This window comes from Astyanax mexicanus, chromosome 2 (assembly GCF_023375975.1).
Source record: "Astyanax mexicanus isolate ESR-SI-001 chromosome 2, AstMex3_surface, whole genome shotgun sequence".
Lineage (NCBI taxonomy): Eukaryota > Metazoa > Chordata > Actinopteri > Characiformes > Acestrorhamphidae > Astyanax > Astyanax mexicanus.
The window spans coordinates 43,257,754-43,546,111 of NC_064409.1; the positions used below are offsets into that span (position 1 = coordinate 43,257,754).

General features: G+C 37.9%; 1 protein-coding gene across 4 annotated transcripts; it reads right to left on the reverse strand.

Annotated features, from left to right (window-relative positions):
• Positions 1-1,483: 1,483 nt before the first annotated feature.
• lingo1a (leucine rich repeat and Ig domain containing 1a) lies at positions 1,484-222,644 on the reverse strand. Of its 4 annotated transcripts, XM_049474334.1 has the most exons (4): positions 222,281-222,644; positions 187,795-187,880; positions 106,542-106,680; positions 1,484-6,281 (listed from the first exon to the last, which is right to left on the reverse strand). In XM_049474334.1, the coding sequence occupies exon 4, from the start codon at positions 6,267-6,269 to the stop codon at positions 4,419-4,421; it is 1,851 nt and encodes a 616-aa protein (XP_049330291.1). In that variant the 5' UTR covers positions 6,270-6,281; positions 106,542-106,680; positions 187,795-187,880; positions 222,281-222,644; the 3' UTR covers positions 1,484-4,418. The 4 variants fall into 4 exon arrangements, with proteins under 4 accessions (XP_049330291.1, XP_049330290.1, XP_007228605.3 ...); XM_049474333.1 differs by lacking the exon at positions 187,795-187,880; XM_007228543.4 differs by lacking the exons at positions 106,542-106,680; positions 187,795-187,880; positions 222,281-222,644 and adding an exon at positions 49,817-50,290.
• Between the last annotated feature and the right edge of the window lie 65,714 nt (positions 222,645-288,358).

Below are 288,358 nucleotides of genomic sequence, written 5' to 3' on the forward strand. Positions count from 1 at the left end.
CAGATAAAAGTCTCTAAAACTCTGGATACGAGGACGTAACTATAACCCTGTTTAAATATATTAATACTGTAGTTTTAAGGATCATTTTAATGCACAGTGAACTGAATTTATTTGTTTACTGGAGAAAGAAGGGAATTGCAGCTGATTTTTAATTTTGTACTGCCTCTAATGGCTTCAATATTAACATACTGTAAATTGATTTTAAACTTGTGTCTTATTTCTGCAGTAGAGCTTTTGAGATATGTTCTTTTTTGAACACTTAAATACAGAGTATTTTAGGTGCATTTTTAGTGTTTATGGAACTCTTTTAAAAGAAAGCTGTGTTAAACTTGCTGGCGTATCTCTTTTTTAAAGTCTATTGTTTTCATTATTTAGCTGTTTTTCTGATAATAAAGTCTGAATTCTTCATTTATTGTGTACTTTAGTGGGACAAACTAAATCAAATAGTAGTCATTTAAAGCCTTAGTGTTTTATATTATATGTACTCTTAACAGTACAGTAAGTCACACACCTATATAAACGCCCAGTCATAAAAAAATAATTACCATAAAAAAAATACAGTGATATACAGTGAACCAGAATCTTGAAAAATACAGTGATATGTATTTTTGGTCAAACCACCCAGCACTAATGATACTATACTTCTACAATAACTGTCTATGATATTTTACTTCTCGCCTTCTCAAGAGCTTGCCTTGAAAATACAGATAATACCTCAGTTAGTATCACCAGACTTACTGAAAATGTATAGGTTGCTATTGAACACACTATTAACAGGACACCATTAGGAACCTCTTCAACATCTGACATGCTGTGTGTGACATTCTGTATGTGTTGCTCAATAAATTTGACCAAGACTTACCCATATCAAAGTACATTTTGAATCCTTTATGATTTCTGGTGTCTTTCTTACCAACAGTGGTGCAATTTGACACTTCCTTCTCGGTACAAGTATCATTTTCTTAATGATGATTACAGTGACTTTTATGAACCTTTGAAATCCTTCATATTGTGTCACCTTACAACCATGACTTTAAATGTATTTTATTGAGATTTTAAGTGCCAGACCAACACAAAGTAGCACATAATTATGAAGTGGAAAAAAAAATGATGCATGCTTTTCAAAACGTTTACTTTACAGCAAGACAATGACCCTAAACTACAGCCAGAGCTATAGTGGAATGGTTAAGATCAAATAATATTCATGAGTTAGAATGGCCTAAATCACATTGAGCATCTGTGGCAAGACATGGATCCAGCTTGGTTGAGTTTGAGCTTGAGGTGTTTTGCAAAGAAAAATGTGCAAAGCTGGTAGAGACATACCTCCAAAGACGTGGCTCTACTAAGTGTTGATACAGGGGGATTTTTATTTTTAATTTAAATTTTTAAAAACCATGTTTCATTTGCGTTCCATTTCACAACTATGTGATACTTTGTGTTGGTTTGTCAATTAAAATATGAATAAAATACATTTTTGTATCCAAGTTTTTGGTTTTAAAATGTTAAAAGGTCAAACAGTTTAAGGGGTTTAAATACGTTTGCAAGCTTCTGTATTTATTGCCGCTGTCACCCAAAAGCCTTTTGCTGCAATGTTAAATCAAGATACACGTTTTGATATTTTTATCAAAAACTCCATAGATCGTTTAATACAACATACCATATTTTCAACAATTCAACATCAATAAAATTGTTAATAAAAAAAAAGAAAAAAAAAGAAAATCTGCATAATACCTTTATTGCACAGAACAATTTGAACATTTTTTTTTCCATTATTTTAGATCTTTTTTTTTTCCCCCAATAAAATAGAATGTCATGGACCACATTATTTGACATAGTCTCGGGAATGAGAAGTGAGAGAAGGAGAAGATGCTTTATTTATTTTTTTTGTTGTTGTTTTCCTCGATCTTCTCGGATCTGGACGAGCGTGGTAGCAGGTTTGTGGGTTTAGAACAGAAAGAACATCGGCAATGAGCGCTGGGAGGAGAGCGTGAGCGTCTCGTTCCTGTGCGTGAGGGGGATTTACTCTAAAGCAGATCACTATGGCTGAAACCATCTGTCCTCCTCCACCATCTGTAGAACCCATCAGCACTACAAAACAATTACTCCAGCATAACCCACTTAGCCCATAAACCAACACCCAGCTCGCAGTCAATCTTTATAAAGAGCCTGCCTTTATCCCCCTCACATCCACACAGCTCCTAGACCTACACACACACACACACACAGCGGCCTGCACTAAGGTAATAAGGGCGTACCGCACACGTGCAGTATACCTTCCTGGAAAACCAGCAACGAAGCATTATCTTTAATCAGGGATGCTACGAATGTTAATAGGGTTAGGGTTAGGCTTTTTAATATTTTTTTAGTATTATTACGCTGTGAGTCAGACTGAATGACATTGTTTGAGAGAGACTGGTTTAGGAATGTTTATTTGGAGAGTACTAGAAGGAGATGTTTCAAATAATTCAAATAATAAAAAAAAAAAAAAAACTTTTTTTTTTTGGACCAATAAACTGGTAGAGAGGCAGCATTGAAACATGTCAGGGTTGTCAAGCACATTAACATATTCCTTCTTTTTCTTTTTTAATCAGTCACACACACACACACACTCATACATACTTACACATCTGCAACGACATGGACAAGTCAGTGATGTACAATGGAATATTAATATAAAACTATTAGCTTTTTAATCCATAGATACCAAACATGGGGTTGATGTGTTACATAAACATAGCATGGAATAGCATTAGCAATTAGCAAATTAGCAAACCCTACGATACAGCTGCGACAACCACATTCCTTAATGCTATTCTCATCACACCGGGATAACATAGCACGGACACACTCTTTGCCCTTATGAAGGAATTCTCATAATCTACATCTCTCTGGCTAATGTGCCAAAAGCCTAAAGCGCAGGAAGGAAATGAAACAACAGCAAGAATAGTTATTGAAAGTCAATAACAACAACGAGGCTCTCTGTGGAATCGCTCTTCAGTAGATCTTAATGTGTAGCAACTTCTAACAGGATCTGTACGTTTTTAAAATGCTGAATTTCTTGACACCAATATAAAACCACATGAATGAGTGAGTGAATGAGTATTGCACAGCCAAATGTTTGTCAGACAGTCAGACAGTAGGGGTGATTTTTCTGGAATTCTGGAAATTATTTGGCAACAAAAATAAGGATTTAAGACTAAGGTTAAAAAGTTTTGTTTTGTGTCGGCTGTTATTATATTTCCCAATTCAGCTAGAATGTAAATTAAATAACAAAAAAAACAAACAAACAAAAAAAAGGTCATCAGCAGCCGGAGTCTGAGAGAGAGAGAGCTACAGACACAAGAACACAACTGGCCTTGCTGTCTCTGAGGTGAGTAAATGAATAGATGACAATCTCTCCCCACATCATTCCTAGTGTGACTTTGGTAAGAACAGGCTTCTACTATTCTACACTGATGTATCGGAGCTGGGGCGCTGCACTTTCCTCTGACCATGAAGACAAGGTGGCACAGGCTAGTCTTTACCCTCCTAGTGTTGAAGGCTATTAATATCAACAGGGATTAAGATATAATTGCCGTAAAATGTTGTTTAGTCAGAGGCTAAAATATTATATATATATATATATATATATATATATATATATATATATATATATATATAAAATAGAGAATGATACAAGAAGAAGAGTTCCAGTTGTGACAAATGCTGAATACACCATTTACTGTATTCCATTCTCATAGTATCCAGTTTGTTAATCCAGTGTTTCACCAAGTTAGCAACAATATTCAAAAAGACTGTGTGGCCACAAACAGGTCAACGACATGGCAGTAATGGTCTGCAACACATGGTATTTTTCATACAGCACTGCAATCGGTTAATGTGCTTATCAACCCAGAAATGTTTTATTTTTTTTGTTATTATTTTGCTGTTTAATAAAACTATTTCAGTTTGGATATTAAAAAGAAATCATACAAAAACAGATAATGCAGGCAAAAGGACAGCAAAGGGGAGGGATGATGGTCCGTATGTCTTTTGTATTTCGAAGGTTTGACACAAACATTGAGAAGGGTTCGGTTTTAGTCGTTTCGTATATATCCTTGTGTCCATAAAAATTCACTGGAACTCGAAGGTCTTACAAGAAAATTCTCTTTCAAAGAAATGGTCCCTGAAGGCCAAGCGCAAAACGCCATCATCGCAGAAGAGCGCAGGATCTCTTCTCCCCTCTCATTTTCAACATTAAAACGAAAAAACAAAGAACTCAGGTGCCACATATCCATCTTTAGAACAGAGAGGAATGAAACACACACACTTCCTCTGCGAGAAAGTCCCAATATCCAGAGGCTAGTTTAGGAAGGGGATCTCTTTTGACTATTGTTCTCTTTTATAGTTGTCTTTTTTCTCCCAACTCCCTGGTCGGATTAAATCATTTTCATGTTAAACTTGCGAGGAGCGTCAGCAGTACTGCTGCTTATCCCTGCGTCTGACTTACGTGGTACGTACTCTATCTCGATGTTGTGTTTGGTGTTCCCTTTACCCCTGCTCCACAGGAACAGCAGCACCAGGCAGAATAATACCACACCAAGGAAGGAAATGAAGCCCATGGTGGTGGCGATGATGAGGGTTTTGATGTCAAAGGGGAACGGGACTGTTGCTTTCGTCCCATTGGCACCTCCGTTGTCGCTGGGCTGGTTTAACATATCGGCGAAGGTTTTGTTGGGCTGGTTGGGCCAGTCAGGGGAGTAGCTGTGGACGTGGAGATGAGCAAGAGCTGTATCATTTCCACCGGCGTTACTTGCAATACACATGTAAGTTCCATTGTCCTGGATCTGAGCGTAGCGCACCTCTAGGGTGCCGTCGGGAAAGACCGTAAGCCTTCCTATCGTTTTCGTAGTGATGTACTGCTTCTGTGGAGAGAGCCACATGATGACCGGTGCCGGATCTCCATCTGCCTGGCACGCAAAGTGCACCGTAGTTCCCTCGTCCACAAACTTCTGCTGCGGCTTGCGATCCCGGATCCTGGACTTGCGACACGTGAAATAGTTTGGCTGTAAGATGTCCGGGAAATCTTTGAACTCTTTGCCCTGGACGAACTCGGGGGAGGAGCACGTGGGCTGCTGCCGGTTAAAGTTGAGCCTCCAGCGGCGGCGGAAGATCCACAGAAGCCTACAGTCGCACGCCAGAGGGTTATCGTACAGCACCAGTGTCTCCAGGTTCCCCACCGAGTGGAAGACTGATTCCTCCAGAGTGGTTAGAGAATTCCCAGACACGTTCAGAATCTTTAGGTAATTGAGTCCTCTGAAAGAGTACGGCTCAATCATCGCCAGCCTGCCTCCCACCAGGTGGAACTCCTGCAGTCTGAGCAAGTCGTGCAGCTTGTTCCCCTCAATGATCATAATGGGGTTGTAGGACATGTTCAGAAAGCGCAGGTAAACCAGATGTCGAAGGGCCACATAAGGAATCGAAGTCAGATTGGCGCTGGTGATCGTTAGGGATGTAAGATTCAACCCGTGCAGGCAGTTGGTGGTCATAGTATCCAGGTAGGGCCAGTTGGCGATCTCCAGGACTTTGAGTCGGTTGAGACGTTTGAAGGAGTAGTCTCTGATGCTGTTGATGTTCAGGTTACGCAGACGCAGAGTGTTGAGGCTGTGCAGGTGAGTAAAGGCCTCCGTGGGTACAGAGGTCAGGTTGCACTTTTCCAGCGTCAGGTGTTCCAGGCTGCTGAGGCCGTGGAACGCCCGGTGCGATATAAACACCAGGTCGTTATCGCCCACTTCTAAAGAGCGCAGGTTGTACAGATCCTGAAACATGTAGTCCAGCAGGATGACTATCTTATTCTCGCTGATGTCCAGCCGGGTGAGGTTACTAAGGCCTGTGAATACACCCAGCTGGATGAGCTTCAGCTTGTTGCTGCGCAGCCCAAGAGTCCGCAGGCCGTACAGGTTGTTAAATGCTCCAGGCTCAATGGTGGAGATGGTGTTCTCATTCAGCTCCAGCTCTTCCAGGTTGGGAAAGCCGGAGAACTCCTCGGGGTTGATGGTTTTGATGCGGTTCTTGCCGAGGTCCAGCATTCGTGTCTCAGACGGGATACCCTCAGGAACTGACAGCAGCTTTTTGCGGTGGCACACGACAGAGCGCTCCTGGGCATTGCACTCGCAGCGGGACGGGCAGCCAGTGGTAGAGCCGGACAGCACAGTGCCCAGCATCAAAATTAGGATGGGCTGCCAGCACGCCACCAGGTAGCTGTGCCCGCTCGCTTCCCCAGCCACCATTCTACCGGTTACCTGCACAAAGAGACAAAAAAAAAAAAGAGAATGATTTTGAGAGGGTTATTCAATCTCATTTTAAATGAAAAAATAATACATTTCAATATTGTCCAATATTCCTTCATTATGGCAAACTGTGTATGTTGACTTGTTGTAATCATGTAGTGCAAACAACAATTTGTAACCAAATTTGTCAGTTTTTAATGTGTGATATTTTTTTACCTCTAACGTTTGGACATTTTTGACATTTTCTGAGGTAGCTAGCTAGCAAATTGTGATTAGAATAGCACTGCTGGAATAAATTCATGATTAGAATAGCAATGCTGAAATAAATTCATGATGTATTGTGCTTTCTTAATATATCTGCTAATAAAAATGTGATAACAGTTTTGTTTTAACAGTTAACACATTTAGTGTATAGTATATACAAAATCCAAAAATACATTTAGGCAATTTAATTTATGTAGCGGTTAAAAAAGGCAAAAACAAGTTACATTTGGAATTTTGATGCATCCTGTATCTTGTATCTTATCTTATTTACATATATACAGTCTTCTTTATTTTATGAAAAAAATCCATATTACCACAAGCAGACAATGCTTAACAGTTTTTTTTCTTTAAATAATATCCTAATAATCACAACCAAGAGTGAGTCAGAGTGTGTAAGATTCATGAAATTAAAATCTTGACCAAGATACAGCTACAAGCTTTTCACTGCAATATTCATAAAGACTGAGCAGAGCAGAACAGTAGGATGGAGGGAGGCTGCCACAGAAAGGTGTGTGTGTGTGTGTGTGCTTGCATAATAGCGAGAGCTGACATATTTGGATTCCGCCTTGCATACCTCCCAAGCTAAACTTCAAAGGCCTCTCAGACGCAGAGGCTCCTATTTGCGGACGGAGTGGAGATTGTGGTAGGAGCGAGCGCGTTGCATCACCATGGCAGCATATTCATGACTGGATCTAAAGCCGGGGTGTAGCTGAACAGCTGAACAGTGTGTTACAGGCCTAAGGAGCACTGTATTCCATGATTACGCTCGTGTCCTCACCACGCACCTCTGCAGCTCTATCTCTAAAGCCAGAGCAGCGCTCCGCATTAATCACTGCATGCACATTTGCTAATATGAAATGACGGCATTGTAGAGCAGGGCAGGTGCCGGCGGTATTATCAGCATTTCTCAGAGGCTAATCCAATTCGTGCAGCATCAGGCTGCATGTATGGACTAACAGCTGCGGCATGCGCCATCTGCATCAACCCTTTCCAGGCAGGAGAGGAGAGGAGAGGAGGAGAGAGGTAGATAGGGAAAGAAACAGGAAGAGGGAAAAGGGCAGATTTGAATAATCGAAGATAAATTGTGCTAGTGGAAATCAAAGTGTTGTTAGCGGGGGAAAAATTCACACTAGCAGAAAATTTAGCAGATCACAGAGCGATAAATCTTTAGAGTTCTGAGAGGCTCCACCTGCCTCATGCATGTGGTAACCGTGAAAAATATGGAATTTGCGGATTCTATGACAAAAAGTCATCTTTTTAAATGAAATCCAGAGTGAGAGTGAGAGAGAGAGCGATTATCGTCACTGTGATGTGAGCAGACGAGCTACGCCTCCTTCTTATACGACTCCCACTGGAGGCTCTGTCGCCGTAAGATAACTGTAGTCCACTTGTTCAAAAATCCCCAAGAGTAAATGAAAAGGTCCCCTCATCAATTTCCTTCTGCAACCAAGGACACAACTGCCAGCTTCACAACCAAAAGCAAACCATGTAAGCCTGCTAGAAAATGCACTACTGAGCTCCTCCTCATGACATATAAAACTCTGAAAAAAAAAAAAACATTTTCACAATCTTTTCATTTCTAAATGATTCTCCTATCACCTTCTGAAAATATTCCTCACTGCAGCAAAAAGGTTTAGAACAATGTCTGTAAATAGAGCTTAGAGGACAGCAGAAGGTGAGGAACACAGTGGTTAAAAAAATCTGTACATCTGAACTGGATCTGAATTCAAGGAGAAATCTGGTGTAAAATGGATTTGGGTTGTAGTAAAACATTAAAAACAAATACAAACTTTTGTTTCATTGCCCACAACCATTCATTCTCCATACAAAGCTTTTATCCAATGCTCCCAACAGGCTTACAATGCTAGTGATAGGGGCATAGCATTTCCCATGAAAGAAATCACTATTTTATCAGTATTAACAACTTTTAAAACGAGAACTTTAAAAGTGCTCAGATAGTTTATTAAAAATAAACAAATATGTAGAATCGGAGAGCAGTCAGCAAAATCCCTTCAGTGTAAATGTATGAATATTACAGAGATTGGAATTCATGCATTTCCACTGACTTTTTTTTTTTACAGCTAGTCACGCCCCCAAAGCATCAGAAGTTCTGTAGCCAAACACATTGTTTGTGGTAATCCAGAGAAAACAAGTATGCAACACCTGTCAGAACGTCCAGAGTGACAATCCCTCTTAAACACTGTAGCTAAATGCCTGTGATCTGCAGAGGAATACCTCTAAGACTGCTGTCACTGCTATTCCAGCTAAGAGTTAAGAACGTAAGCCATGGCAGCCTCCACCAGCACTGCTCGCAGGCCCTAATCCTGCTCCTGTTTCACTTCTTCTTCCTCCATTTGCATGGCTTTGAAACTCCATTGCATAATCATATGCGGCGCTCATGTGCAGTTGGAGCAAGACTGACAAATTAATTTTAACACCCACCCTCCATTATCTCTCTTTCATTCCATCACCAAATGTTATTTAACTCCTGCACTTTTCTCGCTTTGGGACCCAACACTATTACACGAGGATCCATTCTCATTTTGTATTTGATTTGGAGAAAGGGGGGCGGGGGGTGTGATGAGGTTTCTTTGAGAGTAATGTGACAAATGATGGATTAAAGTTAATGTGTTGGAGATGTGCCTTCTTTTCTTTCCAAAGTCACAGGCTGTCTGTGTATTTAAAATTGTTTCTAAGGTTTTAATCATCACCAAGCCCTCATATAGTCCAGAACCTGCCTACATCCATTAGCGCTGTCCTATTATACCCAAGAGAAAGCGCCAGACTGTCTAACTCTAACCTTTGAAAAGTCCTAAACCTGAAGCACAAAAATAGAAGAGAACAGGAGCTTTGATTTCTAACCCTGAATGGCCACTGCGCTGGAAAATGCCTTTCACGCTTTTTAACACATCTGATTGAACTCATCAGCTAATTATTAAGCCCTTTATGAACTGGATCAGGTGCTCTGGCACAGCTTGCCGTGTTCAAATAGAAGGCTGTCTGAATGACTGCTGGAAATATATGTAATCATTAGTGAAATAAAAAAAGATTCATTACAACTAGAGAGAGTAGCCATGTTTACATATTAGGGGTAATATGTGAGGGGTAATGGACTCGCTCTCTGTGTCTCCAAAAATGTAAACACACCAGATAAGAGACAAGACAACACAGCTATACTCACTACGTATCATCCTATTATACATTTAAAAATATTCTCAGCATTTAAGTTCCACATATACTGCCTTCTGTTGTCTTTGGAGCGATAGTGAGACGGCAGAGAGCACATTAGCGCGAGCTGCAGCCAGGGTTGCCAGGTCTAGAAAAAAAAAAAGCCCAATATCTAAGATTGCCACTAGTGCTAGGCAATTATGGCCCCCTACTAAAAATCAAACTACAGATGACAAAGAAATAGTTAAAACTAAAAAAATTAAATAAATAAAAACACTTCAGTTTTTAGATACATTTACGCTTTATTCCACCAAGTGTTTGTGTCGCAAGTGCTAGAACAGTGCTGGAACTTTCTTCAGTACAAGCTCAGTCCTCTGTGTAATAGTTAAAAAATATACGTAAGTTAGTCTGTAGGAGGCGCCGGTAACCAGGGTAAAACGGATAATCGCTTCAGAAATGAGTAGCGTTTTCAGATATTTTAGACTAAAAAGATAAAATGTCTTCATGTAAAGAGGTCAAATCGCGATTACTCTATTTTAAAAACCTTCATAAAACTCTCATTTGAATTAACCAAATTAATCGTGAGAATTGCCCAGCTGTAGTAGCGACAGATGTTAATTGTTTGAAGATATATATCCCAATATTAAACAATGCATTCAATGACATTCATGCACTCAAAACCCGAAGAAAACAGCAAAACAACAGCAGTAATCGGCCCTTTAATCAGGCATTTAAATGGCTTTTTAAAAGGTAAATAAGAGCATTTTTCTAGGATTAAAAGCATGAACTCAGCTGTAACTGGAAATATCTGCGCAAAACTGTGCTGGACTGAAGTGCACAGCTTTCGACAGGTGCCATGTGGATGCAGGCCAGCGCGGTTACCTCGTGTTTACTCCTGCTACTAGCAACTACTACCGAGGTAAATATACTGTGCTTTGTAGTTATATCAGCTGGAATGTAAAAAAAAAAGTGTTTGGCCAAATGTCTAATTTTGTTCGACTTCGATTTTGGACAAAACATTGCTTTTTTGTTAATTTCTACTAAATAGACCTTGGCATAATTGAACGTTTTGTTTTTGCATTGAGTTTTGTTATAGATGCACTTAATAAAACACACACACACACACACACATATATTGCAAGAGCTATGGCCTGCTCAACCATCTGTGTCTTTCATCATATGGACACTTGTGCCTTTGGACACTAATTTGTGTTTTCTAGCATATACATATATTTGATTAGAAAAAGGAATCTGCAAAAGCTTTTGTGTTATGTCCAGAGTTTAATTAATGTAAATGTTACTTTAATCTATATGTTGTTGTTTAATATTTAGTGTAGTCCCAGGGTGGGTGTACTTTATTTGTTTTATTTATTTAGGATATAAAAAAAATATATATATATATTGGAAGCCCAATGTCTGTTCTTAATAACAAAACGTTGGTTTAACTGTACACTGGTATAATAGCAGTATTATGTTAGTATATTATTACTGTGGTACATTGTCTCAAAGCTCTTTGAGGAGCCCAGAAGCAGATTTTTTTTTTTTTTTCTATAGTGCCCCTTTAAAATTACATTATTATCGTTTATCCCAATAATTTCTGGAACAATATATCGTCCGGTTGTGCTTGTTGTTTTTCTCAGGCTTGTATGGGCACGTGCTAAACTTGTGATACCTGTGTGCTGCGTATGTGCTGAAGTAGGAATAAAGGTGAACGCAGGTGTGGTTGTGATTGAGATCTGGACCTAGCAGCCCGGGCAAAAGGAGCATGATGTGAAGCAGTTTAAATCGTAGCTGACGCTGGACAGATGGGACAGGCTTTAATCCACAGACTGGAGCCGCTCCATGCAACAAGGTGCAGAATTCCAACAAAGACCAGCTGCTTCACATATATCCCTCACACACACACACCCACACACACACACACACACACATACACTTACGCAGCAACGCCCTCCTCGCAGGTCAAACCAGTACACTCACACCTCAGTGCACTAACACTTATTAAACACACACTTAGCGACCGCTAAGCCTATTAAACTGCACTCACGCACACACACACACACACACACCTACAAGCCAAGCGTATATTTGTGAAAATGAAATTGTGTTCTTAAATAAGTCTTTTTCCCTACTGTACAGCAGGGTAGGCCTATGAAGCTCAAACACACTGTCTAGACAAGCATTTTCCTTACTGTTTTATACATAACATAATTATACTTTTATATTAAATACTAAATATAGAGTCACAGACTGGACCCTATCTTACTCTCTGTGCAAGGCTTCATGCGATGCTCATTGCCATCTTACACCCCACGCCACCAACAGTCTAATTTCACATAAATTTTAAAAGTTCAGAAATCAATATTTGGTGGAATAACCCTGTTTTTAAGCACAGTTTTTATGCATCTTGGCATGTTCTCCTCCACCAGTCTTACACACTGCTTTTGGATAACTTTATGCCACTCCTTGTGCAAAAAATTAAGCAGTTCAGTTTGGTTTGATGGCTTGTGATGATCCAGCTTCCTCTTAATTATATTCCAAAGGTTTTCGATTTGGTAAAATCAAAGAAACTCTTATTTTTTTCAGAGCTGTATCTACACCCATGGGAAGAGTGGTTTCGAAATGAGGTGTGTTTAAGTAAAGCTCTGGCGTTCTGCTATCTTGCCAACAGAAAAAAAGTCAGTGCACTATTGACTGAAAACAACCTAGACGGACGTCAACAGTCAGACGTTCACTGATATCTTGGCAGTGAATTGTCAAGAAAGAGGTGCATCCCCAACACACTTGTTATGCACACATCTGCAGGATATAAGTGCAGAGTATCCTGCACTGAATTTGGATGTGATTTTTGCCAGAGTTGCTTGTCTCTTTGCATGGACAATTCTAGCCAGATGCAGCCAGTCACAATCATTAGCCACTGCTCTGCTGACTGTGGGTGGTTATGCCTTGTATGATGTATTCCTGTTACAAATGTGACACTGTGGGCTGCTAAATCGATGAACACACTTCAGACACTTCTAAAAAAAAAAGTAGTGTCTCATCCACAAGATGACACCTCATAATTCATATATAATAGTTTTTGGGTATGTTAGGTGCATATTTGTGACTTTCTTGTGCACTGACTTTGGCTGCTACATTAATTGCTACTAGTAAGCAAATATTTATAACCTCTGTACTGCACAATGCTAATTAGACAATACTAGTCTGTAGCCTTTTGCCTTAATAAATAATGCATCAATCCATTTATTGTACCTTTCGATAATTTTATAAATACTCATGCTGCTGGTGTAAATGTAAAATCCATACCATAAAATGGATTAGTATGTAGTATGCATGTTCAACCATTACCCAACCCACCATTAACGGAAAGTACAATCTGTCCTCCATGCTTATTAAGACTGGATGGGGTGCTGGACTGCATGCAGGCCTTAATATCTGTTTTCTTTCACAGGATAAAAACTGATATATAAACTCCAACCTCGAGAACAAGTGAATTCTATTATATTAAAGCTCACCAACAAAAAATAGTCTGACCTGCTACAAAGATCACAGCTTTCTTGACTGTTCCCTGTAGAGTATGACTAATGGTGTGGATTGGATATGGCCCACTAGTCAGGGGTGGTTAAGCATTCTAGCCTTTAGGGTTTGTTTATAGATTTAACTAATAAAGCAAACAGTCTAATGCAATGAAGGCTAATAGTAAAACTCCCTTAAAATGTTTCACAGGACCAATTAAGTGACTTCTATCTACCTAGTAAAGCTTTCAGTAACTCCAGCAGAACAGATCCAACAATGTCTAACAGAAAACGTGTGACATAAACACTTTCAAGTCAAACGAGCTCTGGATGTTAATCTACACATATTTCTCCTGAAAACTGTTTATTTGGGTGAGTAAAGCACTTCTGTTTATTTACAGTTAGCTCAGATTAAGGAATTTCACCAGCACTCGACTGGCGCATTAGCATTAGCGGCTAACCGTTCCAGAAGTGCTAGCCGGGGTTAGGAGCAGGCTACAGGCTGATAATACTCCCCTATGAACAGGGAAATTCCGAGCTCTGTTAGTGGGTGATGCTAATGCTACTCCAGAAGTGTTAGCTGGGGTTAGGAGCAGGCTACAGGCCGATAATACTCCCGTCTGATCCAGGAAATAGCAGTTAGTGGCTAATGCTAATATTACTTCAGCCCCAGTGCTTGAAAATAGGAATTGGAATTGGAGAATGAGGATGAAAATCCCACCCACTAGTGCTGGGCGGTATGGCCAAAAATGCATATCACTGTATTTTTTTAAAGATTCTGATGGTTTCACAGTATTTATTTGTATTTGTTTGCATGACTGGGCTTTAATATAGGTTCATGAGTTACTGTACTGTTAGGAGTACATATAATATTAATAAATTAAGCCTTTGATTAGTATTGGGTTTACTTTGTCCAACAAAATTACACAATATATAAAGAAATCAGACTTTCTTTCAGCAGGAAAACAGCTGAAGAATAGAAAAGACACTTTACTAAAACAATTGGTAAACCTGCATCTACTTAACGTCTACTTTTTATTTTTTGCATGACTGGGCTTTAATATAGGTTTGTGAGTTACTGTACTGTTAGGAGTACATATAATATAAAACATTAAGGCTTTAAATTAAATCTTTGATTAGTATAGGGTTTACTTTGTCCCACACAATTAAATTAAGAAATTTATAAGCAGAAAAACAGCTGACGGATGGAAACAATAGACCTTAAAAATAGAGAGATATATCAACAACTTTAACACAACTTCCTTCACAAAATATTAGAAATATTTTTTATAGTTTCATAAACACTATAAATAGACATAAAATACTCAAAGTTTAAGTATTTAAATAGATATTTTTCATTAGCTTTAATATCAGGTTTAATATCAATTTACAATGTTTTTCTGAATCCTTTAGAGGCAGTACAGTATTAAAATCAGCCACAATTCCCTCCTTTCTCCAGTAAACAAATACATTCAAATCATCCTTCAAGCTACAGTATTAATATATTTAAAATGGCTGTAGTTACTGCTCTATTTTACTGGGAGTAAAACACTCATACAGCAGAAACAGCAGGAGGAGCTAAACCAGCGTTTGACTCCACACGGCTGCTTGTGCTTCTTTGACGGTGCTGTTCTGCATGGCACTCTGCAGCGCCCTCTAGAGGTATGGCGGTATGAAAGAAACACATAAAGGTTCAGGTTCACCCCAGCACTACCACCCACAGAACACAGTGGTAGGTCTTCTGAGAACAGGAAGAGATAAATGAGGATGAGGAAGCAGCAGACCTGAGTACATGACTTTCAGGCGTTTTGAGGAGTCACTATTAATTAAGCGAACATCCCATAATTTTCAGGAGAAGTGAGATGTCTGTGTCTGCGTAGAACAGATCCAGTAACGTCCAGAAGCGTAGACAACGAGCTAACCTGCTAAATCCTGCTACTATCCACACAAAGACCCTGTAAAGCTAAGCTGTTTCTAACTCACTGCTGGAAACAGAGACCAGTCAATAAGCCTGTCTGTTCTTCTGTACACACACACACACACACACACACTCAAAGCTCTTCATCACCCTGCCCTCATCTTTCCTGCTTTCTCTCCTATTCCACAGCTCCCCAGCTTTTGACCTTCAATCTCCTTCCTCCTCGTGGTGAACTGGCACAAATGGTAAATTGGCACGAGAAAGAGGAATAGCCACGAAGGCGGAGACTCATAAGAGAATAATTGCCGCAAAGGTCACCTCCCCTCGTACTTCTCACAACTGATGACCCTGACTCTGCTCTTGTCCGCAGGCTGCCCAGCTAGCTCTGAATGCATGTAACACGCCTCATTTGTGCCAGAGGCCCGAGGAATAACGAGGCCCACTGGTGCCGCACACACGCACATTACATGCCAACTTGCTCCGGCATTCACAGAGAAAAAGCACAATGATCTGTGTTCCTTCAAGCAAATGGTCGCAGAACATGGTTTCCACTCAACAGGGCATAAATAATGCAAAGAAAATTCACATGCAAAAAAAACTCAACGATCTGTATGAATGAAGCCCTAGGAGGGGAAAAAAAAAAAACATATTGAAGAGCAAATGGCGAAATTCAGAGCTGGAGTTAATTGAACACCCCAGGACTTGTCACAGAAATCACGCAGACAGTGAACTAAAGTCTCGAAAAAAGTTATTTTTCAGACAGCTTTAACTCTTTCCTAATTATTTTTAAACTCTTTTTTACAATCACGCCTCCTCAAAATATTTCGATATTGTGGTATATGGTCGTAGTGGGAAACACAGAGCATCTTACGATATGATATTATCACGATATGTTGTGCATGATACTGTGATTCTGTGATATTTGGCATATCTCAGTACAATGATTTACGGTACTTCACATCATCTGTTGTGTTACTGCTGAGTAAAAAATACTCCTAAGTAATAAGAAAATACAGTAACAGTAATAGTGTAATATATGTATTTTCTGATTTCAATACATAAACATTTATAAAACTTTCTTCAACTTTTTGCTACAGGACTGTTCTCTATATTGATAAATAATCAGTGAATCAAAAATCTGGTGCTGTTGGTAAAGCTTGATTTGTTAATGTTTGGAATGCTTGTTCATCAAAATCAATGTCCAAACACATGTCATTTATGGTCCAGCCATTATCAGAGGCTTTATTCACACTGTTACACACATTATCACTTAATAAGCTTCTCTTTCCAAGTCAGCATTCTTTTTTAACCTTACATTATTCCAATACTTCAGAAAACTATAAATTCCTATCACAATAACTATTTTTATTGCGATAAATGACATTTACTGCCATTGAAATAAATACAATTATATAAAGAAATCGACTTTTAATCGTTGAGAGATTGAAATTTAAATAAAACAACTAAAAAATATATAAAAAAACTTAATCATAAATGCACTTGCAGCACGTGTCCATTAAACTCAAACAAACACATTTTACTCCACAAAAAAACTCTACAGTCTGTCTTTACTAGTTCTTTACTAGTTCTGTACTGACTCCTTCATTATCATTACTAAAATTAGTTAAACTAATCGACCAATCAAACAAATCATTGGCAGATTAGTCAACTAATAAAATTGACATTAGTTGAAGCCCTAATCCGTATACTGCACAATAAGTCGATAATGTCACTTTTGTGACAGCAACAGATGCAAAAAAAACTTTATTTTTTACATAAACTTACACATTGACTCTATATTAAATATACTATATTAAAGGGCCCTCTATGGAGGTTGTGTTCATTTATTGTATCGTGATGGGCCTAAAGAGAACAATACAGATTATTAATGCACCTAGATAGTTATAAAACTTTAAAATCCAGACATAATTTGACTGTGATTCATGTACATATCATCATTTGATCATTCTAGAGAAGAATTTTAGATGAAAGACAAACGCAGCTAAAGAAACCAATTATCATTTAAAAGAAGGAGGCTGGACAAAACTGCAAGACAAAGGCCCAGGACATCCTGTAAAATTGGTGTGGGACGGATTAGGAACCCCAGGCTTCTGATTGCTAAGGGCCTAGGAGGGGCTAAAAAAGCCAGAGTCAGCTTGAGGTCTGGGGACAATCTATTGTGAATGTAAAATTGATACAGACAGTGCTCTAATATTAAGCAGTGACCGCGGGCGCTATGTGAAATAAATGAAGAAATGTTATCTTTCCCCAGGTTTCACTGTCCTCACTAAAACTTTGTCTCGTCAAGTTTTGGTGCATTGACGTCAGAAATCTACTTTCTCAGTTCTCAACTTTCTGACGTGGTGAAAATGTAACTGTGCTGTATAATCTTTTTACGACATAATCAACTCTGTAGCACTTTTTGAGTCATTGGGAGTTTCTTTGTGATTTTTTTTTGTCGCTTGAGCCTTTATCTTGCCACTGATTCTCAGGCCTCTGGTTGTAGTGTGCACATCCCCCTTCCCCTACCCCTTGAGGGGTTGAGCTGATTGGTAGAACCATAGACTGTGTATAGCTGGACAGAGCATCGTCTCTCAAAAGTGAAAACACCACAGGCCGGGCGCCCTCTGCTGTTCGGTTGCAGAAATCTGTGTAACCCCACCCATCCCCATATGTTTTAATGGCAAAACAGACAAATTTCAATCACATTTTTTTTCCAATATACTGTAATTCTACCTCCATTATTTAAATGCAACAGCTAGTGTAACCTCTGCTTATATTGTCAAATGTTTATATTCCCACAGAACTCGTTTTTTAAAACGTTATTCAGCTCTATTCAAAAAGGTGTGGTTATTGTAAAAGGGCTGGTTATGGGCGGGGCCAATAACAGACCATCAGTTTCGCTCTGCAGCCTGTGACCTCGAGGCAGCCCTCAGGGGCGGGGTTATTTAAATGAGTAGGCTGTCTCTCCACAGTCTTTCTCCCTCCTCTGGTCTCTACTGCCCAGACTCGGGTTTCAGAATTGCCAACATGGCGGAAGATTTTGGCTTCATTTTCATTGAATAAATGGGAACGGCGACACGGCGTCCATCTTTTTTACACTCTCTGGGTAGAACCAATGGCAGAAATGGGTTTGGGACGCTGTATCTTATTAAAAAGGGGGTTGAACTTAACTCAACCTGATTGTACCATCTCTACCAACCAGCAGAGGAATGCTAGAACAATAAAATCCACTATAGGTAACCGTGTCTTCCAGTATCAAGCCTTTCTAATTCTTATTTATAAATTCACTTCACTTCAGGTCTTGATTTATCGTGCAATAAATGAACATTACCTCAATAATTTTTGATAATCATGATATCGTCTATTGTGTTTATTTGTATGTTTGTTCACATATATAACAGTGAACAGTATTTTAGCCAGTCATGCTTTAATAACTGACTCCATACACACAGTGTGGAATAAAGTGGTTTAAGAAATAAACATATAATTCCCAAACTAATTACAATAAATGATTAATTCAATTTTTGCCATCTTTAAAAAGTGTATAATTGTTTTTATGCTATTCTGTTATCGTTATGTCAGTGGCATTTAATAATGTCTTTAAATGACAAAAATATTGTATATTGCAATAATTTCAGGGACAATATATCGTGACAGGCCTAAACTTTATACAGCTTATACTTTATTTCACAGAAGTGCATATTTAAAAACTGCCAGATTTCTTGTTTTCTTGCTAACAATATTAAAGTAATAAGGCTGAAAAAAATATTTAAACTGAGGAAAAAAGGTGTTTTCAGATCAGTCTTTGCTTAAAAACAGAAACCAATAAATGGATTGCACCTCTCAACTTCCTGCACTTAATTAACAAATTACTCATCGCATTAGATTATAATCACACCTAAACGTTCACACTGTTTGGAGGACATCCAAGAACAGGGCAACTAAGGATGTACTGTAAGTTTGCATTTCATAATCTTTTGTAGGCCTGTGCTTGTAAAACAATCCTCTCCTCTGGATAACAGACGTGGGAGTGAGCACATAGTGATAGTATGAGATATAAAGCTTAGTATAGTAATATTATTGTTGCATTAATTAACCCAAAGAAACAGTTACGGTTGTAGAATAATGGTATATTTGGTCATAGAATATAAATAATATATTAGTAAAGAATGGAACTGTGAATGTGTGCAAGGTTATCGTCCAGTACCATGCTCTACCATGCTACTTTTCATAGCCTTTTCGTCTGAGACGCTGTGCTGTGGTCTGAGAAACTTGGTAGGTTTACGTATCATATATAATATCAGAGCGGCTAAATGGCAACTATCATCTATTATTTTTGTCAGTTCTATATCCAGTTAATGCTTTACTACTGCAGGATATCACAGCACTCAAAATTTTAAACTTTTTTTTTTTTTGCACACAATGGAACCAGATTATTTTGCTATGGTTAAAATAAATAAAATAAAGTTCATAAAAATAAATAAATACAGAATTGTAATTGTAAGCATAGTAAACTACTGCATTTTTTGCAATATAAGGTGCACCGGATTATAAAGTGCATTATCAATAAATGTCTATTTTCTGGTCTATTTTCATGCATAAGGCACACTGGATTATAAGGCACATTAAGCAACACTAATAAGGAACAGAGGTGTCACCATGTTTTCCTTCTAATTGAGCTAATCTAAGATTTGCTAAGTAAACAAAACTGTTTTTTTTTTTTTCTTTTAAAGTCAAACGAGTGCTGGATATTAATCTACACAGATTTCTCTCCTGAAAACTGTTTATTTGGGTGAGTAAAGTGCTTCCGTTTATGTACAGTAAGCTTAGATTTCCAGTTTTCCACTAAGACTTGGTGAAGCAGCATTAGCATTAGCAGCTAACTGCTAGCACTAACTGCTAAGCACACTTAGCTTGTTTTAACACAGTAAACACACAGGCACAGCTACAGCTATGAAAGAGATAGCTCTTAGGGCGGTTAGTGAATAATGCTGATGCTGCTCCAGCAGGCAACAGGCCGATAACACTCACCTCTGAACGACAAAAGAGCTAGTGCTTAGCATGGTTAGCGGTTAATTCTAAAACTGCTCCAGCAGTGCTAGCCGGGGTTAGCAGCAGGCTACAATCTGATAATAATAATAATAATAATAACAATTAACTCCAGCTCTGAATTTCGCTATTTGCTCTGCAATATGTAATTGTGTAGTCACACAACTCTTATGTGGTTTCCTACAGTCTGCAACATAAGAGGACTGCAACGATTAGTCGATATAATCGACAATGTCGATTATTTCAATTTGTCGACTACAAATTTCATTGTTGACTAATCGTTAATTTGTAACAGTACCGCATTACACAAAGAGCTGGGGACAGAAGAAACTTGCTCTGTGTCTCCAAAAGTGCCCAAACACAACAGATTACATATTAATTCACTAAATATCAGTACTTTCCATGTTTAAACAGGATGCGGACATTTAAATGCCTTTTAAATCTCATGTTTAGTTGTTTTTCTGTAGTTTTTAGAGATGGAGGACATAATCGTTCACTAATTGATAAAATGATCATCGGATTAGTCGACTACCAAAATAATCATTAGTTGCAGCCCTACAACATAGAAGCAACATGCTGTCTGTCTTTCTTTAAAATAAGCATTGATTAATCGCAATCACCATTAAATGTTCAATTAATTGTGATATTAATTTGAGGTTACTGTCTTGCATTGATATACGATCAGTGTATCATGATATATGATCACGATAAGGACTGGACATCCTATATTTTTCTTTAAACAAACATTTATAACCGGCACAAACAAGGCGAGGCACATAGCAACGATACTGTGAAGCCAAAGCGCATCATCACTCAGAAAAGAGATTATCGCATTGGCAAACATTATATTCATGCACTCGTGGTAAGTACCTGCTTAGATTACGTTAACGTCAACGTGTCTGTGAAATACAAGAGATAAACTGCAGGAAGATTTTCTTTCTCCTAAATACTGTTCATCACTTTCTCTCTCTCTCTCTCTCTTTCACATGCTGTCTGAATAAATGAATAAGAAGATGTTGTGCTGGGGGTGGGGGCGGGGTGTCGGTGGTAAGTATGTGAAGTAAGTATACGAGTCATAAGCCGCACACACAAACTTATGTGCTTCAACATACAGGATTCCACACTCTGAAATTATCATATCTCATATCCGCACGCGAGCAATATCTCTGTCATACAGCCCATAAGGTCTATATGTGAGCGGGAGAGGTGGGTGAGAAGATGACAGGAGGAGAGAATGAGTGTAAATTGCTGAGTGGTGGAGGAGGGTGGAGGTGCCAGTGGGACTCTCAGCCACTGGGATTTCTTCATGCTTTGAATTGGACAGTCCTAAACGATACGAGCGTTACATATGGCCCGCCTCCAGAGAGTAAATCCCACCGTGGTCAGCAGGACAGAGGAGGATCTACAGCTTCAATCCTGTTAGAAAGGAAAGCTCCTACGGCAGCTCGATGACCCGCTCACCGTTCAAACAGGATACCTTTCTTCTGGTGATTTTCACTTGCTGAATGACTGTATTCCCAGAGAGAAGAGCTTTCAGCTATAGCATCATCCTCCTCACTTTCAGAGAGAGCAAACCAAGAGAAGAACAATATAAAATACATTTTCACTCCTTCACCAAAGCTGTGAAATGGAAGAAAAAAGAAAAAAGAAAAAAAAACGAGAAAAATAGCACCGGCGATTTGCAAACCAGCTGTTGGTCCATAGCTGGAGAATTCAGCGGCTTTTGAATGATATATATATCGGCTATACTAATAATGAATTTACCTCAGAACTGCTGTTTTTATTATGAATTTACCTCAAGATTGCTATGCTAATCATAAATTAACCTTGGAACTGCTATTTTTATTATAAACTTACCTTAAGATTGCTATACTAATCACAAATTTACTTCAGGACTGCTATGCTAAAAAAAATAATAGACCTGCGCACTGCTATACTAATCATGCTTTTACCTCAGAACTGCTATTTCTATCATGACTTTATCTCAGCACTGCTATACAATTAATGAATGTACATTATCTCAGTACAGCTGTCCAGTTTAAATTATCCTGTCTTTTCACTTTCATTTAGCCCAATACCGAAAGTCCTTTTTTTCTATTTTCAAACGAATATTAAAATGGTTATTGTATGTATTCATGAAAGACCACAGGCTGAGAGGGGCACGGGAGACAGGCGTCGAATGAAGGAGGGTGAAAGAAAGAGGCTGTTCTGAGAGCAGGAGTACGGATTTACATCTGTTGATAGAACTGATAGACGGAGGCAGATAACATGTCTGTAACTTTATCTAACCTTTCTGGGCTGATGGCTGATACAGAATGTCAGAATTCATACTTACTCGTACAAAGACCTGGCAGAATAAACAGCTATACTGAGGACTCTTTCAACCTTTTGAAACTTTGTTTATGCCTTCTTCTGCAGCCTTTCACCGAGCGCCCGCTCTGTGTTTCCTTTTGACTGAGCCGAGTGTGGCATCAAAAAGTCATTGAGGGAGGCAGAGGAGCTGTTTTAGATTCCTGCTGTGTTCTGGCTCAGTCTCAGAGTTAGAAATGCTCTATCTGACAACAATCACTGAAAAATGGGGTACGGCCAGGCCTACGAATGCGCTGTACAGACTGAGGGGAGAGCCGCCTGTATCTCTAACCCAGCTGGAGCTGACTGCAGGCAGGCTTGTGCTGTTTCAGTGGATATTCTGGGAAAGAAGGTGACGAGCATCAAGAGATAAACGATGGCATAGATGCATCACAAACAATCAGCAGTTTTTTTTTACATTACAGTGAGACAAAGGCTTCTAGCTAGTCAAGTCATGGGATAACTGTGTACCGGTAAATTGATCATTAAGTGTTACCCTGAGGTAACACTGTGAAAGTTGTGAAGTATTATCTTGTGAATGACGCTGAGAACAAGCCAGAGTGCTAATGGCAGGCAATTAATATTATTTAATCTACAGTGTTACAACGTGGACAACACAGTGGGTGGTAATGATCGTGGCCGAGGATGTCTGGCTAGAATTGTCCATGCATATTCTATTCAATAATGTAGCTCAGGACTGCTGTTTAAAGTGAGGAGTTACCTTAGAACTGCTTATTCCATCATGAAGTTACCTCAGCACTGCTATACTAATCATAAATATAGCTCAGAACTGCTATACTAATCCTGCATTTACCTCAGCACTGTTATACTAATCATAAATGTACATAAACATTTACAGACTGACCCCTCTCTGCTTCACAGTTGGCATGGTGTTCTTTTTATGAAATGCAGTACCTTCGTAGAAGCATTTTTCCAACGTTAAATTTAGTAATTGTAAGGGTCTCTATGATTTTTCTTTAAAAATAGCCTTGTACAATATTATACAACAGTTAGTTCCGACCTCACAATCTGATTGGTTGAGAAGTGATCTAGCCGTGATGATATTTCGTGATAACATCACGGCCTTCTCACACTAAACTTGTATCTCTCCATCGACGCGTTGCCGAGTAACGGCGTATATACACAGGACACCCGCAGCAGCGTTAGCTTAGCACAGACTAGCGCTCAACCGCGGCACACTCGGCCGCAGCGCTGGCTCGTCTTTCGTGGAAAAAAAGGAACGAAAATCGCTAACCTAACCACAGTCCAGCCAGCTAGCTAAAACCAACACCACCCAGGAAAATAAGCAGAAATGCTAAAATTCGCGGCTATCTCCTGAAGACGACTCCACAGAGCAGGAGAGGAGAGTATCAGCGTCATTTCACGCTCCTAACGTGACCATCTTCACTATTCCCAATTTTGCTTTCAAGCTAACTTTCGTGGTGTTAGTCTGCCTGAACCATACACTGTATGTAGTTAAGTTGTGGTGGAACTACTTTTTGGCGGAAGGCTCAGTCCATATTAAAGCATATTCAAACTGAATTTCTTAAAGTTCTTTGATTTATTTTCTTTATATGTTTGTTAAAGAAAGAAACTGTTGTATAAAAGCAATAGAATACTCGAGGTCGAGCCGTAATGTTATTTCGCGATAACACACTCCCTCTCGTGTTCTATTGCTTAAGTGTATCACCTTCTGGACTCTTCTGGTTAAATAAATGTTCACATAGGTTCTCTGCAGTCATATGGAGAGTAGGGTTTATTTCGCCTGTCTTACCAGCATATAAATAGTTATTTATGCTTTAAGTTTTCTTGGTCTTCACCAACCTTCTCTTGACCTCCACAGTTCCCCTGAAATCTCATTTTTTATTATATTCCTTTAGTCTTCTCTTGCATTGTATGCACCGTTTTAATTTTCAGGACTTTAGGGCGATGCCTGAATGTACACACCAGCTACAATTTTTTACATGCCAAATTGGTTTGTTAAACAAGGTTTCAGACATTGTAGAAAAGCTTAGGGTTGCTAAACCTTTGCACAACACGAACTTATGTTTATTTTGTATGTTATGACAGACACATATAAGTTCAATACATCCAAATATAAGTGCAATTTTCAAACAAGACACAAGTCCTCTCAAAAATCATGCATTTAAAACAATTCCTACATCTTTTTTAAGCCATCTAAATATGCTAGGGGTGTCACGATCTCGATATTTTATCGAAATCGAATCGAAATGAGGTCATGGTCTCGAGTATCGAAGTCAAAAAGAGTATCGACGATCCCTCCCGCGCGCGCTACGCAAATAGCGCAGCGCGCTACGCAAATGGCGCGGCACCAACACAGCGCATCCTATTCATTTAAATAGAGAGCCGCTGCATGAGCGCAGCCCCGCCCTCAGTTCTGCTGTGTGAGAGACAGCTGCCTTTCAACCACGGAGGAGAAACTGAAAACGGATTTATAGAAATATAGACAGGGCTCTCAAGTTTTGAGTGTCTGCGGGAGTGTGATCACTGTTTTTTATCTGTCCAACGGGGGAGGGGGGGGCGGGGGTTGGGCGCGCAGGTTTTGTATCTGTATCTAACGGAGGGGTGGGTGCGCGCAGGTGAGAGCGTGTGAACTCGCTGAAATGCGTGTGTCAGTGTGACTTGAGAACACTGACTATAGATCACAGTGAGGTGGATTAAAAATCTTAAACTTATAATTGACTACACCTGTTGCTTTCCATTGAATTAAAAAAACATCTTTCTCTCAGATAAAGTAAACACAAGCGTGTTTCTGACTAAAATAAAAGCTTTTCAGGAGAGATATAAGTTATGTGTAAATATTTATAAGACAATACCTGACAAAATCTGTTTTAATGACGTTAATAAACATCACTGTGACAGCGCTAGTCACAGTTTCACCACATCACTTATCTAACCAGCCTGTACTGATTTCTGCCCCCCAATAATGCTTTCAATAACCTGCAATAGCCTTTAATAGTCTTCAGTAGCCTTCAACAGTCTAACCTTGCAGCCGTGGTGTGTCCACTAAACTCCGTAGTTATAAACATCCTGAGGTTAGCAGCGCGCTAACTGACCTGTTTCTAATGTAATCCGAGCAGTGACTCCGTGTCGGCTGTTCTAACCTGCTGCTGTTAGCTGCTTGGGCTGAAAGATGAACTGTAGTGAGCTGTATTATCCGGTTAGTGGGGTTAAAACCTTTATTTGTTTACAGAAACAGTAAAAACGGACTGGCTGAGCCCTGTAGCCCGTGGCTGGGCTGTACTGAAGTAGTGACTGAGTGAAGAGAGCGGGGCTTGTGCTGCTGCTGCAGCTCCGACTAGTGGTTTGATGAAGAACTGCAGCTTCATGTAAGTGAGCAGTTTCACCAGCCATCCACACACAGCTCTGATAAACTGCTTGTTTTAATAGTGCACACTCTTGCTACCAAAAAAAGTCACTAGATGGCATTACCATATATATCTTAATAAATAATAATAATAATATTTATAATATTTATAATAATAATAATAATAATAATAATAATAATAAATATATTATTTAAATTTTATGAGGCATAAAATAATAACAAGAAAAAAAAACAAGAAAATCGAGAATCGAATCGAATCGTGACCCTCAAATCGAAAATGAAATCGAATCGAGGATTTAGAGAATCGTGACACCCCTAAAATATGCACAATGCTGTCTCCAGAGCAACATCCAAAAAGGCAACTTTACTGGAGAAGGCAACGAAATCTTCTCAACTTCCCATCAAAGTCAACGTAACCACATATTTGTCCAAGCCATTATGGAATATTTTATTGGACCATTCCTCATGAAATTGTAACTGCCAGAGTCACCTCATGTCAAAAAATGAAAAAATGAAGAACAAAAAATGCAAGAATGGAAATATATAATGGAGATAATTGTATTACTGTTTTTAAGAGATAGCTATTTGTTTGTTTTGCTAACAGTATGGATGTTGGATATCCTGATATAGATGTGAAAAAGATAAAAATTAAATAGTTTAGGCTCTCTAAGGTTTTCAGTATGCTGTATGGCTGCAGGATTTTCATCCTCTTAGGCTAAGAAGTAGTTTGGTGTGGGAGGTTCACTGTGGTCTTCTACCTTGCTCTACCTCCAGCCTTGTTAGGTTATGTGAGCACAGTCTGCAGCATGTACAGCTCTCTGTTTTCTGTTATTTACAGGTTATTATCACAGGTTTTTCGATGTGTTTGTTGTAAAAACTCATGTCATGATAGAGATAAAAAGCCTTTTTACTTATATGACAGCTCTAGTCCTAGTCAGTGCAAAATAAGTGTTTTGGGGGAAGCATTATATACCCACAGGGGTACTTAATCCTGGTCCTAGCGTACCACTGCCCTGCTGGTTTAGAGAAGGTGCTAGTTGGATAAAAGCGTTACAATTAGCAGATTCTCCAAAATACTCCTCCTGTATTACCTCCTGGACTAGGACTGATAAACACAGCTCTACAAGATGATAGCCTCCACTCTGGGCTAAGATGCTCTTTTCACTTGCACAGGACTAGCTCCAGCCCTGGTCTGCCAGCAGCCAGTTTAATGTGCTTCCAAGCCTGTGTGTGTTCTTGTCTAATGCTGCCTAACACTATCGATCACTGCAGCCCATTTGCTTTCCCAGGCCTGGGCTTCATTTCTCTCCGTCCTCCTCTCCTCTCAAAGGGCTCGCAGGACCAGGACGAGGCCAGCGGCATCTCCTCTCTCCGTCAGGGCCGTCTAATCCTTCCCCTCTGAGGGATGGTGTGGAGAGACGAGGCCTTAATTAGTCCAATAAAGCGCTCTGGAAGGGGGTTATTGATACCGGACGCTGAGCTCTAACTGAAGACCAGGCAGAAAAGAGAGTGAAGGAGAGGGGTTGAGGGAGCTGAGGCTGCACGTTCAAAAAGCAGGTCATTCTCCTTCCTCGCCTCCTCCGAGAGCCTCCTCCGAGAGCCTCCTCGACAACCTTTTCATGCGTCCTTCAGCTAAGAGGCTTAAAAGGGAGTGCTGACCCTAACACTATCAAAGATTATGAGCCGGAGGAAAACAACAACAACCACGCAACAACAATTTGCCGCTCGCAAAAACGTGGGGGAATTATGAGTAATTAAAGACGAAATTACTCGTCTAAGCTGTCCTCGCGTCCTCCTGTACTCCTTTCCATCCACTCCGCCTCCGCCGCTACTCGCAGAGCCGAGGTTACGAAGATAAGGACTGAGGAAGAGAGTAAAGGCCTGGTCTGTGATAATCCCCAGTCCTCTCCAGCTGCACAGTTAAGAATATTGATCCGGCTCGTTTTATTTGCGCGAGAGGCAAGGTGACCCGCGGTGGGTGCAGTTCAGCTTAGCCAGCGAACCTCATATCCACAATCAGCGCTCGAGAGTCGCAACCTGCAAATAAACAGCTCCAGTCATATCCTACATGGCCTTCAACTCACCAAATGCAATATATTCTGTACAAACACATCTTTTGGTTTACTACAGTGTGCACTATGTAATATGTCCAAATGTTTGTGGCCACCCTTCTAAAGAATGAACTCAGCTACTTTAAGGTGTACCCATTGCTGAGACACGTGTGCACATGAACACACACACAGTATTGCTAATAGAACAGAACTCTATGGAGAAAAAAAAATTGGCACCATGGCTGCGTCCAGAAACTGTTGCTACTCCTCCTTTCTTCTCCTTTACGTCCTACTGCTCCTCTCCTACCCCAGAAGAAGATGGAGGCATGGAGGATAGGAGAGGAGGAGTGGAGAGAAGGAGCAATTATTGGGGAAATCAGACAGCTGAGCCTTTTTTTAATAGAATAATGGTGGACTGAGCCAATCACATTACTCGCTTTTAGCTCACCAAATACTACACAGCCAATCACAGCTGCGTGAATTTATTTTATTGTAATAATTGTGGATATTTAAACTTCTGCTCATTGCAGAGAAAGAAAACACAACAAATGTTTGCCAATATAAAAAGATAAAATCTCTTCTCTTCTTCACAACAATTTTTTATTTTTGGTCACATAATAGTTTTTTTTTTATTTGTAATATTTATACATATACACAATTAATATATATTAGTAAATAAATAATGAATTCACCAAATAGCACATGCTCGTGTGCTCTGTGGGCGTGCCAACAGTGATGTCACTTTTAAATCCCTAAGGACTTCCATGGTACGATACTCTGGCCTATCCTCCACTTGAAGCTGCTTCAGGGGGGAATGCAAGTGGCTTCTTTTTTGTCTCCTCAGGTATTTGAACAGGCAAAAAGATGGCGCCACAAAATCAGTTTGCGGGTCACAGAGGAGAGAAGAAGGATCAGTAGAAAAAGGGGGTACATTTTGGGGTTTCTGGACGTAGCCCATGGGTTCTGCCAGCACTGAGCTGTGGAGTAGTGGAACTATGATCTCTGGAGTTAAGAAGTTGCAAAATAATTAGAGGGGTAATAAACAAACATCCTTACTAATGTAGTAAAAAAGCATTTCTTAAACAGTATAGACAGTTATACCAATTAAAGCTATACGGATTTTGTGTAGTAATAATAATAATACGTAAAAGACAAATGCATCTCATGGATGAACACAAATAAACACCACTAACTATAAATTAGAAGCTATTAGCACAGCAACACAGCGGAGCTAACAGCCACACAAAACAGCAAGCAGTGCACATTTAACCAGTTAATCAAAACTTGTTTAGCACTGGATAAACAGCCTATTTCTGTTTACAATGCCTGAGAGGGTTTAATGTTGTATCTTGACGCACCTCTGCTTAGTATTGGTGATTGATGAATGAGCTGAAACAAACTGACCACAAATACAATAATTTGTCCATCTCTAGCTATAACAACACAACCTTTAAAATGTTCAAATCATTCTTGCAACTTCTGTTTTCTAAATGTCCCTGATGGTTTTGCTAGTTGCTCTTTCAAAAGCTCTTGCATGGGAAGTGCTCATCCTCATCAGAGCATCAAATATTCACAACAACACGGCATCAGTCACCCTCTCAGACGGGAGCTAGGTGGCAGTATTTGGGAGTTAAACCGGCCTGTCCTGGGTATGCTGGAGTAAGGTGATCTGGCAGGGACCTGTGGTAGTGCAGCAGGAGGAAGGGAAGGTGAGAGCTGGGCTTCTGCACGGCTCAGAGTTTCTTTGCTTCTTATTAAGCACCAATCAAAAAAACAGCTGGGAGAAATGCAAAAGAGCAGAATTATTTATTTTGCATTTGCATATCTGCCAAAGGCTTGGCCCAGGGGGAAACTGTATTAGGAGGAGTGATTAATTCAGTCATTTCTCTTTTATGGCTGACACCGGCTTTGCCAATTTACAGAGTCCATTGCGCGTTATTTTAAGCAAAAACGAAACGTCTGAAAGCGAAGTGCAGGCCTATTTGCGGGGAGTCATCACTACACCTGAGATGAATTGCCGTTGCCTCAAAAGAGGCCTCTCTACCTCTGTTTATCTTTCACTTTCTCTCGCATCCCCTGCAGATTCTTTTTTCCCCAGAAGACGGAATGCAGTCAGGAGTCATTTTAAAGGCTCGAATTCTCCTTAATCAAACCGAGGAGTCCAGAGGAGTTTCATTCGAGCCGTTGGATTCCAGCAGGCGAGCTGCATAATACAGCCTTTAACAGCTCGTCTCTTCGGAGCGAACCCATCTACCCACCAACCCACACAGCATCGCCACCCCTGCACCCGGCACAAAGGCAAGCAGCCTCAGAGACAGGCGCAAGGCACAAGGTCAAACACCATTTCATTTTCTCTTTTAATCCCTGCAGCACTCTCATCAATACCCCCCCCCCCCTCTCTCTCTCTCCACCTTCCTCCCCCCAACGCTTTTATTTAAAACCACGCGCTGCGCCCGCGACATTACGGGTAACACGAATCCTCTGAAAAGCAGGCAAAACACAGGAGACTGGAGCTGTGTGCAAATATAGCATTCCATCACGTAGAGCAGGCATCCTCTCATTACGCCATTTCAATTCCACTAACATATAATTAAGGGTAACCACCCCTCTCATCTTCCCCAAAAAGCCAATGAACACTACAATTTTACTTACAGTCAAAACCCATTTACAGAATTTATACAGCGCCGTCTCCATGTCCTCAAATCATTTACTGAGATTAGTCCAACGAGCACCGTTATCTAATAGAATGCAATTTGAAGCTGAATTGCTGGGAACTGGATAACTGAATTTTCATACTGAATGAGTCTTACATTTTCCTGCCTGATAACACTTTATGAAACTGTATTTATTACTTTAATGGCCACAGTCGATAACTCAAGAAACGCTGCTCTTCACGCTGACTCCTCCATCTGACCAATAGAAACTGCCCACCATCTCATTAACGTCCGTTTATTTGGGATAGGAGTGTGTCTAAACATTGTTTTTTTCCTAATTAAATTCAATTAATCTAACAACTGATTTACCCATTATTCTAAAGAGTTGGATGTGTGAGCTAGATTTCTTTTAATATTTTTCTATTTTCCTTAATTATTTTCTCCTAAAACACGTACTGAACTTTAAGACATTTAAGACATCTTCAACAAAAATAGGTATCAACTATATAGGTATCAACTATTAAAATGTACGGAAAATGCAATTGATTTTGGGGCCTAAATGTTTAGCTCTTTTTCCAGTAGAAAGAACAAATAAGGTCATGACAAAAAATAATCGCAACTAAATCGACTAACTGAACAAATAATCGGCAGATTAGTCAAGTACTAAAATATTAATTAGTTGCAGCCCTAATATTTAGTGCAATATTTTAATTTTGTCAGAATTTTCAGATATGGCACACTCCTATCGGTTACAGCTTGTAGTTATATGTAATTAAGGTAATAGTAAAATTGCAGAGTGCGCTGTGCACATGCTCTAGATGCTTGCACTCATGGCTGAATCCCAATTCACACATACCTTTAACCTATATTTTATATACTACATAAAGCAGCACACCATTTATTTTGGTGCAGTATTTTAAACAGACTATTTAATGTCACAGGCAATCACACAGACAAGTCGCCCATCTCTATTTTTTTTCTTTTTTTCTATGCTATTTCTCCTTTAATAGCATGTTTTATAATTCTGCAGCTCAATGTGTAACTCTTTAAGTAAAGCAACAGCAAAAACGTGACGTTTCTACACATCTCTACTGTATTACTTATCTCTTTCTCTCTCTCTCTCTCTCTTGTCTCTCCATTTCTTCCTTCAAATAACTGCAAATGGAACAAGCCCATCACATCTTTAACTACTTCTTCAAAGTTACAAAGGCTTTTAGGGACACACACTCAAGTGCCCACAGACGCATATGTGCACACCCTAACTCTTGGCTCAATTTTCACCGATAATCCCCACTGGAACTCTAGACATCTGCTATTGTGTCATCACATCTCTCTCTATTCCTCACGTCTGCTCTGCTCTGTGTTCCGTGAGTTTTTTGTTCACAGAGATATCTCCTCTGCTCAAGCTTCTCTCCGCTAGCCAGGCTCTGCGTCTCAGTGCTGGCCAGTAACCTGACCTCCTGCTCCCCTCCTGCGTGTTACTCGGATACGCTCTCAGCCCCTTTCTCCCCTACTCCCTCCATTAGACACAGCCCTGTCAGGCTTCTATTCTGAGCCCAGGTGATTGATTTTGTCTTAAAGGACACCTGATGGAGCTGGATGTGGACCTGTCATCATCAGGAGATCACGATTAAAACAAGAGATAAGAAAATAGAAGATGAAATAGTTTAGTACCAGTAGACGCTGACATAACCAGTATGATCTTATTTAAAGTCCCAGGAATTCTACAGCCATTGACTTTGACAAGGGCCTCGTTGTGATGGCTAGAAGACCATCTGTCGGATCATCTAAAAAAAAAAACATCAATCAGGCAGGTTTTGGAGGAGGTTCAAGTTGTGCAGTGCCCACGATAATGATGTGATTCTGCGATACTCAATATATCGTATGACAATTCTCTAAAATACTGCACAGAATCTGTATTACTGAAGAGGATAAAATATATACCCCTAAATAAGCAAATACAAATAATTATGGACTCATGGATTGGTGTCAGTTTCACATAATTTGACAACCTATGTTCACATTACTAGACTAAAGTGAATCAAATCCATTATTTCTGTTTTAATGTTAGATAGATCATTTTTTCTTTAGAGCTGTGTGAACATGCCGACTCCAGTCTTTACAAACCTAATTTGAGTCACTCTGACCACTAAAATCCGATTTCAAATGATATGTTCACATTACTAGACTAAAGTGAATCAAATCCATTTTTTCTGTTTTAATGTTAGACAGATTGTTTTTTTCTTTTGTTTGTTTGTTTGTTTTCAGAGATGTGTGGACATGCCGACTTTTCAAAACTTTTCTTTTTCAAATCTGATCTGAGTCACACTGGCCACTCAAATCAGATTTCAAAGGCTATGTTCACATTACCAGGCTGAAGTGAATCAAATCTGCTCAGTGTGGCTGAGATCTGATTTTTTTCATGGCTATGTGAATGTGCCAAATCCGACAAATCAGAATTCATGAAACTTTTTGCTTTTACACATGCGCTACGTGCTTCTCTCTCGTACCCAAACGTCTTTTGGTGCAGCTGTGCAGCCAATCTGCAAAAACAGCAAAAGCAAGCCGCCTGGCCTTTTTTCACATCCGTGACCCGAGCATGTACTTCAGACCAGCTGTTTACTCTTCACTTGCTCACACAAGATGCTCCACATATGAGCTGCTAACACTTCCATTTCACCTTTATAAAGCTACAAGTCGTCTCTCAAATGATGTTTATACATGTTCACATTACACACAGTTACAGATCACTTACATCTGTGAATGTGAATCATCAAAATAGTCAAATCCTTAAAGCGGGCTGTTCATGCTCGGAAACCATCAAACCTGACTAAACTAGAGATATTTTGTTAAGAAGAATGATCCAAATTACCTTCAACCAGAGGATCTAATCAATATTGATGTCATTTTTCTGTTGTGGTGCCCAAATTTATGCATCTGCCTAATTTTGTTTAAAGAATTATTGCGCACTTTCTGTAAATCCTATAAACTTCATTTCACTTCTCAAATATCACTGTGTTCATCTGCTGTATAATATATTTAACTGAAATTGCTGATCTAAACAATCAATGATTTACAGTATACAGAAAATCATTAAATTATCAGGGATGCCCAAACTGTTTCACAACACTGTATGTTAATGTGAACGTAGCCAAAATGCACCAGATTTATAAATCTTTGATCAAAAACTCCTAGCAAAGCAGTTCTGCCTCAATACTTATAGCTAACCAGGACCAATTAAGGTATTTCTAAACAAACCTAGAATGCAATGTGCAGTGCATCTGTGAAAATCATATTTCACTAGCTATTTTCATACAAATTACCCAGGTTGACACTCTTAACCTGTGTTTATAAATCTGTCCGAGAGCAAACAGACCACACTTCAGTGTTGAGCAGTCCGGCCACTTCTGCTAGGCCACTGGGGTGTGAAGCGATGCCGAACAGCAGCGGGGTTTGGTTGGGGTTCAAGCCCACATTCATGCTTGGCTAATCCCTCAAACGATGCCCGGGCGTCAGAGGCTCTAATTAAAGGCTAATGCTCGACCGGCCTCCCAGGGTCACTCAAAATGAGCAGTAAGACTGTGTTAAAAGCCCACTGCATTGTTCCTCTGGAAAAAGGGCTGCATAATGGGCGAAGAGCGAATGTCTGTTAACAAGCAGATTAAAAGCAACACACACTGGACTTGTGAACGAAGGCGAGAAAAAGAGACTTGTAAAAGCATTAAAACAGAGCGAATTAGCAGAGAAGCTGCATTTCGGGCGTCGGGCTGGGACTCGTCTCTGCGCTGGTCATGTGGACGGGAGAAAGCTCAAATCCTTAATGTATTTTAATGCGATTATTGGTCACAATGGATGTTTTTTAATGGGCATCCAAACAAAGTTCCTCTTAAAAAAAGAAGAAGACGAGGCCTGCATGTGTGAAATGGGTCCACAGTGCGAGTGTCTGCATTAGGGACAGGTGTAGAGCAAAGAATCAAAGAACAGACAGGCATTTGAAAAGGACCATTAAAGCTCTGTGAAATAAAAGCAGAGTGCACGCGGCCATTAGAGAGGCCGGGGTATTATCTGTAATTTCTTATCAGTCACTCGGATCTCGCTGACAGAAAACTGCAGAGTTTGGTCTAGGCTTTTCACCATTGCTTTTTATTTTTTTTAATCGTACTACTAATCGATATACTGCCCTAAAAATGATAAACAATATTACTGTCAGACCAATTAAGACCAATTTAAGCCACTGATATAATGCTGATTTAATAACCTTATAATGCAATTACACTCAAAAATTAAAGAGCAATTCACTTTTAAAAGCTAATTGAGAATAATCAGACAGTGCAGTGGGAAAAATGTTAAATATCTTAAATAAAAAAATAATAAAAAACAGAATGCACTGAATACAAAAAAAAACAAAAAAAAAAAGTTAAATTGTAGTTATATCTGACAAAAATAGAATTGGGCTAGAGGTGTGCCATATTGTATCATGCACAATATATTGTGACAGAAATATCATGACTATAGATAAAACATCCACAGTGGTAATAGCAGTACCGTCATTTTCACACAATAAGGCACACTTAAAATCCTTTAATTTTCCCAAAAATGGTCAGTGCATATTATAATATGTATGAATTTTACCAGTCAGGTTATAAAGAGCAGTAAAGCCACTCCACTGAAGTGCAGCGCTATACAGGAGTTTCAGTTTAGCTCTTCGTCACCGAGACTAGAGCAGTATTAGCATTAGTGATAGCAAGTGCTAGCTCTTTTGCTGTTCAGAGGAGAGTATATCAAACTGTAGTCTGCTGCTAACCCCCGGCTAGCACTGCTGGAGCAGCATTAGCATTAGCCGCTAACTGCATAAAGAGCCTTATAATCCAGTGTGCCTTATGTATTAAAAAATTCACCAGAAAAAGTCATTTATTCATAGTGCGCCTTATAATCTGCCATGCTTTATAGTGCGAGAAATATGGTATTCTGTACTGTAAGCATTATTTTTTTTTTTCATACTGTATAAGTATACAGAAAGTATACAGGTGTTTTTGTTGGATTACAAGAAATAAAACATTATTTTGTTTTTATTATTATTATGTTTTTATATTGTCAGGAATAGTATTATCAAAAAAATACCTGTAAAATAATCTATATAATTAGGTGAGAAAGTGTCTATATCAGTAAAAAATCATGCATGCATAGTATTAATTATTAAGTCTTTACACTTTTATTTGATTTGCGTGCATACAAAACTTATCAAATAAACACAAGGGGAAATATTTAGGGCTGCACAAACAATTGAGGTCATGAAAGGTCATTGTACCATATACTGATATCAGAATTATTGTGACAGGCCAAGTTTGGGCATTTCTTTATGTGTGTGTGTGTGAAGTGCTTTTAGCACTTTGTGGCCTTCTCACTGTCTCTGATCACTTGACCTGTGAAATGGGTATCTGAAGAGCACACACACACACGCGCACACACACACACACACACACACGCACACACACGTGTCACTCAGCGAAGAGGCTCCTGACAGCCGTTATTTTTATAAGAAAAGGCAAACACACTCCAGCTATGACAACATGTTGCTGTCGCACGCCCAGCAGGGGGCGAGGAGCTTCAGCTTCGCACATCTTCATCAGTCGAAGCCGCCCCACCCTCCTTTCTCCAGCTGAGCCAGCATGAGGAGCATGAATGACCAGATTACACCGTGGACAAACCCCCCCCAACCCCCCCCCCCCTCTTCTCCCCCACCTCCTCATGTTTATTCCAATCAGATGTTGATACATAATGAATATTGATGCTGTCACCGTGACATATTTAGGGCGCAGTGTAAATCAACATGGCTGCTGCAGATAAATAAACAAATCCAATTAAAGAGCGTGTTAGCAAGGCTGTGCTTACCTCAGCTCCTTTCCTCCACGCTCACACACACAAACACACACACACACACACACTTACTGATCTGAGCTACAACCAGACACCCTACCTGACCACTGGCCTCAGACTGACTGCTAAACCATTCCCCAACCCTCTGTAATTTATAACCACTCTGATCGACTGCGCGTGCACGTGTCAATCACTCGCCCCAAAAATGATGGGTGTTGCCTCCTTGTTCTTCCAACTAGAGCAGCAGCAGCAAAGCAGCCATCGATCTGCTCGCCTGAGAGGAATACTGATCACAGCACCACCAGCGCCTTCACTTTCACACACAGCACAGAATTCTTATTAAACTCTATTACACCCTTAACCCTAAACCCTGGACATGCATGTGTGTGTGGACTGAGAGACACAGCGAGACAGAAAGACAGACAGAATGTCTGTATATAGAAAGAGAAAGATGGAAAAAAGGACCCAAACAGATAGATTAACAGACACAGAGACACATACAGGGGTTGGACAGTGAAACTGAAACACCTGGTTTTAGACCACAATAATTTATTGTTCCGACGGACAGTCCACAGTTAATCCTGTTGGATGTGGTTGGTCCTTCTTGGTGGTATGCTGACATTACCCTGGATATCGTGGCTCTTGATGCATCACAAAGACTTGCTGTCTTGGTCACAGATGCGCCACCAACAATTTTTCCTCTTTTGAACTCTGGTATATGACCCATAATGTTGTGTGCATTGCAATATTTAGAGCAGAACTGTGCTCTTACCCTGCTGATTGAACCTTCACACTTTGCTCTAACTGAAGCAATGTGCAATTAATGAAGATTGGCCACCAGGCTGCTCCAATTTAGCCATGAAACCTCCCACACTAAAATGACAGGTGTTTCAGTTTCATTGTCCAACCCCTGTAGGACCTCATCTTACACTCTGCACAATGCTCATTGCTATCTTTCACCCGGCCCACAATCTGTTTCCACGCTTTGCATCTGTGACTTTTAAATAGCAACAGTGCTTGTGAATATATCTACACCAACGGGCATGGTGATCTGAAAATAAGGTGTGTTCAGTCAGAACAGTCAGACGTTCATGATATCTTGGCAACTAGGGGTGTGCCGTATCGTACGCGATAATAGCATCAACATATTTTTTTTATTGTGAACGTTATACACTGAAATACTGTCATATCACCCACCCCTAATTATCACATCAGGGTACTACTTTTTGCTGTTTTCAGCAAAAGAAAAATTCACACTGTTCACATTTCCCAATATAAATCTAACAGAGACAGTAATTATATCTGTCCAGTATCATTTATTTTACTTTAATCCTGGATATATGAAGATATATGGAGTGCATTATAAGTATCATGACATTCTGGATCATTGACTTCTGTTACAAATCTGAAAAAAAAATCAGTGTGGGGTGTGTCATATATCATATGCAATAATAAAATGTATTTTTTTCTTGCAGTAGTGTATTCTTGAAATATTTTTTTTTATTCAGTGTTTTGTCATATCGCCAAGAGTATTGTTATCACGAAAATACCAAGATATATCATGATATTATTTTAGGACTATATCGCCCACCCTATTTGCCTATTGGCAAAAATAAAAAAAACACTGCATCAGTGCTTTCCTCTGCTAAGAAGGGCAGAAGCTCTGCACCATTAAAATACCAATCCGCCAAAGTCAGAGTGCACCTGGCTCTTAAGGGAATGGCAATGGACAAGCTAATTGGTTTATTCAACGTTAGGCCCTAAACATCCTTTGATTAATTAAGAGAACTAGTATATGCTTTTGGCGTGTTTCCAACAGTATGGAATTGGAAATGGTATTGTGATATATTAACTCATAACCATATATTGTAAAACCTGTCGTATGCTCTAATTGATAGACAAATCAATATATTAACTAGCAGGCCGATATGCTGCATTTACATACAAAGCATACAAAAAAGAGTGAGAGAGAATGAGAGAAAGAGAGATACACCACAAGAGATAGAGAAAGGTAAATAAGTGCGTGTCTGAAAGTGATAACCAGGTGAAAAATCCTTAATATTTGTTCTGTTGGCAAAAAAAAAAAAACAGTCCATACAATTCAGATCCACTGGATTATTCGTATGAGTTTTTTTTCCTCTTTTCTTGCAGAATCTGTCGTTTGTAGGAACAGTATAATGGAGCCTGACGGTGCAGATGGGCGTGAGCTTTGGAAATGGCAAGAGATCACACAGAGTTTTATCATTCTCATTGCGGCAGACACACACATGCACACACACGTACAGAAGGAATGTAGCTACTGGAAATACCACAGTGAAACGTATCAGCAGGCATCATCATCGTGTGTGTTTTTGCCATTTGAAAAGTGTATCCATCGTCCCTGGCCCGCAGGGCAGGAGCGCGCTTTTGTGGAACGGAAGCGTTCTTGAGCGCCTCGCTTAGATCGGCTGGGCATTTTCTCATAACAATCCCACGTGTTGGAAGCAATTAGCCTAGCTCGCTGTGGCCTGTCGGAGCTCCTCTGGACCACGCTGCGTCTGAGGTCGACCGCCCTCCAGGTCAACATGACAACCGATCACTCCGCATTATCGGGCCCTTGCCCTTGTCCTCGCTGCTGTCTGACATTTCAAACCCATTCCATCAAGCCTTCTATCTTAATTAACATTTACCACAATGGGCCTGGGCAGAACCGTATGTGTTCCAGACAGAGCGCAGAGGGGAAGGGCCGGGCATTCGGGAGGATGGAGCTCAGGGAATCAAAGTCTCCGCTGTTTCTCCAGGCAAAACCATGGGAACAGTCTTGAATACTAATGTCTGCACTCATCATCTAACAAATAGCTGCACCAAGACAGAGTTCACTCATAAGAACGGAACTGGGTGGGTAGTTATGCCAGACTGTCATCCTTCAGAATGACAGCAGGTCATCTACAGTGAGGATTCCTGCTTTTATCTTGATGGAGATGACCAACAAATCTGTGTGTGGCGGTACCATGGTCAGCGCCAAGATCAACCATTTAATTCTCACATCATCACAGGTGTAGGGCTGTGACGATTAGCTGGCATAATCCTCAATGCTAACTATAACAATCTAAAATCACAGCATATTTAAGTAGAATTTCCTGATAATAATAACATCCTGCACGTAAATGTCTCTTATACAAAGCTTTGTAATTTTATATACAATATAAAAACACACTTGAAATCCTTTCATTTTCTGAAAAATCGTCAGTGCGCCTTGTGTATAAATTTTACCAGTAAAGCCACTCTCCTGAAGTGCAGAGTTATACAGGAGTGTCAGTTCAGTTCTCCAGTACCGAGGCTGGAGCAGTATCAGCACTAGCCGCTAACCACGTTAAATGCTTGCTCTTTTGCGTTTCTGAGGTGAGTATTATCAGTCTGTAGCCTGCTGCTAACCCAATCACTCACAATCGTTACTCACCCAAATAAACATTTTTTTAGGAGATAATTCGGTGTGCATTAACATTCAGTGCTTGTTTGACTTTAAAAGAAAATGTTTTATTACTCATCTTTAAAATCAGCTGTTTTAAACTAAAACTTGCCACACCTTACAGAGGCCCAATTCAACTTCTCTAAGTAGTTTACTCCGATATGCCCAATGATAGGCCCAAAGTGACAGTCTTGAGTAATCTGATTTAAAGTCTCATTATTACTGATGTTCCATGTATTTTAAACAACTCCTCCAATAAGTCCAGTTTCCCCAAAAAATCTTAGTGTTATCATCTTACTGGTACAGACAGTGATCTGTGGGATGCTGCCCTGACCATTTAAGTGCCATCTTTAAACTAAGATGCTTTCAAGAAGCCCAGCCCTAAGTAGCAGAAGGCGTGTTGTAACACAGCTAACTTCCTCTGAAATGTTTATATGTTATAAATATTCTGCAGTCGCAATGCCATCTGTGCTTTACATGCTCTGCATTGTGCTTCACTGTTACTTCTGCATGCAAATGCACACATACAGCCATACAGCGATAACGATACTCTTCACAGTTTTCATGCATCTTGGCATGTTCTCCTCCACCAGTCTTACACACTGCTTTTAGATAACTTTATGCCTTTACCCCTGGTGCAAAAATTCAAGCAGTTCAGCTTGGTTTGATGGCTTGTGATCATCCATCTTCCTCTTGATTATATTCCAGAGGTTTACAATTTGGTAAAATCAAAGAAACTTAGGTGGTTGTCTAATTTTTTTCTAAACTTTTTTGCCAAAAATAGCATGAAAGTAATATAATTAGGGGTGGGTGATATGGCATGATATTTCAGGGTATAATGTCGTTCACGATATTCAAAAATGTTGGTGATATTATTGCAAACGATACAATATAGCACACCCCTATTTTATATTACGGCAAAGTTAACATAACATGGAGAAACATCAGATTTTACGACAAATCAGAACATCAGGGTTCATAAACGTTCTAATTAATACATTTCCGTGATTTTTTCATGACTTTTCAATGTCTTCAAGATAAATTTTCATGACCATACGATTTTAAAACATCAGTGCAGACATGGACAGTAAAATCAAAAATCAACTAATACTATAATTAAAATTGATTATAGCAGGTCTAAAATGAATCTGAAATCTTGACACACAATATTTAATAATAAAATGTATGTCAGATCCTGAGTGCTCCATTGTGTGGGGGTAAATCACTGAATTAACTGACATATTAGCTCAAAATAGATTTTTTCCATCAATAAACTGAAACCCCAATATCTGTAGACCAAATTTCCATGACTTTTCCAAAACTTTCTGGATATTTATTTTTCCAAAACTTGGCCTGGAAATTGCCAATTGCAAACTCAATGACTTTTCCAGGTTTTTCATGCCCGTACGAACCCTGGAATACCTATATGAAAGAACCTTTTTAACACTAAATAATATCGGTATATTCAAAGACTTATCAACGTTTGTCTTTGACAAACGTATCAAGTGACTGAACCGATAATTGCAGGCAAACCTGCGCTATATGACAATATATACAAAAAAAGTGTGTGAAAGTGTGTGTCTTTCTTCGGCTTTTTCGGAAACCGTCGAAGATGGAGCGCGTGGGAAGGCCTATTTTGATTCGGCGCCGGAAAAAGCTGTGATTTTAATAATTTAATTTGGGCATTTGAAGCCGGCCCGTTCCCTCAACAGACAGCAATTTAAATTTCAGGCAACTAAGCAAAACTAATGGATAAAATAATAGTTATTCAGCAGGGCTTCTCTGGCGGGTGAAATGCATTTCATTTAAAGATTAGCGGTAAGCTGCTCTATTTTCTCTATTCTCTCTCTCTCTCTCTCTCTTTATTCTCTCTCTCTCTCTTTACTCTCTGTGAGAATGTGACTGTAAGTGATTTGGCTTTGAAGGGACAGGGGAGCGAGTGGGAGTGACCTTTTAGAACAGGGTAATGTGGTCGGACTGAAAATCAATGGAGACACAGATAAGGATCTTTGTATTAAGAGACCTTTTCACCAGCCTTAAAATTAAGCACTAATGTCATGTTTGCTGGATGCACGCCTGCTCTACAGCACAACCGCCCCATCCTCTTCCTATTCTTTTCTAGTGTCTGTTTTATTTCATTTTTTTTTTTTTTTTCATCCTCGTCTTTTTTTTTTTTTTATCCGAGCCGAGCGAGGCAGACAGACAGTGAAGGCGCGAACAGCTGAGGGAAAAGGGGAGATAAAACTCACAGTTCAGAAGAAAACACACCCATCTCCCATCAGGCCCGCGCAGGCTTTGAGGCTCCAGGGCCGGGGGGAACGCTGGGAGATCTCGGGGAGCGGCGTGGCGCTGCAGGACTCCAGCAGAGGCAGCCATGAAAAAGTCGACATCCTGAAATTAGCCTCCTCTCAGCGTCTCGCCCCGCTCGCTCTCCAGGCCCCTGGCTGCAGAGCGTGTCTGCTTTCGAATGCGGCACGGGGCGCCTGCTGTTGCTGTGATTTAAAGAGGGCCACCGAGGATAAACAAAGCTATGGGGTGCTACACAGCTTCGAGTGGAGTTAAAAGACCCCCCCTCTACTCCTCCAAACCCCACCTCACACAATAACTTCAGGAGCAGGAGCAGTGTCTTAACGTTATTTTGCCTGCGGGTTCAGCGGCAAAGCGTTTGGAAGCTGATGTTTATATAATAAGGAATTCATATCACTCAGGCGACGCTGTGACTCTGACGTTAGCCACATGCACGCACGAGGGAGCCACCTAACAGGAAGTGCACACGAAATAGGACTCTTTGACTCGTACACACATACACACACACACGCTCACATTTGGGATTACTGTGCCACATTGCACACCACCTATGATCATCAAGCAGCAGGCAGACCGAGCCATGTGCTGCACAGCAATCCCCTGCGTCCCTTTACACAGCTTTTCAAATGCAGGGGAAACAGTCGAGCGCAATACCAGCTTTGATTTCCTGTGCTCTATCCGTGTCAGCTAGTGCTAAACCTGCTTCATGCGCCATCAGCCAGGTTCTGTTTTATGCATGGACTCTAAACTGACTACTACACTATTATACTGAGAAGAGTATTTTTTTCTCCATTTTCAGATGCTCCATTCTATTGGTCATATCCAACTAGTGCTGGGCGATATAACGATATCGATTTGTTTCGCGATAATTTTTCCCTCGATGACGATGATAAGCCTGTGCAATAGAATTCGATAAACATTCATTTCCATTTCCGTCTAAGTGGCGCGGCAAACAACGAAAACACAACGTGTAATCAATCCAGAAGACGCTGGAGCAAATTAATAAATAGTTAAGAAAATTGTAATAGTTATTCTCATGCATGCAACAAAAAACCCTAAAGAATAGTGGAGTATGGCCCGACACACGCAAACAACCATAGTGTTTGTACTTTGGGAATAAACGGCCGCACTGTTCAGCACGTTTTAAATAAATTTTAAGTAAATTTTAAGCACTAAATGTAATTAATTCAATTTATATTAGGACCTCGGGGCAGGTGCTGCAAAAATGTGTATGTGGGGCGCGGATTAAAGGAAGAGGTTTTTTTGCGGAGCGGTAACAGGACAAAAACACCTTAAGAATGATGTCTAAATGACTTTCCTCTAATCTAATATAATTTAACATGGTTTAAGGATATAAAATAATTTCTAAACAAACGAACTTTTTAATATTGAGCTTATGGCCCAAGTGCAAAAACACAAAATCATTTATCATTTAGATTATCTGCCTGAACGCGAGCCCGAACCCGAGCTTGAACGCCAGCCTGACTCAGGCGCTGCATGAACTCGGGCCGGTCGAGAACACCGCTTTCCTCTCAGATTAGGCGGAAGAAAATGGTCTTTTTTTTAATGTAACAAATCACACTGTGATTTTTGTGATATTTCCCCAATTACAGCTCAGCTGCGCGTTTAAAGCTCAACGCATGAATTAATCGGTGCGCTGTGCGCCGCGCGTGCTCGCGGGGGATTTGACGCGTCTGTCAAGCAAGTTAATGGACCGTTTTGGGGGCAGAGATTAAGAAGTACAGCAGGTACATCTCAGATTTGTAGTTTAATGCTCTACTAAATTACTGGCTTTAAAACTGGCTCATGATATGGTCGGTTCTGGCTGGATTTTTTCCTGCCTACAGGCTGCATTTGACGGAAAGCAGCTCCTCAGTCAGACAACAGTGTCAGCATACAAATCGTGTGCGTTTCCTACAGGACAAACCATTTAAAAGTGCAGATAAACTCATTAAAAAATCACACAGTGTCTGTCTGGCTTAAAATACTTTTAATAAGGTACAGCTTTTAAATTAATAAATCAACATTCATTAAAAATCCGTGAGAAGTTCTGTATGCTAAATGACAAGCTAAGCTAATAAGCTAATAACATTTAATAATAACAGAAAAATAGATATGAATTTGGAAAATAACCAACTAAAGTGAGCTCAAAATACAATAATAAATATAATCTAACGAATTTCAAAATATAAATTAGAAATATTGAACTTCAATATTAAATTCAACTTCAACTACAAAAAACGCAAGGACCGATAGAACATAACGAACAGAAAAAAATAAATTTGAAATTGGAAAAAAAGTTCAAAATGCTAAAAGAAATAAAACCTAACGAATTTCAGAATATAAAATCTAAATATTGCACTGCAGCAGTACAAAAGCCTAAGTGCTTAAACAAACAAACCAAAAAACAGCCTATCACAAATCATTTTTTGAGCCCGACCCAGCTGAGGAAAAGGTGGGAAATCTTTTTTTTTCCGGCTGGGTCTTGGAAAAATTTGTGGTGAATTAAAGGGGCCGTGTTGCAATTTTTGTTTTACTTTAATCAGTTTTTAATCCGTCTTTTTAAAAACAAATATTCCAATATTGGCTGCCAATCAGTGCCCAATATTCTGAGCTCAAAAAACGCTATTCGGGCCAGCCCTACTAATCTAATATAATTTAACATGGTTTAAGAATATAAAATAATTTCTAAACAAACGAAATATTTAATATTGAGCTTATAGCCCAAGTTTTTTTTTCAGTCATGGAAAATTGGAAAAAATTGGAAAAAAGCCCGAGTTCATGCAGCGCCTGAGTCAGGCTGACGTTCAAGCTCGGGTTCTGGCTCGCGTTCATGATTAATTTGTTTTTTTTAAAAACTAATATTGGAATATTCGCTACCAATTACTGCCAAATATCCGGAGCTCAAAAAATGCTATTCGGGCCAGCCCTAATAATTATGGAGATACAGAAAAAAATATTGTGATAAAACTTCCATCACTCCCTTATTCTCTCACTAATAAAAACAAACCTTTAAGTGTGACACAAAGTGATTTGATTTATATCGTGATACATATCGATATCGACTGATATGGAAAACTATATCGTGATAAGATTTTTTCCCATATCGCCCAGCTCTATATCCAACTAGATTCTACTTGGAGCATTGCTATGGTGATCTAGAACCCCAACAGTATTGGACGAAGCACCACCATTTTAAAGAACACACTGCACCACAACAGATCAACGCCCAAGGACTTTATACCCCCTCTAGCACACACCTGGACCTAGGAATGGTACTAATAAGCAGATGTTAATCTGTTCCAGAGGGTCCTATTCTATTGGCAATACTTCTCTACAGGGATAAGACAAGCTGTGTGTGTGTGTGCGTGTGTGCATGCATGCATATGTGGGTGAAACCTAGTGAAACTAGTTAAATTCATTTAGCAGAAAGCGTGTTCACAAACATTTGGGCATATAGTGTGTCAGTGGTATCAAATGGTCTTTCTATTTAGCTAAATGACCTTTCCATAGAATGGCCACAGCTTGAATTAAGAGGTTAATCAGAACTATATATCAATTTAAACTAATGAAAATAAATAAAAAAGAGCTCAAATCAATTAATTTTAAAGTACTGCACTAATAGTACTAGTAGTAGCACAGCCAGAATCGCTTGGTCCTTTCCCAGTATACAATAAATATGTCAGCAAATACTGATCTAAATCTAGGAGTCAGTCCGATGCCGATGCCTTCTTAAAAAGCAATTATCATTCGATATCAATATAATTACAATATCATTGTGCATCCCTGTCTTTGACGCTACTGATTACTGTGACAGTACTATATTTCAGATATATTCCACCAAAGAGTACATAGTACCTGGATGTTTGCATCATGTTGTCACATGATTACATTCATAAGTGTTTCAGTTTTGGGGTGAAGCATTCTTATGACACTGTCTGTTAGGTATGTGCTATATCATGTTGTATGCAATAATATCGCCAATATTTTAAATCTGACAATTTAATCCTAATAGCAATTGGCCATTTCGTTATAATGATTTTGGTATATCTTTGTTGCAAATGCCTCTTATGTTAAATGTAGCTGTTTTATATTTATAAATCTCGTTCCATTGGTTTTTCATTCATTTTAAAATGTCTAGTTGTGGTCTCTTGTATGAATGAATGCCATGTAAGACGTTTTTTGTGTAGAAAAAAAAAAAAAAGGGCTCAGGTGTTTCTATTAAGCCCGGCTTTATTTTACTAAATTAGAGGTCTCTGAAGAAAGACAGAATTTGGCGGAAGGAGACCTTTAATGCTAATATTATGTGCCTTTAAAAAAGAAAGCGTTTTTAATTATTAGTTTACATGCAGGGATGGCAGACAGAGGTTTATTTTGTGTTGTGTTTAAACTCTGACCACTAGCAGTGTCGTACTTTGTGAATATGATCATATTTTTATTCTGTGTTTAAATATTTTTATTTAAACAATGGCCTTGCTTACAGTATCCCAATATATTGCAAAATACTGAATCGTTATACATATATATCATCACCAGGTCTGTGCCAATACACAGTCCTAGTATAAAGCTGCATAAAAAATTGTGCACATTGTGATGGCAATGCTGAAATTATATATGTTGTGATCCAGAAGCCTAACAAAAATGGCCACAAATTAGCCACAAAATGATGTGATAATGATGGGTGCATCCCTAATTATAGACAATATTTGTAAACACAAATCTCTGTATTCTTTTTTTTAGCTAGGCTCCATTATAATAACAACCATGTCAGCTGTCCACATCCCATTATGTTTCATCAATTTCCTTCAACAGGAACCAACAGAAAGGGAACCGGGTGAGACATAGGTGCCAACAGGCTGCTTTATCTCAGTCCATGTGGGTCCAGAATGGAACAAAATCCATGGAACTGGCATGTAAGGACACCATTTAAACATGCTTTGCATGCAGCTGACACTCAGCCATGTTGACTTTCTAATATTCCTCAACAATAAAAGCAGGTGGTCAATCCAACCGACTGCTGGCATACAATAGACAACACTCAGAGACTCTAGATCCTAATGGCCGATAGTGAGCAGCCATGTGCATGTGCATTTGTGTAGCTTTTCCTCTCATGCTCCATTATCTCCAGTGTGCAGTATGATCTCCAGTGCTAGAGAAGTCCATTGTCATTAGCCAAGTGCCACTTAAAAGAAGACAAAAAGGCAGGTTTTTTTCACACTTGAACATGAAAAAGCATTACAATGAGCACTCAAGACACTACTGTAGGTACTGCAAGCAGTTAATCGGAAAGCAATTATTATATTTACATAGAGGCGCTCCATTGAGTTATTAGCAGTAGATGGAGTTCCTTTGTATTGATTGTTTGAAGGAACAGCATGTGGTGGATGTTAAAACAGCTGTAGCAGGACTGAAAACAATTTACCCACCAAGCTGGTTAAGTAGTTAGGTTTTCACTCATTACTCTACACACTCAAACACACACAGACACTTTTACACATACACACACCCAAACGTACACACAAAGACAGGCCAACCAGGCGTACTTAATAAATCAATATCATGCAAGTTTCATAAGAATGTAATATAAGCCGTGTTGGCAATATTGTATGAAGATGGACCAGGAGACCTTGAAGAACACTGCTGTGTGTCTACAGTCATGGAGACAATTACAGAATTACAAAATTACAAAATGAGGACATGTCATACTGATTGCACCCACCAAGAAAAGACTTTGTCAAAGCTTGATTATTTGAGATAAAAATGAAATACAGAGCAGCACTTATATAGCGAATACAGACTATACAGTGAATACCATGCCAAGCCATCTATACTATGCTGTAGTCCCCATATAAATAAAGCAGGCTGAAGGAGTCCACCACTGCTGCTGTAAAACACCACAGCACAAGCACTGTCTCTATATGCCCATAAAGCAAAGCAGATAAAAACCACAGCTGTCCAGTTTACCTCGCAAACCAAACGACACAGTCAAGGACTTTGTGGAGAAATTCAGATAGACAGCATAACAGGCTAGAAATACATAGAAATATCTTAATTTCTTAGAAACCAAACAGATAAATGTATGATATTGAAAAAAAAAGATATCTAATTAGGTACCTGATATCTAGGAGAGAAATGCTGGCCTAAACTATCTGTTATTTTATTATAAGCACATTTTACTACATTCTAACTGTCTAAGAGTCAATACTGGGATATGTACCTAAATACCTTTATTTACCCAATATGACATGAATTCAAAGCATAATGTTGCCTGAAAAACTGTTAGTACCTTTACAACAAGAATGAAAGAATAGCTTGCCTGTGTACATATTTTTTTTTATTCATGACCCACTTGTTCATCTCATCATATTGGATAAAATAATAATAAAACATTTTAAAAAGTAAGGTGCAGTACAGTATGGTAAAATTTGGCAACACTATGCCATAGAGGGGTTATTAAGGCTGTTTGATGTGATTCTAGTCACATTTATTTGCTTAAGTTTAGGCTACTTAAGCAAAGGCTTCTAATTGTGTAAAATCAACAAGATATGCCTTGTAACAATGTATTAAACATAAATAAATACATAAAAAAGAGATAGTATGGTTTTGAAAGGTGTGATAAAAATGGTAACAATGCACAATTGTGTATTTAATTTCAAGTTATTTAGATTCTAACTGTATTAAATCGACATTATCAATGATAGATAGCACATAAAAAATATCCTACATTCAGAAACTGTCTCAGAAATCAGTCCATTGCTGGTTTCTCAGTGTGTTTTCTGAACACAGAGCCTGGAGCAGATGTTTTGACACACACAACCCAGACTGGAGGAAGCTTCCTCTGGTCATGTTACACCAACATTTCACTCGACACCATTCAGCCAGGCTTTTAACGTACACTTCGTGTTGAGATGAGTGTGTAATATGCAGTGTTTGTGTGTATGTAATATATGGATGTGTGTGAGTGTGCATGTGTGGAGGACAAGGGCACCTCCTTCACTATTCCTGCTAGTTCTTCCACACTCAGCTAACAGCTAGTTAACTAGCTGGGGTTAATAATGGCCTGAACAGCTGAAGCTCATCATATCCATCCAGCTCACAGTAGCTATCCGGCGGGGAAAGCTCCATGAACTTGCCGCGGTCGGTGTTGTGGAGCTCCGCCGCGGACCGAGCTCACACCCCCGCCCTGACCGACACACCGACCCCGGTCAGCTCTGACTGAACATTCCGGAAAACTCGACCCAGAAGAAGTAAAAGGAACCTGAATTTCAGATAATCAGATTATTTAGAGCGCCCTATTTTACACAGCACCGCAAACCCGAGCAGTCTGTCGTCCTCAAACACACACACTCGCACGCAGACACACACTTCGTCAACCATTTAGCTGTTTAGCCTACCTGAGCTGCTCCATTCGCTCCCCGCGGCTCTACTGTCTCCTCAGCGGCACGAAAACACGGAGAAGTGTCCCCACTCCTCTCTAAACCCTGAGCAGACTGGGGTATATGTGTGTGAGTGAATGAGTTTGTGTTACAGGAGTGTGTGTGTGTTTTAGTGAGTGTGTTTCAGTGCGAGTGTGTGTTTGAGTGTTACGGACTCACCTCCCGCCGTCTGTAAGCATCCTCTCTCTTCCCCTCTCTCTCTTTATCCCAGACTCACGACCGGCGGCTCCCCCGAACAAACGAGCGAGCGGTACCGGACTGAGCGCCCCAGCCCCGGGCCACGACCAGACACAAACCCGCTGTCTGCCGCTCCCGCTCCGCCTCACACCCTCTCCCGCTACCGCCTCAAACAACCACCCGACCCACCGACTGACCGAGCCCTCACTGACAGCCCGCGGCCAGCGGACACCGCGGACTCAGCTCCGGTTCTCTACAGCGGCGGATTCTCTTCCACTCAGCCGAGGATCCTCAAAGCGCTTGCTGGCGCCGGAGCGAGAGAACAGGGTGGATAAGAGAGAGAGAGAGGCTGAGAGGGAGGGAGTGAGAGAGAGGGTGGCTGAAAAAGAGGGAGAGAGACTGAAAGAGACTGTGAGAGAGAGAGAGCAGGAGGGTGGCTGGGAAAGAAATAGAGAGAGGCAGAGAGAGAGGCTAAGAGAGGGAGTAAAACAGAGAGAGAGAGACTGGTAGAGATAGAGAGGCAGGAAAAGAGACTCAGAGAAAGGGAAAAAGAGAGAGAGAAACTGAGAAAGAAAGAGGGGTAAGAGATTGAGAGAGAGGGAAAAAGACTGAGAAAGAGAGGGAGAGAGACATAGAGAGAAAGAGCAGTAGAAGGCAGAGAGAGATATAGAAACAGATGGAAAATCGAGACAGAGAAAGAGAGAGAGATTCCCACGCACCTAGAATTTAAACTGAAAATTTAGCTTGGCAAAACCATAGCATTATACAACTAGTTTAAATGCTACCTGGACTGGAGTAATTAAATTAGTGGGAGAGAGAGGGAAAGAGGCTATGCTGCTGGAAGGAAAGAAACATGGCCAGTTTATTCTAGTAAAGCTGGTTATAAATTGGTTGACCAGCCTATGGTATGTTTTCCCTTGAGTTGGTCAGTTCAGCTTGTCTACAAACATGGTCATAATCTGACCATAACCAAGGCTAACCAAGCTACTCAAGCAGCATAACTGGCTTTGACCAACTGTGTTGACCAAGATAGCTAAATAACCAGTATGACCAAGCTTGACCATGCTTATAAACCAGCATGACCAGGACAAAAGCATGACTAAGCATATATATCAACATAACCAGCATGGCAAATCTGCAAAAATAAAAAAGTTTCCAGCTCAAGGCATGCTGGTCATCTAGTAGGCTAGTTAGTTATGTAGCTCTTGACTAGCATAGTGTATGTTTTTTTGTTTGTTTGTTTTGAGCTGGATTTTTTTTAGCAGGGCAGTTTCACCAAGCTTGACTATGCTTATTAAATAAATAAGTACAGTAAACAGAGCATAATCAAGCATCAACATAACCAACATGAAGACCACATTTGTTGACCAGCATGATAGATAGATAGATAGATAGATAGATAGATAGATAGATAGATAGATAGATAGATAGATAGATAGATAGATAGATACTTTATTGATCCCCGGGGGGAAATTCTTGGCATCCAGCAGCAGGTTACACAATACACAAAGTTAAAAAAGATAAAATATAAAATATAAAGATACATATAAATACAATCAAATAAGAAATAGAATATACAGTGTAAATGTACAGTCTTCGTGTGTGTGTGTGTGTAATGGAGATGGAGAATGGAGGTAGTGCAGTTGAACACAATAGACAGTGAACACCAGTTGATGTGCATAATGTGAGGATAACTGATGTCAGCCAAACAGAAAGTGCAAATACACAGTTATATAATAATTTAAATTAAATTAAGCAGTGCAAAAGATACATAAACAGTGCAAAAGATACGTAAACAGTAGATGAATTAACTAGTGAATGAACTACTAGTGCAAAATATGGTAGAACTATAAAAAGTGTTCTAGGCATCAGCAAGTCTGAGAGTGTGTCCATGGACAAGCATAACCAAAATAAAATGCAAAAACACTATAGTTAAATCAAACTATACTGGTCAAGTGCTGGTGCTTTTACCTGGATTACCAGCCTAGCCCACCTCAGCCCTGTTAGACCACCCTAAACCAACTACCAGCAAAAGCTCAGCACCTACCTAATGCTGTATATTCCATGCTTCAACACTGTCAGTCAGTAGGAATATTTCTTGGGTTGAACGAACGCCTGCAGTGTCACAATTTACTGAATTCAATCTTACAGTGCTCTTTTTGTGTCTCAGGTGGGCGTAGATGAACACTGCTGGTGTTAATCTGAAACTGAGGCACCTGGTGGGTTGTAGGATGGGAAAGGATGGGCAGAATTCATCAAAATTCAAAGCTTCATTCACTCAGAAAACTCGGCACAGACAAAAAACCCACCCGCTGCATATACTGCCTTTTTCTTGTGGGAATGTTTGAGTGCTCTGCTACAGACATCACTCATCTGGAGACAGGTGAGTGGCCTGGTCCTGCCATACTGTGAACTGGAGCAGTTTATGTTTAAGAGTGAGAGAGAGAGAGAGAAAGAGAAAGATGGAGATAGAGAGAAGGAGAGGCTGTGGGACACAGTGGCTTCAGTGAGGGCTGCAGTACTGCTTGTGAATACCTGATGGCACTGTTGGACTCGAAGACGGAGAATTCTTGTAGAAAAGCCACGTCTTAAAAACACTCACTGGAAGCTCTCAAGCATCTGCTCGAGAGAGCTCTCTGGAAAACAATAGCAGCATGCCGCATAAACAGGCAGACTCAAATAAAATAGCAGCTGTCTGTTCTGATAGAGGTCACTGGTCTTTCTTCCATCTACATGGACACACAGGTTTGTATGCATGTCCGTGTCCTAGGTACACACGCACGTCCACACATACACACACTAACAGACACACATGCATATGCACAGGGAGGAGGTTGTGCTCCTTATAGGTGCAAATCAGATTAAGGGCTCATTCAGGAAATTGTGCCGACAGACATGTCTGGATCAAAGCCACGCTGCAGCCACATATGCATTAACAGATGAGGTGATTATGGATTTAGTACGGACCCTTAACCTCCCCCCCTTTCCACACGCACATGCACAGACACACACAATCGCACTCACTCACGCATGTCATGAACACGCCCGCCAATACTCAAGTAGTCACCTGGTACGTGGGTGAGTATACTGTGTATATACAGTATTAATTTATATCTCCATCTCCAACTCCATTTCCATTATATACTACTATATTTGCTGCATTTACAGAATTGTTCCAGAATTGCATTAATTCCAGGTCACACAACACACGGCCACCTCCTGTATGGTTAGGAGCTTGTTACTTGGTCAAGGGGTTGCTTTTAAAGCTATTTACTTAAGAGCTGCCAGCAGTGGCCTGCCCGACAAAACCTCTCCACCGTGGGAAGTATGCTCCAGCTTCCTCTGCAGTACACTGACTGAACTTAATTGCACAGTCAAGTCAACAGCTCTCTCAGCTACAGTGAGCACTAACCAGCGAGAGAAAGAGAGGGAGAGAGAGAGAGAGAGAGAGAGAGAGAGAGAGAGATTTCACAGTGAAAGCTCCCAGGAGAGCATATGGCCAATATGATCTCTGTACAAAGCCGGTTCCCGGCCTTTACCACCTCATGTGATTGTTTTTCATTGTTTCTTCGTAAAGTAACTGTAGAACAAACGGCAAACTGTCCAAGGCAATCGAAGGCCCAGTGATTAGAATTAATGTGCCAGGCACAAGGAGACAGAATGGACCCAGCAAGATGACTAAGCCCAAAGATCACCAGAAACATCCATAACTTGATTCTCCCTCTATATTACATAGAACATTTTAAAGGGCCCATACTGTGGAAAACAAACAAACCCCCTATAGGTTTCTTAAAATTATACTTTTATAAAGAAAATATAATAAAAATATGACTTTGATGTAGTACGTGAACACAGTTTGAAAATATATCACCCACCCACTCCCCAGTACAAACTGGCGATATGTGCATATTAACCCTTTAATACCCTGTATCCATTGCAGTGGACATTGTGGTGTGTTTTTCTTTCTTTCTTGTGTATTCTTGCGCTAGCACACACAGATTGAGACTTAATGATCAGAATTAGAATAGACTTTTATCAGCCAATCACACAGCAGCTTAGCCCAGCCCACTGCATTTAAAAAAGAAAATGAATATATGCTTCATGTAAAGTAAAGCATGGCATCATGACAACTAATGAGGTAGAGTAAACACTTTTTTACCTTTTCTGTTTAAGTTGTTACTGCTTAGGAATGATTTGTGAAATAAAAATGTTGTATAAAACTTAATGTCAATGAACATAAGAAAAATACTAATAATATATTTTATTTCTATTTCTTTCTATTAATTTACTGAATCTTGCTTTGGAGTGCATTGCTGACAGAAAATGGCATTTTTACATATTTCTTCATCACTGGAACATAATTCAGATCTGAATGGGGTAAGCTATAAAAACAGCACATTTAGAAACATATGCTTTATGTATTTGTGCGTATTTGTGCTTATCCACCCTTTTTGCCGCATTTTGCCACGCCCGCTTTTGCTATTGTGCTCAAATTTTACGATTATTTCACATCATATACTTTATTTTTGAATCGTATTTAAAGTGAATGCAGTCTAAAGTAACCACTGTTATGGATTCTGAGCATTAAGTAGCCTGCTGTGCTAGCCCAACATTTCAACATGCTATTTGAGGTTATTCAGAGCTATTAAGAGCATAGCTCTTAGCGTGTTGTGAGGCAACGTATAATCCATATACACTTTATTTTAAAGAAGAGAAGCTGCGTCTATGGTCAGAGACTCTATATTTAAACCATCGAGCCAAACGTCCATATGTGTGCTCGTACTTTAACTGAAGGCAAACTCAGTTAGGATTCTCCAGTGAAACGAAGCAGTCAGGTGCTTGTGTGTCGTCGGGTGGAATGTTAGTCTAATAGTTAACCTAAAAGCCTCACAATCACAAAATGTGTCTTCTTCATCGGAGCTTCATAACCGAGCCATTTCTATGGGTAAGGATGATGTGAGGTTGGTTTACACACTCTACAAAATGGTAAGAGCAGACATATGGATGTTTTCCTGGGTTTTTTTTGGGTGAATATTATTGGGTGGCTAAATTTGGCACCTTAAACTATTGACCAGGGATCGGCAATAGATGTGGCCCACAAGCATGAAACATCTGGCCCGTGAGGTTATTTGAACTATAATGAACGATAATGAAAAAAAAAACTAATAAAATGCTTAGTTTGCAAGCTTTTGTTTACATTCCTCTCCTGTCTCTCTGTCGCGCTCTGCGTGACTTTAGTTTATGCCCATTCTTGTTTTTCCACCTGTTCTTGGGCTCCCTATATCCTTATAAGGGTGTTTTTTTCCCGTCCTTGTCCTAATTCACTAGCTGGGGCAGCGGTAGTGTATTGGATCGCGACCCTGACGACACGTGAGAAACGATGTTTTTATTTATATCTTTTTTCCTTTCTTCTTGGGTTCACCTGCTTTGAGATCAATGGTTCTGCAGTTGGGTTCAACAACTCTCTGGGCTGGAGAGCCACTAGTCTGTAGCACTCCATCCCATTACATTATATTTTCCAAAACTGATTTTTTTTTCTTTTTGTGGCCAACCACGTAATGGCTTGAAAAATATCCAGCCCGTGGCCAAACTTAATTGCCGACTCCTGCCATAGATACAGGCTTTCTTATTTGGAATGCACTAGACTAGTAAAATGTATGGCTCTTCACACAATACTCTAATATTTTTGTGTTGTGTTTGTAATATTGATCAATAAGAAAAGTTAAAAAGTTATCATGAAAAAGGAATAATGATTGTGATACAAAAAAGTCAAACAAACGTCATAAATATAGGATTTCAGAAAAAAAATGCAATATTTGACCTTTAAATTGAAGTGGTGTTTTCCATCATTTCTACTGTAAACTTCAGGTAACAGCAACAATGTAACAATATAAAAAGTCTATATATATATATAAAGTATATAAGTCTTTCCTGTATTCTGCAGCCAATAGCTCTCATCATAACCCTTGTCTGTGAGTGCAGTGAAGATTTGCACACCGAATTGTATTGTCTTTTTATTCGCAATGCAAAGTCTTACACTATTGCTCTATTCAGTGTAAAGAAGGTCAGGGTGACCTGCACAATGTAGTTCAGCGCGCCACACTTGACTTAGCTGCAAATTAGACCTTTTCGGAAAATACAGACAGAAAAAGAGGGGAAAGAACAGGCCGTTTGTGAGGATGTAGGCTATAATGAGATCTGGACACACCTATTTTGCCTCAGGATAGGGTTATTTGGGATGTTTACAGGGGGGAAATGATACCCATGGTAAGAACAAAGCTAGAATGATCCATAAAGCTTTGTTGTAAACTGTTAAGATGTACAAATAGAATGATTTTATCTATACTCCACCCACAAATACTTTTATAGCAATTGTAACTAGCAGAACAGCCTTACAGAGCATTGGCAAAACTAGCATATAACTTTAAGGGTACCCAAAAATGGAAAACTTTATTTATCTTGGTATAAATTAATAATGAGGGTTCATAAGCCCAAACATTGTCCTTTTTTAAAGGAGAACTCTATTGTGAAATGGACTTGGGGTTTAATAAAACATGATAATGAGTATGACTTTTGTCAAATAGCCCACCTTAATTCACTCCCAGCCTTCTGAAAAACTGTGCTTTTAGCCAATGCTCCCAACAGGCTTACAATGCTAGTGATAGGGGCATAGAGTTGTCCTTGCAAAGAAATCACTTTTTTTTACACCATTAACAAGATCAAAGTAGCTCCACAATTTATTGGTACAGTTGTGAGGCACTGAGAACTTTAAAAGTGCACAGATTTATTAAAAACATTGTTAATACAAACTTTATCTTGCCGTATTTCTCTGGATGCCGCCATGTTAAAATTAAGTCATTATATGTTGACTGACAAACACAAATTAATAGGTAGGAAAAGGGAACAGATTGCAACATGAATTCAGTGGAAATGCATGAATTTCAGTTGTTGCTAAACATATCTCAATAATATTCAGGAATTTCCATAGAATTAATTTTGCAATCTGTTTCCCTATCCTACCTATTCGTTCCTGCTTATCAATCGTCTTATTATTGATTGATTTTACACCTAAAAGCTTACACTAGGCTGACTGAAGAAAAGGGAAAGGCCAATTGGGGCAGCCACCACTGTTGATATTCTTGTGGAGAAGACGTAGAAGTAGGTGTTGCAGTGAAACAGTAAACAAGCTGGTGCTAGGCTAAAAGATAACCCACCTGACCAGCTACTGTATAATCTCTTCACCTAACTAACTGTAGTGTTCTTTATAAAAACCTTGCCATTTCTGATTGTCTGTTGATATTTTATATGATTGTGATCACACTACTAAAATAAATCTATCCAGCTTAAAAGCAAATCATTTTAAACGAAATCTGAAATAATCAGTATGATGCACCAATCACGGTTTGTCTCATTTAAGATTCTGATTTCTTAAGTTTTTCAAAAAGTTTGGTCCGTTTTCTGTTTTTCTTTAATAGGCAAAATATTTTACTTCTTAAGCAAAACTGTCATGGATGGGCAGAATTTAGGCACACGCAGATGCAGATAAAAAGGTACTTTATTAATAAAAGTACCAGGCAAACAGAAAAGGGTCAACAAAGGCAAACTGCAGTGAAAAAGAGATATCATACTAGGGTAGGTAAACAGTCCAGAGGTCATACACAGCAAGACAATATCAAAGGTCAGGCAAGAATCAAAACAAGGTCCAAATGAGAGATAAACAGGCAAACAGGCAATAGGAAGACACGATGTACGAAGAAAGAACCGCCAATACTCAGCAATGACTGTGAGCAAATGAGCCACTTACATAGGGCTAAAACCATGTGGCTAGTAAGTACTCAGGTGATCTGCTTCCTGGAAGAGTCATGTGCTGTGTTATGTCATCAGGATTGCGTGTAACGTTGGTGTGTGTGAGTCCGGAGGCTGCAGATTGCAGGCAGAGCTGAGTGTGGGAGAGACAGGAGTGCTTTCAGCGCCAGGCGTGACAAAAACAATATTTTGCCTATTTTAAATCAAATAACAAGATACTTTAAAAAGTATGCAGACAACACAACTTCTGCCAAAACCAGATAAATAAATTGGCGGACTACCAGTCATTTTGTTGGAGCAAAACGTGTCCAATTCTTATCTTGGCTGATTTCAATTGAGCACCCCTTATAATTAGCTGTTATTTACAAACTGGTAGTTTGCACTGTCATCACACTGTTCTTACTCTAGGGATATGTTTAAATGTATGTACATGCATTGGTATACCAGCCATTATTGTGATTTGTATTAAAATAAACTCATTCATCCTGTAAACTAAGACTAATGTTCCGCTTGCTGTTTGACCTAAATAAAAATGTACAAGTAAGCGACAAGTTCATTTAACTGGTGGAATGTGATGTTTAGCTCATTGTGTTATTGATGAATAAGTACTACTGTTGCTGTGGGATAATAGTTAAGGATATTTTCTTTACTATATACTGTGACTGCATTGTAGCTTCACCTGGGGCAAAGTCAAAGTCCAGTTTAGCAACTGCAATTTTATTGAGAACATAGAGAGAGCTCTTATCCACCATGTGCACTGAAAAAAATTATGCATAAAATTTACTTTAAAAAAGTTTAGCAACTTTCTGCACTTGCTTTTTTTATTATTATTAATTTCACAATATTACCTTATTACAATTTACTTAATTCATACAATATAACTCAAATAATTTGTGATTCATAATATATTATAGTTCCTAAAATTTAAATATTTTTAGTTAACACACATATTACATTACTTTTTTGTAGTATACTAAAAAGAATGTATTACATGCAGTCCATGTGTTGAGACAGTGAGTCTTGGTCTGTTTACAAAATAAATCTTTTAGATTATGCAAATATTTGAATGTGTGTTTTAACAAAAAATATATATAATAATATTGTATGAATTAAGTAATTGTAATTATGTAATATTGTATCCAGAATTTAAGTAAAGGTTACTAAAAGAAAGGATTGGCTGAAGTTCAGTTCACTTATTTACTCTTTTTTACTGACTTTAAGTCTTGAAAATGAGTTGAAGTTACTTAAATCCATCTGAAATTAAATTCAATAATATAAAAAAAACACAGAAAGAAGTTGCGAAACTTTTTTTATTACCTATTTTACACTTTTTTTTTCAGTGTTCCTCAACACCAGCAGTGTGAACAAAATTAAACACATACTGTAAACAAACACGTATCTGATCGAAAAAAAATCCTCTTATTACCTCAATAAAATAGAAAAGTTTAGGCGCAGAGCATGCTGGGAGGTCCCCTGTCAACTCCTATAGGACCCCACTCTCATACTCAGCACTGCTACAGATGGAGTGATTTTTTTTTAAGCATTCGCTCTCACAAGCTAGCTAGTTACAGTAATGTGTTGTAATGCAGCAAAAGAGCCACCCACCAGAAAGCGGTGGGTACACATTAGAGCACAAATGAGCTGTAAATTAGAAATACAGGGGCGCAAGGAAAAATTGCTGCTAGTATATTGCTGTAATTTGACACTATAGGGAATTACAGAGTGCTATTTTTCATTAGGTTGAATGGGGTTTTTGCCTATATGTTCTGTGAAGCTTGAGCAAGCTGGAAACAATTGCCACACAAGATGTGTGCGGCATGTTTGGCTGAGACATTCGTTTTGCCAATTGACCGCTCATTAAGGCGCACCGTGAGGAAATAAATGACGTGGAAGTTAAATAAAGAAGGTTTAGGGTTTAGAGAGCCATTAATTGCAGCATAAAACATCCACTAATGCGCATTCATTCACAGAAGCTCCTGGTGGGTATGATATAAAGACAGATATAGGGATGAAACAGCAGCTGAAGAAGGCTGAAATTGGTCTTTTCTTTAAAGAGAGTAAAGCATAGCCTAAAAGCATTGGGATTATTTTATTGCTGTCGCACCTTAACTCTGCTTTTTTTATTGACATGTTTACCTGCTCTGCCCGGTTGCAGGGCCTTCCTCTCCCTCTCTCTCTCTCTCTCTCTTTCTCTCTCTCTCTCCTGCACTCTCTCCTGCAGGAGAGGCTGACTAATGTGTTCCCTCCGTGAGCTTCCATCACCTTCACCTCAGAGCCTCAGAGCTGCCAGACACTTCTCTCCCCGCCAGGCTCGAACAATGCCCAGCACACAGCTATTTCCTCCCTCCGCAAGACCGCAATTTATCGCGTCTCACCGGCCGTCGCCTTTTTGCAGAGACAATAGCCCCATGATGCTAGAAGCCGCTATAAAAGATGTTTCCGGACAATCTCGGCACGGCACTCATCTAATCTGGAGCCAATCGAATCTCATCCCCTCATTTCTCAGGCACACCCAGGGGAGGCTGGGTGACACTCGCATTAAGCACCGCGGCAGGGATCATTCATTCAGAGGCTTTCTGGAGCTTGTCTGGTAAATGCAAATTTGTACACACGACTTCAAGGACAGTCGGGATTGTGTGGGCAACTTTCACAGAAGACTGCAGTACAGCAGAGAAAGGCCTATAAAAGGCCTATAAATTGAAGGCAGGTCACGTGGCACGACCATGACTGATTGAAACAGTTCTACACATGGATTCATAACGCATACTAAGCATATAATCAAAGTGACAGTCCATAGGTTTTCGCTGAGAATGTCATAGCTTTGCCGTTCTTATTCTGTGTTTCTTTTGTATATTGATGTGTATATCTGCATGTTCACAGTAGCTCTTGTATAATTGCCATTGTATAAGTGTCAGGGCCAGACAAAGATGAGAAAAAGAGATGAGACAAAGATGGGCTTCATTAGAAATGGGCAATCCAAACTTATGGTCAACAACAGACAAGATCAGTATCAAAAGGCCAATGCAAAAAGCGTTAAACGTTAAGCGTTTGTCCAGGTCAAAAACACAGCAGGGCAGTATAGGAGGTAAAGGCAAAATCATGGTCAAAAAACAAAAACTGTCAAACACAGACTATACAACAATAACATGGGCAAGATAAATGCTTTGTAAAGACTGACAGAACCAATCTAAAACTCGGCAGGGTGTGTTTGAAGTGAAGGGTTACCTATAGTGAGGTGAACAGGTGAAATCAATATTCAGGTGATCAGTCATGTGCTGTGCCATGTGAGGAAGCGAGTGAGTGAAGTCAGTGTGTGGTGCATTCTGGGCAATGGAATGGGCAGGAGGAACAGAAGCACCTTGGGAAGCAGGTGTGCATTTGTCAGTGCAGGTTTTGATCAAGTAATCAGGAAAAGCTTTTATAATCTATAAAAAAGGTCCCAGGACCTACCAGACATGCTGATTGTAACATGAATGTATGTGGTAGCAGAAGAACATTAATGCAATGTATTACAATAGTTTGCCCTTTACTCACTTAGAAATGCAACTACTTTCAATTTAAAATGAACAAAATCTTAAAGATGCAACATTTTCTTTGAAATAATGTCAAAAATAATATTTGTTTCCCTAAAACACATTTCAATAGATTGTTGTCTTAAACTCAGCTAAACCTCTGGTGGTTCCTGTATTTTTTCCTCACTGGTATATTTCAGGAACAACTCAGCTTGTTTGCATTGCTTTCTTTGTAGTTACCAAAAAGTAACAGATCATAATGGGTTAAAGCAATATTCCTTCAAACCTATAGCGTCTATAATTATAACTTCAATGAACTTACATTCAACTACAACTGTTAGGACACTTAAGAACATAACACACAACAAAGACACATGTTGCTTTGTGACATGGTGCATAAAGATGCAAGTAAAGATCCAATAAAAGATAGATAAACAGGGTCAATGACCCAAAGAGTGCAAAGAAAACATCACTCACACCATTACACACCAGCCTCCACCAGCCTGGAATCTTGATGCTAGGGAGGAGGGGTCCATGAATTCATGGTATTGGTGACCAATTCTACCATTCATGAGCATCAGCAGGAATTGAAGCTCATTACACCAGGCTACACTGTTCCAGCTGTTTTTAACTTTCCAGTTTGTTGAGTTTGTGCCCACTGCAGACTCAGCTTTCTGTTCTTGGCTGACAGAAGTGGAATCAGTGGAAATCAGTGCTTATCAACTTAGAAAAGACAATCAGTGGATGTTTTTTTTCTTACAATTACATAATTCTGAGTGCATTAAAAATCCCAGGTCAGTACTTAAACTAGCTTGTCTGATGCCAACAGTCTTGTCACGCTCAGAAAACCTGAGATTACTTTTTTCGTTGTCTAAAACTGCTGGGAAGTTTTTTTGCCTGATTTTGTGCTTTACACTGTTGATCTAGTTGGAAAACTGCATAAATGTTAAGGTGTGGTCCTTTATCATGAAGCCCAATCCAGAGGGAATTAGTTTATTATATTTTACACTTATACTCAGTGATAAAACTCTTGCATCTGGACTGTGATTGAAAAAAAAAGGAGGACCAGTGAGTTTTTTGTCTTCTTGGTCACATGACATCGCGTTCAGTAGCTCCTCCATTTCCACTCGCTGTTGTGTTTACTTGGATCTCCAAAAGCGCACCAAAAGTGTAATTAGGGTGTGTAGCAGTGGACAAATAGCTATTTTATTAAACGCGAGCAGACAGAACTCCGAGTTGTGAGTCAGGACGGGAATAAAATAAACGGACGACCACGGAGTTCAGTGAAAAGTCTGAGAGGACGTCTGAGAAAAACAAGTACATGGTCATTCCAGATGGGAACAAAATAAAAGAGGACCCGCCTATAAAAGAGAAATGAATCCCTTCCAGATAGGGCTTAAGTGTTCCTAATAAAGCGTTTGGTGCGTATACTGTACAATGGACGCCAATGGACAATTGCTTTCCTGTTGTTTTACTGAATGCATGAAAATGTGTCCAAATTTCTGCCCACTGAAATAAATCAGAAATAGAAATAATACATTATTTAGTGAAAAAGTCTTGCTAAAAAATACCAGAAGTGGTTTGCTAATTTCTAAGAACATATAATACAGTCATACAGGTAAAAAACTGATGCAGTTGCAGGAAAAAAAAAACTTTGTAAGTTTGATATCCTGACTTTCTGAACTGGATTTATTAAACATGGGATGGGATGAGGAAAGAAGTAAAGTGTGGTAAAAGTGAAATGGGGTGTTGCATGCACCACCATGCTCACTCCAAATCCAATTTCCAGCTCACTTTGAAATGCTGAGCACGAGAGCAGGGTGAGCAAGGTGGATGTGAAGGAGTCTCCTAAGAATGCAGCTATAAAATCTCTATTTGCATGGATTTATGATAACTTGTAAAGCATTGCTCCTGTAAGCATTTCTCTGGATGTTTGCCATACAGCGTTTAACATCCTTGCAGAGCATGCCGAGCGCCTACGGAGAAAGAAACGCAGTCACAAACCTCAGCGTCTCTCCAAACCCGCACACAGCAGAAAGCAGGGCTGATTGCGGCTAATATGACAGTTAATCAATAGCTACTTTCCTATAATATGAAATGTAATTTGTTCATTAAAAACATGTCAGTGCAGCAAAAGTTTCTTGATGTGCTCTAAAGAAAAAGAACGATTACTCTAAATGATCCTCAGTAAACACATTCATAGTTTATTTGTCTTTTTGCTTCACTGACTATTAATTTTAGACATGCAGAAAGGTGATAGGATCTACAGATCTATAGACTGTTTGATTAGAAGAAATCACGATGAAGAGAGAGAGAACATGTGGTTTGTTTTTGTTTTCTGGGCGATAAATTTCCATCCGATAATTTCCTTAAGCTCAGCTAACCGCGGATTTGCTCATGTAGGCAGGTGCTGCTTCTCCTGCAGCAAAATGTGGGCGAAATCCATTCAGCAAAGGTTTCATCTTTAATTCACTGCATTCAAATCCACTTCTCATTGCCCCCCACCTCTTAAAGGTGGTAGAGCCCTTCAGCATGAATACAACGTGCCTGTTGTATCTGCAGAATAGTTGTTTACATTTCATTCAAACACAGTGTAACAATACATTTTCCACATCTACTCTGAATGAACACATTGTTATATATATATAGTGGAATGTTAAACCTTCTCACACGTCCTTCTAAGCTTCTGACAAAACACTTATATAACTCCTAGAAAGCTTAAACGTATACATACAGCTCTGGAAAAAAATAAAAAATAACAAACCACAAAAAAATGTTGAATTTCTTTGATTTTACTTAATTGAAAGCCTCTGAAATATAATGGAAGATGGATGATCACAAGCCATCAAAACAAGCTGTACTGCTGGGATTTTTCTCCAGAAGTGGTAAACATAAAGTTATCCAAAAGCAGTGTGTAAGACTGGTGGAGGAGAACGTGCCAAGATGCCTAAAAACTGTAATTAAAAAACAGGCTTATTCCACCAAATAATGATATCTGAACTCCTAAAATTTTATAAATATGAACTTTTGCAGTATTTGATTTCTCTAAATTCAAATAGTTTTATTTGATTGGAATTTGTGAGAAATGTTGTCCTTAGGCAAAAACCATCAAAACATTATGATGAATCTGGCTCTCATCACCAGCCTCAGAAACTGCAACTTAACAGCAACCCAGATAAAAGCACCTACATGCTTCACAGAGTATTTTGGTTTAACACAATAGTTTTCCCATAGTATGGATGAGAAAACTGTCACGTCTGGTGCTGTAGGCTGTTTCTCCCACACACAGCTCTAACAGAGGTTTCCAGTTAGACAACTACACTACCCAGAACGCACCACCCGCTGACATCACACACACATCACCTGCTTCCTCCAGGAAGCCCAAATACTGATTACCTGCAGTATAAAAGGACACTCCACGCACACACCTGTTCCGCGTATTGTTTGGTTTATCCACTTTACAAAGCGTTACTTTCTCTGTGATTGTTTTCTCGTGTATGACCTTGTTTCTTTGACGCCGATTTCTCCCTGTACCTCTGATTGTGCATTTACTGTGTTTGACCTGGACTGTTTATTCGTTTACCCGTTTTGGATTATCTCTACTGCTGGATCTATCCTGTATGAACTCTGGACTGTCTCCCTGTTTATGGTATGGTTTATTCTACGTGGTTCCTGTTTGCTGGTATTACACTGCTTCTGTTTTTGACTACCCCTGTACCATACAAACTTTTAATAAAACCCAAAATCCAAACTTTTGACTGGTATTGTATATAAGCAGCTTTGAAGAGTCATTGTTTGAATAAAAAAATAAGCTAGATTAATAAGCAGTTTGTGCGGAATAAAGAGATGTAGTACTTTGGGAAAAAATATTTTAGGTAGGTGTAATTTTTTTAAAAATGTCAAGGCATGTCAGACTTCATCAGACCTCTCTGAATGGTCAAAGATTCCAGAGTTAACCTTCACTTTAAATTTCATTCAGTTTTATTAAAGTTGTTGTTTTTTTTTCATCTCTGCCGTGCTGCCCAATTAAATTACCCTTATAAGTGGTTTAATAACATTTCTTGGGAAAATAACATTTCTTGGCCTTTTTATTAGGACAGTCCTGATGAGTGCCAGTTTCATCTTAAAATTTGATGGTCTTTGCGACTGCACTAGATGTTACTTTTAAAAATAGCAGCTTGCTATAACAGGGCAGGAAAGCTGGAAAAACATGATTTTGGTGTAATCTAAAATCTCTTAAATATGATAAACAGCAAGACGAATTACAAGAATTGAGTAATTTCTTTGAAAGCTATAAAAAGCCGAAGGGCACTATAATCTAATAATGTTCCACAAGTTCCGTTTTGTTCTCTGCGAAGTGATAAAATCGTAGAAGCCATTTGTTTGTAATTTTTCTATTTTTGGGATGATATGTTAGACTCTGCATGCACACAGCCTGACTCCTGCTCAAAAATCAATACAGCCCTCTGAAGCGAAACCTCACCACAACTCACTCAAATTACAAATTCCACCAGTGTACCAATATAGAGCACATACAGTACTCCCTCCACGCAATGCCCTATCACTTTACATAGTCATACATTAATGTATTAACCTCACATGCACAACACGCACACAAACACACATACATTCAGCTTGGTTTTTATTCTGTTCCCAGTTGTTTCCTGTGTCTTGGTGGTTCTCGGGTAGTTCCTGAATATCCAAACCAATTTCCTCATAGCAAAGAGTGACAGTTATGGTCAGGGGTGTGCAGTGAGGCCCTTTTAACCCTTCAGAGAAGGGGTGCTAATAGGTGCATGTAAATCATTACATCATTTTTTTTATCAGGAAATATATATGATAGTTATTGTAAGTGTAAGCATTTATTTTATAAATTAACAAAAATAAAAAAACAGCAACAAATTTAAAGCAATAGTCTGTGTTTTTCAGTTGCTATAGGACTCTTCTTTGACTGACAGCTGTTCTAACCAATCAAAACTGCTTTTTAAAATGGCTTCTGCCCCCTTGTGTCTGTGTGACCCTTCTCCTGATTTTGAGAAGGGTGTAGTAATGAGTCTGTTAGCAAAGTCGAAGGACAGTCTAACCAATCAAATTCATAACTTTCACTATGGGGGGCGGGGCCATGACTGTCTAACCTCTTCTCTCTTCTCAGCGCTGTGCTTAAGGTGTTACAAGTTGCTTAGTCATAAACGGAGCGCGTACAGGATTAGTTCAATAGTTAGCGAACTATTACGGAATTGCGGCTACAGTTGTGTCACATCATATTAAAAATCCTTTTTAAAGGCTCTCCTTCAACGTGAAACTAATTCACAATAATAGGCCACCTGACTGGTGAGTTTTTGTGTGTACTTAATGTTTCGGTTGCCCTGGCGCACTGTAGACATACTAATGAGCAGTGTTCTCAAGTGTCATGCTTTGAGCGTGTGACACACGCACCTCAGCGAGTTCACACGCCACACATGGTATTTCTCACGCTTGCAAATCCATTGGCTGCATATTATAATGTACTCTAGTTGAGCCAATCAGAATATAGATCGCTCTGTTGTTAGGCAGACCTAGTCAAAGAGGGTGGAGTTTCAGCCAGAGTGTCAGGCGCACACTCAGGCAATACCAAAGCCAGTCAAAAGTTTTTACATCCAGTTCAGACAGAAACATGGGCAAGGTAAAAAAAAAAAAAAATCTAATCAGATTTTATTTTAGTTTGAAACTAGTTTATTTACTTATTGTAGAAGGCAAAAAAAAATATGTTTTTGGACTAATTAAGTCCATAGGTGATGCCACAACAACAGGAGACAACAGGTAAAGACTAGCACATGCCTCCTCCAATACATGTGAAATCAGCCACCACATCTTTTTGAACTGTTGCTGATGATGCAGCATTGCCGAGTAGCATCACAGCACGCTCGGAGGAAAGCGCAGCGACTCAGTTCTGATATATCAGCTCACAGACGCCCTGTGCTGAATGACATCACCCTTTAGAGTGATGAGGGGAAAGAGCAGTGCCATCTACTGTACCCCGCCCCCCCTGGAGAGAGCAAGGCCAATTGTGCTTACTTAGGGCTCTGGCAGCTGATGGCAAGCTGCATAAACAGGATTTGAACCAGCGATCTCCCGATCATATTGGCAGCGCTTTAGATCATGAGTAGGCAGACAGAAAATATGGCTGTGTCCCAAAAGCTGTTCCTGTTTAAAACCCTGTGCCTTGTGGGTATCTTGCTCTATAGTTCTGCATGTTGTTGACATCTCCAGAGTGTACACTTTGAGGGGCAGTACAGGGTGTAGGGAGTGATTTGGGGCAGATCTGTAAACGCTAATATATGAAGTATATATACGAGAAGAAAATGAGCTAAATGTTACATAAAATTGGAAGCTTTGCTGCAAACATTACGTTCAGGGACTTAAAAGCCCAGGCCAGGTGATGCCCCTGATTATTATTATCATTATTATTATGATGCTTTTTAATGAGCCTGACTTGGTGCCCTAGGTGCAGTGTGTGATCTGCGTGGGCAGAGTGCCAGCACTGAGTCCTATTAATCCCAAATAAAGAACAGAGAGAAATTAAAATTGCACACCGAGCAAAGTACCAGGTCTCAGGCGGTTAACCCCTTAACAGGCCAGGATTTTGTCAATTGTCTGCCTGACATTATACCACTACATTTTGAGGATTTCTATTTAAGCATCACAATAAAAAAAGCTTCATGTTTGATAAGAAATATTATTAAGAAACATAACTGCAATTTAATAGAAAGTATAAATACAACATTTAAATAAATCTGCTAATGTCAAATTATAATGAATAAAATAATAAAATTGGCTCTGTCCTGAACTTCATTTCAAAATCAGTATTTTCCTGAATATGTTTGTCTAGTTTTTTTGTCTATTTTTAGTCTATCTTCAGGATCTGCCAGAAACTCCTGCTGAGGTTCTACCAGTCTGTGGTAGCCAGCGTCCTCTTCTACGCTGTAGTGTGTTGGGGAGGCAGCATCAGCAAGAGGGACGCTGGACGACTGGACAGGCTGGTGAGGAAAGCTGGTTCTGTGCTGGATTTAGAGCTGGAGTCCTTAACACCACTGGCAGAGAGGAGAGCCCTCAGCAAGCTGCTGAACATCATGGACAATGTTCAACACCCTCTTCACAGCACCATCACCAGGCAGAGGAGCTCATTCAGCGGCAGACTGCTGTCCCAGTCCTGCTCCACCGACAGACTGGGAAGGTCTTTTGTCCCTCAGGCCATAAGACTGTTCAACTCCTCTCAGCACAGCAAACTGAAGACTCTGTGATACTTTTTCATTCCGGCAACTCTGGTCACTACATGTACACACCCCTCATCTCAGCAGACACACTCTCAGAGATGCCCCTTTACATTTCATTATCTTGCACTAGTAGTTTTTGCACAAGCTTGCACTGCAAATTTAAATTGTTATATAACTGTGTATTTGCACTTTTTGTATGGCTGGCACCATATACCCTCATTATATGCACATCAACTGGTGTTCATTGTCTACTGTGTTCAACTGCACTACCTCCATTACACACTACTGACTGTACTTTTATACTATATTCTATCTATCTATCTATCTATCTATCTATCTATCTATCTATCTATCTATCTATCTATCTATCTATCTATCTATCTATCTATCTATCTATCTATCTATCTATCTATCTATCTATCTATTTTCAAACATGCAGAATTCGGCTTGATCCCTGTATTGACCTGGAATTATTAGGTGGAGTAGAGAGTGAACCGGCTGGACCCTTAGTGTCCTGTAGGAGATTTAAAACCCCTTAAATTTTCAGAATGTAAATAAGTTATTTTACTGCAGAAAAAAGTGTTTTGTATCCCATATATATGAAAATAGGACATTTTTAAGGGATTAAAACTAAATATAGGGGCTATGTTTGAAAAGTAGTTGTACTTTTACTCGATTTGAATGGAAACATGCCCAAATGACAGCTAAAATTGTGCTCTGACCTGGTATTAGTTATTCAGTTTCACCTCCAATAAGCACACACACACACACACGCATACACACATACAGGGGAAATTCTATTCATTATTTCGCTCTTCTGCTCTCATTTGTTGCCTTTTGTCTCTGACAATTTGATTGGTCCTCATTCAGAGAGATTCGCCACTACGACTAAGGTTCATTTTCACTTTTGGTTGTGAAAAGAACAGCGCTACTGTCTGATTGTGCATCCCCTCATACAGGGACGTGTTTGTTTGGCAGGCTTTTGATATGAGTGCAGAGACAGCACTTCATATTTTAACCCTGTCAGTGCTCACTCTGCCTCACAGACTGTTCAAACAGAGCAGTGCTGAGCTGGAGTGAGGTGTAATCTCATTACTTATGGCAGCTGGCTGTATTCCACTGAATCAGTGCACTGTGGAGGACCCTTGAAAGTGCTTAGCCTACATTTTTTAGAAAAAAAAAAATTACTAAATTACGAAAAATAAGTCATGTACACGCAGAAACAGTAACAGAAACATAAAGATCATGTATAAATAAAAGGCTATGAATCTTTGTCAGTACATAACTCCACTAAATGTGTGTGTGTGTGACTAAAAAATAATAATTGTTGTCCCTTTAAGAAAAAAAAAAATATATATATATATATATTATATGCATTAGTGTTTTTACGTTCTACAATGACATGATAGCAGTTTCTGGATAGCATTAAGTAAATTGACCATGAAGTGTTATCTAAAGGGAAGTTGTGAGGTGTTATCTTGTGAGTGGCAAGGCCGGAATGATTAGTGAGAGTATAATTGAGGACTGATACTGGGTGTCAGATGGTGTCAGATGGGTGGGATATTTCATATCCAAAATGACAACAATACAGTAGAAGGCTAATATTGTCACCAACAGTGGACAGTGTTCGTGCAGTGTGTAATGATCGTGACTGGTGGCTTCTGGCTAGAATTGTCCATGGTAACGGACAAGAAAATCTGGCAGAAATCACATCTGCTTTCAAAGCAGGAGGTCCAACACTCACATTCCACAGGTCAGTGCAATGTTGTTTAATTTCCATTGGACAGGGCAAAAGTCATGGGACACACAGTAATACCAGTTTTTGTCCCTGTCATGTGGCATGTCAGTGTATTTAAGCTTTAAGCTATGTGCTTAAATGCATCATTATTATTACTGTCCATGTATTCAGTGATGGTACAGTTACTTTGAAAAAGTAATCCGATTACTGATTACTCCTTTAAAAAGTAGCTTAGTTACTTTATGGATTACTCGATTTTAAAAGTAACTAAGTTACTTTACAAGTTACTTTATTAGTTACTTTCAGCAGCTGCAGACACCACCTCCCGCCGCCTTAACATAAAAATGATAACCAGTTTTTTCCAATACTCCCTTTATTGGAAAATGCCTTTTTAACAGCAACAATGTATCTCTAGACATTTAAAGTTGAACTATTTCCTGAAAAAAGAAGTTTTTATAAAAATAAAAGACCATTTCTCTAAATAATTGTTTTTATGAAAAATAAAATATGTTTTTTTCTTGATTTCCCTTAACAAAAATACTTGTTTTTAAAAAAATATATATAAAATAAAGAAAGTCTTTCCTGACCTGACATATTTAACACTGTTACTCTGAATATTGAAGCTGTTGTTCTCAGCAGGGCAACAAGGAGTGGTTTTACAAGACAAAACCGTGTATATGGTCTAGGCTGACATCATGTGTACTTTTGTTACTTTGGCCTTGTTTTATTTTATAATCACATGTTAGGAGGGAAACAGTGGAGTGGGGTGTGTGTGTTTCACATAAACAGAAGTCACTGCATGTAATTACTTAAATTAATTGAACTTTAATTACATAGTTGCATATAGGTTACATTACATTATGCACTGAAAGTTCCCAAACCCAGAGTTTGAAAGTAAATGTGCTAACCACTAAACCACCGTGCCACCCAAATGGTAAAAACATGTTTTTTTTCTCTCAATACAAAAAAGACTATAACCACATTTTTAACTAATTAGATTTTATCAAATTAATTTCATAAAAAAGTGAAACCCATACAAACATGACTAAATTTAAAGTTTTGAATCTAAACATTTCATACAGTTCTTACTTTAATACTTTAAGGGTTTTGAGAGGAAAACTCACTCACATAAAATACTGCCTTTTTTCTACCCTTTCTCCACTGACCTCTTAGCCTAACACAGGGTCCAAATCAAGCTCGTAGCAGTAGGTACACTTAACTGGGCTTGGCTCAGGCTGTTTTTAGAAACTCTTTATTCATTGCTCGACAGACTGAGACAGTGCCAAACTTTAGCTCTTGAGTTGTACCAATTAAACTACACTGAAGCTCATGTTGCGCTGCAGTGGGCAGGTTCTTTAATCAGTCCAGTGGTGGAGCTGGGACACTGCAGCTTAAACATATGCCTCCTCATCCAGAGAGCGCTGTGTGTGTGTGTGTGTGTGTGTGTGTGAATGTCTGTGTGCTTGTGAAGGAGAGAAGATCTAGCTATTCTCCACATCAGTAAAGTACATACCATCTTACCATCAAGTTCCAAGGACACTAGAATCAGATGCTTATAGTTAATGAAAGCTGTTACTTCTATCTAAAGTATGTATCATATGCAGAACCTTCAGTTACTTACAGTTACTGTATATTACAATTAAAGGTGTTTTTCCCGCTAAAATCCACTTTTTCTTGCTCTTCAAAAGCAGTGTGGAAGACTGGTGGAGGAGAACATGACAAGATGCATGGAAACTGTGATTACAATCCAGGGTTTTTTCCACCAAATAAAACTTTATGAATGTGAACTTGTCTCCTTTGCATTATTTGAGGTCTGAAAGATCTGCATGATTCTTGTTATTTCAGCCATTTCTCATTTTCTGCTCTAAATGATAATATTTTTATTTGCAATTTGGGGGAAATGTTGTCCGTAGTTAAATAATAAACATTGTTCGGTACCACTTTAAATTACTAATTACTAATTAGGTTGTAAATGCCTTAAAATCATTAATAATTAGTTATGTGGCTGTGGGTTCACTATTTGGCAAACAACAGGTCTTTTTACATTTCTACGTATGTGTTATAACTGATTATTAATGATTTTTAAGGCATTTACAACCTAATTAGTAACCATTCATAAACTAAACCATTTATAAACCCTTTATAAAGGTAGTCTTATTTTAAAGTGGTACCCATTGTTCATTTTAACATATATCTACAAATAGCAAAATCAGAGAAACTGATTCAGAAACAATTTTTCTGTCCAGAGCTGTATGTGTTCTATAGCTGTCCTGCTCGTACAAAGCCCTTTCAAATGGCTGCTTTCTCTGTTACTTTAAATAGTATCCTTTCCAATTAAGGAATCCAATTTGCTGTAAATTGTCTCATGTCTAGTTTAACCCATTACCGCTGACGTCCTGTGGATTCTCTCTAATCTACGTATGTGCCGTGATTAAGATTCATGACTGCGGATTCAAAGCGTGTTTAAAGCGGTCCTCATGCTTCCATTTGTAAAGGGTTTTTACAGTATGAAATTAATATGACACTGGGTCCTGAATCATTTCTGCCTCAGTCTCCATCACAGTGTGCGCTTCATCCTCCTTGATTTATAGATTCACCTCCGTCTGCCTGAGGTTCAAATGCAGCCGCGTCTCAGCGGAGTAAAGCCACCATTATGAAGATCAGCCTGGCTGTAATGAAACACTTTACAGCGCTGCACAATTATTGAACTAACACTGGTTAAACGCTACAATCATCGGGAAGATTGATCATTTTCACCAACATCTGTCTGATAAATAATTCATGAGCGCTATTTTAATCTCAGGCCTAAACTTACATTCAGCTCAGTGTCTGGAGACAGCACCTTCACTGAGAGTTCTGCCTGAACTGCCTTTATCATACTTCAGCTTCAGTGAAGTATACAGTATGTATTACATGTGTGATCAAAAGTAAACCCATTAAACCTTTATTATTTAATTATTAGTTCTTAATCATATTGGAGAAACCATTAGGAATCATAGAGTCCCACATTGAAAAAAGAGAGATTTATTATGAATTGTTGGACCAACTTTACTTAAAAAAATAAGTCAGATTAAAAGCATGTAATTGAATTAAGTTACTTTAAGTTACTTGAATTTAGTCACTTCAAGAGCACTTCATATTTTAACAACTCTGACAAACTAACTACTTACAACCTCATTTCCTGCTTCCCCTCCTTTCCTCCTCTATCCCACTATTGCCCCACTATTTGTTTTTACCTTAAACTTCTATGTCCCTTTATTGCTAATGTACATCCCTATTTGTAAGTTGCTTTGGATAAAATCATCCGCTAAATGTAATGTAATTTAACTTCAACTTATTCAAATCATCTGACTGTTTTCAAATTAAAAGTTTGCATTAATGGAACTTAAATATAAGACAGGTCAACTTAAACCATTAAAATGGTGATAACTTAAACCATTCAGGCTTATTTCTATCACAATTAGTTCCGACCCTGCAAATGTGATTGGCTGAGAGGCGTTTTATTAGTGACATTATTAGCCAGTAATGCACTGTAACCGCATACAGGTAACCTAGCAACGATGCAGCGCTTACAAACCAAATAACCAAATGCAGTGTCATTATACACCCTTGAGTGGGGCGCTGAATCACATAGACACATTGCAGGGTATTTTAAGCTGAATGTAAAATAGGGGACCCTTGTAATTCTGCAGGTCTTGCAGGGGAATTTTTTTTTCAAAGTCAAAATGAGTACTGTTATTTAATCTACACAGATTTCTCTCCTGAAAACCGTTTATTTACAGTTTTGACTGAAATGGCCGTAAATAGAGGCCACCATGCTACACCTAGCAACAATGCAGTGTTTACAGCACAGCTACAAACAGAGCAGCAATGGAACTATTTTAACTATAAAAAAGTGTCGTAACGGATCGTATTTTCATGTTCTCTTTAACTCAAAATCTTTTAATAAACAGTAATAGAGTAAAAGAGTATGTTGAGTGATGTAGAGCAGTACAGCAGTGCCAATATTACACGTTATAGCACAAACCTCAAGTGTTTTATTGCATTGCATATTCTCTTTCAAAATATTACATTACTTCAACTAATACTCCAATACACCTTTTAAGGTGTAGATGTGGTGCTAACTAGCCAATCAAACACTTAAATCGGTCATGTAATAGGTATTGATGACATGATTTTGCAGTACGGAAATGGTTAACTTGCTCTTACAGCCTTTAACACTGAGGCCAGGCAGCTGTACAGTACCAACTTATATACTATAGGAGAACACAAGGGAGAGTAGCCTGGGGGAAAAACTGCTAATGGGTGGTGAGTAAAGGTAGGGGCAACACTAGTATGCAAATAGATAGTTGGAAAGGCCAAAAAGAAAGGCGTATTACTCATTAGTGTCACACCCTAAAGATACCAAACACATTTAATTAAAATGGATCCCTGCAGACAGTATAACTCAACTGAATCAATCCACCTTAACTCAAAATCTGCCAGAATTTGTTAGATTTTACATACTAATGAAACTGATGTTAACTATGATATTTAATACAAGTTAAGAGTAAGGTCTGATGTGTGGAGTCTAAGAACTTAAACAGAATGGAGTTTAGCAGTAATATATTTTATTAAATGATAAATTGACTGCAATGATTTAATAATAAGTCTATAATTGCAAATGCATAAATAGGTATGAAAAAAGAAAAGGCTGAAACTGCTGTACCGCCCCTGTACAGTCCGAGGGGCTTTCCTGCCCCCTACACTTGTAATGAAATATTGATGTTTAGATGAATCAAGTTATCCATTTTATTAACTGAAAAGTTATACTGAAGGGCCAGATCAATTCACATTAACATGCATTAATAGTGATTCCCAACTGCAGACCAAGATATGTCAGTGCTGCTCAGGATACAGAAAGCACAGCAAAATCACAGTATGCTCTAATACTCTTAAAATGAATGGGGGAAATACCCTATAATACAAACACTTAAGCTTGAAATACTTTAATTATAATCTTTAATATTGTATTCTCATATAATACTTCAAAATACACTTACAGGCCACTTACAGGAAATTGTTTTTTTTAATAAACTGGCAAAGCTATTTTTAAACTGAAACTCATTTATGATCTTATTGTATCACACCAGATGCAATATACAGTAAAATCTGGATCTCATTGACTCAATCCTTCCATACTGTACCTTCTTATTTACATATTTGTTGATTTTTAGTTTACTACATTATTTGAACAGACAAACTGTCATCTACACTGTGCCAAAATTTCTTGATGAACAGACCAATAAAAACTCTTTAAAATGACCTGAAAAAAACTCTTTTTACATTGACTTCCATTGAAAGTTTACAAGGTTTTTTTTTCTCTCTCCTGTAAAGTTGCTGTTTTGGAGATAAGTGTTTTTTTTATTTTATTGGACAGCAACGATATAAACACTGGCCATGGTACATTATTCCAGAAGGCACCATTCCATATATAAGCTGACAAATAGGTTATGTGACACATTTTAGTCACACGACCAACAGCAGTGAAATATCAGTGCAACTGAGGATTATTTTCCCTCCTCAAAACCTGGCCTGCCCCAAATATGCCCACCTAACAAACTATTTCAGAAAACTAGGACTGGACAAGACAATCAGTCATTTGGGTCATCTAGGTAGAATTAGTCAATGGAAATCCTACACGTGTCCTAAAAGGATGCTGTGATACATCCTTTTATAAAAATAAATGTTCTTCATTTGACCTTGACTTGGATAAACTTGGATTAAAGAGGTCAAAACATGACATGTCTACATAGTGGTGTTATGAAATTGAAAATGTGTGAGGAGGAATACTGTATGCATCAAGCCCTTATTCCCAATCTAACATCCTATAAAAAAAATCTGTACCTTCTTCACGTGTTCACAGCAATTTCACAATATGTTCTGGTAAATGTTTGGCGTATTGCTATCTTGTCAACAGAAAACACAGAGCACTGACTACTACTGACTGATGCAACCAAGACAGTTGTCAACAGTCAGATGTTCATTGCTATCTTGGCAGTTATGCAAACTTGTACATCAGCAATAGTTGCTTTAAAAGGTGTTTTTTTGTGCATTTTGAGACATGCAAGGTATACTGACACTCCATAAACAGACTGCTGAAATATATATATATATATTTTAGAACTTTTCGTGGCGGCATGGTGGCTTAGTGGTTAGCACGTTCGTCTCCCAGCACTGGGGTCTTGGGTTCAAGTCTCCATCTGGGCGGAGTTTCCATGTTCTCCCTGTGTCTGCGTGGGTTTCGTCCGGGGACTCTGGTTTCCTCCCACAGTCCAAAAACAAGGAGATCAGGTAAATTGGATACTCTAAATTGCCCAGAAAATGGAATACTCTAAACTGAACTGATAAATTGAATACTCTAAATTGCCACGCAATGTGGGGTGTTGTGGTGTTTGTGTGTGTGTAAATGTATGTATGACTGTGCCCAGATATGGATTGGCACTCTGTGCTGGGTAAATGCTGTTGAGCCCGATGCAGTTGGTTGCCCAGATGAACAGTTGTTTCCGGTTGAGAGTATGCTGTGCACTATTGGCTGCCACTTCTCACCAGTGTGTGGATGTGTGTTGATGTGTAATGTGCTTCTGTGTAAAAAAACATGTAAATTGTAGCGTACTTGGGTTTCTAGAAAGGCGCTATATAAGTTGAACTTAATTCATTCAAGACTTTTTTTTTATCCCTAGGAAAGTCCATGTTTTTTAGGGACACATTCAGTTACAGTTTTTCTTAGGTAACCCTTTTTCATCTATTGCATCACTCCAGTGAACTTCAGTGTGTGTTTCCTCTATTTTCAAGAATACACTTCCGAAAACACTTCTTCGGTACACATATCATAAATAAGATATTTACATGAAAGGTCCCACCGTAGGATTGTATTCAGACCTTAAACATTATTATTCATACAGTTGCGACGGAGAGCTTTTTTTTACGAGCATTGCACTGAGGTAAATAAACACTCAGCATCTCTGTGCTGTTTACAGAGAGGAGACATGACAGGAATTCAGAACTGAAGAAGATTCAGCACTGAAGCAAACTCCTGCTGACACGTCTCCGTAATGATTAATCAGTGAAGCCCGTCTTTAGAGATCGTTAGCACAATGGGCCTGATCCTCACCCTCATACAGATCATATAGTGCTCCTTCAGTATCGGCAAACAATTCCTCAAACTCTTCATTAGCAGAAGTGAAAACAAATTTGCTCTTCGAGCGAAGAGCCGTGCATTTGGAATCAATTGCCTCTTCTCTTTAGATTGCCGCCGCCGTCGTCACATAGCCCACAAACAAGCAAACTGATCAAAACCTGTTTTAGCATATTCTGTTAACAAGCTACTTTCTGCACAGGATGCATGTCAGAGTGTTTCAAAAGTATGTCTGCAAATGGCTCTGCAGGCGAAGTGGATAACACTGATTACCTCGTTACAATTGCACCTGTCAAAATGTGGCGTGTATTGGATAGTGAGTGAATAGCCAGTTTTTGAAGTTGACGTATTAGAAGCAGGAAAAATAGGTACAGATCTAAGAGATCATATCATTGTTTGTCCAACAAAAGTATGGTAAATGTTGTCGTCTTGGATCACAGTCTCTCTTAATCAGTAGGACTGTGTCCATTAAAGGACAAGTGGCACCCAAGACTCTAGTCTCCAGTCCACTGGAGACCTCACCTAATGATATACAGAGCTTTTATGGAGGTGGTTTTAATGTTATGCTGAAGTTGGCATGTCTCTACTGTCCAGGAAAGGCTTTCTACTAGATTTTTTACAAAAGTACTGGATGGAGAAATATCGGCAGTGATAACTGACACAGCAGTTGAGCTGGGTAAGCTCTGAGCAGTGTAGCCACGATGCTAAGTCGATCTTGGCAAGCTTTGAGCTTCGATGTTATCACACACAGCAGCCGAGCGCAGCAAGGTTGTAGTTAGTTAGCCCCAATGCTAAAAGCTGACCACAGCAGGATTTTATTATAATAGAAAATACTTTAACACACAAAATAGTGAAGCTCAGCAAATTTGGGCAATTCTGCTAACAGCTTGCCTCTGCAGGGTAGGAGCAGCAGCGCTAACAGACACACTACAGCCATGCTTGGCAAGGTAGGGTAGGTTTAACCACAATGCGTTATTATCATGTTATAACATGTCTGTGGTGTTTTCATTCTATATTCTGCTACTATGTAGCCAGGCTTGGAAAAGTTGCCATGGTTTAGCCTCAATGCTACCAGCTCGCCTTGGTAGGGTTACAGCAGCAGTGCTAATACACACTACAGCCAAAATTGGTAAGGCTGGGGAGGTGTAGCCACAATGCTAACAGCTCGCCTCAGTAGAGTTAGAGAAGCTAACAAGTGCTAATAAACACCACAACCAGGCTTTGCAAGATTATGAAGGTGTGCTAGCCTCCAGGCTTGGCAAAGGTTGGATAGGGTCAGTCACAATGCTAACAACTCACCTCGGCAGGGTAGAGCAGCAATACTAACTACCGCTCTAACCCTGCTAACAGCTGTAATGCTTATAGCACTACTCGGCAGGGCTCGACAAGGTCGGGGAGTATTAGCTACAATGCTAACAGCTTGCCTTGGCAGGGTTAGAGCAGCAGTGCTAACAGACACTACAGCCATCCAAACTTAGCAAAGTTGATGCTAACAGCTGGTCTTGGCAGAGGTTGGGCAGTTTAGCCATAATGCTTGCAATGCAAACCCAATTTCATTGTTTATTTCAGGTCATTTTGAGGTTCAATTTCAATTGATCTGTTAACAAAGAAAGTTTGGCACAGTGTAAGGGAAAGATTGTCTGTTGAAACACTTGTTGAGATACTTGTTTTTCATTGGACAGCGACAATTTGTTTGTTTGTTTTCTAGCTTTCTACTAAATGTTTAAATAGAATTATATTATTTGTCATATTTATAGTTTTCACATGTAAATAAAAACCCGATTCCAAACCTTTGACCGGTAGCATCTACATAAATACAAGAAGGTCTGTGAAAGATGTTGCATCTCCTCTGCTGGTTCTTCTACGTGTGGTTATAAGGGGTTAACTCTAGAGCTTCCAGCTTGTCAGGCAGACGGAGCGAGTGGAAGGCAGTGCGTCAGTGAGACGGGAGAGTGACAGACAGAGCCACATTGGTCTCGGTGCTGGATATCCCACTCACTGAGTCATGGAAGCCATTACAGGTGCAGAGCCCATCAGCCCTGCGCCCAGAGCCGCCCACCCCGCGTCACGCTCGGCCCATTCTGCCCGTCCCACTGTGACCAATCACCCTGGCCGGACACATAGCGGCTGTAATTGGCAGAATCTATAACAGCTCTGCTTACCGTCACACTCACACACTCCATCGCTCTCTGAGCAGCGGCCGCGCTACGGCATGATGGAGGACCTCGCCGACGTGTCGGCGCCGTGCCGCAGATAACGGATTACATGCCTGCGCGTGCTCACATACACACCTACAGACACACACTTACACACCTGTATTTAAGCTATTATGCAGGAGCGTAATAATGCATCAGTGCAGCAGCGTGAGGCACGAGTTTACAGGTGACAATTCAATCGCACTGAGATGCAGTTTAATGTGGAGATTGTTATTATCATGTTATAACGTGTCTGTGGTGTTTTCATTCTATATTCTGCTACTATGAATTTTGAAATTTCAGTTGATTTTAGTGTTCAAACTGAATTTGACTATTCATCTGACGATATTATATTTTTCAATAATTAAAAATTTTTAAATTCTGTAAAATTTCCATTTGAACTGAGCCCTCCAGTTCCAATGACAATTTTACAGGATTTTAATATTTTGATTAATCTTTATTCACCTTCAAAATACAAAGTCTTCATAGTGGACAGTCACACATGTAAGATGGTACTGTAATAAGATCTAGATTAATCAAATATGTCTTAAATTGAAACGTGTATGTTAACAGAATTAGATATTTGTATGAATTTAACTGAACGTTGTTTATTTTTTAAAAATAATTACATAGTTTTTAGATCAAGTACTTCATAATAACTGAGGGTAATCCAAAAATAGGGTTCCACTTTAAAATAAAACTACCTTTATAAATGGTTAATACATTTATTAAATGAGTTTATTGATGTTTTTTAATGAGGTTGTAAATACTTTTCAAACCACTAATATGCATTTACAACACCCCAGAAATCACAATAACCCCTTGGTCCCACTTTAAAATATGTGTCTCCAATAACTGTGTAGTCAAAAATGAGGCAGACATGAAATTACATAACCTGTAACACACTCGTTAATAATACATCTGCAACAGTGTGTAGTTCACCTGTAGTTACACTGTTATTTCTGTTATGTTTGGTTTGTTAATGTGTAAAATTACAGTTATTAGAGACACTTATAGACTATAAAGTGGGACCAGTGCTTTTTTATAAACCCTTTATAATGGAAGTTTTTGGTATCAAAAGCAAATAAACAACTATATTTTGTATCTATGCTGAATTATTTTGATGTCTAATCATTGCAGCTGCAGAATTGTGTTGTCTCTAAAGAACCACAGGTAAATTAAATCATAGTGAAGTCAAACACTTATTTTCTTGCTATTATGATGGTAAAATATTATAATTACAAATGGCCTTGCTCTCTCTGGGTGGGTTGATGGTGCTCTCTCTTCCCACATCACTCTAAAAAAGGGTGATGTCGCTTAGCACGAGGCGCCTGTGAGCTCATGTATCAGAACCTAGTCGCTGCGCTTTCCTCCACGTGCTCTGTGATGCTACTCGGAGCATCAGCATCAGCATTTCACATGTATTGGAGGAGGCATGTGCTAGTCTTCACCCTCCTGGTGTTGGGGCATCACTAGTGATAGGGGGAGTCCTAACTAATGGGTTGAGTAATGTTAGAAGATGTTAAAGAATTTGCTATGGGGATTTGATTGATTTCAGAGTCAAGAGCATTGGGACAATAAAACACTGACATTGGATGATTAGTTCTGGATCACAACCTGCACTTTCAATAGTAATGAAAGGTATTGGGTGGAGCTTCATTACTTGAGGGAACACAATGCTCTTCCAATCCTTTTACCTCTTTAGTAGATACTTGGCAATGACCACTGTGTTCTTATACTGTAATAATAATTACAATGCTCTTTGATAAATTCCATATTCCTCATAGACCTGCTTTTTGGTCCACTGTAGTAGAAACAGGTCTGGGATGCTTTACTGTCTCTTTACTGTCAAAAAGACATCCTGGCCTGTCTATTGAGGCCTCAGTTGTGAGGGTGTGGCCAACAGAGCACTGGGACTTTCTTTTCAAAATGTCAGTCATTGCAGCTTTCATATTGTAAAGTGTTTCAATTGCTAATAACCAATTTTCATTTCTTTAAAATTACATTTTTACCTTTAGTTTTGTAAGATTGCAGAAATGTACAATAATTTTAACCCTTTTAAATCACAACTTTTATTTAATACAGCTTGATTTGCAGGATTTTACCTTAAAAAGCATAATGAATAATATTAAAAGACCTGCTTAAATTAGGTGCATTGAGCTGTAAACTCATTTTTTTTTTCACAAAACTTAAACAAAAAAATATATAATTTTTTTTCTGGGTCTCAGGATTATATAAGAACCACTTTTTTTGTTCATAAAGAACTTTTGTCACATCCCCTTCTATTAGTAGTGCTTTTCTATTGAGGCTGTGCAAGCTGTGTTTGCACATTTTAAATGCCTTTGTCAGCAGTGGGGTGCACTTTAAAGCAGTGGGTGTCACTAATTAGATAGGGTGTCTGAATACTTTTGGACATTTGTGAAGAAGTCTTTAAAGAACACATAAAAAAGGCAGTTTTATGGGATTCAGCTGACACAGCTTAGTTAATTCACCTCCCTTCTGCTGGTGATTTAAGGTCGGTGCAGGTTTTTCTTTTTGATTGAGAGAGAGAGATAAAAGATACATGGATTTACTTATGGGGTAATTCTTAGAAAATTCCATCCTTGCTAAGCCAAGCGTCCGTCCACAATATCCATAATCCTCTAAGATCTGGAGTATCAGGAGTGTAATACACTTTTGAAATATTAATGAAATCAAAAGACTCACTGTTGCTCATAGAAAGTGAGGTATTGCACAGTGAACCTGAAGCACTAGACAGAATCTGACTTTTGGAAAAGGAAATGTGATGTGCTGATGTGTAATTAATTAGGGCTGTGGTCGGATTAGACACTGGGTCTTGCCTCAAGAGGCTGTAAAACTGCCTTCTTGGGGCGGGTAGTGTACCTCTTGGTGAAAGATCTGCTAGACTTCTAGACATGCCACTTTTTGCCAGGCATTGCATCGTTGGACTGAAAGAAGTTGAGCGGTCCTTTCAACAAATTGCCTGCAACGAGCTACCATCACCTTTATTTGCAGTGGTGTGGCGAATAAGAAGGCTGGACTGCTACGGACTGGACAGTATTGTCTTTAGCAACAAATCCAGGTTCTGTTTGTGATCTTAGGGCAGTCAGGTTTTAGTATGGACGCATTGTAATAAATAAAATTTCAGCCCTGACTTTGTTATGAAGCAAACACTGCCCCAACTAACTGCTGATGTGATGATCTTGGGTGTCATTGAATACATTGAATAAGTCAGTTACCCATAGTAGTGAGAGAAAAAGACACCTCATGTGTTGTCTCTCGAAACAGGACTTCCAGCTCACTGATAGTATGTGCAGAACATCCTGTAGCCACATGTGTTGCCTCTTCTTGAAGGACTTTCAACTGGCAATTTTTCAGCAGGATAAAGCTTAGCCCCCTACAAATATGTCTTCCTCAGATTGCAGTACTTTCTTGACCCTCGCAGTCATCAGAATTATTGCAGTATATTCACACATAATATAAAGTTTCATTTAATTTCAACAACTGCATCTTGGTGCTTTATTATTATTTATTTTTTTATCAGTCAATGTAATTAAAGTTATCGACAAATCAGGAAATGCAGGAGAGGCAAGGAGAGGATGCGGCGAGCGGATGCAAATGCGAGTGAATGTTTTAACAAAGAAAACAAAGAAACAAACAATAAATCAAAACTGGAACTCTGGGTACACGTAAGGAACATGTACAAGAAGCGACAAAGAAAACAGGAAACGCTGGGGTATAAATACACTGAAGTGAACAGAAAACAGGAAACTCCTGTGGAACCTGGGGAACAGGTAACGAGGGGGTGGAGCTACAAATGAACACAGGTGAAAACACCCACATACAGAAAGAGTTTCACAGAAATAATACCCTCATATTTCAGTAGTTCCTTGACCTCCCCACTCATCAGACTTTATATTTACACATATGAAGTTTTATTCAATTCCAACAACTGATTTTAGTAATTATTTTTATCAGTGATTGTAATTAAAGTTAAAGCAGTTGCTGAGAAGCATGGTCTTCAGTTCAAGTATGGAAGGCTTTTAGTGAACATTTCAGCCCTGACTTTGTTGTGGAGCAACATGCTGCCCCAACAAACTGCTGATATGATGATCTGGAGAGACATTACATAGGATAGTCAGTCACCCCTAGTGTAACGATGAGGAGGCAGGATGCAAATGCAAGTCCTCTTAATTTTCTTAAGTAAAATAAACAAAGAACAAAACACTCACTCTGGAATAATAAAGAAAAGAACAAAACACTAAGAAACAGAGTATAAACTAAAAGACTGAAACAAACAAGCAAAAACAACAAACAATGAAACAAACTATATAAAGCAAACCTGGAAAACTGAAGACAAAAAACACAGCCGGTCTGAGGCAAAACAAAACACAGATAAATGAGATCCAGACAGTAACAGGACACGGTCAAACAAATGCACGACAGAGAACAAAGGAGCACATGGGGTATTTACACACAGGCACACCCTAGGGACACCTGTGGAGGTAATGAGGGGGCGGAGTTACAAATGAGACACAAGGTGATAACACTGATGACTAGGGCAATGTCTCCATCAGATTGCAATACTTTATACTTTATATACCTTTCCAGTCATCAGGCTTATCGCATTACACATTCACACATCTAAAGTTTCATTCGATTCCAACAACTCCTTCTTAGTGTGTTGTTTATTTTTACTTACATATTTCTTTTTGGTCTATGCCCGTAATTAAAGTTATCTACCAACATGTTTGAGCAGGAGCAGAGCAGCACAATGACCAGTTTGAAGAGGCACATGGTGAACATGCGGGATGACAGGCAGAAAGGGAACAAAAACGCACCCTTATATCACAAAAAAGAGCATCAGATGGATGCTCTTCTAGCATTCGTCAATTCCAACCTCCCCCTCACTCATCTTTCTCTCTTTGTATGAAACGACCTTGAAAAATACTGTATCTCTCTTTTCTCTCTCTCTCTCTCTCCTGCTGATGCTATTTCCCCACCCCCGTTTTCATCCCCAGCCCAGCCTCACCTGTCAAGCCACACTAAGCAGGAGGAATAACCAGGCCTGGGAGTCGGCTTGCTTGCGCGTACGGATTGGCTGCTCCTCTCCATCACGTGTAAAGCACCAAAGCACAAAGGCAGAAATAACATTTACAGAGAGGGGAACGGAAAGAAATAGCTTTTTAAAGAGAATAACAAACAGCGCAGATGCTCCAAATAACTCCTGGCAGCGTGTCACACAGACCCCAAACATATTTCTTGGCACGCTGTCAAGGCCAGACGTGACGACACAATCCGATGTGCTCAGATCATATTGCAGAGAAAAGAACGGGAAATGCTGCATTGTTTCTTTTTTACTCTCATTAAATCTTTAAACAGTACAGAATGCAGGAAATACATACGGTGTACACTTTCTGTCTACTGTATCACTTTATTAGACATGTCTGCATCGCTGATACAGGTTGTAGTTGTAATATAACTCTCAGAGCCCTAGCACACTTCTAGAATACTTTGTTGGGTACAAAAATATTTTAATATACTGTATGTACTAAATTGTTTTAGCATGTTACAAATGTATTTTTATGTTTTTAAATTAGTAGTAGTAATTTAATTTACTTTCTAAAAAGTTACATGATACATTCTACTTGTTTTTAACACACTTTGCTATAAACGGGCAAAAGTATATTTGTAAATAAGTAGCTTAGAAGTATACTGAATTACATTAAACTAAAAGTGTACTTCATAGTAGTCTATTTTTTTTAAATACAATATATTGTACTGTATTGTGGATCTTCCTGTATTCATTTATCAGAGGTCAGTCTGTGAGCGCATGTGTTCTGTTGGCTGATGTATTTTTAGATGTATGTAAGGTATTTTTGGAGGTAAGTAAACTCCAGCAGCACTGCTATTATTGGTACACTCCTCATGCCAGCGCCAAACACATTAGGCCTACAATGTCTGTGTCACTGCTGTGCTGATAATGGCCCACCCTCCCCAAACCATATGTAACTGTTAATGGTGGTAATTTCATTTTTTTTTTTTTTTGGTGGGGGGGGGGGGGGGGGTAATTTCTGTGATGTGTCTAGTGTATTTTGATGTCTTAGAATTATCTGGTCAAGGTTTAAAACTCTTGCATCCTGACTGTATTTGAAAACCGGTGAGTTTTTTTTTTTTCTCGGTCACATGACAGTAGCTCAGTAGCTCCTCAATTTCCACTCGCTGTTTTGTTTACATGGATCTCTGCATGGCAGTCGACAAAAGCTATTTTATTAAATGCAAGGAGACAAAACTTAGGGATGTGATGTGCGTTCGGACCTCCCCTGGACTGCAATCTTCTTAGTTGTTAAGCAACATTATTTGAACATGAGATCACTTTTTGATGATTTGATTTGTTGGGTCACTTGTAGCTTGTATAGCTAAAAATCTGAATGCCTGAACCAGAGTTTAGAATGTAGCCTGCAGAATGTAGACATGACATGGTTAGATAAACCATTAAGAAAAATATGAAGTCATTTGGTGCTGAAGAAAGCTGAACGATTGGTAATCCGCAATGGAAAGTGCGCACAAATAAAAACTTATATTAAACATCAAATTAAACATGTTTGATTTCATTAATAAATGCCTTTTGATTTTCAGTCTTAAAAATAAAGATGCAACAAATGGCTATTTGAGCAGTGTAGAGGCACGGCCTGATTTCCCACCACTTTCTTTGGGTCAGGTCAGGTTAGTTAACAACATTTTGAACAGATTTCGCTCATTTAAACAGCCCCAAAAATGTAAAATGCTTTTAAAAAGCACAGTTTTAGCACTCTACTTACTAAAAGAATATTGGCTTTAAATCGGGCTTGGGCTCAAAATGACAGTTCATGGGGCGGGTCGGGCTCGGGCAGAACGTTCATGGGCTCAGATTTTTTGGGGCCCGATCTAAGCTCTAGAGCAGTGCCATAGATGAGAGTAATGACAAAATTCCCAAAGTTTGAAAAATCTCTTGGTCTTTCTTTTACTGCGGCAGGGCAGTCCTGATGAGAGCCAGTTTCATCAAAGCATTTGATTGTCTTTTTTTTCTTTCACTTCAGGATACTTTCAAAGTTCTTGAAATGTTTCGGATGGACTGACCTTCATTTCCTCATTTCAAGCTTTTTTTTTCTTTAATTAACAAACTTCCTCTTCACAACTTTACAACTGATGCTCTCAAACACATTAAGAGACCAAGAAATTCAAGTAATTAACTTTTGACAGGTTCAGCGCAGCTGTTAACTGAAAGCCATTCCATTTGACTCTACCTCATAAAACTGACTGAGAAAATCCAGACAAGATGTTCAGAATTGTCATCTAAGCAAAAGGTGCTACTTTGAAGTATCTAAAATATAAAACTTGTTCTGGTAAGTTTAATAGTTTATTGACTCCTTATTTTTTTGTTTTTATTCATAGTTTGGATGGGAATGCTGAACATACTGGTACTGTAAATCTGTTGTAAGTGTAGTTTTTTTTAAAGATCCAAAAGTTGTTTTTCTCTGGCACTGCTGCAGGAACCCTTTGTATCACCTTTAGTTCTCGCTGTCTCCGTCTCTTTACTCCCACATGAGCTTTCAGTAAACCAGGCTTTATGGAGAATACTGAGAATTATGGCTCAGACCTTTTTCTGGTGCAGAGGATATCCCTGCATCTATTTTAGTTGCTGTGGTGTTACAACCTCCCACCTGCTGCACTGGGCCACCCCCCACACACACATACACACACACACCTACACACATCCGCCTGATTGGGAAAGCATCCCTGTGTAGAAAGTGATTACGGAAGCCCTCACTAGCCCACTTTCAATAGATAAACCTGCGAAATCTGCAACCCATTTATCTACTTTCAGCGGCTCCCGTGCTTCCCCATTAGACAGACTGAAGCTAAAGGCAGTGGCTTATAATTAGAAGAAGTGTAGGGCTGCTGGAGAGCAAATCCCACCGAGAGCCTTGCGCAATCCAAGCGTGATTAAAACGGCGTGGCTGCGTTTTCTAAATGTAATGATGTCCTTGTGCCACTCTGAGGGCATGAGTCTGCCACAACAACAGAGTTATTTACCCTCCTTTCAGCCGTACAGTGAGCCATTAGAGAGTGGGGAGTACAAATTGCCTTGTCTGAAAGCAATGCTATTTTTATTATTATTATTATTATCATTATCATTTTTATTGTTATTTATTTCTCTTCTCAGAAGCAGACTAAAAGTTCCCTGGTGGCCAGTGAGATTTCTCAGGGAGCTGTGTCTGCAAAAGTTCACGTTGGTGCAGGAGTGCAGGTATTTACAGCCAATTAAAGCAAACGAGGGAGCGCACTGCTGTTGTCTTGTGCGCATCAGAGAGGAAAAATAAACATGCATAAATCTGTTTATTTAAATGTAATTAAATTAAATCATTTTTTAAATATCTAACATTATGCAACTTTCCCGTATCATCATAAATACTCGATTTCATTTGGAAAATAACTATAGTGGCAATGTAAAAGTTTAGGAAGAAATTCTCCGAACTCAGTTATGAAATGGAGAGAAGATTAAAGTTATGTTAATCAAGCAGGAAATAAATATATTGATTAGTCATTGATATTAGCTTTAACGAAAGTACGTCTTCCTGCTACCACACAGTCCACTCACAGCATGCACAGTGCAAGTCAAATGTTTGGATACATCATAAATTCAGTAGTTTTTCTTTATTTTAACATTTTGTTTTGCATTGTATATAAATACTAAAGTCATCCAAACTATGAATAAAAAACGTATTGAATTATGTAGTAAACAAAAATGTGTTAAACAAACCAGAATATGTTTTATATCTTTTTTTACATTCTCCAAAGTAGCACCTCTTGTTCAGATGACAGTTTTGTACTGTATCTTTTCTGGATTTTCTTAGTCAGCTTTATGAGTAGAGTCATTTCAAATGGCTTTCAGTTAACAGCTGTGCTGAACTTATCAAGAGTTTATTACTTGAATTTCTTGCTTCTTTATGTGTTTGAGAGCATCAGTTGAAAAGTTGTGAAGAGGTAGAGTTACAGGTATACAGTGAATAGCTCTATTTGAGTAATGTTATAATCCATATTATCGCAAGATCTACTCTACTAAATAAAGAAAAAAAAATATTTAAGAAATAAAGGTCAGTCAATCAGAAACATTTCAAGAACTTTAAAAGTATCCTCAAGTGCAAAGACCATCGCAAAGACCAATCAAAAACATTATGATGGAACTGGCCCTCATCAGCAATGCTCAAGAAATGAAAGAACAAGAGATACTGTACCTCTGTTGCACAAGTTAAGTTTATTAGAGTTACCAGCCTCAGAAACCCTCAAGTTAACCGCACCCCAGACAATCTGCAGGACGGTATTCGTTTACAATGTAGGAAAAAAAAGATAAAAATCTAAACATTGAATGAGAAGGTCTGTCCAACCTTTTGAGTGGTGTTGTATGTCTTAATTTGTATATATATTTTTGTAGCGGTTTTGCCAATGGATTTTTTTTTGCAGCTTTTTGTTGTAAATACATTTAGATTAGAACATATAGTTGATTTTCTGTTGGAAGAGTCTATTAGCACGTTAGATAACATTACTTTCAATTATTTTAATTAATTTGCAGCATTTATCTAAGGCTTATCTAACTTACAAGATTATTTCTATTACCGAGGTGGGCCAATGTAGTGTTAGCACAGTCACCCAAGCTGGAATTGAACCTCAGTCTCCCACATGGTAGCTCACTGGCAGGCAGTGGTGTTATCCACTGCACCACACCAATCACATTACTCATGTAGTATCCATATATTTGTCATTAGGATGATAAACCTTCTTGATATTGATATTAACTACTGTAGAGGCTTGTCTGTTCATACAAATTAGATTTTTAAAACTTAACACCTGTCCCTGAAGTGTGAACAAAACTAGTCATCCAAATCTGATTCAAATGTGTGCTTTGATACAACAGAGATACTTATTTTAAAATGTTGCTACTGTCAATCACTCAAATGTGAGTAACTAGAAATTCTTTCTCTTTGTGAAGCTCTAAAAGTGAAGAAGTAAAATCTGTCAGGATTTAGTTTATGATGTCTGGTACTATGAGATTCAGCCATTGGCTCTACAACAGCTACATTCCAGAGGACAGAGGAAACCTGCTGTAAGTCGTTTCTAACATGTTCTCCCTTTTGGATTTGTAGGAGCAGGTGAGCAATAACAGTTTTGTCACAGATAAAAGAGAAAGGAACTCATGCAGGAGTTACAGGCTGAGAGAGGACAGAGCACCAGACAGGCAGGTGAGGAAAGACGATTTCTAGGACTTGGTCCATCCCTTCCTTCTTACTGCTTCTCTTTCTGTTAAACAAGTAGAATTTGAAATGTTATATTTTAAATAAAACATTTAATCTGATTGTGAACTGGTAATAAGTCCAGCTGTGTACTCTAAACCAATGTTTCACAATGTTTTAGATCAAGTACATCTTAGGATCAAAACTAAACCTTCAAGTCGGGACTATCAATAGAGTTTTAGGAGGGCTAAGCTTCTAAAATGGTCTAAAATAAGAAAAACTAGGTCAATATTTTTTGGAGAAAATGTATTTTGTTTTTTTGTATTTATTGCTAAACAGGAACAAACAAACCAAAAAAACAAAGAAAAAACACAGAGTTCATGGGGAATTTGGGTCACTACTACCCTAGTGGTGTTAAAGATACATTACCTAGCTATGGTCAGCAAACTTGCTGAAGCTTACTGATTACCTGTTCAACAGAAAATAAGCCACATTGCCTGTTTCACACTGTTCACACGTGCTGTTGTCTGTAACGGGCAGATTCGAAGGCCAGAAAAACCCACACAGAGGTTACTGTAACATACTACACATTTCAAATAGGAACATAAGTTTCCTTAATACCTGGTGATACGTCCTGATCAGGTTAAGAAGGAGTTACTACAGAACGTATAATCCTTATCGGTCTTTTAAGTAGCATTTGATCAGAATTTGCAGGACACCTCTTGCTCCTTAGCTCCCCCTACAGTTGGAAAGAGGAGAAAGCAAAACTTGCTTTTCTGGACAAGCTGAGAGACACACAACAGGCATCTGAAGTGAAAGAAACTCACACTTAATTATTAAGTAATTACATGAATATGGTTGTGCAATAAAGTTGCACAGTGACTTTATGAGTGTGCCAAACGTTATAATGTAGCTTTACAACGATAGAGAGAGTATTCCTCCCATTACAGGTCACTGGAGCGATAACAGGATTTCGAAGCTGTTACAAATTTAAAAATAAATATATTTAAAGGTCACGCTGACTCACACTGGAGCACGTCCCAACTTTCTCATGAAGTTTAGTGTTTCCAGAATCAGGTCAGTGTGAGATCAGGAGTTCAGCGCATCCCGACAGATAGATGATGCAGGCCTGTCATCATGCTACCCTCTTCTGCTGAGGGGGTGGCCCTCCATGACTGGGCTCTCTGTGACATCTGCATTACGTGTCTCGAGGTGGAACTCATGCGTGTCCCTTCCTTCCACTCGGCTCAGGAGCAAACCCCCCCCACCCCCTCCCCCCTTCCACAGACACGCGTGTGTGGGCTAATCTCAAAGCCTTCAACCATCTCTGCAGTCCTCTAGAGCTGCCCCAACACCTCCCCTCTCCAATCTCCCCTCCTCCACACGCCACGGAAGCGTCCCCTCTCTCCAATCCTTCACACCGCCCGCTTAAGCGCCCTCTCTGGAAGCCAAAGCTGACCTTGACTCCACACTCTCTCTGCTCTAAGGCTCAGATTACAGCAAATCTTTTTCAAACACACATTCCGCTTGCCAAAATCCAATTTTTCCACTCTTAGCGGTTTTATATCTTAACTAGCAGTTATCCAAGGGAAGAGGGCACTGGAACGTGTAGGGCAGAAAGTGTTTCATCTGCGCTTCAGCTTCACCCACTGCGCATCGATTATGATTCATTGTTATGAATATTCATACGGTGGCAGTCTAGTCCCCGCAAACCTTCCTCTTCCTCGCTTTCATTTCGGAGCGCCGCACCGCTCACGAGAGCAAGAACAGAACGGAGACAAGCGGAAGAAAGTCTCGAAGGTTGAGTTTTTTTTTTTTTTCTGCCATCAGTCTGAATAATTCATCACGCCCTGCACTCTGCCATTTAGGGTGGTTTCATGTACTTCTTTGCACTAGGCCATTTATGGGAACCGTGGATGCCGGCTTTCACTGGAACGCAAATCTGTGAATAATAAAACAAGATGGAAACCGAGAGCTTCTCAGCTTCTGTTTGTGTTTCCTTCTAACAAAAATAAATAAATAAAATAAAAAAAAAGATAATGTTTAATCGTATCCATTAAAGATCTCGCACACTAGCTTTTATCTCCAACCTCCATTCATTGTCAGCGATGCCTTACAAAAAAAAAAAAGAAGTCGATGATGTTTTTCTGCCTAATTTCAGTTTGTTTCGTGGCGCAGCACCAAGCTTCAGTATTAGACATCATCACTGTCACTTATCTATATTACACAAAAACAAAATCCCCCTGTTGCACTGAAATAAAATAAAATGAGTAAACAACTGAGTGAATCCATCATGACTATGAACAACGAACAACTGCATGAATAATACAGGACTCATTTTATCACTTTCACATAGAAAAATAAATCACAACAAGATGATAACAACACATTTCAATGTGCTCTTTTGGCGATACTAAGGAACTCATATAGTATGTTCTTATGGATCAGTAAAATTGAATAAAAAAACAAACATTGTGCAAGACAGACTCAGGAGATCCTTTGTCCCAAGAGCCATCAGACTCTTCAGTCTCTCCCAGTAGAGCCAGAAGAGGGAGAAGGACAGATGATGAATAAGTGCCATGTGTATTTTTAAATCACAGCCTATTTTTACCAAAATCTGCACTACAGGAAACTATTGAAAGTTTACTGTACAACCTGTACATTTGCACTCCTGTGCACTATTGACACTTTACAGTACGTCCTGTACATTCAAACTTCTGGTCATCTATCCATCCATCCATCCATCTATCTATCTATGATCAAAATATAAAGAGAAAACAAATTTGATGCTATACACTTGTTTCCACGGGCAGGTGAGCGTTCCAGTAATCAATCAGATTCAAGTTTTTATTTGAAAATGGTGTCACTTTTTTGTCTCATAAAAGGACAAAAACATATTTTCATCAGATATTAAGGAAACATTATAAGTTTAGGCACTGTCAACTCATGTCAGCAGAGCTTCAGGCAGTATTTTCTTATTTGAACTGTGTGGTATGTATGTATCTGTGGGTTGTGGCCTCCAAATCTGCCCACCACAGTCCATTTCCCCAGTCCCATTTTCACCATTTGCACTCTCAGGGTTGCCAGGTATAGACAACAGCATGCAAAGAATGTGCATTGCAGCCATGAAAACAGACAAGATGGCTATTTTTCTGCTGAACAGGTAATCACTGATTTCAGATTTTTATCTGATATTTTTATCTAATATTATTATCATAGAAAAAATAATGTGCAGCCCTACATCAGAACCCTATAAAACGTTTTTTGTTTTTTTTTCCTTGGCATAATGAACAAATTTAATCAATCAAATTTGTTCTAATGTCTAAATATAGCCTCATTGCTAGTGGTAACATTCTACAATTCAGTAGTCTCCAATTCTTCTCCTGGAGAGCAACCCTCCTGCAGGTTTCAACTCCAACCCAAATCAAACACTCCCCATTCAGCCAAACAGGCACTTCTAAAGGCAGTAATTAGCTGGATCAGGTGGAGTGGATTAGTGTTGGATTCAAACTCTGTGGGATGGTAGCTCTCCAGGAGCAGAGTGGTAGACTATTGCTACAGTAATTCTGTAAAAAGTAATTAAAAGTTTATTTCTTTTAACGTTGACTAGCTGCACTGTAAGCCCGGAAAAGTTGAATTTACTGAGGATTTGAGGAAACCGGTTGCCTTAAAAATCAATCAATCAATTAACCTTTATTTTCACTCGGGAAAAACTTTGAGGGTGACTCTCATTTACAATGTTGCCGAGCCTTTATAACATCAAAGGGATTCAACACATTTAATAATAATTTAGAAATAATAAGAAATAAAATAGTAAAAAAAATAATAATAATTGATTTTTCTATTTATAGGTATATGTTTGAGTAAAATTAACATTGTTGTGTTATTCTAAAAACTACAGACAACATTTCTACAAAATTAAAAAAAACAATTATTGCCATTTATAGCATTTGTTTGCAGAAAATGAGAAAGAGAAATGAGTTCAGAAATCTATATTTGGTGAAATAACCCTGATTTTTAATCACAGTTTTCATGCATCTGGGCATGTTCTCTTCCACCAGTCTTACACACTGCTTTTGGATAACTTTAGGCCATTTCTGGTGCTACAATTCAAGCAGTTCAGCTTGTTTTGATGGCTTGTGATTATCCATCTTCCTCTTGATTATATTCCAAAGTTTTTCAATTTGGTAAAATCAAAGAAACTCATAATTTTTAAGTGGTCTCTTATTTTTTTTTTCCCTTAAAGTATGAGCGGTAAAATAACAGCTTAGTGGTCGAGAACCTTATCCACCCTCCACACTAACAGCACCACCACAACTGAACATAAAAAACACATAAACACAAAGAACAACACAACACTCCCTAAACAACCTCAAGAACAGGAGTAGTGTTGCCACAGAACCTCCTGAAAGCTACCCTGTAAACTCCTTAACCTCCCTATATCCTAGTGACTGTAAAACGTTAACATATCTTTTTCTTAGTCAGACAAAAAAAAGAAGAAGAAAACACAGACTGCCTGCACGATATTTACAGCATTGTATGAATTATTACTCTTGGCAACTCAATAGCTTAGTATTATCAACATATCGACGTATTTTCTTGGCTTATCTGACAATTTGGTCGTCTAGTCAAAGCCTACCAGATATTAATATTGGCATTTGATATGATTTGGGTAAACAGGCAGAACCAAAGCCTGTTCTCCATCTGATGGTGAGCTACAGAAAAATACTGTATGAATAAGTGAATCTGCAGATTCACACACTACATTCTGACCATGTACACCAGAGGTCTCAAAGTAGCGGCCCGCGGGCCACATGCGGTTTCATACGGCCCCTCACGGGTTAACAAAATAAACATACATCTGGCCCGCAATTCAATTTAATTATTTATGCTTTATTATGTTCGTTTTCATATTTTATCTTAACTTGTATTTTGGTGTGTGTGTGTGGTTTTTGTTTTTTTTTTTGCTTACGCTGCGTTGCCTGCTTTAGTAGTCTTCAGTAGCCTTCAACAGTCTAACCTTGCAGCCGTGGTGTGTCCACTAAACTCCGTAGTTATAAACATCCTGAGGTTAGCAGCGCGCTAACTGACCTGTTTATAATGTAATCCCAGCAGTGCCTCCGTGACGCTGCTCTAAACGGCTGCTGTTAGCTGCTTGGGCTGAAAGATGAACTGTAGAGAGCTGTATTATCCGGTTAGTGGGGTTATTTTATTTCATACACAGAAGAACTTACAAATTTTTAAAAACGCTCCAGACTGGCTCAGCTGAGCTCTGTAGCCCGTGGCTGGGCTGCAGCTCTGACTAAGCAAAGACTGCGGGCTTGTGGTGCTGCAGCTGCAGCTCCGACTAGTGGTTGTATGAGGAACTGCTAAATCTGAGGAAATGCTAAATCTGTCACAGCTCACAATTTTTGATTTTATATTTATTAAGCCTTATTTCAGTATCAAACGTTTTGATCAAAGTTAATATAACTTATAAATTAAAAGGATTTATGTTAATAGAGCAACAAGCAACCATTTTTCCATGCAACTGTAATATTTGATTGAATAAATAGTATATTGAGAGTTATTTAACATTAAGGAGTAATTACATTCATTTTGTATTACATCTGGTTACATTTTCTTATATTTATAAGTTACATCTGGCCCTCAGAGGACAGCCAATATGCCAATGTGGCCCTCGGCAAAAATGAGTTTGAGACCCCTGATGTACACAAACACATGGATATTTTGCAGCTCTGTTTTGTCTACAGATTATACTTTCTAGGTCGACATGAATCTTTTATGACGTTATTTTTTTTCCCTGATTGATGAACTAATCAGCTGTATCCTTTCATTTCATCTGACTTTTTTCTTGTTTTTTTTTTTTTTTTTTTTTTAGCACGGTCCAGACAAGTGAATTATTAACACAGAAATCCCAATATTTTGGCTTAATCCATGCGGACAAAGATCAATATTTTGCTAACCAGTGCGTTTCTCCTCTCTAATGGCTGTATCAATATTGCTTGAAGACTGGAGCATCAGCCAGGATGTAATTGTGTTTATGTAGCTTCATTGGGTCTCCTGCAGATGCCGATGGCTCCAGTGTGGGGATTCATACTGCATATAGTCACTCGTTCGGCAGACTAAAAGCCCATAACCCAGCGGTGTGGAGTTGTGAGCTTTATCTAAAGAGCGCGGTGATTACAGCAGTGTAGAGAAACGCACCAACAACAGTCGGGTACAGGCAGGCCAGGGCAATGACAGAGGTGGGCTCAGAGGGCCGTGTGGAGGGCTCCCAAAGCAAACACTCCACTCCAGCCCCGGCCGAGGACGGCGCGGTGACTGTAACGTAGCAGAGAAAATTTTGATTCGCTGTGACAGGTCATGCTAAGTCACATGAGATTAAATTAATACCGTCATTTCATCCGGAGCGCGGAAACGCTCCCCTGCCCCCTGCCCCCTCCCTCCGATCCGTGCCAGTGAAGCAGAGCGAGACTATTTTTCAGATTTTTACTCTGATGTTCTGTGCTGATTGAATGGGTCTGACCAGCGGAGCAGAGGGGGCGTCAAACAGTGTGATGTGACTCATTGCCGGGGCTGCCGAGTCCGGATGTGATGCGGTGGCTGCTCCGGCCTTCTCTCGCACACAGGCTAATGATTTGATTTGGACTGAGCGAGCTCTTGACCCGGGTCACAGCTGGAAAGCAAACCAGATTCCTCTCCGCTTATCAGGGCCTTTAATATTAATGGCCGCCGCCTGCCACAAATAATGACTTTCTGAAGGTTAAAGGGGTGTGTGTGAAGATGTGAGAAAAAGACACATCTACAGAAATTGTAACTATGTGTAATATCTCCTAATATTTAATATAGAGTACGTTTCAGAAACAATTACATTGTGTTTAAAGAGCGAGGACCCACAGTCATTTAAATAGCAATAGAGCTCTCAAATATATATGCCGATGGGTGTGGTGGGGTTCAGGTACACTTCTGGCGGATTGCTATCTTGGCAAAGGAAAAAAAAACACAGGTGCACCACTGACTGAATACATCCTACACAAATGTCAACAGTCAGAAGTTCATTGCTAGGTTCATTGACACTGAATTGTAAACACAGGCTCAGCCTGTGCTTCCTGTCACTCTATAGACATGCAACAGTGCACAAATCCATAGCATCAACGATAAACAGAATAAATGAGCATAACCGAGCAGGTCAGTTTCCTCTGCTGAGAAGCATTGAATATGAATACAGGTAGCTGCACCCCTGAAATAGCATAAAAAAAAAAAGTCAGAGCATACCTGACTCTGGGAATGGATTAAAGAAATTGAAAGAGAAAAGCTGAAATGCCCTAAATCAAGCTGCATGGTCAACAGCTTACCTCAATATCACTAAAACAGAGCCCCAAATTTATACATTTTTATCTTTTCTGAGAACACTTAAAAAAACACAAAACAAATGTTGTGTTCATTTATCCATTCATTACATTTGTGCTTTTATTCATTCATTGTATTGATGCTTTTATTCACTCATCCACCCATCCATCCATTCATGCATCTATCCATTTATTCATTTTTTAGTGCTTTCATGTATTAATTCATCCATCCATCCATTCATCCGGCCAACCATTCATCCGTCCATTCATTTATTCTATTCTATTAATTAATTAATTTATCCATCATCCATCCATCCAATTATTTATTTTATTGTGCTTTCATTCATTCATTCACTCATTTGTTCATTCATTCATTCTTTGTATTAGTGCTTTCATTCATTCATTTTATTTGTGCTGTTATGTATCCATTCATCAATTCATTCATTCATGGATTTATTGTGTTGATGCTTTTATTCATTCATTCACTTACTAATCCACCCACCCACCCATGCATCTATCCATTTATTCATTTTTTAGTGCTTTCATTCATTAATTCATTCATTCACTTACTCATCAATCCAGCCAACCACCCATCCGTCTATTCATTTATTCTGTTCTATTCATTCATTCATCCATCCATCCATCCTCCATCCATCTATTCATTTATTCTATTCTATTCATTAAACCATCCATCCTCCATCCATCTATTCATTTATTCTATTCTATTCATTAATTCATCCATCCATCCTCCACCCATCCGTCCATTCATTTATTCTATTCTTTAATTCATCCATCCATCCTCCATCCATTCATTTGTTTTATTTGTTCTTTCATTCAATAATTAATTTGTTTACTCACTCACTCATCCAGCCAACCATCCATCTGTCCATTCATTTATTCTATTTGTGCTTTCATTCATTCATTCATTCATTCATTCATTCATTCATTCATTCATTGAGTTTATTTGACCATTTATTCATTCACTTTATTTACCTACTTTAGTAATGACTGGGTACATTTGAATAATTACTGGAACATAACAGAAGGAAATAAAGAATTAATCTGAATATTCGCTATTTCCCTCCATCACTAATGACTCTGTAACAACCTCATAAAGGCTCAGCAATTATAGCTTGGAGTCCTGTAATATTGATGCATGTGCACACACACACACCTACACACCCCTACGCACACACACACACACCTACGCATACGTCTATCCATGATTTACAAGCGGCTGACTATAATTCAGTCAAAAACAAGGCTGATAATTTTTCTGTGCGCTAACAGCTTGAGGCATTATTCTATTATTAGGGCTGGGGCTGGTCACCTTTCCGGACTATAAACACGGAGCGCTTCGCCCGCTCCCGGAGACGCGCATGCTGCACCAGCATCGCCATTTGTCCTAAGTCATGCGGAATGCTGTCCATCAGTTTTACTGCAGCGCGGAACAGCGAGGATGAGTGATGAGTACGGCCCGGAGGAAGAAAAACAACACCGACCCCACCCCTTCTCCCCGCGCAGGACACCAGCTCATCTGGATGCAGCGGCCTCTCCTAGACCTGGAGATTCGGGTCGATATTTATCACCCACCAGTGTTCAGAATCTCAAATAAAACAGTAATGTGCCTCATATTTAGTCATTACTGACGCTTTGCTCTATCCCGTCCCCCAGGCCTCACAGCCTCTAACCACTTTTATTACATGCAAACAGCCATTACCATGCCGGCACTGTGGTGTATGAGAAGATAGCAGTGCAAGTATTAGAGAGATGATAGTGGGACATTATATTTCTGAAGTTGAGCATCAGACATTTAATTAACATTCCTCCATCTGCAGTGTCACATGAGTACTGGGAATTTATCATAAAAGGCTGCTATTATTAGCATCCACAGTGAACAGTGCAGTGGGTGGCAATGATCGTGACCAGCAGTGTCTGGCTAGAACGGTCCATGTGAACAGAACCATTTCTGAACAAGTTTAAGTGGGACATGCCACATGTCATGGGACACTATTATAATACTTTTGTGCTTTTGCACAGTAAGCTTGGATATTAGTTGAATTTACTTAAATAGTTTGAGGAAAGCAGATGCCATAAAAAAAATTAATAATATGTAATGATTACTGAAAACATGACTTGATTAAACTTGAATTAAATTTAAAGGTTTTTTATATATATATATATCTATTGCTTTGCACAAAAAAAAAATATGATTTTACATTCGGGTGAATAAAAATCATTTTAATAACTCAGTTTTGTTATTTTATTTCCTTAAACTAAAATACTGATGCCAAATATTAGTACAAAATTAGATAGAAGTCTTGTATTTATTGTGTATTGTGTATTACTTCATTATTCCAGAAGTAAATTCAAAACAGATGTTAATGGGAACACTGAATGTCATTGAATGAATCATAACTCATATAACTATGATCATATTTTTAATCTACTTTTGGTCTTTTAAAGAAAAAATAGCCATATGACAAATGCTGAGAAAATAATTTTGTTACAATACAAAAAAAACAGTCAGTGCAGTGTTTTACCAGAAAATCTTACAGAACTTCATGCTTCCCTCTGCTGATATATTTTATGGAGATGTGGATTTCCTTTTCCAGCAGGACTTGGCACACTGCCCACACTGTCAAATAGACCAAATATTCTCATGCAATATTTGAATTTCCGAAAGACACTAATTTTTGGGTTTTGATTGTTGATAATCATCAACAATAAAATAAATAAACGTTTGAAACAGGTCACTCTGTGTGTAATACATATATAAAATATATGAGTGTCACACTTTTTAACTGAATTACTAAAAAATTAAGTAAAATTTTAATGAAATTCTAATTTTTGGAGATCCACTAGTTGACGGTGCCAGCAGCCAATAGAAAAAAAGAGGTTGCCTATGAATATTAACTGAACTCTGTTTTTCATGTGAAAAAAAAAAAAAAAAACATTTCTGTGTATTACAGTTTTTCTCAGTGGATTTGGTACTTTTCTCAGATCAGAATTGAAGTTCTCAAAACAGTTCATTCAATCTCCACATCTCCTTATCACTTGTGCATATCAAAAAATATAATTTCTCATTGTGTTTCACATTTTGCAAATGTCTTTGTCATTATTGCTAATGTTCATGTACAATTTTCAGCTGTTTTTTGCATTATCCATTGTTTATGTTGTGCTCATCAAAATGTCTTGTACTGAATATCTGCAATTATCATACCCTCCAAAACATTTAGGCTTTAGGTCATTGCCTCGGTCATTACATGCAAAGGTGCTGAACATGTTATCATAATCTCTCAGGCATAATTTATACATGCATAATGCATAAAAAAGAAAGCACTATAATTCCTTAAGTTGTTGTCTCAGGTTGTTTTGAATGTTTAGAGTAAGTTTCTAATTTTGTAGTTTTTCTTTGTGTTATGTACAGAGTGCTGCCAAACAGCTGTCTGTCTTTCCTGAACTTCTGTCAGATTTTTTTGTCAACAAATTGCAGTGGAAAAAATACAGTAAAAATATAACTTAAAATGTTTGATTACAGTCCAATTTCTTGCTGTCAGTCTCCCACATACAGTGATGATTAATTATGTTTTGTGTAAGTTTGTATTTTGTGTGTAACACATACAATTTTAATTGATATGAATCATTCTAATCAAAAGTTTGTTTGCATCAGAATACACTTACACTGTACACTGTTGCACTGTTGACAACATGACAAGTATTTTGACTGCCTTGTTCATAGGCAATGACACACAGACTAGACATTCTGATGGCACTGACAAACTGATTGAAATTAATATTTGCTTTTGAAGCAAAAATAAAGAATTCTGAGTGAGTTACGAGCTTTTGCAGGTATTTCATTGAGTTTTGCTGTTTGCACTAACTGTTTTGATAAATGCACTTGTTGTGATGCCAATGTAAATCATGATGTGAGAAATGTACGAAATCAAGAATCAAGAAAAATTGTAAGTGACCGGAAATGTTCACAAAATGCCAAGTAGTTTGGGAATATTAATATATATATATATATATATATATATATATATATATATATATATATATATCACAAACAAGGGATAAGGGATCCCCTACAACCTGTCTCTCCCCGCGCAGGACACCAGCTCATCTGGATGCAGCGGCCTCTCCTAGACCTGGAGATCCGGGTCGATATTTATCACCCACCAGTGTTCAGAATCTCAAATAAAACAGTAATGTGCCTCATATTTAGTCATTACTGACGCTTTGCTCTATCCCGTCCCCCAGGCCTCACAGCCTCTAACCACTCTTATTACATGCAAACAGCCATTACCACGCCGGCGTTACAGCGCGGCGACTGCTGTGGTGCATATAATGGTGAGGTAGTGCGGTATTAGGGAGATGGTGTGGTGGGTGGGCTGATGTGTTCGGGCTGCTCATGTGGGTGTTAACACATTATTGAGGTTGGCTGGTTAACCTTCCAGGTGCTGCTGCGATTAAAGAGGCAGTTTCACACACCTACAGAGACTGCCATCTGTCAGATACACCCGCATCACTCACCACACTTAACTACACACTATATTACAGCATATTAATCAAACACATCCCCCCTGTGCTACACTACTGTACAGCACACAGATCAGCAAGCTTCTATAGGTAACTATTATAGATTATAAAAGAACGAAACATGAATAGAAAATTCTGATCTATACATTTCTTGATTAGACATTGATTAGAAACACACTTTTCAGCCATTGCAAAGCATTCCCCAGGGGAATATATATATATATATATATATATATTTTTTTTTTTATATCTATATAAAAAGCTGTTTAGCTGCACTGGTTTTGCCAGTACATTTTAAAGTATTTTCCCATTATTTTAAAACTTTTGTGGGAAAATCATCTTGACATGACAATAGTAGACATTTTGTTTGTTAAACTGCGAAAACAGTCCAAGCATTTGGCTGGCAATAAAATCTTGGCTAAAAACAGTAACATTTTCTGTAATTTTACAAAAGAGTACAGTTGTTAATAACTAAATTATATGTGCAAGAACATACATGTGAACAGCACACTCATTGTTCACTGCTTAACCTTGTACAGTACAGTGTTTTCTCTCACAAAAACTCAGGTTTTTTACAAAGGTGCTTTAACAACTATTTGTATGAAATTCAACAAATAAAAAATTACTAATCGAAAATTATGCATCACTCACTCTGTATCAAAAAATAGACTTATTTGATTAATCAAAACAAATATCTGACAAAAGACTTGAAGCATGAACTGGAACATCATGTTTTTATTTAAATAAATAACAATAATAAAATAAGTCTGTTTTTGCCACAGAGAGGAGTACAATTATATATTTTTTATTTAAATAATAGTAATGTGACAACTAAGTGCTCCCTTAATGATTTTATGATTTTTGCAGTTTTGTTTAGCATTGTCATTTTGTGTTTTTAAATGCTTTAAGATTGTTTGTACATTTTTAGATATAAAAAAAAATGTTAATCAGCACAAGCGCAAGAAAAAAAAAAGAAAACATAAAAAATATATATATTTTTTTTTGTTTTTTTTGTTGACAGTTTGAGTCAGTGTGTAGCTCATTTGGGTAGAACAGGGGCTAAGTTTAAGGTGGGCGTTGGCTCTGAGTGTGTTTACAAATGTGGTTTTACTGGGACCCAGTTGGGCATCCTAAATGTACGATATCATTAAAGCCCACCTTAGTCTCACATGGGTCACATATAGGCCTTTTGTGCAGAGTATATCCACCAGTGTTTAACCCCTCCTGCTCCCACCACTGACCTAACATTACGACCATTTGTAGGGTCAATAAGGAACCCTTAGACTAAGCGTTCTGGTTCTCAGTTGGAACACACACCCACACAAATACACATTATCTGAGTAACTCTAACATTACAAACAGAGCCAGGCTTACAGAATATTAGAAGTCATGTTTAGCAGTAATGTTGAAGGTACTTTACCAGGATACACATGCTCATAGCGGCCATGAATGTTTGTGTAAACAGAACATGGTGTTCACAGCATGAACAGCCAACAGCCTCAGCTGAGCCTTGTACAGAAACTCACTCCTGCAGTGTTTTCCCTCACCAAAACCCAAAACTCCACAGTTAAAACAAAAGCCTCACATAAACAGTTTGCTTTGCTGGTCATGCTGTGTCGGGTAGAAGCAGTTCCGCGTGTAAGCAAGGTAGAGTTTTGCTGCGTTCCTCTAGATTTATGCGTTAAATACACTGATCTGACTTTTTTTCCTCACAAAAAAAGAATGCATTTAATTTGCAAGTATTCTTCTTTTATTCTTTTTTAAAATGACAAAATAGACTTTTTTTGAGTTTTTTAATGTGAAAATGTGATTTTTTTATTTTTTAATACAAAGTCTGTATAACTGCATTGAATGAATGATCTGTTTTTAACAGTTTTTAGCTAGCGATATTAAGGGAATTGAGAAATAAACATTTTCTGCAATTTTACAATACAAAACTTTATAATTATGAATGTAAAAAAGCCTTTTCAAAAACAGAGAAGTACTGTTATATTTTGTCATTTTCAAGTATTGTGACAATGTAGTGTTATGTTGGGTAGAAGCGGTTCTGCACATAAGATTCTTGCTGTGTCGAGTGAAATTTAGATGTTTCTTTCTAGGATCATGTATAAAATAAAGTGCTGTGTAACCATTAGCCATTAGCCATGCTAGCTTTAGCAACATTTTGCTGGAAACACTTCTTAAAATGAAGAATATATATATATAACTGGAATGCATGAATAATCTGTTCTTAAAAGTTTGACCTGAGAATTTTGATGGAAATTAGAAATAAATCTTTGCAAAAAAAAAAGGAATATTTTCTGTAATTTTACATATATATATATATATATATATATATATATATATATATATATATATATATATATATACATTTAAAATAAGTTAACTATCTGTCGTATAATTTCCTTCTGTGTCTGTCAAAAATAGATAAGTACTGTTATATTTGTTACTGTTATATAGTATTAGTCTTTTTAGTCTTTAAGTCCTTTTAGATGTATGTATCAAACAGACATCTTCATTTTTTTCCTCACAAAAACACAAAAAATAGAATTTTGAATGATATACATTTATGTAGAAATGAATTTTGATGTTTCTGTCCAGATTCATGTATGAAATACACTCTAGTGTAAAGTACGTCTTGAATAAAAAAAAAAGTTCTATTCTCTATTAAAATGAACCTGTAATACAGATTACAGCTATTATTTTTATTTTGTATTCTGATTACATCTGGCGCTGTTACATCTATTCCATATTACTACCCAACTCATCTTATATGCGCACTGAAGCCTGGACTGGGCTAATGTATGTGAACTAATGTTGCATTCCATTTAAACTCAGACGTTGGAATTTCTGAATTTCCAGTATGAAATATTAACTGAACACCTCCACAAGTCAGATTCTCTACTCAGACAGTCAGGAGAGCCGTCACAACGATTCTATGAGTTTAGAATCTGAGATGGCTGCACCACACGTCAACAGCAGTGTACAACAGTTTACAACAGTGTACAACAGTGTACACTGTATACAGTATATTAGCACTTATATCTATCTTTGTCTCAGTTATACACACAGTACTGTCCAATTTCTGCCTGTGGACCCTGTGTTTTCATGGTGTTTAGATGCACAAAATATGCATATAATGCTATAACAGCAATAATGGAACTGTGGTATAATTGCAATAATACACTCAAGGTTTGTGCTATAACATGTAAGCAGTGTCAATATTACATGTTATAGCAAGAACCTTAAGTGAATTATTGCAATCATATCATAGTTTGAGTTAAAGAGGACGAGAAAATATGATCTTTTTGGTCATAAAAGATTACTGCTCTGTTTGTAGCTGCACTATTTGGTTTGTAAGCGCTGCATCGTTGCTAGGTTACCTGTATGTGAAGAAGTAATACGTGAAGAGCTTTAGTTTTTAAAGATTTTGCTACATGTATATTGTGTGAGCATTAATGTCCCCAATGTATTATCTGTATAATAATTCAGCAATGAAAAAAAAAAACAATTATTTTTAAACTGATTATTAATATTATTGACCAACAAGTAAATGCACTGATAAACAAAACTCCATGTTGTTATTTGTTCAACAGCAATCTGCAATTCTATAGAATACACATTGATTATTTTATCATTTGGATTACATACATGGAAGTGCATATGCAAATAAATGACCTTGTTTTTACAAACTGTTAGATTGGAAAGCAGAGTGCATGTATAATGTGTGTGTGTGTGTGGGTGGGGGAGGGGCATTATTGTAATGTAATATAACAATATTAATATTATTTCAGAAACATAGGAAGATTTATACAAATAACACTAATAAAGCCGAAAAAAGCTAATCTATGAATTTAACTATTTTATAACTTTAGATAAACATGTGTATATATGTATATATTGACCTTTTTACTAACTATAATTGGAGACTCTGCCTCATGTATAATGTGTGTGTGTGTGTGTGTGTTTGTGTGTGTGCATTTTTGTTCGTAATATGTAATATTTGTAATAATTCAGCAACAAAACAAAACTTATTATTATTAGAAATACAGGATCAACTGAAGTTTCTCACAACTAAAACTAATAAACAAATTGAAAAATTGAAAGAAGGAGTTATTCCAGGTTATTTATTTATACGTTAGATGCATACAGTATGTGTGCATATCAGCTAGGGGTGAAACGATTACTCAAGTAATTCAAGTAACTCGATTAAATTTTTTTTTTAATTTTCTGTGCTTTGAGTAATCGTTTATTTAATTACATAACTCAGCGCGCGGTAATTCGTGCTTTTAATGTGACAACGTGCTCAGCGTTACGTCACCCACGTCACCCAGATTAACATTAATGTACCTCAATAACAATTCTGGACTCAATACAGGCTTTATGTAAGTGAACACAGCACTGAGGAGTTTATTAACAAATACATGTCATCGGCTTGGTGAGAGGAAATGGAAACATCTCTGCTGTTCAGAAGCTAAGATGCACAACATTATGCAAATGTTTATGCCTTTGTTATTGATTAATTCCCTATAGTTTTGATACTTACAAGAAATCCTTGTTAAAAATAATTTAACTTAATGTATTAAAGTACTAATTATTTAATTATTATTATTCCTCTATTTATTTCTATGTGTGTTTGCAGTTTGGAAATGTATGTTGTGAATTTGAAAATATAAAAAATGAAATCAATTGGTCATTCATTATTAAGTGAAATGTAGTTTTTTTTCTTGTGTATTTTTAATTACTTTTTAAGCAATGGCTATAATAGGAAGAGCACTGTCTAAACTGTTGAAGGTGTTGTGCAGTGCAGTGCAGTGCTTCCTATCATGCTTTGGGGTGGAATATGAGCAGGAGTACTCACAGACAGGGTGTGCTGGTCTGCAGTAGAGGTTAGAGTGAGGTTTACTCAGTGCAGGCCAGGTGAGAGAGGATCTTTAGCTCCCGAGTCCACATGCCCTCTCCTTCCCACGTCCTCAATACCACCAGCAGCTACTGCAGTCCTGAAACACAACAGCACACAAAACAACACTTTATTAACCAGTGGAGGAACCGTGGATGTTACTGTGCATGTGAACAGGCATGTTACAGTGTGTACAATGTTATTACTATTGTGTTATTAGTTTGCTATTATCATGGTATTATTTAAGCAATAATACACTCGAGGTTTGTGCTATAATGTGTAATATTGGCACTGCTGTGATGCGGTCGAAGACATGAGGCCACAGGCTACACGTTATAGCACGAACCTTGAGTGTATTATTGTGATTAAACCACAGTTTTATTATCACTGTTTATTGAAAGATTTTGAGTTAAAAAGGACGAGAAAATATGATTTGTGATTAGTAATACCAAAGAGGCAGACCAGGTCTTAAATGCGGAGGTTAAAATGGCAATGCTGTGTGCCAAAAACAACGTTGCCTTCACCTTCTGTGATGACTTTAACAAGTCTTTAACAAGACTTTAACAAGCACGGAAATACTCATCTGGAAAAACCAAAGCTACGCAGCTCATCAAAGGTAAGTTGAGTTAAATTAGGTATGAGTATTGTGTATATTTAATAATGTCCCATAAACATACTGTAGGCTAATTGTTAGCTAATTTCTGAGCGCTCACTCAACAGGTGCCATAGCAACAGAGCTAGATGACGAGTTGGCCAAAACATGCCGGTCTCAACCATTTTCACTAATGTGCGACGAATCGAACAACAGAAAAATGGACAGACAGTTCGTCATCCTGGCTAGACTCTACGATGAGGCAACTCTGCAGGTCGCTACACGATTTATGGAGATGCCTATATGTAACGTTGGAAATGCAGAAAATTTGTATGAAAAACTGAGTGAAGCACTAAGGTATGGAACTTATCTGTGTTGTTGCCGTGTGTAATAGTTGACATTTAATTGTAATCTTATGTTTGTTTATACGTTTTGGGGTATTTTTTCCTGTTTTCAATAGAAAAAGAGGCATTCCATGGGAGAACCCGATAGCCTTTAACTCAGATAATGCGAGTGTCATGAAAGGCAGGCACAACTCTGTTGTCAGCAGACTGAAGACCAGCCAGCCCCACATCCAGGACCTTGGTTGTATCTGCCACCTGGTACAGCTAGCCACTGGTTGTGGCATCAGAGCATTACAGGTACCAGTGGAAGACATCTTGGTGGGGATATACAGTCACTTTGATAAAAGGTAAATACATATACATTAAATCTGGCAGGTTTTTTACAGGCCTGCAATAGATATTCTCACAACCATTTTCTATCTTTCAGTGCCAAAAGGTGTGAAATCTACAAAGAGTTTGTAGATTTCACTGATTCAGACCATCTGAAGCTTCTCAGGTACTGCAGCACCAGATGGCTGAGTCTGTTAACCTGCATCCAGAGAGTGTTGAACCAGTGGGATGCACTACAGGTGTGGATGGTTACTACAGCAGATACATACGCAGTTAACTGCATTTCCGTTTTACCCATGAATTTTCCCTATGTATTGTAGGCCTACTTTAACAGTCATGAGGAGGTGGAGAGAAGTGCCAAAGTGCGTGACCTTGGAAGTCATCTGAGTGATCCAATCATGAAGACCTACTTCCTGTTCCTGAGTGCTGCTCTTAAGCCTTTATCTGAATTTAACATTGCCTTCCAGGTTGGTGTCAATGATATTGAATGAATAAGTGAATAAAACTAATGTATAAATTAAATGTTATTGTACTTATTGTAACATCTTTATTTTAATGTTATTTTTTTGTGATCCATGGTGTTTTCTGCAGTCAGAAGGAGTACAAATTCATAGACTTGAAGAGGAAATGTGCAGGCTGATCAGGAGGATCCTGGGGTGCCTCATACCAGCCAGGGCCATCGTGGGTGTACCTCTCAGGGAGGTGGAGTATGGAGAAGGACATCAGTTGGCTGATGAAGAGCTCTTTATCGGAGCAGACACAAAGGCATTCATAAAAACAACAGAGCTCCCAGTGTCAGCTGAGAAAATTTTTTTCAAGTGAGTATATTACCTAGCAGTTATATAATTATGATATCATCGTTTGACAGTATGAGAGTAAAGGCTATTGTTTTTTGTTTTTTATTCCTATGCTACTTTTTTTTCTCTTATGCTGTTGTAGATCCGTGAGAAGATTCTATGAAGCAGTGCTTCGGAAGATGTTCTCCTCCTTTCCACTTGACCATCCACTTCTGAGGGACATGAAAGTGCTGGACCCTGCTGCCCGCCTCAGCATTAACCCAGGGACAGGTAGATGTTAGTCAGATCATAGAATGAATTAATTAATGGTTTAGTTTTACAATGTTCACACACATGCTTTACTTTACAGTGGAAAGGCTAGTGGCCCTGTTCCCCCAGTTGAGCTTAAATGAGGATAGGCTAAGAGAGGAACTCATTGACTACCAGGTGACAGATAGCAAGCAACTCCCTCAAGAAGACAAAATTGACAGATTCTGGGGCCTGGTAGGAAAGGATGTGAGGTTCAGTGAGCTGCCAAGACTAATGAAGGCTTTACTATGCATTCCCCACAGCAATGCCAGTTCTGAAAGGGTGTTCAGTATGGTGAGAAAGATAGTTACAGAAAATAGGATGTCATTAGACAACAGCACTGTTGGTGGTTTACTCTCATGTAAAATTAACCACTCTGGCCCAGCCCACAAATACACTCCTTCCAAAAAAGTGTTAAAGGATGCAAAGTCTGCAACAACTCTCTATAACAAGTCAGTGAATGCCAGAGTACCACAAAAGTGAACATGAACTGTGAACTAAAAAATGCAATGTGTGATGTGTAAGGTATATTGTGTGAAAATAATGTAAATTTGTGAAAATAAAATGTTTAATCTTAAGACAAGCAATGTGTTTATAAACTGAAAATATTAAAAATAAATAAACGTGCTTCATTTCCCTTTTGTGTTTTCATTTAGGCTGTATTATAAGAATTACATTTGTAGGAATGTCCACAGCATTTCAGTGTCAACAAAGGTAGGCCTATCCGATTCTAAAAATCTTATTGTATTTTGCAAGTGGTTCAAAGGTGGTTTCTTGTAAACCTGTCTTTAATGGATACTGAACCTCGGTTGGGCTAGCGGGATGGCTCGAAACAGGCGGCGAAAAATTTCCCTTATTTTTAAATCCAAAACTTGACAGGTATGGTTAAAATAGTTCCATTGCTGCTCTTTTTGTTGCTGCACTGTTGCTAGGTTTAGTGTGGTGGCCTTTATTTTCGGCTATTTCAGTCAAAATTGTAAAAATCTAAGCTTGCTGTAAATAAACATAAAAGCTGTGTAAATAAAAGAGCAATCTGTGTAGATTAAAGTCCGGTGCTCATTTGACTTTGAAAGAAAATGTGGTAACACTTTCAATGAATTTCATCTTTATTAGACGCTATAACCACATTCATTACATATTATAATGCATTCATAGGCATTATAAACATGGCTGTAAATGTTTATAAAAATGCTTAACCCATTATAGCCATGTTTGTTAAGCTTTATGACCTGTGATCACAATACATTACAAGCTGTGCTTATAATATATATGTTAAAATAGCATATCTCTATCATTAATAACCTAGTCCTAAAATGAAAGTCTGGCACTTCACTTAGAGCGCACAAAGACCTGTTATAATACATTATAATTGACTATAATTAATATTATATTCAAGACAAGAATAAATTGTGAGTATTAATGCATTATGCAGATCATATTTTCTCATCCTCTTTAACTCAAATCTTTCAATAAACAGCGATAATGAAACTTGATGTCCGTGCTAACATTGCTCAAATAGAGCTATTCACTGTATACCAGCTCTACCTCTTCACAACTTTACAACTGATGCTCTCAAACACATTAAGAGAGCAAGAAATTCAAGAAATTAACTCTCAGCACAGCTGTTAACTGAAAGCCACTCAAGGTGTCCAAATTGCTATTGTATTTGAGAGTGATATTTGCTGGAACAATCCATATGAAACTCTACAACTGAAAAGAAAAATACATATATATATATATATATATATATATATATATATATATATATATATATATATATATATATATTTAGCAATTTTAGAGATGATCACTACACTGCCCTCTTCACTCTCATCCCTTCATTACAGCTGTGGGTAGAGTGAGATTTATCCTCCTTTCAGTGAGACAGAGTGAGAGAGCGAGAGGTCTCAGGGTTAGCCTAATTGGATAGCCCAGAAACAGAAGTGGTATCTTGTCCTTCACTGTAGCTCAGGTAACAGCTGCTGTTCTCTCAGACTCTCTGAATACAGACTTCCTGAAAAGCTATTATGTTGAAAAAAGGTAAACAAATGAAAAAAGAAATCCATAAAATAAAATATAAAAAAGTAGAGAAAAGGCTGTTTAAAACAACAGCATGATAATGAGCCATATGTTAGTCTTGAACTACATGGATTTATGGGATGTACTGTATGTTATTATACAAGTCTATTTAAAATAGGGCTTTTTATGAAATGCAAAAGTTATTCATAAAACGGTACATGGTAACTTACACAAACTGTTGTTTGCATGGCTAAATGTTTTTTTTTAATACAAGAAAAAACTCTATTATATGTGTCACGTGGTCCCTGTCTGTTCTCGTGTTTCTGTGTTTATTTACCTTTTTCTGTGCCTGTCTCTGCTTGTGCCTGTGAGTGTGTCTCCCACGTGATCCGTGCTCCTCAGTGTTTCTTGCCCTCACCTGTGTATCATTTGTAACTCCGCCCCTTAGCCCCAGGTGTTCTCTGTTTCCCGTGTGTGTTACACTATTTATAGTCCGTGCTCCCTTTCCCTCGTGTCGGTTCTTGTGCTTTGTTAGCCTGTTGTGGTTGCGTCTCTGTTCTCCATGTTTCTTGTTTTCTGTTTAGTTTCCGTTTATTTGTTTATTTTTGTCTTTTGTTATCTGTATAATAAATACACTCGCATTTGCATCCGCTCTCCTCGTCCCTCCTTCACGCACCCTGACAGAAGAACCGACCGAACTATGGATGCAGCGAGTGGCGTCTACCTGGGTTCCAGATTGGCGATCCGCCGCACCTCCCTTTCTCGCGGCGTGCTGGAGGAGCAGCCTCCTCTCAACTCCTCAGCTAGCCGGCGCCGGAGGAGGAAAAGACGGCAGCGGCGTTCTCAGCGCTCCCGCTCGCCCGAGGAGGACCCTCTCAAGGGGGGAGCACTTTTTGGGGGGGCGCACCGTGTTGGCAGGGACGCAGGTTGTGAGGAGTCTTATTTCTGGGACTATGTAGACTTCCTCACACCTGCGTCCAGCTCGGAGGAGGAGGAGGGAGATTACCTCCCTACACCAGCCCGTCTGCCGTTGCCTCCAGGGGCAGTCCTGCCTCCCGCATGCCTTTGTCCGCCCTGGTTCCTGACCGGCGACCCAGCGCCCTCCGAGCCGGACTTCACCGGCGACCCAGCGCCCTCCGAGCCGGATTTCACCGGCGACCCAGCGCACTCCGAGCCGGACTTCGGCGGCGACCCAGCGCTCTCCGAGCCGGACTTCGGCGGCGGACCAGCGCTCCCCGCGCCGGACTTCACCGGCGGACCAGCGCTCCCCGCGCCGGACTTCACCGGCGGACCAGCGCTCCCCGCGCCGGACTTCACCGGCGGACCAGCGCTCCCCGCGCCGGACTTCACCGGCGACCCAGCGCTCCCCGCGCCGGACTTCACCGGCGACCCAGCGCTCCCCGCGCCGGACTTCACCGGCGACCCAGCGCTCCCCGCGCCGGACTTCACCGGCGACCCAGCGCTCCCCGCGCCGGACTTCACCGGCGACCCAGCGCTCCCCGCACCGGACTTCACCGGCGGACCAGCGCTCTCCGCGCCGGATTTCACCGGCGGACCAGCGGTCTCTGCACCTACCCCTGTGCCCGTGGCTCCCGCCGCCACGCCCACTCCCAGGCCCCGCCTTTCCAGGCCTGCTCCGAGGCCCCCTGACTTTGCCTCCCATGGTGTACCCAGGCTACCCCCACAGACTTTGTCCAGCCCTGGGTACCCATCTATGTTTCTCGTACCCCTGTCTCTGCCTGTCATGGTTCCCGTCTCTGTCTATGTTCCAGTCTCTGTCACTCGTGGTTTTTCTGTTCCAGTCCCCGTCACCGTGTTTGTTTCTGTCCCCATTACTGTTTTCGTTCCGGTCCCTTTGCCCAGTAATGTCCAGTCCCCGTTTTCTGTTCAGTCTCCTCTCGGGTGTCCTCTGTTCTAGTCTTGTGTTTTGTTTTGTTTTTTGGTTTCCACCCTCTCCTGACCGGCTCCTGGGGGTTTGTTTTTTCGCGCCCCAGGAGTTGCGTCTGTTCTCGTGTTTCTGTGTTTATTTACCTTTTTCTGTGCCTGTCTCTGCTTGTGCCTGTGAGTGTGTCTCCCACGTGATCCGTGCTCCTCAGTGTTTCTTGCCCTCACCTGTGTATCATTTGTAACTCCGCCCCTTAGCCCCAGGTGTTCTCTGTTTCCCGTGTGTGTTACACTATTTATAGTCCGTGCTCCCTTTCCCTCGTGTCGGTTCTTGTGCTTTGTTAGCCTGTTGTGGTTGCGTCTCTGTTCTCCATGTTTCTTGTTTTCTGTTTAGTTTCCGTTTATTTGTTTATTTTTGTCTTTTGTTATCTGTATAATAAATACACTCGCATTTGCATCCGCTCTCCTCGTCCCTCCTTCACGCACCCTGACAATATGGTTTGTATTGAAAAATGAACATATAACACACAGTAATACTTCACATTTAGGGTCAGAAATAAAAGCACTTAAGACAGTAATAATCATTGTTAAATTAATAAAAATAATCCTTTAACCCTGAACATGAGCTCATGCTTTTTGTGTGTTTAAGGACACAGTCCCACAATTTTAAACAAAACAAAATTATTATTATTTAAATTATTTTTATTTTGGCTCATCATTGTTACAAACTAGCAATTAAAGACTTTTAAATAAAGTCTTTACTGACTTCTGGCAATTATTTGCACTCCAACAAAGTCTTTCCTTCCCAGCGTGCAATCACACTGGACTTCCTTAACTCTGCTGATCATGTGACTCTACAGCGTTCCCACTCCCCCAGTTACTGATTGTTTGCACCAGGCCAGTCTAGAAAAAAAAACCTCAGTTTGCTCTGTTCCCAGTATTGAATATAGTTATCTAGCTCTTCTACAACACATTTCCTTTGTTTATTGCCTTTTTTACCAACTTTTTTTTTGTTGTTGTTTCTGACTCTCAATTTTTGTCTTGGCCTTTCTATAGTTTATCTCCAGTGCCGACTGATTTTTGTATTTTTGACCACTCTTTTGTCTTTGCTCTCTTTTTGCAGGATTCACCATGTATGACCCTGTTTTTCTGACTATGCTCTAGTATGTTGTTTTATATTTGCTACCACATTGTTACTGACCCTGCCTGTCCCTTACTACTCCTGTAAGAGTAGCCCCTTTCTAAATAAACTATGTGTTTCGTATCTGCGAATGTCTGTCATGTCTGTCTGACAGTAGTTTAAGTAGCATTATTAAGTAGCATGATTTTTTTTCCTTTATTTTTCTTACAGATTCGCCACAACTAGAAGTCAGGGGTAAAATCAGGCTAAAAGTCACTCAGTGTAACTTCAGCTCAATTTGACCATGCAAACCACAATGCATTTAAATTATTATTTTTTTAATGTTCAAGATTCCACATAGAATCTCTGCCTAGGCCTGTCACGATAAGAACTTCTTGTGGACGATATATTGTCCCAGAAATGATTGCTATATACGATATTTTTGTCATTTTAAGACTATTAAATGCCACTGACATAATGATAACAGAAAAGCATAAAAAATCATTTATACATATTTTAAAGACAGAAAAAATGTAATTAATCCTTAATTATAATTACTTAGCAAATTATATATTTAGTTCTTCACATACTTTAGTCTACACTTTGTTTATGGAGTCACAGTTATTGAAGCATGACTGGCTAAAATACTGTTCACTGTTATATATGTGAACGATCATACAAATAAACTCAATAGACGGTACCACTTTAAAATAAGACTACCTTTATGAAGGGTTTATAAATGGTTTACAATTAGTTTATTAATGATTACTAATTAGGTTGTAAATGCCTTAAAAGTCATTAATAATCAGTTATAACACAGGCAACAATATAGATGGCTGTGGGTTCACTATTTGGCAAAAAATGTCATTGTTGCCCTCTGTACGTATGTGTTGTAACTGATTATTAATTATTTTTAAGACATTTACAACCTAATTAGTAACCAATAAAAAACTAATTGTAAACCATTTATAAACCCTTTATAAAGGTAGTCTTATTTAAAGTGGCACCCATTAGACGATATCATGATTATCAAATATTACTGAGGCCATGTTTATTTATTGTACAATAAATCGATATAACAAATAATGTGACAGGCCTATCTCTGTCTGTACTAAAAAAACCTACAACGAGAAAAACAGCCTTTTTAAAGAATGTGTGCCATTTACTCTACGCATTTATAGGCTGAAATAAAGCATACTATAATATATATAACTACCCATACAGTTTCATACAGTAAAACTGTGCATGTTTAATTACAACCACATTTTCAAGAGCATGTGCTTCCATGTGTTCTAGATTTACCAGATAATGGATGTGACAAGATACACACCGTACAACACGAGCACAAAACACCAGCCACTATTAAAGAAGCTGTCCAAACCTGATTAAATAGGTTATCCTGACCTGCATCATGTCAGTGAGAACGATGGAAAAAATAAACCAGTTCACAGCAGGGGGGCTTTAGTGTTTTGCTGCACAATGAGGACACAACTCTTCAACTTCAACTGTTTGGTGTCACGATAAAAACACATGAGCCTCGTTTGAGTAGAGCGCATGAAGTCACCCCCACACACCGGTTTCACCTTGTGGGAGGAGAATGAGGTCCAAGTAAGAAGTATTGAGACCATGGTCTAATGCTAAGTACACGAAAAGCCGTATTTGGGTCATTATTACTGATAAAACTGATAATACCCTTATAAAAAAAAAATATTTTCATCATATTTTATCATAAGGTTTCAGTTTAAATTTTCCCAACCTAACCCTCCTATTATGTTCATTTGTCAGGAACAGCAAAGGTGTTCCTGGGTCTGTTTGACGCGGGTCATGTTTAATTATCCAAAAGATGTCTGAAACCAAAAAAATCCTAACAAGCAGTGTGAATATTTAATTACTAACTCCATTACTAATTATTTTATCAATATTTAGTGCAATAGTGTTCCTTACCTCTAACAAAGGGGTGTCAAACTCATTTTGGCCAAGGGCCACATTGGCATATTGGCTGTCCTCTGAGGGCCAGATGTAACTTATAAATATAAGAAAATGTAACCAAATGTAATATAAAATGAATGTAATTACTCCTTAATGTTAAATAACTCTCAATATATTATTTATTCAATCAAATATTACAGTTGCATGGAAAAAATGTTAGCTTGTTGCTCTATTAACATAAATCCTTTTAATTTGTTATGTTATGAAATCCAAAAACTCCATCAATCAAGAACCAAACTATTCAAGTGAATAGAAATTACATCAAATACAAGTTATATTAACTTTGATCAAAACGTTTGATACTGAAATAAGGCTTAATAAATCTAAAATCTAAAATTGTGAGCTGTTAAGAACATGTGACAGATTTAGCATTTCCTCAGATTTAGCAGTTCCTCATCCAACCACTAGTCGGAGCAGCAGCAGCACAAGCCCGCAGTCTTTACTCAGTCAGAGCTACAGCCCAGCCACGGGCTACAGGACTCAGCTGAGCCAGTCTGGAGCGTTTAAAAAAAATTTAAGTTCTTCTGTGTATGAAATAAAATAACCCCACTAACCGGATAATACAGCTCTCTACAGTTCATCTTTCAGCCCAAGCAGCTAACAGCAGCAGTTTAGAGCAGCCGTCACGGAGTCACTGCTCGGATTACATTATAAACAGGTCAGTTAGCGCGCTGCTAACCTCAGGATGTTTATAACTACGGAGTTTAGTGGACACACCACGGCTGCAAGGTTAGACTGTTGAAGGCTACTGAAGACTATTAAAGCAGGCAACGCAGCGTAAGCAAAAAAAACAAAAACCACACACACACACACACACACACACACACACACCAAAATACAAGTTAAGATAAAATATGAAAACGAACATAATAAAGCATAAATAATTAAATTGAATTGCGGGCCAGATGTATGCTTATTTTGTTAACCCGTGAGGGGCCGTATGAAACCGCGTCGCGGGCCGGATGTGGCCCGCGGGCCGGTACTTTGAGACCCCTGCTCTAACAGGTAGTGCTTCAATTAGGATAATTCACTCGTTTTTTATAAAAAAAAATACATGTTCAACCTTTTTTCAACCTTTTATTACTTTAAATAGACTTCAAATTAAACATAATCGTTTTACACAACCTTAAAACATAACATTACAATTTTGTTTTAGTTTAGTTTTAGCAAAGGCTGGTTTCAAATATGTAAGATAAACCTGTTTTCATGTTATATGTTAATAACACTCATTAATCTGAGCAGAAGAAGTTTTATACTGAAAAAAAAATACTTTTACCTATTTTTCCTAGATCTTCAAACTTTAAAACGGGTCAATTTGACCTGTAACATAACAGGAGGGTTAATCACTTCCTATTTCTTGAAATTCATTGGTCCACTCTAACAGCTGCCCTGACATGTGATTAAAAGTCATGTTATCATATGCTTATATATCTATTCATGAGTGGTTACATTTTATAATTATAATAACATGCTGTAATGAAGCAGCTTTGTTGAGGTTCTTGGTATTGACTTATAACATCGTATAAACACAGCTGATAATGCAATATGATCACAATTCATCCTTGTATATGTATAATCATGTTTATAATGCCTTTTGAATGCAATGTAAGTTGTTATAAGTATATTTATAGAGTCCAATAGAGATGACCTTCAAAGAAAGAGTTACTGAATATAGTATGTACCTTGTATTAGTGTGTAATATGCCATACAGACAAAGACAATCTAATGTTATAGACATCATAATGAATTAAATTTAATGGAATTACGAGCTATTCTTTTTCCACTTAAATCCTGCTATAATAATAATGTTTCTCACCCAAATCCATTATTGCATTCTAACAATACTTCAATAAAATAAATAATAAAAAAATCCTGTATAAAATAAATAAAAAGAAAAATGGCCATCAGAAAACCTGAATAAAGCACAACACAAAATCCAACATTTCTGGCCAAGTATATTTCAGTGTTGAAGCATTATTTAATCTGAATTCCTTCCTCTTTGATTTTCTTTAAAGGAGAGGCCAAAGTGTTGGTTTGAGGCTGGAGCAGAGTATAGGGTTTGTTGTTTTATTGATCAGCAGAAACACTATATACCCCCCTAAAACTCATTCTTCATGTACCAGCTGCTGTAAAACAATGAGAACTCTCTATTTAACATCATCAAAATCTTTCATTAATCAAAAGTATGGTGTCACATAATTTGGATGGTCTATTATAGATGCCTTATATATGCCAAAAAACATTCAACTGCATGTTTATTTAATGCAACTGAACTTCCACATTAAAATAAATGATTCTCTATTAAATGTAACTCTACACCCAACTCTAACCCAAACTCTAATCTGAACTCTAATCTTAACATTTTAAGACTGAGTTTAGGGTTAGATTTAAAGTTTAGGTTTAGGGGTAAATTTAGTCTTTAGGGTTAGATTAAAGGTTTTGTTTAGGGTCAGTTTTAAGGATTAGGGTTAGATTTAAGGTTTAGACTTTAGGGTTAGATTTAAGGTTATGTTTAGGGTTAGATTTAAGGTTTAGGTTTAGGGTTAGTTTTAAGTTTTAGGTTTCGGGTTAGCTTTAATATTTAGGTTTAGGGTTAGTTTTAAGGTTTAGGTTTAGGGTCAGATTTAATATTTAGGTTTATGGTTAATCATAAGATTCAGGTTTAGGGTTAGATTTAATATTTAGGTTTAGGGCTAGTTTTAAGGTTTAGGTTTAGGATTAGAATTAAGGTTTAGGGTTACAATTAAGATTTAGGTTTATATTTAAAGTTTAGGTTTAGGGTTAGATTTAAGGTTTAGGTTTAGGGTTAGTTTTAAGTTTTAGGTTTCGGGTTAGCTTTAATATTTAGGTTTAGGGTTAGTTTTAAGGTTTAGGTTTAGGGTCAGATTTAATATTTAGGTTTATGGTTAATCATAAGATTCAGGTTCAGGGTTAGATTTAATATTTAGGTTTAGGGATTGTTTTAAGGTTTAGGTTTAGGGCTAGTTTTAAGGTTTAGGTTTAGGGTTAGATTTAATATTTAGGTTTAGGGCTAGTTTTAAGGTTTAGGGTTAGATTTAATATTTAGGTTTAGGGCTAGTTTTAAGGTTTAGGTTTAGATTTAATATTTAGGTTTAGGGCTAGTTTTAAGGTTTAGGATTAGAATTAAGGTTTAGGGTTACAATTAAGATTTAGGTTTATATTTAAAGTTTAGGTTTAGGGGTAGATTTAAGGGTTTAGGGTTAGATTTAAAGTTTAGGTTCAGGGTTTAATTTAAGGTTTAGGTTTAAGGGTAGATTTAAGGGTTTAGGTTTAGATTTAAAGTTTAGGTTCAGGGTTTGATTTAAGGTTTAGATTCAGGGTAAGATTTAATGTTTAAGGTTTTGGTTAGATTTAAAGTTTAGGTTTAGGGTTAGATTTAAGGTTAGATTTAGGGTATAGGTTTAGGATTAGATTTAGGGTTTAGGTTTAGATTAAGGTTGTAATTAAGGTTTAGATTATAGTGAGGGTTATGGTTGGGTTTTAGGGTTGATTCATGTTAAAGGTTAGGGTTTAGGGTTAAAGTTAGGTGTAGGATTGGGGTCTATAGAGCATCATTTACATTCAGCTTTAAGAGATGAGTTGCATTTAAAAGACATTCATTTGAATGTTAGTTAAGCCTCTATGAGGCATTATATTTACAGGTCCCCTTAAAATACATGAGTGAAATTAATGAAAAAAATAAATGAACAGTTTTTTTTAAGAAAAAGCCAATGAACAAAAATGACAACTTTTTGTAACTGAAATAAACCTGACATTCAAAAGCACAATACTGTCTTTTTGTTCTCTTATCCCATTGTTATTTCTGTCAAATTTAAACCAAATAATTAACAAAAATACTGAAAAGGCTCAAAAGCTCTGCAGCAATAAGAACAATTTATTCATGTTTATTCTTTTGTGTGAGTGAGTGAGTGAAAAATAGGTCTAAAATTAATTTGAAAGGTGTCAAAAAGTATTCACGCTGAGCTTATTATGTTTTATTTTAAATTTACTTTAGCACTGGGTTGCCAAATAATCCAAAACTGTTTGTTGCTGTACCTGATGGGCAGAGAAGTGTACAGTGTATAGATGTGTAGAAACACCACAAACTACGAGACTGAAAGAAGTGCAGGGCAGTAAAGTATTTCAGGGCTGTTCTGATGTTGCAGGCACTCTGTTCTTTATATCAGTTGTTATCTTAAGAATATCACAACAGCACCACAATAATAGCAATAATGGAACAATAATAGCACAACTGCTGCAGAATATTGTGCCACTGCATTAGCAGTGCATTAGAGGTTCAATAAGCAATTTTAGTTTCTCCATCCCCAAAATAATTCCCTACTGGAAGCTTTTACACGAGGTAAAAATAACACCCTATCCTACATAAGAACCATTTGTACTTTAGACTGAATTCTCAATTACCTTATATTTACTTTGGCCCTTAACTCTACTTTTATCACTTTGTTTACTCCTGTTTCATAGTTTAATACTGCACACAGGTTTACATATATGTTTGACTCAAACATTTACTACAAATAATATTGTATTATATATATCTATTCAGACTTTTCATATTTATACAGCACATATTCAACTGCTTTCTTCATATTTTTCCATTTATACATAAAGCTTTGAAAAAAGACCACTTCAGGTTCTGAATCAGTGTCTGAATAAAATTAACATTGTTGTTTTATTTTATAAACTACGAACAACATTCCTCCAAAATTCAAATTCTCCTAAATATATATATTGTCATTTAGAGCATTTATTTGCATGAGAAAATGAGAAATGGCTGAAATAACAAAAAAGATGCAGAGCTTTCAGACCTCAAATAATGCTAAAAAAACAAGTTTATATTCGTAAAGTTTTAAGAGTCCAGAAATCAATATTTAGTGGAATAACCCTGGTTTTTAATCACAGTTTTTATGCATCTTGGCATGTTCTCCTCCACCAGTCTTACACACTGCTTTTGGATAACTTTAAGCCGATTCTCGTGATGGCTTATGATCATCCATTTACCTTTATGATTATATTCCAGAGGTTTACTATTTGTTAAAATCAAAAGAACTCATAATTTTCAGGTGGTCTCTTATTTTGTTCCCTTTAAAATATAATATTTCCTCACAATCTCATTTTCTCTTTCCTTCTTTTTGTTAAAGTCTTGCAAACTTGTCTTATTCCTAAATTTCTTTCGGGATAAATAGAGTATCTATCTATCCATCCATCCATCCATCCATTCATCCATCCATCCATTCATCCATCTATCCTTCCATCTATCCATCTATGTCTTATACAACGGCTCATCCAGACTTTGAAGGGACACATAAGGAATTGAGTAGTAAGTGTTAAACACAAGCAAAAAATAATAATAAAACAGCTGTCTTATCGTTTCTGAGACGTCTAACTCTGATGAACTTATTCTGTGCAACAGAGGTAACTCTTGGTCTTCTTTTCCTGATGTAGTCCTGATGAGAGCCAGTTTCATCATAACTGTTTTAATGGTCTTTGCGACTACAGTTCTCAAAGTTTTACTACTACTAATATAGATTAGAACATTACTTAAATAAAGATATTCACTGTATAGATGACTAGACTAGAATACAGCTGTGGGAGGAATTTTTGATAAAAAAAAATATGTAAAAAAAAAATTATGAAAATATGTTTAAAATAAAAGTATTACCCGGGACCCCTGAATAGTTTGTGGGTCTAATATGAATGTAGATGGTTCTATTTCTTCAAATTCATTTACAGCTTTTTGAAGGAGATGGGAGTGGGATCATTGGGTTTTCAGCAATGTAAAATAATGAAAAAAACACTGAACTGCCCAAGTGTACAAACTTTTGGCTGGTACTGTAAATCTCAGCTTTTAGCGTACTGTTGTTGATTAGCAAAACATTGTTTTTATGAGTACACGCTGCTGCTTCCAGTCCCAGTTTTACTCTACAATTGGCCTGCAGAAAATTAGATTGGTTTGAATGGATTATGAGTTTTTTTTTCTCTCCAAGATTTACCACTTAGTTCACAATACAGCTCATTTAGGTCTGGATCTGGAACGGAATCCACCTGTTCAGTACCTCTGCAGTATAGTTTAAAGTGTAGTCTGGAGTTGTGAGTAAATGAGTTAGCTCCACATTTTATATAAAGTTTAGAAGTTTATATAGAAACTATAAATGCCCTTTAAAAATCACATTAACATGGATTGTTGACCTTAACTGCTTGATGTAATTATATTACTATGTTGGTTTAAGGTCAGGATTTTACGACGTCCCCAGCCTGACTGGAGCCAAATAGACTGAATGTTATCTCGTGTTTACAACGATCAGCCCTGCTGAAATATTTAGCTCGGTAAAGAGAATAGAGGGAACTGTTTACATCTGCAAAAAGCATTGTGAATGATAAAGAGTGCATAAACAATCCAAATAGATTAGCTTATAAACATTTTAGCCAGGTCATTAATATACATTATTTCTCACATACACTGTACAAACATTAGAGATGTGTGTAGGATAGTCTTGGTCAGTAGACAGTGGCTGGCTGGCTGGCTGATTGATGGCGTAGACGGATGGCGCACGTGGAGGAACATGTTACCCGGACATGTTTACCACTGTGTTACATCACTTTTCCCTTTAACATCACTCGATAAGTGTTTGGCAACCACGGACACTAATTGTTGAAGCTTTTATTCAGGTGCAATTCTTTCCTATTCTTGCTTGATGTGAACAACTTCAGTTCTTGCCGCTCTCCCAGTAACTAATTGGTTCTACCCAGAGAGTGTAAAAAAGGTGGACGCCGTGTCGCTGTTCCCATTCATTCAATGAAAATGAAGCCAAAATCTTCCGCCATGTTGGTGATCCTGATACCCGAGTCTGCGCAGTAGAGACAAGAGGAGGGAGAAAGACTGTGGAGAGACAGCCTACTCATTTAAATAACCCCGCCCCTGAGGGCTGCCTCCACAGAGCTCACACAGTCTATGGTCCCACCCATACAGTCATTGGTCCCACCTCGGCTAGACGTAACCCAGTCCTTTTACAATAACCACACCTTTTTGAATAAAGCTGAATAACGTTTTAATAAAAGAATTTTGTGGGGATATAAAAATTTGACAATATAAGCAGAGGTTACACTAGCTGTTGCATTTAAATAAAGAAGGTAGAATTACAGTATATTAGAAAAAAACGTGATTAAAAGTTGTCTGTTTTGTCTGTTTTGCCATTTGAGAGACGGTGCTCTATCCAGCTATACACAGTCTATGGTTCCACCTGTCTTATCTAGTATAAATACCCCTTATTTTGCTCTATTCCTTCCCGGATACTGAATCTAGATATTTAGCGCCTTCAACAACACGTTTTCTTTATTTAGAGCCTTTTGTTAATGACATGTTTTTGTTTTCATCTCTCGATTTTTTGCCTCTCTTTTGTATTTTTCCTCTTTATCCGTTTGAACATTAAATATCTTATTTTTGTAGTAGATTCAACCGAATATCGTCGCTGTCCTTATCTCCATGTTTGTCAATTTTTTGTTTACTACATCATTTGAACAGACAAACTGCCCCTTACACTGTGCTTAAATTTCTTCATGAACGGACCAATAGAAACTCTTTAAAATGAAATGAAATAAACTCTTTTCCATTGACTTCCATTGAAAGTTTACAATGATTTTTCTCTTTCCTGTAAAGTTGCTGTTTTGGAGATACTTGTTTTTCATTGGACAGCGACGATATACACTAGGTTGAAAAGGGTTTGCAAATCATCATATTCTGTTTTTTTTTATGTTCTACACAACTTGTGGTTTTAAGATATATTGTATGATATGAAACTATGAACAAATATAGCAAGACTGTGGATTAATCAAATCAAATAACTTCTGAGGCATTTACAAAACTGAGCCATCACCCAAGCATGCCGTGCCTAATATAGGCCATGGTTGAGTCATGTTTCCCCAATCCACAAAGACTATAAAAAAAGAACAATTCACAGTTTGCAAAACTGATGACTGACACGCCTCTAGGCCAATCTCCAAGTGCTACTTTCTGCATCAAGTATAAACAAACCCACAGTGAGTAAGATCAGAGAAAGCATGAGAGCTACCACATGCTTTCGTATATTCAGCTGGAGGAGGAAGCTGTTTTTAGATCATTCTTGAAGCTGAGAAAGATTTAGATTAATTTATGTAGATGACCACGCTCACAGATCATTGTCAAAACAATGTCAAACTTATTCTGGCTCTAAGCATACAGTAAGTAATGCTCATGAATGGCTGACATTTCTGCTGTTTAACACTATAAAGCCTAAACTTCCATAACAACAAGAATGGATACAGCATTTTTCTTCATAGAATGAAGTAGAAATAAAAAACACAAATCATTGTTGTCTATAGAAAAACATGTACAGTCCCAGTTGCCATTTTCCTTTTAGCAAAATAAATCTGTGTACTGGATGTGCGGATGTGATGCAGTTATTGCAATCAAAGGATTTGCAACAAATTATTAAAGCAGCACTAGGTAGGATTTCCTTGATTTTTGATCTTTTTAAAGAAGTAAAATTACAGCTTGAAACTCACTGCAGCGCTGCATTGAGATGTAATAGGAGGAATAGCGGTGCTCTAGTGTCTGTGCCGGAGCTCCTCTGAGCTCAAACCAGACTCTGTAAGTTTTCTGAGGCGGCCGCGACCAACGCTCGCGAGAACTGCGACCTGCTTTCCGACCTTTAGTTCTAACAGTTCTACAAGGACTACTGGTTCATTCTTTAGAAACTAACATACAGACACTCTGGCAGAAGCTGGAAAGAGACCGAATATGTCTGTGAAAGCCAGAAAACAAGAAAGAGAAACTAATCCGCCTGAAACATTTATTACACTCTGCAACTGTAGGTGGAGCCCACGAGCACAAAATCTCAATTCTATCTAGTGGAGCTTCAAGTCTTAATCATTTGAATTTATTTTAAGTTTATTTGTTTTAGTACTTTGTAAGGAACACAGGAACTATAGAATGTGAAGGCATGTGCTGAATGTAAAACTGTGATTTATTTACAATAGTGACTATGTACAAAGTAAACAGGGCAGAAAGTAACATGAAAGTAAGGGCTAGGAAGAGAGAGAGTAGTCTGACAAGCAGGAGTTTGATAACAAAGACAGTAGTAAGAGGGCTAGGCTAAAGAGTGGTCTAAGAAACAAAAAACAGGTCAGGAACAAGGAAAACAAGAAAGCAAGAAAATGCGTTGTAAAAGAGCTGGAGAGTCAGGTAACACTCTGCAAGGCAACAGGGGGAACTTATATACAGGGGACACACCTGAGAGTAATCAAGTAATCAACCTATCAGAATTCGGGAGAGGAAGATCGTGACTGTGTCACATGCTCAGCAGAGTCATTGTAGTCCTTGGTGAGAGCATGCTGGGAATTTGAGTCTTTAGGACTAACAGCGACTACAGCAGGCAGACTGACAGCATCAGGCATGACATACTTTTGCTGACAAAAAAGAAAAATGGGTGGGTTCAAATAAAATAAATACCTGGAAATAATAGTCTCATAATTTGTCTCATATTCATCTTTTAATGAGAAACCAAAATGTTTTCACTCTACACTGAAAATAAATGGACTGGTCTCACTCATTGTTCCAATACTTTGGGTAGAGTTGTTTACCTTCTAACAAAATAAAAAAGTCTGTGTACATCATATAAAAAATATTGGGTACCTCTTTACAATAAGGGTACATTAATTAACATTACTTATTACAGAACGTCTCAACTAATGGTAATTTGACACTAGTTAAGATGTTATTAATCATTCATAAATTTGAACTCAATGTTTTAATTCATTACAGTTTATAACATTCTTAAGCAATTCATGTTTAACTATGTCTTAACTATTATGAGTTAATAATTAGTTGAGCCATTACCTAAATATTTAATAATGTTTATTAGTGCTGTAATACTGTTAATTGTGACCCTTTCTGTAAAGTGTGGGACGGGAGCCAAACACAGAACAGACAAGTGTAAATAAAAAAAAAATGCTTTATTAACTACAGGAATAAAAATATATGGCAGCATGAATAAACAACATACTATAGTGTGTCCAGGCAAAAGGAGGTCAAACACAAAGAATCCAATAACTGAAAATAAAGGGCAAGGCAAAGGAATAGTCGAGAAACAGAAAAAAAGGTGGATAACTAGAGAGAACTAACAATAACAAAAGGACGAGGCAAGAGAGTGGTCAAAAAGAACTAAATGGGTCGGCAACGGGAAAACAAAGTACAAAGTAAAAGCGCGGTAGAAGAGCCATTCTAGATATATTGAATACCGGGCACGGATAGCGTAAAAACAAGGGCTATTTATACTACAGTGACCAGGTGTTAGCAATCTCAGTAACAAGGTGAACCGCAACACTGATGCGTCACATGATCCGGCAGGTGCGGAGGACAGAGCGCAGGTGCATTCTGGGAACTGGAGTCTTTCTCAGGAGAACTCAGGAGTCATTTGCAGGCAGACAGGCAGTGACAGGTCTGACAAAGTGTTTCCAAACATTGCCTGCATTCCTAAAAGTCTAAATGTTGATCATTTGTTGTTCCTGAGTGCAATTATTGATTTATTCATTTTATTATTATATATTTATATATATATATATATATATATATATATATATATATATATATATATACATACATACAGGGTTTACAGTATAGTATATTTTGGTATGTTTGCTTATATTTCTAATTTGTTGGGAAACTTTAATGTTTTGAGTCTACACTAAAAATAAATGGATTCGTATCACTGTTCCAATACTTTGGGTAGAGTTGTTTTTTTCCTTCTAAGAAAATCAAACAAATTCTGCTTTACTGGATGTTTATAGCAAACAGTCCAGACACCAGTTCAACAAGCTGCAAATGCACGGCGTTTTGTAGCACATCACAGGCAAATGTTCGCCAAAATACGAGGCAAAGTGTAAGGTTGGCGTCATATCGAGTGTCACTCAAAGAGCGCGGCGAGATTCTGGAGCTAAATTGAGAGGTACAGGGCAATATTCAGGCTTTCCACCGCAAATGAGATCCTGTTAAAATAGTGCAGAGAATTTAATTCCCCGTCATTCCGGTTAATGGCTGCTGGCATTTTGCGGTAGGGCTGGATATGAGAATTACTCCATTCTTCTCCTGCGGCTACGGCCATCTATCAGTCTGGCCGTAATTATTCCTGAGGCGCCGTCACAGTGACAGCCTCTGCTGCAGCTTTCCACCCTCTGGAAGCGCGTGTGTGAAAATGGCTAATCCTGCCAGAGCTGAGGGTGGAGAGTAAAGGGTGGGGAGGGGAAGGGGGGAGGGGGGGCTCTCAGCGGGAGGCGGGAGGGTGGGATAGATGACTGTGGCAGGGCGGAAGGAAGGGTGTGTGCTGTCTCAGGTGGGGGGGCTGTTTTGAAACAAAAGCACACCTGTTCCTTCTGGAACTGGATGATGCAAAAAATGCATTAGAGGAGACATGAAAAATGTGACCTGCTCTCAGACGTTCGTAAGCCTTTATGTACGTTGAAAATGCAGTTATGCAAATTTTTCACACATACATATTTGATGGCAATAATGGGCTTCAGCAGGGAGTTCTTTGAACTTTTGCTTTTTTTTTCTGAGGCAAAATTAATATATAATAAACATGTGCATAAGTTGTTTTTTTTTTTGCATAATAATTTTGGGGGGTTGAAACACAGGGACAAAATTATACATTTACCATGAAAAATAGTGTGAATAAAGTTGTAATGCTAATCAGAAGGAAGATAAAGGTTGCCAGGAACGATTAAATAACGAATAACGTGGGCATTATTTATTATGCTACACCTAAAGAAGTAGTGTGTAATGCATAGATAGATAGATAGATAGATAGATAGATAGATAGATAGATAGATTTATCTTGAAGGAAATTTAGGCATCCAGCAGTAACAGCACAATTCTCATATTCAAATATAAACTAAAACACAGAAAAAAAATATATATATAACGACATTAAAATCTATCTATACAAGGTAAAGGTCTATCTGTAAATGGAGCAGTGCAATAGATGTTAGATGTAGGTGTTGCAGTAGATATCTCAATATATATATATATATATATATATATATATATATATATAAAATAGGTATGGATTGTTGATAGCATGTCCAATAGCTAAGATGTCAAAAGTATTCACATTCATTAGTCTGTAGGTAGAAGATACTACAGATACTAGGGTTTAAAATACTTCTGTAGAAGCTGAAGTATGAACTCAAGCTTTTTACTCAAGTAAAAGTTTACTCAGTGTAAAAGTACTGGATTCAAAACTACTTATAAGTATAATAGTGAAAGTAATTTAAGGAGAAAAAAATGCAATTGTGCAATTAAGGACAAAAGCTTAGGCCGAGCCAAAGGAGGTGTGATGGATTGGTATGTCAGAATGGTATGTGTTTTTACTTCTTATCCAACCACAATCAAATTCACTCTATCTGGATGGAGAGAATGATCTGGAAAGGTAAGTAGAAATTAAAACAAGCTGAGATGAAATAGAAGTAACGAGGCTATTATTAAAATGTAAGGAGTAGAAAGTTCAGATAATTGAGTGAAAATGTAAGAGGTAGAAGTAAAAAAGTCTGAAGCTGGAAAATAATTACTCCAGCAAAATATAAATAATCAAAATGAATAAATAAGAAAACTAACAAAGTATTTGTACTTCATTACTTGACACCTCTGTCCAATAGCATCACACACATTTTCAATAAGAGATGGGATTTGTGAGGTGCACAAAAGCGCTGCGCTGTTAAGATTCAGACGTGCCAAAGTCAGAGCACACCTGGTTCTTAACGGAAATGATAACTGGCACACTGATTGGTTTATTTCATGTTACAAGCCATGCAAGGTGTATTGTACAGCTTTGCGATGTGTATTTGACTGAAGCTAAACTAGGACCCTGTGTGTTCAAGGCAAGCTCTTGAGATGGCAGCAGTTTGTGGATGAGCATCGTCCTGTTAGTATGTTGTTTATCATACTGGAGTTTGCCTTTTACAAAAAAGAGATGTTTACTAGTTGCACTATTTTTCTAACTGTAGCACAAAAAAAAGATTGTCAGTATAAATCTAAATTTGGATTGTTTATTGTTTCTGATAACTGTTATCTTCCTTTCAAAAAACAATGAGCAATCTGACACTTCCTTCTGAGTGCAATTATTGGTCTTTTTATGAAAAACCTATATATATATATATATATATATATATATATATACAGGGTCAGACATGCAGATTACTATACCTACAGCACATGTTATATTTGCTTAAATGTCTTTTAGAAAGATTTACCATGACCACATTTGGTGGCCAAAACATGCTTCTAGCAGAATTCTCGATTAAGTAAAATAGGTCATTGTATGTTCACCCACACACCAGTTCTTTATACTGCATTAATGTCATAATTAATATTCTGACATTGCTTTCTTCAACCCTAAAATTGAACCTTAAGGGACTTAAGGACACGAGATATGCTAATACACGCAGTTACCAAATAATTTCTTACATTTTCTGCACAATTAATGAAATATGTAAATAATGAAGCCATGAGCCTTTAATAAGTTAATTGCATATCTTGATTTAAAATGCACTTCATTAAAATGACTGAAATGTCATAATTCAGCTCATTTCATTTCATTTTTTAGTTTATTACTTCAGCAAAAACGTTGGCAGAGTTTTGCATCAAGTAAATGTAATATATAATTGGAAAAGCAGTAAAAATCCCCCATAACTCAGTGCTGTAAACATCGGCTTACAGGGTGAGTCTGAAGGTCAAGGCCCGATAAGAAGCAGCGACTACATTTCAGACTTAAAAACACTGAAACTTTTACAAATGCTGCCCGTGTTTTGGAGGCACAGCTTTCCCCCCAGAGCTGCAGCCTCCACTTCCAGAAGAGTTGTGCTCCTCTCCCGGTGCCTGTGACAAGATTAGGCTATCTCATTCTGCACATGGATGGCTGGCTCCTTGGGCCCTCGTATCATCTCTGCCCCACTTCCTCTCTCAATCCAGCAGTGGAAAACATGTCTATTCTCCACTGGATTACCTTTCCCCTGAGCCACCTGCCTGCAAAAAGCCATATTCAGGTCATACAAGCAAACAGAGGAACAGAGGAACATGACACATCCCCCGCAACTATCAGGCAAATAGCGCAATCTTTCATCTTTCACTCAGACCCGCTGTGCTATCAGAGCACCCCCCACTTCCCATCAATCCCCCACGCGCCATTTAAAGTTTTCCATTCAAGATTTCACGATGACAAACGCGAGATAATGTATCGCGTCTGACACCTTTCAAACGATTTCATCATGAATAATGCAACAATTGCTTTCCCACAGTGCACCCTCAGCTTTATCTCCTGTTATTTCTCATTGCGGAACAAATCACATCGGCTGACCTTGTGGAATGTTTCCGTGACACAAAATTGGTAAACTTTCAAAAGTCTCATTTTTCAACTGCTTTACCTGATCTGCCATCTTCTCAACTGTGAATACCAGTATTTATATATAAAATATATCTAAAAAAAAAAAATCTCATTTTTTTAAACACATTTATATACAGTAATTACAATAGGTTGTAATTAAATTTTGTTGATTTTTTCATTTTGCTCTATACTGCATGGATTTAGATGAATTTTGAAGAAAAAAAAAATGATAAAAAAATATATTTTGCAGTGTGTACGATAAGTGGTAAAATTCCTTATTTAAAGACTGCGCTAAGCATTGCCTAAATAAGAAAAAGAAATAAGATTTTCTTATAAATATACTACCAGATAATTAAACTTTTGCAATAAAACCATTAAATGAAATAAAATTTGTACTGTATGCTTTAGTCTCTTAAACTAGACTTTCACACTAAATGCAATGTAGTATTTTTTATTTTTTATTCCACACACTTATTTATGATTTATGCATTGTTGGTGTATTGCTGACTAAATTTAATATAGATTCAATTTTAGCCCGTTTTTATATATTTTTTTTACCTGTTATTAGGCACTTTTACCTGGTTACATGTTTGCATTTAGTTAGTTCGCTAGCAGTTTGGTTGACAGTATAATAAAAAAAAAAACTTACTGTTGTAGAACTTAAATACTTATTTTTGGCCCTATTAGCTTCAGTATGTGCAAAAAAGTTTTTTTTTTTTATTATACTGTCAACCAAACTGCTAGCGAACTAACTAAATGCAAACATGTAACCAGGTAAAAGTGCCTAATAACAGGTAAAAAAAATATATAAAAACGGGCTAAAATTGAATCTATATTAAATTTAGTCAGCAATACACCAACAATGCATAAATCATAAATAAGTGTGTGGAATAAAAAAAAAAAAATGTCACCCCGCTGCTCATTGAGCTCCATTGGCTTCCAGTTGATCCTCGCATCAAATTCAAAACAATCGCCTACAAGGTGATGTCAGAACAGGCTCCTTCCTACCTGCACTCGCTCCTGAAGGCTTACGCTACCTCCCGGCCGCTGCGCTCCTCCAGTGAACGTCGCCTCGCTTTGCCAAACACAGTCTACACAAAGCAGTCCAGACTGTTCTCATACAGAGTTCCCCAATGGTGGAACAAACTACCCTCCACTACCAGATCAGGAGAATCTCTCGCTATCTTTAAGAAACTCCTGAAGACAGAGCTCTTCAAAGAGCACTTACTCTCTTAACACCTCTAACACACTAACTACTTCTAACCTCATTTCCTTCTTCCCCTCCTTCACTTCTCTATCCCTTTATTCCCCTTTGTCCTCCTCTTATCCCTATCCAAAGATGTTTTTCCTTTAAACTTATTTTACATTGTACTTGACTATTGTAAGTTGCTTTGGACAAAAGCGTCTGCCAAATGTAATGTAATGTAATGTAATGTAAAAATGCTGTTTTCAGTGCAATGATGCCTATTAATATATATATATATATGGCCCTATCTTACACTGTGTGAAAGGTACATTGCAATGCTCATTGCTATCTTACACCCCACCAACAGTGTGTTTTCACGCTTTGCCCTACAATGTATAAATAGCAAAGGTGCTTGTGACTATATCTACCCGAATGGGTGTGGTGGTCTGAAAATGAGATGTGTTCAGAAATAAAAAAAATGGTGTATTGCTATCTTGGCAATGGAAAACACAGGCTAAAAAACCCAGGCATTTATGTACAATACATATACATTCTATGAATGAATTTGAAGCCACACTAAAGCCAAACTAAATTGGTATCACATTTTATGCTCTTTCATGGCTCATATTATTCTATTCCATACCTATGATGTTTTAACCTCCTTAAATGGGGACATTACATTTTTGTTTCTCTGCAACATGATGCTTAATTTTTTTAAAAGGTTGACTATTTGGTCTCATATGGAGTCACTGCCTGTAGCAAATGGAGATCACATGACAACATTAAACTCAATTGATTGAAAACAAGAAGGTGGGAATCCCAGTCAAAAGTTTCTACAGCCAGTCCAGACAGAAATGGGAAAATGGGTAAAAATTCTCAGTGAATTTTATGTTTGAAACTATTTCATTTACTTACTGTAGATAGATATAACCTTTTTTCTGGATTATTTGTGTCCCTCTGATCACAAATGGCAAGAATATAAAATGTTAAATGTTAAAATTAAATACTGTCCCTATATAATGATTATGAAATAAAAAATAATTCCTGTACAAAGACAAAGTTTAGTTTTTTATTCTTGTTAGGTCCTACTAATCCAAAATACCTGGGAGAAATTAAATATGCATACCAAGCAAAACCCAGGTCTCAGGAAGTGAAATATAACATTTAAAACTTATGCATATTATATCAATACAATCTCATTAATATCCTACAATGCCTCATGACACATTGTGAGTAATGGCACAGGCTAATTATATATAAAAATTCCAATTCTGCTTTATGAACACAATATTCAATGTGTGTATTATGCTTATGAATGTGTTATAAAGCCCCCTTTCACTAAAAATCTGAATTCTATGCTGTAGTCTGCTGTACCTTTACTAGTAAATTAACCCAAGCTATGTGAAACCTGGATTAAACCTGATGAATATATCGCTTTAAATGAGTCTACCCCCCCAGGTTTTAGCTATTTTAGTTACCCACGCAGCTCTGGTCGTGGCGGTGGTGTTGCCACAATCTATGACTCAATGTTAGGTATATCTCAAAACTCACAATTGGATGCTAAGTCGTTTGAAGTTCTTAGTCTTAAAGTAGCAGGCCCGTCTCCTGCTTCCAAAACGCAGCATTCGTTTCTGCTTATAACACTGTATCGTCCTCCTGGACCATACTCAAATTTTATTAGTGAATTTGCTGATTTTCTAGCAGCAGTAACTCTTCTTTCTGATAAGATCATAATTGTTGGAGACTTTAATATCCACTTTGAAAAGGACCAGGATCCACTAAAAATTGCATTTAAATCAGTTTTAGATGCTCTAGGCTTTAAACAAAATGTAATTGGCCCCACTCACCGATGTAGTCATACATTAGACTTAGTTTTGACACTGGGTATTGAGGCTGAGAATATAGTTACTCTTTCTCAACATGACTCAATATCCGATCATTATCTAATTATGTTTGAAATAGTTTTTAATCAAAATATCCTCCTCCCGCCCCGCTATATCAGCAAGCGTAAAATAACAACCGCAATTGCTAATGAATTTGTAAATAAACTCCCCGACTTAACCATCTCCCTTCCGTCCTATGAGCATGATCTCGAGCACAAAACAGAAAATCTACAAACTGTGCTCCGCTCTAACCTTGACCGCGTAGCGCCGACAAAAATAAAACAAATCAGGGATAAAAAGCTAGCACCGTGGTATAATGACCACACACGTACATTAAAACAAACCGCTCGTAACTTTGAACGTAAATGGCGACACACAAAACTAGAATTTTTCCGGCTAGCATGGCAGCATAGTCTCACAGACTACAAAAAAGCCCTAATTAAAACAAAATCCCATATATTTCATCGCTTATTGAGAAAAATAGAGACAATCCTAGATTCCTTTTCACTACTGTGGCTAAACTCACCGGCAGTCAAAAACAAACTAGCTCCGTTATCCCTGTCGACATTAATAGTAATGATTTCATGAAGTTCTTTGATGATAAAATTAATAGCATTAGACAAAAAATTCAGTATCACCCCCAAAATTTACTTATAGATATCGATGAATGCTGCTCCAGCTCTGAGACACACCTAGAGTGTTTCAGCCCGGTTACAGAAAAAGATTTACTTAGTGTAATTAACTCATCAAAATCAACATCATGTATATTAGATCCAGTACCCACACAATTATTGAAACAGGCACTGCCAAAGGTGGGAAAATCATTACTAGAAATAGTAAATTCATCCCTTAGCATGGGCTACGTACCCAATTCTCTTAAAGTGGCGGTCATTAAGCCCATTATCAAAAAGCCAAATCTGGACCCCCGCGAGCTTGCTAATTATAGACCAATTTCTAATCTTTCCTTTATAGCCAAAATCCTAGAAAAAATTGTGTTTAACCAGCTGCGCTTGTATCTACAAAGTAATAGTATGCATGAGGTTTTTCAATCTGGATTTAGACAAAACCATAGTACTGAAACAGCTAGAGTAACTAATGATTTACTTTCAGCTCTTGATAGGGGCAGTAATGCCATCCTTGTACTGCTAGATCTGAGTGCTGCCTTTGACACCATAGATCACGCTATTCTACTTGATAGGTTAGAAAATCTTATAGGAATTAAAGGATCAGCCCTCACCTGGTTCAGATCTTATCTGAGAGATCGATTCCAGTGTGTTTACTTAAATAACGAATGCTCTTATCAGTCTAGAGTAAAATATGGTGTCCCTCAAGGATCAATACTGGGTCCATTACTCTTTACTCTTTATATGCTACCACTGGGTAAAATTATCCGTAGGCATGGTATTAACTTTCACTGCTATGCTGATGACACGCAACTTTACATATCTGCTAAACCCAACGAGGAGCTCTGTATAAATCAAATAACAGACTGTATTAAAGACATTAAAAATTGGATGACACACAACTTTCTCTTACTTAATTCTGATAAAACTGAGGTCCTTCTATTAGGTCCTAATATTGATAAAAACATAAATGTTAATACTGTAGACATAGACGGTCACTTAATTATACCTGGTAAAACTGTGAGAAACCTTGGGGTCATCTTGGACCCAATTCTTTCGTTTGATGCTCACATATGTAGCATAGTCAAAATTGCATTCTTCCACTTAAGAAATATAGCTAAAATCCACAGTATACTCTCTCTGGAAGATGCTGAGAAGCTGGTACATGCATTCATAACCTCCAGGCTGGACTACTGCAACGCGTTGTTGGCTGGAAGTCCACATAAATTACTCCATAAACTCCAGCTAGTTCAGAATGCAGCCGCAAGAGTGCTTACCAGAGCTAGAAAGTTCGATCACATTACACCTATTCTTTCATCCCTACACTGGCTACCTGTTAAATCTGCTTTTTTTTCTCTTCCTTTCCTTTCTGTTTTCTCTATCTATCTCTTTTACATGTATGGAGATGCCCTGTTCCTGATGTTCCCAGCCTGGCTCTCCACTGCCCGCTGTGTTGTTCTCCGGCTCTGCAACCCTGCACTGATTACCATTAACACACTCAGTATCTGTTTCTGTATTAGCCATAGCTCTATAGTTTGTGCCCATCACATTCTTATATTCATAAATTAGTACCTGTTATATTAGCCATAGTTCACATTAATTCTCTGTATTGTTTTGTTCTGTTATTTGTTTGTTGTTTGTTATTTGTTTGTACTGAGCGGGTCAACCTGAGTAGGATGGGTTCCTCTGACTGAGTCTTGGTTCCTTCCAAGGTTTCTTCCTCTTAAAGGGAGTTTTTCCTTGCCACTGTTTCACCATAAAATTGGCATCTCTGTGGTGCTGCTCATAAGAGGCGTGGACCTGTTTTTCTTGTAAAGCGGCTTTGTGACAACCTTTGTTGTAAAAAGCGCTATATAAATAAAATTGAATTGAATTGAATTGAATTGAATGCTTTGAAATATTGCATACTTGCAAAGTAAGCTGAAGGATTGCTCAGCTCACAGAAAGTGCAGCGTAAATGACCTGTTCATGCATCTTTACAGTGTGCACGAGCAGGTTAGTTTCCTCTGCTGAGAAGTTCAGAAGCGCTACGCCATTAAAATATCAATTCACCAATGTCAGAGTGCACCTAGTTTTTAAAAGAAATGAAAATTGACACAATAATTGATTTTAATTTGATTATTTAAAGGATTAATACAAGACTTTTGTGCGTTTTAAGCCGTGCAAGGTATACTTTTCTTGCTGGTTCCTAAATCAATGTTTTATTGCTGAATTAGCAGCATATACAGTACATACACTACCTGTACCATATAGGTCACAAGACAACATTACTCTCAATTGATTGAAAACACGAAGGCGGAAATCCCAGTCAAAAGTTTCTGCAGCCAGTCCACACAGACATGTGGGTCAGGTAAGAATTCTCAAAAAATTTTATGTTCGATACTAATTTATTTATTGAATATAATATATTTATTGAATTTTATCTAGAAAGATAAAATTTTGTTTTTGAATTATTTGAGTTCTTTTGATCCCAAATGGCTAAGATAATGTTTTATGAAGCCCACTATTTTACCCAGTACCTTTTTACTAACAATCTGAATTCTGAAGGCGACGAGTGGTCCAGTGGTCTAAAGCGCTGCCACTATGAGCGGGAGGTTGCAGGTTTGAACGCCCGCTCATGCAGTTTTACCATCAAGCTGCCGGCGCTCAGAGGGAGCACAATTGGCCCTGCTCCCTCCGGGTGGATAGATGGCGCTCACTCATCACATTCCTCCAAAGGGTGATGTCGATCAGCACAAGGCATCTGTGAGCTGATGTATCAGAACCCAGTGGCTGCTTGGCAATGCAGCATCAGCAGCAGCTCGAAAAGAAGCGGTGGCTGACTTTACTTGTATCAGAGGAAGCATGTGTTAGTCTTCACTCCTGGTGTGTTGGGGCATCACTGGTGATAGGGGGAGTCCTAATGAGAGGTTTGGGTAATTGGCTGAGCAAAATTAGGGAGAAAATGGAAAAAAAAAAAAAAAAAAACAATCTGAATTCTCTTCTGCAGTCTCCTGTTCTTTTAATACTAAATGAACTCCAGCAGTGCTTTCAAATATTGTGTACTTTCAAAGGAAGCCGAGGGATTCCTGCACAGAAAGTGCAATGCTGCAACTAGTCCCACCTCAGAGGTAAACACGACAAACACAATATTCCACTTTAAACACCAGATTGGGCACGTGGAAATGTTCCTTGGCTGTTAGATTTTAAAGTCGCAGCAGCTCCAGTCTGTAATCTCAGGCAGAGATAAACCCCATGCTGTCATCAAACTGAGCATCATACCACCACTTCCCCCCAACATAAAGCCAGTAATCCACCCCAGACTTCCTCACCATCATGCATCTTACCCAGAGAGAGAGAGAGGGAGAGAGAGAGAGAGAGAGAGAGAGAGAGAGAAAGAATGACAGCATATTTGACAAATGTCTCAAATAAGTAGGGCATTTGCAAATCCTACCAGCATTATGCCCAAACTGAAGTTGTTGGACGCTTGCCACAATTCCACTTATCCAAAAAGGCCAAGCAGGTGCTTACCACACTTTATCTCTTCTCAAGCTCCTTTTAGAACACTAACTATCCATGTTTTACACACCGAGAACATGCGGCCTCCTCAATTCCATTCCAAATTTGCTTTAATCGCAAATAAATGACCATTTATTCAGTTATTAACTAAACCGATTGCGTGCATTAAGGCCACGCAGCCTATCATTTGTTAGTCATTATGGCAATCCTGGCCTTTGCAAGGTGTTGCAGAAGGATGCAATATACAAATAAGCTCTGTGTTCAATCCCAGTGTTTTTATTTTACCATGTGCTCTGAGCATCTTGACGATAACACGTCCAGATCAGAGCTTCTGTGGAGGAATTAAAGAGACTATATATCCTACATCTTATTTTTTCTAGTGAGGTCCATTTTTGACATTCGCTTGAGTATACACAGTATCAGACAGTACAGTTATACCAGAGTATATGAACTCTACCTCTTCACTACTTTACAACTGATGCTCTCAAACACATTAAGAGAGCAAGAAATTCAAGTAATTAACTCTTGATTAGTTCAGCACAGCTGTTAACTGAAAGACTGAATTCCAGGTAACTCTACCTCATAAAACTGGCTGAGAAAATCCAGCCAAGATGTGCAAAACTGTCATCTAAGAAATAGGGAGCCTACTAAAATATAAACTTCTAGAATCTAAAATAAAAAAAAAAATATTCTGGTTTATTCAACCCTTTTGTTTTTCTAGTTTGGATGACTGTAGTATTAATCTTCAATGCAGAAAAATATAAAAATGAAAAACACTGAATTTGAGATTGTACAATTCTTTCCAAATATCAGATTAACTGCTATGAAAAAAAAAATGAAACATTAAACTAAACCTGATTTGGCTTTTGATTTTTTCATGTGCAGGGTCAAAGGAAATTTCTGAAGTGGTTTCTCTGAGTTAGTCCTGTCGCACTAAGTGGTGTTGACTGTATGACATTTGACACTTGCATCTTTTTATTTAATAACAGTAGCCGTCTGGAACACTGAACAATGCTTAAGTGCCATACAGGGTGGTTTTGTGCTCAAAATGTCTTAATATATAATATAACATTTTATATATTCATATAATATACAGGGCTGGTCACAACATTACAACACTTTGCAGAAGAACAACCGTACTTGCATTACTTCCTGTCTGCTATATTGCGAACTGTTGTCAGAAAACCTTAAACATTTTCAGAAAATGTTCAGATTTCCTATTTAAACTCATCACCAAAGTGACCAATGCGAGAAAAAAAAAACAAAAAAAACATGTGCGTCTGGATGGGACTAAAATTACCAGAGGACCACAGAGTTCTTCAGCCTGTAATTTTCTCAGAACACCTCTGAGGAAAAAACACGTATATGGTCGTTCCGGACAGGAATAAAATCCCAGAGGACCCCCCATGAAACAGAAAACTACCCCAGGACCCCCTAAGAAACTAATACCATGCAGATAGGGCTTAAGTTAAGGGTTTTAACAAATATAATGTGCCTAAAAAAAAATATATATATATAATTTATGTCTTCAATTACTGTTTGAGAACAACTATCAAAACCGTGTAGTGCTAGATGATATAGCATGGGAACCCTTGTGTTAATGACCTCATTAAAGTCAAGTATTAGCATATCTGTAGTCTTGCTAGTTTGGAGTTGTGGAATAGAGGTAATCTGACTAATAAAAAAAAAACGCTCAAACTTTGCAGAGGATCAACAATACTAATATAGTTGTTTTTCATAAACTTGGAAACAGTTATAATGTGATGTGACCACAGCAAAGCGGCTACGTTGCCTAGAAGTGGATTTCCAGTAAAAATGACCCCAAGAGCACAAAAGAGACTCATCATCTATGAGGTAAGGAAACAACCCTCAGATACAGACAGTTTTTAATAATAGTAAAGAAGCTATTAAGAATTAAGTCCCTCAAGGTTAAGTTTTAGGGCCCATGAGACTGTGACCATATCCTGCATTTTTCTATTAAGGTGTATTTAGGACATTCATTTGGATATATATAACAAAAGAAAACATATTTATTTTGCAGTCCATTTTTTAACCTTTTATTAATTATTAGAAATAAATTACCTGAAATAAAAGAAATAAAACCTTCTTTTTTTTAATCTTACCACTGCGGGTAGGTGTGGGAGGGGCTAAATAGACACATTGTGGACTATATGACATTAGATGTGAACTGTATAAGTCAAGTCAAGTCAAGTAGTTTTATTGTCAATACTGCATATGTACAGGACATACAGAGAATTGAAATTACGTTACTCTCCTTCCCAATTTTACAGCAAGTACAGATAATAGATATAATAAAGGAAAATGGGAGACACTATGTGTACAATACAGCAGGGACACAAATAGACATACATGAGACAAAAACAAGGTGCAGTGGTGTGGGGGAGGAATAGATATATAAATATAAGTAAATAAGTAAAAATAGATATATAATTATAATATAAAAGAGTGGGAGACACTATATGTTCAATACAGCAAGACACAATAAACATACGTAAGACAATAGTGCAATATTGATGGTGATTGAGATGGAATGACAGTAAAAATAGTAAATAACAGTAGTGCAAATACTGTTAGTATATGTTGGTATATAGCTTAAGGCTGGTAAAGTGAATGAGTGCGTAAGTCCTTAAAGTTCACAGTTTAATTAAGTGGAATTAAAGTGCATATTGACAGTGCAAGTATATCAGTAGTGCAGGTGTTGTGTAGTGCAAGTCCGTTTGGAAGGGACCAGTACTTTGTGCATTGTAGTGCAGAGTTTCAGTACTTTATTAGTGGGGGGGTCAGGATGCTGAGTGAGTGTGTGCTGGGGGCAGGATTGGGATGGTAGAGCAGGAAGAGAGTTCAGCATCCTCACAGCCTGATGGATGGGGCTGTCTCGCAGTCTGCTGGTCCTCGCCCCAAGACTCCGCAGTCTCCTCCCTGATGGCAGCAGGCTGAAGAAGCTGTGTAGTGGGTGGGAGGGATCTCCTGCCAGACGGAGGGCTTTCCGTGTGAGGCGGGAGCTGTACAAGTCCTGAAGGGAGGGGAGAGAGGTGCCAACAATCTTCTCAGCTGCTCTCGCGATGCGCTGGAGGGGCCTGCGGCAGGATGCTGTGCAGGCCCCGTACCACACGGTGAAACAGCTGGTCAGTATGCTCTCGATGGCCCCTCTGTAGAAGGTGGTCATGATGGGGGTGGGGGCTCCAGCTCTTCTCAGCTTGCGGAGAAAGTAGAGACGCTGATTTGCCTTCCTGGCCAGTGACGCTGAGTTGGTGCTCCAGGAGAGGTCCTCTGTGACGTGCACACCCAGGAACTTGGTGCTGCTCACCCTCTCCAAAGCAGTTCCGTTGATGAACAGAGGGGTGTGCAGTGTGTGAGTTCTCCTGAAGTCCACAACAATCTCCTTGGTCTTCTCTGTGTTCAGAGAGAGATTGTTGTGTTTGCACCAGGAGGCCAGGCGTCTCACCTCGCTCCTGTAGTGTGACTCATCGTTGTTGCTGATGAGACCCACCACCGTTGTGTCATGCGCAAACTTGACGAAGAGGTTGGAGTGTGTGCTGGTGTGCAATCGTGGGTCAGCAGAGTGAACAGAAGGGGGCTCAGCACACATCCTTGGGGAGCCCCTGTGTTCAGTGTGGTGATGCTGGATGTGCTGCTGCCAACCCGCACTGCCTGTGGTCTTCCAGTCAGGAAGTCTAACAGCCAGTTGCACAGTGAAGTGCTCAGCCCCAGACTGACCAGTTTGTGTATGAGCTGTTGGGGGACGATTGTGTTGAATGCTGAGCTGAAGTCAACAAACAGCATTCTGACGTAGGTGTTCTTCTTGTCTAGGTGTGTGAGGGCTGAGTGGAGAACAGTGGAGATGGCATCATCGGTCGAGCGATTTGACCGATAAGCAAACTGGTAGGGGTCCAGGGAGGGGGGAGCAAAGACTTGATGTGATGCATGACTAGTCGTTCGAAGCACTTCATGAGGATGGGGGTGAGTGCAACTGGACGATAGTCATTGAAACAGGATGGCGATGCCTTCTTTGGGACAGGGATGATGGTGGTGGCTTTGAAGCATGTGGGAACCACCGCCTGACTCAGAGAGGTGTTATAAATGTCAGCATAAACCTCTGCGAGTTCCCAGGCACAGTCTCTCAGCACACGGCCAGGAATGTTGTCAGGCCCAGGAGCTTTCCGAGCATTGATCCTGCTGAATGCTCTCCTCACACTGTCTGGGGACAGCGTCAGCACCTGGTCACCAGGAGGAAGGATGGATTTCTGGGCGGGTGTGTTGTTGAGTGGCTCGAACCTTGCGAAGAACCCATTCAGGTCGTTCAGCAGAGATGTGTCGCTGTCGCAGGTCTGTGGATGTGTGTAGCCTGTGATAGACTGGATACCCTGCCACAGGTTCTGTGTGTCTCTGCTGTCCCTGAAGTGTTGGGAAATCTTCTTTGAGTATAGCCTCTTAGCTTTCCTGATCCCGCGGGACAGGTTGGCCCTGGCTGACCTCAGGCCTGCCTGGTCACCTGTTCTGAAGGCTGCATTTCTAGCCTTCAGGAGCTTGTGGACCTCTCCTGTCAGCCATGGTTTCTGATTTGCTCGAACAGTGACGTTCTTGAGGTCGGTTACATCATCAGTGCACTTGGTGATGTAGGCAGAGACAGTTTCTGTGTACTCCTGAATGTCTGTGGAGTTGTTGTGGGTGGCAGCCTCTCTGAACATATTCCAGTCTGTTGTGCTGAAACAGTCCTGAAGTGCCTCTGAGGAACCCTCTGGCCATACTCGTACCTGCTTAAGAACTGGTTTGGTGACTTTAACCAGTGGTCTGTAAGCTGGCATTAGCATAATGGTGAGGTGATCAGAGGCTCCCAGGTGGGGGAGGGGGTTGGCTCGGTAGGCTCCTCTGTGTGTAGTAAAGACCTGGTCCAATATGTTGTTTCCCCTGGTTGGAAAGTCTATGTGTTTAAAAAGTCCAGAAAACACACTCTTTGGGTCTGCATGGTTGAAATCTCCAGCCAGAATGAGAAAAGCATCTGGGTGCGCTGTCTGCTGTTCACTGATGTACTGGTACAGTTCATTCAGTGCTTCACTCCTCACGCTGTTGTTGGAGGTCGGAGGGATGTAAACAGCAGCGATCAGCACGGCGGAGAAATCTCTCGGTGGATAGAACGGACGGCATTTGATAATCATCAGTTCCACTACCGGTGAGCAGTGTTTACAGACCACAACAACGTTCCGACACTAAGCATCGCTGATGTAAACACAGAGCCCGCCGCCGCGGCTCTTACCTCCGTCAGCTAGTGCGCGGTCCGCCCGATAGCATGTTAGCCGCTCCAGCTGAACGGCGTGGTCCGGGACGCTGTTGTTGAGCCAGGTTTCGGTGAAAACATAAACACAACAGTCTCTCACGGTCTTCTGAGTTGACTGAAGTAAGCGGATGTAATCCAGTTTATTGTCCAGAGAGCGTACATTGGCCAAAAGTACGGTGGGGATAGCTGGCTTGTGTGGGCTAGCCGCTAGCCTCGCTCGGATACCCCTGCGCTTACCCCGTTTCTGCCTTCTCGCCTGCCGCCTGTGGCGCTTCCATTGTGGGCGAGCTGCAGCGGTGGGGGTCGGTGGGGGTGCGGGTGTCCGGAGCACGCCGCAGACTCGCAGTTCTACTCGGAGACCGCGGTTTAACTCCAAACGTGAGTTTCTGCCGACTCCAAGCAGAAACTCACGGCTGTAGGTGCGTTTCAGGACGTGAACGCACGACAAAGACGTACAAAAACACTGCGACTTACGAGACAAAAAACACGAAAACGCTGTTTCCTCGGGGGGGAGAGAAGCCGCAGCGTGTGCACCCGCCACCATCTTGAATGTGCAGCTATGGTCCTGTTTACACTGCATGTTACATAATATGTCAAAATCTGCATTTTTTTAATTTATAAGTATATTTAAGAACTGTACGTTCATTATTTAATTTTAATCATAGTGCTAAAACAGACTATTTTAACTATTTTATCATATGTTGTTTAAAGTCATAAACTGATGTTAATCATGACATTGAAGCAGTTAATGAATACAAGTGAAGAAGAGCTCATAAATAAAGATACTACGTAGCAATATAACTGCAGCTGCTAATGTAATATATTTTGTCGAATTTACTCTGTGTAAAGTCGCTCTCTAAGAGATTAAATGGCACCAAACACAGTTTACTGCAGCATTTAGAGAGAGGGGTAAACTTCAATATTTGCTTTCCGATACACAAACTCTAATAACAGTGTATATTTTCAGTTTTGTGGGAGCATATTCTGTAGTTTAATCCAGACAGTAAACACTGCAGAATCTCTCTAAGATTTAATACTGTCAGTGGCAGTGCAGTGCTTCTCAGAAATGATGGCATTAACGCTGTCTGTTTTTTTTTTTTGCTATAGTTAATATACCTTTAACACAGGTGGGGGGTTGGGGGCATAGGGAGCACAGCTTAATTATATTGAAGCTATAATTAAGCTGCTCATTTCACTCCACTCAGCAATGATTTGGGATTCATAATAATTACTTATTTTAAAAGAAGGCCACAAATAAATTAAAAAATGAAGGATGCTAATCAGTAATAGGAGTAGACAGGTAGGCTGGGGGCAGTCTGAATGCAATGGATTATGACGCTAGCTTTATTAACTGGAAATGGCTACAGTCTCTAACAAGGACGGATCATTTGGCACTTATTTATTTAACTGTACATATTCAGTATGAACATGTATGTGTGTTTAAAGAGTTTTTTTTTTATATTTTTTTCTAAAGACCTTTTATAGTATTATACAGTAATTGTTTGTACAGAACACATGAACATAATTAATTTCTCCTTAGAGTTATAAGTACCGTATTTTTTGCACTATAAGGCGCACTGTATTATGAGGTCCACAATCAAAAACGTCTATTTTCTGGACTATTTTTATAAGGCGCACTGGATTATAAGGTGCATTAAGCGACACTAGTAAGGAACAGAGGTGTTTCCATGTTGTCCTTCTGACGATATTTGGGAAAAATAAAGGATTTCAGTGTGCCTTCTAGTGCAGAAAAATACGGTATTTTGCTATAGTTATTTTGTATGTTTTTTATATCTTTGTTAATGAGTCTTTTAGTGTACAAAATAATGCATTTATTCAATGCTTTGAGTTGTTCGTTAAGGTGTAAATAGTAAGTAGGAAGAAAATGCTTGGATGTCATTTAACAAACCTATTTACAACCCTGCAATTACACCTCAGAAAGAAACATGTTAAACTTTTAAAGACATGTTTTCAAATACATGGGCCTTTGTGACATAAAATGTACAACAGATTCAAACTGGATTCAGACTGTTTTTTTTTCCTGGCTTGTTACTGTATGTGGACTAAATGAACTGGATTATCAATTTTAGTTTTAGTCCAGCAATTTAATCTAGCAAATAAAATCCGTCCAACAAATATGGACATTTCCTATGATATCCAATTATTGCATATGCTTTATTCAACCCTCCAATTATCTTCTGGCTCAGTATGCCCCAAATCAGTGTTTAATGATGACTTTTTTTATGTTTTGTGACAGGTTAATTTTGACTTCAGGCAGTTTCTTTATGTATGGAACATAAGACATATCAATATTTTACCTACATTTGTGTTGGATAATATTAACATTAATCTGACATGCAGTCAATCTACTAAGTAAAGTATGCAAGAACCCTAAACTGATAAAAATGTTTGATTAATAATCAGGTGTTAGAGATTTATTTATAATCTCTAGGGTCAAACTAATCCTAAAAAAAAAAGGTGCTAGTACATTTGAGGAGACTGGTATATTCATTTGTCTTTTTGTTAAGAATTAAAATCGGGTTTTGCCGGCGCTCAGAGGGAGCAAAATTGGCCCTGCTCCCTCCAGGTGGGTAGATGGCGCTCTCTCCCCACATCACTCTTAGGGTGATGTCTGCAGCACAGGGCGTCTGTGAGCTGATGTATCAGAACTGAGTCGCTGCGCTTTCCTCCGAGCGCGCTGTGATGCTGCTCGGCAATGCTGCATCAGCAGCAGCTCGAAAAGAAGCGGTGGCTGACTTCACATGTATCAGAGGAAGCATGTGTTAGTCTTCACCCTCCTGGTGTGTTGGGCATTATTAGGAGAAAAATAAATTAGGGAGAAAATGGGAAAAAATTATGAAAAAGGAATTAAAATCAGGCAAAGAAACAGCAAAAACTGCAATTATCGCTGTTAAAAGTGGAACAGCGTAGACAATTATGTAAAATAATTAATAATATATTAATATGTATTCATTTTAATAAATGACATTTGCTCATTTGTGTGTTCGCTATATTTCATTCAAAGTATTTGTTGGCTACTGTTTGCTTTTTATCTTTAATTTAATTGTTTTGTTTGGTTTAATTTTTTTTTTATTTTTTTTATCAACATTAAGCAGCCCCCCTTCAACCTTACATACACCTTTTATATTAAACATGCTATAAACAAAACATATGTGTATTTATGTTAAGTGTTAAAAGTGTCAAATTTGAAAATCACTGCCTCATAAAATAGTTTTTTTACAGGTGTCTGACAGAAGCAAATCACATTACAACAGTTATTCAATTAATCAAATGAATTAGATTAGATTAATCTCCCAGCCCTAATTTAATCTGCTCATTTTATAGGTTTAAGTGATGACAGTCTAAAATATTGATTTGAATCTCTCTGATTGGGAATTGGCCATCACCGCAAACCACAATTAACTCTGACACTTTAGGATTTTCTGATCTACTGTGTGCTGTTAGAATTCCAGTGTAGATATTTTACTGTATTGTTTCTTCACTGAACTCTCAAAGGGATTCTGACTGCAAATATATTACATTTATAAAGGAGGAACAGATTACAACGGGCAACACTGATTATAGAGCATAGAGAAGAGTATACAGGCCTTCTGGTGAAATTTGCACAATTTACAATGAAGCAGATATCTTAAAATCAAATCTGGCTTATGAGGAATGAACTGCACGTTCTAGCCGAATGTGCAAACTCACTCCAAATATCCTTCTAAGGAAAGAAGGATTATGTGAATATTTTCGCAAAAGAAACATCATTATCTACAACAGCCTCAGTCTCAGGTTGCCAGATAACCTGGGTGTCTAACTGTCAGAAGAGAGGGAGGGTGTTTTCAACAAAGGAACACTGTGAGTAAAAAGCAAATTATGCTGTTTTTCTCACATAACCAGGAGCGGTCTACAGTGATAGACTGAATGAAGGGGATTTGCGAAGAGGCAGCTGCGTTCAAAGACATGAAACATAATACCGTCCTGTCTCTTGTGGTAGCGTTCATGTCAATTAGAGCACCAGAACCAGTGGCTGACACAAAGGTCATGTAGAAGGTGTTCTTTCTGTTATCAAATACGAAGCACATTTTCCGCTTAACTATTCTGTTTGATAAGCTTTTCCACATCATACATATTCATTCCGAACCGTTGTACAGTTTATGAAATGCAGAATTCTGAGGACACCATCATCACTGTGGGGAATTTTCCAGAAGGACCTCATGCATCATTCCTTCGCGTATTTAATAAACGCTGACAGGCTTTGTGACGATGCCATATGTTCAGCACAGGAAAAAACAAAACCAACAACACCTACAGTGATTACACAACTATTTAATGTGAGGCGTTTTTTGGGGGATGGGCTGCTAAAAAAACGACCAACAAACAGTGGCTTAAACTCACGACAGATACCAATCCAGCTGTAAAACTGTAAAACCTACAGAAATTGTTGAATAAATCCACAGTATTTCTCTCTTACATAGATAAAGAGCGATAGAGATTCTTATTCACCCTCTAACCCAACACCCTCTAACAACACACCTCTTTTTGTGTCCAAACTTTTGACTGGTACTGTATGTAATATGGGTACCACTTTAAAATAAGACTTCCTTTATAAAGGGTTTATAAATGGTTTACATGTGGTTACTAATTAGGTTGGAAATTCCTTAAAAAACATTGATAATCAGTTATAACACATCTGTAGAAAAAGCAACAATATAGATGGCTGTGGGTTCACTATTTGGCAAACAACAGGTCATTATTGCCCTTTCTACATATGTTATAACTGATTATGTATGAATGAATGCCATGTGAGCTGTTTTTTTTTGTGAAAATAAAGTGCTCAGGTGTTTCTATTTAGCCCTGCTTTAGATCACTGAATTACTGGTTTCTAAAGAAAGACCTCTCAGCACTTTTCACACGGATAATAATTGTTATCAATTCTGCTGGCTGACCCCAACTCCCACGACAAAGCACCAGAGTCCGCTCTATATCAAAATCCGAGGGGGTGTTCTGTCGAGTTTTGCTGCGTTGTCAATCTTATTTAAGGTCTTGGTAAAGCATGGAATCAACCGGAGATCCGATTTAAACCTATAGTTACTTACACACAAGATAACTAACGCTAACTAGCTCTGTAAACATAGCTGTAAGTTATGTTAAGGAAACCTTAAATGAATAAAAATATGGTTTAGTGTCTCAACAAAAAATGTTGGATATTTTAGTGCTTCCACTTAAGTGTGGAACTTGAAGAACAGGTCACTTTTTAGATGGAGTACTTATATGCACTTATACTCAAGTCTGTGTCTCCAGTACTTTATAAATCTCTGAGCGACTGCAGTTTTTTTCACCCCAGCAAGATCCTGAACAGTGTGCCCACATTTCCAACAGTTGCTACAGTATAAAGAAGTGGTGCAGGCGTGCAATAGGTCGACTGGCTCGTCTGCAGGATGAGTAAGATGCACTTGTGGCTCTGCACAGAATGGCTTTCACGCTACTAAACTCGAGGCAAATTGCAGAAAGGACACATAATGTATATTTTATATTTTGGCAGGCCTGATGACTCACGCTTGCCAGAATGTGATAAACCAACAAGATCCATGCTGGCAGATTGCTGACTTTGATTTCTGGCTTCGACCCAGAATCTTTATATCGGAGTGTCCTTAATTTTTAGCTGTAGAGCGAGTGTTTGTACATGAAAACTCAGCAATTTGTCAGTCAGCACTATATCACTGTCACGCTGCATTCAGGGGGTATCTCCTCAAAGATGGAAAAGGACCTTAGGGATACGTACAGTATACGGGAAAGAGACGAAGCATATCACTTCATTGATAGTGATATCCCATGTAGCGAGCCTGTAATTCCTCATAGAAAAGGATGTGTTTAACCTTTATCTGCCTCAGGATTCCACTGTGACGGCTGTTGCTAATTTAAAAGGCCCCGAAGGGCGACACTGACGATAACTGCGGAGAGCACGGAGTTATCAGTAACTTTCACCTGTCCTGTGTTCTGTACGTGTATCTTGCATCTTCATTTGTGATTTGTGTGTGTGTGTGTGTGTGTGTGTGTGTGTGTGTTGGTGTATATGTGTGTACAGTGCTGTGCCCATCAATCTGCTGGTGGTGGAGCAGCGATTAACCTTGACTCCTGCCCACATGGGAGCAGAGTAGAGCAGATCCGGCTGGTCTGGGATAACTGCAAACCTGATCTCATCCGTGATAGAGCACAAACACCTGCAGCCACACACACACTACACACACTGCCCTGAACACATCCCTGTACTCAGAAAAAAAAAAAGTTTACAGAAAAAGATTCAATACTCATACATACTCAAGGCACTGTAGCACCCATTGCCTGCTTCTTCTACAAGTTATATTCATGCAGTATGTGTGATATAGCAAGGGTAAGAAAATTACACCTGCTTTTACACTTTTACTGCTTTTATATAAAATGATATCATTTTATTTCAAGTACTCAAGTAAAAGTGTGCATAAGTGCCAAGTTTGACCTCCCTTTACTCCAAAATGCTACAGTAATATAACTTGATACTTATATCATTATTAGTATAGAAAGATTTGGGATAATTGCTTTGATTCGCTGGTTTTGTATGACTCCAGATTCTGGTTTATGCAAAACCAAATTGACATTTTTCTTAAGATTGGCTTCCCGTTAGTCCAAATGTCCAAGGTAATGTCACTTAAAACAAATGTATCTAGTTGAAATGCAGCATGTTACTATGAAGAGATTATTAGCTCTCCAAAGGTTTAAAGCAGCAGTCAGCAGTGTAATTTTGAGGGTGTCTCTAGAGCAGGTTAATGTAAATGTGTAAAATGTAAACTGTGTGAAATCATGTTTTGGGAGTATTTTGCTTTGTATGTTCATTTATGAAATTCATTCATTTATATAAAAAAAACTCCCAGGGGTACCACTCTGATCTTAGAATGAATATATTTGATGTTTGATGTAGGGATAGTTATGCCAATACACTGAATCCAATAATTAGAATATTGTGTTCTCTCCTAACTCAGGAATACTACTGCTTTAAATTTAAAAGAAAAGAAAAAATTCTGCTTTACATAAATATTATTTTTCTATTTAAAATCTAAGATCTTTCACAGTTTTAAAAGGATAATATTGTGTGTATTCTTTGTTGGCTGTGTGACTGTATGCAGCATAATGTCTCAGTTGTGATACTAGTCTAATCTCACACATAAATGAAAGTTAAATGAACAACATGGCCTTTAAAATGCTGAATAATTCCTCAAGAAAATCAAAGATAACACATACATAAGTTTAATAGTATAGAGCCACCTCAATTTAATAAATTAGTCTTAGGCTGATGTCTCACTTTTGAAACTCAATAAAACCTATTTACCCAAACTCTAATACAACAGCAACAGCTGAATATGTTAAATATTCATCAACTTCATGAAGAAGCACTGAAATAAGGTGATTTTAGAAAAGAAAACAGAGGATGAAATATAGTACTTTTTTTATTACTTTGAGTTTTCAACACCTTTTGCGTGCACTGTTTAAAAAGCGTGGTGGTCTGCAAGCGAGGTGTGTTCAGGTAAATTTCTGGCGTGTTGTTATCTCAGGAACGGAAAGCACGTGTGACACTGTCTGAAAACAACACAGACAGACATCAACAGTCCAACGTTCATTGTTATCTTGGCAGTAATTTTTTTTTAACACAGGCGTATGCCCAACGTGTGTACACCCATTACACACCCACAATATTTTTTTTTAGAGCTGTGCAGGGCATACTTTTCCCGTCATTATGATAGCAAAGACACTGACACTGACACGCTCTAAATCAAGCAGTGCGTGGCACAGTTCACAGCTCACCTAGAGATAAAATAGGCCCATGATCTCTATTTTTAACCAAATGCATTATATAATGCTTGATAATAAAAGCTTTTGTTACTTTTTGGTGTCAATGAACAGTTAATGAACAGTTTGATATTACTAAAAGTGCATCATTTAGCAAAAACATGTGGTTTAATAGAGTGACATATTTTCAAATATATCGTGAATAGTGGCGACAATTTTGTCTAGACTAAATGTTTTAGAAATGTTTCTAACATTTAGTTCAGACTACAATTTTTTTTACACTTTTTTTGACTATATTCACTGATGAGAATAGTTTGTGCATGTTAGCATATTTAATGCCAGCGCACACAACAGAGTTCCAGCTCACTTCTATGTTCCTATTATACATTAGATGCACTCGCTTTGACGTGATTTATGGGTTGCCCAGGAACCGGCATCACATTTACAGTGAATTACTGGATGCATAATGCTTTGTCCAAATCATATTCAGAGACTTTAAGATACAATCTGTGAGCTATGCAGTCCTGGGATGAAAAAAAGCAAAAGCGCACAGCTCTGAAAGTGCTCTGCAGCAGCAGATGGTCTGAGTTGGTTTTAGGTTTTCTGCATAAATCTAAAGAATAAAAGTGCTGGCTGAGGGAGTTTAGCCCAACTCATAAGCAGAAAAGAAAGAGAGTGCAGCAGAATGGCACTTTTCTTTAGTCTCCAGATTAATAGTGGGAGCAGATAGAATGTGGCAGCTCATTGTGCTTGGCCAGGGTAGAGATATAGATTGGAAAGCAGAATGGAGCATTCCAAAACTACCTTAATAACATATATTTTTCTTCACGTCTTTTTCTAGAACCTTCTTGGAACTGTCTGTAAGCACCTGGACAGTGATATGGTTTCTGTTCACTGTACTTCATCACACTGGACTGTATGAATGAAATGAAATGAGCATTGTGATAAAGTGTTGGGTTAAATTTAAGAGAATTTTGCATAGTATTTTTTTAGACTATAAGGTGCACTATCGAAAAACATCTATTTTCTAGTCTGTTTTCATAAATAAGGTACATCAGATTACAGGATGCCTACATTGAAGTGGGCAAGTTTGTCGCCATGTTTCACTTTTTATAGGGAAGCTGGGAGAAGAACCCAAGTAAACAAAACTGTAAAAAAACATTTTCTAATCAAGTCAAACGAGCGCTGGATGTAAAACTACACAGATCTCTCTCCTGTAAACTGTTTATTTGGGTGATTAAAGTGCTTCAGTTTATTTATAGTAAGCTTACATTTCAAATATTTTGTCTAAGGGTGAGTTTTCAGTGAAGTTTTTCCAGCACTAAGGCTGGGTACAGCAGCATTAGCATTAACCGCTAACCTCAGCACTAGCAGGACGTAAATGCCGCCGGATATCTCTAGACTGAGGAACACTAGTACGAGTGTTCTTATAACCCAGGGCGATATTAGCTTGCGGTTTGTCCCTCGTAGCTTGTTTTAACACGGCAAACACACAGACTACTGTCTAATATACTTGCCTCTGAACGGCAATAGAGCTAGCACTGCGGTTAGCAGCTAATGCTAATACTGCTGCACCCAGCCTTAGTGCTGAAAAAACTTCACTGAAACCTCAGAGTGGCTTTACTGCTCCTTAATACCTGACTGGTAGAATTCATAAATGAGGCTCACTGAATTACGAGGCAGACTCTTATTTTTTGTTTTTAAGTGTGCCTTTTATTCCAAGAAATATGTTACTCTACAGATTTTTGTTTTCTCAAATGCTTTCCATAAAAAAAAATATGTTTACTTCTACAGTCCGTTAAATAACATATATTTGTAGTTAGTCTTCTCTTTGATTTAATTTAAGTAAAATAAAGATTTGAAATCCCCATAGAAAAGTAGATGAAAAAAGAATTAGCTATGTAGAGAACAGTATAGCATGCAGCCAACACAGAGTAGCAGCAGAGAAAATGATGCTTGTTCTTACAGCCTACAACATAGAGGCCAGATAGTCAACCATAAAATATGATTTACAAGTTATGGTAATGTCTACACACATATGGTAAGTTTTAAACTGAGGGACACACCCCGTATGCAAATAGATAATGCCAGAAACAAATGGAATAGAAGCTGTTAATGGCAACAGACAGTTATTATAAGTTTATTCAACTCAAAGATCTCTGTTTGAATGTATATGTGCCCACAATTTTTCAGCTAACTTAAAATAGTTGAGTAATGTTGGAATTATCAAATGTTACATAAAACATAATTAAATTGTTTAGTTCAAACTCATTGTGGGTTTACAGTGTATATAGTACTGTATATTTAACCACTGCAAAAGTCCACATTTTTTGAACATTTTTCCCCAAGTATCCATGTTCCTTTCTGCTTACAATTCAAAGATGTTTTTGTTATAAAAGTGAATTAAAAAGTATATATAAAAGTGAATTACTTCATCTTATACTAACTGTACATCATTTGTCATGCATTATGAATTTTATGCAGACTTAAGAATAGGAGAAATGATAATACATGTGCACTTTTATTTTATTTTATAATGCATCTATTTATTATCACTGTACTATTACAGATTAACTACAGCGAAAAAAAAAAAAACTTTTTTTACTCAAGGCTATTTTTTCATTAATAATATGAAAGTAAATCACTCTAGTTTACAATTACAGCACATATGTTTTTCATAGATTGCTATTAGAACTTGAAATCAAATAACATTTTATGAAAAGTATATGAAACTAGTATAACTCTCATGCAGACATGGACATAGGAATGTTATAATTATTAAAATGCTAATAAACTTGGGCTTTTGCAGTAGTCAACCCTATTTTATAATGAGTCTATTCATTATTACTGTACTATTACAGCTTAACTACTGTGAATAAAACCCACAATGAGCATGTTTTCCATGTCCCCTCTTTAATGTCTGAAGACAGTTCAAACTAGTTTTATAGTTTTTAATATAATTTCATAGCAGTTCTTTCTCAGTATCTTTTTAATTACTGGCAAAAAGACAATAACTGCATTTTACAATTACTGCACTACATTTTTCTAGGAACTGTTATTAGAAATTCATATTTAATTAGAATTTCATATAATTGCATGCTTTAATCCTTAACTGGAGTCACATGAAACCAGCCTGTGCATTGTTTTTTAATCATAGCATACTGGAGCACTAAGTGTTTTTACATGGTAACAGCTATGTTCTGCTGATGATTGCAGTCACAATTCATTGAGTTCTGCTTAATTGTTTGGTAGAGCACATTCAAATCACTACATATCTTTTAAGAATTTGTGGAACTGAACTCAACCTAAGGTACAGAGGTAACTCTTGGTCTTCCTTTCCTGGGGTGGTCCTGATAGGACCCAGTTAAATTGGAGTATTTTGCTCTTTACTTAGTTGAGTAATTCTTGCTTGCTGTATTAGAACATTACTCAAATAGAGATATTTATTGTATATCAACTCTACCTCTTTACAACTTTACAACTGATGCTCTCAAACACATTAGGATACAAGAAATTCAAGTAATTAACTCTTGATGAGTTCAGGACAGATTTAAGGTGGGTCCAAATAAGGATATAATAATTAAATGACATTATGTCTTAACTAATTATTAACTGATACTACATAAGACATTATTCACCATTACTAATCTAATTTACAGCATCCATTATTAAAATCATCCTCATGAACTGGAAAACAAAAAAATAACATGAACATCAATCAGTGGAAAAATCTACTATCAGACTATGTCCCTCTAGACACACATTCAGAACCCACCAAAAACACTGATTCAAACTCAATTTAGACACATCGAATTTAAACATTACAGTAAATCACAATAATCCAACACACCAACTGTAGCAAAATCATTAGGTAAATTCGCACATAAGTTCACGATTCTGTTTTCTGTTTAGCTATATTTTGGTATCTATTTATGTCTTTCGTTGTTATTTTTTCTTTCTTTTTCTCTCTCTTTTTGTTTATTTGTTTGTTTTTGTATGTTTGTTTGCTTGTTTGTTTGTTGTTTTTTTCTCTCCCCTTGTACCCCCTTCTGCATCTCACTTCCTCCAACCCTAAACCCCCCTGAACTATCTCTGCTTAAAAATATAAACTGAGGGCAACACACGAGTGGGTTGGGTAATTGGCGTGTAAATTGGGGAGAAAAATGGGAAAAATTAGAAAAATATATATATATATATATAAACTGTATATTATGTATATATAAATTAAACAAATAAATGAATAAACAATATTGTATTAACAGTCCTCCGAAGGAAAAAAAAAAATAATAAAAAAATATATATTTTTTTTTTCTTTTTTTTACAGCATCCATTTAATTTAACATCTATAATAAATGAGTCAATTAATAATTAGTTTGGACATTACTTAACCATTGCTATTTTTGGCTCTTATTGTAAAGTGTTACCTACTTATGTAACTTTGCACATCATTAACTTATTTACTATGATTTTGTCTTTGTGGCCAGTGGTATAATTGTATCCCTTGCACCTTCTCAAATGTTCGGTAGAAGTATCTATTTCAAAATCTGGGCTCATTAAAAAGAAACCAAACCACTATTCCACTATTCATCTTTATCATTGCCCTTAAAAACAGCTAAATTAAAATATCCCTCACTTTTTTTATTTCTTGATGAGGACGTTAAAGGTTTAAAGAGCGTGAAATCAGTGTCCACTCCATTAGATCAGTGCAAAGTTATGTGATCTGTGATCTCTCATAAAGGAGGAAGTATTGGCATTCGGAGCACATCTGAGAGCAGTGCGTCAGGGCTTTGATCCCTGCTGTCTGAATGACCTTATCACTGATGAACCACTGATGAGCAACCAAAAAAGCCCATGGCTCCACAGGGCTGGCTCAGCTGACAGTCAGCGAATAGGGGTCCGGTCCAGCTGTCGCCCCCGGCGATAACAGCCGTCACTTAAAGTGACTGACATACAGTCGCCGGATTCGGCCATTGTAGTGGTGGTGTGAGCTTCGCAAAAGACCCCCTCATTCATCTTCCTTAACTGGTGCCATGTAAACCACCTTGAGGGGAGAAGACAACGACTCTGCCTGAAGCCCCTGAGTCTCAATCACAGCAATCACAAACAATTAAACCAGATTTACTAGTCAGGTAGGAATTGACTCACTTGGCTTGACTGTCTCTCTCTGTCTGAGAGAGTGTGAGCTGTGTCAGCCTGACCTGTGGTGTGTGTGTGAGAGAGAGAGAGAGAGAGAGAGAGAGAGAGAGAGAGAGAGAGAGGGAGTGGTAATCTTAGAATAAGAGCCCTATTTTCTTGATGGTTAGGCAAGCCGTTAACCGCTGATTTAGGGTGTGTCAGTGTGTCTTTGCTATCGTAACAACAGGAAAAGTAAAGCATAAAAGTAAGCAAAAGGCTTCTTCTAATTCTCTTAATTAATCATGGTTGTGTTTTGTGCATAAAATGCAATAAACCAATCAGTGTTTCACTTGCCATTGCATTTAAAAGACAGATGCTCTCTGACTTTGACAAATTGCTTTTTTAATGTCGTAGCAATGTGTTAACAATTTACTGCCAAGATAGTGATGAACGTCTGCCGGTTGACTGCTGCCTCCTGTAAGTTGTATTCAGTCAGTGGTGCACCTGTGTTTTTTCGATTGCCCAGATAACAATACATCAGAAATTTACATGAACACACCACTACACCCACCAATGTAAATATATTCACAAACACTGTGTCTATTTTAACGATGCAGGCTCAAGACGTGAAAATAGACTGTTAATGAGGTGTAAGATAGCAATGAGCAAATTTCTCACCAGGTAAAGTAGAGCCAGCTGACATTATTTATATTTATCACCATTCTCATGTAATATGATTGTATAAGAATCCCGTTGGTTTATTTATAATCATAATTAGATATATCCAATAGCTTTTTACTTCTCTGTTCTATGTCGATAAATGGAGGTGAGCCAACACTCCGATGGTCAGTACTTAACCTTCTGTAACTCTTTTCCTTGCTGGAGATCTCTGGACATTCACCAGAACGCCTCCCAGGCTGTAGTTATTGAAGCAAACAAACTGCTTTTGAGATTTGTTTGTTGTTTAATGGTCCATTTGACAGACAATGCAATATCTCAATGTATGATAATGATAATGCAGTATCTCAATATCTTTTATGTATTTTCATTTATCATTTTGCAACTTGACGTACAGCAAAACAAGCCAATAAAATGTTAGCTTCACCAGTGCAACAGTGTTGTAGGCCAAAGTCAAGACCAAGATCAGAGCATGTTGAATACAAGCAAAGCCTAAGACCAAGTTTGGACACATCTTAAATTACGTGTTTTGTTTTTTTTCTGCATCGTAGATTAATTCTAAAGTCATCCAAGAATGACGTATGAAGACATACATAAGAATCCTTAAGTGCAAGGGCGGAGATGACCAAAATGTTATGATGAAACTGGCTCTCATCAGGACCAAGCCAGGAAAGGAAGAGCAAGAGTTACGTCTGTTCATCAGAGTTCCCAGCCTTAGAAACCACAAGTTAACAGCACCTCAGATAAGAGCATCTAAATGCTTCATACAGTATATCATATTTTGGTTTGGTTTAACACTTTTAAGTTAGTGTTCCTTCATAGTCTGGATGACTACCTCACTATCTGCTCATTCATCCTGTACTGTATATACACACACACTGTATATTCACAGTGATCTCATACATAACACAGGTAACTACTGTATAATTAATAAAGAATATAATGAATGTATAACAGTCCCTCCTCTATTCCATTTTAAACTAATGAACTCTTGAACTGCGTGGGCCCTTTTGTTAGACTCGTACGGGTTAAAGCAAAATCCAGAGGGTTTAGGCAGCATTATAGCTCCTGTGCATAGATTTCCTGCGTCTTCGATTCAGTCTAGTGGAGGCAGTCTGGCTCCTGCGATTCCTGCAGTAAAACTGGAGAGCGCACTGCCAATAGAGAAATGTCAGCCTGATGGAGGAAGTGTGTGTTCTGTGGGTGGACGTTGCATTTCCTGCCTGGATAAACACTCGTCTTTAATCACTACAGTTACTTAGGAAAGAAACGGCCTCAGGACTGCTCAGTTCAATAAAACACACTAAATTACCCAAAACATTAGAGCGAGAACGACAGGGAGAGGGGGAAAAAAAGAGAGAGAGAGAGAGAGAGAGGGTTGACATAGAAGAATGCTTTTTGCTAAACAACCCTCAGCTTGATTCCGGTATGCTTGAAGAGACCACAATTATTTTGTCTCAGCCAGCAAGGGAGAGAAAGAGGCCTGTTTTCTTCAGTCTGGCAATAACAGGCGTCTCTGGGGCACGTTTTGCTGATTGGGAAGTGTTCCATCTTCAATGGACTTTTTTCAATGGACATAATTTAACATCGCGCTTGATTTGGGAGGTTTGTTTCCTAAGTGTGGGGATGATAGTCTCAGAAAGCCATTAACAAGAGCCGCGGCGCTGGAATACATAAAGAAATGCATAAACATGGGAGAGTGTCACGCTGCGGCTTTCAGGCGAGGAGAAAAAACGAGGGGAAAGCACAGTCGGAAAATGCTTTGCATTCACCTGAATGTCCTTCAGAGCGCAGCGGGCCGCTCCACGGGAGCAGTCAGAGGAAAGTGATTGCAGATTCTGCTAAGAATCACAGCCTTCATTCATCATAACCGGACCCGCTGCAGCCCTGGAGTTCCCACTGATGTTTCTTACGCTCAATCTCTGCTACTCAGCACAAGAGCCCGAGCTATAGGGAGAGCTTTTCAACACACCTGAAGAAGCCGGCGCGAGCCTTTAGCATGACTCAGACTTATTCAGCAGCGGCCCTCCGCTCCGAACGCACTTCAAAGCAGTCGTAAAAAAAAAAAGTTCTTGATCTTTATGCTCATAACACTGCACAATCGCATATAGAGCACAGTTATAGAAAGTCACGCTCTACAGCGCATCCCCGCATCGTTACAGACGCTGATAATTCAGCCTTATTCAGCGTTCGGCGCAAAAAAAAAAAAAACGACAGCAGAGATTTGGATGGATATATGATGGACAGGCCGATAGAAATGGACTGAAATGACGTGAAATACATTCTGTTAAGTGTTAAGAGAGTTTGCTTCTTCTCCAGTAAGGCAATCACACTGAAGCTTCACAAAGCTTGAGCACCTCAATGCTTTTAATAGCAGTTTTTAATAGTACTTTACTCAAACTCTACTGCAGAAGTGGAATAATGATCATGATCATGTCAGTGAGTTGACAATCTATCAGAATATGACTACTAATATAACTAATATAAGTTGCCAAAAGTATTCACTTTTTTATCATTACATATGTAGAAGTATAAAGGGTCCTAGGGTTTAAAATACTTGTTTAACTTTTAAAAGTATCAACTTTTTAAACTACTTGAAGTACAAAAGTAAAAGTAATGTAAGGGAAAAAAATGCACTAAAGTGCACTAACACCCCCCCCCCCCCTCCCTTTCCAAAGCTGCACATATGTCCATTGAAAAATAATTTATTGTGGTGACGGACAGTTCTGGTGGAAACAGGAGAGTTGAGGTGCACATTGCATTCTGCCGTGATTTGTGCAGCCGTGGTTTTGTATTTTTTGGATACAATCTGGGTTAACACCTAAACATCCCTTTCAGACAGCTTCCTCATGCGTCCACAGTTAATCCTGTTGGATGTGGTTGGTCCTTCTTGGTGGAATGCTGACATTACCCCGGATACCGTGGCTCTTGATACATCACAAAGACTTACTGTCTTGGTCACAGGTGCACCAGCAAGACATGCACCAACAATTTGTCCTCTTTTGAACTCTGGTATGTCACCCATAATGTTGTGTGCATTGCAGTATTTTGAGCAGAACTGTGTTCTTACCCTGCTAATTAAAGCTTCACACTCTGTTCTTGCTGGTGCTCAATTAATGTTTAATTAATGAAGATTGGCCACCAGGCTGCTCCAATTTAGCCATGAAACCTCCCACACTAAAATGACAGGTGTTTAGCCTTAGTTATGATAGTTATGATATTTTACTAGAGTTCTCTTGAGTCTCCACCATGTATTATCTTCATACGTCTGCTATATGTCTTTCCGGAGTGTGGGTGTGATGTGCTTCTCATCCACCCACAATCAAATTCACTTCATCTAGATGGAAAAAGCCGGAATAAAAAAAAAACAAGCTGAAATGAAATAGGAGTAACGATGCATTTTTTTTTTTTACGTAAGGAGTAGAAATTTCAGATAAATGTGTAAAAAAGTAAGGAGCAGAAATAAAACATTGTCTAAAAAATATTTGTAAAGTACAAAATATTTGTGTCATTATACTGAATCTTACTAAAGCTACACAAAACATACTATTAGATTATATCTAGTAATATAATACTATTAGGTTACCATTACCATTAACATTCATTCAAAGTAATATAATATTTGATATTATGATATTTCATGTGTTTATGTTACATTCTACTATACATTAAATTCACAGTATGACCACAAAAAAGCTATGATCAAAAGTCATAGGGAAGCAATATGCAAAAATGGTTTGAGAATGGCCACACGTATATGTTGTAAGATGTTATCTTGTGAGCAAAGTTTAACACTAGCCACCAGGCTCGCAGCAAGTCGATGTGAATTATTGATTATTAAACTCGAGTTTGATGTCTTTATAGAGGGTCTGATAGTGGGTGTCAGTTGTCAGTGTATAGTATCTGTTAAATCTGACAGTTACCGGTAATGGAAATATGATATCTATGGTATCTATGACCACTTATACTGTATGTTATATTACTGGACACACATGTTCACCTTCTAAAAAAATATAGAACAATTTAGAACATAAAGTTTGGACATACCTTTTCATTCTCATTACCTACATTGTCAATTAATACTGAAGTCATCCACATAAGGAATCATGTAGTGACTTATAGTGTTAAACAAACCAAAATACTGTGTGAAGCATTTAGGTGCTCTTATCTGGGGTGCTATAACTTGCAGTTTCTGAGGCTGTAGTTTCTAAATCTGATTAACTTATCCTGTGCAACAGAGGAACTCTTGGTCTTCCTTTTCTGGGACAGTACTGATAAAACCCAGTTTTTGATCATTACGTGGTTTTGATGGTCTTGAGACTGCACTTGCACTTGTTCTTGAAATCTTTTGTATTGACTAACCTTCATTTCTTAGTATTTTTTGTCATAATCCATAGTATGTGTATTTCTTGCCATAATATGGATTAAAACATAATTGAAATAGAGCTGTTAACTGTATACCTGTAACTCTACCTCCTCACAAACTTTACAACTGATGCTCTCAAACACATTAAGAGAACAAGAAATTCATGTAATTAACTCTTGATGAGTTCAGCACAGCTGTTAACTGAAAGCCTAAATTTCAGGTGACTCTACCTCATAAAACTCACTGAGAAAATAGAGCCAAGATGTGCAAACTAAATAACACTAAATACTAATACTAAATAATTCCATATTTTTTCATCATAGTTTGAATGACCCAATACCTGTAGTCGTTGTCCAGAAAACTGATATTAAGTGTTCTATCAGAAGATTTAATTATTTTGTATATGTTTTTTTTATGTCACAGTATTGTTTGGTACAGAGTATTGTTATACTACACTTGGTTTCTCTAATATAATCCAAATTCTTGCATTGTGAACGCTCGCCCAGACAGTCCTAATCTATCTTATTCAATCCAGCCGCTGACATTTTAAAGTAATAATAAGAATGTGACAAAGCCAGCATCACCAGAGGCCTATATTTCTGCTGCTGCCAAGACAAGCAGCTGACTATTTCCATTTCTATTACCATTAAAAAAGACATGCACCTGTCCACGTCCGAGCACATACGGACTGAACGACTGTGCGGGCTTCATTATAGCGCCGTACTCCAGATGACCTACCAGTGGCAGAGAGTTGTACAGGACTTTATGATGAATTATGAATAAATGAATACCATTTTCCAGCCGCTAAAGTTGTTCTGCGCACTGTTACAAATGATATCTGCACATGTAATGTCAGTCAATATATGCACAAGAAAGGCACTTTCAACCATTTCACAGCTGACTTAGCTGCTCAGAAGAAATGGATTTGAGTCATTTTAGTGTTTCTGGCTTTAGATTCACATGGATCATCATTACGGACTGCCTGAGTGCTTTTGGCTTTTCCCGTCGTCTTACCTCCACGTTTCAGACCTCCGCAAATCGAAGCATGCTTATCAGGAGCGCTCCTAACGCTCTCTCGCTCTCTCTCTGAGGGAAATCTCGCTCGCCACAGTCAAATGCAGAGATAAAGACAGAACAGGCTCTGTAACTAATAATTTTCATCCCCTAAATGGAAAGTGATTTTAGCACACTCTGCACAGGCCTGGCAGTCATTACCGGCACAAACCAGGACAATGGCCGTTTCTACCTGCCATCCCACACAATACCGAACATCAGCTTCCCCACAGATTCATCAGACTCTCTCACTTTGACTAGGTGAGGTGAGCAGATCCACTTCCAGCGATAAGGTGGTGAATCTTCACAATAAAGCCAGCATTTTCAAATTTCAAAACGATAAAACCACTAAAGGGCACAGAACTACAGCTCAACATGCTGTCATGTCTCTCTCTTAAATGTTGTATCTCTGCACTGCAGGTGGTCATGACGCAGGTATATACAGCACGTGACGTGGAAGAGCTGCTATCATCAGGAGGTTTCGACAAATAACAAGTGACTCAGAAGTTCAATATAGCAGCAAACACCTGACACACTCATACGATACTGCATAGGGTCGTAAAATTGCGAAAGGTATGTCAGAGAGATACGTCATGATGCTTGATGCATGATTTCCACGTCTTTTGCCTGTCGTTTAAATAGCAACGGTGCTTGTGAATATATTTTCAACTCCTAGTCTCTAACCACCTTCAGACAGACAGCCACTGTTTTAGTTCAGTTTAGTTTTTTTATGATCTTTGGTATGTTTTTAGTTTCTTTATTTTTTATTTTTTTTCGTTTTTTAGTTAACTTTCTAGCTGTTTTTTTCACATTTCTTTTTAGTTTATTTCTGTTCTTGTATTATTTATAGGTATTGCTTATTTAAATTTTACTCTTTTATAATGTCATCTCTGCTGAAATTATACTGTGGCTTGTCTTGAAGTCATCGATGGTATGCCATGGCCAAAAGCATTGTAAGACCTATCTCTAATTGAACATTTTTAGGATGTTATCATCCATTCATAAGGCATTATAAACATGACTATACATATATATTTTTTTAAATGTATGACCCATTATAGCCATGTTCATTATGCATCATGACTTGTGATCATAATCCATTAATAGCTGTGTTTATTATTACACTTGTCTTGAATATAAAGTATAAACAGGTATTTGTGCACTCAAAGTAACAGAGGAACAAGGGTTACTGGGTTATGATTTTTTTTATAAATATGTAAAACAATAAGGTGCGCAGAGTGGTCCAGCGGTCTGAAGCGCTGCCACTATGAGCAGGAGGTCACCGGTTCGAACCCCCGCTCATGCAGTTTTACCATCAAGCTGCCGGCGCTCAGAGGGAGCAAAATTGGCCCTGCTCCCTCCGGGTGGGTAGATGGCGTTCTCTCGCCACATCACTCCTTGGGTGATGTCTGCAGCACAGGGCGCCTGTGAGCTGATGTATCACTGTGCTTTCCTCCAAACACGCTGTGATGCTACTCGGCAATGTATAACAACGTCTTTAATGCCTTATGAATGCATTACAATGTTATGAATGTGTTTATAGAGTCTAATAGAGATAACATTCATAGAAAGTGTTACTGATTTGTTTTGTTTTTTTACAACATACAGTTGTGTTTATTTAGGCGTTTCCGGATTAGAAGAGAAATATGGCGACACCCTTGCTTACTTTAATGTAGGCATCCTCACCAGTGTTGCCAAATATGATACATTTTTTTTATCATCACATTCACACATATAAAGGTTTATTCAATTTCAAAATATCTTGTTGTCTTGGTGCGTTATTTTTTTTGTCAGTAAGTGTATTCCATGGAATGTACATGGAGTAACATATTTCTGTCAAGAGTGTGACGGCTATTCATGGAAATAACAATCATATATTTTTTGTTATCTATTTTAAAAGGCATAAAGCAAGCAGGCCTATCCTCACAGTGGATCAGAGTGTATCCTATCAGACCCCAGAACAAAAGACCTGATAGATACACACACAGCCTTTAATTCACTACATAACCTTCCCTATGTCTTCAGCATTTCCTGAAGTCTATGGCTGTATCAATTTAAGTGACTCTATTGACTCTTCTGTCTGACAGAAGAGACAGCGTGCCCCATCTCTGATTCATATCACATATCATGCAGAGCAGCTACAAGACAGTGAGACAGTCTTTCCAAACCCCACATCTCTCCATATCTCCACACTTCTTAAAATCAAATAACTGGGTCACTGTCCATTTGGAGTGGGAAACCATGGCACAATGGTTGGAAGCCAAAAAAAATAAAATATTAGGGACAATTCCAAGAGTCAGTATATACATTTTCACAGTTAACCCACAGTTAAGATTAAAACCACATTTTCCTTATGACTTCTTTTATTTTCCTTTTTAAATCATATTTCAAATGCGCTTTACGTATGTAAAATAACTTGTCACATAACCAATTTTTAACACTTGAGCACTTGAGCAAACATTTTTGGTGTAAAGAAATATTCATAAAACAGATCCAGATTTACTTTATGCATGATTAACATCATACTACATAAAACAATATGTATTATATTTAAAAAAATATTTGTGGTCACTGGTGTTATCAGGACAAATATTATATTTTATCAAAGATATTGTTAGCTCTGTTAAACTGCCTTCCCAGGTCACAGGGTATCAAAGAATAAGCATCTCAAGGCATGAGAAGATGAGACCATACCTGCCCTTTTTTATTTTATTAATTTGACAATAATTCTCTTTATCAGGTAGAACATAACTTCTTTGTGTCACTGGTGTTATGTGCTTTAATTGTTAAATTGTTTTTTTAATCAAATATATTGCCATATGTCTTTTATTTTACTGATTTTAAGTAGTAACACATGGTCTCTTGAATGTCAATGAGGCAGGCTTTTCAAAAAATCCTCCATTTTAACTAAAATGTCACTGGTGTCACAGTCACTGGTGTTACAGATGTGTTACCCTGTGGTGTTTGTCCTTTTTCGTGATTTATTTTTATTATTATTAAAAGTATCCTGCATGAAATGTTAGAATCATTCAGTCTTATATCAGTAGTAAAATTTTTTTAAAATGTTTATTGGACAAAAATGTATTATTGTTTTTTTAATATTATAAGAAGATGCCTTTAAGTATAAAGAAAGACCGCTTTATTTTATGTTATTTAAAGTGCTTGTGTATAAACATACTTTGATAACATGTTAAGTTAAAGCTCCACTAGGTTGGATTAATATTTGGTGCTCGTGGGCTCCCCCTACAGTTGCCGAGTATAATAAATGTTTCAGTTGGATTAGTTTCTCTTTCTCGTTTTCTGGCTTTCACAGTCATATTCGGTCTCTTTCCAGCTTCTTCCAGAGTGTCTGTATGTTAGTTTGTAAAGAATGAACCAGTAGTCCTTGTAGAACAGTTAGAACTAAAGGTCGGAAAGCAGGTTGCAGTTTTCGCGAGCGTTGGTCGCGGCCGCCTCGGAAAACTAACAGAGTCCGGTTTGAGCTCAGAGGAGCTCCGGCACAGACACAAGAGCACCGATATTCCTCCCATTACACCTCAATGCAGCGCTGCAGTGAGTTTCAAGCTGTAACTTTACTTCTTTAAAAAGATCAAAAATCAAAGAAATCTTACCTAGTGCTGCTTTAAACGGAATTTCTTTATCACATTCAGCCACATTGTGATTTCAATTAAAAATAAATAAATTGATGACATAATAAATTCTTCAAGTTGGGGTAACCAAAATTTTGCATTTTATGTTAAGATGTTGCATATTTGGTAAGTGGAGTTGTTAATACACATTTAAGGTTGTTTGTTTCTGGGACAAATTCAATTGATTTTTAAAAATGTATCCACTTGACTTCCCCTCTCTAAATCGAGACTGACCAACTACGTTTTACTCCCATTTAAGGACACTGGAACCCCAGCGCGGCTGCTCAGTAGGCCAGAGGAAAGCCTGGAAGATACACCGGCTGCTGCATGTTAGAGAGTGGAAAGCTGCCCTGAGGGCTGAACTCACAGTACTGTAAGAAATGTTCAAAGAAATCTTAGAAAGAGCACAATAATACATGAATATTAGAAATGCATATTCATTTTGACTAAGGGCGAAGTTTTCATGAATGATTAATATATCCATGGGTCAGCATCACATATCAGTTTATTTCTGTGTTATGTACATCCATGTAGTGAACCTCAGATGCACTAAGAGAGCCCTTGCTCAAGTGCTCTTCACATTCTGTTGGTACTTCTGTAGCCTCTAGACCAAAGCTGCTTAATTTATTATGATAGTGATAGTTCACTGTTCCCCTTTATATTATATTTACTGATGTTCAACATTTGAACAAACTGTTCTAGATTTAGGGTTACATTTAGGAATAGAGTTAAGTTAACCCTTAGAACCCTAGCCTGATTTGGTGTGTTTTTTCTCTGTTTTTGTCAGTTTCCCTTCCAGGTCTTATAACACAGTAATTATATCAGACAGCCTATCCTATGAGCTCTTTTACTCCAGAAGCCATATGGCTGCTCAAAAATGCAATAATTTAAAATTTAAAATGTAGAAGAATTGTTCTATTTATAAAGTAGTGCCATACTTAGCTTTAGTTTGAGTGCAGGTAGTTTTACACTTTTTCTGTGGACGCTATTGCGTCATTTACTGATATTATTTGGATTGAAACATCATTTAAATATGTTTGAAGCACTAAAGGTAAATAATATTGATTATAATAGTGGGGAAAGTCCCTTTTTTCAACAATTTTTTTTTTTTGCCTATTTTTCTCCCAATTTGGCTATCCAATTGTCCCACCCCTTTGCGCGTCCCCATCACCAGTGGCACCTGCGACCCTAGGAGGATGCGGATGAGCACACACCTCAGTGGCTAGGTTCCGATACATCCGTTCACAGACGCCTCGTGCCACCCGGCGCCACCTTTAAGCACGATGGAGAGAGAGCGCCATCTACCCACCTGGAGGAAGCAAGAACAATTGTGCTTCCTCTGGGCGAAGCTGCATGAGCAGGAGTTCGAACCTGTGACCTCCTGCTCATAGTGGCAGCGCTTCAGACCTCTCTGCACCCCTTTTTTCAACACTTTGAGAAATCAGTGATCGTGATAACATCGTGCAATTTACTCAGAGACCTGAGAGTGAATGTAAATAGAACTGATTATGTGTTTTGAGCAAATAAACAGAGTTATAATGGAATAATAAAACAAGTAACTTTGAAGGAGATTTTTTAGGTGTTATTTCTTGCAGATGCCTTACCGAGCTTGGATGTAAACACTATTTTTAGAAAAAGGATATATCGTTATATATCTCATATCTTTTATTGTTTATTCTGATGTGTGAAGGCATTCCTGAGTAATTAAGAAGAAAACATGTGCGGTTTTGGATGTAAAATCCTTCTGTCAGGTTCTAAGGTTTAAGGATTAGGGTTTGTTGGGGGATTTAAAGGGAACCCAACAGATATGTAATTGAATGTTTGTGTATCAAGTGTGCTGTCAAATGCCTCTCTTAAGATTCCCATGATTTATACCTGTTTATGTCATGCATGTAAAGTATCCGGATTGTTTTTGATTACTATGCAGGTGTAAATGCGCCAAATTTGTATTCAAATCTAATCCGTCCAACCAAACGGGTATAATTCTGAAACTCAATGTAAAAATTATGTGCTGCAGAATTTAATCACTATTATTGTGTCCCATAACTTTTGTCATGTTCCAAGGAAGCCAAAGAATGCTGCACTGATGTGTGGAAGGCCTTCTGTCTCCTGCATTGTCTGTTTGCATGGACAATTCTAGCCATACAGCTAGAACTCAACATTCAATATCACCCACTGCTCTGTCCACTATGGGAGGGAATGCCTCTCTAGGAAATATTTTTGGTACATAATGTGTGACACTGTGAATCCAGGAACGTTAAATGCACGCACAACTTTGAATGAGAAATTGAATGTCTCATTCATCCAGCAGCCACGATCAGGCCTTGCCATGAGTACGTTACATAGTGACACAATAACCTCAGTCACACGATGGCACCTCACAACCTATACAGGTGTGGGTATTTCTAAGCCATCCCCTAAAGGTAACACTGTGATTTAACACACACAAGTCAATTTGTGAAGGCAATGCGTAGCACATAAACTGTGACTGCAGGTGTGTGTAAATGAACAATGACCAGCAAAATTCAGATTTTCGAAGCAGCAGCTGTTTTTCGAACAGAACAGTAAAAACACAGCAACCCAGTACACTCAGCACATGAGCTGATTTGCATATGATCCTCACCATAGTAATGAGATTTCAATCTGACAAGCCAGAGACACATTTGATCTTATCCAGTTACAACCCAGATCAAAAGTCAGATAAAACGGCCAGCTGTAAATGTCATTGTTACAAGGTACACTCACAGTCGTTCACAATCATTTGAGCACCCCTCGTCAAATTACAGCACATGTAATATTGATTTTCAAAGGGTGGACCATTTCACAGCTTGTACTGAACACACAATTCTGCACATAAAGTACTCTATTTTTGCTTCTTTGCTTAGTTTGGGGTTAAAACCTAAATGCACAAAAATACCCTACAAATGTGGGGCAATTTTTTTCAGTCTTGATACCGAAGACCATTGAATCCATATGTGGAGGTACTCTACTTAATGCCAAGATACATCCAGAAGATCTTTTGTCAATTTCATTCCATGCCAGATCACATTTGGTCCTAATTAGAGGCAATTTGCCAACCCAAAAGTCCTGCACATAGTTGCCCTATATTTTCTGAATGCACAATTTGGTGTTTTTTTTCCAACAAGACAAAGCTCGTCCACATACTGCTGCAATTATACTGCGGCTTGTCTTGAAGACACCAATACTATGCCATGGCTAAAAGCATTGTAAGGCCTATCCTTGATTGAACATTTTAGGATGCTATTGGGCACACTATCAACATCTCACATCTATCACAAAATCTTCTGGAACATTATTTGAGTTACTGTATTTTTTGCACTATAAGGTGCCCTTAAAATCCTTAAAGTGCATCGTTATAAAATATTTTTAGTTTAGTTATCCAGAATCGAGAATGAAGCAGAATGAGCATTAGCATTAGCCACTAACAACGCTAAGCTCTAGCTGTTTTCCCATTCAGAGGTCAGTATATCAGAATGTAGCCTGTGCATTTACCATGTTAAAACGAGCTGCGTGGGACGAACCACTAGCTAATATTACCCTGGCTTACCTGAACACTCAGAGTTCCCCTGTGTAACGCTTGCATTGGTTTCTAACCTTGGCTAGCACTAGCGGTTAGCTGCTTATGCTAATGCTGCTGCACCCAGCCATGGTGGAAATCTTGAAACCTTAGCTTACTGTAAATAAACGGAAGCATTTTAGTCACACATTTTAGTCACACAAATAAGCAGAGAAATCTGTGTAGATTAACATCCAGTGCTTGTTTGACTTTATCTATATTTCTTTAAGAATTACAGTTTTGTTTCCTTAGCTTTACAGGTCTCGCCACCTAGCGACAAGAGTTGAATGAGATAGAAAGCATGGCAACACACCTGTGCCTTACTAATGTTGCAACCTATGTATTAGCTGGTGTGCCTTATGTATGAAAATAGACCAGAAAATAGACAGTTATTGATAGTTTGCCTGATAGTCCGGTGTGTCTTATAGTGCGAGAAATACGGTACATGTGATAGATGATCACAGGATGCCATTAGGAACCTCTACAACAACAAGCAAAATTGTGGTTGCAAAATTATTGCCTGCATCAGTCTAGATTCTGTTTAATTTAATATTCCTGTTGTTCTCCTCATTAAACTCATCATTCCAAATAGCATTAAAAGCCAAAATTTTTTTAAGGTGCAAATGTTTTTTGATCTTCAGCTTTTTTATATATATATTTTTTTTCACAAAAAAATATATGATATAGGTTACAGAAAGAGCTAAATATTGCTGTTTTGTATTATTTATGTTCTGTATTACCATCTGGCAGAGCAGGAGCGCTCAGTAACTCATTTTAAATTAGATATCAGCAATAATCTAAAGGATTTACAGGATGAGAACACTTGAAAGATACGTTTTAATGGAGTAATGATGCCAGCGTTTGCCAGATTACCTCCCAAGGTATATACATACGAGCTGCGGGCCTGTTGAGGGCGCATGCAAATGCTGTTTAAAGTGATTTTTAGAACATTTGACATTTTAATGCACGGGGTGGACGCATGAGAGGTACCTGATGAGCACTCCATCACAGATGTGGAAATTCCCTCTTAAACATCGGGCATAAATGAGCCCACACATGCAGAGCAGCTCATGCAGCCCGTGCTCCATTCTCACAATCACTCTGGCTAATGCAGTGTCAAACAGAAAGCCACGTTCTGTCCCAGGGTGAGTTAACGTCAGCCGCTTATAGATGCAGTTTGAAGAGAGAGGTTCAGAGGAGTGCAAGTGTCACTCAGCGGCGCTGTGCGTTTACCCTATTTTCCACTCTCCAGACCTTCTCAGCTCGGCTATTCTCACGCTCACTGATGCTGCAGCTACAGCTGCCTTTAGCTGGCAGCCAGCAAAACACGGAGAACAGCAGTAACATAGACGAGAGAGAGAAAGAGAGAGGAAAAGAGAATTGGGAGAGAAACAGAGAAAAGAAAGAGTGGTAGTGAAGCTCTACAGCATCTCTCTCTAACTCTCTCTCTCTCTCTCTCTCTCTCTCTCTCTCTCTCTCTCTTTCTGTCACATGGGAAACCTGGTGGGGAGGAAAAAGGAAAAAGGGAATATTTTTAGCAGGTTTCACAAACTGTTCCCATAAATGATCCCCCAGATGTGTCAGAGGTACGTACACAGTTGTAATTGGTTGGGGATGCAGCATCAAGCTGTATTTCAAAGGCAGGAAATAGACACACACCGTATTTACGTCACACATGAGCTACAGGGCTTCTGCATCAAGATGTGCACACACACAAACACACCTACATAGACACACACATATAGTCACTGTCATGCAAACACCTCATATCTCCAGGTTGTGAGCTATAGAAAATAATGAAGAACTCTATATTACTTACAAAAAAAGTGGAATAAAGATTTTAATGTGAAACCTAAATTATTTTTAAGCATTTCTGTTATTTTTCCTTGTCAAAATTTTGGACAGACTAGTTATGTATTTATTTATTCTTTATTGTCTACATTGAAGAACCTCACAACTACCTTATCAACCTTAGTACCAACTACACCACAGCAAGTACCTATCAATCTCATTAGCAAACATTTGGAATGCTTTAGGAACAATCTACATAGTCACTGCATAGCAACCATAATATTTATCTACAGTGGTGTGAAAAAGTGTTTCTGCTCTTCCTGATTTCCTTTTTTTGCATGTTTTTTTGTTTTTTTTTTTCTTGCATGTTTGTCACACTTAAATGTTTCGGAACATCAAACCAATTTAAATATTAGTCAAAGACAACACAGGTAAACACAAAATGCTATTTTCAAATGAATGTGTTTATTATTAAGGGAGAAAAAAATCCAAACCTACATGACCCTGTGTGAAAAAAATGTGATTAAAACATATCGCCACTGTGGTTTCTGACACCTGAGTACACTGTCTCTAGCCACACCCAGGCCTGATTATTGCCACAACAATTCTCAATCAAGACATCACTTAAATAGGACCTGACTGACAAAGCGAAGGCCACCAAAAGATCCTTAAAAGCTACACATCATGCCGAGATCCAAAGAAATTCAGGAACAATTGAGAAAGAAGGTAATTGAGATCTATCAGTCTGGAAAGGTTTATAAAGTCATTTCCAAAGCTTTGGGAATCCAGCGAACCACACTGAGAGCCATTGTCCACAAATGGCGAAGACATGGAACAGTGGTGAACCTTCCCAGGAGTGGCCGGCCGCCCAAAATTACTGCAAGAGTGCAGCAACGACTCATCCAAGAGGTCACAAAATACCCCACAACAACATCCAAAGGACTGCAGGCCTCACTTGCCTCAGTTAAGGTCAGTGTTCATGCCTTTTTATTTCTTTTATATAATCTTTTAATAATGTTTACAACTGAACACAGTACTGGCACAGTACTGCCATATTACTTTGCACAGATTACTAGTTTTTCTAAGTTATTACTTGTCTACGTCATATTTGTCTTTTTCCTATTCGTCTATAGTTATTAGTCTATACGTAACTTAAATATGTCACTTAATATTTGTGTAGTTTAATGTATGTTTATAGTCTATCATTTATGTTGTATAGTTATTCTACTCTTTCTACTTTTTTCTTTAATAGCTTGTGTGTCAGTGGGGGATTAACTAGTAAGAAACTAGTAAAAATTTCATTGTATAGTGTAACTGACTGTTTACTGTATACATGACATTAAATATCTTCTTCATCTTAAAATTCTCTGAAAGTGATGCATTAAATGTACTTATTTTAAAAGGAAGCAGATCATGTTTCATGTGAAAATGATCTTGTCACGTCTGGCACTGAAAGTGAACCTGTCTCTCCCACACTTCGCTCCACCTTCACTACCCAGAATGCACCACAGACTGGCAATGCTCCCTAATGCAACCACATTACATTGCACATGACACTACCTGGAAACCAATCACCTGGTTATTGATTACACCTGTCCCATACAGTATATATACCCCTCCGATCCACTTACTCCTTGCTGAGTATTGTTTGGCTAACCCCCTTTGCTTTGCCTCTTTATGCAATAAGTTCTGTAATCTGTCTCACACACATACTGTACACACACACACACATACACACACACACACACACACACTGCATGACCCCTCTGAGAACGTCTCAAATCAATAATAAAATGTCGTCTGTAACATAAAGCATGAAAGGTCAGATGCGCTGTTTTATTTTTTATTTTTTTCCTGTCAGCGTCTCATAATAGAATGTTTCTTTTCTTAGGACACTTTAACACACATCTCATGTGAGCACAAAGGAATATCCTATTTGAAAGGATTACAGAGCAGCGGTGAATAGAGGAGATACACGTTTCAAATTGACTTACAAGAGCCTCATCAACTTCACACAGCGTGGAAGGAATAATTTCACCATCTTCTGAGTAATTAGGTTCTTTATATGCAAAACCATTCTTCTGTAAGAGTCCATCTCTAGCAGGATCAGAGATCACACACACTTACACACGCACACACACACACAGCTGCTGGCGGTGTTTGCAAGGAGCTGGGGCAAAGTCGTCCATGTCACCTGGGGACTCTTCTGCCTGCGTGTGCTGCTCTAGTGATACCAATCTCTCCTGCTGTATATTAATCACTCGCTTAATGGCTTTCACTCAAACTCTGAGAAAAAAAAAAAAACTGACGCAGTGGATTTATTTCAAAGTGTCTTCATGATTTAACTGTTTATATTAATAAAATATATTAACAGAAGTACTGTAAGTTAACTGAAGGACAACAACGGGCTGTTATACCTCCGCCTACCAGTTTATTGGTAAAAACCTGCCCGTTCAAACAATTTCCTAATCAGCCAATCATGTGACAGTTGTGCAATGCATAAAATTACGCGGACACAGGTCAGACAAACAAACACAACATACAGTAAACTGGAGGCTGATGTTAAAAAAAAAAAAAAGCACTTATTTATATTTTTTATTTTTTCAAATTTAATATGGATATGTCTATAACAAGACTAGGAAATCCCAGTTTTGACCGACCACCATTGTTTGCATAGAGCTTGTGTTTGACATAATGATAATGTACCTACAAATTGCATACTGTATATATTAAAATATGCTCAATGTCCTCATGCTATTAGCATAGCTGCCATTTAGCTATTTTTCGTTTTTTTTTTTTTTTTGCTAATTCTATGCTAAAAACTCATCCCTGTTACTTTCAGTCATGTCACTCATAACATAAAAAGTCACAGGAGTGAGTGCCAGTAACAGCAGTAAGTGCCAGTATTACGAGTGAGCGTCAGTAACAGTAGTGAGTTCCAGTAACAGGAGTTACAAGTGTTGTCTCCTGGGTTAATGATTTATTAATATGAATATTAGTTAATGTAAGCCACTTTTTCCAATTCTGTCTGGTTCATCATTTATCCATTTGTTAAATAAATTACATGATAATAAATTCAAATAATTTCAGGTTTATATAATTTCAGGTTTATATAAAATGTATTATTCAGTCACAGCCACTGTTAAATGCCACAGAAAAAGCTGTCGCAGAAAAAATTAATTTATACAAAACTTATAATGCATACACTATAACATGTAAAAACTCACACACAATATGACGTGAGCTGATTGGCTCTTTTTGTTCACTAGATTTGCGCATTTTTTAATCATATGCTTTCTAAAAATCTGATATTTCTTTTGAAGTATTTTCGCTTAAATGTCGCAATGACCTTGCACCATATATACCCTTTTTTGTGGACTCTTTCTAAAATAATGTACTGTGATTTGTTTAATAACTTAACCAACAAACATGATAAAAGTGGACAAGGCTATTAATAATATGGTTGTAAAAAGCAAAAAAATGAGAGCAATATAATATAGTTTACACGTAAAAAGACACTGTGTAACAGAATTGTGTAATTGTACGGCAGCTGTGTGATGCCTTGTTCAGATTTTGCAGAACAGGAACACATAGACAAAGTAATCATTAATACATTTTTTATAGATTCCAAGATATTCGGCCTTGGACTGTAAACGATCCCTGCTGGTCTGATTATTATCAACCTTGCGAGCAGAAATAGGCAGATAATATTACATTTAGACAGTGTACTAAATGTTCACCACAAAGTTAAACAGCCCCACTAAACAAAGAGACGTTGAAAAGACATCTTTTCTAGGTCATTTTTGCACGTCTAATTTTGGTCTCCTGACGGTGCAGACTGTGACGCCAGATGACGTCTTGTTTCCGACGTCCCCCAGACCTTCAAATAAGGACCAATTCTAGTCCAAATTAGGTCGTTGCAGACGTCTTTTCTACGTAGAAAAGACGTCTGCAACGACCTAATTTGGACTAGAATTAGCCCTTATCTGATATCTCAACATATTTAGCAAATATTTAACATATTTATTATTATTATTATTATTATTATTATTATTTAACTGCCAATACTGACAGTATAATACTGGAGCAATACAGGAGTAAACTCAGTAAAGAGTAAACTCTGTAGCTCAAAGTCAGCATACTGTGATCAGCAGGATCACAGAATAAAGTTAATGTGCTCTTACAGCTCTACAACACTGAGACCTGCCAATCAACATGTATATTATAATTACTGCACGCCCAGGATAAGGTAGCTTTGGCCAACAGACAACACAAAGATGGTATGTAAGGGAGAGGCCACACCCAATATGCAAATATATGGTACCAGGAGCCTTTTGGGAAAGCTGTATGAACCAATGCTTTGGAAAGAGCATTAAAACGTGTATTGACTAAAAGTTGGTTAAATTTTTTATTTTTATTTTTTATTTTAAGTTTTCAGGTTGAAGTTCTCTGAACTCATTTTATTGAGTTATAATGGCCGGTAAGTTCAACAAGTTTAACTACATATTAAGGTCCAATTAGGGTCATAGTTAGACGTTCAAATAGCGGACCTAATTTGTGTGGCATGTAGAAGTGCAGAATTGGTATTATATAGACAATCTAGACATGATCTGCACATCTATAAGACATCCAATGTTTAGTGGGGCTCCTTTTAAACTGAAGATATGAAACAAGCTCCCGCAGCCATTCAAGGTATCGGCTGTATTGAGAGCAATTATTAACAGTGGAATACAGTTTTCTGCCCGGTGGGGTCCATATTGCACCAGTCTGTGACTGAACTGTGGTTTTTCTTGGTTTGCCCTTCAATTCTCTATTTAAAATAGCCTGGACAAAAATAACTAACCTCATCTATCATTCATTCTCTAGACCCCAGAATGAAGTGGGAAAACTGGAGGAGGCTCTAAATTAGGCCCCGAGGCAGGGAAACCCACACACACTTCAAACTTAATGTGTGTCCTCCTGGTATAGCCACCAATCCCCTGGAATATTAGTCATTTTCATAAATCTAAAACAGAAAAATACATTATTGCGCTTGAATTTCAATCTGTATTAATGTTCTTCTCTAAAACAGCAGATGTGAATTGAAGGCAAATAATACTGTGCATTTTTTTAATCCTTGTAATTTTGTTTTTTAGAAGAAGACATCAGTTAACATCACAGTGATAACAGCATCACAGTTAGCCATGTCTCTCCCATGTCAATGAGAATAATTGGGATTTTTGGTGTCATGGGGGTGCAGATGTAAATCAAAATATACTTTATTTGCAAAAGTATAGGACAGAGGGATGGTCAAACAAAGCAAGGTCGATACCAGTAAACAGCAGTAATAATGAAACAACATACTAGATTCGGGAAACAGTCCACAAGTCATACACAGACAGGGCAGTATCAGAGGGGGGGCAAAAATCTAGATCGGAAAAATACAAAGTGGTTTCAAAAACGAGAGATACAAATACAGGCAAGAAAACGCAAAGGACAGGTAGAGCTGAGCCCCTTAAATAAGGCCAAACACAGCTGATTAGAATTCCGGTGATTTGCTTCCTGGAAGTGTCATGTGCTGTGTCATGTGATCAGGATTAGGTGTGATGTCAGTGTGTGGTGCATCCTGGGCAATGTAGTCTGGAGACTGTTGATCACATCTAGAGCTGAGTGTGGGAGAGATAGGAGCGCTTTCAGCACCAGGCATGACAGTTGGATTGAGACATGCTCAAATTATATATATATATATTTTTATTTCCAATCATAAAATAATCAGAGTCGAGTGGTGTTTCCAACAGTAGCAAGTCTTTTTTGGGTGATTTTAGGTGGTCTCAAAATCACCCCAAATAGCTCCCATTGACTCCAGTGTTACCCCATGTTAATTTCAGTGTAATCTGAGTTCCAGGAGGGCCTGCGGTTTTATGCATGCGTTACATGCAAGTTTTCCACTGCTGATGTTTAAGTTTGGTTGCTGTGGTAATGCTCCACACCGGAGCAGACCCGGTTACTTTGGCTACTGTTTCTTTTACGACTTAAATCAGTACAAGGAAGCGTCTCGTAATAATTATGAGACAGTTGCTGCTGTTGTTAGATGTGTTCGATCTCACGGCCCTGTCCTGATTTCACAGTTAGCCAATTAGTTAGCATTGCATGGCTAACCTGGCTACTGGCCAGACCCTTGTTCCTACTGTGGCATTTGACCCACAAATGAATGTACATGCTCTTGCCTAGTTAGCTAAATAGCTGTTAGTTTACCTCTTAAACAGGTCACCATAACTTCATATAATTTGTCCCCCTGAGAAATTTGTCAGGACACACCACTGCTTTCAATGGTGGACAATGTAAAATGACTGGATTTTAACTGATTCTGAAGCATTTCTGATCTCTTTGTATGTAGTTACTGACAGTTTGTTGCATATGGTAACAGAATGAAGTGATGGCATTTTTAAGTACCGCCCAAGGCTGGGTTTGAAGTCTCAACCTTGGGAACTGCACTGCACCACTTGGAAGGTGAACAATGGCTTTGAAAAAAGGCCTTAAAAGGAATCTAACCAAACAATCTTAAAGAAATGGAGGAAATAGTTTCCGAGATCTTTCTTTTATCTTGTGTGGATCTCCTTTCTATCTTCTGTGAGCCTTTTGCTTCCTTTTGAGATTTTTTTTTAGATCTTTCCTTTCTTTCCTTGTGGTTTTCTTGTAAGATCTCTCTTCTTTCTTTTGTGAGGCCTTTTTGAGATCTTTTCTTTTTTTTTTTGTCTTTTTTTCTGAAACGCAGATGTACCAAAAAGTTCAACCTTTATCTCTTTAGCAAAGAGTATTTTCACAAAAAAAAAAAAAATCCTGGGGGACATCAAGATGTTTTCTGGCAAAATTAAGACAAGCCTTTTTGTTGTCCCTTTTCAGTCCCTTTCTTGTGGTGGGGTCATGAACACTGACCTTAACTGAGACAAGTGAGACCTGCAGTAATCAAGTCTGGGTGTGGCTAGAAAAACTAAACTCTTAAAGTTAAATTATATTTTAACCTGGGGGCAAACACTTTTTGGTAACACTTTCTTTGAATGTCATCTCTATAAGACTTTATAAACATATTCAGAACATATTATAATGCATTCATAAGGTATTATAAACATGGCAATATATATTTATAAAACTCTATAATTCATCATAGCCATGTTTATAATGCATCACGAACTGTGATTACTATGCATTAATAGCTGTGTTTATAACATGTTATACATCAATACCAAGAAACTCAGTTCCAGCTGACAGACTGTATCATGACTAAAACAGCTTCCAACTTATAAACACACCCTCAGTAATCCTAAAAATATATTTTTACCCACACATGAATTATACATGTCTTGAATATAATATTAATTATAGTCAATTATAATGTATTATAACAGGTCTTTGTGCGCTCTAAGTAAAGTGCCAGACTATCATTGTATGACTAGATTATTAATGATAGAGATATACTATTTTAACATATATACCATAAGCATAGCATATAATGTATTATGATCACAAGTTATAATGCTTAATAAACATGGCTATAGTTGGTTATGCATTTTTATAAATATTTATAGCCATGTTTATAATGCCTTATGAATGCATTACAATATATTATGAATGTGGTTAAAGAGTCTAATAAAGATGACATTCATAGAAAGTGTTACCCACTTTTTGTACAGGGCCATGTAGGGTTGGATTTTTTTCAATTATTAACTCCTTAATAATAAAAAAACTTCATTTAAAAACTGCATGATCTGAAAAATTTAAAGTGACAAACATGCAAAGACTATTTTACAATTCTGTGTGTCATAAAAAAATCATACATAAATAATTCTACACTTTTACAGGTCAATCCCAGATTTGATATCTGGATGACATTAGCATATTTGGATAGATATTTTCACTCATGCTTTAGTGTGTCATCGTCTCTTCCTTTCTGCATGAAAGCAGAATAATATTGGAGTGGTTATCCTCATGAGACAGGAACAAGGTAGCTGTCAGTGAAGAGAAAACAGCCGAGCTGCTTTTGATACTATTTTTGCTGGGGTGTAGAGAGAGGGGTTGGGGAGAGGATTGGGAAAATGTGAGACGTTTTATTTTCAGTAGTGACGATGAATTGCTAACAGCTTATGTTGACAGTACTCTGCACAATTCACTATAGGAAGAACTGATTATTCCAAAACTGTGACCAAAGTTTGTGCCTACAACAGCCCATGAGATATTTAGCTCCAATATCTATGATTTTGTGGCAAATTATACCTTGTATAGCTGTCAGAATTAGACCCTGTTGATTCCTACCTGCTCAGAGTAGGTTAATGTGACCGTCTTAGTAAATAGCGCGTGTAGTGAGAGTGTGAACTGAAGTTAAATAGAAAATAATATCCTTTTTGACAGCTTTGTATGTATAGATTTATTTAGCCCTCATATTTCTATTGGGTGTATTGAGTCAGTCATATCTGTAGTAGTAGTACAGTTTCCTTACCTGTAGATGATTATTAATGATATTTCTAAAAGAGAAGCCTCAGCGTTGAAGATCAGTGTAAAGAGAAGATTTTTAACACTTCAAATATAAATTTATAGTCCAGTTCCTGTAAAACTGCATGCAATAAAATGTTGAACACTGGCAGGAAAAAAGAACAGAAAGAAGCTGAATGTGCAGCACTTATTTATTGACTGTATATTATATATTACTGCCTGTATTTTGTCAATTGAAATAAAAACCTGGATTTACATTGTGTTAAATTGTGTTGAAAAAAACAGTATCTGCTCAGCTGCCATATGTTTGGTGATGTAAGGCTTGGATGGAGCTCACCATCAATGAAAACCCATCCCATAAGGCTTTCTACACTCTATGTGCTTTAGCTAATGTGAAGGCCACGTAAAGTTTAGAAGTCTGTACATCTCTGTTATTTTTCTGTTAACAGGAATGTAATGAGGAAATTTCATACTGGAATTCACAGAGCTCTTGAGAGCGACCCATTCTTTCACTAATGTTTATAAACTGCAAAAAAACTAAATATTTGCAAGTGTGCAAATGATCTAATTTAAAAAAATAAACCTTATTTTATTTCTCTTATAGGATATAAGATATGTTTGTCTTGCTAAGCATTATAAGTGTAAGATTGATTTTTTATTTTATTTTATTATTTTAGAAATAAGGATCTTATTCAGTCTTTTTTTCTTAGTTTTTAAGCACAAAAAGTCCCCAGTCAAGTCATTCTGATTCTTGTGTACACATTTAAGCCAAAAAAATAGTGAATTTGTGCGTCATTAGGATCTTACCTTACGCAATTTTGAGACTTGCTAATTTTAAGAAATCTTACTAACAAATATTTGCTCACCCCATATTTTTATGCGTTTATGTCTCAATTTACATATATATTTTGTCTAGTTTTTTTCCTGATGGATTTTTTTTTGCAGTTTTGAAGCAGTGTGCATGCCAAGGCAATTGAAATGGAAGTGATTGGAACACCTGAGTTCAATGATGTGTAATATAGTGTATTAACAGAATGTATGTGTGTTCATTTTAAGCTCGAATTGCAATATGAATAAACCCCTGTTGTCTTCTTTTTCTCAGCCATGTTTACATCCATATCCTTTTCCTTTGATTGGCTTTTTTGAGCAGAAAACACTCACAACTGCTACAGCAGTGGTTTCACTGTTATCTGCCATGTTTGTTTACATTCAGCTTGTGAGAAATCCCACCTGCTCTCAAGATGTAGAACAGTTTACGAGAAATTCACGCAAGGTTTTGAGGATCCGAGGTGTTGGCTGGTCGAGGGGTTATTCTATAAGTGTGAGGAGTTTGAAAACTTTGTGATAAAAATATACTGTTCCTTTTGACTGCCCCTATAAACACTCCAAACATTAAAAAAAATCAATTTGTCAATTTTGTGTAAATCAGTTGAAAGAGTTCGGTGTCAGAAATCATTTGTTACTATGAGGTGTTTGGATGGCTCCTTTATTGTAACGTTACAATCAGGAAATGTGCATAGAACCACCCCTTACCTGTCAACCCCCACCAGAGCCCCACCCATTAGTTAAAGAAATGCCATTTCTGTGTTTTTGTGTTTCAATCGCAGCTCAGCATGAACTAGCTTGTTCATGTTTTGCCTTTTATAACACAAGGTAACACTAATGTGCAGTTAACACTAAGTGTGCACGCGGCTTATTTGCATAAAAGTGTCAGAGCCCTTTAACAGCTCCTTCTGAAAGGGACTGAAACTGGCTATGATAGATAGATAACTGATGAGGTATCTGTATAGCCCATAGACCTATTCTAACTTGCATAAAAAGAGGTGTAACATGTCCCTGTTAAGATATAAAAAAATCTATAGTATGACAGGATAGAGTCAAAGGGAGTCAAATGAGAGAGAAGTAGAGAACCTTCAATAGATATGCATCTGCTGCAAATAGATGAAGAGCACTGGAGTCCAATTAAGTTGTTCAAATGTGCTACTATAAAAAAATCATGATGAACAGACATCTGGGGGCTTTTTTAATTACCCTGAAGGAGCATGCCCCCAGCCCCCCACTTAGTGAAGACTTAACCTCCTGATCTTCTATTGACCTAAAGGCTAATTGAAGAGTTCATTTGCAAAAACAGATAGTAAGAGCTATCCTTAAAACTTGGCTTTATCTTTTTTTTATGGGAGATGAATTCTTTATTATCAATTGTGATTTATTTCCTGGAAACAAATGCAGCATATGCATTCTTCCTTTCCATAGAAAGCTAGATTTAAACTTTAAAATAAGATCAGAGGGTTTCCTCAGGCCGTGGGGAGAAATCGGTATTCTCTGTTTCAGGCAGCGCAGGAGAAGAGTTAGAGCAAGCCTCAGCAAAACATCTCCACTGCTGTTCCAGACGCAGAGAAAACACCGTTCTTTTTTTCAACAGAAAGGTTGTTAAAAGATACAGCAACTATCTGAAAAGATGTCCAGCAGCCATCACTACAGAAACCTCAGTCTCCACTCACGGGTGAACCTATGTGTGACTGAAGGCTTTTCTGTTGTTTTTTTTTTGTTCTTTCTTTCTAAAGATCTCCTCTTATTGTTCTCTCTGAGATCTTCAACTTTGTGTTTGTATGTGTGTGTGTGTGTGTGTGTGAGAGAGAGAGAGAGAGAGAGAGAGAGAGAGAGAGTGTGTGTGCACATCCTGGAGCATTTTTATTAGTGTATTCGGAGACTTCAGAGCAAACAGGCTGTCCTTCATCTCCCATGGTTGTTGCCATGGAAACAGGGCAGGAGCAGAAAGGGAATATGGGAAAGAACTTTATATTTCCCAGCCTCAGGATCTCTGACTGATCTCTTCTTAGCGCCTCAAATATCGCAGCAAACTTAAACTATAGTAATAATGGCCAGGGCAGGTCAGCTGGAAAACATGATGTCACACAATAAAGGGCTTTAGAGAAGCAGCACACAATGAGATCACATGACCTGTCGACTTCCAGACTGAGAGAAATCCATCGCAGATCACAAGCAGTGTAGTTGTGATGATTCTGGAGCAGGTACAGGTGTAATCTTCTAATGCACCACTTGTAAAGGATACTGAAATGATGCCAAACACTGATAATGCTCTCTTTATGCTAAAAAGGTGGCATTGTGTACAGAAATACACTCATAATAAAAAGAAATCAACAGAAAGGGATAAAATTTGGTGGGTAGTTGCTAACAGTAGCCAGCCAGCCAGGTTTGTTATTCCTGCAGTCGGCAAAATATGAAATTGTGTAGCAGAGCTATTTATCAGAAAGCCAGGAAAGAAATTAACCTGGCTTTTTACCTTTTTAAAATAAACTTTATTAGGTCTTTCAGAGTACATTACAAAATCAAATCATATATTTCCGTCACAATCAACAAAATACAGCATATACAGCTATTTATAGGTATATGTTTGAGAAAATGAACAGGGAACAATGAACATTTCTCCCAAATTCCAAATAAAAATTGTCATTTAGACCATTTATTTGCAGAAAATGTGAAATGGTCAAAATAATGAAAAAGACCCGGCGCTTTCAGACCTCAAATAATGCAAAAAATAAAAAGTTCATATTCATAAAGTTTTAAGAGTTCAGAAATCAATATTAGGTGGAATAACCCTGTTTTTTAATCACAGTCTTCATGCATCTTGGCATGTTCTCCTCCACCAGTCTTACACACTGCTTTTGGATAACTTTATGCCACTCCTGCTGCAAAACTTTCTCTTTTTTTTCTGCTGCAAAACTTTCAAGCAGTTCAGCTTTTGTTTTATTTAGGTAAAATCAAAGAAACTCATCATTTTATTGTAGAATATTTTAAGTTCATGTATTATTTGTTTAAAAACTTTTCTTAAAGCTATTTGGATTTGATTTATGATCGTTTACACCTAGTTTTAAATATAAAAATAAATAAAGTCAAATAAAAGTAAATAGTACCAATAATGTTTTTTTCTTCCTGATCTAGACTCACACATAGTATCACACACGTTCCCTAAAAGTTCTTTACAGTGAAGCCTCCCAATCAAAGTCTTACTCTCTGAAGGGCTTAGGTGCTTATGCTGGACTATTCCTCCACAAATATGTTCACATGAAATGTACTAATTATTGTTATCTTTTGTATGAATCCAGTTGATCTAATCCTCTATTTACCCACATTCCCTTTGCTAGGTTTCATCCTATAGCTTCTTGTGACTGCCTGCACTCTTCTCAGACTACAGCTGACAGTCACGGCCCAAACCCATCCCATACTTCCACATCTTCATGCTGCAAGTGCTGCTCAGTGTGACACACACAATCCAAGAGAGAAGGAAGCATTAAGAGGATTATCCAGAATGAATGTCCCCTGGCTGTCTGAATAGCCCCTTTGTGTCTTCAGACTGAACCACTGTCTTCAATGAGCAGAGAAATTAGACAAATACATTTAACACACACGCACACAGAAAAAAAAACAGACTTGGTAAAATATATGCAGTATTTATGCATGATCTCTGGCTCTGGTAAACAGAAGTGCAACAAACACCTTTTTGCACCTTTGTGAACTTTAGTTATACGTCATTTATATTTATAATGTTAAATATAACCTTTTTATTCACTCTTTCCATTATGTGTGTTATATCTGCCTCCTTGAACAATTACAATTGCTGCCCATTTGTCATCAAATCCATACTATGGTAATAATTTTATTCATACTATGTGAATAATTTTGAATGGTCATACCAAAAGAAATTCTGAAATTACTTGTAATAAACCGTTATTTATTGTAAATTAACTTCCATTCAAAATTAAGAACATTTTTCCTTTTCCTGTCTGTGTAAGCCTTTACAACCATCCATTGAAGCTTTTCAATTAATCTGAAGAACCCATTTAACCAAGTGCTATTTAAGCATCTAAATTATTTTTTTTATTTGTCATGGTTCTTTGTAAATCTACTTACTTTAGTAAAGAGAAGAACCTTGAATATCCTGCTTTTTAAAAGTGGCGTTTCATGTTATATTTTTTTTAATTTGTGTAAAATATACATGTTACATTCTGATGTTGGTATACCCACGTTTTTGGACAAATTTGCAATCCTTGTGTTGCCTTAAACCCATGAGAATGCCAAGACCTTGCAATCTAAAATGTTGCAATTAATAATTCTTTTTTACATTTTTCTTAGAAAGCTTACTTGGACAAAGCTTGTTACTAGAAAGTTTAGTACCAGCATGCTTGAGAAAAATGTATAGCTTTTTGGTAACACTTTCTATGAATTAGACTCTATAAACAATCATAACACATTATCATATATACATAAGGCATTATAAACATCGTTATACATATTGAAAAAAAAAATACATATCACAGCATAAACATGTTTATTTTACATTGTGATCATAATGCATCACCAGCTGTGTTCATAAGATGTAACATGTCAAAAGCATGCTTTAATTACATTTAACCTCTCATTAATTATACTCATGTTAAATATTATAATAACTTATATTAATCCATAATGTATTGTAATGTGTCATTGTACACTTATGTACAAGTAAAATGACAGATATTAATCCTGGGAACATTAATAGTGACAGATATATTTAAATTTTACCCAGATGTGTAACATGCTTCAAACACAGCTTACTATACATTATAATCACAATTCATTAATATATTGTAATAAACATATAATGCTTTAATGCGTTATACATCTTTATAAATATGTATAGCCACGTTAATAATCCCTTATAAATGTGTTATAATGTGTTATGAGTACACATAGAAAGTGTTACCAGCTTTATTATATATTAGTTTGAAAGGAGTATTCATGATTTTTGCGGTAACAGAATGTCTTAACTAATTATTAATTGACACTAGTTAAGAGTTTATTATTCATTAAACCATTTTATAACTAATGTCTCAATTCATGATTGTTATTTACAACATTTTACGCATTGAAATGTTGTAATAATTAATAATGTCTTAACTAGCATCCCTTAATAATTGGTTGAAACATTACTAAACTATTGTTTATAAACTACTGTTTATTATTATACCCTTATTGTGAAGTGTTACCATTTTTACTTTTTACTTTTACTACCTTTGAATTTACTTACTTTTTATTTATTCCTTATAAAATATATGTGGGTTTTTATGATAACTAAGCCTTGATAACTAAGCCCTTTCAATGAATTAATATATGCTAGCCATTTATTCCTTTTATAATAAATTATATTATGTCTTAGTTATTTTCTTTCTTATTTAAAGTTAATTGATATTTCTTTGTTGATAAAGAAATATAAGTCTAAATGAAGCACATTTAATTTTTTTAAGTAGAAAAGTTTAAAATATTTATTGCTCCAAAAAAGGTAGAATACAGTAATACAGTAGGTAATACATTACATAGGTAATACAGTAATTTGTTGAAAAGACTCTTACATTTGTTATGATAATTATCTCTAAATTATTTTCCCAACATAGCAGTTTTGAGATAATATCCTCGAGGAAATATATATTAGGCGTTCTTCTACTGCCAGCACATACATCACACCTACACAGTTTTATACTGTAGTTTCCTGGAATATACCATAAGCTTCACCCCAACATCACACTGCTGAGCCCACATCAGTCCTCTTTATGTGTGGCTCTGATGATGAGCATTAAAATCAATTCCAGACTGAACGCTATATGTCAGTTTTGGAGTTATGGTATATTTTACACTGAATACTCACTCTGTAGAAATCACTGCCCTTTGATGTTTTTTTTTTTTCATAACTTTTCTTGAGACCTGTCACCCTGTCACCAAGTATTCAGCAACCTCTCAACACAAAACGAGACCAATTTACAGCTCCAAACACGTCAGCTCTCAACATATCATTACTGTACCACAGCCATGTGCCGTCATGCTCACAGAGCGCTTCATGAATGTGTTTGGACTGCATGTGTCATACAGAACAGATTGAGATAGCGGTCAAAATCCTAGGAAGCGGAAAGCTCAGAAAAGAGAAGTCTGGCTGAGTGAGACTAAGCTGGATTTGGCAAAAGAGTTTCATGGTTTTTGAGAGAAGATGACTGCCTGCCTAAAATTTTCCTTGGTGTATACCATTTTCAAAAATATTTAATAGAAATATTTGAGCATTTTGATAAAAAGAAACAGTCTGCTCTAGAACATTATTAATCTTTCAAGCTATAAATTAAATAATTCATGTGTATCGCCATCAACTGACCCTTAGCACAATTTAATATTCTTTATTTACACATGGTATTGTTATTCCAAAGCTTAGACCAGCCATTCTTTTCTAACAGAAAGTGAGAGTGAGCTCTCTTTCTCAGTACCTCTGCCAGACAAAACACCAGACACTGTGTCTGTGTGTATAAACCAGTATGGGTCTGCTGTCAATCAATGGAAGAAACAGGACTTAATAATATATCATAATATATTATTAAAAGGTATCACCAGGGAACAAGCTGGTGATGTTCCCCAAACTTAAACCTCCATAACATGATACTTCAGTGCTGGGAGGAAAAAGGGGTCTTACTTAAAAGGGTCTTACTACCCACCAGATAGAACAATTGTACTTGGGATGTGAGAGGTCCTGGCTTCATATCCCGGACGAGTCCCCAATTTTGGTTAAAACCCAGGCTGTAACCACCCAGCATCAGGCTGTAACAAAAAAGTAAGAGTGGGCGTCTCCTTACCTAATACATCTACCAGACAAACCACCAGACACTGTGGATATGTATGAGTTTATATGAGTCTACTGTCAATCAATGTAGGAAATATATATCTTCATAGCACACTGCCTGATTAAAAAAAGTCTCCAGCTGGATTTAAACTGTAAATGATGTGGGGTTGAAGCTGCAGTTGGTCAGGTCTAGGTTCAGCAACAGTATGTGCTGAAAGAATGAGGTCAGCTGACTACCTGAATATTGACCAGGTTATTCCATCAATGGATTTTTTCTTCCCTGATGGCACAGCCATATTCCAGGACAATTCCAGGATTCATGGGGCTGGAATTGTGAAAGAGTGATTCAGGGAGCATGAGATCATTATTTTCACACATGGATTGTTCACCACAGAGTCCAGATCTTAACTCCATTGAGAATCTTTGGGATGTGCTGGAGAAGACATTGTGCAGTGGTCCAACAAAATATTAGAGTGTGTGACGTTTTTTTTTTTTTTTTTGGCCAGGCAGTGAATATAACAGAAAAGCCCAAAAGAGCTCAAAATACACAATACTAAAAAAAGTCTTGTCAATAGGACTTCCAGCCCCAGGTCTTTGGTATCAACAGGAAACAAGCTGGTGATGTTTTTCCAACTTTAAACTTCCTTCACATGATGCTCTAGTGCTGGGAGGGCAAAAGCTAGCAAATGTTTCCTCCATGTCATGTGAAGTTACCAGACACCTGCACTGACTGGCATTGCACAGAGTGCTGAGAAGTAAAAGGGTCTTACTACTCACCAACAATTGCACTTGTGGTGTGAGAGGTCCAGGGTTTATATCACGGATGAGCCCCCAATTCTGTTAAGACCCAAGCAAGGATTAGACTGTAACAGAAAGTGAGAGTGGGGTCTCTTACTGAATACCTCTTTGTGGATGTTTGTGGATGTTTAAAAATATATTAATATATATTAATATATTAATTAATATATTATATAAACCTACAACAAAAGAGCACAAAATACACAAGGGAATCACTGGGGAACAAGCTGCTGATGTTCGGATAGGACAAGCGCTTACACAGCTGCACTCCTTGGGAGCCTCATATTATCACATTTTAACAGTAATAATGCATGCGGTGATATAACAGCCTCCTGAAATACTTAAAAGATGTGCAGTTATGGTTTCATTTTCTGCAGTGAAAAAAAATCAACTACATAATATCATTATCTACTTTTAGCAGGATAAGCTCAGGATGTATGAGACTCTCCTGCATAGAGCCTAGCCTTGTACAGGACATTGATCTAATAAAATTCTGGGCATATTTGCATCTTTAAGTAGTTGACATCTTAAAGTAACACACTGCCACACTGCTATCTGTGCTGTAAAGTCATGCACTTCACTGTCATGCTTGTTATTACTGTCACACATTTACTGACTGCTTACTTTACTGCTGAGTTCATGACCAAGACCAAGTCAGATTGGAAAGAAAATCTTTGAACAGACCTCTAATGACTGATATCCAGTTAAAAAGTTATTTTTAGGACTTCTTCAATGCATTGTTCCATGATGTTGAGTTTTGTATGATTTTTTTTTGTTTATCATATTTCTACCCTGTCAACATGCTCATATGGGACTCATATGGATGGAACATGGACTGTGCTGTGCTCTTGCAGTCATCTTTACAGGACGACCACGCCTAGAGAGAGTAGCAACAGTGCTGAACTATCTTTTTTTTGTAGACCCTCTGTCTTATCGTGGACACATAAACGTCAAGGCTTTTAGAGATACTTTTGTAACCCTTTCCAGCTTCATGCAAGTCAATAATTCTTAAACGTAGGTCTTCTGAGAGCTCATTTGTGTGAAGCATAATTCACATCAAGCAATGCTTCTTAAGAAAAGCAAACTCAAAACTGGTGTGTGTTTTGTTATAGGGCAGGGCAGCTTTAACCAACACATCCAGTCTCATCACATCCTGTCTCCAATTAGCTCTTAGAAAAGTCCTTAGCCTAGGGTTTCACATACTTTTTCCCCCTCACTGTGAATGTTAACATGTTGTGTCAATGTGGACATGATTACTAAAATGTGAAATGTGTTGATTTAAATCGAAAGTTATCAGGAATATCGATATTTAAAATATTTGAAGTCCAAAGCAAATGTCTTTCTCTGTAAAAAAAAATACTTTATATTCCCAGAGTCCTCACTAGCTGTGGAAGTAATTTCTAAGCTAAAATTGCTAAAGGACACTTTGAGATGGAAAGCTGGAAGCTCTGATTTGGAAAGTTTCCAACCCATTTGTCATGAACACAGCATGACAAGTTGACATTTTAAGTTGGCCAGAGAAATAGAAGTGATAAAAACTAAGCAGAACCCAGAAATAGTGGTTAGAAGAGTAGATCAGCCAAACTGACTGATCAGGGGTGTCAAACAGATGGTCATGGCTGCTGGAAGAGCAGAGGCAAAAAGGCATTTCTGCAATCGATGTTTTTTTCATAACCCCAGTTTTGGACATAATGGAGATTTCAGGCTGATTATTAAACAAAAAAATAATAATTAAGCCTCCTTCACCACAGTATATTACACAGCAGTTCTGCGAGATCATAGACAGGCCTGAGGAAAGTTGAGAGTTTCTTCCGATGCCTTCCCTCTCTAACTGCTATATGTTAAAAAATGAAAAAAAAAAAAATCTGTAATGTGGAATAACTCATCACTTTACCTATATTATAACCTAATATATTATAATGCTTTGTGATATAAAGCTTTATACTGTGGTGTTATAACATTTCATGTTTGAGAGAAAGACTTATGTCAAGTGTTTGAAGCATTATGAATCATTTATGAAGCTTTATGAGTGCATTTATAATACTTTATAGATACCTGATTCATAGAAAGTGTTACCCACTTATTTAACCACTCGGGAAAACTCTCTGTAATACAGTAAGCTGAGACTGACCATATACACTGCTGAAAAAAGCACATACAGAGATAAGATCCATAACAATAAACAATAAATAAAGGTTTCAACTGACATTTCCACTTCCACATAACTGCATCCAAACACTTACTTTACTACCTGTGATAAACCATAATACATAGCCTTACATCTTCTTGACCTTTGCAACAATGTTCTGCAAATAACACACCAGCAGAAGCTGCTATCTTCACACACTGTTCTCATTTGAAATAGTATTTGCTCAATTTACAAACACATTTTCTTCAACTATCATTGTTAGGTTTCAATGGATCAATGTTTAATGGGTATTTATTTTAATTTGATAATTTGTAATGTCATGTTAAAGCAGACACTAACCAAAGGGGTGATATTTTTATACATGTGTAGACTTGAGAAGGTGAGGTAAATCATGTATTGGAAAAGAAAACATGGCCACTGAAAGCAGAGATGAAAGGCATGACATAAATTAGTTACCAATCAAAAAATTGAAGCAATGGTTATCAGATGAGTGGAGTACCAACATAATAACTTGTTACTGACCAGTGTTATTACCTAACCCCTAATACTTAGCTAGCTAGCTAGCTGATGCTAACTACTGAAGTTAGCTTGTACTGTTTTTTTTGGCATCTCCTTGGAACCATGACAATATTTAGAGACTATTTGCTTTCAAGGTTATAATAGTTTTGAATTTTTCATTATAGTTACATTTTATTTCTTTTTTACTTTTTCTCCTCCAATTACATTAGTTTTAATTTGTTTTTAGAGTGTACTTGCTAGTTTTTATTTTTTATTAGTGCTAAGTTTAGTTCGTTTTTATCAATTCTAGCATCAGTTTTAGTTTTTTTTTTTCACATTTTGGGTTATCCGTAAGGTGCATGATTCAAAAAGGTGTTATATAATAAAACTCAACCAAAGAGCCCATTAAAGGGAGAAAAATGGACCGGAACCCGGAAATAAAGTAGGAAAATGAACATCAGCACAAGATAAAGATACAGGTCTTTTAACATGTCAGCGTACAACTAACTATACTGTACCTCATATATATATATATATATATATATATATATATATATATATATATATATATATAACATAACATCAGAAAGTGAACACTGTCTGAAATACACTTCTTTCAGAGTGTGTGTGAGTGAGAAAATGTGTGTGTGTGTGTGTGTGTGTGTGTGAGAGAGAGAGAAAGAGAGAGAGATATTTATTAGTTCATTCTCCCACTTGGGGTGTTCTGGCGTATGAGCTACTCACAGTCAGGCTAATAAAGGTTCTAACAGTTAGCGCTCTTATGCTGCTTCTCAAACAAACTTATAGCTGTGAGGTGTTTATTCCACATACTGTATCTCCTGTTTTCTCTACAGAACACATTCTTTTATCTTCCTCGTATTCGCTTATATTCTAATCCCATACAGAATTCTGCAGCTTTTCAGTGTTTTCTGAGGTTATTTCGCGGCTAGCTCTGGCGACTGGAAACAGAAGTAACGTCACGGATCGCGAGGTGCTGCATGTTGCCACAGCTTTAAAACTGCTGGAGTGGAAACAGCTCTTATAAATAAACAAACAGACATGCAAACGAAGCGTATTCTACCTATAATTTTAGTTTGATTTAGTTAGTTTTATAAACACTCCATACACAATTTCTTCACTATTTCATTAGTTTTTGTTAACAATAATAACGTTGCTTGCTTCCAGACTAAAACTGACATTATTCGTGGTTTAAGTGTCTATATCATTTATACTGGGCTAATTAAAGAATTTCTGCTCTTCCTCTGACAGATTAGATAATTTTGCAAATGAGAAGCTTTCCAATGGATACACAAATAACAAAGCTTAGTAATGATTTGATAATTTAGCGAATTAGGATTCGCCACAGAAGAAAAATTACAGTACATTTTAAATCGCCCTTATTAGAACAATGGTGCACTCATTAAACACAGTCATGACAACAAATATAAAACATACAAAACAGATCTGTATTGTTTTCATAGGATGTGTATTAGTTGTGTTTTGTGTATATGTGTGTGTGTGTGTGTGTGTGTGTGTGCATGTTCTCATTGCATTAATAAAAAAGGGATATTTCATGGCTTGCAGGAAGGTTGTGCTATGAGTTATGGCAGCAGCTAAAAGCCTATAGGCTATGCATCATGCATCAATTAAATGTACTGTAGCTGTGCACTGCCTGGCCTATAGCATAATCTCTCCCGTGCTTTCCCTTCCATCTCTCTCAGAGTTCTCCCGTGGAAATGTGAGGACAAGCCCCGGGGTCAGTACAGTGCCCACTCTCTTCAGCATTCCTCTATTTAACATGCCCAAGATTGACTAGCATTAATCACCATGCTAACAAATCCACTCCCACCTTTTCCATCCTTTCCCATCCATCCATTTCAGCTCCCACTCTTAAAGACACAGTTCTTATATTAGGATGATAACACCACCTGCAAACATCAACACACAATTATTCTTTTACACAATGTAAATGTAATATTTAAAACAAGTGTGGAATTATTTTTTTGGTAACAAAAAGTGCTAAACAAACTAGAATATGTTTTACGGTGGCTTGCAAAAGTATTCATCCTTAAGCTTTTCCACATTCTGCCACCCTACAACCACAATCTGAAATGTATTGTATCAAGATTTTAAGTAATAGACCAACACAAAGTAGTACATACTTATGAAGAGGAATAAAAATGATGCATAGTTTTCAGATTTTCAAAATAAAAAATCTGAAAAGTGTGACATATTAAATATTCCGCCCCCTTTATGCTTAAAATAAAGTGCAATCAATTGCCTTCAGAAGTCATTTAATTAGTTAATAGAGTGCCGCTGTGTTCAATTTAGTCTAAGTATAAATACAACTATTCTGTGAAGGCCTCAGTTGTTTGTTAGAGAACACCAGTGAACAAACAGCATCATGAAAACCAACTAATTCACCAGAGAGGACAGAGGTTTAAAGCAGTGTTAAGTTATAAAAACAAATCCCAAGCTTTCAGCCTCCAAAGAAGAACTGTACAATCCATCATCCAAAACTAAAAAGAAGTATTCTACACCTGCAAACCTACCAAGACAAACCATGGCTGTCCACCCAAACTGACAGATTAAGCAAGGAGCACACTAGTCAGAGAAGCAGCCAAGAGACCCATGGTCACTCTGGAGGAGCTGCAGAAATGCACAGCTCAAGTTGGAGAATCTCTCCACAGGACAGCCATATGTTGTGCACTGCACAAAGCTGGCCTTTATGGAAAATTGGCAAAAAGAAAGCCACTTTTTGAAAGAAAGACAGAAAAAGTGCTGTTTGCAGTTTGCCACAATCTATTTAGTTGAACTTTTTCACCTAAATGCAAAGCACAACATGTGAAACATGTAAAAAAGTAACACTGCTCATCACTCTGAACACACCATCCCTGTCCACTGTAAAACACGGTGGTGGATGCTTTTCTTCAGCAAGGACAGAAAAGCTGGTCAGAGTTGATGGGAAGATGGATGGAGCCAAATACAAGCAAAACAATGACTTTAAACATAGAGTCAGTGCTACAGTGGAATGGTTTAGCTAAAAAAATGTGTTAGAATGGCCCTCCATCCAACCTGGATAAGCTTGAGCTTTTTTTGCAAAGAAGAATAGGCATAAATCTCAGTCTCTAGATGCATAAAGCTGGTAGAGACATATCTCAAAAGACTAGCAGCTGTCTAAAGCACTGCCACTATGAGCGGGAGGTCGCAGGTTCGAACCCCAGCTCATGCAGCTTTGCCATCAAGCTTCCGGCGCTTAGAGGGAGCAAAATTGGCCCTGCTCCCTCCGGCTGGGTAGCTGGCGCTCTCTCCCCACATCACTCCTTGGGTGATGTCTGCAGCACAGGGCGTCTGTGAGCTGATGTATCAGAACCGAGCCGTATCGGAGGAAGCATGTGTTAGTCTTCACCCTCCTGATGTATTGGGGCATTACTAGTGATAGGGGGAGTCCTAATTAGTGGGTTGGGTAATTGGCTGTGTAAATTGGGGAGAAAATTGGAAAAAATATAAAAAAAGTCTTGTAGCTGTACAGTCAGGGCTGAATACTCTTTCACGTCACATTTTTCAGATTTTTATTAGATCAACCTTTTGAAAACCATTTAATGTTGGGTGTAAGGTGGCACTGTACATAGAGTACATTCTCGTAATTAACTGGTGGGCACATTTTAAACAGAGCTGTTTAAGTTGAGCATCTCTTTCATTCGTTCTTTTGTGGTCCAGTGGGAACTGAGGAGATGAGCATTTTTGACGGTTCAAATTGCGACGCAGTGCTGAAGCAGGTTTGCTAATGAAGTGGTGACAGATGCTAAGAGATCCCTATTATCATCTGTAGTGACTGAGTGAGTGAGTGAGTGAGTGAGCTGCTCGAGTAAGACACCAGTAATGACTAACTCAAATATGTTTTCTATTGCATCACTCTATGTGTCTTGACACACACTGATACCCCTGGAGAGCGTGACTAAGACATCACTGTACTGCTCTACACTGTACGCTCACACACACACACACACACACACACACACAAACACCCATGCCATCTCCTTCCCTCCCTCCCTCCCTCCATTCCTCTCTCTCCAAAAGCCCCTGAGTGGTGGGCCTGATCCTTGCATAGACTGACTAAATTAATAATTGATGGCTTGGACCGCTTTGCCGTCCCTCTCTGCAGGCTTTGTCTTTAATTAAGAGCCGGAGGATCTGTGTTTATGCTCCACAGAAAAAGTGCAAAGTCATCCTCAGGGAAGACATTAAAGACAACACCGCAAAAAGGTGTTAGCAACAGCAAAGATAGCATCGTGTTCGGCAGCCCGATACTACAACAATTCTGAAAGTAGAGCTGATCTTAGGCTCTAGTGTTAAACACTAGCTTGTTTACCCATTAAAGAAACTTGCTGCATACAGCTCTGGAAAAAAAATAAGAGACCACTTCAGTTTCTGTATCTCTTAGTTTCTCTGATTTTGCTATTTATAGGTTTATGTTTGAGTAAAATGAAGATTGTTGTTTTATTTAAAAAAAACTACGGACAACATTTCTCTCAAATCCCAAATAAAAATATTGTCATTTAGAGCATTTTTTTGCAGAAAATGAGAATTGGCTGAAGTAACAAAAACAGACCTCAGACCTCAAATAATGTAAATAAAACAGGTTCATATTCATTAAGTTTTAAGAGTTCAGAAATCAATTTTTGGTGGAATAACCCTGGTTTTTAATCACAGTTTTCATGCATCTTGGCATGTTCTCCTCCACCAGTCTTACACACTGCTTTTGGATAACTTCACACCACTCCTGGTCCATCCATCTTTCTTTTAATTATAATCCAGAGGTTTTTAATTGGTTATTTTTTTTCCACAGCTGTATATGCTTACAGTGATCAATAAATACATCCTTGTACATGTAAAAGCTGTTAGATTTGAGTGTTTCTGATGCAGACCAAAGAAATAGGGAGAAATATATAACAACTTTTCACAATTTCCCTATTACCCAATACCCTTTAGTTTTGCAGTGGAGCTGCAATACTAGTGTTACGGACAACTAATGGAAGCTTGTGTAGACCAGAACTGTGGAAGGTTGGTTGTTGGGGGCATGTAGGAGGGGTGCACCACTGGCCCACACTTCTTGCTAGAACTGGGGTAAATGCTTTTCAGAACTTGAGAACTTGAATATGAGTATTTAGTTATTTACTGTTATTATGTGTTAATATTAATTTTCTTCATATTAGATAGAATCTCTGTTGTATTAAAATAATTTACCTCTTATTTGTATTTTTAGCAAAGAAAGTCATTATGGAACAAACAAGTATGTTCACTAGGCGGCCATTTTTTCAACAAACAATACATTAGTCATACAAGACTAGCTTCCCATCTCTTTTAATGGGGAGAGACCAAAATATTAGAAACTTAATACAAAATCACATCTGTTAATATTGTGTGGCTCAATAATGCAGAAAAATTGTGACTGTTTTTTATTGAAGGGTAGGAATTAGCTGTAAACGGATGCCATGCTAAGCAATACATGAACTCCCTTTCATATGTCAACAGTGTTTGGTCAGCTCATTAGTTATGTCTCTGGAACAGTGCAACATAATTTTACCCTGTGTAAACATGGACCATAAGAAAAGGTCTAAAGTCACTGGGAGTTAAATCATGTTTGTGAAATCAAGCATGTTATATTGTTGCACATAAAGGTCAGATAATTTTTTTCCTTCATATTCAGTTGATTCTTGACAGGTGTATATGAATTTCTCATCTGCACAAACTTTTTGCATCCATACAGCTAGAATGTTTTCTTTCATTAAAGCAAAAAGAAGAAAAATACCAATAATGTAATTAGAAATTTATGTTATTTTACAAAGATCTTACAGTAACACCTTTTTTTATTAATAGCATGTTATTTGTCACTATAAACACAGTAATAACAAATTATAATACGTTTTTAAGCCCACTTATTTCCCCAGTTTAGCTATGCTGACTATGCCACACACTCCCTCTATCACTAGTGTTTCTCCAACACTAGTAGGGTGAAGACTAGCATGTAAACATGTGAAACTGCCTCTTTTCAGACTGCTGCTGATGCAGCATTGCAGGGTAGCCAGCACGCTCTGAAGAAAAACGCAGCAACTCAGCTTCGATAGAGGAGAGAGAGCGCCATCTACCCATCCAGAGAGAGCAAGGCCAATTGTGCTCTCACAGGGCTCTGGCAAGTGATGGCAAGCTGCATGACCAGGATTCATACCAGCGATCTCCTTATCATAGTGGCAGCGCCTTAGTACTCTACGCCACATTATAGTGATTTCATACGGCATTATAAATATGGTTATACATATTTATATAAACGCGTAAATGTTATAGCCATATTTAATATACCTTACGGTTTGAGATTATAATAAATCATAAGATGTGTTTGTAATATGTTACACATCTGGGTTAAATTATCATATATCCGTCACTATTAATATATTCCCACAACATACATCTGATAAGACATTATAAAAAATAATACAATATTATAAGCTATTACAATATTTTACATAAATATAATTTATGTCATGAGTAGTTAATAGTAATTGCAGCATGGATCAGTATGTATGTTATAGGTAGGCAGCTTTGTTGAGGCTCTTGGTATTGGTTCTTCTACATTTTAGCCATGTCTATTATGAAGTATTATAGAGTCTACTATACAAGACATTCATAGAAAGTGTTACCAGTTTTACTTTAAACTTCTAACACTTCTGGTAATAGAAGTTCAGATGAACATAGAATGTTTCACATCAGACAAGCAAGGTAAATTTTAACCCTAGAACACTGAAGTTAAAATTAGTAACACCATCACTAATGTTGGGTATACACTGTGTGACAAGTTTTGGAACCCTTCTTTAATTTTATAATGTACAAAATCACATTAAATAAAAACAGGTCTAATGGATTACTCTAAAAAAAAGCTCAAAAAAATGACTGGAAAATCAGGTAATCCTTAAAAGGTAATTTTCTAAAAAAAAAAATGCTGCTAGGAACTTGGTCTCTGGTCCACCCATTCCTGATACATGTGAGCGCCTGATTTAAACACACAAACACTAACATCAGGTAAATTACACCCATAAAATATCTTACTCTCCATCACTAACGTCCAATAAAAATCACCTGAATGAAATTCCTCTTGAAAAAAAAATATAGATGGAAGGAGGGAATCAACCCTAACATTAATACTCTATTGTCCATTAAAAGTTAAGAGTTTTGCAGCACACTTAAAGCGCTGAAAAGCTCTAGGTGAGTAAAACCAACTATACCCCACAACCAACTATAACCCACACAGGAACTGCAACAACTGCGACTGCTGATACCAGAGAGTGTAAAAAAGATGGACGCCGTGTCGCTGTTTCCATTCATTCAATGAAAATGAAGCCAAAATCTTAAGAGGGAGAAAGACTGTGGAGAAAGAGCCTACTCATTTGAATAACCTCACCCCTGAGGACTGCCTGCACAGAGCTAACACAGTCTATGGTCCCGCCCATACAGTAATTGATCCCACCCAGGCTAGCTGTAACCTAGCCCTTTTACAATAACCACACCTTTTTGAATAGAGTTGAATAACGTTTTTAAAAAATAATTCTTTGGGGATATAAAAATTTGACAATATAAGCAGAGGTTACACTGTTACATTTAAATAATGGAGGTAGAATTACAGTATATTAGAAAAAAAACGTGATTTTGTCATTGAAACCTATGGGGATGGGTGGGGTTACACAGCTTTCTGCAACCGAACAGCAGGGGGCGCCCGACCTGTGGTGGCTTCACTTTTGAGAGACGATGCTCTGTCCAGCTATACACAGTCTATGGCTGGTACTGTTGGACTGTTGCTGCATGGTAGGTTACCAACACTCAGCGTGACAGTACAGACATGGCATTACTGTTAGTAATTAAACACTTTTAATAGAGTCTAAAACAGCATTTGCTACTGTAGGCCATGGTTTAGCTAGAAGAGTGGCTCAGCGGTGCACCATGGGATAGGGACCCCTGCTGGCACTCCTATCTGCATCCTATACACTCACTCACACACAGGTTGCATTTACTCACAGTTTCTGAAAGTCCATAGCAACGGTCGCCACAGTATGTTCTTTGGCTGATTTGTTTTATATGAAACAGTCAGAAACTACAAAGAGAATTTAAGAATACTAATCCATTAATTCCACTGGGTGCCATGAATGTGCTTGCACGTCAAATTTGTTGCCTCCCAAGGCTTCTATTACATTGTTTTACACATACACAGTACCGGTCAAAAGTTTGGAGACACTCTTCTCATTCAGTGTGTTTTCTTTCATTTTATGATTTTTTTTACACTGTAAATGTAATATTGAAGACTATATTAAAGCTATACAGGATTTTTTTTTTAAAGAAAAGGTGTTAAACAAACCAGACCATGTTTTATACTTCAGATTCTTCTTAACAGCAACATTAAGCTTTTTTCTCAGTGTTTTCATGAGGGAGAGTCACCTGGAATAGTTTTCTCAGCGTCTTGAAGGAAGGAGTTCCTGGAGGCGCTGAACAATAGTTGCTGCTTTTCCTTTACGTTGTGAAGCTCCAGCTCATCCCAAATCAACCATCTCAGTTTTAGGGTTTAGCTCAGTGATTGTTGAGGACAAACACTTTTTTGTTTATTACATAATTCCATATGTGTCCCTTAATTGTAAAATTGGTTAGAAGGTGCGTCCAAACTTTTGAAACGTACCGTATATGATTAGCCTCAATCAGTGTAAAACGCTTCTCTCCCTTGCAGCTCCACAAGAGTTACATAGTGCAATTGCTCAGTGAAAGTTCCTGCCATGAGTCACTATTATAAATCAGTGGAGCATCACAATGATTTTAAAGTTGTTGTTTTTTTACCATTGTTTTTGTACCATTGCTACATAATGTTGCATTTAGCACAATGCACAATTCTAATTGGTGCACATGAGATTTTAGAATTACTTTGTTAGTTATGTTAGTTGTTCCAGGTGACAACTGGATATCTGGCATATCTGATTAACCATATTTAAAATAAAAGAAAAAACTAAGTAAATTAGATTTTTTTCGACTGGACTGTGATTATAAATGAATGTCCAGACCCATTGTTTTTTCTCTCTCAAGGGCAGCAAGTAGTGCATAAATAAGTAGATAAATAACCTCTAAATGGATAGCGTCCTGCATATGTGTGTTCACAGGACAGGGTCGTGCCATTAGCGAGGTTTCTCTCCGGACATGTAGTGTTTACTAAAGCTTCCTCCTCGGCTGCTGCAGCAGAATGGGCAGAATGCTTTTCCTCCGGAGGAATTACTTGAGATGACATTGTAATGACATTGGCTGAGCTACTCAGTCATTCAGCCTCTTTTGTCTGATAATCAGAGAAGTGTTAATTACCTCGGAGAGACTGTATTCACACACAAACACAAACACACACACACACACACAGCTTCTTTACATAAAACTTTAATTACTGACATAGGGCAATACAGCACAATACAACCAAGATCACCTTGAGGATTGGGTTCATTCAGCAGAGTGCTATTTTATCCCAAGTTACTGTGACATCGTTGATCATGAGAGATTAGTACTTTTTTAGAACAGTGCATTTATTGGCCGAGAGTAGCTGGAAACATTTTGGACTTTAATTAACGAGCCCGTCCAACAAATAACCATAAATGCACCATTTTTCCCTTTTGGGAGAAATGAGTTGTTCTTTCTTTTATAGAGATTTAAATATATATATAATGGACAACTTTTACATTAAAAAAAGTTTCCTTCTGTCCCCTGTCTTTATTAGAGCTTGACTTACACACCTTCTAGGCTGCTTTCAGACACTTATATAGTATATGGGCACTCATTAAGACATATTATGAAAATGTACTGATCTGGAGGGCACATTATAATAATTTATTAGAGATGCATTAATAGCAATACAGGTTTCAGGTATCGACTTGATACCCTGGCCATTAACTCATAATCATTATAGCAAATGAGAGACAGAGAGAGAGAGATAGAGATAGGGTGGGAGATAGATAGATAGATAGATAGATAGATAGATAGATAGATAGATAGATAGATAGATAGATAGATAGATAGATAGATAGATAGATAGATAGATAGATAGATAGATAGGGAGAGAGTAGTAGAGAGAGACAGGATGAATGGGAGAAAGAGGAAGAGAGAGAGGGACAGAAAGAGAGGGACAGAGAGAGAGAAGGCACAAGAGGAAGAGAGATAAAGGGAGAGAGAGAGAGAGAGGGAGAGAGGGACAGAGAGAGATAGCACAAGAGAAAGAGAGAGACAGAGGAAGAGAGAGAGATAGCGTGAAATAGATAGCATGAGAGGGAGAGAGAAAGATAGACCAATATGGAGAAAGAGAGAGGGAGAGCGAGATAGAGGAAGAGAGATGGAGAGAAAGAGAGAGCATGCTATAAGACGAGTGAGTTCAGCTTAGCAAACCGTCCTTAGCTTGACAAAGCACTGGTTCTAGCCAGCGTTGCGTTAGTTCACCTTAACGTCCAAGAGTTCATACATTCACCGCAAAGTGTCCCCATGCAGAAAAGTCCAAAGTCTAAAGTGAATCTTGCTTGAAAATGACGCTTACTGCTCTGAGCGAGTGAAATGGCTACAGGAGTCCCATTTTCAAACAATATATTGAGTTTCTGCCCCATCTGCTCCTCCCCAGACACAAATATGTTTCAGTGTCCAAAATGCCTGTCTTTACTACACTAGTGGTGGTGGCAAACTACCAAGCTATAGTTAACAAACCTTATTGAAGTTCAATGATTACCTGTTCAGCAAAAAAAAAAAAAGAAGCCACCTCTCCTGTTTCCATGCCTGCAGTGTACAGTTTGTGTGCTGTTGTGTTCTTTACCTGGCAACCTGGGATGTGTAAATGGGACTTATCTTGAGTTTACCAGTGTGGACCAGGATGATCTTAAATAAATAGGACTCCAGTAAAAGTAAATGTATTTTTCAGTGAAATATATTGTTGGCTCTATTATCAGTAAGTTGTGATTTCTATCTCTGGTGATGTCACAGCCATCTGTGTCTGGGAGTCCAAGACAGTATAATTTTGGTTCTTTTTCTCTCCTCTCATTATTCTCTCCAGCAAGAGCCAGCACAGACATTCATTAGCTGATGTAACAAAAATAGCAATTAGTTCTCCTTTGAGTATGTTATAGCAATGTGGTGTAGCAATACTCAGATATAGCATGTGCTAACCTTAACCTTTCCAGCTTGCTAGTTTTGTGTGTGTCATAATAGGGGGTCCTAGCTTGTGCGTGGGAACTGGTTTTGACTAAACTGAAAAAAAAAAAAAGATAAAAAAAAAGAAGCTCCGAAACACTGAATATCTTACTGTGGAAACTGTAGTGCAAGCCATGGGAAGTATTACATCACATCCCATGACTTCTGTCGTGTTCCATGGAAGTTAAAAAATGCTCTACTGACCTGTGGGATATGTGTTTGTAGTCTTCTGCATTGAATGAGGATGTGATTTCTGCCAAAGTAACTGTTTGCATGGACAATTCTAGCCAGATGCTGCCGGTCACAATCCTTAGCACCCACTGCAATGTTGTCCACTGTGGGTAGTAACACCTTCTTTTATGTATAGCAAGCACACACATGCACAATGGATCGAGGAATGTTAAATGGCCACACAAATCAGAAATAAACGTCCCTCATTCATCTAGGATCTAATTTTCTAATTTGTGTTGCCTTGCTATGAACACATTGGCTGGTGTTCAACCACACGTAACAAGATAACACCTCAACTTATAGAGGTGAAGGCATTCCCAAGCTCAAGTTAACGCTTCATGATCAGTCTCATGACTTTTTTTATATGTCACTATGTATTGATTCCAGCATCTATCATTTATACAGCTCTGGAGTTTTTAGATGTTACCAAATTAAAAGCTTCTGGAATACAATTCAAAGGAAGATGGATGATCACAAGCCATAAAACCAAGCTGAACTGCTTGAGTTTGTGCACCAGGAGTGGCATAAAGTTATCCAAAAGCAGTGTGTAAGACTGGTGGAGGAGAACATGCCAAGATGCAGGAAAACTCTGATTAAAAACAGGGTTATTCCACCAAATATTGATTTCTGAACATGAACTTGTTTTCTTTGCATTATTTGAGGTCTAAAAGCTCTGCATCTTTATTTTTATTTCAGCCATTTCTCATTTTCTGCAAATAAATGCTCTAAATGACAATATTTCTATTTGAAATTTGAGAGAAATGATGTCTGTAGTTTATAGAATAAAACAACAATGTTAATTTTACTCAAGCATATAGCTATAAATAGCAAAATCAGAAAAAATTGATTTTATCCAGAGCTGTATATCTAGTCAAGCATTTTATCATTTATAACAAAACAAAACAGAAATTAACAAATGATGATGTTAACAAAAAAAAAAGTCAGTGCAGCTTCTAACAGGAGATTTTACAGAACATTATGTTTACCTCTGCTGACAACGTTTATGGAAATACAGATTTCATTTTCCAGCAGGACTTGGCACACTGCCAAAAGTACCCATTAGTCTTATATAATATTCAGATTTTCTGAGACACTGATTTTTGGGTTTCCAGTAACATTATGATCATTTATGAATGATGCATGAATACAAATATACCAATACTGGCACCGGGTGTCGACCTGATACCGCGGCCATTTAATCATACTCTTAATTGCAAATCAGACACAGGCACGAGAGATAGAGAGAAGTAAAATGTGATAAAATGTTATTGAGTCATTATGCACATTTCTATTTCCTGAATGTTTGCATTGTGTGGTCACATGATCACATTTACAGCATTTGGATCCAATCGCGTATTATTTGTCACATCATACGTATTGATTTGTGCTTCGGGCTGTACAACACAATGGCCTATAATGACCCAAAGAAATGGCTTCTTACATTCTGTTAATTACTGTATGTCTGGCTTATTGCTTATGTCTCCACCCCACCCCGTTACCTACTGAGACTCTTATGCTCTTATGCTTGGTAGTATTAGCCTGTGGAGAAGGAAACAAAGACCTTTGTTCATTACTGAAAACCAGACACTGGGGTGAATGTGTTTCTATAAACAGACGTATAACAGTAACCTCGGCTGCTGCAGAGAATGAAGCGTGACTAATTAGCTTTCCCCAAAGAATTTAAGCCAAAAAAATCTCTCTCTCTCATGCACACATACACACTTACTTTCATTCTGCACACTATCAGATGTACATGTTTCTTTCTTTATAATTGGAAGCATGTAATATATATATTTTTTGATCAAGGTCTTTTTATTATTATTTTTACACATACATATTTTTAACTGAACACAGAATTGAACATGACATACATTCTGTCCCTCTCTCTGTTCCCCTCACCCCAGACCTGCTTCAATCAATCTTAACATATTTACTGTCCATAAATATAACGAAGGCCATCTCAAATATCACATCACTTCATCATACCATAAACAATTAAGGCACATACACACAATTTGGGCAAATCAGACATTTCTCATTTTTTGCAAATAAATGCTCTAAATTATAATATCTTTATTTGGAATTTGGGGAAAATGTTGTCAGTAGTTTATAGAATAAAACATAGAATTGCTCAAACATGAACCTATAAATAGCAAAATCAGAGAAACTGAAGTGGTCTCTTAATTATTTCCAGAGCTGTACAGTATACACAGAATTGCATGGAACGCGACAGTATGTGAGCGAGTGTACTGTGAGTGTACAGAGTGATAGAGCCTGTCTCTCTGTGTTCCATGAGTATTTTATAGAAGCATTAGTGAAGTGCTGTTTTGATTAATTTCAGCAGTTTTTAATTAATATTAAATGGTGACAGTAATTAGAAAATTGCTCTTGAGCTGTAATCTCTGGGCTGATTAATAGTGCAGAGGCTGTTTTCTCAGAGAGAGGACTTTGTTGAGACATAGATCACATGATCTGAGAGCTGATTTTCTTCCTAACCCTGAAGAGATTACACTCAGCAGATTCAGCACCTCCTGCAGAATGGCCTTCTCTCTCTCTCTCTCTCTCTCTGTCTTTTTTTCTCTATTACACAAACACACACCCACATACCATTCCAGTAAGTTGTTGGCAGGTGAATACTGATAGTTTATCCACATCAGAAACATGAGCTGAACAAAACAATGGGTTTTTTGCTGACCTGCAGAAAACAGATAGTGGATATTGGTGAGTTATATACCTAAAAATACAAAAAACAAAATCAAGTATGAGTCGTTCAACTAGCATGATTATTATTACTGACATAGAAATATATTTTTCTCATTTTTTGTCGTTATTTTGACCATTTACCATTTTCGGCAAATAAATGCTCTAAACAATGACAATATTTTAACATACAAATAGCAAAATCAGAGAAACTGATTATTTTGTGAAGTGAGTGAAGAGGCGTAGTCTATTTTTTTCGGCACTGTATTGTCTTTATGAGTCCTTATGTACCGTTCATCTGTTTAGATTAAAAAATGTGTTCAATGTAATTAGGTTTACATTTCACTGATTAATGCAGTGCAGTATTAATTACCGCAGGAGGAATATATAACAGTACGTGAACCATTTTGTAAACATTCTGTATGCACAACTCTCTGTTTAATATAATAAACTGACAAAAGGAAACCCAACCTCTTTCTTTTTTTCTACCCACTGTACAGAAACTGTACCAGACTGTAGGGTTTAAACTGCAGTGTGAACCGAACTGTGCATTTTGAGTACCGGTACATCATTCATTTACATTTAAACACCTGCTAAATTTCAGATACATCCGTTAATGTATAAAAATCAAGCACAAGACTCAGCACTGGCATAACAGTTAAACGTATTACAGCCCAAGGTTTTAAAATTTAACCTCCAGTAAGTGTGCGATGGTGAGGTTTCTAAATACAGTACATTTGGCTATGTGTATAAACTCTGAAAACTTTAGAATAATACATTAAAAGAGTGCATTTGATACCATGGCTAGATTGTTTTATAAAGAAAAGTTGTGAAATATACAAACTTCTCTCCAAATTTCAGCACAAACAGTCGACTATGAATGTAAATTACTGCCTAGTTATGAGATTAACTACATAATTATGTAAGATTAGTTACATAATGTGAAATAAATGTAAGGCAGGAAATCCCGGTGACAACGCTCACAGTCCAGAATGATCTGGAGCAGTGTTGGGCTGTCACTGATAGCAGGTCTAAAGGTGTGTGCAGGATTTGCATGTAAGTGTTGCTGTAAGACCTTTTTAAGGCACGTTAGAGGCCAAGCGCTCCTCTCAGATTGAATTAATGACTAGAATCCAGCCATGTCTAATCTTCAGCAAAGCATGGCTGGAGGTGAGAGGAGACACCCTCTCTAGTTAAAAAGGGCACGTCGTTATTATTTCTCACCTTTACGGCGCTTCGTACGTGGGCGTAGAGAGCGCATGTAGGTGCAGAAAGAACAAACAACACATCTGAATTATCACCACATCATTCAGCGCTAAGGGGTGAAAGGAAGGCGGATGAAAGACGCTGACAGATGAAGGCGATGGTCAGGGATGAAGAAAACACAGTGTCTGCTGGCCATGTTTATGTTGCTTTCCATAGTAATGCAGTAAAATTACAGTGACTTCCATTTACTTTGACTTTTAGTTGATTGTAGGTAGTATGATCTCAGTATACAGTGTTTGATGTTTTATCTGCTCAATTTCATTTCATTCATTAATAAAAAAAAAAAAACATTCATGTTTCAGGAATGCAACACATTCCAAAAAATTCACTTAAAGCTCCACTAGGTAGGATTGAGATTTTGTGCTCGTGGGCTCCCCCTACAGTTGTAGAGTGTAATAAATGTTTCAGGCGGATTCGTTTTCTGGCTTTCACAGACATATTCGGTCTCTTTCCAGCTTCTGCCAGAGTGTCTGTATGTTACTTTGTAAAGAATAAACCAGTAGTCCTTGTAGAACTGTTAAAACTAAAGGTCGGAAAGCAGGTCGCAGTTCTCGCGAGCGTTGGATGCGGCCGCCTCAGAAAACTTACAGAGTCTGGTTTGAGCTCAGAGGAGCTCCAGCACAGACACGACAGCACCCCTATTCCTCCTATTACACTTCAATGCAGCGCTGCAGTGAGTTTCAAGCTATAATTTTACTTCTTTCACAACAGATGATTACAATCGTGATTTGATACAAAAGCAGTATTTTATGATGCAGCATTAAGGCAGAAAAGTACATTTAGATTTCAATTGAGTTCCAAGACCAAGTGCCGTCAATTGCACACCACGCAGCTTGATTTAGGGTGTATCGTGTGCCGTTGGTATCGTGAAGACGCTAAAAATATGTTTTGCGCAGCTCAAAATGCGCAAAAGACATGTACTAAATCTCTTAATTAATCACTGTTGTGTTTATGGTGTAACGACAAATAAACTTTAAGCTAGGCTCCCTTTAAGAGTCAGGTAAGCTCTGACTTTAGCGTGTTATTATCTTAACAGCATGGAGCTTTTGCGTGCCTTGGCAAAGGAAGCTGACCTGTGCGTTCATGCTGTCCAAGCGTGAAAATAGACTGTTGCTAGGGTGTAAGGTAGCAAAGAGCATTGTGACTCGCCTTTTGCAGAGTGTACAATAGAGCCCTAATCTTTTCTAGAGAAGTCCATGTATTTATCAACAAGACAATGCAAAACAACACAATGCACACTGCACATTATAAAGGAATGACTGCAGATAAATAGGGTACAGGTGCTGAACAATAGAGAATGTGTAAAAAAAAGTGGGTTAACAATGTGCTATTACACACATTAGGATGTGTTTGCAGAAATAATGAGACAAAGTAACACCTGAAACACTTCAGCGCTTGGTTTCCTTGGTGGCTAAATCTCTTTTAGGTGTTAAGCGATGGAATGCGAACATTTTAAAACAGTGTTTTCCCAACTTTTTTTCTTAATGTACTGCAGACCTGAAAAGCAGGAATGGATGTATGTTAACAAATTGAAAGCAGATGAGTTGACAAAATCAAATATATATATATACAGTATTAATGAAAAGTTTGGACACATCTGAAGTTCAGTGGTGATTTCTGCATTGTAGATTAATACTAAAGTCACCCAAACTATGAGAAAAAATATAAGTGTGTTTGAAATATGTTTTGTATTTTAGATTCTTCATTGCACATATTGGCATTTTCTCAGTCAGTTTTATGAGGTAAAGTCACACTTTCAGTTAACAGCTGTGCTGAACTTGTAAAGAGTTAATTACTTGAATTTCTTATTTTTTAAAGTGTTTGAGAGCATCATTTGTAAAGTTGTGAAGAGGTAGAGCTGGTATTCTGTGATGTTCTAATCCATATTATGGAAAGAACTACTATTCAACTAAGTAAAGATAACAAAAAAAAAAAAACAACTTTAAGAACTTTGAAAGTATCCCCAAGTGCAGTCTCAAAGAATCTCAAAAACATTATGATGAAACTGGCTCTCATCAGGACCACCCCAGAAAAGGAAGACCAATTCAATTCAGTTAAATTCAGATTCAATTCAGAGAAAAACTCTTATAAGCAGCACCAAAAAGATGCCAGTTATTGTGGTGACAAAAGTGTCAAGGAAAGACTCCCCTACATTAAGAGGGAAGCAAGATCAAGAGTTACCTCTGCTACACAGGATAAGTTCATCAGAGTTACCAGCCTCAGAAGTTACCTCAAGTTGACTGGTACTGTATACATAATATAAATATGTTCCCAACTTTTTTTTTTCTGATTTATTGTTGTATAAAGCAATGGGAAAAAAATATGCTATTACTAATAAAATCAGAATACACTTCTGAGTGCTTCAGGAATACTTACTAGATACATTTGCCGTGAAGGCGAACAGAATAGCAAGGAGTGGCATGAAAAAAATGTGCATTCATTCAGTCTTCATGCTGTTCAAATCTCAATGCCTTTATTAGCTTTTATGAGCTCTCAAACCCAATCGTTTACCAGTAATTGCAGTTACAACCAATACAATGAATTACGCCCTCATTCAGACATCCTCCTAAAAAAGGTCATACAAGCAGTAACAAAAAGATTCACCTCTCTGCCACAGCCGTCCACCGTTCACATAACACACTGCGCCTTACAAATTCATCATTTCCAATAGGCTTTTATGTAAAGGTGGGCGGAAGGCTTCTGCATTGTCATTCCTGCTGAATAAGGTCTGAAATATTAAAGTGTTTGGTGAGAAAAGAGGAGCAATCCCAGCATGCCAGACGAGGAGAGGAGCTGTTTCTCAACTGCAGCTAAAGAATCTCTCACTCCTCACCTCAATTTGCCTCCAAATTAAATGTCAGAGGGCAGATTTAAATCATGACAGTAAATCAAGGTAAAACTCCACTAAAACCAGTTTGGCTTTCATCCAAATTGGGTGGTTTTTTTTTCTTTTGGTTTATATAAATGATAAATTGTCGAAGGTGAAACATAACAATAAATCACACTCAAAGTTGCAAATCTCACCATATTGGTGCACAGTTAGGCCCAATCTTGTATCTCATGCTTCTAAACTAAACTACAGTTATATTAATGAACTATTTATTTTTATCGCCTTATTGTAAAAAGTAGTTTTAGAATAATTAAGTGCTGTATGATAGTTATTTTGTGTCCTAATATAGAAATAGAAAAAAAAACAGTTTAGGGGCAATCTGACATAATTGAATTAAAAAAAAAAAATCTAAAAGGGAGTTAAAACACATATAGATCTAATCTATGAACTTGTGTGGAATACAACAGTATAAAAAGTATAGAATAGTATGGTTTGATTTTTTTTGTAACATTTATATTCCACATCAAACTAATTTGATATGTATAATATTCTATAAAAAAACAGTTATATAAAAAAAACATTTCAAGCTCACAACTTCTAGTACCAAGTAGCTCAAAGTAGTGGTGGGCGATATGGGAAAATTATTATATCCCAATAATTAAAAACATTTTTTACAATACACTATATATATCTCGATACACATGATATATTTAGTACAATGATTTTTATTTAAAATATCCTGTCCTTTATCCAATAAAATGGGAGTAATTATACTCTCTATAAGTACAGTTTGGACAGTGTTTGTTAGCCACAGATGACAACAATATGCTTTAAAAAGTAAAATATTTTTGATGTGTAATTCATGTTTTGAAGCCTCCTTAAAATACACACTCTACACATGCATTTCTGGACAAGCTGAGAAATACAGAACCAGCATCCGAAGTGCAGGAAATATAGATAGATTTAATATTGCTAGATTTTACACGTCAGTAGTGCATTAACATAATTTTCAAACTTACAATTTCAGGTAAAAATGCTAATTTACGTTAATAATATTACTTTAAGCCAACTCTGATACAGTTTGTAAAAACCAAAGGCAAATCAATTTTTACTGATGAAAAAATGGCTAATAATACTCACTTCTTTTATCCTCTTGCTTCTTCACTAACTAGACAAGGCTTTCAAATTGGCCACATCTCTAAAGATAACAATGATAGACTGTCAAGGCTTCATAAAGGTTAATAATGATGGCTGTCTTAATGGTCGTATGTTACTTTTAACCCAGTTCTGCCTTCTGGCTGGTAACAACCTTCATGAGGAACATTCTTAAAGGATGGACAGAACGTCCTAATGTAGAGAAGAGAAGAGCCGTTAGCTTATCTCTATCAATCACACACGAATTCCAGTATTCCAGTATTATAAGAATTTGGTAATGCCTGTAACATTTAGATGATTACATTTTGATATTTTTTTACTGCCAGACTGCTTTGAAGAGCTCATTCATTTATAATTAAGTTAAGACCAGTGGTATAACAACATGTTGTTAAAATGTGCTAAGATCTGCTGAAGCCAACAGTTATGTCTAAGTTAGGAGGACAGAAGACTCTGGCTCTCAGATCTTAAGACAGATAAGCTTCAATCCACAGTACATTTTTATTTAGCATTTTTTTATTAATAAATATGCTGTGTGAACAATTCAGCACTGCTTTACTAAAGAGAAAGGTTTTATAAATTGACCTCTTTTTTTAAATCCATTTCCAAAGCTCAGATTATTTTCAGTTTATTCCCATTGCTACTTATCAGCTATAAGGTGTTAACCAATGGTAAGGAATCACCTCTGTTTTTTAAGTCAACATATTTTTTTCGGATTTTGTACCATTTCCGGTTATTGACTGGACCTAAAAAGCTTAAATGGCAAAAATAAAGGGGGGTGTTCTAAAACGTTTGATTGGTAGTGTATGTATTTAAATTAGGTTCATTTTAAACCATTAAAAAAGGTTGATACAGGGGCTCCACTCTCACTCTGATTCAAAGATTGCTGTTCAAATCCCAGATCATTTTGCCTGCCATCAGCAGCTGGAGTCAGAGCGAGCACAATGGGTCATGCTGTCTCTGGGGTGGCTGTTACTCTTGTCACCTGCTGCCAACTTTTGGAATAATTATAACCTCACGCCTTATGATATTATAAAAAAAATCACAATAGGTTAAAATACTGTCTCTGAAAGTGGGCAATATGACAAAGCATCCAGAAATCAAAGTAGCATTATGTAAAACTGGACTTGAGGCCCCTATGAGAAACACGTTTACACACGCATTTCTGGACAAGCTGAGAGATACAGGACATCAGAAGTGCAAGAAATATTATGTGCTGACATGGTAGATCAATATTGCTGGATTTGACTCAACATAGAGAGAGTTACACAGTTCTTACAAATCTTTACCTTCCCGCTTCACTAAAGTTACATATTGCCTTTGGAATAATGGCAACTAGAATAAATAAATAACTTGCATTAATAAAACGAAACACACTGCCTTAATAACCCTTTGTAGCACCTTTATTTTAAGAGCACACTTCATTCAGAAAATCCAGTTAGATAGCTGGATTATCTCATTTTCTCTCTCTCTCTTTCTTTGATCCCCAAACTCAAAGGTCATAGCCAACTAACAAGCACCACTTGGTTTCCTTTAAATCTTTTCCAGTTTGGCTTAAGAGTGCCAGGCCCACCTCAATATACTTTTCTCCTTCACCCTGTTATTACAGCACTCTCTCTCTCTCTCTCTCTCTCTCTCTCTCTCTTCCAATCTCTCTCTCTCCCCTCACTGATAATCCTATCTGACCTTTGCGAAACTTGAAAGAAAAGTCAAGTGAGTGTAGAGGGTATTTTACGCTTTAAAGCAGCGGGAGTAGACATGCTTGTTTCGGGATTTACGCACATGGAAACAAACACGCGAGAAAGTGTGCAAAGATCCAGCAACACAGCTGTGCTCATATCACACGAAAAGAGATCAGCAGCATGAGCATATTTCAGAGCCGTTGCGTTTTCTCCACACATTGCTTATTTCATACTTTTTTAAAAGGTAAAACGAAAGCCTCGGCTCTGATGTTTTATCTACAGGCTCTGGGCAACGCAGAGTTCAATTTCATCTCGCTATTACTGCACACAGATGGGTGTAATTAAGGACTAATTGAATGTAAGTGGAAAGAAAGCACTGTAGACAATGTGTTTCCAATGATTTCAAGTGGAAATGAAACAAGCTTCAATGAGACGAGGAGGCCGACATGAGGGCCTAAAGGGTCTAAACACGTAGATTAATTGAAGATTCATGTAGCTTCATGTTGTGTTGTTATTTTAAGATATAAACTTAAGGTGGATTAAACAGTTTTGAAAATACTCATATGGAAATCTGACATATAAAAGGATTTGGCATATATTTAGAAATATTTAGAACAGTACCCGTCAAAGGTTTGGACATACATTCTCATTCTAACAATGCATTCAAACACATTAAGAGGCAAGAAATTCAAGTAGTTAACTCTTGATGAGTTCAGCACACCTGTTAACTCATCTGTTAATAGCCTGGATTCTAGGTGTCTTTACCTCATAAAGCTGACTGAGAAAATTCAGTCAAGATGTGCAAAACTGTTCATCTAAACAAGAGGCTTCAACTTTGAGAATCTAAAATATCAAACATATTCTGGTTTGTTTAACCCTTTTTGGTTTACTTAAAAAAAATGTTTGAATGACTTTAGTATTAATCTACAAAGCAGATTTTGTGTTAGGAGTGCACAGGAGTGTGTTCAAAGCACATCAAATAGCATCCCACACATTTTTAATCATGGATATATCTGAAGATGTGTCTGGCCGTGATAATAGTATCTGTGTTTTTAGTCTTTTAATAATACGGATTAAAACTTTACTCAAATAGAGCTATTCACTGTATACCTGTCACTCTACCTCTTCACAACTTTACAACTGATGCTCTCAAACACATTAAGAGACAAGAAATTCAAGCAATTAACTCTAGATGAGTTCAACACAGCTGTTAACTGAAAGCCTGAATTCCAGGTTACTCTACCTCATAAATCTGATGTGCAAAACTGTTCACTCTAAACAAAAGTTGCTACTTTGAAGAATCTGAAATATAAAATATATTCTGGTTTGTTTAACACTTTCTTGGTTCACTAAATCATTCCATATATTTTCCTTCATAGTTTGGATTACTTTATTATTAATATACAATACATAGAATATTAAAATAATGAAAAAAATATAGTGTACCTTTCCTACAAAAAAAATGTATCCCCAATGGACAAATGCTCCAGAATGTCTTTTGTTTGTATATATTGATATACTCAGATCAGCCATAACATCAAAACCTCTAGATCAGACTATTTAATGCATGGACTCCACAAGACCTCTAATTTGGTATATCTGTGGTATTTGGTACCAAGATTTCTATTAGCTCTAGATCATATGGTCACCAGTAAGGGCATAAATGAGCCTTAGGTGACCATGACCATGCATAATTGTTACTATTTCTACTACTAGTAATTATTACAAATAATAAAAGAAATTAAAATGGTTTAACCAAATCAAATCTAATAACACACAGCTATTTACCCCAGCTGACATTTGCATCTTTAGTTTTGTACACGTGCGGAGGATTAATGTGTAACCTGCGTGCTCTTCTAAACACCAGAGTGTCATATGACAGATCCCATTTGACTTTTAAATTATTCGTCACTTCAATAATAATTATGCACTAATGAGTAGAGTAATGAGTGATTAACACAGTTTAAACAGTCCACCTGAATTTGTGATATGATCAGGTGCGGTAGCGTACAGGTCTACCAGCAGCCGCTGCCTTTAGCTCCATTAGCACTGATTAGCTCACTCAATATCGCTCGGTCAAAGCTGCTTTCATCTGCTTTTCAAACACGCCTAAAAACCATGTTACAGACTGACTGAAACGTAATCCTTTACTATCAAAGCATTCTAATAACAGGTCCCAACAAAGCAGCTCGTATGATTCAATCAGTGATCTAATACCGGTACCGGTAAATACCGGTAAAATGATCTGGAGATAGACCTTTGAAAAACCGGATAGATAGATAGATAGATAGATAGATAGATAGATAGATAGATAGATAGATAGATAGATAGATAGATAGATAGATAGATAGATAGATGCATTTATAATACATTCTAAAAATGGCTATGAATATCACTAAAAAATGTATAACATTGTATAGCCATGTTCATTATGCATTATGGACTGTGATTATAATGCATCATTGGCTGTGTTTAGAAGATGTTATATGTCAATACTAAGAACCTCAACAAAGCTGCCTTAACAAAGCATGTTATTTAACTTTTAACCAATCATTAACTACACTTATATTACATATTATAACAGCGTATATAGTTTATGATATAGTATAATATGTTGTTTTACATCTTAAGTAAAATACTGTATGATTTGCACTATAAGGTGCACTAAAAATCCTTTAATTTTCCCAAAAATCGTCAGTGCGTCTTATAATCCAGTGCACCATATGTATGAATTTTACCAGTCAGGTTGTAAGGAGCAGTAAATCCACTCTGCTGAAGTACAGTGTATACAGGAGTTTCAGTGAAGTTTTTTCCAGTACTGAGGCTGGAAACTGAGGCTTATATAGTCACCAACGATTGCATAAAGGAGCCTTAGGTGCTATCTGGTGTGTAAAATACAATGAAGAGCATTCTAGTTGGCTCTTGTTGAACACTCAGGCTCTCTCCCGATTGTGACCCGAATTTGTTGGTCACAATCGACAAATTGCATGCGTTGGATCTGAATTTCAGGGTCGCGAGCAACAAAGGTCTGTGTAGTGTGACACAGTCAAAGAGCAGTAATTTGCCGTGAGCGACGCCGTCAGTGCGTCCGACGGAAAGACTAGCATGTTAGAATTTTTTGTATTTTATCGCCTAGTTTCACATGCTCCAAGACGTGCTCCCTGACTCTGACCAATAGGAAGACAAAGCGTTCAGAGTATCCTAGCTGTTTGGTGCTGTATCTTCATGTTTGGGTCAAATGTTCCTAATTGTATTAAAAACAGCCACAGCAATCTAGCTGGAGCTTCATAACTGGGTCAAATTGTTCCTAATAGTTTCAAAAAAGTTCACAGCAATCTAGCTGTAAGCTATCAGATCTTCATGTTTGGGTTGAATGTTGGTGATTGAATCAGAAATGGCCACAGCAACCTAGATGTAAGGTGTTGGATCTTTATTTCTGGGTAAAATGTTGCTTTTCGGATTAGAAATGGCCACAGCAACCTTGGATCTTTATCTTCATGTCATGAATGGCCACAGAATCTTAGGAAGAGTAGTGTAAAGAAGATGGGAATGGGCTCTACAAAGTAACCCCAGATGTCAGCTGCAGAATTTATCATCTTTCTGTATTATGTTACTTAAATAAAGAGGTGAATAAATGTTAATTGCAAAATACAGTATAAAATGTGATTGACCATTACTAACCAAGTATTAAGTATTTTATTACTATTCTTGGCTAGAAAATAGTATTGGTGTGACAACAAATTTCGAAAGATGGCAGAAGTTTTTTAAACTTTTGTCAATTTCAAAAGACTATAACCCACAGGTTATACATTGTGAGATCAGATTTTTTTATATAAGTTTATATACATATATATTTATAAACACAAAGCCACTTGTTTTATATGGAACTGAAACAAAAAACAGAAACAAAATCTGTTTTTTTTCTTTTGATTTCAAAAAAGGGTTTTGGAAAATATAAAACTTAACGCTTAAAATCTTCCATACATATTGTTGCAGTTTACTTGTATTTTCCCTAATATTTTAGATTTAGAAAATGAATATTAAACATGTATCAAAATGCATACAAATCTGTTATTTGATAAGATTTTTATTATTATATTTAAAATATATATATTATTATATAAAAAAAACAGGATTTGACCAGTGGTATCCAAAGTTTCACATATGACGGCACAGCCAATACTCTCATATAGAGCTGCACTTAACAACAATTTAATGTTGTTTATGGCATGTCTCCCAGCCAGAGTGAACTGTCTGAGTGAAACACAGGGTCATCCGGTGGTGGTCACACTCCACCAGTCTGCTGACGTTCTTTCCCCAGTGGTTGGGAGGGATTGAGGCATTCCTCAGCAGCACTCAGACAGATCAATATCTGCTGTATTGTTTTTCTCACAGTCTGCTCCCACCTTCCATCTTTTGAAAGCTAATTTTGCAGAGCATACAACAGACCGTACAACAAGCACATGAAACAACGTACTGTTCATTTACATATTTATGGTTATGTGATGTACTGTATATGTATGAACTGCAACTGAACTCTCGATTAGCTCTATTATCTCGACATACAAGTGGGACAAATTCTGATTCTGAAGGAGCAGAAGAGTACTTCAGGGTATTATGGTGTTTTTGTATTTACCTAATATGAACACAAATGCAGTTAAATGAAGGCTACTTGTTTGATGAATGATGATGGTTATTAAATAATGAATATTATTTTAAATTGTCTTGTTTGTTGTCTTATTAATAAATACAGTACCAGACTCCTGTCACGCCAGCCACTGCTCATTCTGCCGCTCCTGTCACTCCCGTTGAGCTCGGATGTGATTTGGAGCAGAAACACTACAACCCCCAGAGTGCTACGGACTACAAACATGGTGAAATCACAAATAACATGCTGCAACTCCATGCCACCTGAGTGGTGATTTGTATCACCTGTGCTTCAGTGTATGTAATGACCCTTTTCTCCATTGTTCCTCAAAGCGATATTCTTCCTGTTATTTCTGTATTACCCGTGTTTCTGACCCTGATTTCAGATTATTTTGCCTGGTATTGACCCTGAACTGTTGTGTGTGTTTTGCGCTACTTGCCTTGCGTCACAGAGTATTTTGGTTTGTTAAACACTTAAAGGTTACTACATGATTATTCCATAGTCATGATGGAAAAGTCGGGATGGGGGAAGTTTAGAACTAGTAATGAGAAAAAAAAAACGGTAAATGCTGAAGAGTACAATGAGATCTTTTCTTCGGATAACCAGACAATTGTCAATAAAATAATGAAAATCCTCAAAGCCTCTTTTCAGTGTTTTGTGAAGGAATGGCAACATTACAAAGTGGACAATGCACCTTTTTTTAGGTGTTTCATGCCTGTAATGTAGGAATGGATGTACAGTATATTAACAAAGAAAGTGAAGAAAAGTTTTATAAAATAAAAGTCAAAGTGCAAAATGCAAGAAAGTTTTTCTTTTCTTTTCTTTTTAATACTGTTCAAACTTTTCTGACTTAGGGTTCACACTAGCAAGCAATTAAGATTTAAACAGTGCTAATTAACAAGGGACGATTGCTTATCTCCAGTTCAGTCATTTTGGAAAAAAACAAAACAATCTATTATTAGTGCTTATTAAAAAATATATAACATTTGTGTAGTGTTGGTTTACCAGGAATATACTGAAATATGCTGTCATGTGTGGGAAATTTTATTTTATATTTTACTCAGCACTGCAGGGCGTAGTGAAATGAAGCTACAAAGCACAAGTCACGAGTCACGAGTAGGATACAGACTTATCAGCCCCAGTCCAAAATGGGCCAAGGAGCAATTTAATCAATTTTCACGTCCTGTCTTCTGGGGTGGTCCCATTTTTTCCCCCCATTCTTCCCATGTGCCCTTCACCATGTATTAGAGGATCATGTGTTGGCTGCCAGGACGGTATGGCCCCATGACCAGTAGTGGTAATGGGATCATACAGTATCATCATCGGTTCATGTTCCTCGAGGAAGAGATGGGACTGGTATGAGGAACTGATACTGAGATGGGGTACGATCAGGAAGTGGATTTAGTGCAGACTCCACCAGTATTGTGGGTGTTTTCATTTTTTATTTATTTACTTATTTATTTATTTATTTATTTATTAATGTTCGTGTGTTCTATGAATATACTTAGTCTGCATTAGTACTTGAAAAGACAGGGCGATCGGTATTTGTTAATTACATGGTTGATTGTAACCAAAAAAAGGGCATTATATATAATTATAGTAATTATCATCAGCTACAGCAATATATATATATATATATATATATTTTTATTTTTTATTTTTTTTTTTATTGAAAGCAATAAAATAAATTAAAGTATTCTTGATTTGGGAGGGGACAAAATATTCTAATTAAAACAGTTTCAGTGTCCTTGCATGATTGGTGAATGTAATTGTTCTCTACATGCTGATAGTATTTCATAAATTAACAAAACTATTTCACACAGCACAGGTGTGCATACACCTTCATTAAGTACTCATCCACATGCTCCCTGTAATTACACATTCTCACCAAAGAGGTCTCTAAATCCCCAAATCCCCAAAACTTACAGACTGTCACTTTAAGTGTATGGCAAGCCTCTGGGTGCATCCCATGTGTGTACATATTGGATGTACATATCTGATACCTCAGATATCCACAATGCAGAGTACTGGTCTGTTTCTGAGTTTATGCAATTACGCTTGACACTATTATCCCACAATGCAATGCAGATCGGAAAAAGAGGAAAAGCTACTCTATATATCTGGAGAAGTTTTTTTTTTTAATCAGAAAAGATTGCAGCATTAGCACAAACAATTCAGTGTTTTTTTTATTATTTAAAAAAAATCTACATTGTAAATTAATATTAAAGTAATCCAAACCATGAAGCTACCACAAAGAGTTATAACAGTATATAACAGTTATAACAGTACTGTATAAAGTAGTATACAGTAATTTATAGGAAATTAAAGTCTGCCAAGACGAAAAATGCCAAGAATGTTTTTTTAAGTGCATTCGCAAAGACCAACAAAAACACTATGATGAAACTGGCACTCATCAGCGCTGCCCCAGGAAAGGAAGTGCAAGTGTTTCCTGTGTTGGACAGGATAAGTTCATCAGAGTTACCAGCCTTAGAAACTACAGCCTTAGAAGTTAACAGCAGCCCAGTTATAAGAGCAGCTACATATTTTACATAGTATTTTGGCTTATTTAACACTTTTAACAAAATTAACTACATGATTCATTGTGTGTTCCTTTATAGTCTGGATGACTTCAGTATTAATTTACAATGTAGGGAAAAAGATAATCATTAAGTCCAAACTTTTGACTGGTATATTCATATAAAATATAAAACATTATTCTCATAATTTAAACAGAGGAAAATAAAAAGCTGGAGAATGCTTAATGGGTGCTTTATTTATCACTTCCTGTTAGCACAGAACAGGCGAGTATGTTAACAGTGTTCTCCAGTTTGAGACGAGTTCACACACTCACACGCCACACATGGTATTTCTCACGCTTGCCAATCCATCGGCTTTATATTATAATGTACTCTTGTTGAGCCAATCAGAATATAGATCGCTCTGTTGTTATGCAGACCTAGCCAAAGAGGGTGGAGTTTCAGCCAGAATGTCAGGCGCGATTTCTAAAGTTCTGAAACACACGTCGGTGAACAACTGAAGAAGAACGGCGGCAACCCCGCCCCCACCAAACTTCAAAACTTGAGAGCCCTGATGTGAATATTTAGTGTACTAACCTGTCACACCCAAACTATTAAGATTAGCCAATAGTATTTTTAGTACCTTGTAGTATTAGTATGTAGTATGCAATTGGAACACAGCCAATCACCATCTCCAAGCCTGCTACCTTCCTGCAGACTTTGGAACCAACCCTAATGCAGCACACCTGATCCAGCTAATTACTGCCTCTGGAAGTCTTTGGTTGGCTGAAGGGGGTTGGAGTTAGATTTGGGTTGGAGTTGAAACCTACAGGAAGGAAGCTCTCCGAGACTGGATTGTTGGAGAGCAGTGTGCTACAGCATAGGCAGATTTCCTCCCAGTTTCTCCATGTTGTAAGCGAAAGGAACCTACACGGATGAAAAATGGACGGAGGAACCGGGGTGGAAACTCTTGCCCATGGCCGCTAATCTGATTTATATTTTATTATTCTTCCCTGCCCACAGTGTCTTATTCGAGTTTCCCCTCTGAAATAGGAAATGTGATAAATATTGATGTCCCTTACAGTAACGGCAGGTGAGACTGCACTCTGCACACTGGCTTATCTATCAATAAAGACTTTTCCTTTTATTTATTTAGTCCTTTTTTTTTTCCCCAGCTAAATGCACGTTAGCTGACCCATTGTTTCCACATAGCCTCCAAAAGGCATAATGTAATTGCTTGTCTAAAAGCCATTAGCTTTGTCTCTTCGTCTCTCTTTCTCTTTTCCTGTCCGTCCTCTATCTCACGTACAACCCAGCACAGTGCTAAGAGCACAGCAAATCATACACTCATGCACCTGAACAGTACCTCCATAAATGTGTGTGTGTGTGTGTGTGTGTGTGGGGAGGACTTCTAGATTCCTCTCAAGCTGCACTGCATACCAGACTAAATATAGCAGACGTCCGAGGAGGATGCTAGCTCTGAAATATTACATTAGGTACAGTATATTCAGTGTGATATTTGTATTTGCATGGGCCTGAAAGACTTTTGGTTTGGTATGATCATTATGAAGCTTCCAGAAAACAAAGTGCAAAGATTTAATGTGTGTAAGTTAAAGCATGTATGCGTGTTTTTAGTATGTTCATGTATTTTTGGGGACTTTATGACTTTATGGAGTGCAAATGTCATCATGATGTCTCCAGAATTACTAAAAACAAAAAAGAAAAAATGTGTGTGTGTGTGTTATTATGGCATATATATTCAGAGTCCATAGGTTTATTAACAAGCCAACATAACCTACAGACCATAAGAACTACTTTATGTTCATAATATGCCTAATGGGGTCTTCTCAATAGATTGTTAAATAGTAGGGTAGCACTTTATTTGAAATGTGCCTACTTTCTATATGGGCTTCATCAGCACTGGAAAATGCATTTATTAAAACAATTTTTTTTATCATTTTTATATTATTTACATATACATGACATACATTTACAAAATAAATGAGATTTCATTAAATATTCTAGTCATATTTAATTGAAATTAGTGTCATATTTAGTACTTAATATAAATCGATTGGGTTTAAGAGTTGTGGTAATAATGCATCATAAAAAAGCATTTCTATTATACAGTATAATATGTAAATGTCTAGTGATGTCTAAATGCTTAATGAAAGAAAAATATAGTATAAGGGCTACAAAATCATTTATAAACCTGATATGTATTCATAAACAGGCATCTGTCTCATACACTTCATATAAAATAAATACTTAATTTAATGCTCATGTTTGATGTATTATGAAGCCCTTGTGTAGGTAGACATTAAGTGTCAAATTAAGTGTTAATGATAGGATAGAGGCAGTCATTATTAGTGGATATTAATACCAGTAACATTATAGTGATTATATTAGTGACTGTCATGCATTGGTACACATAATAGTAGGAGAAAGTCTTTTAGACTCTATGAATATACTCATAACACATATACTTTTTATATGTGTGTATGTATTTATAACTAAGCTTTTATTGTTTCTAAATGCATTATAAGGTGTTATAATGTGTTTGTAGAGTCTAATAGAGATGACCTTCAAATAAATTGTTGTCAATGTAGTTGATAAAGCAAACAAAAAAAAGAAATAGAATAGATTAGAAATTAAATGAGTAAGTTAATAAATAGAAAAATAAATATTTTTTGTACCAGAGTTTTAGATTGGTAGTGGTTAAAATGCTGCTAATAAAATTATTACAAAAATGTATAGAATTTTCTATAGAATCGTAATTTGGCCACATGTATCTTGATCTTCTTGGACATATGAAGACCAAAAGTTATGTCCAAAAAATAAGTAATTTAAAGAAAATGCAGACGAATGGGAGGTTCTGTGGTGAAGTCAACCAATATTTGTCAGATTTGTTGATTGATTGATTGATTGATTGATTGGCTGGTTGATTGATTGATTGATTTTTTGACTTGTGATTGACTTACTTACCTTTGGTAGAAACACAACAAAAGATTCAAAAGATACAGAAGCAGCTATATAAGTATATAAGTAGACGTAAGTAAGTATACTTCTAACTGCAAATCAGGTGCATCCATGATATAAGCAATGCAAACTCAAGGTGTGTGTGTGTGTGTGTGTGTGTGTGTGTGTGTAACTAGTTATAAAAGCAGCTCTATCGTGCTCCGTCCACCTGTCCAGAGGAAAGTACGGGACATCTGTTCCTTCCTGAGTCTCAGGGGGGACTCTTTGGGCTCAGAACCCACGCCAAGGATTTGGAAGCTAAAAACTCCTGCCAGCCCACCAGATCTACATTATATCCTTCTCTGAGCATAACATATATAAGCATTGCATTGTCCTCAATATACGATCCAACAATACCGGACACAGTTCACAGTTTCACTGCAGCACTTTTCCCATCATCACACCTTTTTTTTTAGGTGGCGCAAACAAATGCCTCTATAAAGGCACCCCACCCTCTCCTTCTCCGACTTCCAACATATTCGGCGGATAAAAAGAGAAAGAGAGAGAAAAAGAGAGAGAGAGAGAGAGGCTTACCGGATCAGTAAGTATAATGCAGAGTTGTCTGCATTAATGTGGCGGTGTATCCAGAAGGGCTAGTTATTAAATCCAGCACGCAGTGATAAGACAGGGAGAGATGCCATCAGAGAGAAAGTGCCAGCAGGACATCACTGAGAGCCCTCACAGGAGACGATAAAAGCTGCCAAAAACGTTGATAAAGAGATCAAGGAGAGAGTCAAGTGATGTGCCCGTTATCCGTGTCCACACACTTCAGAAATCGACCATTTAGGCTGAGCGAGGAGCATGGACCATACAGACAGGCTCAGGCTCGGCTCAGAAAGACACACACACACACTCACACACAGATAGCACAGGCAGTGCACAGAGAGAGAGAGAGAGAGAGGGAACGAGGGAGGGTGGGAGGGAAGGATGGAATGTGGCTGATAGAGAGAGCGAGAGAGAGAGAGAGAAGGAAAGGAAAGAGTAGGAAAGAGGAGGGAGGCGGGGGGAGCGTCAGGACAGTGCAAGGTGGAAGGAGGAGCTGCAGTCGGAAAGAGATGGAGAGGGTGGGAGGGAGAGAGAAAGAAAGAGAGAGAGAGAGAGAGAGAGAGAGAGAGAGAAAAGGGAGAAGGGAGGGGGTGGCTGGGTGAACGACAGAGGAAGAGAGAGACACAGAGAGAGAGAGAGAGAGAGAGAGAGAGAGTGGGAGAAAGGAAGCAAAAAAGAAAGAGAGAGAGAGAGAGAGGCAGGCAAAAAGCTGCAGCATGATCTGCACTTACACACACAAGAATCGCAACTAACGAAATCCAATTCCCACATTTTCATCAGAGCCAGAGCGCAGCAGGGAAAAGCTTTGGCAGCCGAACACAGAAGCCCAAGCAGCCTCTGATCTTCCTTCCTCTTTCTCCATCCCCTTCTCCTTCACACGTTCGGCTCTAGTACCGAGCAAACACTGAGCCTTTTCTCTGGCCACGCTTTCAGCCAGACCAAACAGCACGTTCTGAAGAGCCAGAGGGGTGGCTTAATTGCCGATATCTGAAAAGGCGAGGACGCGGAAATCAAAGGCGAACACAACAATGGCTGGAGCTCTCAAGAACGACACCGCCGCCGCTAAATTATCTGTCGTGGCACAACAAGACGAGCGAGAGCAAATTAAGAAGGAGAAGAAAAAAAAAAAAACACAGCAAGCGTCCTCTTCGAAGGGTTGATTTGAAAATACTTCTGCTTGTATGGAGTGGAGAGTTTGGCAAGACTTCAGCGCAAATGTTTGCACTTCGGACGCTGCCAGCAGGGCTGTTTCTGAACATTCGGGGGCCCTAAGCCACATCCTACTCGAGAAACTGTTCTCAAACCTCTTCGACCCCCCAACACATTTGTATAAATGATTATTTTGCATGCAGGAAGGAAAAACAACAAAATATTGGGCATCACTTTATTTGGATGGTCTATTAAAAAATGCCTTATAGATGGATTTAATGTGCAAGCATTCAAGTGCATGTACATTAAACAAAAACAGTCTACGTCTAAGGTCAACGTAAATAATACTCTATTAAATGTAACCCTACACCTCTAACTTTAACTCTAACCCAAACCAAAGTTTAGGTTAAGGTTTGGGTTAGAGTTGGGTTTTATGATTGATTTAAACATTTTTTACAAACTATTTCAAGCGCTAAATTTTAAAGGGCCAGGAGCCTAAAATTTAATTTGCACCAAATTGCACACCCTACCATGACAGCAGGCCTTCCACAATGTCTCCACAACCAGTTTTTTTATTTTAGTTTTTCTCCACCAAGACCAAGAAAATGGGACTCATCACTAAAGATTATCAGCTTTAATTTGCCACATTTTACTTATTTCATATCATACAAGATACAATATAAAACCAGAGTCTCATTTTCTTAATCTTTTATACAGGTGTGCTTTGACCTTGGTGCATTGGTGTTTTTTAATGGCACAGAGGAAACCTGCGCATTCACGCTGTAAAGGTGTGTAAGCAGGTCATTTACAGATGCAGCAATGTTATTTTATCTTGTACTCTGTCTATTGTTTATGTAAAAAGTTGCTTACTCGAGATAGCTATGAACGTCTGACAGTGGACTGTTGTCAGAGTTTTAATCAGTCCGTAGCGCAACTGTGCTTTGCATTGCCAAGATAGCAATATGCCAGAAATTTACCTGAACACAACTTCCTGACCACCGCACCTATGAGTGCAGATATACAGTTGAAAGAAAAAGTATGTGAGCTCCTTGGGATTACACAAAATATTATATGTGGTTATGGTTTTATTGAACACAACATGTTAACATTCACAGTACAGGGTGGAAAAAGTATGTGAACCTTTGCATTTAATAACTGGTTGACCCTCCGTTGGCAGCAAAAACCTCAACCAAACGTTTCCTGTAGTTGCAGATCAGATCTGCAGAATGGTCAGGAAGAATTTTAAACCATTCCTCTTCACAAAACTGTTTCAGTTCAGCAATATTCTTGGGATATCTGGTGTGAATTGCTCTCTTGCTTAGCATCTCAATTGGGTTGAGGTCAGGACTCTGCAGAAGGTGTATTTTCTTCTGTTGAAGCCATTCAGTTGTTGATTTACATCTAAGTTGGTCTCTGTCCTGTTGCATCATCCATCCTCTATTGAGCTTCAGTTGGTGGACAGATGGTCTTAAGTTTTCCTTCAAAATGTCTTGGTTAACTTGCCCATTCATTTTTCCATTGATGATGGCAATCAGTCAAGGCTCTGAGGCAGTGAAGCAGCTCCAAACCATGATGCCCCCTTCACCGTATTTCACAGTTGGGATTAGGTTTTGATAATGGTGTGCTGTGCCTTTTTTCTCCACACATTGTGTTGTTTTCCTTCCAAACAACCCAATTTTGGATTCATCTGTTCACAGTATATTTATCCAGTTCTGCTATGGAACATCCAGGTGCTCTTTTGCAAACTTCAAATGCAGAAACTTTTTTTTTGGAGAGCAGTGGCTTCATCCAGGATGTCCTTTCATGATCTTTTCTTCATAATTGTGTTTAATGTTTTCCTTATTTGTAGATTTGTAAATGTAAATGTTAGCATTGTGAATTTTAACATGTTGTGTTAAATCAAATGTTTTAACAAAGCAGAAACAACAACTTTTTTTTTTTTTTTAGGTATTTTCAGCTTGTATAATTGTACTGCATGTGTCATGTCAGATGTACAACATCACTGAAGTCACATGCATGGGAAACATTGAGAGGGGAAACTAGTGGGGAAGTCCTTGCACTGCAAACAATTGTCAAGGTCAATAAAAGCGTATCTCTGCATCAGCAGAAACAGGTAAGAGGAGAGCAGTCAGGCTTAATGGCCTGAGCGATACAGGACACTGAGACTGTAAGTGGGACTGGAGAAATGCAGAGTTACTGTACAGCACAGGAAACTTGTGCCTAAAGACACTAGAGAGAACTACTCTTATCAATGGGTAAACAAGGATTTACAGTATTAGGTAAATACATACAACTTTACTTCAGTAATTCAGTTTAAAATGTGAAACTCATATTGTATAGATGTATTGCATACGGAGTGATCTATTTTAATCCTTTATTTCTTTTATTAATGATGTTTATGGCTTACAGCCAATGAAAACCCAAAAATCAATGTCTCAGAAAGCTTGAATATTATATAAAACCAATTGGTACTTTTGGCAGTGTGGGCAATGTGCCAAGTCCTGCTGGAAAATGAAATCCGCATCGCTATAAAAGTTGTCAGCAGAGGGATGCATGAACTGCTGTAAGATTTTCTGGAAAAACACTGCACTGATTTTGGGCTTGATAAAACACAGTGGATCAACACCAGCAGAGCAAATGACATGGATTCTTTCACTTTTGGAGTGTTTACACTGTAAAAAAAAAAAATCATTGGCTCAACTTAACTCAGTCAAATCATAATTTTGCTTTGATTTAGTTAAGTTTATTCAACTTAATTCAGTGAAGTTATCATTTAGATTTGATTCAGTTAAGTTGTAAATATGTAGAATTTTAAGTTCATTCAACTTAACTTAGTCAAAACTTGAATCAGTTAAGTTTTGTTCACACAACAATAAATTAATTAACAGTTTTCTTTTCAAGTTCTGTGGGCTTAAATAATTTGGTTTATCTAGTATATATACATGTATATACAACTGTAAAGAGTGAACTCTGTAGCTTCAAGTCAACATACTAACTTAATGTGCTCCTACAGCCTAACACTAAAACCTGGCAACCAACAAACATATATTATAATTACTGCACGCCCAGGATAAGGTAGCTTTGGGCAACAGACAACTCAAAGATGGTAAGTAAGGTAGTGGCCACACCTAATATGCAAATATATGATGCCAGGAGCTTTATGGGAAAGCTGTATAAACCAACACTGTAGAAAGAGCATTGACACAGGTAGTATTCAAAAGTTGGTTGAAATCACATTTTTTTTTTGCTCAACAAACATTTTTTTTTAGGTAGAAGTTTTCTGAACTCATTTTATTGACTTAATAATATTGACTTAATAATATAAGTTCTCCTGACTAAAACACATAATTACTTTTTAGAGTGTTTAGGGGTGGTTAAAACAGCACACAAGTAATACAACAGCACATAAAAAGTGATTTTTTTTCATAATATGTCCCCTTTACATTTAAATGGAAATGTAATGCTGTTCTAGTGTCAAACTTCCATCATTAAAAGTGAAAACTGAAGGTTTCATCCTATATATCATCATGTTCAATGTAAATTTAAGTGGTCAAAGAGATATTTTACCACAGAATATTACCACACACACTCACGGTCTTCTTCAGTGAGTGAATTTCCTTGACTAAAGACTGCAGGCTGTGATGTTAGGAACATGCCTTTCAGGAAAGTATAAGCATATGATTAATGTTTGCATTGATTTAATCTCTTGGGCATGCATGTAATGCCATTGTTTTTTTTTTCACGTTAATATGACAGGCCACAGCTGGCGAAATGTGTGCTTTATCGATTGCGCTTTGATGTATTTCACACAAATGCCTCGTCTGCTGACTTGAAGAGCTTGGTCGGTGTGGTGTGAAAGAGTAGATGTGTATCTGGATGGAAGGAAACACATGCTGCTGCTTTTCCCACTGAAAACATCTGCTCTGGGTGCCGGAAGAGAGTGAGAGAGAGAGAGTGAGAGAGAGAGAGAATGGCTCTGAGCAAATCGTATAAAGCCATGAATAATTTAACACCACCTCTAGCAAACCCTGATCTTTTTGTCCGTCGACTCAGGAGACTCAGGCTTTATTGGTATTGAGGCTTTCTGTGTCCTAATTTAGCATTTGCTGCTTGTTTCCCTGGGTAATATGGGTGAGAGTGTGTGTGAGAGGGCTGTAGAGTTGTGTGTTTGCCACACTCAGCATGGCGACCTCTGAAAGCTCCGCCACTCACTCTCTCTCTCTTTCACTCTCTCTCTCTACCTCTCACTCTTTCTCACTCTCTCAATTCCCCAGAGACGCTGGCCGGGCTGTGAAATGCACCTGGCTGGCCTGTCTGGGACACGCCGCGAAATGGACGCGAATTGGACGTTCAATTGCTTTAAGCCCTCTGTAGATGGCTCGCACGTAAGCAGATGAAATTATTTTCTGGTGGTCTGTCTCTCTGCGGGCTCTGAAAGCACAAACTGATGGACGGGCAGCAAACTCTCACTGGGGAACCGAAGCTTTTAGCCTTAAAGTAAACATCAGTCCCTCACAAAACAACCTCTGCAGGCCATCACATCATATGGAGAAGATACAAAAATAGTTGCAACTTGAACGAAGTGCCTGTTGAGTTACACTGCTATTCGAAAGGAAGACAAAAGTTGCCAGGAACAATAAATGATAAAGAAATCTGGACATTTAAGACCGATATGGGTAGTTCTTTGTCAAATTTGTTGAGCTAGATAAACAGAATTAATGTGTAATACAACCCCACACTATAACCCCCCCCCCTCCACCAAACTTTTTAGTAATGTTTGTAGAAGCAGATGAGTGGTTGAGCATTGGGGGGGTAAAATGAAGTGTAATGGGATAGAGTGCTACAGACTAGTAGCTCTCCAGCCCATAGGGTTGTTGAACCCAATGTTTTATGTATGTGTTGGTACTGTGTGTGGGTGGTGAGGTTTTGTCATTTTCATTGGGCTGTTGACACTGTTTTTTTCGACAACCTGCTTATGGACTACAGATTAATATTAGCTTTTTAGCTAACTCTGGTACATTTACATTGATGTCGAAACTGAAATGTTGATCAATGTACACTGTCCCTGTTAAAACAATAAATACATTAAAATTAAATTGCATAACAGTTCAGTTTAAGTACCAACTTAAAGTAGGCAAACTCAAGAAAAAAGGGAAAAAACACAGCTCTTTATCCAGGCTTTAACCTGGATGTCATTGGATGTCTACAGCTGTTTTGACTAGGGAATTGGGATGCGGCCGGTAAAAAAACACCCTGATGAAGTGGAAAAACGAAAACAGGTGGAAACTAAAGTCACACCGAGCGAGGGGAGAAATGTAAACAAAAGCTCATCAGAGAAGCATTTCATTTTTTATTTTTCATTATCCGTCATCATAGTTCAAGCAACCTCACGGGCCAGATGTTTCATGCTTGCTTGCGAATATTGCCGTCCCCTGTTGTAGAGGTTCCTAATGGTGTCCTGAACAAATGTTCCCACAGCATGGGATGGCAGCAGTATATGCATGATCACTGTCCTGTTAAAATAGCGCACCATAGTGTGTGTGTTTAGAAAAGCTCATTAGCATGGGATTGGGATACCCATGTGCCAGTAATAAAGCTCAAATGGTAATCTGGCACAGACTATGGTGCCTCCACATTCACACACAGATTTATTAGTCGTTTCCACCAAGAGAAAAGAGGGAAGACAGTGTCTGGCGTGATTTCTTCTTGGTGCAACAAGTTATATAACAATCCCTTCACAAAATCTACACTGATTGCTCATACTATAACAATGATGCAGCAGAAGCATCTGTGTTATAAAATTAACATAGTTTTATAAGTGCACTTCTATAAAAACATTTTCTGAGTCAAGATAAGTCAAGAGGCTTTTATTGTCGTTCCGTTTGGATACAAGTACACAGTGGAGTGGATGCATGTTCCTCCAGGACTGTGTTGCATCTACAGCACTAAACAAGACTGTATAATATGTATAAATATGATAAATATGACAGACAGAAGTAATAGACGGCAGAGTACAGCAATGACACAACACTTATTACCGATGGTGTGGTGAGGATAGGGTGCAGGAGTATGTAACATGCTATTACATGCTATGACACCCTATTTAGGGCCTGGGTCTAGGTCTAGTGACTGCAGGCTGGTTCATGTGGCTGTTTCAGGGACTTCTAGTGATAGTGCCTGAATTTGAACTAGTTAATTTCTAGTTTTTATCCCATTTTCTCCCCAATTTAGAAGCCTAATTACCCACCTGACTGTTTGTAAAGGTAGTCTAGTGTACATCCAGTCTTGGCAATATAGTGTGCGTGTCATTGATGCATGTTTACTTCAGTTTTCAAATAAAGTGTCATGTCTGAGCGTTGCTGTGCCTCTGCTCCTCTGTGATGTTGCTGAATCAGTTCGTGTGGACGTCCTCCACTGATATCAGTTTCAGCACCTCCCGCACCTCCATCTCTGTTTAAGCTGACATCACACCCTCATGCTTTAATAATCCACAGTATGCCTTCTCTTCAGTGACCTGCGCATATTTATGCCACTCTCATTATGCCATCACTCACACTAATCATTATCAGGGGGCCCATTATCCCACAGTTTTGGCACCGTGCACTGATGAGCCCAGAGAACAAACGGGGCCGGCTTTTTTTTCTCTCCGAGTACTTTTTTGAAGTCCTTTCATTTGAAAAGACCTTTCATAATTTTACAAGCTAGCTAAAGAGCCAAGCATTTATATAGTCTTTTTTTGTTATGTGTTAATATAATGCATATTTTTTACTCTGTATTTCTGTAGTGATTCTCCAAAAACTCTCTATTATTGTATTTACTATTGTAATTTCGTACACCATAAACAAAACATGAAAGGCTTGATGTAAAAAAAATACATTTAAAGGTTGCAAAAAATTAATTTAGGTGATATAAACACTTTGTATCACTATTTATTATTTTCAAGATTAGCAATATTTACTCTGAATGAACACATTATTACACATTTCAAGGAATGCTAATCTTCACTGTACCTAATTTCATTTTCTACAGGGGTGATTTCTTTGTCATTTCGCAGTGCTGCTTTGTTAAGAATGATTATTTTAAGTGATTAAAAAAAACACGTTGTTTTCTTAAAAATTATTATTATTATTATTATTTTTTTAAATATAAAGCGATTTAAACATCCACATCCAAAAATGTCCTGTCATCTTGATTTACTTAATATTTAATTGGATGGTTTATACAATTAGATTATACATACCTTTTATCTGTAGGACCCTAAACCTCAACATCAAACAAAAATCAACCCAAGCCCTAACCCAAATCTTAACCTAAACTTTACATCTAACCCTAAACTCTAAACATAAATCTAAGCCTATCCTCAACTATGATTTCCCTAAAACCATAAAATTTAACCCTGACCAAAACCTCACACTAAACTTTAAATCTAACCCTAAACATAAACCTAAGCCTATCCTTAACCATGATTTCCGTAAAACCATAAAATTTAACCCCTCACCAGAACCTTAAGTGGAGTTATGTATCATAACTAAGTTTTGGGAGTGATCCACGCCCTCACTCCTCCCACTTCCTTCCCTATTTAAACTGTCACTTCCTCTCTACCTGCTCATTGAACAAACCTCGCACCCACCTCCTCCCCATCTTCCTCCTTCTTTAATTTTATTCTCTTCTCATGTTTCTCTTCATGTGAGGGGGGGCTTCAGCTTTACACTTTACAGCGAAGCTGCCCTGAACTCCACCCCAATACTCTGAGTTCGCTCCCCCTCTTTTATTCTTCTCTGCCCAGTCAAGGGTGTGGGTCAATACTAGCAAACCTAAACTTTAAATCTAACCCTAAACCCAATCCTAAACATAATTCTAAGCCTAGGCTCATTCATGATTCCCCTAAAACGGTAAAATGTAACCTTGACCAAAATCTCAACCTAAACTATAAATGTAAAATGTTAAGATTAGAGTTTGGCTTAATGTTACATCTAAAAGAGAATTGGTTATTTTCACCTAAAATTTATAGTTGCATTTAATTGACCTATTTTTAAAAGTTGAATGGTAGTGTGAGGTAACGCCTCAGCTGTTCACTCTGTCATGGCAAAATATCATAGCAATTAAAATGATTTTAGAAATAAAAGTTATACTTGTTTGCAATTCTATCTTAATCAGGTTTTCATCAATTACCCACTCTGTCGTATATCTTGTGATGACAGGAGATACAAAAAGTCTTTTAAATAGTCAAAATTATAATTTGATGAGAAAAATGTTTATGAGATGTCAAAAAGCACAGTGATCTGTCAATGACTTGGACATTTGTACTTTAAAAAGTCTGTTAAAAACAAACTGAGAAAAGATACATGTTAATTACTGCTGGAAACACCATCTGCCTTTAGGCCTCCTCAAGCCTTGGCTATGAGTCATGTTTGCACTAAAATGCTTTTTTTTTTTTTTTTAATCTTTGCTAAGAAAGTAAAATCCATTAAGCATGTATTTATATTCGTATGGTCTTACCCACCAACAACAACACAAAAAAGAGCAGTGTTGAGCATATCAGGAGAGGTAATTTAGGCACTGGCAAAACATGCGGTTTGCATATTTCCAAGTCTGAAACCTAAGTGGAAAAATGATTGACAGTTCACAATACAGGATGAGACTAATTTATGTGGGAGAGCAGTCTGGAATGATTTATTGGGAATGGAATAGAGCATTTAGCTCCTAGGGAAATACTGCCTGACTCATTCACACCAGCCCTGTTCTTATTCATTACCTCTGTCCACATTAACGTTGCCAAGACACTGCGTTCACAATATCGGGCTCTTGCCGCACGTCTCGTTTTTTCGCGAGAAAAAGAGAGATGTGCTGTGTTTCTTTTGAGAGCGTGTTTTTCATCCACATACTGATTGAATCCCCCGAATGGAGCGGAGTGCCAGGGCGCGCTGGCTGTGCTGCCCGAATGATAATAATATGTGACAGAGGAGCTCCCTTGAAAGCCATGCTCGGCTTCTCTGAACCTCAAATGAAGGGTGTGCCTGAAATGAGAGGGATTCACAAGAGATTTTCTTTTTTTTTTTTTCTTTTTTTTGAGAAGATCAGAAGATCAGTGCAAAAATGCACTGGAATAGAGGGCATGCGTTAATGTTACATTCTCACTGGAATTAAAAACATGACTGTGTTTCTTAGGGTAATCAATGAAACAAGCAATTATGTGCTCAAATTAAACTCAATCACTCGGGTCATTTCTGGGCTGGATATCACATGGAAAGCCTGTATTACACTGGTTTGACTCCAGTTCAAGCCTAGTCACAATTTTGACCCAAATGCTCAGCTTACTTCCATGCAGAGTGCAGCATTTGCCAACACCCCGACTGCCAAGTATAATATGACAATCGGCCCTCACCATTTTTTTTCGCAAACACTGTGATTGCTGAGTGTAAACCATGTTTAGCTAGAGAAGTTCTTAATGAAGAGACCAGCCACTAACTGCAATGTGAATGGGAACGCTAATTATGGCATCTGTTTACAGTACAATCAGTCCTTCAGCAAAAAGAGCAAATCAGCTTGCTGGTTGTAGTAAGAGAAGAAGATGGTCAGTATGCTGGTGGAGATGTGGAGATCTGCACAAGTGCAGTATCCAAAACAAGCTGAAAAATCATGTTTTTTGCTCATTAATATAAATCTATAAGAAGTTCATGAGGAACTGCATGAACATGTAATAGGGTATCTGCAAATCATTAAAAAGTAAATATATGTAAAAATAAGGCCTTACTTTGTCTTAAAATGCTTACCCCTGAGGGTCTTAAAAATGTTAGACAGTTTTGTGAAATGTAAACACAGTTTTGATATTCAAATTAGTTTTGTATAAAATACTGGTTAAAATACAATAATCACAAATGTACTGTCAAGTATGTAAACGTATTTTTTTTTTTTTTTTTGAAAATAGTCTTAAAGTGTGGGGCTCTAAATGGTTAAGCAGGCTAAGTGCTGCCACTATGATCAGGAGATCGCCGGTTCGAATCCTGTTCATGTAGCTTGCCATCGGCTACTGGAACCCTGAGAGAGCACAGTTGGCCTTGGTCTCTCTGGGTGGGTAAATAGCTCTGTTTTGCCACATCACTCAAAGGGTGATGTTGCTCAGTACGAGGCATCTGTGAGCTGATGTATCAGAACCGAGACGCTGCGTTTTCCTCCGAGTTTGATGTGATGCTACTTGGCAATGCTTCATCAGCAGCAGTTGGAAAAGAGGCGGAGTCTGACTTTACCTGTATCGGGTGAGCCATGGTTGGGTAACTGGCTGTGTAAACTGGGGAGAAAATGGAAAAAATAGAAATAAAATAATAATAATTTTTAAAAAGTCTTTTTACATTTTTTTTTTCAATGTTAATATTCCAAAAATAAAATACATAACCATTTTTTGTGTAAGTCTCTGGTAATTTCCCAGGATTCACCATGAACTCTCACGCTGCTACTTCTTCTGTCTTTTTTATCTCTTAGTGGGTGTAGCCGGGCTGTGACATCATTCACATTCCCTCCATTCTGAAGTTGATGCACATTAGCCAGTGGTTTAATAGCAGAACGCTCACTCTCTCAATGTCACATCCACGACCACATGCATGTTTGAGTGTATAGCGTCCATTGTTAATCAGGAACATATTGTGGGCAGAGAGCCTGAGGCCTTTGTGTGTGGAAGCCTGGGCACAATGAATCCCTAGATAAACGCACGCTTCATAGAGTGGCGTGATATTTAGGTTTGGAGAGTGCTGCTGGCTGATGGAGGCTTTGTTTGACAGTAGTAAGAGAGGCTCTCCATGCTAAGAGGGCTTTGGGCACATAAAAAAAGTTTGGCCCACACACTCTCTGCTCTCGCCCACATACCAAAAGAGCATCTCTATTCACGCCCGCAGACCTTGGACAGTGCGAGGAGGGCTGGCTGCTGAAAGGATAAACACGTTCTGCTCGGAGACTCTACAACACAATACGACCATGCCAAGACTGGGAGAGACATGTTCTCCACGTCACTATTCTTTTCACTTCACAACCTTGCTCTCATACTGTCCTTTTTTCTGTTATAAGAAATACATCAGTAAATATCAATATAATGTGTCTTTTGTGTCCGCAGTATAATTGTTTATAGTGTTAAAATCTCGAAACAGCAGCTGCCTAAATGTCTCAATATCGACACTAAAACAATTCTGATCAACATTAACACATTCAGTATCTGTTTCTATATTAGCCATAGCTCTATAATTTGTGCCCATCACATTTTTATATTCATAAATGAGTACATTTTATTTTAGCTAAAGTTCACATTATTTCTCTGTACTGTTTTTGTTCTGTTATTTGTTTGTTGTTTGTTATTTGTTTGTTCTGAGCGGGTCAACCCGAGTAGGATGGGTTCCTCTGACTGAGTCTTGGTTCCTTCCAAGGTTTCTTCCTCTTAAAGGGAGTTTTTCCTTGCCACTGTGTCACCATAAAGTTGGCATCTCTGTGGTGCTGCTCTTAAGAGACGTGGACCTGTTTTTCACTGTAAAGCTGCTTTGTGAAACCTTTGTTGTGAAAATCGTTATATAAATAAAATTGAATTGAACTAAATGGAAAAAATAAGATGATAAAAAAAAAAAAAAAAAAAATTAGGTCTTTGTCTGTGAGCTGTCTGACTACTCAGAAAATCTCTGAACAATTAAAAATGGAAAAAATGTCAGAGACGTCATTAACACCCCCACACCCACATGTGCTCCTGTGTGGAATCAAAGTTCAAGACAAGTTCTGATTCACTTGATCACTGAAAAGCTGGGGAAAGTAGTAAAAAAGGCATTTAAGAGCTAGGAGACTTTTAAACTTTAATGTCTGCTGATATTTTATGAATTATCATGTGACCTGTGTGATGTTTGGATGCTTTGAGGAACTTGAATGAATTGACTGCAAAGTTGACTCATTAAATGAATCGTTTCATGAAACGAGTGCAAATTCGAATCAATGATTCAAAACCTTTTTTACAAGCCCATGTGATATTGATATCATGCTCTGACCTTGTGTAAACACAGTTGCGGGAAACTAAGAGACGACCCAGAGCTCACCATAGACACTGGATTATACTTCAGAACGCATGTTTAAGACTGAAAACTGAGAAAATAAAGATTTTTTAGTCTGGGAGACATTTAAACTTTTACATCTGCTGATGTAATTTGTGTGGTGTTTTCGCACTTTGAGGAACTTGAAACACGATGGATCGAGTCGAAAGTCGACTTTTTGAGTGAATTGGTTCATGAATTGAGTGTAAATTTGAATCAATGATTCAAAACCTTTTTTACAAGCCCATGTGATATTGATATCATGCTCTGACCTACAAACAGTCGCAGGGAAACTAAGAGACGACACAGAGCTCACCATAGACACTGGATTATACTTCAGAATGTGTGTTTGTGACTGGGAAAAAACTGAGAAATAAAGCAGCAAACTATTCAAAGAAAGTTAAAATAAATAAATATGATTAATAGAAAAGTTAATTTATTAAGAAAAGAAAGTCTTAAATGTAAAGAAAGAGTCAATAGGGTTCATTGTAGCTTGCTTTAAGGAATCAGCTTTGGTTCTCACTTCCACACACACACTCCAGATATCTGCATATCTACATCTGTGCAATATTTGTTCTGTGCAATATTTGTCTATAGTGTAAGTTATCATGTTTATTGTTATTAAGTGTATTGTGAATAGTGTTTATACTGTAAAGGTATCTGTATGTCTTATTTTATATAATATTTAATTTTATTACTCTTCTTGTAAATATTATTCTTTGCACATTGGTGGGAATCTGCACCCAAGTTTTTCACTCACATGTACACCTGTACTCTGTGATGTGACAATACAAATCTTGAATCTTAAATCTTGAATCTTGGTTCTCAAAAAGAAAGAAAGAAAGAAAGAAAGAAGGTAAATAAAAGTCATGCATTTTAAGTATATATATATTTATCTGTGGGAATGTTTTGCTTTCTACCATTAAGAGATCCCCAAACAATGTGCAGGTCCTTATACCATTAAAATTGGTTGAATAAATATAAAATAAAGCTTTATTTATTAGAACCAAAAAGACACAACCCCTCTTCTAGCACGTTGACACTTTTGGTGTAGCATCAAAGTGTTTCCCTCTCTTGTCAACTGACAAGAAACAGTGACCCAAATTTCAAACACTGCATATATCATTCAGCCTTTCCAGCTTTAGCTACAGCGTACAGACCTCACCCCAGAGAAATACTTATTTAACATAGAACTGAGCCTAATGCTACCATCTGACATTATTACAGTATGACATATACAGTAATGTAAGGAAGGCATTAGATTTATGCATCACACTTAAAAAGCATTGGACGTGTACAATGTAGAAGCTACCGTATTATAAAAAGATAGAAATAAGGCTCCAATATTTTTTAATATACTGTGTGTTACAACCAGCGTTTTTTCAGTAACGAGTAATCTAACTAATTACTATGACTGTAACTATAACGCCGTTACCATTTCCGACACCCCGTTACTGCACGTTACTTTAGCCGCTCTATGAGCTTTTTTTTTTTTTTTACTTAGCTTTGCCCTGGTTAACCCCTCCTCTTTCCGGTGAACTTGAGCTTTGAAATTACTGATAGAATACCATTATTTTCGTGTTTAATTTATTTATAAGCGCTGTTGTACAGCGGAGTTGTACAGCGGGCGGTGTTGTGCCGAGCGCGCGGCACCTCGTGGTCCGTTAGTTCTTGTGTAAAGCGCTCGCGCTAGCCGCAAAATACGACAGAAAACACTGAGAAACTGCAGAATTATGTATGGGATTACAATATGCGTGCGAGGCAGACGAAAGAGAAACAGGAGATACAGTGTGTGAGAACATTTACCTGTGAGTAGCTCATACCAGAACAGGCAAATCTCTCTCTCTCTCTCTCTCTCTCTCTCTCTGTTTCTCTCTCACGTTTCTTAGATTGATCTCTCTGATGAGATGTGTGAAAACTAATAAAAACTAGCAAGCACACCCTAAAAACTTACTGAACAGAAAAAATAAATAAATAAATAAAATTAAACTATAATAAAAATGAAAACTGTAATCACGTAGCTCTGGGCGCACGTGAACGCCTCCGCGTTTGACTTGCAGCATTGTGTGTAGCTGTTCTTAAAAATAATTTAAATTAAATAATAGTTCTGTGCTTGTTACAGTGTTAATTAACATAATTCTGATTATATTACGCTCATTCAATCAGCCCGAAAACAGACAGTTTATGGGGCGGGTCGGACTCGGGCTCATAATGACAGTTCATGGTTCGGGCTTGGGCAGAACGTGCACGGGCTCCGGCTGGGTCGGGTCGGATTTTTTGGGCCTGATCTAACCTCTATTCTCTTTTGGTGAAGCTTTTATATTAATACCATTTTAACGGTTATTAGACTGTTGTTATTGTCCATTATTTTGTTTTGTTTATATAAACATATTTCCTTTGAGTGTGTCTTGGTTTGTTTAATTTCATCCCCAGACGCGTTTTTCCGTTTTTTCCATTTTTTTTTTTAGGTTTACAAGTTTTAGTAATTTTCTAGTTCATTTTCGTTTGTTATTTTTCTAATAATAATAGCAAATGCATAATTGATTTCCTTTTTTTTGACGAATAATAAAAAGTAACGCATAGTTACTTTTACTGGTAACTAATTACTTTTATAGTGGAGTAACTCCGTTAGTAACTCCGTAAAGTTACTTTTTTGGAGAAGTAACGAGTAACTATAACTAATTACTTTTTCAAAGTAACGTGCCCAACACTGGTTACAACTGTAAATTAAATAAACAATTGTCTATTTCTATAAATACAAATGTAAGTACTTTTTATATACAATATATTGTTCAAATTTGTTGTCGTAATATTGAGAGAATATCTCGATAGTTTAAAGTCAGCTCTGTTAATGGTCTGTTAAAAATGTAAGCAGTTTAAAATTAGAGTTAAAAGTAACAATGGTACAAACTAGTGGTGCATTTTCTACAGATTTAGGACAACCATACTAGTACTAATAGTATAGCATACTAACATTTTTAACCTTGTGAGACTCTGGGTCCTCATAATCACATGCACATTACATTTCCGCTTCTCTGCACCCTGATACTTTTATTTTTTAAAACGTTGACCCTTTGGCCTCATGTGGAGACAGTGTCTGCACCATCTGGTGGTCACATGACGACATTATAATCAATTAATTAAAAACAAGATTGCAGGAATCCCACTCAAAGGTTTCTACAGCCAGTCCAGATAAAATGTGGGCCAGATAAATATTCTTATCCATTTTATGTTTTAAATTAGTTCATTTATTTACTGTAGATAGATAACATTTTGTTTTTGGACTTACTGCATCATTTTGATCCCAAATGAAAAGGATAATTTTAAATGTTAAATGGGAAAATTCAACTTCTGTCCCTGTATGAGAACATTGTGGTTTTTTTTTTTGTTTTTTTTTGCAAAAACGACTTCCTGAACAAAGTTTAGTTTTATTATACTAATAAAAAACTAAAACTGCACACCAAGCAAAAGTCTGGGTCTCATCTCAGAAAGTTATATAAAAGGTATACAAGTCTTAGCACCAGGGTTATTTGTGAAAGAGCATAAAATACAAACTGGGATTCGATGTTCAGTTATTGCCCATTAGATTCTATTATAAGAATGTTTTTTGAGTCTGTTCTAAGAGCAGAGAGAATGGCTTTAAAATGACTGCCTGCAGTAATCGATCATACACTACAGATGCACCAGGCAAGAGATCACGTTCAGTATGCTGGAGTTTTTCCTTAAAACCATCCATTGAATAGTGCTTTCATTGAACCAAAGGTGGTTATTTCTATGGCAGCACTCCAAAGAATCCTTTGGCATCTTAAATTTTGACAGTGTATTTTGTACTTTTTCCTATTATACAGCATCACAATGCATGTGATAAATACAGTGATACACTGTTCAGAGCTGCGTACCTGCAGTATGATGGTTTAAGAGTCTTTAAGAGACGGTGTTCGGAAGCAGCAGTTAAATATTGGATATTACCTCTCGTGCAGTGAGCCGAGCTCGATTAATGAGATGAAATGGCTGCAATATTATTCAGGTCTGCCCTGTTTCCCTGCGATAAATTTAAGGTGCGGGATGATAATGCGGAGCTGATATTCAGGTAGGCTGCTGTGTTTTTGTTGGATAATAAGCAGCACAAACAAATAGTTGGAGTTTCAGCTCTGTGTTAATCCATTTGCGTCTGGCATCACTGTCGCTGCTTAAAATGTCAGCCAGCGAGACGAGTGATCCGGCTGAAATTAATTACCTCTCAGACGGGGAACACAATGAGTGCTAAATGCTCCTTTCCCCAAATGACTCCGAACCGGAGTAACCTCTGCAAAAATCAGAGCCCATCTGCTGAGAGACAAAATATTACCTTATAGATAGTAGCCTTAAAGCTACAGAGGAACGGAGATACAATGCTAGTATGCACATATGAGAGGGCAGACATACAGCTCTGAAAAAGAATATTAGACCACTTTAAAATAATCAGTTTCTCTAATTATGCTATTTATAGGTACAGGGGTTGGACAATGAAACTGAAACACCTGTCATTTTAGTGTGGGAGGTTTCATGGCTAAATTGGAGCAGCCTGGTGGCCAATCTTCGTTAATTGCACATTGCACCAGTAAGAGCAGTAAGAGTGTGAATGTTCAGTTAGCAGGGTAAGAGCACAGCTCTGCTCACAATATTGCAATGCACACAACATTATGGGTGACATACCAGAGTTTAAAAGAGGACAAATTATTGGTGCACGTCTTGTTGGCGCATCTGTGACCAAGACAGCAAGTCTTTGTGATGTATCAAGAGTCACGGTATCCAGGGTAATGTCAGCATTCCACCAAGAGGAACGAACCACATCCAACAGGATTAACTGTGGACGCTGTAAGAGGAAGCTGTCTAAAAGGGATGTTCAGGTGTTAACCCGGATTGTGTCCAAAAAATATAAAACCACAGCTGCTCAAATCACTACAGAATTCAATGTGCTCCTCAACTCTCCTGTTTCCACCAGAACTGTCCATCAGGACAATAAATAATTGCGGTCTAAAAGCAGGTGTTTCAGTTTTATTGTCCAACCCCTGTATGTATTTGATTATAATGAACATTGTTGTTTTATTCTACAAACTACGGACAACATTTCTCCAAGTCACAAATATAAAAAAATTCATTTACAGCATTTATAAACAGCATAAATTTCCTTCGGGATAAATAAAGTATCTATCTATCTATCTATCTATCTATCTATCTATCTATCTATCTATCTATCTATCTATCTATTTGCAGAAAATAAGAAATTATTAAAATAATGAAATGAAATATGAAATGTTCAAAAATGAATATTTGGTGGAATTACCCTAATTTTTGATCACAGCTTGGCAGATCTCCACAAGTCTTTCACATTGCTTTTGGGAGAACTTTAACCACTCAAGTAGTGAAATGAATATAAACTTGTTTTCTTTGCTCTATTTGATGTTTAAAAGCTCTGATTCTTTTTCATTAATTTGACCATTAATCATTTTCTGCAAATAAATGCTCTAAATGACTATATTTTTATTTGGAATTTGGGAGAAATGTCCTCAGTAGCTTATGGAATAAAACAGCAATGTTCATTTTACTCAAATATATACCTATAAATAGTTAAATTAGAGAGACTGATAATTATAAAGTGGTCTAATAATTTTTCCAGAGCTTTCAAGTGCAGGTTATTAGATTTATTAAACAAAAAGCGGGTAGGGTAATATAAAACCAAATAAAAGATGACATGACATGAAAACAAAACTGAGATAACTGGACTAGGAAGACAAAACATAAGTAGACTAAACTGAAAAACAAAACAGGGAACACTAGTGATGTCAAACGTGAAACTTAGATTTTGACTAAATCAATTGATTTAAATCACAACGTTTTGAGACACAAGTCTGTATCAAAATGTAGAAAGTCACGCGAACATCCTGAAACAGTTTTTCTTTACATCACACAGTTTTGAAACGTTTAAAATCTTTTAATGCATTGTGGTACTAAGAAAGTGCAAGCAGCTGATCAGAGACCAGAATGTTTCTAAATGAGAGTTGAAAAATCTCTAGTCTCATCAATGTGTTTGTTGTGAATATGTCACACTGACACATTTCAAAATAGATATAAAGCATTTTGACTGTTTCTGTTACAATCATTTTTGTAACACACTATAAAGGCATTCAGGGGTGCCTTTTTCCAAAACGCTCTTAAGGCAAAGAACTTTGTAAACCCACCACTTAAAAACATTTTTTAAATGACTAGCTTTTCCCGAAAACCTTCGAAACGGCATTACATTAAATTACATTACATTTGGCAGACGCTTTTGCCCAAAGTGACTTACAATATTGATGCACATAGAGTTCAAGGTAAAAAAAAAAACATTTTTGAACAGGGTCTAAAGGAAGTCAAAGGGAAATAATGGGATAGAGGAGGAAAAGAGTGGAAAAAGGAAATGAGGTTAGAAGTAGTTACTTCTACGTAGTTCTTAAACTCGTTCTTAACTTGTTCTTAACCTAAGAGAATTCTGGCAGAGATTATTCACACAATAAACAACCTGTGTAAGTAGACATGTTACTGTTATTATATTATTTATATTTTAGCCTAAAAATGTTATGGAATTAATATTACAAAGAACCCAAACGTACAAAAGTTTAAGCTTGCAAGTGAAGTATTTTTCCTGTAATTTCATCGCCTCAGCACTACTGTTCACCTCAGAAACAACTCAAAACTCCACAATTACGATTTACAAAAAACAGCCATAGAAGAAAAGCATCAACCAAATAGACCAGCAACTACAGCATAAATTGAAAGAAACAGGATAGCAACTAAAAAGTAAAAAGTACTTAACTAAAAAGTACTTAACACTGGTTTGTAACTTTTAAGAGTGAGTAGCTTTTTGGAAACATAAAATTGGCATTCTTAAAGATTATTGGCTATCGGGAATTGCACCCCAGTTTTGTCATTGGTTGCTAATTGCTAGGCTGTATACTTCTATTAATTATTTAGGACAATAGCCTTGTAACTTTGTGCCAAGTATATTTTTATCAATATTTACAGTAAGGGGAAAAAAAGGGGGCAAGGTTACTCTGACATGCTGCCATGCTTAGACAGAACTCTGAATAACTAGTTGTTTTAGTCCTCTGAAGGTTATAATATTTAGAAGCTGCTAAAAGATGTAGTCTGTGAGAATCAGCGGGAGCATGGCATGAATCTGATGTAAACAAATCCCTGGCCATGACTATGATTCGTTTAAAAAGCTTCTTCGTCCTAATCAAATCAATGAGTTGCAAAACTGAATTTGAACATTTGTCAGTGGAATTTCTTCCCTTTCAACATCTCTTCCCCCTCAGGGAGTCATTTTCCACTAAGGGGAAAGATTTTGTTATTCCATCCATTTTCAATATTTTACAAGCGCAATAAACGGAAGGTATGAAATGGGGTTTTATCATCAGAGGGGCAGATGCCCCATCACCGCTAAGACGAGTTCAGTGTGGCCCTCATGGTCATAACACTCGTATTGCCTCAGTGTTGCATCAGCCCACTTGGGTCATGTTTCTATAAATCATGCCACATGTCCGGCATCAGAAGAACTTTAGAACCCGCTCAGTATGGGTCTCAGGGGCCCAATAAAAGCGCAATGTTCGTGAATGGCATCGGGGCTGGAGGGCGGGCTCTGACACTCCCATCCTTTCCTTCAGAATACATCAGAAAACTCTTTCACAATGAATCTTTTCAACAGCCTTCACATTTTATTACAGGTGAAAGACGAGTTGTTGTCACTTTTGGGGAATGCTGCTTGAATAATAAGTGTTGGTAGAAAGTTTGTGGAAGTTTTTGTGTTTTTTATAAATTTGACATAAAATATGTTTCTTGAAACAGAGAAGCCAATAAACAAATGATACAAAATTTGAGACATATTTTAAACTTTATTTATTATATTAAAGAGATAATCAAAGTCAGGTGTCTCAATTTATAGGGTGACAATTATGAATATAGCAAGTTCATCAGGGGATTTTAGGAATTTACCGTATTTTCCGCACTATAAGGAACACCGGATTATAAGACGCAATATCAATGAATGTCTATTTTCTGGTCTATTTTTTAGATAAAGCGCATTATGCGACACAAGTAAGGAACATGGGTGTCACCATGTATTCCTTTTAATTAATAACTAAGTTAAGTAAAGCTAAGCTAAACTAAGTAAACAAAACTAATTCTTAAAACAAAAACAAGTCAAACAAGCGCTGGATGTGAATCTACACAGATTTCTCTGTCCTGAAAACTGTTTATTTGGGAGAGTAAAGCACTTCTATTTATTTATACTAAGCTTCCAGATTTCCAGATTGCCTCTAAGACTAGGTGCAGCAGCAAAAACAACAGCCAAGGCCATCAGGACTTGGGTAATCGCTCCTCTGCAGGTCAGTACGGCCACAGACAGAAGCGTGAACCTTCCTTCTGTGAGGATGAAGGCATTTCTTGGAGGAGCAGTCTGCTCCCTGTAGAAATTCTTCCTTCCAGGCCCCAGGCTCCAGAGATGTCAGTGCAGGTGCTGAGCTCCAAGCCTTCATCTCTCCCCCTGGAGGAACTAGAGGTAATAAAAACTCATCTGAATTTGATTACTGTAGCTATATATAGGTCCAAAAACATTAGGGACATTTATATTTATTTTTATGTTCATGTTTATCACTGAAAATGTTTTTTGTTCTTTTTATTTCAGGCTGCCTTTTGTCCACCCAGTGTGGTCCCTGACTTCACCCCAGGGATCAGCTCCACTGAGGGACAGGCTCTTCTGACGGTCCACGGCCTCAGTGCCATGGAGTACATCAGTGTGTACCACTCCACTGAGTATCCTCTCCGTGAAGAGCCCCGGTGGTGCAATATGAGCGGCTATGGGAGGTCTGCTGTCCGATTCTGACCTTGGAGGTCCAGCCTGATGAACAGTTCACATTCACAGGGTCCTTTAGCACCCCCACTGGGACCAGGTCCGCCCCTTACTTTGACCTGGACACCAGTGGAGAGCCATTGGCTGGACAGCCCAAGAAAAAGAGGCTCAGGCGGCGAAATCACCTTCATCCTCTGCTATCATCAATCCCAGATGGTAGATAATTGATAGCTGTATGGGTAGATGGAAAGATAAGTTAATGATGGTTAAAGATGGGCAGATACATAGGTAAAGAGATGGAAGAAAGACAGAAAGGAATATATATAGATGGGTAGAAAGATGGGAAGGTAGACAGACGTGTAAAGAGATAGATGGTAGATGATCAGATGGACTGATAGATGGATAAATTTGGATAGGTAGACAGAGGGATAGATAAGGAGGTAGATTAGCACATAGATAGAAGGAGAGATAGATGGCTTGTGGCTTTGTCAACAAATCGATGGGTAGTTAGCCAGAGGGAAGATAGAAAGGCTAGCTGGCTAGGTAGATATATAGATGAATAGGTACACAGAGAGATGGATAGATAGGTAGGTGGGTAGGTAGGTAGACATGTATGTATGTAGGTAGGTAGATAGAAAGCCAGATGGAAGAACCTGTGCCTAGATAAAAAGTTATGTATGAAGGTGGGTGGACAGATAAATTGGTAGGAAGACTGATAAATGTAGGTAATTGGGTAGATGAAACGGTATATGGGTAGGTGAGTAAGGAAATGGGTATATGGGTAGGGATGTGGGTTTATATTTTAAATTATTCTTAAATTAAGAATATTCTTTTAAGGATATTATAATATCAATAGCTGACTAAGCTAATGTAGCTAACTAGATAGCTAGCATGCTAACAAGCCAACCGGTTAGAATAACCAAAACTCAGTATACTCAACTTTGGTTGGGGTTATTAGCTAATTGTATAAGCAGTGTTTATATTTTAAATGCATCCTTAATAAAAAAAAAACACTGTTACAGTCATTAGTCAAATTGAATACTTTTTAAGAAATTTTAAAGACCTTAATAAATATAATTTAAGACCCAAAAATGTAGACATAGTTTCTTTGGAAGAAAATTATTAATTGTATTGGAAATCAAAACGTTTCAGGCCAGTAATTGAAAAATTATGTACATAACTGTCTGCAAAACAACAAGTTATCTCACCTATAACATTAGCTAGCTCTCTGCTAACCTTAGTTCTCTCCCCGGTAATGTTAGCTTGCTCTCTGCTAATTTTAGCTAGCTCTCCGCTAACCTTAGTTCTCTCCCCGGTAATGTTAGCTTGCTCTCTGCTAATGTTAGCTAACTCTCCGTTAACCTTAGTTGTCTCCCCGGTAATGTTAGCTTGCTCTCTGCTAATGTTAGCTAGCTCTCCGCTAACCTTAGTTCTCTCCCCGGTAACACAGATTATCTAACTCGCCAATAACATTTGTATGGTAGATACCTTGCAGCTAATGTTAGCTAGTAGCTAGTCATTTAGTATTCTGTTGATGTAAAAGCTGGACTTGCAACAATGATTGTCTGACGGTTGAGTGTTATCAGGTTTCAAATCATTCAGTTTTGCACCTGTGTTTTCTGTTGCCAAGATAGCAATATGCCAGAAATTTACCTGAACACACCTTATTTTGAAACCACGACACCCATCGTTGTAGATAAATTCGTAAGCGACATGGCAATTTTAACAGTGCAGGGGCAAGGCATACAAATTTAGGCCGCTTGTTGGGTGTAAGATAGCAATGAACATTGTGATGCGCCTTGCACAGAATGTAAAAAAGGGCTCTTAGTCTTGTAATAATAGCTGAATCTGTATTTAAAAGATGAAGAAATTCCTGGAATGCAATTTGATCATATTTCAAGAATGGCTCTAAGTTTTAAGTACGAATGTGGTGAGACCCCATGGAAACATTACTAGAAATAAGTCCTTAAGTAATACAATTTAGTAAAACAAACAGAATCCTGTATTCAGGTAAAACGAGATATATTTAACATTACTTTGGAAAGAAAAATCCTGGGGGATAAATCTACTGTAGCTAAAGCGCATATAATCCATTACTTTCCAGTGCTGTCAGCTGGTAATGCTTACCGCTGTTAGATGGATAAAGTGAGCTTACTCTTAAATATCCTACTTTAATGATAATGGGAGGTTAGCTATAGAATAGAGCTGCAACGATAACTGACATTTAACGGAGAAATGCCTTGTGCTCTAAGTGCAGAGCCAGACCCTAATTATTGCCTTCGCTAACGTCCGCACCATCAGCGGCCCAAATCTAAATGTCACTCTCGCTCTGCAGCATAACTGATTGCACAGCACTTCTGGCTGTATTCACCGATGTCACATTGCTATTTCATTTAGCCTGAGTAAAAAAGAAAGAGAGAGAAAAAAAAACAACAACGCTCTCTCTTTTCTATTTTCTCCCTTAAAGAAATGTGATAAAGGCGGAAATGTGTTCAAAGTAATGACCCAGTACTAGTCTTTCCTCTCCTCTTTTCCTCTTGTTCTGCATGTATTAAGGCCTCCTGGAAAAGCAATAAAAGATGAGCAGATATTTACAGAAAATACAGAGCAAACCAGAGGCACAGGATGTTCTCTTTCCCTCCTTCGCTTTGTGTAAACAGGATGGACTGCACAACAGCGTTTATGCCTCGCTGCTCTGATACAACACTAACATGCACCATCCTGACATGGTCTGAACAGATCAGTCATAGTTCAAGACAACAGTCCAGCAGCATCGCCACTGTGCTGTGGATAAGCAGACTGCAAACTCAAGAATTATCAGTCCAAGATAGACAGATAAACACTGAAAGGGGCTGTATTATAATGACTCTCAACAATAAGGAAATAAATCAATAAATAAATACATGCTTTACAGTTTAAATATAAGGTTTATGTATGCTCTTCATACATTTTCTTTTAGACATCATTTTAGAGGATATTTCTTTCTTTATTCGCCTGTACCCCGCAAGTGTTATAAATGATGGTATTAAATCTGACATTTTATATAAGCAATCATGGGAAGGGAATATTAAGGATAACAATAAATAGCTTATAATAATTATATACTAACCACATAAGACTGTACGTGTAGCTCACAATAACACGCTTTCACATTACTTAACATACACCTCATCCTAACTTAATCTACACCTCAACCTAAACTTAATCTACACCTCAACCTAAATTTAATCTACACCTCAACCTAAACCTAATCTACACCTCAACCTAAACTACTCCTCAATCACAACATAACTTACAGCTCAAACTAAACCTAATTTACACCTCAACCTAAACTTTACCTAGACCTCAAACTAAACTGAACTTACACCTCAAACCAACCCTATCCTATACCTCAACGTAACCTATACCTCAATCTCAACCAAAACTTAACCTACACCTTAGCCTAAACCTAAAAATTCACATATGCCTAAATCTAAACTTAACCTACACCTTAACCTCAATGAAAACCTACATAATGAAACACTTCACCTACGCTTCAATCTAAACCTTAACATAACCTGGACCTCAACCTAAACTCAACTTAGACCTCCAACTAAACCTAAACTTAACCTACACATAACTTCAATAAAACAAAAAACTACTTAATGAAACACTTAACCTACACTTCAACCTAAACCTTGACATAACCTGGACCTCAACCTAAACTCAACTAAACCTAAACTTAACACGTTACCTCAATAGAAAAAATACTACTTAATAAAAACACTTAACGTACACTTTAACCTAAACCTAAACTCAATTTAGTCCTCAAACTAAAACTGAACTTAACCTACCCAGACCTACACTTAATCCAACCCTGACCTACATTTACCCCCAAACCTAAACTTAATTTACTACATGTAAAAAGACAGTAATTTCTTTAAATAAGATTCAAAACAGTGAAAAGGAGCATGAACGAAGCTGTATCAACACTGTGTACTGTGTTTGAGTAAGTGGCAGGTTGTTGTTGTGTGTATTTCCCAAAACAGCGCAATATGTGAACAGGATGTAATGTAAATGATAAAATATGTACAAAATAAGTTGCAAATATAGTTGCAAATGATACAAATTTCATGGAGTTAGCAATTTTATAAGATCTAACTATAACTATTTAGTTTCATGTTTTTTTATGTCCTTTTTAACTTAACTCAAGTCTTCCATGTTTTGTTATAATACAGTTATAAGAAAACATACTAAACAAAATTAAATCTATATTGTACAGTATTTGCATCACACTTCAGGAAGAAAAACTTTTAACCAGTTCCTAAAAAGTGTTAGTGTCTGGGAAATGTTTTCATTTTTTTCTCACATGCCTTATGAGGAGTTTTTCCAGCTTCATTAAATAACCCATGGAGGGCAGATTTAGCCATGGGTTAGTGCTTATAAATGAAATAGCACAAAGAAATAATAAGTAAAAATGTTGTGCCCCTGCTTTGTGAGGACAATTACAACATCATGTGTTAGGTCAAGACAATTAGAGCTGCCCCAAGTGTAATTTTGGCTTGTTGAAAAGCGAAATGCTGCATATTTTGAGGAGTAATGTGTTGAACGCTGGCTGCAGAGTGCTTCAGCCCTGGCTCTTGTCTCCACATGTATTATTCATGAATAAGACCAAACCAGGCCAGCCAGGGCACACAGGGAAATGGGAAGAAACTGAGGCTAATATCGCTGAAGTCATTAACTGTGTGCGTGTGTGTATTTATTTTAAGTTAATTTGTCCCAATACTTTCTCCTTGAAATAGACAGAAGCTTAAAAAACATAAAACGGGCCAAAATAACAACTCACACGCAGCTAGAAATAAGTAAAAATTTGTATATATAATTGAATTTTTAATGTTTTTTTCTTAAGAAACAAAGTACAAGTAACACTGTAAATGAGATTAGTGCATCTTAAAAATTAAATATATATGAAAAGTTATTTTATTTCAGTGTTTCAGTTTAAATTGTGAAACACATTTATTATATGGATGTATTACACACACACAGAGTGATCTATTTTAAGCATTTCTTTTATCGTCAATGATTTCTTATGGCTTACAGCCAATGAAAACCCCAAAATCAGTGTCTCAGACAATAAGCATAATACAGGTGCTGGTCAACGAATTAGAATAATTTGAAATAGTGCAATCATGAAATTCTTTGACTGCATTTTTTGGGCAGAAAGCAAATCAGGTGTTCACCGCACCTGTCCTACTCGTTAGACTAATCACAGAACTCGTTACCTGAAAAAAAATTTGCTCAGCTGAGCTTTCCAAAAGGCCCATTTAGGCCATTTAACTGTGACACTGTTGTTTTATTGAATTAGAATAATGGAGAAACCGTTTCATTGAATTAGAATAATTTTTATTATAATTACAATCATCACTCTCTCAGTATTTTGTGGCTGCCCCCTTGGCTTGTATGACTGCCTGAAGTCTCTGCGGCATTGATTTGACCAGCTTGTCGCAAGTTTCCTCACTCACAGCTTCCCAGGCAGTGGCGATGTTCTGCTTCAGTTGGTCCAGCGTAGTAGGCTTTCTGTCGCGAATTTTCCGCTTGACGATGGCCCAAATGTTTTCAATGACATTGAGGTCAGGCGAGTTGGCCGGTCATGCCAAAACTTCAAACTGTTTTTTAGTGAACCAATCTTTGGTCGACTTTGCCGCATGAGCCAGTGCAAGATCCTGTTGAAATATGAAGTCTTCTTCGCCGAACTGTTCCTCAACAGTCGGAATCAGGAACGTTTCCAGAACATCTTGATATACGGCAGCATTGACAGTCTTCTTGAGGAAGCAGAGTTTCCCTACACCTCGAGCGGACATGCATCCCCAGACCATAACGCTCTGGGGAAACTTGACGGATCTTTTCCCGCACTCGTGGTTGTAGGTTTCGCCACCACGACGCCAGACACGAGGACCTTGGTCACCGAAGGAGATGCAGAAGCGTGATTCGTCACTGAAGACCACTTTCTGCCAGTCTTCAGCAGTCCACTCGCCGTGTTCTTTGGCCCACTTCAGCCGTTTCTCCATTTGTTTCTTGTTCAGCATCGGTTTTACTGCTGGGACGCGAGATTTGAAGCCGAGTTCGCGCAGACGACGGTAAGTGGTTGATCTGGAGACGTCAGCGCCGGTCTGCTTGTTCCACAAGTCGGTGAGCTCGGAAGTGGACTTGAACCGGTTGCTGACTGCGATCTTTCTCAGCTGCTTGTTGTCGCGAGCAGAAGTTTTTCGGACGCCGGAACAGTTTGTGCGCTTGCTGCAGTTTTTCTTGAGAGCTTTGCAGACGGAAGACTGGCTGATGCCGAGCTGCTCAGCAATTTTAGTTTGGGTCAAGCCTTGTTGGCGAAGGGCTTGAATTTGAGCCACTATTCCGGTTGAGAGGTCGCGCTGCTTACCCATGATTGATTTTACAACTTAGAAATTCTACTCAACCCTGACTTTATACTGCACAGTGAACACTCTTCACAGAAAACAAAAATTCGAGCATTTATTCTAATTCAATGAAACGGTTTCTCCATTATTCTAATTCAATAAAACAACAGTGTCACAGTTAAATGGCCTAAATGGGCCTTTTGGAAAGCTCAGCTGAGCAAATTTTTTTCCAGGTAACGAGTTCTGTGATTAGTCTAACGAGTAGGACAGGTGCGGTGAACACCTGATTTGCTTTCTGCACAAAAAATGCATTCAAAGCATTTCATGATTGCACTATTTCAAATTATTCTAATTCGTTGACCAGCACCTGTATATAAGACCAATTGGTACTTTTGGCAGTGTCGACAGTGTGCCAAGTCCTGCTGGAAAATGAAATCTGCATCTTCATAAAAGTTCTGTAAGTGCTGTAAGACTTTTAGGGAAAACACTGCACTGACTTTGGGCTTGATAAAACACAGTGGATCAACACCAGCAGATGACGTGTCGCTCCAAACCATCACTGATTGGTGGAAACTTCACACTAGACCTCAAGCAGCTCTGACTCTGTGTCTTTCCACTCTTCCTCCAGACTCTGCTCCCTTGATTTACAAATGAAATTTTTAATTTACTGATGATCAGAGATGGTTTGGAGAGTTATGTTATCTGCTGGTGTCGGTTCACTGTTTTTTATCAAGTCCAAAGTCAGTGCAGTGTTTTACCAGAAAATCTTAATAAATAATAATAGGAAGAGAATAGCATCTTTGTCACTGCCACCTCAGGCCCTGTGCACCAGTCACTGCACCATGTTACTTTTGTGGAGCGCGTTCACGACTGCTTACGAGAACAGCATAACACTGCATAGCCAGAATCCTACTTGTGTAAAATCTTGTATAATTACTCTACTGCGTCAGTTTACGCAACTCTCTCACTTTTCTTGTAATTTTAATCAAGTGAGCCTGTGATTCACAGCCTGACCGTGCCGTACTGAAACTGCTTGTGAAACAGTCATTATCATAATTAGAGTGTGATTTAGATCACATCACATCAATAGGCATCAAAGTCCCTTCTTCTCATATAGAATTCTGATCATTTCTCAGTGAGGACATACTCTTGTACTCTTGCTGGAGAGGATGTTGGAGAATCAGTGTCATTATTGGCCACCCACAGGAGGAACAGCAGCAGATACATGCTAATTTTCACACATCCTTCCGAGAGAAAGCCAGACTCCTTAGCACAGCGAGATATTCTGCTGCTGTTTCTTACCTCGCTTTGTGTCAAACACCTCTTATTGTTATGCAATAAAACCCATGCAGCAGCATAACATACAGGAGAAAAACAGCAGAAAAGTGGAAAGGCCTCTGTCGGGTGTTTTTTTTTCTTTTCACATATTTTGCCACTATGCACCTAAATTGTGTAAGTTTTAAGAGCTGAGATTCAAATCAAGTGCATAAACTAATCAAGTAATCAAGTGTTTCACATCAAGTGTCTAGGCCAAACAGTGAGAGGCAGGTGGTCTATTTTATAACAACCCTCATTAAAAAAAAAAAAACAATGTTGTGCTGTAAAAATTTCTACAGGATCCCTGTATGCGTTAAGCAGCAGTCTTTACGTTTTTTTTTTTGTTTTTCTGAAAGCAGTAATTGAAAGCAGTAATATTATTCATAGGGGAGGTGACAGATATATTCTGATGTAATTTTTGAAAAAAAAAAAAAAAGTCTTTATATGGAGACTGTCTCGCTGGCCAGACACACAACAAACACTTGCAGATACAAATCACACAGTTTATTAACAAAGTTAACAAAGAAGCTAGGCTTACAAGAGTAGTTAGGGACAGGAAGGGTCAGTTACAGTAAGGCAGCAAATATAAACAACATTCTAGAGCGTAATCAGGCAAAAACAGGGTCATACACTGTAAATCCAGAAGAAAGAGGACAAAGGCAAAAGATGAGTTAAAAATACAAAAAGGTTCGGCAACAGAATAAACAATAGAGAGGGCAGGGTAAAATTTTGAGTTGGAAACAAAAACAAGTTTGTAACAAAAGGCAAAAAACAAACGATAACTACATTAAATACTCATCAGGGAACAGAGCAAAATGAGGGGTATTTATACTAGAAAGGACAGATGGAACCAATTAGTAACTGGAAGAGCGGGAACATCGTAGCTTCATGTGATCAGCATAGTCAAAAAAAGTCCGGTGTAACTATAGTGGGAAGTGGAGTCTACTGAGTAGTTCTGAGTACTGAGTCCAGAGCAGGCAGACTGACTGCATCAGGACTGACAGAGACAATAGTTAATTTTAACATTTTAAAATTTATCTTTGCCATTTAGGATCCGAAGGACCCAACTGTTCCAAAAACTAAACTTTAGCTTTCTACAGTAAGTAAATAAACTAGTTTATTTCGATTTTTTTTACCCGGCCCATGTTTCTCTCTGGACTGGCTGTAGCAACTTTTGACTGGAATTCTCATTAGCTTGTTTTTAATCAATTTGAGTGTAATGTTGTCAGGTGAGCACTGGATTTTATTGGCAGTTACTCCATATGAGGGCAAAGGGTCAACAAGCAGAAATGGCAGAAATGTAATGTCCCCATATGATATGTAGGGTCTCTAGAGGCTAGAAAAGAAGTTGCATTACATTACATTACATTTGGCAGACGCTTTTGTCCAATACTGACAATAATGATGTACAAAAAATAATAGAAGTTAAAGGTATAAAACATTTATAGACAGGGCCTAAAGAAGGTCAAAGGGAAATAATGGGATAGAGGAGTGAAGGAGGGGAAGAAGGAAATGATGTTAGAAATAGTTAGTTAGTTAGAGGTGTTAGGAGAGTAAGTGCTCTTTGAAGAGCTCTGTCTTCAGGAGTTCATTAAAGATAGCGAGAGATTCTCCTGATCTGGTAGTGGAAGGAAGTTTGTTCCACCATTGGAAAAGTTATTTGGTAGGTTTTGGCAAGTGTTTTTTTTAAAGCCATGTCACATCTTTATGTATTTAAGTTACATGCACAGCATCTGAAAGATGGTTACTTAAGCAGCTGCTGTAAAAAGGAACACACCACAACGTAAAAATCTTTTTTTTGAAGTATTTTTAAGTTTGTTCGCTGTAATTATACATTCTCACCAGAGAGGTCTCTTAAACCCTAAATCCCCAAAACTACAGACTGTCATTTTAAGAATAAATAATGGTCATACTTTACTTTTGGGGAGCATTATAGTATAGTCAAAAAGTATTTTCACTTATGAATTCACTTATTATTATAACTTATTCATTTATTATTACACTAAGTAGTTAGTAAGGTGAATTAAAGCAGTTTTTTAAAACACTTTTACTGTATTTATGCATTACAAACTCAACAGTACTTTGTTAGGAAGAATTGTACACCTACATACTGTATTCTTGCAGTTATCTAATCAGTCAATCTTGAGACAGTAGTGCAGAGCATACAATCATGCAGATTGGGTCCAACAGCTTCAGGAAATGTTCACATCCCCCATCAGAATGGGGAAAAAAGTAAAGTCAGCAATTTCGAGTGTGACATGATTGTTGGTGCCAGATGGGCTGGTTTGGGTATTTCTAGAAATGCTGATGTCAGCACAGCAGTCTGAAAGGTTTACTTAGAATGGTGTAATAAGAAATAATTATCCATTAATCAGATGTCAACTGACAGTTGCTTGACTGGTTGGATTTGACAGAAAGGCTACAGTAACTCAAAGAGGCTCTCCGCCAGAGGGATGAGATTTTCCATTTCCGAACTTGGGCAGGGGGCACCTAACATTCCTTAACCCACAGCTCCGCATATATACTAGGAGTACCCCATATAAGGCATTACCACCCGCAGTGGACAGTGCAGTGGGTGGTAATGATTGTGATTCGCAATGTCTACCTTAAAATGACCTTTTTAGGACATGGCAAAAGTCAGGGGCACAATACTAGATCCAATCCAATGACATGTGGCATATCAGAGTAATGCCCTCCAGTACTGCAGTGTAATTAAATATCCTACATTACCATTTTTTCTGTAAGAATTGACAGTCAATCCCCTCTTACGTAAGAGTAATTAAATGTTTAGTGCTTATGCAGAACCCCAGAAAAGGGGAAGAGAAAGATCAGCCCACACAGAGAAGTGGTTTCCTCACTTATGTATTGAACTGAATGAGTTACAACATTTACAAGTAATTCATTAATTAACAATTTACAATTAGAACCATTTTGGGCAAGAATTACTCCATTTTATGCACACACATAAATTAAAAACTTGCTGCATTGACCACACTGTGTTTTTCATGGGAGCTAAGACAGTACAGCTAGTGATCTAGCTAGGTAGTTCCTAGCTAGTCTCCACTGATCAAAAACCACACTAAATAACCACACTGTAAACCCTAATAAGTTAAGTCTACTCAAATCATTTGAGGTAATTCGTTGCCTCAAATGAATTAAGTTTTGAAAACTCATCTTTTTTAGTAATTTGTAATTACTGTATGGAGTTAAACAAACTTTAATTTTTAAGTTCAACAGACAAACCAAAAGTACTTGACACTCAAAATGTGGTGTAGCTGAAACTTAACATTGTAAATTAATGTAACTTTTGCACACTTATTTGTTTAAGTTTATTGCAATGATTACCTAGAGTTGTTTTTACTCAACATATGCTTATTGTACACTGTAAAACCCGATAAGTTGACTAAACTCAAAACTTTTGTTGTAACCGATTACCTAATAAATTTTAAGTTCATGTAATATAATTTTAAAGTACAATGAACTTAACAAATACATATACATATATATTTAAAATTCATATTTTCCTGAACTTGTATTTAGTCTTCTTTCCGGTTTCATTCAACATTTTTTAAAATACTCTTAGAAAAGTAGATGAAAGAAAATAGTAACGAATTAAAAGAACTGAGAGCACAGTGAGAACACAGAGTCACTGCAGTTCAGTAAATGATGCTTGTTCTACAGCTACAACACAGAGACCAAGCATTTAATCGTAATATATGATCTACAAGTTTACCTAAGGTAGCCCAGGGGGAATCACTACACACTGATGGTGAGTGCTACAAACTGGGGGACACACCCAGTATGCAAATCGATTGTGACAGAAGCCAATGGAAAAGAAGCTGTTAATGGCAACAGACTAAACTCAGTTATTATAAGTTGATTCAACTCAGAGATCTCAGTTTGAATGTGTATGTGCCCAAGAATGTTCAACTAACTCAAAATAGTTGAGTATTGTTTAGAAATATCCAATTTTATGTAAAACAGACTTAATTTGTTTGAGTTCAAACAACTTCTGGGTTTACAGTGCATAAGGAATAATGTAAGAACAGCAAAACGATCAAATAAACTCATTTACTATACATTTCTGTTCTAAAAACCGTGTTTTTAACAGTTTCTACCTGAAAAAGGGTTAGAGAAAGATCAGCCCACACAGAGAAGTATCACTCTTGTATTAAACTGAATGAGGGCTAACCATGCGCGTGCTCCCCTTACTGGACGGTTCAGACAATTATTTACAGATTGAGCTTAGATATTTAGAACTAATTCAGATTAATGTTTACAGAGCTTTTAAACTAAAACTAACCATAAATGACATTATTGACAGCTAAAAAAATATATAATTTTCCGGTACATTAACAACAATATATACACTGTAAAAAAAAAACTGTAGTTTTTACAGGAAAACGCTGGCAGCTGTGGTTACCAGAGTTTTCCTGTTAAAATTACAGACGATAAGTAAATAACTCTACTGAAAAAAAATGTAAATTAATTTACAGTGATTGAAATCACTGCTAAATTACAATAATAATCTGTCAAGTTTACACAAATTAAATGTTAATTTTGCATAGCAGTGTTCTACATAAAAATACCCTTTCCTGTATTTTTTACCTCTAACAAATGTCTTTACTAACAAAACAAAAAAAAATCTGTCACAATAAAAGTCTTAAAAAAATAAATCAAATCGTCAGATTAAATGTCTTAAACAATTATCTTCTACTTAATTATTTAAACTATTATTAAATGAATTTCTTCTTTTTATTTATTTGTAGAATTTTCAACCTACTACACTTCAAATTAGTTACTTCAAATTAGTTACTTCAATTAACATTAATTTTTCAGTGTTAGTATTGAATTTGTGTATATATCGATTTCTATTCTATTTAGATCAATCTCTGATTCCAAATAATTCTTAACAAATTGAAATCTATAGTGCCTTGTAGTCTCCCTCTCCTTCCTCTACTCTAAAGCTGTCCACATTCAAACAAGAATGTATCACAGTAGCAGTATATCTCATGATGCAACATCATCTACATTTCTCAGACTTTCTGAGCTTTTATTTGACAGATGCTGTCAATCCTTCAGCCCCTGCCACCACAACATCCAAATAAAGCGTGAACACACTCAGGCCAGGCAGTTCAGCACACTACAAATAGTGTATTGTAAATAGTCATCTCAGTACAAAAATAGTAAGTTGTTAAAGGCTGTAATATAACCTTATAACACATAATTACTCTAGCCAACTCTAATCTTTAATGTACTATTACCTTATCTTACCATAACACCTCTTAATAATCACAATACCATGCATAGTCCAGTCAGAATATTATGACCACATTCTTGTTTCTACACTGCTGTCATATAAGAGCAATTGTTAGTACAATAATTACATATTTTATTACTCTCCTTTCACCCTTTTCATCATTGAGCGAACCAAATGATCAAGCTTGTCTTAAAAGAAGACCACGCTGCTCCCATTCTGCCTTTTACATCACACTGAAAACGTGCCACTGTTTTCTGTAACAACTACACAACACAGAACTGTTCTTTTATTTTTAGTATTTAAGTAGTAGATTTTATATAGATTACCTACCATGCTTTCAGTTGGCATGGTGAGACATTGAGTAGAACACAGCACTACCTCATTCTTTATCTTTCCAGCATTAAACAGCCCTTTCTAGAAGTTTACTTAAACCTCTCTTTTTGACCTCCACAGTTCCCCTAAACGTTCATTTTTTAATAGCATGCCTCACGGTATAAGCTTCAAACTGAGGCATTCTTCAAGGTAAAAATTTTTTTTATATATATATATATATATATATGGTATATATATATACAGTGCCTGGCCAAGTCACAGGCTTTGCATTAACATATTTTTAATGTATCTTTCCCCTAGAATTTGTACTGCGCAAAGTCTTCTCCAGCACATCCCAAAGATTTTCAGTGGGGTTCAGGTCTGACTCTGTGGTGAACAATCCATGTGTCAAAATGATGATCTCATGCTCTTTCACAATTTAATTGTCACGTTGGAATATGAAATATTACATCAGGGAAGAAAAAAAATCCATTAATGTAATAACCTGCTCTATATTCAGTATATTCAGGTAGTCAGCTGATCTCATTCTTTCAGCACATACTGTTGCTGAACCTAAACCTGACCAACTGCAGCATTAACTCCACATCATAGTACTGCTCCCACAGACTTTTACACTAGGAATGATGGGTTCATCACATTTGACCCACCTATTTTCCTACCCAGATGCTTCTTTTAATCTGAAACAGGGTAAATCTAGATCATCAGGCCACATGATCTTCTTTCATTGCTCCAGAGTTTAATCTTTACGCTCCCTAACAAATTAAAACTGTTTTTGCCAGTTAACCTAACTGATAAGAACATTCTTAAGGCTACATAACTGTTTAGACACAGTCTATAAAGTTCCCTTAGCATTGTGTGTGTGGAAATGCTCTTACTTTCACTATTAAACATATTCCTTTGTTCTAGAATTGGTTTTCTATTACTTGATATAACCAAATATTTAAAGCAGCACTAGGTAGGATTTCCTCGATTTTTGATCTTTTTAAAGAAGTAAAATTACAGCTTGAAACTCACTGCAGCGCTGCATTGAGGTGTAATAGGAGGAATAGCAGTGATCTCGTGTCTGTGCCGGAGGTCCTCTGAGCTCAAACGAATATCTGTAAGTTTTCCAAGGTGGCCGCGACCAACGCTCGCGAGAACTGCGACCTGCTTTCCGACCTTTAGTTCTAACAGTTCTAGAAGAACTACTGGTTCATTCTTTACAAACTAACATAAAGGCACTCTGGCAGAAGCTGGAAATAGATCGAATATGTCTGTGAAAGCCAGAAAACTAGAAAGAGAAACTAATCCGCCTGAAACATTTATTACACTCTACAACTGTAGAGGGAGCCCACGAGCACAAAATCTCAATCCTACCTAGTGGAGTGATTGCTGATCTCCATCATTCAAGATTTTTTTCTGACCACATTTCTTCCTCGAAGATGATGTTTCCCCACTGTCCTTTCACTGTTTAATAATGGTTTGGACAGTTCTTAACACAATTTTAATGGTTTCACCAATCTCCTGATAGATGTTTTCTCTACTGGATGCATGCCAATAATAAGTCATCTTTTCCACGACCACAACCTGTCTTTTCAAGCTGTTTTAACAAATGAGAAGCTACTCACTGCATCAGTTAGGGTTAAATAATTATATCAAACAACTTGTTGTCAGCTAAAACATAACCATCATGCTAAGCTACAGTATGTGCTACAGTGTGCTGGTAAACAAACACCATATGTACAACAGTACTGGGACAACTGCTCATACATTTTTTTTTCCTCTAAAATCTACAATTTTTGAAATGAGTTTATCCAGCTTTTGTTACAGTAACTGTCCAGGCATTGCTGTGAGGGTTTGGTGTTTGATTGCAAGAGCATACTGTAAGTGAGGTCAGGACATTGGATTATCACCAGCCCACCTCATCCACAACTCCCAACTCATCCCAAGTGTACTTGTTGGAGCACCATCATTCCAGAGAACACAGTTCCACTCTTCCCTGACTCAATGCTTTATACTCCTCGACCCAAACTTGACATTAAGCCTGGTGCCAATAAAATAATGTTTATCTGCTCCAGAGACCCCTAGGTCCTTATTTTAGACCCCACACTATCACAGCGTAAATGAACAGGTCAGTGTCCTCTCCTGAGACTCTTAGTACATGTCCTAATAGCTGCACCATTATATTAGCAATCTGCCAAAGTCAGAGCACACCTGGAACAAAAAGAGAATGGCAAGTGACCTTTTGCAAGTTTTTTTGAGGATTGTCATGCAAAGCATACTTTTCTCGTCGTTACGATAGCAAAGACACACTGACATGCCCTAAATCAAACTGTGTGGTGCACAGTTGAAGGTTTGCCTAAAATAGGAATCCTCTTCTAGTGTCAATATTTATCTACAGGGACTAGACAAGCTGTAGATGTGCATTTACAGATCTGTGTCAGCAATAGGCGCACTTAAATACATGTGTAAAAAAAAAATTGTGTTTTACGCTCCTTACTTTATTCTTTATTTCCTGTTTATTTTTTGCACTAAAGGAGATGTCGGGCAGGAAGCTGCAATCAGACACCTCCTACCTTCAAGCCGGAACAAATTTGTCAGGTTAATTGAATAAACTTTGTCAAATGAATAATATTACATTAGCTGTCTGTGTTCATAAACTATCATACACTGGGAAAAAGCCCTCCCCTGTTCGCATCTTTGTTCAGTGAGCATGTTCTGAATTAAAACTTAATTTAGAGAATGGTGGAAAAAAAACTTTAGGCCCCTGTAACATAATTCATCTTTGTAGATGTGCTGTCATTAATATTGAATGACAGTTTATAGAAAGTTATGAATGGTTGACTGCTGCACACCTCTCTTTTTATGCTGCTGTCTGCCAAGCAGTGTTCTGGGACCTGTGGAAAGTACAATGACAGCTAGCTTAAGAAACTGAAAAAGAAGCTTTAGTGGAAGATTTAACAAGATAAAATCCAAGGTATGTACCTATCAAGCTCAGACAAAACAATGTGTTCACATATACCACTGCAGCTTCGGCTGAGTATGAATGTCTTTGTCAGAATGCTTGGTTTTGAGGGCTTAGTCTCACAATTACAGATACAATGTATATGTTGAGGTTTGTATACTATACCAAGGATGGATGAATAGCATAGATCACATTTATAAGCAGCGTTTAGATATTGTAATTATCATTATATTGTAGCATCAATAGGGGTGGAGTGACAAGGCCAACTCATAGTCCCATTTAACAGTATTATTATTAAAAACCCCTTAAACTCTCTGCATAGACCCACACTTCATCTTACTAATGTTAGATAAACAAGTAACAACTGCATTCTTCTTGTCATTTGCTTGTTTACTACAGTTATGCATACGGTAATCGTTAAATATTTATATTTAAGTAAATATTAGCATGGATGGTGCTTATGCTTCATTTCATCATTTATATGTGTGAGTGTGAGCTGGCATTTTCGTTGGAATTCAACTTACATGTAGAATTTTTTATTAATTTTATAAATATGAACGATGATTAACCAACGATGCCTTTGTTTAGCATTATTAACATCTGTTAAACATTACTAAGCACTTATACAGACAGCTCTGTTCAGTAAAATAAATATACCTGATGTGAAGTGACATTGAAATGTATTGCCAATAGAAGTAAAAATGTAAAATATATAATATTATATTAGTTAACGAACATTAGTAAATAAAACAAGTAACTGGCTACCACTGCATAAGTGTTATCACAGCCAAATATATATTTATAATTAATATTTAATTAATAAAAGTTTTACGATTAACCTATGTATAACTGCAGCATATAAGCAAATGACAAGAACATTAACTCAAAGTCAAAGTGGTTTTTATTGTCATTTCAGCTATATACAGAGTACACAGTGAAACGAAACAACGTTCCTCCAGGGACCATGGTGCACATAAACACAGTGTATACAGAACAATAGTGCAACAGTACAAAAGTGCAGACAGACAATACAACACAATGCAGACAATACAAAGAATAATAAATAACAAGACAGTGTGCAAATTATGCAGTGTGCAAAAAGTGTGCAAAAAAGACCAGTGAGGTAGTAATCACTCTTTTACACAGTGTGCAATAGAGTCCAGTGAGGTAGTAGGGTTTTTAGTGCTTTCCATTTTCTGGGGTAAGTGGGGTAAGAGTGACAGTGTGTGCATGTACAGAAAAAACATCAGTTCAGCCTCTGCAGTTGAGGAGTCTGATGGCTTGGGGGTAGAAGCTGTTGCAGAATCTGGTCGTGCTGGACTGGATGCTGCGGTACCTTCTTCCCGAAGGCAGGAGGGAGAACAGTTCGTGTGAGGGATGGGTGGGGTCATTCACAATGCTGGTTGCTTTGCGGATGCTGCGGGTGGTGTAAATGTCCGTGATGGAGGGGAGAGAGACGCCAATGATCCTCTCAGCTGTCCTCACAATACGCTGGAGGCTCTTGCGGTCAGAGACGGTGCAGGTCCCAAACCAGGCAGTGATGCAGCTGCTCAGGATGCTCTCAATGGTCCCTCTATAGAAGAGTGTGAGGATGGGTGGAGGGAGACGGGCCTTTCTCAGCTTCCGGAGGAAGTAGAGATGCTGCTGGGCTTTCTTGGCTGTAGAGCTGGTGTTCAGGGTCCAGGTGAGGTTATCTGCTAAGTGGACACCAAGGAACTTGGTGCTCTTAACAATCTCCACAGAGGACCCGTCGATGTTGAGTGGAGAGTGTGTGTGTTGTGCTCTCCTGAAGTCAACAACCATTTCCTTTGTCTTGTCCACATTCAGGTGAAGGTTGTTGACTGTACACCAGTCTGTCAGCCGCTGCACCTCCTCTCGGTATGCTGACTCGTCGCCTTTGGTGATGAGACCCAGCACGGTTGTATCATCGGCGAACTTGATAAAGCTGTTAGAACTGTGTTGTGCAGCACAGTCATGAGTCAGCAGGGTGAACAGCAGAGGACTCAGGACACTGCCCTGGGGGGCCCCCGTGTTCAGTGTGATGGTGCTGGAGGTGCTGCCCCCGAACCGGACTGACTGGGGTCTCCCCGTCAGAAAGTCCAGGATCCAGTTGCAGAGGGGGGTGTTGAGGCCGAGCGAGCTTAGCTTCCTGATGAGGTTCTGTGGGATGATTGTGTTGAATGCTGAACTGAAGTCTATAAACAGCATTCTGACGTAAGTGTCCTTCTTCTCCAGGTGGGTGAGGGAGAGATGAAGGGTGGTGGTGATGGCATCGTCCGTGGAGCGATTGGGACGATACGCAAACTGCAGGGGGTCCAGTGAAGAGGGCAGTCATGTCTTGATGTTCCTCATGACTAGCCTCTCGAAGCACTTCATGATGATGGGTGTAAGTGCAACGGGACGGTAGTCATTGAGGCAGGACACTGTGGACTTCTTCGGCACGGGGACGATGGTGGTGGACTTGAGGCACGTTGGGACAGTGGCACAGGGAGATGTTGAAGATGTCCGTGAGAACATCTGTCAGCTGGTCTGCGCACTCCCTGAGCACTCTGCCGGGGATGTTGTCTGGTCCTGCAGCTTTCCGTGGGTTGACTTGCGCAGAGTGTTCCTCACATCCACTGCAGTCAGGCACAACACCTGCTCGTCCGGCTTGGGCATGGTCTTTCTCACCAACGTGTTGTTTTGTGCCTCAAACCGTGCATAAAAGTTGTTCAGGGCATCAGGGAGGGAGGCATCACGTTCACAGGACGGTGGCATTGTACTGTAGTTGGTGATTGCCTGGATGCCCTGCCACATACGCCGCGCATCACCCGTGTCCTTGAAGTGGCAGTGGATTCTCTGGGCGTGTGCGCGCTTTGCCTCTCTGATGGCTCTTGACAGGTCGGCTCTCGCTTTCCTCAGGGCCACCTTGTCACCCACTCTGAAGGCGGAGTCGCGGGTCCTCAGCAGCGCACGTACCTCAGCAGTCATCCAAGGCTTCTGGTTTGGGCGTGTGGTGATGGTCTTGGAGACAGTGACATCATCAATACACTTGCTGATGTAGCCAGTGACTGATGCTGCATACTCCTCCAAATCAACAGAATCGCCTTCAGTAGCAGCCTCCCTAAACATGTCCCATGCAGTGCACTCAAAACAGTCCTGAAGGGCAGAGATGGAGCCTGCCGGCCAGGTTTTCACCTGCTTCTGAACTGGTCTGGAGCGTCTGATGAGTGGTGTGTATGTTGGAGTCAGCCAAACACACATGTGATCCGAGAAAGCGACTAATGCAGTTGTTACTTGTTTACTAACATTAGTAAACTTTATTAATGAAGTATTTCGTTATAACGTTATGAAGTATAACGTTACAATGCTTCACTTGTAACGTTAGTTCATCTACATTTCATGTAAAAATAACATTAATTAATGCCGTTGTTCTGTGTTTAATTAACATTACCTAAGCTTTGTTCACGTATTACCTAATTTCTTATTCATGGTAACTAATGCATTAATTCATGTTAGTTAGTCAACACTTAATGTAAAGTGTTACCATACATTCTTATAACACTTCATCAACAAGAGTATTTACTTAGCAAGCAAATCAGATCATGGTTAAAGGAGAACTCCGGTGTAAAATTGACTTTGGGTGTAGTAAAACATGGGGAAAAAAATATTTTGTTCTTTGTTGAATAGCACACCTCCGCTCTCCTACAGCTTTCTGAAATCCAGTAATTTTGTGCTTTTTGGATAACAGTGTAAAAAGCGTTTTAATGGGGCAACAATATGCCCCTATACAGTCGTTGTACAGAGTGCTGGGCAAAAAGCACAAAATTACTGGACTTTGTAGTTTTGTAGATCAGTAAACAGATGATTTGCTCATTATTATTAATTTAAAAAGCTGAATAATGTTTTACAAACAAACATTATTATAAAGTGTTAGCAATGGTGTTTGTTACAGTGAAAAACATTGGGTTATAGCTTATGATTGTTAATCATAATAGGGGACTCTGTTAGATAGATAGACAGATAGATAGAAAGATAGATAGATACTTTATTGATCCTGAAGGAAATGTATACATTTTAATGTTGTCTGATTTAATCCATTTAGTTGAATTTATTATTTGCTTATACTGCAATGCATTTGATTAATTTACTCATCAATGTACTTTAAAGTCAGAATAGCACATCCCTTATATAGATAATATGAAGCAGTCTAAAATAAAATCATGTTTTGTTAGTTACAATTTAAGAAGCCATAGTGAATGCTTGGACATGTGTAAGTCATGAATCATATATTCATGAAATATTCTTTCTTACATAACACATTTTTCTATTTGCTTGTTTGTTTCTTATGACTGCTTCTGGGACTCGTCTCACGAAGCACATTCAGAGTTCTTTACTGAGTTTCAGCTTCTCAGAACCAAACATGTGCCGCCACCACGGATGGCTTGCTTCAGACTCTGGAGCTATGATTCATCTCTGTGCTCATGCACATGTAAGCCTGCTGTTTATTTTGTAAACAAGGGGAAGATTCCCAAAGGGACATTATTTTGCTCAAATGTTGAATTTTGTTGTTTCAGGAGACATAACTTAATCACAGTGATTGATTTATTGCACATTATGCCCAAACCAAACTCATGATTAATTACTATAATTAGTACATGCTTTTTGCTCCGTTTAAGCTGTGCAGGGTGTGCCTTTCCCATCGTTACGATAGCGAAGACACACTGACACGCCCTAAATCAAGCTGCACAGGTGCAAATCATGTTAGCTATAGACTGGATGACCCCACCAGGCAGCACCCTCTCATTTATTCTTTTCAGAAATGTGATAAACCCAAAGGACAAGCTTAAAGAGAAGCTGCTCATATTATATTATACTAAGACCAGATCTATCTTTAGTGAAAAATGTCAGATTTCGCGGCATGTTTGAACATTTTTTGAACAACATTTTTTTGAACATGTTGAAGTTATCATCAGTCACAAATATATAAAATATACACTAATTCATTCAAGGTTTTTGTATATGTTTTAAATAATTGATGTAATTAATATACTAAGTTAATTAATTAAGTTTTGGAAGGAGGAACATGTCTGAAGCACCTCCCCTTTCCAATCTAACATCCTATAAATATCCTATAAATATCCTTATATTCTATTCTATTCTATTTTTACGTGTCACGATAATTTTTCAGAATCTCCTCCCTTTAACTCTTATCTCTGCCTCTTTATTTTACTTATAGAAGAGAGGGAACTCGCTTTCTATGACAAGCTGAAGCTGCCTGAACTCTAGTCCCCCCATATAACCATAAGCTAATGACCAGTTTTATGCATGCAAACAAGGATAATACTTAAAACAATACATTTAGTCAGTCAATCAATCAATAGTCACCCATCCATACCTATCTTAGCTATGCGGGTGCACCGTTGTGCGTATACCCACGCTCCTTACACACACAAACGGACGTGCTGCAGTGTGCAAATCCAGCTTTTACATTAATATCAAACAGAATAGAAGAAAAATGAACACTGTTCCTGTAAATTACCTGCTGGCGCACCGTCACAGCATATACAAGCAGGTCAGTTTCCTGTTGAGATGCGCAAAGCGCTGCGCTGTTAAAATAGCAACGTGCCGAAACAAACCCATGATTAATTAAGAGATTTAGTACATGACTTTTACGCATTTCAAGCTGGGCAAGGAATAGTTTTTCTCATCCTCGCGAGACCAAAACACACTGACACACCCTAAATCCAGCTCCACAATGCCTATAGATTGCTAAAATAGGGCCCCAGCATGTGTACTGGTATCAGAATCAGATTGGAACTAATAAAGAAAAGTCCCAAAAGAAAGTCATGATGTGTTTTAAACTGCAAATTGTTAATGATCCCTCATAAATTCCTCATAAATTGAAGAAATCACAAATGAAAAAGAGACAATCAGAGAGATAGAGAGAGAGAAAAAGCGAGCGAGAAAGAATGAGAGACAGTCAGAGAGAGAGAGAGCGAGAAAGAAAAACAGACAATCACAGAGTGAGAGAGAGAGCAAGCGAGAAATTAAGAGAGACACAGTCAGAGAGAGAGAGTGAGCGAGTAAGAAAGAGAGATAGTCAGAGAGAGAGAGAGCAAGCGAGAAAGAGAGACAGTCAGAGAGACAGAGCGAGTGAGATAGAGAGACAGTTAGAGAGAGAGAGAAAGCGAGCGAGAAAGAAAGAGAGACAGTCAGAGAGAGAGCGAGAGCGAGCGAGAAAGAAAAAGAGACAATCAGAGAGTGAGAGAGAGAGAGCAAGTGAGAAAGAAAGACACGCAGTCAGAGAGAGAGAGAGCGAGCGAGTAAGAAAGAGAGAAAGAGAGAAAAAGAGAGCGAGAAAGAGAGACTGTCAGAGAGAGAGAGAGCGAGAAAGAAAGAGAGACAGTCAGAGACAGAGCGAGAGCGAGCGAGAAAGAAAAAGAGACAATCAGAGAGTGAGAGAGCGAGCGAGAAAGAAAGAGAGACAGTCAGAGAGAGAGAGAGTGAGAAAGAAAGAGAGACAGTCAGATAGAGAGAGAGAAAGAGCGAGCGAGAAAGAAAGATAGAGAGAGAGTGAGTGAGAAAAAAAGAGAGAGAGAGAGACACACAGTCAGAGAGAAAAAGAAAGAGAGAGAGAGTGCAGGAGAGAGAGACAGTACAAACGCGTTTTTAGTTGCCCATGTGCTCAGAGCTAAACTACGCAGAAAAAGGGGTGTGGCCGCTTTCTTCCTATATCTTGATTGGTTTAGTCCACTGTCTATATTGAAGATGGGCCAATGGGCCGCCCCCTCTAAATTGTGGGCCGGTCTCTTAGAAAAAAAGGAAGAAAAAAATCAGCGTCGTCCCGCCGGGCATTTGCCCGGTACACCAGATTACCAGTCCAGCCCTGCTATTGGTAAGAACTACTGGTGAATAAGGATCAGAATTGTTTCTTGAGCAAACTGCATTTGGTTGGTCTGAGTCCTCTGCCAAATGCATCTTCATAGTAACACTCCTCGAGGTCCGAGCATAAATCCTGTCTAACACCATGCCCTTACACATTCTCCCTTCGATAATGTCTGTAAATGAGATGAGTCTCTTGGTGCTATTCCCTTGACCGCTGCTCCTAAGAACTCACCCCGCTGTCTTCCGGCTGGCCTGCTGATTTACGCTCACACGACAAGCTGCAACACTCATTATCACAACTGAGCAGAGGTCTTCTCTCACAGCCCTGGCAGCTGAAGGAGCCATAGGCCTTGCACCTGCAGCAGCTCGGGGTGCAGGCTAATCAAACTGCCACAGCAATCAGCAGTGCTAAATGTCACACTTCATTACCAGAGTGTCAGGAGGATCAGTTAGCACAACTTTGTTCTCATAACTCCCTTCCGCTTCCTCCTGTCTCCTCTCGCCTCTCTCCTCTCCTCTCCGAGTGCAGGATTTGTTCCAGCGTGTGCGTCGAGAACAGCGATGGTCTCATAATTGGAGAATAAAGCAGCGCTTATGACTAACGGAGGGCACAAAGAAAGCGACGTGCACAATTACAGATGTTCCAGGGGAGCAGGCCTTATTGTCTCATCAGCGTAATCCTCTTTGTGGTCTTGGACAGAGTGTGAGATTAGCAAATGCTCGACATTAGATACACAGAATGAGCTTCTTGTTCACAAAATAGTCATTTTGCTGTAATATTAAGAGTCTGAACGCAATGGATCGGTTAATGGCGTCTTCTTAGTTAAGAGAGTAGCGGGGAGCAAAACCTTGAACAATAAGAACATGATAAAGGAAGCAATTTTATTGAAAGACACTTTACACTTATTAAAATAATCCACATTCCTATGATTATAGTTCCAGACACCTTTTATTCAGCGCTTTTTTTTTTTTTTTTGGACTGAAGTTAGCTCTTTTTGGGTTTTTTTTTTGTCTTTTTGACTGAATATCTTTCCAATACTGAGGTCACATTACTTTCTGTTACTTTTTTCAAACAATCATAACCCATCAAATATGAACAGTGGATTAGTTATAATATCACTGACACTACAGTACACTGTAAGACCGGATAAGTTGAATTCACTTTTAAAAAATTAGGAAACCGGTTGCCTTAAAATAAGTTAAGTAATGGGTAAAGAAGTTTAAGCTAGCTTAACTTAAAACATCAAGTTATTATAACTAAAGGGGAAGTTGATCTAACTTTTTTATTTTTGTTATACTGTAAGACTGGATAAGTTAAGTTTACTTAACTTTTTTAAGGCAGCCGGCTTGCTCAATTTTTTTAAGCAATGGGGAATGAAATTCAAGTTAACATAAATTTAAACAATTAAATGGGAAGTTGATTTTTCTGTAAGGTAGGCCAGGGGGAATCACTACACACTGATGGTGAGTGTCAGAAACTGTTGGACACACCCAGTATGCAAATAGCTTGTGACAGAAGCCAATGGAAAAGAAGCTGTTTATGGCAACAGACTAAACTCAGTTATCAGTTCTTTTGTGACCTCCTGGATGAGTTGTCCATGCCCTTTTGGAGTAATTTTGGTAGGTCGGTCACCATTGTTCCATGTTATCTCCATTTTTAAACAACACATAAGATTGGCAATGACTATTTTCACATAGGGCCACATAAATGTCCTGTTTTTTCCCCAGGTTAAATAATATTATTTCAGTGCCTACTTATTTCAGCTTAAGTTATTATTTTATAGTAACAACACTTGTACTTTAGCACAGTTTTGGGCTACTCTAGTAACTTTTGGCAGTTGGCCTAGGTGCTGTAAGGTAAATCAAAAAGGAAGCTTCATAATGTGGCACACCACTGTATAAATTTATTTTGACCACGCTGTACAGTACATTTCAGAAAATAATTTGATCATTTCCTAGCAACTTTACAGACCAGCCCCTGCTCAGGGTAGGAGCTATGGCATGCTCCTGAAGACTTTCACAGACATTCTAGGGGTGGACAATTGCTCATAAATATGTCAGTCACGGTCTGGAGTGCACAGTATTTTTGATGTCAGGTACAATAGCTTCTCTCAGCAGCTCCTCATGTAGTTACAAAGAACTTGATGTCAATTGATGTAAAAGAATCATAAGGTGCACTGCAGTCTTAAAAATACAGCTGCTACAAAGAATTCTTTGGAGTTGCTATACATGAACCAGTTTTGATTAGACACTTTTTTTTGTAATAGAGACATATGTGTGAGTATTTTTGGAGGTTTAAAGAAGATGAAGCTTGATAAAGGTTCTTCACACTCAAACCCCAGGTCCAAGAAGTTTGAAGTTGAGAGGCTTTGTAAAATGTTAATTATTGTAAATACAAACAGAATGCAATGATTTACAAATCTCACAGACCCATATTTCATGTACAACACATATTAGATGTAAAAAAAAAAAAGGTTTTAAAAAATGCATATAGGAATGCATCTCAAAAATTTTTAGACAGTGCAACAAAAGGCTGAAAAATTGAGTGGTTTTAATAATAATAATAAAAAGAAAACTACCATAACTGAGCATAGAAACATTGTTTGAGATGAGTCTAATGAGCGAAGAGGAGCAGAGATACACCAATTTGTGTCTAAACTGTGTCTTAAAATTGTGGAACAATTTCATAAAATATTCCACAACACATAATTGCACACTTGCAATATCCCACCATATACAGGACATATGATCATCAGATGATTCAGAGGAACTGGAGGAATCCTTGTGCTGGTTGCTGGTGATCTTCGGGCCCTCAGGTCGCACTGCATTAAAAACACGTGTTGAAAAACCCTATATGATATCTTCCAGAACACTTCCAGAAATGATTGTCTGTGAATACAGTTAACTGTGCAATCTATGAATACATATTAAAGCTGTTTCATCCAAAAATGAAGCTATATGTCAACACAATCCAGAAACTAAAAAAAATAGTTTCATCTGACTTAAAAACACGAAATTAATGAGCTTTGTCCAAATAAAGACCATGGTGTTTTTGGACCGTGTTGACATACAGTACCAGTCAAAAGTTTGGACACACCTTAAATTCAGAGCTTTGAGATTATTTTAAAATGTTCTGCATTGTGGATTAATTGTAAAATTATCCAAACTATGAAGAAACCCATTTAGAATAATTTAGCAAACAAAAAAGTGTTAAACAAACCTTTTATTCTTTAAAGATTTTCTCAGTCAGTTTTATGCACTGAAAAAAATAGTGTGCTTGATCTACTTAAAGAAATCATGTCAACTTTTTGCATCAGATAATTAGGTCGATCAAGCAAGAGTAGTCATTGTATTTACTACTTAATTTTCTCCAGTAGTGCTAACATACTTTTTCAGGTAGTGTCAAATTAAATTTCCCATGTAGTGTCAATGGACTCTTTTAAGTATTGTCAACTTAATTTTCTCTTGTACACTGCTGACTTAAAAAGCTGAGTTAACTCAACTTAAGTGTTTAATTTGTCCTTTTTTAAAAATTATCTGTTTAGTCAAATAAACTAACAACTCATCTTTATTTTAACACAAACACTTTCAAGTTAATAAAACTTTAGTAATATTCACATAACTTAGCATCTGTGTTCTCAACATATTTAGCATATTATTATTTAACTGCCAATACTGACAGTATAATGATAGAACAACACAGGAGTAAACTCAGTAAAGAGTGAACACTGTAGCTCAAAGTCAGCATACTGTGATCACTAGAAACACAGAATAAAGTTAATGTGTTCTTACAGTTCTACAACACTGAGACCTGCCAATCAACATGTATATTATAATTACTGCACGCCCAGGATAAGGTAGCTTTGGGCAACAGACAACACAAAGATGGTAAGTAAGGCAGAGGCCACATCCAATATGCAAATATACGGTACCAGGAGCCTATAGGAAAGCTGCATGAACCAACACTGTAGAAAGAGCATTGACACAGGTAGTGACTAAAACTCTAGTAAATATAACAAGACTTTAGTTTGTTGTGCAGGTGTACCTAAAAAGATTTGTTGGGATTATATAAATACATTATATTAAGAAAAAAATACCCAATGTCTTGTATTTTGAACAAATGTGGAGTAATTAAAAACTAGATATATTCATGTAAAGGTAGAAACATATTTTTTTGTTGTTAATATCACAGATTTAATTACGTTACATTTACGTTACATTCAGTGTATTTTGGTTTGTTTAACACTTTTAAGTTAATACATGATTTCATATGTGTTCTTATGTTGCTTGGATGACTTCAGTATTAGTTTACAATGTAGGGACAAAAAGAAAAGAAAAGTAAAACTTTGAATAAGAAGCTGTGTCCAAACTTTTGACTGATATTATGTGACTTTTTCTTTGCAGTGTTTATATGCTACGCTATGCTATATGCTATTCACAAGATACTTCATACATATCCATTCCCAGCAGTCACAGAACCGCTAAATGTAACTATTCCCTGTTCCCATCCTCCTCCATGTTCAGCCTTCTTGTTGTTTTATTTATACGTTACTCTTTAACTCTTCATGCATTTCTATCTTCATCTTCATCTGATCGTTACCTTGTTGCTGTAACTTTGCGTTAAACACCATTCAGTGTAAACCAACTAGGTTAACGAGCCTATCGTTTATTGATGGTGTAAATGTGCAGGTATTTAATAATGGAATAACTGCATATCAAGTGCATCTTGGGCATGTAAAATGCATGCCGTCACAAATATCAACAGTGGGTGAGAAGGGGAAGTGGAATATATCAGTAGGGGAAGCAGCCATGTCATTCCCCCTGAGTTCAGTTCTCCTGATTTATTCATACGGTTCACACTAACTGCATGTTACAGTTTAATACGCCCGTCTGCCTGCACCACACAACGTCTAAACGGATTGTTTAACTTCTCTGCACGTCTTCCGTTCTACAGTGATAATGTTTGACAGCTGTGGCACAGAGGATAGGGGGGCAACACACCGGGAACTGCAGGGCTCCTTGTTCAAATTCCTGGGCCTCAGGGATTTTGAGGTGGTTTTATAGGGCTGTGGGTTATAATGCAGCTACTCCTGCTCAGACCAGTGCTGCTGTGCTCCTGATCAATCAACTTGTGCCCAAATTGCTTCAGCAGTGCTACACTGTGACCCACTAGTATTATACCCAGCTGCTTCGAGAAAGGCACGGCTCAGGAAATTATTATAACAAAAGTTTTGGAACTAATGCATTTACACCATTTGTATATTAATTTTGCATTTTTATGAATACAACTGAATATATGATTTTTTTTCCAATTTTATTACGTTTGGTTAAAATCATGTTTTATCATGTTTACATGTAATTAATATTGTATTACTGTGACTGTGATGGACATAAGGGGGCGGCAACAGGTGGAAGCATTTGACCTGTGAGGTTATTCGAAATATAATGAATGATAATTTAAAAAATAAAATACGAAATGCTTTTCTGGTGAGCTTTTGTTTACATTCCTCCCCTGTTCTCGTTTTTTCACCCGTTCTTGGGCTCCCTATGTACTTATAGGGGCGTTTTTTTCCCGGCTGTGTTCCAATTCACTAGCTATTTATATATATATTTTTCTTTCTTCTTGGGTTTACCTGTTTTGAGTTTAACTGTTCTATAGTTGGGTTCAACAACCCTCTGAGCTGGAGAGCCACTAGTCTGTATTGATCTCTTGCTGTATAGAATACATAGACTCCTTTGTTTGTCCTCTTTCCTGATTGGCTTTGTGTTGTGTGTATTTTCTACTGTGTCATGCTTTTCTTCATTTATCACAACCATTTTTCTCCATGTCAATTAATTATTATATTATTTTAACATGTATTTCTGTTTGCTTTTTGTTTACACTGTAGTTAGATAAAATAAATGCCTTGTGTAAGAGTCTACCTCTTTTCCCCAGCCAGTGTTACAACAGGTTACTGAATATCCCTTTTGTGTGTGGCAACTGCAGATATTCAGAAGGCCTGTCCCCCTAAAGCTGTGTTTCTCAGTTCCGGCCTGGGACCAATGATGACAGGGCGGGTGAAGGGAACGACAAAGGCGGAGCAGGAAAATCAAAACAAAAACAAAGCAGCATATGGAGCGCATGAGGAGAAGACAGAATTAATGCTGTGCTAAATTATAGACACAGGGATCTATTTGTTAAATTGTTGAACTGTAAAAATGAGAACATTGCTAAAAAAAAAAAGTGTGACACACATCGAATATATTGTGGAATCTTTCCCAAAATTACATTTTTGGATATTTGGCGCTCAATGTTTACTGTACACTTTGTCCTCTTCAAATATTTGCTGTAATTAACAGCTTCAACAATCAGACTCCAGTTAAAATCAATGAATTAGCATTTCATTATTCTGTTGTTGATTGTTATTCCTAGACATGATTAAGTTAATTGTTTCGCAGACTGAATGACAGAGCTGTATTAGGGGTTTGTCTTAATTTGCTTGTACACCACTTTAAGTGTCAAACGAAACATCAGAAAAGAGCTACATCAACAAAGCACTGTGCTTCTCTCAGCCTGTTCTGCTTGAGAATATTAAGGAATAGGTGTGCGTGTGTGTGTGTGACTGGCAGTGAGGCCAGGGTTCGTTAGCGTAGTTACTGGATCGTAACAGTCAGACTGTAAGCCGTGTGTATGTTTACTTAGCACAGAGCTTCCTCCTGTGAGACTGCAGCCACAGCAGAGCTTGTAACAGCACTACAGCTCAATTACACAACACACCCTCTGCCTACTGCAATTACAAATCACTGCTTACATTCGCCTAGAAAACTAAGGAAAAAAACACCACAGTCAGGTCATCATCAGAATATTGTCTTTTGGCCCCTTAAAGAAATATACTTTTGAGGTTTTTAATTCCTTAAACTACAGAGAAATAGTATTGCCCAGTTTAATCACTTGACATTTTCACTTGCATGCATTTGTCACTGACAGGATGGAAGGTTTTAGCAAAAATTGGAATTTAATGAAATGTGGTTGATCTGGAGATGCAAACATTCTGAACAGTTTGTGGTGACCTTGTCCTGTATTAAATATTTCCATAAGTTATTTTAATTACTGTGCTGTTTGCCATAGCAGTGTGGGCAGCTAAAGCTTTACCTCAGCTAAATACAGAAAAAAAAAAAACAAGATATATATTAGGGGAAATTAATATTACTAATTTCTGAACATGCAGCAAGTGCCTTCAGTTCCTTGAAGGCTGCTTTTCTAATGGGGCGGGGTTAGCCCAAGGTGACAGGATGGACAGGGAACCGTCCAGCATGTTAGGATTGTTGATTTTTGTAAAAGAGCTAAATAAAACAATTTTAAAACTTTCATTATTAATTATTCAACTTTTATTTATTTATAATAATTCAGTATTTAAAAAAAATGTAAATTAAATTTAATAAATGCATTTGTATTTGAATTAAATCCACCCTGCAAGTTTAATTAAATTGGATTTGGAACCACAGGAAGTATAATTAAATTACAGCAAATCAGAGAAATTCATTTTTTATTATATATTAGTGCGAATGTGATACTTTCAACATAAGTTTTTTCTTCTAAATGGAAGTCCAGGAAGTACATACATTCCTTTAATGTTAAATAATTTGCAATATCTTAATTTTTAAGTAATCAAATGAAACCCAGTTTTGGTAAAAGCAATTATAATTTAATAAAGTGCTTTACAGGGTAACATTTTTGCATCTAATGCTCAACAGTTTCTCAAATTGCCTAAATGTTTGGAAAACCATTTTGAAGACTTGAATAAAGCAAGTTTTGTAGTTTTGTAGGCTGTATGTGTATAAAATGACTATAAAATATGTTAATGTAAACATACTTTATAACTAATATATGTTAAAATGCATTTCTAAAGTTAATTTGCAGTGAATTCTAATATATATATATATATATATATATATATATATATATATATATATATATATATATATATATATGAAAATCATGTTTTAACATGTGTAATATATATCGTAAAGCTTCATCATTAAATACACCTTAATTATTTATTATTGGTTTATTTTTCTTCCGGGAATTCAAATTTGAATTGCAATTCTGCTTCCTGTTCAATCTCAATTCTATTGATTGTGATCAAAACCCACCCCCTCACCAAAGAACTTTTTTTTTACGAAATGAAATATGATGGCTTTCAAGATGGAAGCCATGTTCTGCATGTTCTGGACATAGCCTAAAACAGGGGTTGGCAATTAAGTTTGGCCGCGTGCCAAATTTTATTTCAAGCCATTACGTAGTGGGCCACAAAAAAAAATTGGTTTTGGAAAATGAAGTGTATTGGGATGGAATGCTACAGACTAGTAGCTCTCCTGCCCAGAGGGTTGTTGAACCCAACTGCAGAACAGTTGATCTCAAAGCAGGTAAACCCAAGAAGAAAGGAAAAAATATAAAAATAAACACACCGCTCCTCACGCAGGATCAACCCGTATCGTCAGGGTCACGGTCCAATGCACTACTGCTGCTCTGGCTAGTGAATTGGGACCCGGCCGGGAAAAAACGTCCTTATAAGGAGATAGGGAGCCCAAAAACGGGCGGAAATTAAAGTCACGCTGAGTGTGACAGAGAGATGGGGAGGAATGTAAACAAAACTCGCCAGAGAAGCATTTAATTTATTTGTTTTTTTTTTTCATTATCCTTCATTTTAGTTTAAACAACCTTACGGCCCAGATGTTTCATGTTCTTGGGCCACATCTGGCCCACGGACCATCTATTGCCGACCTCTGGCCTAAAAAATAGGCCCAATCACCCATTACTTCCTGGGATTTTCAGATATGCCATTCTGTCTTTTGTTTCATTTCCCTTTTGTTTCTGAAATAAAAGGATGTCTGCTTCTGATATTTACCCAGTTACAGTCTTGAAATGGTGGTACATGTCTGCTGGAATGTTACCGGGTTTCTTTGTTGTTGCTGTACCGTTCCATAAACACCTTAAATGCCTACATGCTCGACATTCCAGGTTACTAATTAAGGAAAGGGAAAACATGGCGAGGAGGAGCAAATATTTAGCGTTTAGCATTTGAATAACAATTCCCTGCCCTTTCTGTGACATTTAATATTGGCCATGAATTTCTAATCAGGCCTTATAATGAGAGACAGGGGCACTGACAGAACCGCATTACCCTGCATGCACTGCAGCGTTCTGCACAATTTCCACAGATAAGTCTCTTGCTCGGCGCACAAAGGTTACCCAAAGAAAATGCCATCTAGCATCACCCTGCAGATAAGCCTTTATGAGGCATGCACTCTCTGCTTAAATTAACAAGCTAGCAGCAGTTACGCCGGCTCATTAAAGAGCGCCACAATCGTGTTTAAACATCGCTTACGGAGAAGTTTAGACTGCCTGAAGGCGGCGTTGCTGTGAATGCAGGAAATGGAAACTTGGATGTTATCTGGTTCACTGTCATTCTCTGCAAACATGCCTAATCTGAAATCAAATAAACATAACTGACTGACATAGTCTTCATTATTCAGAAGGAGATAAAGAGTGTGCAGCAGAGCTTGATTCACTAAGAATTAGAGGAAGAGGTGTAAGATTGAGGTAAGAGGTCGGAATAAGACAACTAAATGAACAATATGCAGAGCTCAGTCGTGGTGAGTTGCAGCTAAACAAATGACTTTTTTAATTTTACTTTATTTCAAAATGGAATAATTATAATTCTACAGCTTTACCTATAGAATCGTAGTAGAATCAGAATCAGAAACATAGAAAGAAAAGCCAGGATATGGGGAATACGATGGTCCGAGCCCATAAGGCTATCAATGAACCCCTGGTAACAAAAGAGTAGCGAGAATGAGAAAAAAGAGGTGAATAGAGGTAAGAGCCACAGTCCCAACCTTTCCTAGTAATAGGACATACTGTTCCAGGAACTGTCTGAACATTATGAGATAAAAAGGGGACTAGGATCCTATGAAATTAAAACTTAAGTGAAGTTCTACCCGGAGACTCTAATGCTCAGTCACTTACCAGTCCAGTCCAATTACCAGCTTTCCTCCTACTTTAAAAGAATATGACAGATGCTGAAGTTTAATTTTCAACCGTTCTTCCATCATATTCCCTCCAGGATGCTCCCACTGGTTACCCTGACATCCATTTAAGGCAGGTTCTGTGTAGGTCCCGAAAACATATCGTTACATTCAATATTTATTTTTTGCGTCCTCGTCTTCAAAGTCATTCAGTTAGAACTAAAAAAAACCTACACTGAGAACCATATGTGCCAAAGCTAAAATAAAAAAACCTAATAAATATAGTGTAGTAATGACCAACTACCTATAATCTTTCAAACAATAACTTAACTTAGTTTAACAAAAATATGTTTGGCCATTTCAACCACTGAAGCCCGGCAAGCACCATTTAGTATAAACCACACAAAACCAGGTGGGGGGAAAGACTACACAATGATGGTGAGTGAAAGGAAGTATGCATATAGTGATGCCAGGAGCCTGTAGGAAAGTTATTAGATGTACTCATCAAGACTGCATCAAACACAAAGCATATAAATGTATAGCCACACCCTGGAAAGGCACTCTTAAATCCATTTAATGTCAGTGGCCAATGAAACAAATTGTGGGTGTGGCCATGTCAGATTATACCTAGTGTGTGGACGATTGAACATAATGACTCTTTCTTTCTACAAGAAAAAAGATCATAAGCTTTAAAAGGTTATTTATTTGAGTTAACTATGCATTTATATTTATTTAAAATGCAATTAATCTGTAAATATTTACAAGTCAAATGAATACATATTTGAGTAGTCTAGGATCTCACACTGTAAAAATAAAAAAGTTGTGAAAACTCAACATTTCAAGGCAACTTACTGCACTAGATTATTAGAGTTTTGAGGCCAACTCAAACTTTGCCAACTAGAAGGTTGGCTGACTATCCTTTAGAATCAACTAAATATTTTAAGCCAATGAAAAGGTGTACATTAATTTAATTATCTAGTGGGTGCAACACTATGCTTTCATTAGTTTACCAAAGCAACTGATGACTTGACATTTAAGACTGCAAAAAATGCAAATGATACCAGCCGGTCTTAGCCAGCTTATAGCCTTCAACACTAAAATTTAATAGTATATAAGACATATGTAAATTCCATGAGAAGGTAGTCTGTGAGGAATGACTCCACACTGATGGTGAATTGGAGGTGGCAAATAGCATGACCAACATCAGGTGAAAACCCCTGCTGAATTGCTCCTTAGACCCCGTTCAACTAAAAGGTAAATCTAAAAGGTAAAAGTGTGTGCAGTAGAGCAGAGTAGTTGGCTTGGCCTCAACTAGAGTTCAACTACAATTTGTAAATTTTGCAACCCAAATTATTTAGTTCGGCCAATTTTCAACAAGAAATTTAATATTGGTATAATTTAGAGTACAATTCAATATTTTTTTGTTCAGCTGACTTAAAAATCACCTGAAGGAGAACAACTAAGTTTTGTCTTTTACAGTGTACACTGAAAAACATAGTGTGCTTGATCTACTTTAAAAGATAATGTCAACTTTTTGCATCAGATAATTAGGTCGATCAAGCAAGAGTAGTCATTGTATTTACTACTTAATTTTCTCCAGTAGTGCTAACATACTTTTATACATAGTTACAACTTAATTTTCTCCAGTAGGGCTAACATACTTTTTCAGGTAGTGTCAACTTAAAAGAGTCCATTCACTACAATTGAAGTATTGTCAACTTAATTTTCTCTTGTAAACTGCTGACTTAAAAAGGTGAGTTAACTCAACTTAAATGTTTAATTTGTCCTTTTTAAAAAATGATCTGTTTAGTCAAATAAACTGACAACTCATCTTTATTTTAACACACACTTTCAAGTTAATAACATTTTAGTAATGTTCACGTAACTTATCGTTTTAAGTTAACCATGGGTATTCTCAACATATTTAGTATTTTATTACTTAACTGCCAATACTGACAGGATAAAAATAGAGTAACACAGGAGTAAACTCAGTAAAGAGAGAACTCTGTAGCTCAACGTCAGCATACTGTGATCACTAGAAACACAGAATAAAGTTAATGTGCTCTTACAGCTCTACAACACTGAGACCTGCCAATCAACATGTATATTATAATTACTGCACACCCAGGATAAGGTAGCTTTGGGCAACAGACAACACAAAGATGGTAAGTAAGGGAAAGGCCACAGCCAATATGCAAATATATGGTACCAGGAGCCAATAGGAAAGCTGCATGAACCAACACTGTAGAAAGAGCATTGACACAGGTAGTGACTAAAACCCTAGTAAATATAACAAGACTTTAGTTTGTTGTGCAGGTGTACCTAAAAAGATTTGTTGGGATTACATAAATAAATTATATTAAGGAAAAAATACACAATGTCTTGTATTCTGAACAAATGTGGAGTAATTAAAAACTAGATATATTCATGTAAAGGTAGAAACATATTTGTTTGTTCTTAATATCACGTATTTAAATATGTTACATTTACTAAAGCTCGTCTACAATAAAGGTAGGTGCCATATGTGCACACTACTCGTTAAAATGATCCTACATTTCCCTACATTTTATATTTTCTGTGAGCTGGATGAATGCCTATGTCTAAGCATCCTTCCAACCGAAGTGGACCAGTCTTCAGGACTGATGGAGCGGCACAGAATTTGTGGCATTAACATTCTTAATCTGCTGACTCAAGTGAGTGTTGAGCACACTTCAGTCCAGAATGAGATGTAAGTGCCAATCTTTCTTGGGAACAAGAAAGTACTGGAAGAAAAGGCTCTTCTCTGTTGGTACTACTCAAATGACCCCTTATGCCATAGGGGGAGGATTTTCCTCTTCAGAACATAGGCAGATTCCCCTACAGGCTGGAAGATTGGTAAGCCCCTGAATGCAGCTGCCCGGGTGAAGAACTGCATCGGGTATCCTCTTAATATTGTGGAATGGACCGAGGGGTTAACTGTCCATGAGGAAGGAGAAAGAGGAAGAGGGCTCTTGCCTGAGCTCAGAAGAAGAGAGTAGCAGTTCTTCCAGGAGTCTCAGGAGGCAATAATAACTAGGTGGGATAAAACTTGTGGTGGTGGGGAGGATAGAGGGAAGAGCGAAGCATCCGAATATGAAATCTGCAAAGCAGACATACACAGTATCTTACAGAAGTAAGTACACCCCTCATATTTTTGTAAATATGTATATATTTTTATTGGACAACACTGAAGATAAGACACTTTGACACAATGTAAAGTGGTCAGTGTACAGCTTGTATAAACAACAAAAAACCCCACAGCCATTACTTTCTAAACCTCTGGCAACAAAAGTAAAAAAAAATCCATGTCCTGTGGTCTAACGATAACAAGATAAACATGTTGGATTTAGATGGTGTATAGCATGTGTGCTGGTGTCCTGGTTAGGAGTACCAAGACAACTCTCTCTTGCTTACAGTCAAGCATGGTGGTGGTAGCATCATGGTCTTGGGATGCATGAGAGCATGAACCCCTTTCTTCAGGAACTGGGACGCATACCGGTTTTCAAACATAATAACAACCGCAAAGATGCTTCCAAGATGAAAACTGTCATGAACAGGAAGTTGAAGTTTTAATTTTTTTATCCCATTTTCTTACAGTTGCCCAACCCACTCATTAGGACCCACTAGTAATGCCTCAACACCAGGAGAGTGAAGACTAGCGCATGCCTAGAGGAAGCTGAAAATAAAGACGATGGATTAAACCTTATTGAGCATCTGTGGGGCATCATCCATTTGTAGAACATCCACCTTCCAGCATTGTCAAAGAGGATTGGATATGTATTCAAGAGGAACTCCATGCCCATGTTCCAAAGACTCTTCTTTATTGGTACTACTTAAATTGTCCCTTACGCGAAAAAGAGAGAATTTCCTGCTAAAAAGTGATTTTGTGAATTAGTCAGGAGAACTAATAGTATCAGTATTAACAACTCAATAAAATGAAAATAGTTCAGAGAACTTCAACCTGAAAACTTAAAAATGCTTGTTGCCAATAAAAAATGTCAATTCAACCAACTTTTAGTACAGGTGCTGGTCAACGAATTAGAATAATTTGAAATAGTGCAATCATGAAATTCTTTGATTGCATTTTTTGTGCAGAAAGCAAATCAGGTGTTCACCGCACCTGTCCTACTCGTTAGACTAATCACAGAACTCGTTACCTGGAAAAAAATTTGCTCAGCCGAGCTTTCCAAAAGGCCCATTTAGGCCATTTAACTGTGACACTGTTGTTTTATTGAATTAGAATAAATGCTCAAATTTTTGTTTTCTGTGAAGAGTGTTCACTGTGCAGTATAAAGTCAGGGTTGAGTAGAATTTCTAAGTTGTAAAATCAATCATGGGTAAGCAGTGTGACCTCTCAACCGGAATAGTGGCTCAAATTCAAGCCCTTCGCCAACAAGGCTTGACCCAAACTAAAATTGCTGAGCAGCTCGGCATCAGCCAGTCTTCCGTCTGCAAAGCTCTCAAGAAAAACTGCAGCAAGCACACCAACTGTTCCGGCGTCCGAAAAACTTCTGCTCGCGACAACAAGCAGCTGAGAAAGATCGCAGTCAGCAACCGGTTCAAGTCCACTTCCGAGCTCACCGACCTGTGGAACGAGCAGACCGGCGCTGACGTCTCCAGATCAACCACTTACCGTCGTCTGCGCGAACTCGGCTTCAAATCTCGCGTTCCAGCAGTAAAACCGATGCTGAACAAGAAACAAATGGAGAAACGGCTGAAGTGGGCCAAAGAACACGGCGAGTGGACTGCTGAAGACTGGCAGAAAGTGGTCTTCAGTGACGAATCACGCTTCTGCATCTCCTTCGGTGACCAAGGTCCTCGTGTCTGGCGTCGTGGTGGCGAAACCTACAACCACGAGTGCGTGAAAAGATCCGTCAAGTTTCCCCAGAGCGTTATGGTCTGGGGATGCATGTCCGCTCGAGGTGTAGGGAAACTCTGCTTCCTCAAGAAGACTGTCAATGCTGCCGTATATCAAGATGTTCTGGAAACGTTCCTGATTCCGACTGTTGAGGAACAGTTCGGCGAAGAAGACTTCATATTTCAACAGGATCTTGCACCGGCTCATGCGGCAAAGTCGACCAAAGATTGGTTCACTAAAAAACAGCTTGAAGTTTTGGCATGGCCGGCCAACTCGCCTGACCTCAATGTCATTGAAAACCTTTGGGCCATCGTCAAGCGGAAAATTTGCGACAGAAAGCCTACTACGCTGGACCAACTGAAGCAGAACATCGCCACTGCCTGGGAAGCTGTGAGTGAGGAAACTTGCGACAAGCTGGTCAAATCGATGCCGCAGAGACTTCAGGCAGTCATACAAGCCAAGGGGGCAGCCACAAAATACTGAGAAAGTGATGATTGTAATTATAATAAAAATTATTCTAATTCAATGAAACGGTTTCTCCATTATTCTAATTCAATAAAACAACAGTGTCACAGTTAAATGGCCTAAATGGGCCTTTTGGAAAGCTCAGCTGAGCAAATTTTTTTCCAGGTAACGAGTTCTGTGATTAGTCTAACGAGTAGGACAGGTGCGGTGAACACCTGATTTGCTTTCTGCACAAAAAATGCATTCAAAGAATTTCATGATTGCACTATTTCAAATTATTCTAATTCGTTGACCAGCACCTGTATACTACACGTGTCAATGCTCATTCTACAGTGTTGGATCATACAGCTTTCCCATAAGGCTCCTGGCACTCCCTTACTTACTACACTGTAAAACCTGATAAGTTGACTAAACTCAAAACTTTTGTTGTATCCAATTACCTAACACATTTTAAGTTTATGTATTATAATTTTAAGTACAAATACATATACATATATATTTAAAATTAACATTTTCCTGAACTTGTATTGAGTCTTCTTTCTAGCTTCATGCAACTATTTTGTAAAAACCCATAAAAAAGTAAATGAAAATAACAGTAAATAATTAAAAGTATTGAGAGCACAGAAATAACACAGAGTTACTGCAGCTCAGTAAATTATGCTTGTTCTACAACCAACAACACAAAGACCAAGCATTTAATCATAACATATGAGCTACAAGTTTACCTAAGGTAGCCCCGGGTGAATCACTACACACTGATGGTGAGTGTCAGAAACTGTAGGACACACCCAGTATGCAACAGAAGCCAACGGAAAAAAAGCTGTTAATGGAAACAGACTAAACTCAGTTATTATAAGTTGGTTCAACTCAAAGATCTCAGTTAAAGTGTATTTGTGCCCACTAATGTTCAACTAACTCAAAATAGTTGAGTATTGTTTAGAAATCTTCAATATTATGTAAAACAGACTTAATTTATTTGAGTTCAAACCCCTTTTGGCTTTACAGGGTATATTTGTGTCTGCTGCCCAAAGCTACCTTATCCTACACTGAAAAAAATAGTGTGCTTAAAAAAAGATCTACTTAAAAAAAATCATGTCAACTTTTTGCATCAGATAATTAGGTAGATCAAGCAAGAGTAGTCATTTATTTACTACTTAATTTTCTCCAGTAGTGCTAACATCCTTTTTCAGGTAGTGTCAAATTAAAAGAGTCCATTGACACTACATGGGAAATTGAAGTATTGTCAACTTAATTTTCTCTTGTACACTGCTGACTTAAAAAGCTGAGTTAACTCAACTTAAGTGTTTAATTTGTCCTTTTTTAAAAAATGATCTGTTTAGTCAAAATAAACTAACAATAAAACTTCAGTAATATTCACATAACTTATCATTTTAAGTTAACCATAGGTATTCTCAACATATTTAATACATTAATATTTAACTACCAATACTGACAGTATAATAATGGAGCAATACAGGAGTAAACTCAGTAAAGAGTGAACTCTGTAGTTCAAAGTCAGCATACTGTGATCACTAGAAACACAGAATAAAATTAATGTGCTCTTACAGCGCTACAACACTGAGACCTGCCAATCAACATGTATATTATAATTACTGCACGCCCAGGATAAGGTAGCTTTGGGCAACAGACAACACAAAGATGGTAAGTACGGGAGAGGCCACACCCAATATGCAAATATATAGTACCAGGAGCCTATAGGAAAGCTGCATGAACCCACACTGTAGAAAGAGCATTGACACAGGTAGTGACTAAAACTCTAGTAAATATAACAAGACTTTAGTTTGTTGTGCAGGTGGACCTAAAAATTTTTTTGTTGTTAATAACACAGATTTAATTACGTTACATTTACTAACGCTCAGATTTATTTTTATTTTTTTTTCATTGTACTAGTATTATCCCCTTAAAATTCCAGAAACCAGAATCTTCAGTTTTAAACCTTGTGTAGTAGTTCTCCTTTCTCTGAGCACTAGTACAATAATCCATGCCCTTTACAGATTTAGCATAGTCTTAATACCAGTCAAATTACCACCCACAATCCTATGCACATTCTCACTTCCCCTGTCGTGAGCACGCTATTCCATTCCTATTGGATTGTTCTGAATGTGAATTTAATTGAAAATGTGAACAAAGAGTACACAGCTTTGAGAGATATACTGTAACTGAATTGGATTTTTTGTTGGATGATATTTTTATTCTCCTGACTCTGAAAAGTGCTTCAGTCTTCCATCACTTTTTTTTTTTTTTTCATTTTAAATCAACAGCGTTATAATTAATACCACATTTTGCATAATTTATCCCCTGAATAAAAATAGATAGGATGCTAGGTGTCACATTAAGGAATAGTACTGTTTGAAAAAGGATCGTTGTTAATGCCGTAGGCATTGATTAAAAAGAGTTTGAAATAATAAAATATCGCACTCAAACACACTCTAGAACAGAATTAAGGTAACTCTATTGGCTTTTGAACTCTGTTCAAGAGTTAAACCTGAACTGTTGTATGAGTTAAAATATTTATCCCATCTAGAGTAAAATACAGCGTTTAGCTGGAGTTCATTTTAATCTTAACTCTTTCACAGCTTTAAGATAATAATCACAACATGAAATATTTTGGAATACCACATGGAAGGAGCCCTGGTGGGACTTCACACTGATGGTGAGCTGGGATTGGGGGACACGCCCATTAGAGAGTTCAGTCACGCTCCTCAACACCTTGGAATAAACTCTAAAATACTACACCACCAAAGAGTTCCCCTCAACTCAACTTGTAGTTTAACTTAGAGAATAAACTCACATAATTTAACACTTTTACACATTTTTGTTAAACTCCAGATTTTTGGACTCCAGAAATTTGCTGTGTATATTCATTTCACTTTAACCTTAATATATTTAATAGTATTTAAAAATAGTGAGTAAAGCGCTGTTGAGTCAAAAAAATGGGTTAATAATAGTAGAATGTAAATATTTCCACCAATAAAGCTGTCAAAAACATTTGCCTAAATGTTGGACTCAAAAACATTTGGATAAATCTTGAAATGCACATACTTATAGCTAACAGAGCTGTATAAAAAAAAACTTTTGGCTAAATGATGAAATGCAGATAAATATGGCATGCCAAAAGGTTGCTGATTTATCCAATATCTCCTTCAAACCCAGACAGTACTGGAAAGCAATGGAGAGAAAAGCTGCTGTATGTGTTCTCAGCTGGTGAGCAGGATCTTTTTTATCTTTATATTTTTATCGGGAGCAACTGTACATTCAATTTAATGAAACCAATAATTGATAAGAACAGCACATCATACGAAACATTTCAGCTGGTTCTATATGTCTACCAATTTCTGTGGTTCTAGCAAAACAAAAACTTTGTTTTGACGTGAAGAGATGTTTGAAATTCTTTCTTATGGACACTTTTGAGTCGATTCCTATGAGAAAATCTGAGCTATTAACCACTCGCTGTATGAAAACCATACAATGTAATGCTCTAAAAAGCACATAAAGTGTAAATCTGTACAGTTCAAGCAAGGTTTTGTCTATGTACCTGGGAAGCTTAAGGACAAGAAGCCCTTAAAAAAAGTAAAGAAAATAATAATAAAAAGAAGATTACAAAGAAGGCAATGTGTGGTTGACGGATAGAGGTAGGAACACATCTTAAATAGGTAGGGACACAACAACAATCCTCAGGTGTTGTCAGATTCCATCTTTCTAACAGGAAGGTGTGCTGTCCAGAGATGGGTTGTGGATAAATATAGATATTAAAGCCGAGAATAAAGGAGTGAGAGGTGAAGTGCTGTAGGCTCTGACTTGCATGCGTAACTGAAGAGAGAGATCAAAAGTGACAGGGGATCCACACACAGCATGTCCATTTGAACCCACATTATACAAAAACAATTTATCTTCACTTTAGAAAAAAGAGTTTAAGCATTAAGTTACAAAATGTAATGTTGTCTCAATTATCCATGTGGTCCATATGTGATAACAATTACGGCATTAGACGTATTTGCTCATTTAGCCTAGAGTAGATTAGCCCTGGCCATTATTACTGACAATTTAAAGTAGCATAATGTAAGAACGGGTATTTCTTGGTTATCTACATGTCCAGTAGTTGGGAAGTGGACTTTGTTGCTTATTAAGTTGCACTTTGAGCTTATTTTAAAGGACACACTTTTCACATGCATTTTACAAGCTAAAAGACACAGATACAGTGCTTGCATCTAAAATTTAAGAATCATATGGGCTAGCACAGTAAATAAATATAACTAAACATTATTGGTTAAATGATGGGATTCAAATATATATGAATAATTACTGCATAATGTAAGAATATCATGCAGTCTGAGTGTTACTCAGTTATCTTTCCTACTTTTTTTGCCAAAGTTAGACAATGGAGTTTCTGTCTTTTTAAAGTTTTAAAGTTAAATTACTACATAATGTTTTGTCTAAGTAGTATTTATGGATTGCTTTTTGAAAAAGGGTCAGGAGTGTTGCATGCAACAGAGCATATTTATTGTGTTTAAAGTGCATGAAAATTGAGCTGTTTTTTTTTTTTGGTATTCTAAATAATAAAGACGTTGTACACGTTTTTTTTTTTAATTATGAAGACACCACACAGCAAATTTCTGGAGTTCGAAAATCTGGAGTTAAACAAAAATGTGTGAAAGTGTTAAATTGTGTGAGTTTATTCTCCAACTTAAACTACAAGTTGAGTTGAGGGGAACTCTTTGGTGGTGTAGTATTTCAGAGTTTATTCCAAGGTGTAGAGGAGCGTGACTGAACTCTCTAATGGGCGTGTCCCCCAATCCCATCATACCATCAGTGTGAAGTCTTGCCCACCAGGGCTCCTTCCATGGTGTATACTTTTATGTTTTATGTGGGGTGGGGTTTTTTTTTTTTTTTTGCGTGACTGATGTGTTGTTGACTATAAGAACACGTTACTATCTTCTGCACCGTTAAGTGTGATGCACTGAAAACTGCAATGCAGGATTAAAGTTCCCTTACAATGAATATAGACTGACATGAAGTTGTTGAGTTTGAATTTGTTATTGTAATCAGTAATGTTGCTTTTTGTTGTCATTTTCACTCCTAAATCTTCCAAAGTTTTAAGATATTAATTTTTTTTAATAAAAATAGTTTAGTAAGATATTTTTGCATTAATTGTTTGCACTGTGAGGGAGTTTATGGTGAAGTGAACTCCAGCTGAGAGCTGTATTTTACTCTAGATGGGATGAATATTTTAACTCCCACAACAGTTCAGATTAAACTCCTGAACAGAGTTAAAATGCCAACTCCCAGAATAGAGTCACTTTAACTCTGTTATAGAGTTTATTTGATGATCACCCATATACACTTAAAATGAGTTGATATTAATGTCAGGGAGTTTATTCCAAAAAACATTTTTTTTTGTAAAACTCCTTCACAGTGTTAACAAATAATGCAAAAAACTAACATTTTTAAACTCTGAAATATTTTCAAGTAAAAATAAAAGAATCATTACTGATCACAATAACAATTTTGTACT

Bases quoted from the DNA above. Each gene is read 5' to 3' on its own strand.
- lingo1a (XM_049474333.1), bottom strand. From the start codon at position 6,269: ATGGTGGCTGGGGAAGCGAGCGGGCACAGCTACCTGGTGGCGTGCTGG.